Source organism: Cydia amplana, chromosome 8 (genome assembly GCF_948474715.1).
Source record: "Cydia amplana chromosome 8, ilCydAmpl1.1, whole genome shotgun sequence".
Classification (NCBI taxonomy): Eukaryota; Metazoa; Arthropoda; class Insecta; order Lepidoptera; family Tortricidae; genus Cydia; species Cydia amplana.
Genome location: NC_086076.1, coordinates 3,446,537 through 3,734,894, shown reverse-complemented (window position 1 = coordinate 3,734,894; position 288,358 = coordinate 3,446,537). Strand labels below are relative to the sequence as shown.

The 288,358-nt window shown below is 39.0% G+C and overlaps 12 protein-coding genes, 1 long non-coding RNA gene and 1 other non-coding gene across 22 annotated transcripts in view; 10 read left to right on the top strand and 4 right to left on the bottom strand.

Annotated features, from left to right (window-relative positions):
* Positions 1-3,210: 3,210 nt before the first annotated feature.
* Positions 3,211-20,074, bottom strand: LOC134650002 (kinesin-like protein KIF18A). Its single transcript, XM_063504816.1, has 10 exons — positions 19,338-20,074; positions 18,583-18,801; positions 17,571-17,776; positions 16,573-16,717; positions 14,984-15,149; positions 14,203-14,289; positions 13,818-13,912; positions 11,614-12,514; positions 10,123-10,242; positions 3,211-3,378 (listed from the first exon to the last, which is right to left on the bottom strand). Exons 1-10 carry the CDS (start codon positions 19,884-19,886, stop codon positions 3,320-3,322), a joined length of 2,547 nt encoding a protein of 848 aa, XP_063360886.1. The 5' UTR covers positions 19,887-20,074; the 3' UTR covers positions 3,211-3,319.
* A 988-nt stretch (positions 20,075-21,062) lies between these two features.
* On the top strand, positions 21,063-21,166 carry LOC134650623 (U6 spliceosomal RNA). Its single transcript, XR_010097064.1, has one exon. It is a non-coding gene; the product is annotated as a U6 spliceosomal RNA (small nuclear RNA).
* Positions 21,167-39,255: 18,089 nt separating this feature from the next.
* LOC134650499 (odorant receptor 49b-like) lies at positions 39,256-43,720 on the top strand. The gene is made up of 5 exons (XM_063505455.1): positions 39,256-40,321; positions 40,793-40,892; positions 41,351-41,455; positions 42,059-42,214; positions 43,641-43,720. Exons 1-5 carry the CDS (start codon positions 39,513-39,515, stop codon positions 43,689-43,691), a joined length of 1,221 nt encoding a protein of 406 aa, XP_063361525.1. The 5' UTR covers positions 39,256-39,512; the 3' UTR covers positions 43,692-43,720.
* A 29,633-nt stretch (positions 43,721-73,353) lies between these two features.
* On the top strand, positions 73,354-81,756 carry LOC134650405 (FAD synthase-like). Its single transcript, XM_063505361.1, has 6 exons — positions 73,354-73,472; positions 75,657-75,741; positions 77,504-77,673; positions 79,346-79,532; positions 80,092-80,213; positions 81,591-81,756. Exons 2-6 carry the CDS (start codon positions 75,670-75,672, stop codon positions 81,754-81,756), a joined length of 717 nt encoding a protein of 238 aa, XP_063361431.1. The 5' UTR covers positions 73,354-73,472; positions 75,657-75,669.
* Positions 73,466-74,878, top strand: LOC134649997 (tRNA (guanine(37)-N1)-methyltransferase). Its single transcript, XM_063504810.1, has one exon. It carries the CDS (start codon positions 73,551-73,553, stop codon positions 74,844-74,846), a length of 1,296 nt encoding a protein of 431 aa, XP_063360880.1. The 5' UTR covers positions 73,466-73,550; the 3' UTR covers positions 74,847-74,878.
* Positions 81,757-93,938: 12,182 nt separating the features above from the next.
* On the bottom strand, positions 93,939-101,677 carry LOC134649996 (GPN-loop GTPase 1). Its single transcript, XM_063504809.1, has 9 exons — positions 101,575-101,677; positions 101,370-101,495; positions 100,950-101,117; positions 99,923-100,119; positions 99,235-99,429; positions 96,980-97,032; positions 96,690-96,775; positions 95,627-95,767; positions 93,939-94,106 (listed from the first exon to the last, which is right to left on the bottom strand). The coding sequence occupies exons 1-9, from the start codon at positions 101,639-101,641 to the stop codon at positions 94,024-94,026; spliced, it is 1,116 nt and encodes a 371-aa protein (XP_063360879.1). The 5' UTR covers positions 101,642-101,677; the 3' UTR covers positions 93,939-94,023.
* A 4,202-nt stretch (positions 101,678-105,879) lies between these two features.
* LOC134649953 (uncharacterized) lies at positions 105,880-133,474 on the top strand. 4 transcript variants are annotated; one of them, XM_063504752.1, is made up of 13 exons: positions 105,880-106,040; positions 106,689-106,807; positions 107,548-109,256; positions 109,493-111,860; positions 112,130-112,308; positions 113,697-113,859; positions 114,991-115,432; positions 115,503-115,606; positions 115,934-117,541; positions 120,623-120,833; positions 129,900-129,929; positions 130,612-130,728; positions 133,073-133,474. In XM_063504752.1, exons 2-13 carry the CDS (start codon positions 106,769-106,771, stop codon positions 133,111-133,113), a joined length of 7,011 nt encoding a protein of 2,336 aa, XP_063360822.1. In that variant the 5' UTR covers positions 105,880-106,040; positions 106,689-106,768; the 3' UTR covers positions 133,114-133,474. The 4 variants fall into 4 exon arrangements, with proteins under 4 accessions (XP_063360822.1, XP_063360825.1, XP_063360824.1 ...); XM_063504755.1 differs by lacking the exon at positions 106,689-106,807; XM_063504754.1 differs by lacking the exon at positions 129,900-129,929.
* A 6,217-nt stretch (positions 133,475-139,691) lies between these two features.
* LOC134650498 (uncharacterized) lies at positions 139,692-140,454 on the top strand. The gene is made up of 2 exons (XR_010097043.1): positions 139,692-139,963; positions 140,135-140,454. It is a non-coding gene; the product is annotated as an uncharacterized LOC134650498 (long non-coding RNA).
* A 4,612-nt stretch (positions 140,455-145,066) lies between these two features.
* Positions 145,067-192,765, bottom strand: LOC134649966 (transcription factor cwo). 4 transcript variants are annotated; one of them, XM_063504773.1, is made up of 10 exons: positions 192,383-192,765; positions 160,497-160,609; positions 156,740-156,919; positions 153,851-154,012; positions 152,803-152,973; positions 151,932-152,009; positions 151,083-151,264; positions 148,856-148,993; positions 148,035-148,125; positions 145,067-145,269 (listed from the first exon to the last, which is right to left on the bottom strand). In XM_063504773.1, exons 1-10 carry the CDS (start codon positions 192,433-192,435, stop codon positions 145,076-145,078), a joined length of 1,362 nt encoding a protein of 453 aa, XP_063360843.1. In that variant the 5' UTR covers positions 192,436-192,765; the 3' UTR covers positions 145,067-145,075. The 4 variants fall into 4 exon arrangements, with proteins under 4 accessions (XP_063360843.1, XP_063360844.1, XP_063360846.1 ...); XM_063504774.1 differs by having other exon boundaries at positions 156,740-156,923; positions 160,510-160,609; XM_063504776.1 differs by lacking the exon at positions 151,932-152,009 and having other exon boundaries at positions 156,740-156,923; positions 160,510-160,609; positions 192,383-192,764.
* Positions 192,766-194,810: 2,045 nt separating this feature from the next.
* Positions 194,811-204,979, top strand: LOC134649991 (ADP-ribosylation factor-like protein 8). Its single transcript, XM_063504807.1, has 5 exons — positions 194,811-195,057; positions 198,304-198,384; positions 199,607-199,680; positions 202,415-202,576; positions 204,820-204,979. Exons 1-5 carry the CDS (start codon positions 194,935-194,937, stop codon positions 204,941-204,943), a joined length of 564 nt encoding a protein of 187 aa, XP_063360877.1. The 5' UTR covers positions 194,811-194,934; the 3' UTR covers positions 204,944-204,979.
* A 14,747-nt stretch (positions 204,980-219,726) lies between these two features.
* LOC134649967 (cyclic GMP-AMP synthase-like receptor) lies at positions 219,727-234,851 on the bottom strand. 3 transcript variants are annotated; one of them, XM_063504779.1, is made up of 6 exons: positions 234,634-234,851; positions 233,668-233,866; positions 232,079-232,305; positions 230,240-230,488; positions 228,728-228,887; positions 219,727-220,460 (listed from the first exon to the last, which is right to left on the bottom strand). In XM_063504779.1, exons 2-6 carry the CDS (start codon positions 233,839-233,841, stop codon positions 219,735-219,737), a joined length of 1,536 nt encoding a protein of 511 aa, XP_063360849.1. In that variant the 5' UTR covers positions 233,842-233,866; positions 234,634-234,851; the 3' UTR covers positions 219,727-219,734. The 3 variants fall into 3 exon arrangements, with proteins under 3 accessions (XP_063360849.1, XP_063360847.1, XP_063360848.1); XM_063504777.1 differs by lacking the exons at positions 232,079-232,305; positions 233,668-233,866; positions 234,634-234,851 and adding an exon at positions 231,851-232,053; XM_063504778.1 differs by lacking the exons at positions 232,079-232,305; positions 233,668-233,866; positions 234,634-234,851 and adding an exon at positions 231,623-231,819.
* A 1,374-nt stretch (positions 234,852-236,225) lies between these two features.
* Positions 236,226-254,847, top strand: LOC134649982 (cyclic GMP-AMP synthase-like receptor). Its single transcript, XM_063504797.1, has 7 exons — positions 236,226-236,324; positions 236,516-236,723; positions 237,988-238,229; positions 247,701-247,824; positions 249,066-249,218; positions 251,019-251,180; positions 254,763-254,847. The coding sequence occupies exons 1-5, from the start codon at positions 236,281-236,283 to the stop codon at positions 249,123-249,125; spliced, it is 678 nt and encodes a 225-aa protein (XP_063360867.1). The 5' UTR covers positions 236,226-236,280; the 3' UTR covers positions 249,126-249,218; positions 251,019-251,180; positions 254,763-254,847.
* LOC134650404 (cyclic GMP-AMP synthase-like receptor) lies at positions 251,049-273,261 on the top strand. Its single transcript, XM_063505360.1, has 9 exons — positions 251,049-251,180; positions 254,763-255,115; positions 259,718-259,919; positions 263,969-264,186; positions 265,149-265,284; positions 265,784-265,915; positions 267,617-267,760; positions 270,015-270,214; positions 273,087-273,261. Exons 1-9 carry the CDS (start codon positions 251,049-251,051, stop codon positions 273,256-273,258), a joined length of 1,689 nt encoding a protein of 562 aa, XP_063361430.1. The 3' UTR covers positions 273,259-273,261.
* Positions 273,262-282,456: 9,195 nt separating this feature from the next.
* Positions 282,457-288,358, top strand: part of LOC134650497 (cyclic GMP-AMP synthase-like receptor) — a 7,139-nt gene continuing 1,237 nt past the window's right edge. Inside the window, exons 1-5 of the mRNA XM_063505454.1 lie at positions 282,457-282,754; positions 283,104-283,338; positions 283,755-284,060; positions 286,173-286,379; positions 286,755-286,916. Coding sequence (XP_063361524.1) covers positions 282,468-282,754; positions 283,104-283,338; positions 283,755-284,060; positions 286,173-286,379; positions 286,755-286,916 — 1,197 coding nt within the window. The 5' untranslated portion in view covers positions 282,457-282,467. The remainder of the gene's footprint in view (positions 282,755-283,103; positions 283,339-283,754; positions 284,061-286,172; positions 286,380-286,754; positions 286,917-288,358) is intronic.

The following is a 288,358-nucleotide window of genomic DNA, read 5'->3' as shown; positions in this document are numbered from 1 at the left end:
CGAACTTTATTATTCCGATTATTAAATGCTCGATCCATCAAAATTCCGACTGTCGTAATTACGAAGGATGAAAATCACGAAGGTATATATTTCGGAATAGCAAAAATGCCGATTTTTTTATATTCCGAACCACATAATTCCGAATATAAAAATTCCGATAGTGATAAACACCGAATTTAACATTTTCGATTTTTGAAATCACGAATTCCGAATTGTCATTATTCCGAAATTTTGAATTCCGATTTGACGTGATTCCTATTTGAACTATTCCCATTTTTAAAATTCCGAATTTATCGAGTCATGTTCCGCATCTGCTCCGGCGCTACGGGCAAAGCAGCCCCTTCGCCCTTGCGTATCAAAGCGCAGGCACAAGTGCTCGCCTCCGCAGCTTCGGCTTGCTGGTCGCCGAAGGCGACCAGCCTCAGCCGCTTCGGCTCACATTATGCTCTGCGCTTTGCTACGGCGGGCGAGGGCTGCTTCCCCTCCGCGCCTCCGGCTTTTTATATACACTCTAGGGGTAGGACAGACAAGACCACGTGGATAGTGGGGTGCTCCGATTCGGATTCTCGTTAGTTATACATATAGACTTTTAAGTCTAAGTGCGTTTAAATCTTATTTTGAAAATCACGAATTTCATTATTCCGAGTTTACAAAAGATCGAATTTCTGAATACCGAATTACTTTTTTTCCGATCGGTCAATGATTTTTTCGGAATAGACAAATTCGGAAAAAATATTTTCGGATGTTTTAAAAATCGGAACTTTAAGCTTTCGTGCATATGACAATCGGATTTTAAGTTTTCGGTAATAGCATAGTCGTGATTTTCTTCTTTCGTGGTTTTCAAAGTCGTAATTTCGATATTTCGGACATATAAAAAATCGGGATTATGAAAATCGAGGTTATGAAAGTCGGAAAAACATATTTCGGAATATTTGGGTGTTCCGGATTGTAACACAGCAATACTCCAAGTTGTTTTATTAGTATTACCTAGTTCCTATGTCCACCTTCGGTCGACATCATCACATCATCAGATCGGTTCTATGTCATCATAATATTGCATTGTCGTCGGTTTTATACGTATACCAAAATTGAGCCTATTAGAACGTCAGAAAGTAGCTTCCAAAATTTGACCCACACAAACATACATACTAACTAAGACGGTAAGGCAAGATAAAATCTTGTAAAAAGAATAAAGCACTTCTTAAAACAGGCACGTTACTTATTGTCGGTAGTATTGTTTGTATCAGATCAACATCTTACAATGTATACTAAATACAAATATAATTTACTACATTTAATAAGGTACATATCAAACCTTCATAGAAAACTAAAAAAAATACAATAATTATAGAAATTCCACAATTTCAGTATAAAATACAACAGCCAAGCTATGTTACTAAACAAACAAATTAAAAATATTAAAGCTAAGATTATTTTCTCAGTAAACAACGTAATCTAAATATGCTTTAGTCTAAATGCTTACAAATTAAAATAAGACTAAAAATAAAATTCTTAATAATTACCGTAACATTCTGTTACAATGAAAGTCGGCCAAAGCTTATGAAACTCAAGTCTAGTTAATTGTATCTCCTGATTATTTTTAATTCAGCGAAATCAAATTATTTCGTCATGTAATTGTTACAACTTACACGTGTCCGAATTATGAAACCATCATAAGACCTAGATAATTATTATAAATTAATGGTGCAACACTGCTTCATTCACCATATATTATATCTTATTTAGCCTATCCGGTGGCGAATGCACTAGTCCCAAAACGCACTATTAGTCAATACACTCTAATTTCGAAAGCCCCTCTTCTCATAAGAAACTAGGCCCAAAATACCATATTTCCAAAAAGGCTCATTCTCGATTTACACGAGAACCATTGAGAACTAGTCCCAAAATACACCTTTCCCAAAATACCCCAAATTGTGTTCACCTGTGCGTGGCGTAATACTTTATTCTCATAATGCGTAGGTCTCAAAACACTCTAGTTCCAAAATACCCTATTTTTTTGGAATGTCTCTTTATGACTGCTTTCAGCCGTAATCATTACCCGTTTGATGCCTAAAATATTTTTTTCAAAAATAGGATTTATTTAATTATTATTTTGAGCTATACAGGGTGTAATCGTTAAGTGTTGCTCGGCGATAGTTCCGTAAATATAGCAGATATCAGAAAATTTCAAATTGATATCGAAAGTGCATATAGTGAAAGTGAAGGGCAATATACACACGAGTGTTTTAATGCCTGTGTTGATAAAGCAGTGTATGGAACTATCATAATTAGGTGGGCGAGAAACTACCCTCATTTATGGCATTATTGGCATTATTTATCTTAATTTTCTGATATCTGCTATATTTACGGAACTATCGCCGAGCAACACTTAACGATTACACCCTGTATAGCTCAAAATAATAATTAAATAAATCCTATTTTTGAAAAAAATATTTTAGGCATCAAACGGGTAATGATTACGGCTGAAAGCAGTCACAAAGAGACATTCCAAAAAAATAGGGTATTTTGGAACTAGAGTGTTTTGAGACCTACGCATTATGAGAATAAAGTATTACGCCACGCACAGGTGAACACAATTTGGGGTATTTTGGGAAAGGTGTATTTTGGAACTAGTTCTCAATGGTTCTCGTGTAAATCGAGAATGAGCCTTTTTGGAAATATGGTATTTTGGGCCTAGTTTCTTATGAGAAGAGGGGCTTTCGAAATTAGAGTGTATTGACTAATAGTGCGTTTTGGGACTAGTGCATTCGCCACCGGATAGTATTTAGCTACCACCAGTTTGGCACTGACATAAACGCTATCGAGAACGTAACATACTTTCTATACCTACATCTCGCTCGTACTCTCATATTAGTGCGAGCGTGATGTGTAGAATGTAAATTACGTAGACGTTAGCGTATATGTCAGTTTTGACACTGTCAGTGACTCAACATGGTACGGGTACTTGATATTAAAATGACAGTTTGACCAGTAACATGCCAATATACTAACCTACCCAATCATCCTTTCCTGACAAATAGGTTGGACAAATTGGGTCAATCTGTCAGACAGCAGCAGAATTTGCTAAGCGGGCCAGGTGTTCAAAATGATCTTGACGCGACTTTATTGTTAAGAGAATAAGAGCGTGTCAAGGTGATTTTGAACACCTCGCCCACTTAGCAACTTCTGCTGCTGACTGTATTGTGCGGTCGGTATGTCGGTTGCCTGGCAACCCTTGATATGCAAGCGGTGACCGATCTAACCTAATTGCAGTTACTATTTAAACTAAACTATGTTGTTACAACTCTGAATATGGAAGTCACAGCTTATAAAGTACTTTGCTCGCATATTTTCTTTTCAACACGCGCCCTTTCAGCTCTGAAACAAACGGAAAACTTGAGGTTATGTATACTTACTTGAAATACACTCGAGAGGAATGAAAACGGGTCAATTTCTATAAAAAAATATCTAGAAATACTAAAAACTAGATAAGGTCAAAGTGGAGAAGACCAGCATGTAACATGTTTGGTTGAGAAGACCGTCATAGCCATACAAAAGAAACACCCCAAAATTTGCTACTGAAATTTGAACCTAAACTGTAGGAAATAGTTGATTTTTGTTTGAAAATTTAACGAAACAAAGCAAAAGCAACTCTGTTCCAATTGAACATGGTTTAAATTACATCGAATTGAATAGGTACTATAGGTAGGACCTTGGGCCTTAGTGTAAGGCCTGAGTGGACGCTCGAGTTGAGCGTGCAGCGGGGCGGGGCGTGCGGCGTGCATGTTAAACAAATGCAAGCGTATAGGAGCGGCCTTAGTGCACGCTGCTCACATCACAAGTGAGCCCGACGCCACGCTGCACGCCCCGCCGAACGCTCCGCTTCGAGCGTCCACTCAGGCCTTACACTTACTCTCGTATTTTTTATACGTAAGTCGCTCAGACACAGTCAGAAAGAAATAACTTCGCTCCTTCTGCTCTACCGACCTCTGTAACTGGAGTATGAGTACAAACTTAACATATTCATTAGCACGTTCATTGCCCCCCAGTCAAACAAGACATCCGCGCCAGGCCACAAAAATTTCGTCATATAAAGCTGTAGTACCACGATCCCGACTATCGGGTCGTCCGGCTTGGGAACGAAAACATAAAATACCCGATAGTCGGGTTTTCGGCACTGGATGTGTTAGAGAAGCGACGAAAGAGGTTGTAGACTATATTATCTCATAGACGGTCACGACCCACATTGACCTAACGTTATACCATTTTATTATCTGTAATACAGACATGGGGATTAAAGTGTAAATTTTATATTGGACTCATAAAACATATCACAGGTACTGTTTATTTTCTAAAACTAACTTTAAAGCAAAAGTTTGTAAAACGTGTTAGTAGTTTTAGGATTAGGACTTTAATATAAACACACCGCGCTCCGGCCTTACCCTAACATTATTATTATTTCGGCTTTAAAATCGTCCGGATTTCGTTTGACCTACATTTAGGGTTACGAACACAAAACAACACTGACCCTATACAGGGCACACTTAGTGTAAGGCCTGAGTGGACGCTCGGAGCGGAGCGTTCGGCGGGGCGTGCAGCGTGGCGTCGGACTCACTTGTAATGTGAGCAGCGTGCACTAAGGCCGCTCCTATACGCTTGCATTTGTTTAACATGCACGCCGCACGCCCCGCCCCGCTGCACGCCCAACTCGAGCGTCCACTCAGGCCTTACACTTAGATATTACTAGCGACCCGCCCCGGCTTCGCACGGGTTAACAAATTATACACAAACCTTCCTCAACAAACACTCTATCGATAGGTGAAAACCGCATGAAAATCCGTTCAGTAGTTTTTGAGTTTATCGCGAACAACCACACAAACAGACGCGGCGATACCAGTTGTAACATCATCTTTTTAGGGTTCCGTACCCAAAGGGTAAAAACGGGACCCTATATTACTAAGACTCCGCTGTCCGTATGTCTGTCTGTCACCAGGCTGTACTCATGAACCGTGATAGCTAGACAGTTTAAATTTTCACAGATGAAGTATTTCTGCTGCCGCTATAACAACAAATACTAAAAACAAATTAAAATAAATATTTAAGTGGGGCTCCCATACAACAAACGTGATTTTTTTGCCGTTTATTTGCGTATTGGTACGGAATACTTCGTGCGCGAGTCCTACTCGCACTTGGCCGTTTTTGTTATGCAGAATTTTTAGGACTAAAGGGGCGATGAGGCTTGACTCGTGCATTTTTTAGGGTTCCGTACCCAAAGGGTAAAAACGGGACCCTATTACTAAGGCTCCGCTGTCCGTCCGTCCGTCCGTCTGTCACCAGGCTGTATCTCACGAACCGTGATAGCTAGACAGTTGAAATTTTCACAGATGATGTATTTCTGTTGCCGCTATAACAACAAATACTAAAAACAGAATAAAATAAAGATTTAAGTGGGGCTCCCATACAACAAACGTGATTTTTGACCGAAGTTAAGCAACATCGGGCGGGGTCAGTACTTGGATGGGTGACCGTTTTTTTGCTTGTTTTGCTCTATTTTTTGTTGATGGTGCGGAACCCTCCGTGCGCGAGCCCGACTCGCACTTGGCCGGTTTTTTATCTTGGACAATATTAACCCTTAAACCATTTGGCATTCCTTTCTAGTGACTCTATTTCAGTTTCTCTGTCACTCTAATTACGCCTTCATTGGAGTAAGATAAATATACTTGATCAACCAGATCTTGACAGTAGAAAAAGGCGGCAAATTTGAAAAATGTAGGCGCGAAGGGATATCGACCCATAGAAAATTTGAATTTCGCGCCTTTTTTTACTGACAAGATTTGGTTGACCAGCTATATTCCCGCAGTTTGAGAATTTCTGTTTTCGCGGTAGCCCCTCAGAATACCTAGCGCTCGTCCGGCAACCTAGAATTCAGGTAACATGCGAGCTCTCTAGACACGAGTTTGTGCTTTAGTATTATAATTATATTCTCTAAGACCTACCGGTTCCTACGGTCTTAGAGGTATTTAGGATGGTGTACCTAATCTTTGTGATATACAGGGTGGCCAAAAATTAAGTGCAAAACCGTTGCCGTTATATACTTTCACTATCATGCACTAAGGGCCAGCTTGAAAACTAACGACTATATATTAATACACAAGGTGACACAAGGTATTAACCTTGTGTCACCGACGCGGCCGCGAGTAAGGTTGAGCGGCGACCGTCTCCCTCGCACGTATGGATTTACACCCGACAACCTTCTCGCTCGCTCGTACAATAACATACCTTGTGTCACCGGCGCGCGGGCCGCGAGTAAGGATGCGCGGCGACCCTCTCCCTCGCACGCATGGATTTACACCCGACAACCTTCTCGCTCTCTCATACAATAACATACCTTGTGTCACCGGCGCGCGGGCCGCGAGTAAGGATGCGCGGCGACCCTCTCCCTCGCACGCATGGATTTATACCCGACAACCTTCTCGCTCTCTCATACAATAACATACCTTGTGTCACCGGCGCGCGGGCCGCGAGTAAGGATGCGCGGCGACCCTCTCCCTCGCACGCATGGATTTATACCCGACAACCTTCTCGCTCTCTCATACAATAACATACCTTGTGTCACCGGCGCGCGGGCCGCGAGTAAGGATGCGCGGCGACCCTCTCCCTCGCACGCCTGGATTTACACCCGACAACCTTCTCGCTCCCTCATACAATAACATACCTTGTGTCACCGGCGCGCGGGCCGCGAGTAAGGATGCGCGGCGACCCTCTCCCTCGCACGCCTGGATTTACACCCGACAACCTTCTCGCTCTCTCATACAATAACATACCTTGTGTCACCGGCGCGCGGGCCGCGAGTAAGGATGCGCGGCGACCCTCTCCCTCGCACGCATGGATTTATACCCGACAACCTTCTCGCTCTCTCATACAATAACATACCTTGTGTCACCGGCGCGCGGGCCGCGAGTAAGGATGCGCGGCGACCCTCTCCCTCGCACGCCTGGATTTACACCCGACAACCTTCTCGCTCCCTCATACAATAACATACCTTGTGTCACCGGCGGGCGGGCCGCGAGTAAGGATGCGCGGCGACCCTCTCCCTCGCACGCATGGATTTATACCCGACAACCTTCTCGCTCTCTCATACAATAACATACCTTGTGTCACCGGCGCGCGGGCCGCGAGTAAGGATGCGCGGCGACCCTCTCCCTCGCACGCCTGGATTTACACCCGACAACCTTCTCGCTCCCTCATACAATAACATACCTTGTGTCACCGGCGCGCGGGCCGCGAGTAAGGATGAGCGTATTGAGCAGCGACTCTCTCCCTCGCACGCATGGATTTATACCCGACAACCTTCTCGCTCGCTGTTAGTGTTAGTCACGGCACAGGACGGCACATGGAACAATATGTTGTTGTTAGTTACAGATAAGTACCCAACCCAATCAATTAAGATTATACAGTATGTAAACTTACTAAAGGCAAAGTGTTAAACGGAACTGATTTGGCAGTATTAAATTATTACAGTTACGCAACCTGTGGGCGTGTAAATTAGGAACGATAAATTAATTTCTCCGTCAGGGCCCCATTTAAAAAATCCACCCTGTATAATATACGCTCTCCGTCAGTTTACGTACTGTATAACAACCAAATCTTTACCCACACAAAAACCATGTCTACTTACAAATCGTCAGGTGACAACCAAAACTTAGTAATAGCAAAAAAAATTAACCTCGTCTTGGTATTTATTAGTATGCTTAGTGATGAGACACTCCTGACTTCGGGCAAACTCGGCTCCGTTCGGCTCAGCATTGCTCCGAACAATTATAAGGGTTGACACAACTTGACGTCCCTTTGCGTGCACGACCACAGATAAGATAATGACTTGAATGTTGACAACCCTAAATAGCCGAAAGGGATAGTGCCATATATTAGAAAAGGGACAGCATGATTCGACCCTGAACCGCTGTCAAACTTCGGTTTTGTAGGAAGGAAGGTATGTAAAGTCCATTTTTTTATTCGGTAGACTAAAATGACATTAATATGAACTTAAAATAACATTTAATATTATGAATTAGTCTACCGAATAAAAAAATAGACTTTAGTTTGCTTTCTGTACGGTTACTACCGTATACTATTATTTATTCTGTGGTATAGTGTAAGGCCCTTCTCTCACGAGGCTACTTTCAAGCGATTTGTGTTTCGTACGCGTATCCTACGCGTCGCTTGTGAGTACCCGCCATATTTATTTCCTACGTTTCGCACACGACGAGACGCGTCGACGAAGCGTTTGATATCAGTCGCATGATACTGTCTTGCTGGTCGCACGCGACTCGAGTCGTATACGCGTTGTATGCTCAAGATGGCGGCGGAACAAGTTTTTAATATAAATTTCGTTCAAGAGGTGGAAAAGAATCCATGTTTATATAATTATAAGCTGCCTGATTATATAAGAAAAGACCTGGTGCGACCTGGTGTGTGTGTGTGTGTGTGTGTGTGTGTGTGTGTGTGTGCTTGTGTGTGTGATGATGTGAGAAAGATGTAGGAGAGATGTTATGTGGTTGTGTGTTGTTCTTGCAATAAAAATAGAGCAGAAGATTGTCTTCATCGCAGGAGCTAGACATTGTCGCACCAATGTTGTTCCGCAAATGACACAAAATAGTCTCATTTGCGTAGCACCGTGTGCGGAAACGAGTAGCATACCAGTAGGCAATCATGGTTTGCACCTCAGTCGCGTAGCATTTGAATAGTCTCGTGAGAGAAGGGCCTAAGGTTTCCAACTTGCGGTAATGAATGAGTTTCGGTGGTAGTTACCTGACGACATAGACATATAATTCATTTGTTGCCCGTGGTCCTACCGCGTAGTCCTACTGGTAGTACCACGGGCAATTTTTTTTGTCCGTGGTTCTATCAGTAGGACTATAGGCAAGTAAAATGACCTGTAGTTCAACTAGTAGTACCACGGGCTTTTTTTCATGTCCGTAGTTCTATCAGTAGGACTACGACCAAATTGCGTTGCCCTTGGTTCCACTAGAAGTGATAGCATTTTAAATTAAATTAAATTTAAAAAAGAAATAAAAATAACCTATCTCTATACTACTCGCTTTGGAAATATTACCGCAACCGCTATCGAATGCAATGCCGTGCTATGTAAGCACATAGAGGCCTTACCGGGAACGGTTAACGATATTTCCTGTCCCTTTCGCACTGCAAAAAACATCATAAGTGCGAAAAGGACAGGAAACATCGTTCGCGGTAACGCCTCTGGGACCGCAGAACCAGCTACATGTCACCATATTGACATTGACTGTACTATACAATTAGTAGGACCAATGCCCATACATAATTATGATTTTCTTTTTACAGTTCTACCGGTAGATCCACGGACAAAAAAAAATTACCCGTGGTACTACCAGTAGGACTACGCGGTAGGACCACGGGCAACAAATGATATATAGGTAAACCAGAACTTTAGGAGTATTGTCAAGAGGGCGCTCGTTTTGAATTTTATATAGCAACAATTTGTATAGTGGGGACAATGGAAATTGGCAGATGATTTTTGTTTTATTCCGACAACTTTAATAAGTGCGAAGTTTGATGTATGGATATTTCTTCGGTTTTTACGCTTAAATGGCTGACTCGATTTAGATAAACGCCGCCCTTCGCTAGCAATCCGTGATACCGATGCATGCGATACACCTAATACACAAATAAAATTATTACAAGACATCAACCAAATCGTGATGACCTGACTATAGTGACATTTGTCTATAAGTTTGAAACTTACCCGTCAATTCAGATGCTAATTTCCTTATGTTTTCTAATGGAAGAAATTTCTCTCCCGCACGTTTTTTTTTTTCAATAAATAACTATATACACTATTTACAACTTTTTTCTCTGTAAAATCTAAAACTTTATGCGGCATGATTATTGCAGTCTAATAATAATTCACACGAAACTAGACAAAGCAATGTTTACATTGTCAATATTGACAACTATCATAGAGAGTAGATGTTGTCTATTATTAAAATTGTTGCCATTGCTAGAAATTAGTACCGACAAATTTCCGTAACATGGCGCACCCTCAATAGATCCTGGTTCACCTATAATTGCATAGACATTACCCACCTTGGGTGTTCCTGGCGAGTGGCGTGCCGTCGCGCGCCAGGCTGGAGCCGAACCCGGGCGCGCGCGGCGCCGCTCGCCGCAGCGGCAGCGCCTTACCCACCACCGGCTTCACCATAGATACTGATCAATGTAAAAGTCTATGTTAGGTTCATACACAGACAAGACATCCTCTAGACTGAGCATAGTAACGCTACCCCCTCTGCCACTTATACGGTAGTTTTACTCCATCTTCGAGTCAATCCCGTGCCGTGTTTGGTCTGTCTTTGAACGGACCAATCACGGCACGGGATTCGCTCACCTCGTCCCCCCGCACCCCCGTATTTTTGACAGCAACGGTTTCATGAAATAATTGCTCTAAACTCAGTCTAGAGGATTCCTAGTCTATGGGTTCATAAATCTAGTATAGGGAGCGTTCAAGTATTACGTAACGCAATTTTTGGACATTTTTGACCCCCCCTCCCCCCCCATGTAACGCGCCATAACGTTTTTCTGTACCCCCCCTCCCCCTAGTAAAACGTTACGTAACCACCAAGTGACCATTTTTTACCTAAAGGCCACAATTATGTGGCGTAAAGTACCGTAAAGTGGCGAAAAGTTCTGAAGGGTTAAAAAACAATGTTACGTAACGCGTAGTTCTAACCCCCCCTCCCGCCCCTCTAACGCATCGTAACCTTTTACAAACCCCCCCCCCCCCCCCCCCGCCCCCAAATTCGTTACGTAATACTTGAACGCTCCCATAACTGAATCAGGCATGAGGGGTAGGGGGAAATGACCGAATGGGATAGTTTTATGTATCTTTCAATAGGAGTAGCAGCGAAAGCGCTATTATTATCTCTCCTTGTCAGTCTCACTTTTTTCCTTACCGTAATATGTGATATGGTAACAAATAAATTCAACCAATGATAGTGTCGCATTCCGTATGTTTTGTCCCTCACGGACGCACGCGTATAGCCCATTTATAGGACCCTATCATCTATGGTTAGATTCGACCAGACAACGGCACAGATCATTTTGTTTATGGTCAGCCTTCATTTCTGCCTCGTTTTCTCCACAAATAACTTGTAATAAAAATAACTACCACTTGACAAAAAAGTATGCTATTATTTTATGGATTTAATCGGCAATTACACTTCACTAGATATCGGTTTCCGAAAGAAATTGCATGAGTTTAAGTACTATAATTCAGAAAGTATCTGGCCCGTGAGAATAGACTGAGTAAATAATACAGTTAAAAAAAGCTGTGTAGTATATACTGTCGCGATGCTTTTGTGCTAAGCCTGCAGATGTACCTAAAATAAAAGTTGAAGTTCAAACTGTTAACAAATAAACCAAAATCGGCCCAACTGTTAGTCATTCTGATGACTTAATTACTCGGAAAACCCAGGTAACTATCTCAAGAATAGTTGGTTTCCACGTTTCCAGTGTAAAACTGAATTAAATGTATACTAAAACAGTTGCATTATAATTATTCAGTAAAAAATGTATATTCACCTTTGTCATTAAAATTAATGGTCCTCTGTACATTTGTCCTGTCCGTCAGCCCTCGCTTCAAATACACAGGTTCGTGCTTAACATTCGGTTTCAAATTAGGCTCCAATTTAGGTTTCTTCAACGCCTCCATTTTACCGGCCAGCACAAAAGTGGAGTTTAAATCGTTTGGATCTATAACTCCAGCATTTTCTATATCAGACACCACATCAGCCTCTCGCTTCACCTTCTTGGCCGAGTTCAGAGTTTTTGTCGCGTCTAAATTCTCGAAAGAATCATCGATTACTATAGTCACGTTATTGGCCAGCTTTATAGGCGTACCCTTGCGTTTCTTCGGCGAAACTTCACGGTTCTCTACATCGGTTAGGTCATCGCTATCCGTGACTATATCGATCGTAGAGTTCAATTTACTCTGACCATCATCTTCGTTCAAATTTAGGCAAGAGATTGACTTGAAGTGTGGGTCGTTACACTCATTCTCCGTGTCCCAGGATATAGATTTCATGGATTTAGCTTTTTTCATAAGATCTATGTATTCGGTGGCTAACGCTGGGGGTACTTTATCGTAGCCTTTTAGGGTTAGGTAGAGTTTTCTGAGCATGCTAGGCATGTCGCTCATGTATTCTGTGAACATGTTGATTTCCTTGTTCTGTATCCAGAGCAGTTTGTTTCTGAGGTTGTCACTCGCTTTGGTAAGTCTTAGTTCTCTTTGGAGGATGATTTTGTCTGTGAAGTCCTTTAGGTCTGGGCAGTCAGTGAGTGCCTGTTCTAAGGTAGTTTGTAACCTTTGCCAGCTCTCGTCACATTTGGTTTGTGCTGCGAGTATTTTCGCGTCTAAATGTTGTGCCTTTTTCTCGTAACTTTCGGCGGCTCGCTCTTGGCGGGGGATGTCTTCTGTGACCATCTGAACAATGGAATAATCGATTAAATTTCAAACTGTAAGTTAATTGTGATTCAAATGGAGTAATTATAAATTTAATATTTAAGCAGTGAGAAATTTGCTCAATTAAATTTGGAGCTTCATGTAAGTTTTTAACTTGAGTTTGTAAAGTAGTTAGAAAGTTGTTGGAAAGTAATTCGAGCGTATCAATAACAAAAATAGTTTGACAGAGGTACAGAATAGAAACTTACAATTAATTAATTGATGTCCTATCGCTATAGCATATTAGGCTATTTAGTATTTACTAAGTAGATACATATAATGGAATCTTATTTTTTTGTAATTCGCGAAGTTTACCCGATATTTTCAGGACTTTCAGGCACTCATATATCATTAAGTCTGTTCTAACAGGTTTTGGAGGTAATAATACATCAATTAGGTACAACACCTATTAAGGGTATGCTGTATAAGGTTTCTATTTAATTTCCAATTGAACAAAAGACGAGGTAATTATTAATAGTAAGGCTTCTATAATCTTTAACCTTGAAATTTGAAGCACAAATCAAGCCTTCTGCACGGCTAGCACACCTTTCCGCGGCTCGCGCGACATGTAGTCGCGCGTAGATGCGTCATTCTCACACGAGTTGCAGGAAAATGTTCTAGCCATCCTGGGGGCCTAGCAAAGATGACAATCGTTGATAGAAAACGCCAATTTAAACTTAAATAATGTATGGTGGTTAGTCACGTGACTATTTGTAGCATCTGTCACCCGATACATTTTTTATTTGCGTTTGGCGTTTGTCGATGTACGATTATCATCTTGACTAGCCTCCGTGTAGTAGGGATAAATCGGGTAGGGGTACCGTGATGTAGGGGGGACCGTCGTACTGAACATTTTTTTCAGGACACAAATACGAGAGTATGATAAAATCTACATACCTAAGCAGTAAATGGGCTTTTTCTAAAATAAATATTGAAAACCCGATTCTCACGGATTTTTTGGGTTCTTTCAACTCAGAATCACTAGTATATTCAATCCTGATGATAAAAAAACTGTCCCAAAAATTTGTATGAAAATTGTAGATTACACTACGTCACGTCCATACAAGTGAAACATTTTCTCATAATAAAACGTGACGTAATGGAATGGACATTTTGGAACATCTTTTTTTAATGGAAGGATGGAGAATGCTGTCGATTCTGAGTAGAATGAGCCCAAGAACGTCCAGATTTGAAAGAGTCAGGTTTTCGATATTTATTTTAGAAAACGACCAAGAACACCTGTAAAAAAGTAATGAAATATGCATTTGTATTTGTAAACACTCACCAGTTCAATGGCCTCGTTGGAGGATCTATGCGCCAAGTCGGCTACGTGTGTGAAGGCGCGCGAGCGCAGGCGGTGCCGCAGCGCTAGCACCTTGCCTATACACACATAAACATACTAATAATATTACGGACAGCTCTACAAAAAAAAATATTTTTAGGCAACTATGGACCTTCCATTGACATACATTGTGAGAGACGAAATATACCAAAATATATCGTAATATACCGAGATATATATGCCTTGCTATAGGATATCGTAATATACCAAAATATATATTATAGCTTCGTGTGTGGACTCTGTGAATAGTACGTAAAATATATCGTGCCTTGCTATAAGATATCTTTTGGTATATTATCTCTCCGCCTGTGACGGGCTTAAATCTTACCCCTTGTTTGTAGGCCAAGTAGATGTATCTCACACGCAACATGCAGTTTCTCCCCTTCCAGGATACGACGGCGCCACTCCGCTCGAGCTGTTATAAAACATTTTCTCAAAAATGGACGGTAAAGTCGACGTTGCCGGTTAAAAAATAGGTCGCGAAGTGCGTAGTTTATGGTCATTCAAAAAATTAAAAAGTTAAAAACATTGCAGTCTCGATTTCGCGACTGCAATGTTTGCGATGGCCCGCTTATATTTTGGAAGGCTGCTCTGATGTAGATAAAATTTGGCATAGAGATAGTTTAGTTTAGGATAGCTTTTATCAATCATCATCATACTGCGCAGGCGAAGTCGCGGGCAGAAGCTAGTATCAAAATAAGTACATGGCTGGATCAACTAATTCTTGTTGTTATTCTGTCCGGTCAGCCAAGAGACAATAGTAGCCGTTTGTTAGAAGACATTGTACACCACCTTCCTCTGACATCCTTGGTAGTCGACCCTCAATGGAAAGGGTTTATAAGTATCACAAAAAAGCGTGTTTGGTGAAGTTAAATGCCTAAAAATCAGGTTTTAAAGAATGACCCAGGAGAACGTAACCATGGCAACGAGTGTCAAAAATAAAAATTTATCAAAATCGAGCTACTCTGTACAAAGTTCTGCGTGATCATACATTAAAAAAATATATACGCGTCGACTAGAGAATCTCCTCCGTTTTTTTCGTCGGTTAAAAAGTTGATTCACCCACATACTACACTACCACTGGGAAAGCTTAAATAGCGTAGTTTTACCTTTCTCTTTGGCCAAGTTGGGTTGTTCCTTGACTACTGGTGGTGCCACGCTACTTAAAGACAGCTTCGCCTCTAGTTCTTTGACTTTCTTTTTCAGTTCTTCCACGGTCTTCACGTATTGCGAGAGCTTCATGTCGCCGTCGACTACGTTTTTCTTGATGCTTAGCTGTTAACAAAGTCACGTAATTCAGTAAATAACTAGTATACTTAGTTCTTTTTACTCTACATATCTATGACTTTTAATATTGATAAGATTTAACCCTTAAATGCATAGTGATGCATTTATACCTACGCATTTACACACAACATAAACATCAAATGTTATGCATTATTAAACAAATTCTATTTGTTCTTGTATATTATTTCAATAGTAAAACTAATAAATTTTCCGAATTATTACATAAATTTACGCAGTATTTTAATTTATAAAAGTTACATTTGTTTATAGACGAAATGTCGGAAAACTTGGAAAAACCTGGAAGTTGATGATTTTTAGTATGTGATTTTGGGCAGATTTTTCGGGGTTTGTAATTATTTTATATTTACAAATTTTATCATAGGAACATCACAAATAGTGTACCTTTCTGTTGGCAGTTAAGATTTTTCCTATACCCCTTACTAATAGCTATATATTTCCAAAAATATGATTTAGACTATGCAACTTTTAACACTCATTTCCCAGTGAAAATCGATGATATATATTTTTTTACTATTTTTCCTAGAAACGGCAAACAATTATGTGATATATATATTAATTTCGGGCAAAACGAAAAAATCATGTATTTAAGGGTTAATTACTGATACGGCATGACAAGTTTTTCCTGAACATCTTGGAAGGCAGGATTGAAAAGACAAGAGAAGAAGGGAAACCTAGAATAACTTATCTTAGCCAAATAAAAAATGATACATCGTATGAGGAAATTAAAAGACTGGCACAAGAAAGGAATGATTGGCGATTACTCCACCGACAAGAGCAAAGCTCTTAAGTTATGATGATGATGAAGATTTAAAGTGAGAATAATTGAGACCACAGTTGAATTAAGAATTTAAGTAATATTTTGTACTAGCGACGAAGCGACCCGCCCCGGTTTCGCACGGATTAACAAATTATACATAAACCTTCCTCTTTGAATCACTCTGTCTATTAAAAAAAAACGCATCATAATCCGTTGCGTAGTTTTAAAGATCTAAGCATACAGACAGACAGACAGATAGCAGGAAGCGACTTTGTTTTATAATATGTAGTGACGAGAGAAAATTATAGCAAATATAAATAAATAAATCAATATTATAGGACATTCTTACTTGACTAAGTCCCACAGTAAGCTCAAAACGCTTGTGTTGTGGGTACTACGACAACGATATATACAATATACAAATACATAAATACATAGAAAACACCCAAGACTCAGGAACAAATATCTGTGCTCATCACACAAGTCACAAAACTCACAAATAAATGCCCTTACCGGGATTCGAACCCAGGACCCCAGCTTCACAGGCACTACCCACTAGGCCAGACCAGTCTTCAAAAATAATTTCTTCAAAAGTGTTAGGCCTCGTTTTGTTGTATCAGTTTTTGTATTTACCTGTATCTTGTTGGCGCGCGCAGCGTACTTGAGCGTGTTGTAGGTGTCTTCATAGCTCGCGGCGGCGGGGGAGATGTTTGCAATCATGACAGTTCTGCAGTTGCCGCCGAGACTGTCTTTTAAGAGGCGCGTCAGCTTAGAGTCTCTGTAACAACATATTCAATTAGTTAAAAATTGAACCAATCCCTCAACAAAAAATGTAATATTAGACTTTTATTTGGATACATCCAAAGCAGGGATGTTGCGAACATCCGCATCCGCGGAACTTCCGCATTATTTTCAACATCCGCATCTGCATCCGCATCCGCATAAAATCGATGCGGAGCTTATGCGGACGCGGATGTCGAACAAGTCGGTACAGGAACGTCTTAGCGGCGGCGTAAGTGCTAGGTAATTTCGTCATTGCCTATAACGAAATTGTCTAGATCCAGAAAAGTCGGCCAAGTTACTGTTTATTAAATATAACGCACCTATATTCTTGCTCAAATACTAAACGTTTCGTTTTTTTAATAAAAATATACTAAAAATGTAATATTTGACGTTTTCTAAGTACCTAACCTTGACATCCGCATGTGAGCCATTAAATATCCGCATCCGCATCCGCATCCGCATGCGCGGATGTCAAAAAATTAGCATCCCCAACATCCCTGATCCAAAGACGCAACATCCGATTGATTTTGACACTGTATTATGATAACGCGTGTATGGTCAGACACAAGAAAACATAAGACTTGAGAAGACCATGGGAAAGAGACACGCTTATTAATTTGTGTGACACACTGGAATTACAAACCTCCACATGATAACCACTATCAGATGGACTGTATAATAATAATAATAATAAGCGAAAAATATCCATATTATAAAATAACCTAACTTAAGACCAAAAATAAATAAAGAGAATAATAATAATATATTTTATTAGTCAAGCAACATGGCTCAAAAGGCTGTGAAACATATGTATGCTCAATGATCAACGTAATTTAAAAATATGGCACCTGTATGGTATATAGCTGCTCCCGTCAGCAAGCTTGTTGATGCAGTTCCCCAGCGACAGCAGACTCCGGTTGATATTAGCGCCCTCTTTGAAACGCTCGCCGCTGCAGCCGGTAGCGGACGCGCGCTCGCTGCCGGCCAAATCGATCATCGAGAGTTTTACGACTCGGGCTTGGCCGCTGGTCTTGTACCGCATTTTTATATACACCTGAAAGATATACTATGTTAATAAAATCTGATATTTACTACCCTCCAGGCCTCTCGAGGAGGCCTATACCCACTAGGGATTCATTAGTAAAACACATATTATAAGTTTTAGTTTTATTTTCAAATTTTTATGTAAACATTTTACAATGAATAAAGGGCTTTCTTTTTTATTATTTTTTTATTTATTTACTACCCACAAGCCATGAAGAACAAAATAACTTCAAGTCAAATAGCGCGCATGAAATTTTTATGTTTGTTTATGTTTGACTTGGAATTTTGTTGAAACTGTACACTATTTGCACAAAAGATCATTAGTCATCACCATTAGGGTTATAAATGTTGAGTGTAAAACAGAGCCAGGGTTTCTAAAACTTATATCCTCTCATACCTCTATTATTTCACAGGCAACTCTGAACCAGAATAGGCAGGTCCACATAGACCGAGCAACGTCGCGAGGAAATTTCGCTGTGGGCAAATGGCCAATGTAGACGTGCCTCGGCAGCGCTCGCTGTCGGGCTACATTGCACGTTTGCCGCGCGAAAAAAATTCCTCGTGACGCTGCTCGCTCAGTGTGGACCCGACTATTTTTCAGAACTCTTTTATTTTGCTGCATAAGTAAGTGAGCCAGCACAGCACAGAACTGTCTTGTTGCAAAATCTTGCAACTACTGGAACCCTGGGGTACATTGTACCGCACCTCGAGATAACCTAGACTAGAGTCTGTGAGGAAAGAGAAGAGTCGTGGAATGTATGGGGCCCTAAACATTCCACGACTCTTCTTTTTCCGCACAGACTCTAGAAAAATTACCTGAAATACTGCATGACTCCTCGAGCTCTCTGCATTGGCGTCAGTGGGGTGCTGGGTCCTGTTCTTGTTCCCGTTCTCCAGCATATTCAGCAGCTCCCGGGCAGTGTTGATGTTCTCTAGCGTCATGCCGGCCACCATCACTCCGTACTTTGAGTCTTCACGGAGTTGAAGGGGGGTTTTGGAGGGTTTGAGCAGGTCAAACACATTTTCATTGTAGACCTGAGAACATGTGTTTTTTTAATAGGTATTCTGCATTATGATTGGCATAGTAAGTTGGCTCATGCGTAATGTAAGCAAAATTCAAGCCACATTGCCTCTTTATAGTCCTAAAAATTCTGCATAACAAAAAAATACAAAATGATGTTATAGGGTGGTTATTTTCGTCGTAACATGTATAATTTTATCCAAGTGTAATAAAAGGATTAAAGGTGATTATGATTTTTGCATCTTTTTCTTTTCTTATCATTATTTTTAACTAAAAACAAATCATCAATTAGTATACTTTGTGTGCTGGGCTACTAATTAAAAATTAACTTAACTAGCCAGTAAAGTAAAATCATAGTGGTAATTTATTTAACACAGATAACTCTGTAACAACTTACTAGCTGAAACACCAATTGAGTTTAATTCTTCCAGTTTGTGTCACTTAAGCGACAAAGCAATGTTTGTAGTCAGTTTTGCGATTAGTGCTTGACTTTCTGGCAAGTGCTAGATTTCACTTGTGAAATACATTAATTAAACTTAAAATTACTTACTTCAATATAAGAAACACCAATGTCAAATTCTCTCTCCTTCTCAAATGAATGTATAGTGTAGAATAGATGCTCCATAGTCAGATACGTTATCCCGGGATTCTCCTTACTGCCTATCATTGTGAAGGTCTTGCCCGCTCCCGTCGCGCCGTACACGAACACTGAACAGTTGTACCCCTCCATAAGTGACGCCAAAACATCTTTAGTAGTCAACTCAAAAATATCCTTATTAGTAGCTGTCTGGCCACAAACATTGTCAAATACAAACTTCAATTCCTTATTCATTCGCCGTAACACATTCTTTGTTGGCTGCTGGACGCCTTGGTAGAAAAACGGACGCATTTCTTCCTTGGGATCAAATACTAACATAGTGTCGTCGACAACATCCACCACCACACGATTGTTTGCCGCTATTTCCCTTTCGTTCAAAGGTCGGACGCGAACCACCACTTTTATATTAGCTGCCATGTTCAGCGTAGATCCACACTTTGAGGGTAAAGCACCAGATTTTGACTTTGCCCCGATCAACGGAGCAGCTCGAACCATTTTCATCTTAACACATCTATCATCTATATAATGAAATTACACCGTTTCTGAACACTGCAATTAATGTTTTCAACTTGGTTTCCAGTCATAAGACATTCAATGAAGCTGAATTAGCACTTTAATTAAAAGTTATCGAAAAATAGTTCGTAAACAGTCAACGACTAAACAGCGTCCACTACGTAACCGTCAAGATTCGAATTTTGAATTGACAGTGAAGGGAATGAGATGCGTTTCGTTCCACGCGCGACAGCACAGACATGGTATTTTCTGATAGAAAGTTAAATAAAAATTAAACAACTGTACCGATATTCGGAACCTAAAGTAATATATTGAGAGTGGCAACACTGTAGTTAGTCGTATTGTCCTTTTCTAGCATATACGTCCATCTCTCTCCCACACCCCCACCACTTCAGGCAGTTGCGTTTGACAATTTTGACACTTAGAAATAAACGAAAATTACCTCATTGGCTTGCTGTTTTTCCATCTGGAAGGTCGTGAAGCTAAACTGCTGGTGAGTTTTTGAATTTGTACCCCAGTTTAGCTGACTATATTGAAAAACAGTTTCTAACGGCTTTTGCCGTTCGAAATAAATATTTAAATTTAGTTGTCCGTTAAACTATCTAGCAAATAAAAATGATCCGGAATAGTGATGTGCAAGTGTTTTCAAAGGCTGCCTGCGCGCACCGTGGCTATGCCAATGAAAATACTAAAATCACATGGTAGAAAACACATCGAGCTGGTAAAGCGTGCACGTGTCACCATTATAATTTAATTTTATTAAGTCTCTTCCGAGTCTTGTTAGTTTAAATCTTTGTGTGTGTATAATAACGGTTGAAATTATATAATACTTAAATGGTGATGTGTGGAGGTATACCCTTTCAAGTGATTTGTGTTTTCGAATACGAATGGATCGGATAGTTAATACGTGTTACGTAGAACCTACGTATTAAGGTAGAAGCTTATAGACGTGTAGGGTTTTTATCTGTCCAAGTATCTATCAGCAATTTATCTTTTTATCCCGTTCCGGGTTAATATAATATTGCAAAATTAATTTTTTGGTAATAAACTTGCTGATAAATAACGTGTACCCGAATAGGAGTCGACGATATTTCCGCTCTAAGGGACACAAGGTAACGAACAAACCTACATCGCAAACATTGCATTTATTTTTGTGGAAAGTGAGTACTTCGGCAGTACATAAACTTAAATCTGACTAGACATAGAGAGAGATTAGCATGGCTCTGCGCAAGAATGACATGCGAATTCGTGAAGTATTTCACTCTGTATCTATCAACTTATATCTCTCCAACTAGATCTTTGATTTATGTAGGTAGGTACCTACTTAAATATATAACTTAGCAGGTACTTACAGCTTTAAAGGTTAAGGAAAAGAACTCTTGCATGTAGGTGCTATATGTGCTTGTGTTATTTTGAATTTGAATAACTTGATTATTAATTCTATACGTAACTACATACAAGAGGGTCAATTCTTAAGCCTACTTACCTACCTACATAAATAGTACACTTAAATTAAACGTTTCAAATAAAATCGGAAACCTGTGACATGGAAGGGCATTAACGATACGGGAATCTTTAGATTGATTCATTGACGAAGACGCATGGTTTGGTTCATATTGTCAAATTATATTAGTTAACTGTAGAGTTAAAGTTTAGTTTTGGCAAATCTGTACGTCACCGTGAATGACACTTTCTAAAAGTGCCTGTTAAAGCCTGCGTAAAGCCTTTCACCTTGTCGAGCAAGGAACCCGCAACTTAGGGAATATTACCCATAAACTCAGGGTATTTGATTTGAATGATACTTATTCTTAAACTTACGTTTGTTATGGTTCCACCTGCTAAGGTGCGCCTAAGAGAATCTTTTATTCGTTCACAAACTAACGTCAAGTTATTTGTGATGAAACCAATATATTATGTACCTATCTAAACCTGCGCAAGGCTGCCATGTTTACACCTGCGTAAGGTGTGCCAAAAAAAAGAAAAAAAATCTTTGATTCGTTCACAAACTAACGTCAAGTTATTTGTGATGAAACCAATATATTATGTACCTACCTATCTAAACCTGCGCAAGGCTGCCATGTTTACACCTGCGTAAGGTGTGCCAAAAGAATCTTTGATTCGTTCACAAACTGACGTCAAGTTATTGATGATGATATTATAACCTATGTAAGCCTGCGCAAGGCACGTCAGACATATTCACAGAAATATAAATGATATGGTCATAACACAGGCGTGCGAGTAGACCACAATCACAAAAATATTACAAAGATTAAGTTGTAAATATCTCTTTTTAGAGAAAGTAAAAATGGTTTAAAATAATGTTTTGGCTAAAAATCAGTCGAAATAGGCAAGGCTTCGTTATTAGAGTTTTCATTTTTGTTTACCAATCTATTTCAAGGGTCCCGAACACCCTATTGGCTAAACCCGAAAATGGGCTAATTAACTGTGGTAAAAGTGAAAACTGCTTTCCATTTACATAACATTTCTAAGATTATAATAGGTAAAATAAAAACCTAAGATTCCAGGCCTATCTCGACTCATTTTTATTTTAAAGATGAAAAAATCTTTGCACCCTAATATAAAATTGTGGTCTGGAGACGCTAAGCCTCATAACTTGGGTGGCATAGATAATACTAAGAGATTTAGTCACCTAATTTCGACTATAAGCCCAGGCAGAATATTGATAATTAGAATAAGGAGTGGTCAATCCTCCAAGGTCCATACAATCTGTGGACTCTAATTAAATCAGGCTCGGTAAGCTCACGACACGACAGAGCTTACGATTCCATTCTGAAATAAGCTATGTTTACAATATATATTACCCATGGTGTGAAACAAACAGCCTGCTCAAGGTGTACAAAGGGTCCGTTTAACGGCCCTATAAACATCTATAAACCTTTGAAGTCTAGGCCTGCTACAATATGACAGACTAGAAATAAATACATATGATCCCAATGTAAGAGCAGCTCACAGTTGCATAAATTACATTTGGCTGGAGAGCACTTGTCTTTCAGTTAACATGTTTACGAGTACCTACCTATGTACACGACATGACCAAGGTTACCTACCTTTTTACATAATTATTATATCCCTGACTGCCATGGTATATTAGGAAAATTATCATGTGCTGGCGGTGCTGCACAAGCATGTTTGAAATAAAATATACAAAACTGGCCTAACGGGCGTTTATGAATTATGTATTTTACACCCTTGTGTCTGTATTGTGACCCTGGAAGTTTTAAACCACCTGTATCGTAAGTGCTCCTATGCACGGATTAAGTTTATAATAAACTACCCATGCCCTAACCTCAAGGGCAAGTGCTTCTATGCACGGACCAGATACTGTTATCACTTATTTCACTTATCATGACTTGTCATAGTTTGATACTACACGTTTAATAAATTTAAGACCGTGGAATGTACCCACTACAAAAGGTTTTTAAAAATAGTGACTGAATGGTTTGCACGAACGGTTCTAGCACAGTTTCTGGGCGGTCACGTCTAGGGCATGACCCTCTAGTTCTCAATTTATACAAAATTATAGCATTGTGATACTGTTCGCTTTGCACAATAAAATAGGGGAACAGGAGCACGCCTTGCGAAAAGGCGAAGCTATTTTGAAACGCAAACCTTTCAAAAATAGATTGAAATATATAAATAATTATGTTTTTGGTGTGGAACATGTAATTGTACACCCAAACAAATGCAATCATTTATTATATGTTAGCAAAACTCTGCCAAAGTGTTAGTCTGTCTCTACAGTGTAACCTGAAGGCATGAATGCACATGAATCTCTTGAAACATGGTGGATTAACTAATTACACCCCGTCTGTGTCTTGCTCCTACCAAATCCACAAGTTGAGGACCTCAACCTATCTAGGCACCCTTCTTGCTCGAGACCTGAAAAAATAATCTCATGCAGTCAAGTGTCGGAAAACCAGGTCCACACTCTTAGCACTACCGTGAATATATCTAAGAAGTCTGTATACTGCCTTCCAGGAGGCGGGATGTTAATAGACTAGCCTATATAGTAGGCCAGAGATATAGTATACAAAAGCACACTGGCCCAAATCCAGTAATATTATATGCACTTCAGAATACAAAATAATTGACTATTCTGCGTATATTTGATATCAAAAAGTTACAATTACCTACCCTTAGGTCATAAGGAGGATAAATATACATAAATATCAAATATATTCGACAAAGTGTTGACCCTAGCATTGGATAAAATAGGTTCCTCTTAAACGGCATCTGCGCTGTTGGCTTTGGGCCCACGGGTGCCCGGCAAAAGGTCGGCGACCCCATGGTTCCGCACAGTTATTGCAAATAATGTAAAATCACAAAATAAACACAAATTTTCATTTTGGTTAAAAACAAATATGCGATGAGCTAAGGTTTCGAATTAAGTACCTTATTCTTAATCTGGAAAGAGAAGACTGAATATTCAGAATTAAGCTATGTCTATGAATGGTTTACATAAATTAAGCCACTTTAGCGTTCAGAAACAATCAAGTTTATGTCTACTAGTAGGCACCAGATAAGGTAAACTACTCATACTGCATATATAGACAATAATGAGTACAATTAAGGTCACTTGATGATAGCTAAACATGAATATAAGCAGAATGAGCTGCACCTATACAAATATCATTGATAAAGCTCTGTGGCAATTCTACATTTACCATTTGAACGCCAAGAGCACCAAAAATCGTCGTAACTAGTGCCCACATGAGTATTATGATATGGCTTAAGCTCTCAAAGTAACCTTCACAATTTTAAGTAAGGTTTGTTTAGGTCCATTAGCTCACGTTCGCGTTAGTAAAGCGTACAAACGATTAAATGCATTTTATAGCTATAACCAAATAAATAGCTCACACTGGCTCACAGTCATTAAAAGAATTCAGTAAAATCATTAAAAGTATTCCCTATGACATTTTATTAAGTACCTACCCAATATTAACTTTGTGGGTAGTGATAGTGATATAACGAATATTTAAAATATTCGTCTACTTAATCCTGAGGGATTCTGGAAATAAGAAAGGTCTTGTCCTTGTTATATCCTGCAACTGCTTACCTTACTAGATAATTATTATCAAATTTGTCAATAATTGGGAGTTATAAATAAAAACTACTCGAGTACTTTATGATTTTTATCTTTTCATATTTTAATTACATCACTCCATATCACAGATGTTGTATGCTCCCTGAAGAGTAGACTGACTTATCTTCTTTTACATAGTCTCACATACATATAATTAAGTACTATAGCACCCTTGTGGTGACTCACTTATTTTCGTTGAAAATTTATAAGTACCTACAAATACGTATATAAAATGGAAAGTTAGTATCATAATATAATGGTATATAAAATTGTATACTTTACTAAATACCTCTCTCCTCACATGTATTAAAATAAAGGGTGTACTACATAATTAATTAATTAATTAAACACTCCTAATATAATAATATTACATATACATAATATGTAAGTACATGTATAATCACATTGGCTTGGCGTCTTCCCACCACCAGGCGATAACAAACACGTCTCAATATATTACTTTAGGTTCCGAATATCGGTACAGTTGTTTAATGACAGCGTTTTACACAAAAATAAAACGCTAATTAAATAACTTACCATATTCGGAACCTAAAGTTTTAATCCTGCCTGGTGTAAATATGTATAATTTTGAGACAATGAGGTAATTTTCGTTTATTTCTAAGTGTCAAAATTGTCAAACGCAACTGCCTGAAGTGGTGGGGGTGTGGGAGAGAGATGGACGTATATGCTAGAAAAGGACAATACGACTAACTACAGTGTTGCCACTCTCAATATATTACTTTAGGTTCCGAATATGGTAAGTTATTTAATTAGCGTTTTATTTTTGTGTAAAACGCTGTCATTAGAATATGCGTCATTATTGAATTTATACTTGGTCAACCAGATCTTGACAGTAGAAAAAGGCGGCAAATTTGAAAAATGTAGGCGCGAAGGGATATCGTCCCATAGAAAATTTGAATTTCGCGCCTTTTTTTACTGACAAGATTTGGTTGACCAGCTATAACTTAGAATTTAGTCACCCAATTTAATTTTATTAATCGAAAATACATGAATTTGAACACAACATAAATAACATAATGTTCATCATTCATTGGTTACGCAAGCGCCATCTATCGATAAGGACTTCCGTCTATTTATATCTACTATCAATAATCATATAACATAGATGGCGCTTATAGTAAAATTTCCAAGTATTTAGATTCAGCTCAGTGTTCTCCATAAAGAACATTTTATTTTCAGGGATTCTATCCGAGATATATTATTTCTCCATAAAGAACATTTTATTTTCAGGGATTCTATCCGAGATATATTATATATATACAGGGTGGCCCAAAAATACGTTGACAACGTTTTTTCTAATTATTTTATTAAGTAGGTACTTGGGTAACTAGTACAAAATAAGTAAAAAATTAAAACTACACTCTTTTTATGCAACTAAAATAATTGTCTTCCTTCAAAATAGCCTTCTTTCGCTTTGATACACAAACGCAAACGTTTGTTAAAATTTTCAACGAAATGCCGTAGCTCCTCCAAGGATATTTTTTCCCATTCTCTGGTAAGTGTTGCTTTTAGAGCGCTTACACTTTTGTATTTAGTAGCACAGGCCCTTGTCTCTAAGATTGACCACAAACTATAATCCAATGGATTTAGATCAGGCGAGTAGGGTGGCCTCTCTTTTGTACTTCTGAATCCGGGAAAATTTTCTTTGCAAATTTTCCCGGATTCACTTAATCAAAATCATATAAGTACCTATACTTAATCTTACCTAATTGATTAATTTTATTCGTTGCATTTAAGTTCAATATAGTAAGTACAAAGTATTATCTATTCTAACATACATAATAATATATGCGAAACATGTAGCAAGTTAGTTTTTAATTAGTAAAGTTACTTCCCCGGTTGAGAGTGACGCGTGGTGACGCCTATAATTTTACGATAGCTAAAAACAACCAGCTAGATAAAAAAAACAATATTTTTAACCCTGGCGCCTTGAGTAGGTACATATTTTTGCATCGCGTGACGATCGATGTTAGTTTTTTTGTCAACATCAAGGGCTGTATTTTGATAGTAAACAAAGCACCTGGACTGCAATACGGTCACAGTTTGTTCATAAATATATATGTACCTACCTATTTACAGTCATTAGTCGGTGTTCAGCTCATAAAGTCATAATTTAAAGCACGTCAAAGGGTTAAAAATGTGCATTTACTGTAAAGGTGATACATATTTAAAAGTAATACAGAAATAGTTTTGATTGCCTAACGCTTGCTCGCTCTAGCTAGAGCAAAACGTAGTAAAGTAAGTACATTATACCAAAATCTAATTGGTAAGTATTAAATAGCCAGAAACTTGCCAGAAATCACCAGACTCCTTAAGGCTTCATTACTTGCGAGATTTACAAAATATTAAAATATAGCTGGTCAACCAAATCTTGTCAGTAAAAAAAGGCGCGAAATTACGGCAACCGGCGAGAAAGCAACCGAACATCTGGGCATATCTAAAGGACCTTTAAGTAACAACAAGGAAACCAGCTGGTGGAGCGAAGACGTAAAATTAAAAATCGAGCAGAAAAAGAACCTCTTTAAGCTGTGGCAACAAACAAACGACGACAGTGATAAGAAAGCGTACAAAGAAGCGAAGAAGGAAGCAAAGCGCGCCGTGGCGCAGGCAAAAGCAAGTCGTGATAACAATACATACGCGAAACTAGAAGCGGCTACCAACGACAGGGAACTTTTCAAAATAGCTAGACTCAGAAACCACAACAGCAAGGACCTGAATACCGTTAAGTTCATTAAGAATGAAAGCGGCCAGCTACTTACATCAGATAAAGACATCCAACAAAGATGGAAGGAATACTATTCTCAGCTCCTAAATGAAACATACCCCCACACACAGCCTATTCAACTAACGCCACAAACAGTAGGACCGATTCCGTGCATAACACCAGCCGAAGTACAAGCAGCTGTTAAGGCAATGGCAAACAACAAAGCTACGGGACCCGGGCCCCTATTCGACATGTGCAACTGTCAAATTTCGCGTCATTTGAAATTCAACTGTTGAAGTTCATTTGAAGTTCATCAAGTGCTGAAGTTCATTTGGTACAAACAATAATTTAACAAAAAACAACTTTGTTTTATTATTACTTTAAGGTTTATAATGGTTTGGTTTGGTTGTCACCTAACTGTGGATTGCTAATGTCAAATTTTGACAAGTAATGATTCCAAAGGTAGACTTGGTTCTCTATGACCTTCGGCACCATCTTGGAGTTTTTGACGTGCGAAAGGGTAATTTATAGCAAAGAGTAAAACTTTTTTTTTTCAGTACGTAAGTTTACATGAATTAATGACATCTTGTGAGCGATAGACCAACGAATGCGCTGTAGGCGATGCGGCGGCGAGTAGTGGAACTTACGTGACAATTTCCATCAATCAAAAAGGGACTACATTGCTGATGGTCGATAAAGGCTATTAATAATTGAATTTTAACAGCAAGAATGCCTTATTGACAAGCGATCTTTTTGTTGAACCCACACCTACACGTCAAATAATGCTTGCTCCACACATTCTCCTATAAACGCTCAAAATTGTAAAAAAATGAAACAATTTACTCATCACCTCTCTCAACTCAAGCTGCCTATTTCTAAACCACGTTAATAAACCACAAGTTGTACCTTAACACATTTCGTAAACCACATATTCAGAAAAGTCCGTATTTTATTACTAAGTGGAACATGAATAGCTTGTATTACTTTTTTGGCATAAAAATAATCTAAATTAGTCAAAATATTTTGACTAAATATTGCGCTACTGCTACCTACTATATAGGTACCTACTACCTTAGTAACTTGGTAACTTTGTCAGTCACCAACTATTTTGATGCTACCTACAAAGAGCATCAAAATAGTTGGCGACTGACAGGTCAGGCTCCGGTCTTGGTAAGTAATATAGTCAAATACAGTAGGTCATAAGACCTAACATTACTACCAAGACCTAATAGTACCTATTGTTTAATATGTATCTACTCAGAGATGATTTTTAATTAAAGGAGATTAAATACATATATGTTATTCAACTACAAATAAAAAAAATTGATCTATTTCAGTTTACACATTTTTTTTTCGTTTAATTTTAATAAAACATTAAAGTTTTTAAGCATTCAACTTTATTTAATTTTCTTCACTTTATTATTTTCTGATATTTAGGTAGGTATGGTGTTTCAGGTTGGTAACAGGAAATAAGAAAACCACACCTCTCCAAAAACTCTGCTGGTGATTCACATCTGTAAGTTTAAATATGAAACATGATAAAAACACTTAAATTAAAAACTTAATGTCTGGGAGACCGAGTTTTGCTCTGGAAACATATAATAACCCAAAAATGCGCGTTTTCCCAGAGATAAAACCTAGCTAGATCGATTTTGCGCCCCCGTAAACCTCCATATAGCAAATTTCATCTAAATCCGTTTAGAGCCGTTCCCGAGATCCCCGAAATATATTATACATATAAATAAATAAATAAATATACAAGAATTGCTCGTTTAAAGGTATTAAAAACTTATAAATAAATTATTAGCCCTAAATCCTGGTAGTGAGTGTAGTGACCTACCAAGTGCGGTAGGGTGCCCTTCTGCAGGCTGGCCGCTTGCCCCGCTGGATAAGAATGCTGATCCGCATCATCAAAAGCATACAGATATAAAGCGCTTTGACAGCTCCTCATAGAGGCAACGCGCGCTAGGCCGCACGCCATAAATCTAAGCTAAAGTCTTAAATTCGAGATCATGAACATGAAATATTGTTCGCTATAATATTAAAATCATATTAGGTATTAGACCTATGATTTTACTATTATAGCGAAAAGTTAGCAGGAGACGGCCGTGCCGTGGTCGTGATAGGTACAGCATGCGTGGACCAGACAAGCAGACCCTGAATTATGTCCCTACCTATTTTACTATACCTTTGTTCACCATTATGTTCACCTATGTATATTTACTCGGTCAGACTGTACGAAAGGGGGGGCTGGGACTTAGATTTTTTTTTGACAAAGTGGTATCATTATGACACTATTTTTAAATGATTGTAATGTGTAGATCACGTCAAAATAAGCATCTTTTATTGGAAAAACTTTTCTCTAAAATAAAAAATGGCCGAGTTAGACGCGACCAAAGATTGATGTTTTTAAAGGGAGCTGGGACTTGTAAAATTGTATTATTATAAAAACGTCGGTTCTGGCGCTTCGCCGGCCGCTGCCGCGGCACGCTCGCTTCGCTCGCTCGGCTCGCGCGCTGTATGGTCGCAGTTCTACCTAACACTCCTCCTCGCTTCGCTCGTCGTCGTACCTACTCCGACCTGCCTTAAAAGCCTGGCCTGCCTTAAGCTCTATCTCCGCCATTTTCAGTTTTAGTAAGAAGTTTTCCAAGTAAAAGTTGCTTATTTCGATGTGTTCTATACATTAAAATCATTTAAAATATATGTCATAATGACACCACTCTCAATGAAAATTTTCTAAGTCCCAGCTCCCTTTAAAAATATCAATCTTTGGAGGCGTCTAACTCGGCCATTTTTTATTTTAGAGAAAAGTTTTTCCAATAAAAGATGCTTATTTTGACGTGATATACACATTACAATCATTTAAAAATAGTGTCATAATGACACCACTTTGTCAAAAAAGAATCTAAGTCCCAGCCCCCCCTTTGCTACAGTCCAACCATTTACTCTTCTTTCCAAGATAATCATCTTTTTCAAAATGTAACCCGTATAATCGGGCTGTATAATTGCCTCACTTTTTTATACACAAAGTTGTATGTAATCTTAATTCGATAATTAATGATGTTTTACATATTTATCACATACTATTTTGCAAATTTTTCTTGGATATTACGTTGTTTATTTCGATTGACGTGTTTATTATTTTCGTTACTATGACAGCGTTTTTTTTTTCTTTTTTGGCATTTACTACAGTAGCCAGTGTCATGTCGATATAAAAACACTTTAAAAATGGAAAGGTTGAGTCCTCAATACAGTGACATTATAACTCAAACAAGAACCATCCAAAGGGGGGTGGGGGAAATTTCGTTATCTGCCTCTCTATCACTCTTGCATATACGAGCGAAATTTAATGGTGGCAGATAACGAAATTGGTTTCGCGGCAGGCCCTCTTTAAACAAACCGCCTTGATTCATCAATGTTATATTTATTAGGAACAAACGTTGACTGCCGACTGTCCTGTCTTCAGCAGCGGAGTTGAAACAGTCGCCGTGGTCGAAATCGGCCGGGAGAGTATATATATATTATACTACTCTTTGCTGCCCACTTCTAGCGCTGACGGTACACCGCGAAAATCAGTAAAATGCTGCAAATGGTGTTAAAGGTCTGAAAATCGGTACGATTGATCTTTAGGACATTTGAAACAATTTGACCCGAAGCGCCAACAAATAAAAAAAAACGAGAGGAGTTATGACGTCATGTTTTTTTGTATGAAATAAAAAAAAATGTTTAGAAACCTATCGTGTATGGTATTAAACGAAAGGGCTTTCTGAGCCAATGCTAAAAATATATCACATAGTTACATTTCAGTCATTTTGTTTAAATTATAATAAAAATAATTTTCAAAACATACCAAGTTTGGGCTTCTCCAGATACAATACCATAATTTTTTTTTTGTAAAATATACCTCAAATTATCCCTAATATCCTCATATCTAACCCTAATAAAGCAATTTTGAAATTATTTACATTTAGGTTTTTTTTTTAATTTTTCAATTTTACAAAGTGTAATAATAGCCCTGCCGAATTACTCAATACGAGTAATAATGTCATTCGGGTAAAATAAGAGTATTGAAACTTGCTTTTTCTACTCCCGTACTTTTATTTGTCATTTAAAGGGTCGTGCACACACCTTTAAACCCCTAACTTATAGTTATCAACACAAGTCTTTAGTCTATTCCCCAAAAAAATATTTGTGCATACACGCAGTATCTTTTTGGCACTTTTACGATACTTCGTGTAATCACCATTTAAAAAATATTGTATGGAATACATTGTTTCCAACCTAATTTTAATTGTCATTTCTGACAGATGAGTAAACCATAGACATGTTTTGGTTAATGGTACGATTATTTTCATCTTTATAGGGCTGTATCTCCTAAACCGTGCGTCGTAGCGCAAAAATAATGAAATTTTCGTTCCCCTTAAGAAACCCACGCACTGAACAACCTATCACATTAGGACATGAAACAATCATCATCATCCATTTTTATTATTATTTCATTGCATTTCAAAGTAAGTGCTTGGTCGTAGAAAAAGTATTGTATGCAACGTTGTTTAACCGAGTCAAAAAATACTAGTGGCGTCTTTATTAACAATTTTCGGTTGTTGTTTGTTGTTATTGTTACTCACGCCACTCGCCTTTTTTGACCTCTCTTAAACAACAGTTGCATAAAATACTATTACATGTTCCTTTGGTAATATCTAAGCTTTAAGTAAGAAAAAGTTCAGATGAGTGGGGGGTGGAGAACTCGGGAAAGGGGGGACGTTAAAGGTGAGTTTTTTCGGTTAATTCTTTCTTAATTATTACATAGACAATTTTTACTACGACTTATAGATTTCGAGATATAAGCGACTTTCTGAAAAAAACCGTTATATATTAATTTTATGCTTTCTTTTTAAATATTTAATTGAGAGATTCATAGATCACACTATGTAAAATTGAAAAATAAAAAAAAAACTAAATGTATATAATTTCAAAATTGCTTTATTAGGGTTAGATATGAGGATATTAGGTATAAGATTAGAGGTATATTTTACAAAAAAAAATTTACCGTATTGTATCTGGAGAATCCCAAACTTAATTGGTATGTTTTGAAAATTATTTATATTATAATTAAAAAAAAAATACTGAAATGTAATGATGTGATATATGTTTGGAATCGGCTCAGAAAGCCCTTTCGTTTAATACCAAACACGATAGGTTTTTAAACAATATTTTTTTATTCCTTACAAAAAAAGATGACGTCATAACTCCTCTCGTTTTTTTTTTATTTGTTGGTGCTTCGGGTCAAATTGTTTCAAATGTTCTAAAGATCAATCGTATTGATTTTCATACCTTTAACATCATTTGCAGCATTTTACTGAATTTCTCGGTGTACCGCCAGCGCTATATAGGTATACTTGGTCAACCAGATCTTGACAGTAGAAAAAGTCGGCAATTTTGAAAAATGTAGGCGCGAAGGGATATCGTCCCATGGAAGATTTGAATTTCGTGCCTTTTTTTACTGACAAGATTTGGTTGACCAGCTATATACATATTATACTACTCTTTGCCTACGCCTTTGCTTTAAACTTTTTTTAACAAGTTTTCACAGACAATTAATAATTTGACATAGACACATCAAGGCGGTTTGTTTACAAAGGGCCCTATCGGGAAGTGCGAAAATCGAAACTCAGCTATTTGCCTCTTTATCTAACTAGCCAAGACAAATCCTTTATAATTTCAGGATTTTCTACACAGCACAGAACTTGGCACCCATATAGATCTCAATTCTTTTGTCGGCGAGTCAACAACGACACGTATTCTCAATATTGAACTTGGCTCTCATTTCACATTTATGTTTTTGTTGGGATTTAATTTGCATGATTTGATTGGAACCACATTGGAACAGACAGACAACCAACGGGACAGATAAAACTAAGTAAAAGCTTGAAAAAATGTGGCTTTTTCAATTTCTATTGCAACTTCAGATGAAAACGGGGTCTCTATTGTTTCCCAAATAGTTTTAAGCCATAATGTATTGTTTGCTCGAATTTTCGTTAGTCATAATTCATTTAGTTCAGAAACACGTCACTTTTCAGGATTGCCATAAAACAAATCTAACCTAACCTAACCTATCTATAGGATAACCTAACTAAAATCTTGAAATGTTAACGGTTTCAGTTTTATGAGTAATGATAATATGACAAACAATACATTATGACTTAAAACTTTATGGGAAACAACGGGACCCCATGAAAACGTCCTTATTGAAGCATAAGGACCCTTAATTTATGGAAAGCCACATATAACAACCAATTCGAGGCTACTAGGTGGCAAAATACGACTCAATACGAGTAGGTAGGTCAAATACACGAGAGTATTAAAATAAGGATTTATATTTGGCCAAATATTCTTGTGACAAAGTTATTCTTCCTCGCGTTATCTCGATTTTGCCACGGATCATGAGAACCTATTGTTCTCTTGACAATTAATCCCAAGGATTGACGTAGGCACTAGTTTTTCCGAAAGCAACTGCCATCTGACCTTCCAACCCAGAGGGTAAACTAGGCCTTATTGGGATCTGTTAGGCTGTTAAAGTTTAAAGTTACCTACTCGTAAGTCTCGTAACACAACATATAAGTTTCACATAACAAAATTACTTACATATATATATTATGTACCTAAACATATTACTTTTCTAAAAAAAGGACTGAAATCTAGTGCTGCGAAGAAACGGTATTTTTGTTCGGCTTTTTTGTTGCTATTTTGGCATATGGATACATGGTAGAAGAAGTAAGTATGGAATCCTCCTCCGTTTTGCGTGGTCCGACGCACCTGGCCGGGTTTTCGCGATTTTCCGTCAATGTCTGTCAATACCTTATTTCTTACGAACACCTAAAATAATAAGTTTAAAATTAATCTCAATGTCTCCAGTTTGCTGTTCATTCAAACTGACAAAATCCAAATTTCTAAGGCAATATACGACCGCTGTCTTATATAAGCCATTAAAATTCATCATGAATAACCCCACGTTGCGTTGTTATAAATTTAATTAAATAAATAATTATTTTATTTAATTTATAACAACTAATTAGGCATAGCGTCCAATTTAGAATATGACACAGGCACTAGTTCTTACGAATTTTACCTTAATTTATTAATCAAAGGACCTGAGGTAAAAGTGAGAAGAGGTTAATAAGCAGATGCACCAGCTAGTCGCCGACGCTCCGCTTCCCCCGGGATTAGCCCTTAAGCCTGCACCTAATAGACTGGCTCATAGGGGGCTATGAGCTTGCTGTTGCGTCAATTTTCATTTTTAGAAAAAAAAAACTAGTCTACTAACTACTAACAACACAATAAATGCTTATTTTGCCGCATTCTTCACTATCTCTCCCTATTTCACTGCCATCTAACCCAGAGGACAAAAATATAGCTTATTGTGGCTACTGGCTACTCCGTCTTCCTCATGACTCATGATATTTTACTTCACCATAAAGTAATTGGTGTAATATCAAATGATATTTTTCACACAAGTTACAAGAAGTTCATTGCTAAGAACCACGACGATTGGTTTAAAATTTAAACTTTATATATAATTTGTTACCTAGTAATTATAATAAATCTGTTTTCTTTTTGACATTTAGTGGTATATGTATTGCTGTATGTTTATTGTCAAGTTTTTTTTTAATTCTGGACAATTGTCATATATTCGTTTTCATGATAGATCTACACCAACGCAACTGCATGTCATGTTCTTGCGGTTTATTTTTATAACGCCAAGATCAAAATTTGACTGTTAACTCCATCTTGCGTCGAGTAGAGGAATCAAAAAACTATAGAAAATAGAAATGCAGTTTACTCTATGCCATAGAATCCCCTTTTAAATGTCATAAATCCAAACATGGCGGCCATACCAATAGACAATCAAGTCTAGCGATGAAATGATTTGTTTACATGAGATTCACTGACAGATAATGATCTTTACCTATTCGACAACCCACGATAGTTCAGATTCAAATGAACTTCAACATGCGACGTCAAAATTGGCATGTCGAATAAGGCCCCCGATAATATACCTGCTGAGTTGTGGAAGAAACTAGGGCCGGATGGTATAGCGTTCCTGACCACCATCTTTAATAAAATTCTGGCCAAGGGTATTCCAAAGGCGTGGAGGAAAAGCTACCTAGTCCCATTCTACAAAAATAAGGGAGATATCAGGCTGTGTGGAAATCACCGCGCAATTAAATTAATATCGCACACCCTTAAAATATGGGAACGAGTAATAAACAGGAGACTGCTTGAACTCACAGAGGTCACAGAAAACCAGTGCGGCTTCGTCGCAGGAAAGTCGACCACGGACGCCATCCATACCATAAGAATCTTAATGGAAAAGTATCGGGACAGAAAGACTGATCTACATATGGTGTTCATCGACCTAGAGAAAGCCTTCGACCGAGTTCCAAGAGACTTGATTTGGCGGGCATTACGAGCACATAACGTACCAGAATATTACATCAGCGTTGTCAAAGACATGTACAAGGACGTGACAACAAGAGTACGTTGCCCGGCTGGTCTAAGTGATGAATTCGAAGTTAAGGTTGGAGTTCACCAGGGCTCAGCGCTGAGCCCCTTGCTCTTTAATCTAGTAATGAACCATCTAACCGCGAAGCTGCAACGGCCACCCCCCTGGGACCTGCTTTACGCTGACGATATAGCACTCGTCAGTGAGAATGCAGAACACCTACAGCAAATACTGGAGCAATGGAGAGTCGCGCTAGAGGAAGCCGGACTGCGAATCAGCAAACAAAAGACCGAATACGTACACTGTAATTTCAGCGGCAATAGCAACAGTAACACAATTAGTCTTGAAGGCACACCCCTGAATAGAGCCGACTGTTTCAAATATCTATGCTCAGTCATCACCACCGATGCAACTATCGACGCAGACATAACACAGCGAATTAACACAGGATGGGTGAAATGGAAAGAGCTAACAGGAGTGTTGTGCGACAAGAGAATGCCTGTACACATTAAAGGCAAAGTCTATAAAACGGCCGTACGACCAGCTCTAACGTATGGCGCCGAGTGCTGGCCCCTCAAAAAGCAACAAGAGAATAGACTACATGTCGCTGAAATGAGGATGTTGCGCTGGGCTGGAGGTGTAACGCTGCTAGATCGCATCCGAAATACCCTCATCCGTGGTAGCTTCAGGGTAAAACCGATCCAAGAGAAGCTAGTGGAAGGCCGACTTAGATGGTACGGGCATGTAATGCGTCGCCCACCCGAACACATGACCCGACAAGTACTCGAGATGTTTCCGGCGCCAACAAGAGGAAGAGGGCGACCCCGCCAAGCATGGATAGCTACCATAAATAAAGACATGAAAGATGCAAATGTCACATCTGAGACAACCCGGGACAGAGCGTCCTGGCGAAGAAGGACTAGGAGAGCCGACCCCAAATGATGGGATAAGGCTACGCAGAGAGAGAGAGAAAAAAAGGCGCGAAATTCAAATTTTCTATCCTTTTGCGCCTACATTTTTCAAATTTGCCGCCTTTTTCTACTGTCAAGATCTGGTTGACCAAGTATAGGTCACGATGACAGGAGAGTGTGAGGAAAGAAGTAATTTTTTTAGGTCTAAGGGAGCGATCGGCAACATGCGGCCCGTGAAGCTGTCATTTGCTGCCCGCGAGCCTCCCTGGCAATTTTGTATGTAATATTGACAAACGACAATGTCTGATAAAGTCATAAATATTAACAAAGTACGGCCCGCGTCTACTTCGACTATTATGGCCCTTGGCTGCTAAAAGGTTGCCGACCGCTGGTCTAAGGCGACCGTCGTGTTATAATATGTATGAGACTGTCCTACGCGTACAGTCGGTGCCCTAACATATATAAGTAATATAAGTATCCACTTTTCTATGCAGCTCATATACCTAATAGGCACTTACTACATAATTAATATCATATATGTAATTAAAGTGTTCTATAGCCACTTACTGTACCTAAAGCAAGAGTTATATTATTATTATTTTATTTATAAACACATGTAGCTGCAACAAAGTGAACATGAGTCAGACCAAGAAAAGTCTGCAGCGGATTTGATAGCCCACGCAGTGCAAGTGTTATTTTAAACGTCAAACTTCTATCAAATCCGCTGTAGACTTTTATTGGTCCGACTCTATTTTGCTGACATTTACATTAAAGGAAATAAACGCTCGAACAGTTCACGTGGAAATAACAAAACATAGTTAAACCTTTTGTTCTCCGAACTAAATCAAAATTAATTTGGTTTCCAAGAAGGCCTTATTGTGCGGACGTCGCTGTATAAGAAACAAATACAATTTCCTCTTAATTTCCGCCCCTGATCTTATCAGGGTGTAAGGAGAGTCTTAGCATTCAACGGAACTTCCTCCCGCGAGTTTGGCAGGGTTTTATTGGAGTTTAAAATGCCTAGCTATAGCTGGCAACTGGCAAAGGAAAGGAAGTTAGAAACTCGTACTCTTGATAATTCTAACACCTAAGCCGCGCAGTATTGAAATGAGCCTCCATGGACTCAGTAGGTACTTGAATCAAATAAAGTAAGGTAAGAAGTACCATAGAGAAAAAAATACATAGAGTGCTCACTCCATACATCAGTTCAGACTATTAATTTCGGTGTCTACATCTAGCATCGAGTAGCGGAACTATCAGTACTGCTACTTGACAATAGATGTATCAACAAGTAGCAGTGCTGATAGTTCCGCTACTCGATGCTAGATGCTAATAGTCTTTTTGGTACTAAAACTGATGTATGGAGTGAGCACTCTATGTATTTTTTTCTCTATGGAAGTACCTATTCGCTATGTGCACGACTCGTGCTGCCCTCATTTTGTCGGACTTTCTACGTTAAATCTTATGGAGTAAAATTAGTTCAAGCGGCTGCCGCAAGTGTTTTACAAGGGGGCAAAGTTGTTGTTTAACCGCTCGTGCTAATATTGATAACCGAGCAAGCGAAAGATTCCAGAATTGAACCATGAGCGTAGCGAGTGGTTCGAAAAATTGAATCTTGAGCGTTGCGAGGGTTTCAAAGCACGAGGGTTAAACAAAATTTGCCCCCGAGTGAAACACAAAATTTTTCACCACACCAATCCGAAGCAAATATGAAATGTAAAATATCAAACAAAATCAAACCAAATCAAATCCAAATGAATGTTATTAAATATTTATCATCCAAAATCATCATTTAAAAGTCAATTCTACCAGAAAACATAAGAAAAAAACTCAAAATTTGCATTTGATTACTTTGCAACTGCAACTTCGCTATCGGTTCTTGAAGTGCAAAGTAAGCCTTTCCGAGCTGGTGTGGTGAAAAATTGGTTTTACCATAGAGTAATAATGAAGCTTTTCAGAACCATTTAACGTTAATTAAATAAATTTAAAACTATTATCTAAAGCATTAAACACGTTGAAAGCTTAATTTTACGCACGATTTACTTAATTTACTGGTTTGTATTATATTCAATGGCATATTAGTTAATGTCGTTTTGTAACTGGATATAAAGATTAATAATCTCTGTAGAAGGGAAAGAAAATGATAGCAATTAAATATTCAAGTACAAATCCAATCAGGGAAGTCTCGTACTGTTATTACGCGTAACACAAATCACATGCCTGAAATATTCGCCATCAAACATTCATGGCTACTGCAATTCACCTCTAGAATTCTCACGCCAATTTTCATTATATTTGATCGGACAATTCATTCATTCGACAGGTTCAAACAGTATTAGACTTATCTTTGGAAGCCATCCAACGTTCAAAAATGTCTATAGAGGGATATAAACGAATTAGAAATAAAAAACCATCGCGTTTTTCTCTTCAGAACATGCTAAGATGCCTTGAAAACCCTGAACACCCTTCGGCGGGTCCATATCTCAGCTTTATAAACCTCACGGGAAACTGGCATCCGAACATGGAATTAAAATCCACCCGTTTTAAACAGATGGTATATTACATTACCATGACCTTTTTCTTTAGTCAGTATTTAAAGTGTGTGATCGGCTTAAGTCTAAGTGCTCTCCTTTTCCTTCTACAAACCGCCCCTTTTCACATGGGCACACCTAAGGCCATCTATTTCCGAAAGGACCATCATCTCTGGGAGAAACTGATCGACTATATGTCACGCACAGAGCTGCGACAGCTCTCTGATGAAGATGAAGAAGTTATCGACGTCATGGACGAGTATATTACGAGGAGTAGAAGAGTCATTTACCCATTTTGGTTTATGGTTATCTGTTGCAACATAAGTTTATTCACTGATCCGTACCAGAAAAATCAAATTGTGGAGAACGGAACAGATATTTACGTACCGCTTTTCCAATTTTACGTTCCTTTCAACCAAGATTTTCCGCCAGGATACTATTATTCTATGGTTCTTCAGACAATTCTAGGTAATATAATGAGTTCTTACGTCATCTCTTGGGACTCGATGGTGATATCTACGTTCATATTTTTCGCCGGTCAGCTCAAGATTTCTCGCGTCTTTTGTACCAAAGTTATAGACCCTGAGAGCAAAGAACGAAGTCACGAGAACATTATTAAATGTCACCGTTTCCACACGTCACTCATCGAGTAAGATATCATTTTATTAAACAAGCTTATTCATAGCAGTGGAGATATTTTTCTACTTTTTGCTTGCCGCTCTTGCTGTGCTGTGTGGTATACGCTAGGCACAGACAAGACATCCTCTAGACTGAGCATAGTAACGCTACCCCCTCTGCCACTATATATGGTAGTTTTACTCTATCTTCGAGTCAAAGTGTCAGAATCCCGTGCCGTGATTGGTCCGTGTCTTTGAACGAATCAACGGACCAATCACGGCACGGGATTCGCTCACCTCGTCCCCCCGCACCCCCGTATTTTTGGCAGCATCGGTTTCATGAAATAATTGCTCTAAACTCCGTCTAGAGGATTCCTAGTCTATGACGCTAGGTCATTATGACCAATAGGTTAATTAAAGTAAAAGTAGCCATGATGAAGTTGCTATAGAAATGACAAAATCCGTACCTAATTTTACCTTGTCTCCGTCGCATCTATTTGCAGGCACCAGAAGTTATTCCAAAAATTGATATCACCCGTAATGTTCATATACATTATTGTGGTATCTATAAACCTAGGATCCTGCATCATAGAAATCTCAAATGTAAGTGCCTATAATCATAATCGTAATCGTTTGTGTAATTCTTAATGTGTGCACACTTGCACAGTCACATTTGTGCAAAAAAATAGTGGACTCTCGCTATTCACATTGTCTTCGCTATAAATAAGGGTTTTATGGTAATTTCGATTCGACATAAATATCGATGTCTAAGAAAGCGATTAGGCCGATTAGGGGCTATTCATAAATTACGTCATTTCAAATTAGGGGGGGACTGGACATCGGATGATGGTAGTAAGACGTAGGAGGAAACGGGGTCATTCGAAGCATGATTTTTGGATGATTTTAGGAGGGGGGGGGGGGGGTCAAAAATCGATGACGTAATTTATGGACAGCCCCTTAGCCATAGAAAATGTAACTAAAAAAAACAGTGAAACTTATTCATTCCAAACACAAATGGAATAGGTATAATAATGATAATTAAATTAAATTTGTCATTTCAGGCGTCAGGCGATTTACCTGCAATGATGGCGGCCATGCTATTCGTATTTGGCATTATAGTCCAACTTTTGGTATTCTATTGGTTCAGCAATGAAGTTACAGTAGAGGTTAGTATAATAAATAGTTCTTGCTGTGTATCGCTACAAGTGTTAGGTGACCCAAGCCGAAACACACACCGGCGCCTACAATTACCTACTGCGGAAGACCTCCCCTAACCGGTGTATGTATACTATTACTTATTCTGAGGGCCTACCGCGAACCACGTTGGACGTGTTGCCTCCCTGTCACACTTACGTACGAATTTACAAGTGCGATAGAGAGGCAACACTTCGAACGTGGTTCGCGGTAGGCCCTCTGTGCCGGTGTTCTAAGCGCGCGCGCAGCGTCGACACGGCGCGCCGCCACGTACCTACGCGATACACGGCCGTCGTGAACGCTGCCACAGAATAAATATGTAATAGTACTACGGTCTACGCTGCTCGCTGCTGCTGTTTAGTGCTTGAGAAAGGAGACCTAGGCTCAGTAGGCTCTCCGAAACATGTCGCGCGAGTGACTTAAAATGAGTCTAAATCTAAACCATAAATTATTCAATGTTAGTATGTCTCACAACAGTTTAAATTCGATATGTAGGTATGACTGTTTCCAGAGCTGACAAGACAAGACTTAAAAAAACCGTTAATCGTTATTTTTTAAGACTTTATTTATTACAGAGTTTATCAGTTAGCTCCGGTATATTCGAAAGCAAATGGATAACCATGGATGCGAAAATACAAAAGGAAATAATTTTGCTGCAACACACCACGTCCAAACGGCTTTGTTTCAAAGCTGGACCATGTAATGAAATGTCTCTCAACACCTTTATTGCAGTAAGTACCTAGTGAATCCTTGAATTATACCGGGAAGTAGGTACCTACCTATTTCAATTGAAACTTTAGTCATATTTACGTCCAGGCTAGAGGTGCCACGAATATTCGGCTAATACCCAGTCATCGATATGTAGGTATAATCTTCACATGTTATACCTAAAATTAAATGTCTTTGATAACGAAATAGTTATTTGTACAACAAGTGATCAAAGTTTGATATTTCTTCGAGTGCTTATTTGAGTCCCGTGCAAGCGAAAGATTCTATAATAGATTCACGAGCGTAGCGAGTGAATCTAATTTAGAATCTTGAGCGTAGTAAGGGACTCAAAAGCGCACGAGATGTAAATAACTTTGATCTCGTGTAGTACACAACATTTTTCACCTCAGCGCAGTGAGAACATACCTATTAGACAACTTGAAAAATGTAATCCTTCTTCATCACTTAATACCTGCACTCATGTTTTCTTAAGATATACAAACAATTAAGTTTAATTACCGCAATGGAACACAAAAACAAAACGTAATAATAAATTCCAGTAAAATAATATAGAAATAACAAACATTAACTGACACTTCAATCGCCAACTTTGACAACAAAAAAAATCTTTGTAGGATACGGTCCGAATTGCGGATACGTACTATTTGTCAACTATGGTAGAAATTCTTAAAAGTAAAATAATTAATTTTGCGTGATGATCTGTGTATTTTTTGAGTTCGTTATTTTAATTGTACAATAAAATACCTAAAATATAGTATTTTATCAGTTTTTATGAAATCTTAAACTTTATTTTTATTTATTAATTATTAAGAATTCATACTCGTACGTGGTTTGGAACGATGCGGTCTGAAGTTTTTCGGGGGTCTATTATAAACCGTGAATATACTGTTGAATGTCGTTTTAACTTATTTTTTTTGTCTGTTTCTTTTTGCTAACAGTGTAAAAGGGACAGAGATAATAGAACCCAAGTATTTCGAACTTTTATTAGACCCCGCATGTTGAAATGACATTTGACTATAAAGGTCACTTGAATGTCATTTTGTCTCACTCAGTGAGCAAAATCGCATTTTGCTCACTGTTTTTAAGAATCAAAGTACCCTTGTTCGAGCTGCTGAGGTGAAAATATTATTTTGTATTGTTAATAGCAAATGATTGTGCTTTTTCTTCCAAACATCGTGAGGAAACCGGACTAATCCCAATAAGGTTTAGTTTACCCTCTGGGTTGGAAGGTCTGACTGCAGTCGCTTGCATAAAAACTGTAAGTGCCTACGCCAATTCTTGGGATCAGTTGCCAAGCGGACCCCAGGCTCCCATGAGCCGTGGCAACATGCCGGGCCGGGCAACGCAAGGAAGATGATGAGTGCTTTCTCTTCCAAGTTATGTAAATGTGAAGTTATATTATAAAGGACTTATAATTTATTGTTTCAGATCCTAAAAACCAGCTACAGTTTCTTTACCCTGCTGAAAGAAACAAAGTAGAAGCCCAAGCCCAATTCAAAATCTACACATCCACACATCAAAATCTACACATCCACACAAAATTACCTACATTACTTACTGTTACGGTTCACCACTTTGATCACCATTAGAAAACTGAATAGCACGTAGAATAATTATTTCGTTAAGTATTTAATAGCAGAAGTCCATGGCCACTTTGTGAATGAATTCTATTCTCTCGCTGTACCTAAAAATAAAGTTGTCTGGCATATCACATATTAACAGTAGGTACTTACGCAATAGGAAAAACATGAACAAACACAAAACGTGATCTAAACATAAAGCTTGTATCGAATAACAATAAAATTGTCTAATTTAGTACTAAAAGTAAGTCCCTATTTTGGTAAGGTCCCTCCTCTAGGAGTCCCTGAGTACAATCCGGGCAATCCCAGAGGGAACTAATGGCCAAAGTTGATAATGAAATAATAATAAAATTTACCTCTGAAAAGTCTTACCAGGCATTTAAAATTCAAAACATATTTATGCAATTAGGTCGGACCTTAGGGGCCGTCTTTCAGAATGGTTTAGGAGGGATTTAATAATGAAATTATTAACGACGAATTGATAGAATTAACTCTGATCAATAAAGGTTCGCTCCTTTCAGTTGTTTGTAATGTTGGTAATTTTGGTACCCTTTTTCTAATCCATCAGCAATTTATCAGTATTTTTTATAGAACAGTTGCAGCGCTCCCGGCTTAAGAAGAAGTTATTTAAAAAAATTGCCGCGGCCTTAGACCTAACCTACCACAAATGATTAAGATCTTCGAAACGGTTTGAAATATCGAGCTGTATTCGATTTTAGCTGTAAGACGTACGACCGTCCGTTTTACCTTTTATTAATACAAATAATAAACGTCGCAGTCTCATTATAGTTTTCTATTCAAAATAAAGAAAGTTCTAGGATTTTCCATTGCAGATTGCGTATTTGAATTAAGTATATCACCAAAATAATCCACTACTGATTAAATAGATCAACATGATCAACTGTGCTATGTTTAATTAAGAATGAAGCCGAATCTCTAGTAGATTCTGCCGTTTTAAACTAGGGCTAGGGCTAAAATTTACAGCGTTTTGGGTTTTGTATAAAAAGATTATCTTAAGTCTTAACACATCCCATACTAACTTAATGTATGAATCTGTTTATGGCCCCTGAACATAAGTAGGTAAAAAGACAAAAATATAGACAAAAACTGGAGACCATAGCCACCATAGGCAATAATTACTTATGATAAACTGAATTTATTTAGTAAACGGGGATATTTCGACGTTAAAATCAAGATTGTGTGGGATGTACCTTGAGAAAATCTACTTTAGGTAGTACTTGTATTAAGACACGTCGTGCAAAATTGAGTTTATTCGATGTGATATATATTATTTTAGGTATCTAGATGTCTCAGCAAGGTCACGTTCGTAAGACGCCACGCATGCCCAAATCCAAATCTACCGGATTACTGCAAGTGTGTCCAATGGTAGTCTTAAGAGCGCTGCTCGGTCTGAGCTTTCAAACTATTTGTGCAGGCTTAACATATAAAGCTGTGTAAGTGTTTAGTGTGATGTACCCATACCCACCTATAATACAGTCGCTATCACTAGTACCTATCAATACATCGGAGCAGCCAAGGTGTTCATAAATAGGTACCTGCATGAACATACCTCTACTGCATGGAGATCTCAGTCATTTATAAAGGACAAAATGGTTTTTAACTGAAACTGTTTAATTCCCATACAAGTGTTTTTCTGGCTGGCTGGCTAAACGTCAAATTTGCTCTTCGTATTTAAATACGGAAAATAAATTAGTATAATGTAGAAATAAAGAAAATATTGTGATAAATGGAAGCATCATATTGTAATTAAAGTGGACAAGTGTTATTATAAGTTTTCATGTAACATAGGAAGCAAAATATTGACGACAAAAAACAAGGCAACTGTCAACGAATGTAACGTTTAAAATTTAAACTTGCACCGCATTTGCCTGTATTTCTACGAGGATATTTACAGATGAGTATTGTTTTCATAATTTATAAGCCTAGTTTTAATTTATTTATCCAGAATTACTAGTTGCCATACTTCCATTTGTGTTACCTTTAGATGTTTTGAGGAGCACTTTGTTTGTAATATACTTAACAGGATTTTAACATATCAAAATATCGTAATTCCTTATTAAATCACCTTAAAAACAATTAAATCTTACCCTGTGGTGATCAGTTAACTTGTACGACAGTGAATAATAAAGTTTATTGTATGAAATCTTACATAGAAAATCAAATCAGTGGATTCATGTTTACATTATTCTAGTCACTATATTCTGTTAAAAGCATTGTAATTCATTCATTTCTCTGGCTCAGATATCTCACATTATGAATATGTTTACAGCAAAAACCACTAAAATGACTACACGCAGAGATGTCCTGGTGGCCAAAGTGCAACAACTACAGAAAGATCTCAAAGAAGCCAATGAGTTGAATAAAAAACTCCTTCAAGAACAGGAAGAGAGTGAACAGCAATTTGAGAGTGTTGTTCGAACAAATACTACTCTCAAAACTCAGCTTGCAAATCAGGATGTCGAATTTGAAGACATGCAAGGGCAGCGGGATGAACTTCAGGTTGCCGTTGACAGATTCCAACAATGCCAGGAGATACACGAGCGGGCATTGCAACGCATTCAGGACCTGGAACAGCAGCTGGAGGAGTCGGAAGCAAAAAATACATGCAAGTATTGCGCAGGCCAGTCCGGACCTCCCGACAATAATTTAAGTATTTTTGCTGAACTTAATAGTTTTGAAGTAGATTTAGTTATTGACAGCACATCAATGTTAGGAACTGTAGGTTCGACAAGTTCTGTGCCGATAGAGGGCAGGAGTGATGATAACAAAATTACACTGAACGGATCCAAGAAAATTAAAAATTATTTAAAACTAAGTAGATTCATAAAGAGATCAAAACTTTTACTAAAACGCCATAAGTCTGTATTCAAGGCACTGCAATCTAAATGTAATAGTGTCGCCTTATGCGATGAACTTCTACGCTGTCAATATCAACTAGACCAGACAGTAGAAGAATTGAATTACCGCTCCGATGAATTAAGAAAATTAGAATCAAAGTTAAAAGATCTCAATAATAGAGACGAGCTATCAAGTAAAGCATTACAGGAATACATAGCCTTTATGAATAATGTTCTAGAACCGGGCAGCGGCTACCCTCTGCGCATGGAGTCGCCGCGGCCCCCGCCACGCCCCGCCGCGCCGGAGTCGCCCGCGCTGCGCGCCGTCCTGGCCGCGCCGGGCTCGCCCGCGCTGCGCGCCCTGTTCGCGTCGCGCGCCTCCCTCGCGCCCGAGCCGCGCCGCGACCCCGAGCCTGCCCCCAGCCTCGTGGACCCGGCGCCTCGGCCCCCACTATCACCATCGAGCCTCGTCGAGCTAGCTCCATCGCAGCCGGGCCTTGGCGAGCCGGCTCCATCGCTGCCGGGCCTCGTCGAGCCGGCTCCATCACCGCCGAGCCTCGTCCAGCTGGCTCTATCGCTGCTGACCTACGTCGAGCCTGCTCCACCGCCGCCTCGCCTCCCCTCGCCGGCACCATCGCCGCAGAGCTTTGTTGAGCTGGCTCAATCGCCGCCTCGCCTCGCCTCGCCGGCAGCCTCGCCGCCGCGCCCACGTATCCCCGCGCGCACCGCCCTGTACTCGGACGAGTGGGGCGCCGGCCTGGGCGCGCTGCTGGTGGAGCGCTTGTCGCGGGGCGTCATCAACAACTGTCACCCGGGGGCCTCCGTCGATCGTCTGGTCGATTGTATTGCCGCGGGCGAGTTTGACCGCGACTCGACGCTTGTAGTTTTCGTAGGGAATAGTGTCGACTGTACTAAGCGAGATATCTTAAAATTATCCGCTACGCTCTCGGCGATTGACCGGGCCGGGGTTGCAAAAATAATTATCTGTGCGCTCCCATATAGAATGTCGAGCGAGGTCAATAAGAGGGTATTTCGTTACAATTCTTTGTTGTATAACCTTTCCTTGTACAGTAGTACGATTTCGTATTTTGATACGAATAAATTTGTAGACGATTTTGTTATGCCCCATAAAAGAACCTACCTCCCGAGAAGATGTCTAGCACGGTGTGCTAATCTGTTAGCATATAATATTGAAGACCCCGTCGTGGCTAGCCCGGCGTCTAGTAGCCTTAAGTCGCCTAATAATATTGTACGCCTTGGTAGTGTAGGTTTTGAGATGGAGCCGCCTGGTGATATGAATTTAAACTAACCGCTCCGACAACGTGTGCACCAGCCGGCTCCGTTCCTATTGATCGCTACGATGCTAGTATGATTAGTAAAACCAATTTATTGAACTTGGTTCACCAAAATATCCAAGGATTTACCTGTAAGGAACTCGAAATTGATCTGTTTTTACAGTCCACGAATGTTGACATTCTCTGTGTAACTGAGCACTGGCTTAAAGGTCATGAATTTATGTTTAACTTCAATAATCATAGTATAGTAAGTTCTTTTTTTAGGAGATCCTGTAACCGCGGCGGGTCATTGATAATGGTTAAACATAATTTAAAAAGTAAGGAGCGTAGAGACATTGTTGACATGTCTGTGGAACGCCATATAGAACTTTCCTGTGTTGAGTTGGAACAATTTATAATTATATGCGTGTACAGACCCCCATCGGCAGACTATAATTTATTCGAATCGGTCATAGATGAAGTGCTTATTGCTGTTTTTAGAAGTCAGAAAATTATAATTGTATGTGGTGATTTTAACATTAATTTGCTAGAAAACTCGCCATTGTGTGAAAGGTTACTAAATACTTTTAAGTCCTTCAATTTAGTCAATCTATTTTGTGAACCTACTAGAATCACAGCAACCAGTGCTACATGTATAGATAACATCTTCAGTAACCAGGATGCGATTTGTAAAGCTGTTATAAACACCCTAAGTTCTGACCACTGTGGAGTAAAAGCCTCTTTCAGCGGGAAAATTGAGGAAATTCCACAAGACACTATGTGCAGAACGATTTCCGAAAGGCGTTTGGAGTTATTCAACCGAAATATCAAAAGAAGCTTATGTTATCTTTCATGTACCCAGGATAATCCTGACTGTTTGAGCTCCGAGTTGTTTAACTGTATTAAAAAGGAATTTGATGCATGTTTCATTCCAAAGAAGTCGCAGGGCAAGATCAAGACTAAATTTAGCGACTGGGCTACGCCGGATATTCACGAGAAGAGACGCCAACTCTATGATTTATATGATTTGAGAACAACAGATAAAAGGCCGGAATTTCTAGAGTACGTAAAGAATTTTTCAAAATCTTTTAAGATGATGTGTGTCGCCGCTAAAGCTGATTATTTGTCCAAAAAGATTCTAAATTCCAGCGATAAAGTTAAAACTGTATGGCAAGTAATCAACAACGAAACTGGAAAACGTAAAATGAAGGATCCGCATTACAACCTACGAATTGCTGACACTTTAGTAAGTTCCGACCGTGAAGTGGCAGATCATTTCGAGCAGTTTTTCTCGAATATACCGGTAGAAACAACTAAGTCACTTAATTCATCGCCAGAGGTCGCTGAAGAAATTCTGAAGACAACAGTAGCGGAATGTACAGAAATGTTCACATTTTCTTATGTCACTCCGAATATAGTTCTTAAAACTTTCAGATCATTAAACTTAAAGAAAACGGAAGATCTCTGGGGATTATCAGTAAAAGTATTACATTCTATTGTAGAATCGATCGCACCATATTTAGCCGAGATTTTCAACAGATGTATTGATACTGGAATTTTTCCAGATATTATGAAACACAGCAAAATTATCCCACTGTTTAAATCTGGAACGAGAACAGACCCCACCAACTTTAGACCAATTTCAATACTACCGGCGTTAAGCAAAGTTTTCGAGAAACTTATTCTTAATCAACTTTTGTCTCATTTTAACAGAAATAAATTGCTTGACAATAATCAATTTGGTTTTACCCGAGGTCGGTCAACTACTGACGCCGGTGCGGTACTTCTAAAACACATCTTTGACGCTTGGGAAAAAGCTCAAGATGCTGTTGGAATTTTCTGTGATCTATCAAAGGCATTTGATTGCGTTGATCACGAGAATTTAAAAAGAAAATTATGCCGCTATGGGATAAAAGCTACTGCCCTTGATCTTGTTTCTTCGTACCTTTCGGATAGAACTCAGCGAGTAGTTATCAATGGAGCTCAATCGGCGGGGTCCCCAGTAGCTCTTGGAGTGCCTCAAGGTTCAATTCTTGGTCCCTTTCTGTTTTTGGTATACATTAATGATCTACCAAAAGTAGTGCAAGATAGACATGATATAGTGTTATTTGCAGATGACACTTCTCTTATATTTAAAGTAGACAGGAAGGAAAACAGCTTCGATAACATTAACGATGCACTATCCACCATAGTAGACTGGTTTACGGCAAATAACTTACTTTTGAATGCCAAGAAAACCAAGTGCATCAAATTTACGCTGCCGAACGTCAAGCAGGTAAACAACAGCAATATTAAAATAAAAGGTGATACGCTGGAATTCGAAGATCGAACGGTTTTCCTTGGAGTCACTTTAGACGCAAAACTGCAGTGGCATGCACATATAGCCACTCTAGCCGGCAAACTTAGTTCTGCTGCCTATGCAGTGAGGCGAATCAGACAGCTGACAAACGTAGAGACGGCCAGGCTGGTATACTTTAGCTACTTCCACAGTGTTATGTCGTATGGAATTCTGTTGTGGGGAAAAGCGGCAGACATTCAGACAATATTTGTGCTGCAAAAACGAGCTGTACGTTCTATCTATGGACTGGGCGCTCGAGCATCCCTGAGAGAGAAATTCAAAGAAGTGAACATTCTTACCCTTGCATCTCAATACATACTTGAGAATATTATGTATGTTCGGAAAAACGTCCATGAATTCAAGCTTAACAGTGATATCCATAACTATAACACTAGAAACAAACATAAACTTGCTGTGCCCGCCCACCGCCTCCGTAAGGTTAGTACGTCTTTCGTCGGGAACTGTACACGTTTTTATAACAAAGTTCCCACTGATATAGCGAATTTACCACTTAACAAATTTAAGTCACACATTAAGCGCTCCTTGTTGAGTAAGGCGTACTACACTGTAAATGATTTTATAGATGATAGAGATGCCTTTAAGCCGGCAGCTTGATTTCGATAGTATAATAAGAGTTAAATAAATATGTATTGTTTTTCTTTTTTTTTTCTTTTCATTGTAAATTAATCATGCTAGTGTCCAGTAGAATTGACACATGAGACCATCATGTTCTCGATTAATTATATTGTTTATATTGCTTAATTTAATTTTAATTTTTGACACTTGGAGACCTTATACATCTCTAAGTTTTAGTTTTAATTTTATTTTTATTTTATTTGTACATACTTATATTTTTAATGATTCCGACACTTAGAGACCTATACATCTCTAAGTCAATATAGGGCATTTAGCTTGGTAATTATGTGAAGATTTACCGTTTTTTTATGTAACATACAAGAACAAAATGTTGTGTCTCACAGTTATACGTTATTACAATTTAAATATTAATATGGCCCGGCAGCTTGAATATGTCATGCTCGCTTAAAAGTCTTTGCTTACGGTGGCGTTGTTGATCGGGTCGCCACTTTCCCGAATGAAGGTTGAGAGAGGCGATGGCTGAGATACGCGTCATATTCGTGAACGGGTGCTGTTTGTGGAGACTGGTCTATTTAAGCTAACACGAGCTATTATATTTAGTTACTCTATTTTTGAGGATAATTACATGGACACAGACACACATCATTCGGTTCTCGTATGCTATTTTATTTTTATTGTCATTTTCTTACTTAATGAATGTTTTAATTAGGTATACAGGATTTTGACTCTTGGAGACCCTATACATCTCTAAGGATAATTTGATTAACTACTATATATTTGTAATCTTTTAGTTATGATGACACTTAGAGACATTTACATCTCTAAATAATTTTAGATTATAGTTTTGTATCTTTGTGTTCTTTTTTTTTCAATACTATTGTTATAGCGTTTTTTTTTTTTGTAATTCGACATTTAGAGACTTTATACATCTCTATGTAATACTTTAGTTTGATTTTATATTTGCGGCTTAGAAAGTTGTACTTTATAATTGTAGATGTGTTTTTTTTTTTGCTGTATGTAAATTCCATGTTGACGTGTAAAAGTGCCCTTGTGGCCTATTTGCTGAATAAATGTTGATGTTGATGTTGATGTTGATGTTTCGTGTCCCGTAGTTTCCCTTACTCGACGTAACCTTATTTATTTTATTTCTTCACTTAAATAAAGTACAGAATGCCTGCCTTACGATCTCGCAAGTCGACTAATTCACTCCGGCCCACACCTCCAGAATTAACATATAAATTGTTTGTTGAATCCGGTTTAAATTATTTCGCCAACTTCTCAAATTTACATGGTAATTGCTAAAACTCAAGATTTGTTGTTGGATCCCTGATTGTGGATATCTTTGGGGGTTGAGATAGATATTTGGAAGGCAGATTACGGGAAGCAAGGCTAGCATGCTTAACAAAAGTTAAGAAGCGGTAGGTAGATGTATTTATTAAGTAAGCGGAAGCAGGTGGTTATTTAACCTGGGGCCCAAAGGCACCATAATAGCCAGAGGCCAAGGGCTACAAAGAGCGGTGCAAGCTGAATCTCGCGGTCAGTTTTGAGCGGATTTAGGGTGTCATGACAAATACGCCCGCCAGCTGGAAGAGAACGCACAAATATGAAGATGGCGGGACCATTCGTTTGTGTTCGAAACTGATTGGCAGAACATTGACAGGGAAAAAAATGGAAATTCGGGAAATTGTCTAAGTATCAGTTTGGTATGTAGATGTAGGTACATAATTATTTTGGTCATCAATATCATGTTTTTTCAACCCATAGCCAAACTCTTCCGCCTCCGATGGACTTGCCGGACTCCCAACCATACATATGTATATCCTGTGTGATCCTTGTGTGATGTGCACAGATATTTGTCCCTGAGTCATGGTTGTTTTCTATGTACTTATTTAAGTATTTGTATATTATATATATCGTTGTCTGAGTACCCACAACACAAGCTTTCTTGAGCTTACCGTGGGGTAAGTCAATTTGTGTGTGTGTGTGTAATATCCATATATTTGATACTAGCTGTTGCCCGCGACTTCGTACGCGTGGATTTGTATATTGGTGGTTATATATTCTACATTAGCTTAGAACATTATGCAGCAAGAGATTGCGGTAGGACGGTTAATCATTTCTTAATTATTAATATTATACAACGCATGAGAGTTTTCTTTCACAACCTACGAAGTTTCAAGCCCCTAACTGAATAAAATTGTCCTTGATGTAATCCCTCTAAACCCCCTTAGAAGATTTTCATGTCCTCTTTTTAATAAAACCTACTACCTAACTACCTATTTACGAAGTTTCAAGTTCCTAGCTTTAAATAAAATTTGCACCCTAAGACGAACTTTCATCCCCTTTTTAACCCCCTTAGGGGTTGAATTTCCAAAAACGTTGCAATTACTTTTTTGTAATCGGCTATTATGCCTTTCTAAAAAGTTTCAAAGCATTTGTAATGGATTCAAACTTTCAACCCCTGTTTAACCCTGTTAGGGGATGAATTTTACAAAACGCTGAAATTACTTTTCCTGTATTTTAATAATATCCCGAAATACAAAGATTCAAGTCCCGCGTTCGAAAAAATGTTTGATATCCATACAAACTTTCAACCCTTTTTTGACCACTTTAAAGGATGAATATTCAAAAACGCTGAAATTAGTTTTCTTGTATTATAATAACATATATTTTTACGAAGTTTCAAGTTCCTCGCTTAAAATAAAATTTGAGCTCCATACAAATTTTCAACCCCTTTTTAACCCTGTTAGGGGATGAATTTTACAAAACGCTGAAATAACTTTTCCTGTCTTCTAATAATATCCCGAAATACAAAGATTCAAGTCCCACACTCTCAAAAATATTTGATATCCGTACAAATTTTCAATCCCATGTTTTACCACCTTGGGGGATGAATTTATAAAAACGCTGAAATTTGTTTTCGTGTATCTTAATTTAATACCTTTTTGCAAAGTTTCAAGTTCCTAGCTTAAAATAAAATTTGCACCCTAAGACGAACTTTCATCCCCTTTTTAACCCCCTTAGGGGTTGAATTTCCAAAAACGTTGCAATTACTTTTTTTTTGTAATCGGCTATTATGCCTTTCTAAGAAGTTTTAAAGCATTTGTAATGGATTCAAACTTTCAACCCCTGTTTAACCCTGTTAGGGGATGAATTTTACAAAACGCTGAAATTACTTTTCCTGTATTTTAATAATATCCCGAAATACAAAGATTCAAGTCCCGCGTTCGAAAAAATGTTTGATATCCATACAAACTTTCAACCCTTTTTTGACCACTTTAGGGGATGAATATTCAAAAACGCTGAAATTAGTTTTCTTGTATTTTAATAACATATATTTTTACGAAGTTTCAAGTTCCTCGCTTAAAATAAAATTTGAGCTCCATACAAATTTTCAACCCCTTTTTAACCCTGTTAGGGGATGAATTTTACAAAACGCTGAAATAACTTTTCCTGTCTTCTAATAATATCCCGAAATACAAAGATTCAAGTCCCACACTCTCAAAAATATTTGATATCCGTACAAATATTCAATCCCATGTTTTACCACCTTGGGGGAGGAATTTTTAAAAACGCTGAAATTTGTTTTCGTGTATCTTAATTTAATACCTTTTTGCAAAGTTTCAAGTTCCTAGCTTAAAATAAAATTTGCACCCTAAGACGAACTTTTATCCCCTTTTTAACCCCCTTAGGGGTTTGAATTTCCAAAAACGTTGCAATTTTTTTTTTTTTGTAATCGGCTATTATGCCTTTCTAAGAAGTTTTAAAGCATTTGTAATGGATTCAAACTTTCAACCCCTGTTTAACCCTGTTAGGGGATGAATTTTACAAAACGCTGAAATTCCTTTTCCTGTATTTAAATAATATCCCGAAATACAAAGATTCAAATCCCGCGTTCGAAAAAATGTTTGATATCCATACAAACTTTCAACCCTTTTTTGACCACTTTAGGGGATGAATATTCAAAAACGCTGAAATTAGTTTTCTTGTATTTTAATAACATATATTTTTACGAAGTTTCAAGTTCCTCGCTTAAAATAAAATTTGAGCTCCATACAAATTTTCAACCCCTTTTTAACCCTGTTAGGGGATGAATTTTACAAAACGCTGAAATAACTTTTCCTGTCTTCTAATAATATCCCCAAATACAAAGATTCAAGTCCCGCACTCTCAAAAATATTTGATATCCGTACAAATTTTCAATCCCATGTTTTACCACCTTGGGGGATGAATTTTTAAAAACGCTGAAATTAGTTTTCTTGTATCTTAATTTAATACCTTTTTGCAAAATTTCAAGTTCCTAGCTTAAAATAAAATTTGCACCCTAAGACGAACTTTCATCCCCTTTTTAACCCCCTTAGGGGTTAAATTTCCAAAAACGTTGCAATTACTTTTTTTTGTAATCGGCTATTATGCCTTTCTAAGAAGTTTCAAAGCATTTGTAATGGATTCAAACTTTCAACCCCTGTTTAACCCTGTTAGGGGATGAATTTTACAAAACGCTGAAATTACTTTTCCTGTATTTTAATAATATCCCCAAATACAAAGATTCAAGTCCCGCACTCTCAAAAATATTTGATCTCCGTACAAATTTTCAACCCCTTTTTTACCACCTTGGGGGATGAATTTTTAAAAACGCTGAAATTAGTTTTCTTGTTTTTTAATTTAATACCTTTTTACGAAGTATCAAGGTCCTAGCTTTAAATAAAATTTGCACCCCAGGACAAAGTTTCATCCCCTTTTTTACCCCCTTAGGGGTTGAATTACCTAAAACGTCGCAATTACTTTTTTTTGTCATCGGCTATTATGCCTTTCTAAGAAGTTTCAAAGCATTTGTAATGGATTCAAACTTTCAACCCCTTTTTAACCCTGTTAGGGGATGAATTTTCAAAAACGCTGAAATTACTTTTCCCGTCTTGTAATAATATCCCCATATACAAAGTTTCAAGTCCAACACTCACAAAAATATTTGATCTCCATACAAACTTTCGACCCCTTTTTCACCACCTTGGGGGATGAATTTTCGAAAACGCAGAAATTTGTTTTCTTGTTTTTTAATATAGTACATTTTTACAAAGTTTCAAATTCCTAGCTTAAAATAAAACTTGCACCCCATACAACCTTTCATCCCCTTTTTAACCCCCTTAGGGGTTGAATTTTTCAAAATTGCTTCTTATCTCTTGTACACTTTATAAATTCAACCTAGTGTGCAAATTTCAACTTTCTAGCTTTTGTAGTTTCGGCTCTGCGTTGATGAATCAGTCAGTCAGTCAGTCAGTCAGTCAGTCAGTCAGGACACTTGCATTTATATATATAGATATTCATATCTCCAGCGTTCAGACGTCGCACTTTTGGTGGAGGTTGGGTCAGCTTCAGCGCCATGTAGGTATGTAGAAGTAGCAAAGATGCTCAAAATATCTGACTTTTTCATTAAGAGAGATTTTGTTCAAATATTTGCAATTAAGGTTTGATGTAAGATAATATGCTAGTAGCGACTGTAGCGAGCACTACGCATATCGTAGATTGGAAAAGCAATATTCTTGTTTTATTTGTTTGATTACTCATCATGCTAGCCTCGTTCGAATACACCGGTTTAGCGTGAGATTTGCATGTCTTGCTTTAATTTGTACATAAGTTCGCTCTCGTAAGATTGCTTATGGAGAGGCTAGGTGTCTGTTATTACCAAATATTCTGTACAATATGTTAATTCTGGTCGGAAAAGGGAATCTACCTTGGACATAATATTTGACGCCTTTCACTCCTTTCAGGGTGAAACGGACGGAATTAGGAAGTAGGTAGTAGGTACCCAAGATAGCAATTGCAATGTGTGGAACAAAATTTGAGAAATATAATTACCATTGTATCAATCAAATTAGCATAAGTAAGTTTTAAAAATTTTAAATGAATAAATATTATCTTATCTTATAGGTTTTACCATTATGCTCTAAACTCTAACTTGTTCTGCCGGGAGGTACCGTAAAATGTGCCATCCTAGATGTCGCTTACTGTGGGGGTCCATCTCTTGAGGGCGAGTCACCGCGTCTGCCGAAAAATTGCATACCGTTTTATTACCGGTTTTATATCCATAACATTTTTTTCATTTTTCAAGTGTCAAAAGGGCCTCTACGTGTTGGCTTTGGCTCGACGCGCACGCCTACCAAATGTCATTGTTCCGTGATGGGTAAAGACATACCTACAAATAAAAATTTTATACCTACTTTTTAGAGAATCATTCTGCAAAAAGAAATGGGAAATTGAATGACGGCATTGAGTCACAATTGCTTTTTTTATAATTTTTGATGTATGTACTTGAGCAGCAAATTACAATTTCCAGTTTACATAACAACAAGCTTCTTGAAGGCCTTGAAACCAACTATTTGAGGGTCAGAAACCGTAAAGATCACCATTAGTAGAAAATGAGATAATTATACGCTGTTACAAATTCGAGTTCTACGAAAATAAGCAAAAAGCTCCTGCTCGCTCCTAATAAATTTCCTTCTTACTGTACCCAGTTAGCTCCTAAATCACCTTTATTAAATTACGCTTCATTCGAACACTCACACAGTGTAAAGCAAATTAAATTTGGAACGCGCCCGGACAACTGACGAAGGTCGAGAATTTCTTAAAAAAAAATGTTGCCCCGGATTCTTGCGTGTTGGCCACTGTGATTGTGGCAGAGACGATTCAACAACAAAGACTAAGTAAGATTAAAATATATACTTGGCCAACCAGATCTTGACAGTAGAAAAAGGCGGCAAATTTGGAAAATGTAGGCGCGAAGGGATATCGTCCCATAGAAAATTTGAATTTCGCGCCTTTTTTTACTGACAAGATTTGGTTGACCAGCTATACTTGGTCAACCAGATCTTGACAGTAGAAAAAGGCGGCAAATTTGAAAAATGTAGGCGCGAAGGGATATCGACCCATAGAAAATTTGAATTTCGCGCCTTTTTTTACTGACAAGATTTGGTTGACCAGCTATATATTTAAAATGGGATTAATGGGTCACTCTCAGTCACTCTTATTTCCCTCTACATCTTTTGATCCGTCTCCGCTGAGTGGATGGTCGCGGATCCCGGATCGCGTCAGAAGTATAAATTCCACTCGGATCGAGCCTACAACTACTTACTTACATGAAACTGGAAGCACCATAACGCCAATCGCTATCGCTAGGTCAACGTTTTCCCAAAAAATGCTTTTGAAAAAAATTTCGCGATTTCTAAGGGGAAGCTTTCAAAAGTAGAGACTTTTTCAAAACTTTCTTTTACTTGCACACCTCAACTCAACAAAAGTCGAAATTTTGTATGACGCTGACCTTTGTTTTGTGGTACCTAAGAATATGCAGTTTTTACGACTTATTCGTCTCTAGCTGTGGTAAAACTGTCACTGAAGATAGGTACCTAGTACCTACTACAGCTTGAGTTAAACATCGTTTAATGTACTAAGCTGCTGCCGGAATGTTTCGAGTCGTATTAAACCTTTAGGATTTTTTGGGCTTTTGAGCGTTACTTGGAAAAAGGTACATTAAATAGAGATAGATACTTTGTGGCCTGATGAGCGATGAATATACCGAGGGTTTAGCGATATGGGGTTACCCATACGTCAAGATAATTTAGTCGTCGGAAAAACACGATTGTCCACAGCGATTCTTGATTTTTAAGTGTTTTAGGCGGAATTACAGTTTTATTTCTATGCTAAAAGCAGCGTCACAAGTGGGTAATTTTAAACACTAGGTACCTACTATTAATTAGATTCTTACGAGTTCCGCTGTTAGGTACCCACTTTTAAGAATGACTCACGCTAGACCGGGCCGTGCCCGGGCCCGAGCCGAGGCGTCCGACATGTAATTTTCTATGACGGCTGATCAATGATCACGTGGTGCTTTCCATAGAAAACGAAGCGCCAGAAGCTCCGGCCCGGGCCCGGCCCGGTCTAGCGTGAGTTATCCTTAAACCCCTTTTATATGTATAATCAGTCAACCAGACAGGTAAAAGATGGGTAAAAGGTTAAAATTATTTAGGGTAAAAGGTTTCCGCGCGACAAGAAACCTGTGAAAATGTTGTAGACATATCGTTACGATTGTATTGTTTATAAAATTAAATTATCTGCATTAGGAGACAAGACAATTTGCACGTGGGAAGAAGGAAGAGATTTGATTAAGAAGCTCGAAATAACTGCGTGTACCTAGTTCCGGACTTTCGTTCCGGACCCGTGTTCCGGGCCCCGAGCTCATCTGTAGGTACACGTTACTACGGGTTACCGCGCGTTAGCGCACTAACCAGGGATCGGAACCGGTTTTTTGCAAAAACCTAGAAATAACCATATTTTTTGAATTATTTTATACTCGAAATGTAGGACTCAGTTGTGTTTTTAGGTTACGACTTCGTATTATTAGATTGCCCAATTAGAAATGAAGTAATTAGCAAAGAACGAAAAAATACCGTTTCCGTTCCCATACAAAAAATACCGGTATCCGATCCCTGGCACTAACAACTTAAGTTTGTTAACACTTAACATGAAAAAGTTGAAAAGAGTTAGACCAAGATAAGTCTGCAACGATTTTTATAGCACACGCAGTGCAATGCAATGAAATAAACGTTTTAATATGGAAACAAATTTAATAACTAAATCTCCCACAAAATCCAGTATTTTATTAGGTATTCGATGCCGGATTTTTCATTTTCATTCCTAGCCTTGTGGTTTCACGACCGCGTGCAAGAGAGCTCAGGAAGGGTCCGGAACTAGACGCAATCACATTTGTATTTTGATTATCCGCTTTTCTACAAAATCCAGTATTTGATGAGTAGCGCGAAACCGACAGGTTTTAGTAATTTACTGCGAATTTTTTAGCGAAATTTTCCACAGAGTAGGTACTGACTTCTGAAACCTATCCATTATAATTATGTTACGTAATGAAATACATTTCAGTGATGTGTAAATACACTCGACTTCACAGGCATTTTAACAAGCGTGCCTTGCCCATCTGAGTTTTTTACTTATTAAACACTAAATAACAATTAACTTTTAAAAAACACCATTTCGAGAACACAACGGCATCGTATCACGTATAGCATTAAAATTGTCTTTGGCCAAAACTCGGAGTTGCCTCAACGGCTGTCAAAAACTTTCGGCATATTAATTCTGAACGATAAACTTCGCGCTCGGGTTGTTATTATTAAAGTTGTGGAAGCTGTATTATTGCTGCACTTTTTAGACTAGGTACGGTACGACAAAGACGTAAGGAAAGGTTGGAGGAGCCACTCTACACGCGTTGGTGGACCGATTGATTGATACTAACAACCCTATACTTATCATTATCATTATCTTATTTTACGAAATTTTGAAGTGAATCGACGATTTAAATTATGGCAACTCCCAACACGGTTCAGAACATTAAAACAAAAAACAACACTTTGCAACACCGTCTGCCCTTCAAAACGACAAATCCCGAGCATTTACGTTCGAATGTGTTTACAACACAGATAACTGGCCCACTAGAGGGAGCATATAATGTACCTGGTCTACACACATCTGCAAAAGTCCATATCCACTTCATGAATTGAATTAATTAATAAAGTGGATTACATTTTTGCAGGTCGCTGTACGTAACAAGTAAAAAGTTTTTTTTTTTTTTGCCATCTATATAATAGGTCCGTCTCAGCTAACTTTGCACTGACTGAAAGAACTAAGTGTGACAGAGTTATTTAAAAATGACACATTTTGGGACTCGAGACTATAGAGACTCCTTTTTGAATGTTAGTTCAAAATCATTCTTCATTTGTCCTTTATAAAGGTCTCCGGGATCCAGAAGGATATCGCTTGCGTTAACGTTTACGACTTAATGCGTGCCTAGGATAAGCATACCTGAAATACCTAAAAATAAACTGTTGTGGAGCAAAATAACGTAGGATACCTACTGCTTAAAGGATCGGCTCGCTACGTACTACAGTCGACGTCAAAGATACCTAATTATGTTTACACTTTTGCACCTTACTCCTTTGTGATAAGGCAAAAAGTGTAAACATAACTTTGACGTCGACTGTACATAGTAGTTTTGTCTGCATGGATCTGGATTGGACGTCGCACGCTCTTAACACGACGCCACCAGCGCTAAGAGAACGGAATGTAAGTTATCTAGGGGAGGTAATCTATATTCGAATGTGTTTACAAAAACCGCTTCAGGGAATAATACGTCGGGTTGGCTCACTTCAGCCCTTATTTACATAAATGTGACGTTCCGTACAAAAAGGGCCCAGTGGCGTCTGGGGGCTTCCCTTTTCGCATAAAGGCCAATCGCCTGTAGATCTCATGTTACATGGTAAAAGACATATTTATGTTTAGTAGTTTTGAAGTCTTTAAATAGTTTAAACTGTTATGTACTAAGTTTAAAAAAAAATGTCTCAAAGCATGAAATCAATAGTGAAGGAAATACGGTTGTGTTTTTTCGTTTCGAAATCGAACGAAACAAAAGAAAAGCAAGTGTGTTCTAATTGTAATTCTAATTTCCAAATAATCAACAAATAACAACTCTCCTTTGTGACAACTCACCTCGGTCTCCCTAATTGTCAACTTTATTATTAGAATCCACGACGGAGCATTTTAACTTGTGAGTGCAGCATGCTCCCGTTTTATCGCCTGTCACTATGCCAGTCACTTTCGCACTACATACTTGTTAGAACATTTAGAACATGGTGACAAGCGATAAAATTGCGACCGTGCTACCGCTGCTGTACGGCTAAATTATTGTCGTCAAATGTCGAAGTCACTAGTACCTATTACTAGTTTGTCGAAGTCGCTTCACGTTCGGCAATGACACCGCAATCGAAAAACCATCTCTCAGACCGGTGTATCGCGGTCGACAGGTCCAGGCCACAGATGCGAGAATATAAGCGGTTTTAACACTTTAATTCGCAATATAGATTATACAATTAATAACATAAGTTTTGACCGTAGGTATTTTATCATTTTTTTCTTTACCAGAATAAAGGACAATTGAGCGTTAAAGGGCCAACACTGGAAATCCGCCACGTTCCCCTTAGCAAAAGTGCGACAGCGCCAAATCTGTTCCACTGTGTAATAATATCAGTCTACTACTCAGGTATCCCATTACTAGGCTGCCCGGAGTCGGGGGCTATCGTGTACCAAATATGATAATGGTTATTGGTTTCAGAGCAAAATGATATACCTAGCGCCAAATCTGTTCCACTGTGTAATCTACCACTCAGGTATCCCATTACTAGGCTGCCCGGAGTCGGGGGCTATCGTGTACCAAATTGAAATCTCGCTGCAGCCTTTATTAGGCCATCGCGACGATCGTGTCGACTTGAGCTGAGGCTTGTCAGGTCACGGATCTAGGGCTGGGCTGGGCTGACAATGTTTTCATTTTTTTTTCCTACCCAAATATAAGAAAAGAAACAAATAGAACGATATAGATAAGTATAGGTGCTTCTTTATTTAAAAGCGAAAATTATTTTCGACATTTTAATATGAAGTAATTTTTTATAATTTAATAGTTACGAAGTTAACTGCTGAATTGCAATTTGCAATTAATTGTTGAGCTAAATAAAATATACTTACCTAAACGGGTTGCACTCAGGTAGTGCCGGCAGAAGTGAAAACTCAATGACTAGTCCAAAATGCACTATGTATAATTGAGGTTAACGCCATCTAGCGTTAGCGTTAATAACTTGAAACCCCTACGCACATCACTGTTAGTACTCTAGTTATATTAATACCAGTTAGAGCGAAACTCAATTATTTTAAATCAATAAAGAAAAACTCAATGACATTACATGTAACAGTTTTTCTATCAGGTCACGTGTCCATGACCGTCACACGGTCACGTGATCGTCTTACGCTGTCTCGAGTTTAACATTTTTTCCCCACCTCAAAAAGTGCACAGCGCCGCTAAAGAAGTTTTCAGTTCAAAAAATTGGGACCTATTAAATCTTCATCTAAAGAGGCAGCCCTATCGTGTACCGAAACTCGTTACCCTAGTGCTGTGACGAGTCTAAGGATCCGCGCCGACCCGACACCTGTCCAATTTGCGTCATACACCAAGCATTAGCTGAATATGACGACGCAAAATTTGATAGCACGGGGCCTATTACACACGAGGTTTCAATGTTACTTATAGAAAAAAATTTATAAAAGCAAAGAGGTAGAAATTATACAGAGCCCGTACCATGAGTTACTGACAGTGTCAAAACTGACATATATATGTATAATTGTATACGCTATCGAGAATGTAAAGCTTTTTTTTTACCGAATAAAAAAATAGAGATTTACTTTCTATACACATCTCGCTCGCACTAATTAATGCGAGTACGAGCGAGATGCATTGAAAGTAAATTACGTTTTCGATGGCGTTTATGATGTCAGTGCCAAGGTGGTAGCCACCTAGCCTAGCCTAGGTATATGTGAAATACCAAAAACACTCCAAAATGTCTCTTACACGTTGCATGATTGGTGTCGTTATGTACATGCCCCATAGTGTTGCTTTATTAGCTGAAAAGCATTGACGTATAATATCTAGTTTTGTATGTGACTGGGCCATTTGCAATTTTGATTAGCTAATGGGGCACTAAAAATGGTACTAGTTGAGCGGTGTTACTCACGAATTCCAGCCAATCGTGCAGTCTAACGCAACTAGTTGCGACCAATAGCGCGCGTAATGCGAACTCGTCAACCAATCGCGCGCGTGATGCGAACTTCATCAACCAATCGCGTTGTAGCGATTTCACACCGCTGTACATGCCTCATTATTATTGCCCGTAAAGCCAGTCCCTAGATATCTATGTCAATGCTGAAAAGCTAATAAAATAAACGTTCCTAAACGAAAACTGTCCATGCAGTTTCCAGTACAATCCAGTTTTCCAGCGCCAGAAATCAATTTGTCCCGCTAATTTATGAATAAAAACAAATATTTGTTCCCCTCTATTTGCACTGCGCAATTCGGGCGCCAATTTGGCAATTTCGTGTAATTCATTCGGAGCTAATGTTGCCATACGATGGGTGTTTTCAGGATATCAGAGGACTTACCGCGAACCACGTCCGACGTGTTTCCTCCCTGTCACACTTACGCACGAATTTACAAGTGCGACAGAGAGGCAACACGTCGAACGTGGTTTGCGGTAGGCACTCTGGAGTTTAGATGAGTGGACTTGATAGTTGTGCGTATATTTTTTTAGGTTACCTAATGTGAAGTACCTAATCACAGATATGAATCTGTGTACCTAATATATTTTTTCAAACAATAAAAGATTTTTCTTAATCTTCGAAAAACCTGAAAAGTTTCGTAAAAAGAAAATCATTAATAAAAATCCCGACGAATTGAGAAGCTCCTCTTTTTTAAAGTCCGTTATAAATTTATTAAAATACACTCAATAAGACAGTAAATTAACGGACTTATTTTTAGGATTTTTCATTTAAGGTCAGGGTGGCCAAATCCGTCAGCGGGGCAAATCCGTCCAACAACATTTGTGGCTATTCTAACAACAGTATGCACTTGCTGATGACTCGATCGATAAAGCAGAGAGCATATTTAATACCAGTAGTCAAAAACAGATAGCGCTTAGTCGCCAGTAAATGGAAAAAAAAAACGCTATCAAAAGTTCAGGTCAGGTGCGCTCCGAACTCGATATCGAGCTGAGTATGCTGCTCTGTTTTGTCAAGTTGGGATGAGACGTTGTAAGTTAGGTTTTAATGAGTATGTTTATTATATTGTTCGATATGCATATTTATCGGTCTCTTCATCCATTTTACGTTATAATCAATTGGTGAGAAACTATGGGTGGTTAAAATTTGTGTTTACAAAATTAGCGAGTGGACAAATCCGTCAATTACGAAAAGGGAAAAATCGTCATGTGCCGGAATTTCCCTATTTCATATATTGCCAACCTTTTTTGATTTGACTCACTTAAGTGTAACTCATATTCATGAGAGGTGATGCGATATTCTTACTGAATTGTAAAATTTATCATATAAATTCGTCGTACCTTTCGTAGATCAACCTATATCTGTGCTGTATTACATATTTAAAATTAAAAAGTAGATATTATTTTTAAAGTTTTTAAAAATGTTCAATACCCCTGAATTTAAAAATAGGACGGAATTGCCCCAAAAAATATATTTGGCAATAAAATCTAAAATTAACTTTAAATTGAGTTCGCTAAGGTTTAGTTTCGATTAAGAGTATAGTGGTATTTGTTTACTTGACGTATATGTTTGTAATACGTCACGATCCAAGAAAAATCGTTGGTTGACGGAAATGCCCCAAACCCTAGGGAAAATCCGTCAACTGACATGTCTTTAAAAAAAATCATATTTAAATAACCAGCAGTACTAGCAATTTAATATGAGTACCTTTATATAGCTAAATAAACGCTTAATCTATTACAGTCATCAGGTTTATTAAAAATTAAATATCATCGTAGTTATGACCAGCCAAAGTGAACTTATAAAAAAGTATGACGGAAATGCCCTCATTGACCTTACACATATGGCAACCCTATTCAGAGCTGAAAGTCCATTATTTACGCGCACGTGAAAATATATTTTTAAAAACAATTCAATGTTCAGCCGATTGTGAATGTCAACATGCATGCACATGAAAATTATGCGCTGTTTAAATGTTCCGTTTTCGTTTAGTTTATTTTTGTGTAACTATTCCATTAAATAAAGCGCAATCTAGATTAATTGAGAGGCTATTCGATGTGTGACGCGGTATGTCACACTTAGGGCCTGTTTCACAATGTCCAAGTAAAGTCCTGAATAAGCTACTTGCCACTTATCTGGCGAATAAAGTCATCGTTGGCGTTTCACAATCTTCAAATAAGCTTAACTGGTAAATAAAGTGCTAAGTAAATTATAGGTTAGATCACCTATCAGATAAGGAATTTTTATGGCGGTTTAAGTTATTTGATAGATCGATTTAAAAAGTTTTGTATGTCGTGAAATCGAAAAATACTAAAAATGAATCTATCTAATGAGTTTTCAGACGACGAATTAAATGATTTTTTTGATCGCTTAATGGAACCACCCAGAGATCCCGTGTATCGACAACGTTCTAATCACATGGAGACATTTAATGATGAAGAATTCAGGGTTCGATTTCGCTTTAATAAAGATACCGTGTACTATGTCCATTCATTAATTCAGGACAAAATCTCTTCTACTACAGAAAGGTACTAAAATGTCTATCTACTATACTACCCACAGTATTTCTAATAGGTACTTACAGTCAAGTGTAAAAATATGGTTGCACACAAGTTACACAAAAATATGTCTCATAGGTAGCTGTTAATTCGCCTATACATGACTGCATGACCCATAGTTTTACACTGACTGTACCTCCATCTCGTTTATTAAAAGAATCGCGGCCATATTTTATGTATGGCCGCGAGGGCTATTGTTTTGTAGTACCACCGACCAACTACTAACATTAGTTAGGTAAGTACATGAATAAATCATTGTTTCAGGAATTATGCTATATCATCTATGGATCGACTACTTTTGACATTGCGATATTATGCAACTGGAAGTTTTCTGAACGTAGTTGGCGATTTTTCTGGTGTGAGTAAGGCATCAGCTTGTCGGATTGTGAATGTCGTGTCACAAGCAATCGCACAATTACGACCACAGTTCGTCAAGTTCCCAGACGATATTGCTAAATTACAAGGAGACTTTTACGAGATAGCAAGATTTCCAAGGCTTATTGGCGCCATTGATGGCCCCAGGTTACAGCATCACTCTTCTTATTTTCAAGAATGTGTTTATTGACTTCGACCAGTTTGATTAAAATGTCAACCTCCTCTCGCGTGAAATTAATGCTCCTCTCACGTTTTTGAGACATTGTTGTCTTTGCAAAACTACGCAAAACTATGAAAAACTAGGCCAGCAAAATAATTAACACAACGACAAAACAAACCCAACCAAGCACGCGTTTTTTTTTTCTTTGACATTTGAATTACGTTTCGTTCCACATAAAAATTAGTGATTTCTAAAATAATATTTTCGGATCATTATAATTGTTACAGGATATGCATTTAAAGTATATCAATACGTAACACAAAATAATGCATAAAAGATGCACTTTTAATACTTTTCAGAGTGATGAATTTAATTTTTTTTTATATGCTCTCACATGTTCCGTAAATCGAAACGTCAAAGTGCGATGTTGCCATCTGTAACTTAAAAGTAGCAAACTGGCACATAAACTTAATGGGTAGACGTTTGTGAAACAGGAACTATTTTATCAGGAAGTTTTATCTGGCAGTTAATTTATTTGTTAATTAGCTATCCAACACTTTACTCAGACTTTGTGAAACAGACCCTTACACTTAGTATGGACATTTAGTAGCCACATCAGGCTACACTTGTTACTTTATCGAGTCAAATAGGCCCCTTGGGCGTGTGCTCTTTCGTTTCTTTCGTCAGATTTCGACGATTTCGATTTTGCTGAATAGATAGAGTTCCTTCTCCTACTCTGTACAATTTTAGTGTAATTTCACCGCATGGTCCGCATATCTTCCCCTGAGTTACGCAAACGTACAGATTTTCGTAACTCAACGGACTTTTTTTCCAAATTGGGCTTTCGTGTTTATTGCGCCCAACATAAGGAGGTCTCCAAACTTACCAAATTGAATCAAACTCTAACGAAAAAATAAAAATCGGCTCATCAGCGAGCATCCATAAGAGCTGTGCGAAGATATCGGCGATTGGTGGATTTTCCTCACGCACCGCTCAGTACCGTCTTTACCATATAAGGGCACACGGGGCCCGTGCTCAGGGCCCCCATCCTGAGGGGGCCCCCAAGGTCAGACAGTAACAGTATATTTGATTACCCATAATAAATAGAAGATCCTAGTAGAAAAAATAATAGTTTCATTAGCTTTCTTTATTTTCCAAAAGGGCCCCAAATTCATATGTGCCCGGGGCCACAGCATAGTTTAAGACTGTTTAATGGCTCCTCTACACGATGGGCCAACGCCGGCCACTCCAAGGGACGCAGCCATGCGGTAGAATGAGATAGCAATATTACTTGCTCCCTCTAACGCATAAATGCGTCCCTAGGAGTGGCCGGCGTCGGCCCATCGTGTAGAGGAGCCATAAGACGACCCTGGCACCGCTCCGCTATCTCGCTCGGCGCTGTTGAATCCGTCCTTCTTTGTTATTTACTTGATTAGTCACTTAGCTGTAAATGCACAAAACGTCAGGAACATTTGCTATCCCCACAGCTAAGATACCTATATCACTGCGTGTGCTGACCGCTTTATTAACATCATTATCAATAGCTTTCTCGGCGCTAGGTACAGTGAATGCAATATTTGCAGTATATTGGCAACGATTTTGATAGCACACGCAGTGCAAGTGTTATTTTAAACGTCAATCTTCTATGAAATTAAATGTGCTATCGAAATCGTTGGAGACTAACTTTTGGTCTAACTCTAAGTATCTTGACTGCTTGAAATTATTTAATACAGTTTGTTAAATACAACCAAATACAAGTAAAGTAAAGTATGTAAAACTTACTCAAAACACATATCAAAAGCTTATATGTATAGGTAGTTTGTCAAGGGACTGTCTCATTTCAAACATAGACTGAGAGAATCATACTATCATTGTCTTACACTAGTTCACTAGTACTAGCGCCCAAAATAACAGGAACAGTATAGTTTTTTTTGTTTCTATTTACTGACCAATTGGTTTGACTAACTATAAATAAAAAAAATGGACTAAGTCGTGGTCGCTCGGTAGTTGAAGTCGTAATCCTGTAAATCTACTAGGACTATCCTAAATATTTGTATTGCACTCAGGGGCAGAGTTCAAAGTTCTCGGCGGCAAAGTGAAAATAATGGTTGGGTGCTTTACGGGACTTTGACAAAGTTCGAGTTCGCTACATTCGAGCGTTTGGCTAAATTCCCCGCAGATGTAGATACTAGATATAGGTACCTACAGTTTAAGGAATGCATGATCTGAAACCTTAATTCAGTACCTACAAGAAATTAGTGGATCGCGCTAGTAAACACGACGAAATAACTACGAGTATATAAATAAATAAATAAATAAATATTATAGGACATTATTACACAAATTGACTAAGCCCCACGGTACGCTCAAGAAAGCTTGTGTTGTGGGTACTCAGCACCGATATACAGGGTGCCCAGTAATTATAATGGATAACCTTCTAATAGACCGCGAGCCACGAACAGGTTTCCATGACCAATCGCCTCCCAGGCGATAACTCCTATAATGGTTAACGGCTACGTATGATGAATCCTCGTGGACGTCAGCTGCCGCTCCGTTGGTGGGTTGAGGAATGGCAGCAACCGAAACACGTAAAAAAAAAAAATATTTTCAGTCATCGCCTCCCGTTTGATACTTTGCCAGATGATAGTTCAGGTGCTATTGTTAATAAAAAAAATCGTCAGCCGGTTGTATCGCGGTGGAAACACCGTCAGCTGGTCACATGAACATGTAAAAAAAAATTTTTTTTTCAGTCATCGCCTCCCGCTTGATACTTTGTCAGATGATAGTTTAGGTGCTATTGTTAATAAAAAACATCGTCAGCCGGTTGTATCGCGGTGGAATCACCGTCAGCTGGTCACATGAACATGTAAAAAAAAATTTTTTTTTCAGTCATCGCCTCCCGCTTGATACTTTGTCAGATGATAGTTTAGGTGCTATTGTTAATAAAAAAAATCGTCAGCCGGTTGTATCGCGGTGGAATCACCGTCAGCTGGTCACATGAACATGTAAAAAAAATTTTTTTTTTCAGTCATCGCCTCCCGCTTGATACTTTGTCAGATGATAGTTTAGGTGCTATTGTTAATAAAAATAATCGTCAGCCGGTTGTATCGCGGTGGAATCACCGTCAGCTGGTCACATGAACATGTAAAAAAAATGTTCATGTGACCAGCTGACGGTGATTCCACCGCGATACAACCGGCTGACGATCTCTTTTATTAACAATAGCACCTAAACTATCATCCGACGAAGTATCAAGCGGGAGGCGATGACTGAAAAAATATTTTTTTTTTACATGTTCATGTGACCAGCTGACGGTGATTCCACCGCGATACAACCGGCTGACGATTCTTTTTATTAATAATAGCACCTAAACTATCATCTGACAAAGTATCAAGCGGGAGGCGATGACTGAAAAAATATTTTTTTTTACATGTTCATGTGACCAGCTGACGGTGATTCCACCGCGACACAACCGGCTGACGATTTGTTTTATTAACAATAGCACCTAAACTATCATCTGACAAAGTATCAAGCGGGAGGCGATGACTAAAAAAAAAAATTTTTTTACATGTTCATGTGATCAGCTGACGGTGATTCCACCGCGATACAACCGGCTGACGATTCTTTTTATTAATAATAGCACCTAAACTATCATCTGGCAAAGTATCAAATGGGAGGCGATGACTGAAACCAATTATTTTAAATTTTAGATTGTATTTATTTATTTGTTTTATAAATTCATGTGACCAGCTGACGGTGATTCCACCGCGATACAACCGGCTGACGATTTTTTTTATTAACAATATCACCTAAACTATCATCTGACAAAGTATCAAGCGGGAGGCGATGACTGAAAAAATATTTTTTTTTTACATGTTCATGTGACCAGCTGACGGTGATTCCACCGCGATACAACCGGCTGACGATTTGTTTTATTAACAATAGCACCTAAACTATCATCTGACAAAATATCAAGCGGGAGGCGATGACTGAAAAAAAATTTTTTTTTTACATGTTTATGTGACCAGCTGACGGTGATTCCACCGCGATACAACCGGCTGACGATTTGTTTTATTAACAATAGCACCTAAACTATCATCTGACAAAGTATCAAGCGGGAGGCGATGACTGAAAAAAAATTTTTTTTTTACATGTTCATGTGTACAGCTGACGGTGATTCCACCGCGATACAACCGGCTGACGATTGTTTTTATTAACAATAGCACCTAAACTTTCATCTGACTAAGTATCAAACGGGAGGCGATGACTGAAAAAAAATTTTTTTTTTACGTGTTTCGGTGGCTGCCATTCCTCAACCCACCAACGTAGCGGCAGCTGACGTCCACGAGGGTTCATCATATATGGCCGTTAACCAGTATACGAGTTTTCACCCGGGAGGCGATGACTGACGAAATTTGCGCCTGGCTCGTGGACCATAACCACCGACAGGGCACCATAGGCTGGTCCAGAAAATGCACTTATAGGTCTAGTAAAAGTTTCGTGGTTATCGAGATAATCACACTTTTCTAAATTTGAAGTATGGTGCTATAGCTATTAAATAAAAAAGACAGAAAAGTTCGATTATCTCGAAAACCACGAAACTTTTACTAGACCTATAAGTGCATTTTCTGGACCAGCCTAAGGAGCCCTATTGGTGGTTAGATGGTTATCCATTAATTACTGGGCACCCTGTATATAATGTACAAATACGAGTACTTAAATACATAGAAAACAACCATGACTCAGGAACAAATATCTGTGCTCATCACACAAATAAATGCCCTTACTGGGATTCGAACCCAGGACCGCGGCTTCACAGGCAGGGTCACTACCCACTAGGCCACACCGGTCGTCAAAATATATACCTATGTAGTCTGTCAAACAACTTTGTCAGTAGAAAAAGGCACGAAATTCCAAATTTCTATGGGACGACAACCTTTCGCGCCTAGTTTCTAAATTTGCCGCTTTTTACTACTGACGGAAATAAATGCTCGATAAATATATCTACTTATAACGATTCCTACCTATATGTTTTAGTATTGTAGGACGCTGTAGGTAAGCAATTGCAACAGTCAATTTAGCTAATTTGAAGGTACCTGTCTGTATTCGTCGAAGCGCAACGGTGAAATTGCTGGCATTACATTATTTACGCTACAAAAATTGAGACTGAAAAAATATATTTTTTTTACATGTTCATGTGACCAGCTGACGGTGATTCCACCGCGATACAACCAGCTGACGATTCTTTTTATTAATAATAGCACCTAAACTATCATCTGACAAAGTATCAAGCGGGAGGCGATGACTGAAAAAATATTTTTTTTTTACATGTTCATGTGACCAGCTGACGGTGATTCCACCGCGATACAACCGGCTGACGATTTGTTTTATTAACAATAGCACCTAAACTATCATCTGACAAAGTATCAAGCGGGAGGCGATGACTGAAAAAAAAATTTTTTTTTACATGTTCATGTGACCAGCTGACGGTGATTCCACCGCGATACAACCGGCTGACGATTCTTTTTATTAATAATAGCACCTAAACTATCATCTGGCAAAGTATCAAACGGGAGGCGATGACTGAAACCAATTATTTTAAATTTTAGATTGTATTTATTTATTTGCTTTATAAATTCATGTGACCAGCTGACGGTGATTCCACCGCGATACAACCGGCTGACGATTTTTTTTATTAACAATATCACCTAATCTATCATCTGACAAAGTATCAAGCGGGAGGCGATGACTGAAAAAATATTTTTTTTTTACATGTTCATGTGACCAGCTGACGGTGATTCCACCGCGATACAACCGGCTGACGATTTGTTTTATTAACAATAGCACCTAAACTATCATCTGACAAAATATCAAGCGGGAGGCGATGACTGAAAAAAAAATTTTTTTTTACATGTTCATGTGACCAGCTGACGGTGATTCCACCGCGATACAACCGGCTGACGAGTTTTTTTATTAACAATAGCACCTAAACTATCATCTGACAAAGTATCAAGCGGGAGGCGATGACTGAAAAAAAAAATTTTTTTACATGTTCATGTGTACAGCTGACGGTGATTCCACCGCGATACAACCGGCTGACGATTGTTTTTATTAACAATAGCACCTAAACTTTCATCTGACTAAGTATCAAACGGGAGGCGATGACTGAAAAAAAAATTTTTTTTTTACGTGTTTCGGTGGCTGCCATTCCTCAACCCACCAACGTAGCGGCAGCTGACGTCCACGAGGGTTCATCATATATGGCCGTTAACCAGTATACGAGTTTTCACCCGGGAGGCGATGACTGACGAAATTTGCGCCTGGCTCGTGGACCATGTAGAGTTGGACCAAGAAAAGTCTGCAGCGATTCTGATAGCCCACGCAGTGCAAGTGTTATTTACACGTCATAAATTCATAGAAGTTTGACGTTTAAAATGACAATTGCACTGCGTGGGCTATCAAAATCGCTGCAGACTTTTCTCGGTCTGAGCGCCTACCGCGAACCACGTTCGACGTGTTGCCTCTCTGTCGCACTTGTAAATTCGTACGTAAGTGTGACAGGGAGGTAACACGTCGAACGTGGTTCGCGGTAGGCCCTCTGACTCTAGAAGCCTGTAGCATTATTCTACCGTGCACGTGCAACGAAACGTAGCATCAAATGCCAAAAACAAAAGTCAAAGTCACATTGACAAGACGTCTATTGCATCATAGAAATTGAAACGTTTGATATTTTCTCTAAGTCTACAAATTCCACGGTGGATTTATCAGCAATCATTTTTATAACAGAAAAGTGTTAAAAAAACCTATAATACCTGCCACTGCCTGAAGTTTGGAACAAATGCACTCTGACCTCCAACATATAGGTTAGTATGAAGTTGTCTTCGTTTTGATTTCGAATGGGATGACTTGCTCACACTCTTTTAGTAGTATTTTATCGAACGATGTCCACCGCGCCAACAATATTGACGCCGCTTGGCGTCCGGGGTATGAAAATATTAGAACGTGGAAAATTCATTCGCAAGATCCAAATACCCGTGTTGAAAGTTCCAGCAGAAAAGTTGTCAAAAATCACACCAAATTGCAAGGATTACTTCCTCAAATTAGAAAACTTTAAACCTGTTCAGAACGACAGTGATAAGCTTAAATGCATCTTCTTTAATCCTGACAAGATCAGTATGTATATTGACATCGCTGAAAGTCATCGCCAGGGACTGTTAGAAGTTGGAGTCATTGAAAATAACTTTGAGTTGAAAGATATTCAGTTATCGTATGAGAACTGGTCGTATGGCACAATTTTCAAGGCTGTGTTGCCAGAAAATGAAGATATAGTCAGCGGTTTCACCCAAGTTGGGCACATCATTCATCTAAATTTGAAGGATCATCTATTGGAGTACCGTTCGCTTATAGGACAAGTGCTCGTAGACAAGATTAAGAGTTGCCGCACTGTGGTGAATAAGAGCAGCATCATTGACAACACCTACCGGAACTTCAGTATGGAAGTCATTGCCGGGGAAGAAGATTTTATTGTGACCATTAAAGAAAACCAGTGCAACTTTATGTTTAATTTTTCCAAAGTTTACTGGAATTCTCGTCTTGGAAAAGAACATGAAAGGATCCTAGGCTTTTTGAGGCCTGGAGATGTGTTGTTTGATGTATTCTGTGGCGTAGGCCCATTTGCCATACCCGCAGTGAAGAAAAAATGCAAAGTGTTTGCTAATGATTTGAATCCTGACTCCTTTAAATGGTTAAACCATAATGCCAAGTTAAATAAACTTAATTCGAGTTTTTTCAAGTCCTATAATTTGGATGGGAAGGATTTTATTTTGAATAATTTCAAAGAATACATTACAGATTATTGTATAGGTAAGGAAAAGTTAGAAAAGGGAGCAAAGGTACATATAACAATGAATTTGCCAGCCATAGCTGTTGAGTTTTTGAAATACTTCAATGGTTTAATTGAAGATCAGAGTCTTGTTGTAAAATTGGACTTTGAAATAATTGTGTATGTGTATTGTTTTGCCCCAGGCGAGGATGTTTTGGCAGCAAAAACTATGGTCATTGAGAACATAGGTTATGATATAACAGATGACATAATAGATCTTTATGATGTAAGGAATGTATCACCAAAGAAGGAGATGATAAGAGTCACTTTCCGACTCGGTAAGAAAGTTCTATTTAGTGTTAGTGACAGTGTCAGTGAACCACCTAAGAAAAAACTTTGTCTAGAAAATGAATAGTGCATTTAAATAAACTTGTGTTAATGGACTTTAATAAACTGTAAAGTTCATCATATTTTCTAAGAAATCAGATTCTTGAATTATTGTTCTGTTAACATTTAAGAGTATTTGAATAAATGTTTTATTGTAATGTGTTTTTTATTTGATCATCATTTCAATAACAATGTATGATAAATCAAAATATTTATTGGAGACTGAGACCATTTGTAGAGATAATTTATGATGAAAAAATAATGTGTGACTGAAAGTGGGTTTAGGTAGCGTAAAGTAATTTAATTTAAATAGTAAAAGACGCAGCTTTAAATTTATTTTTCTTAAATACTATTATAAGAGCCCTTATTCCTTAGAGTGTTCCTTAAATTTTCTAAAATATGTGTACTTTCAAAGAACCTTCAGTCTTTATTTGCAGAGTACATTTAATTAATTGTACCTAATTAACATACTTATCAGCTGATTAAACATAACCAACAAAGCATGCGTGTATGTATACAGTAGATAGCAGATAGGTACTTTATTCTTTTATACTTACATACTTTTAATCTACTCATAATTAGGTATTAACTTTTTTCTCATAATGCCGTAGGCCCGACGTGAGCTTGTCAAGATACTTTTTGTATATTAATGAATGATCATTATGAATTGTCACTAATAGTCTTCTATTTAATATGTAAGCTATAATTTTAGTGACATTCTGACAGTAGACTTTCGGTTTTGTACTCAAGGTTCAAAGTCAAATGACACAAAATGATGTATAGTTGTAGGTATATAATTATAGGATTATTCAGCTGTGCCTATGGTGTATATTTTCAGTGTAGTGTGCGAGATGCCGCAGAAGGGTAAGGACGTGTGTGTGGAGCTCCCGGACTTTGCAGATGTCTTGGAGGAATCTGAACAGGTTGGTACAGTTAGAGACATAGGTACCTTACATATCTTTTGATTTGAATACATTATTTAGGGCATCCGCTAGCTGGCGCGGGTGCCGTTGTGGGTAAAATCAGGGTTCAAAAGGATAATTATCGTGATTTTTATGCCTGATAATTATCAATTTGATAATAACCTAAAATTTTAAACCTAAAATATAAAAAAGCGGCCAAGTGCGAGTCGGACTCGCCCATGAAGGGTTCCGTATTTAGGCGATTTATGACGTATAAAAAAAACTACTTACTAGATCTCGTTCAAACCAATTTTCGGTGGAAGTTTACATGGTAATGTACATCATATATTTTTTTTAGTTTTATCATTCTCTTATTTTAGAAGTTACAGGGGGGGGGACACATATTTTACCATTTTGGAAGTGTCTCTCGCGCAAACTATTCAGTTTAGAAAAAAATGATATTAGAAACCTCAATATCATTTTTGAAGACCTATCCATAGATACCCCACACGTATGGGTCTGACGAAAAAAAAATTTTTGAGTTTCAGTTCGAAGTATGGGGAACCCCAAAAATTTATTGTTTTTTTCTATTTTTGTGTAAAAATCTTAATGCGGTTTACAGAATACATCTACTTACCAAGTTTCAACAGTATAGTTCTTATAGTTTCGGAGAAAAGTGGCTGTGACATACGGACGGACAGACAGACGGACAGACAGACAGACAGACATGACGAATCTATAAGGGTTCCGTTTTTTGCCATTTGGCTACGGAACCCTAAAAACGCCCCAATAATTATTTTTTACTATCAAAGAATTCAAAGAAAATAAATATAGCACCATGATACCTGGGATAATTATCGCGATAATGATCAAAGACTATAATTATCTGGATAATTTCTAACCCTGGGTAAAATCGCATTGTAGGCAATACGTATACTTACCAATAGGCAATAAATATTACTTACATATTTATATTTAGTCCCTAGCTACGTATTGTGACTTGCACAAAATACAATTGTTACGAAGGCCAAGGATTTGTTACTTGCTATAATTATCGATTTATCGCAAATTTCGTAATTCTCTTTAATCTTTAAGGCGGAAATCTGATTACTATTTTAACGTAATCTAGTTTTCTGTACCTACTCTCAAGAACTATCAATAAACGTCTGAACGCTATGCCTATCGTGCGCGTCATCGTGAACCTTGTTGGAATGCACGAAGGTTGATATTGGTCTGTAGCCGCACGCGTCAGTTGACGTCTTTGGCATTCAAAGGGTTAAAAACACGACTGCTGCACTGAAATTAGAAATTCTCGCCCCACCAAAATAAGACTTACTTAACGTAGGTGTGTGTAAGGTAATACCTAGGTATTCACTTAATTTTAATATTTCGAAAAGTAGATTGTAACATGTCCACGATAATGTCTTTATTATTAAAATATTAGTGGTGGTAACTGCTACAACTGTTCCAATTTTTAAATATCTACGTCAAACGGTCTCTGAGAAAAACGATTTAACTGATTTGCAAGACCGAAGTGATCCCATAAGTGTTCCGTGAACAAAGTTTTGTACGGAACACTAAAGAATATGTAATTTTATTTAATAAGCCATAATGTATTATTTCCTGTTTCCTATACAGTTTCTATTGTCTGGGTGAGGACACTGACTTCTGTAACACAGGTCTTTACCTAGCTGACCTAGCTCAGAAGACTTCTACCACCTATCTGTACTTGATTTTGTCATTTTTTTTTATATTTTTATTGTGACGTTATGTATATCTTCAGGTACTACGAAAATGCTTCAAGCAATACAAAACCGACGAAGTGTTCCTGTCCTTCAACGGCGGTAAGGACTGCACCGTGCTCCTGGACATAGCCCTCAATGTGCTGACCGACATATACAAAGACAAATCTGTGATAAAGAATCTTAAGGTGCTGTACATAAGGACTAACAGGTAATTTTAGCATAAATTCTCACACGCTTTAACACATTCATTGCCATCCAGCCAAACAAGACATCCGCGCCAGGCCACAAAAATTTCGTCATATAAAGCTGTAGTACCACGATCCCGACTATCGGGTCGTCCGGCCTGGGAACGAAATCATAAAATACCCGAGTCGGGTTTTCGGCACTGAATGTATTAAGACGAAAGTTGACCACCGCTCAGAAACCGCCTTGTACAGTCACGCTCCGTGATTGTTACGCCATTTAGGGTTCTAGCTAAATTAGACATTCCATGGCGTACGTATGGAACAACCAATTTAGCTAGGACCCTAAATGGCGTAACAATCACGGAACGTGACTATACCTATAGGTATACATAATGTCCACAGGCAATGACTAATAAGGTTTAATCTTTAAGTAATTTATTCATACATAGATATAAACGTAAATGCAGAGACTGTGCGTGTGTAATTGAATTAGGTACACTCGATTAAGTTTGTTTAGATAAAAAAGTTTACACGTGCTGTAGAACAATCCTTACGTAGAAGAGATTTTTTTTACATATTTAGTAATTTTATTATTATTAATTGTATATTACTGTACGAATTCGTTCGAGTAAATTTACTTTTTATATGTTCCTAGTCAGGTGGAACATCGCTTTTCGCGCTCGTTTCCACTTTATATTTTATTGGATAGGTAGATTTGTCATGAGATTTGAATAAAATTATGTGAAATACGTCACATGAGATCGGTCACATTTAATTTAATACATTCATTGCCACCCAGCCAAACAAGACATCCGCGTCAGGCCACAACAATTTCAGCATATAAAGCTGTAGTACCACGATCCCGACTATCGGTGGCCTATTTTATAAAGCTACAAGTTACAATTTACAAGCGGAAGTCTCTTTCTAACCCTATGTGTTAGAACGAGACTTGTAAATTAAATTGTAACTTGTAGCTTTATAAAATAGGCCACGGGTTGTCCGGCCTGGGAACGAAATCATAAGATACCCGAAAACCCGACGGCACTTAATATGTTAAGGGGCCCACTGATTACCAGTCCGCCGGACGATATCGGCCTGTCAGTTGTTCGGAACTGTCAACTTTTTGTCCTAACTGACAGGCCGATATCGTCTGGCGGACTGTTAATCAGTGGGCCCCTTTAAGAGCCAACAGGAGTGGTCATTTCTCCATACAAACGTACTCGACTGTTTCCTCCGTGGGTTTTGAAGCTAGAGCAATGATTTTTTCAACACAGATTAATATTGTCAATATTTGTGTCGGACCGTTTTGCTTTTTTTGATATTTTTGTTTTTTAAGGCGCTAGAGCCCTTCAAAAATGGCCAAAATGGCCTAATTGACTATGCCGCAATGAGAGGCGTGCTATTCAAAACTGATATCAATTAGTCAAAAAAGCAAAACGGTCCAACACAGATAATGTCATTATCATTTAGATTTCCAAATTTGGTTACGATTGGTTAAGTTTTGGAGGAGGAAACAGTCGAGTACGAAACCTCGATTTTTGAGATTTTTACGCAGGATTTTTCGCCTTGTCCTTATCGCACTAGTTTTAGGAGCCGCTTCCGTTAGCGAGACGGGTATATTTACCTAAAATATTTAAATCTTAGCTCCTGTTGGCTCTTAAGCCTTGGCCTAAACAATCCTCTTTTGCTTTCCAGTCCATTTAGAGAACTAGAAGCTTTCGTGAAGCAAGTGGAAGTCCACTACGGGATCACACTGGAGGTAGCCGAAGGCGAGTTAAAAAGCACCTTGCAAAGGATTGTGGACGAAGACAGTAGGCTAACAGCCTGTCTCATGGGCACGAGGCGGACCGACCCGTATAGTCAAGATTTGCAATTTATGCAGGTAAATATTATTTTACTAGTAAGGCTAGCCACTGATTGAGATTAAACTTTCGTGAGACATATCTTAAACTGTTTACTAGCCACTGCTTGCGACTTCGTTCGCGTAAAAGTCGTTAACATTTTTCACATAAATATTTGACATGCCTGAGGCGAGGGCGTTGCCAGCGGATGGAACTCAGGTGGGGCGCTGAAGGCCCAGCGGAGGGGAGGGGGGAAATACATCACATGTAAAATTTATCTCCAGGAATTACTCCCCTCTATCGATTCCTTTTCTCCTCAGATGTTATGCCCAGTATATCAGGGGAATTATAAGGATTACACTAAAACTATCGACGTATGACATTTTTGATCCCAGCACCTCCACCATGTCGCGGTCTCGCCGAGCTACACAAAAGTTAGGCAAAGTAGACGTTTTAGTCTATTTCAGTTCACTGTTTCTTTTTCTTTTTTTACTGTATTTACGGACCATCGCTGGACCTTACGTCGATATAATAAGGTTTAACTACGAATTATGAGTTAACCGTGTGGACGATGGTACAATTTTGTCCTCTGTATTGCAGAAAACTGATGCCACCTGGCCCCAAATAATGCGCGTGTCTCCGCTGCTGAATTGGTCGTACCACCAGATATGGAGCTATATCCTGGCGCGGCAGGTGCCGTACTGCAGCCTCTACGATCAGGGGTATGTTCGCTCCAAGGACTTTTTAGGGTTCCGTAGCCAAATGGCAAAAAACGGAACCCTTATAGATTCGTCATGTCTGTCTGTCCGTCTGTCTGTCCGTCTGTCTGTCCGTCCGTATGTCACAGCCACTTTTCTCCGAAACTATAAGAACTATACTGTTGAAACTTGGTAAGTAGATGTATTCTGTGAACCGCATTAAGATTTTCACACAAAAATAGAAAAAAACAATAAATTTTTGGGGTTCCCCATACTTCGAACTGAAACTCAAAATTTTTTTTTTCATCAAACCCATACGTGTGGGGTATCTATGGATAGGTCTTCAAAAATGATATTGAAGTTTCTAATATCATTTTTTTCTAAACTGAATAGTTTGCGCGAGAGAGACTTCCAAAGTGGTAAAATGTGTGTCCCCCCCCCCCCTAACTTCTAAAATAAGAGAATGATAAAACTAAAAAAAATATATGATGTACATTACCATGTAAACTTCCACCGAAAATTGGTTTGAACGAGATCTAGCAAGTAGTTTTTTTTTTAATACGTCATAAATCGCCTAAATACGGAACCCTTCATGGGCGAGTCCGACTCGCACTTGGCCACTTTTTACAAGCTTTTATTTAGTTTCACCTGTCCCGTTGTCTGTTTGTCTGTCGGTCTGTAATCAAATCTTGCAAGTTAAATTTGATCCACTTCCCGGTTTCCGATTGAGCTGAAATTTTGCATACACATGTAAGTCGGGTGACAATGCAATATTGTGGTACCATCGAGCTGATCTGATGATGGAGACAGGAGGTGGCCATAGGAACTCTGTGATGAAACAACGCAACCTAATTGTGTTAGGGGTTTTTAGAATTGTCTCGATGAGTAATAGTTGTCTGTCGTAAGAAAAGTACAGTCAGCGATAAAAGCTTGTACCAAAAATTAAATTTTTGCCAAAAACTTATTACAGTTTTTACTCAAGCTAGATGCTAAGTTGTTTTGTTACGGCGCAAACTTTGTCTTTGAGTGACGGCCCACTAATTTTGCATCTTTGTTGGCAGGGTGATTTATTTATCTTTGGGCGTCGAATACAGCGTAATAAAATATAGTTTTATTATAATTCAAAAACCAATCCAATTATGAAATTCGATAAGATGTAGCTAAACGAATTTTAATTAAGAACCACAGCAAATGTCCTTTACCGTAACGAATAATAAAAACCAAAACGAACCAATGGGAAATTCGTTCGTTTTGCCTTTATCAATAATGGTAAGTACAAATGGCGGACTTAATGGCTTGGGCATTCTCTACCAGTCGACCAAAACAGAAATTCTCAAATGTATGCAGTGAGAAAAAAATATTTCAGAAAACTTAATCCACAATATTAACTTTAATCCACAGATACACATCAATAGGCAGCACATTGAACACGTGGCCGAACCCGGCGCTAGCGCTCGACTCGGGCTACCGGCCCGCCTGGCAGCTCGCCGATGGAACCCGAGAGCGCGCCGGTCGGGTCCCACCCGAGACGATTAACGGAGTCAATGGGAAACACGAGAAGCTATAATTATGACAGCGATATGAAACCACAGATACACGTAAATACATCCACAGATACACATCGACCCGGCCGACACAAAAATAAAATATTTCGCCCCATCTGATTAATTTGTCTGATCGTATCCTGATGATGTGGACGCAAAAATGGAATTCGCTCGCCGATCCCAGTTGATTCGATTTAATTATTTTGAGTTGCGGACGCAAGAATGCCAATTTAGACGCTAGATTTTTTTTAATTTCGAGCGCTCGAATGTCACCATAAAACTCAAATTGATGAAAAAAAATTACGCGTGGACGCTAGATGAGATTGTCGCCAATTTTATTTCCTAATTCAATTGGGCAATTTGATCATCCCGTCTGTAATGGCCTGTAGACGTAACCCGAGAGCGCGCCGGTCGGGTCCCACCCGACACGCAGAATCGACTCAATAGAACATCAAAAGCAAAATTTAATTTAATGTTTATAACATTAAATTAAATTTCGTTTAGTTAAGACCAACTAAGGATCAATCTCGTTAGTGACACATTTTAATCTTACAATGAATGTTAGTACGTACATACAAACTTATTATTATTAACTAACTACATATTTATTTAAACATATTATTATGTCTAATAATTAGAGAGCGGATTTGAAGTAGCGATCTCAATATGAATATAGATATGACTGGTATAATTTATTATTTTTTCTACACACATTTATTTATTATCATCATGATTGTTTAATTACACATACGGGTATATTAATTTCATTGTTTTTACCTTAAATTCCGACGTTTCAGCTGGTGCAACTCAGCTGAAACGTCGGAATTAAAGTTAAAATCAATGAAATTATATCGCGGTAGACCCGTGTGTGTTTAAAGTGAGAGAGTTTAAAGTGTTATATCATAATTGTTGTCCTATATTTACAAAAGCTTCCAAAAAGGTTTTTACTTTTTTGTTCCGATAAGTTAAAAAAAAAAAATTATTTTTGTGTGTAGAAAAAAATATATACCAGTCATATCCATATTAATATTGAGATCGCTACTTCAAATCCGCTCTCTACTAATAATAAAGCCATTTTAGGCATATACTCTCGCGTCGAATTATGGTCCCTATGACCAGGGTCGGATCTAGGGTAGAGCGAGTGGAGCGGCCGCTCTAGGCGCCGAATGGCAAGGGGGGCGCCAAAATAGCTAATGAGAAAAAAAAAGTTTAATAAAGACGCGTGGCGGGGGTCCAAAATACGCTTGAAAACTTCAACGAAGGCCGCCAAAACCCGATTTCGCTCTACTCTGACCAAGGGCTCGGGCCGGCACTGCCTATGACTGTCGATGTCGAATGATGGTCCATATACTCTCTATGACAGTTTCTTTTGGTTGGCCTTCATTTTAAAAAATATTGAAGAAATACCTATATTTTCTCAAAAATGGACGGCAAAGTCGACGTTACCGGTTAAAAAATTGGTCGCGAAGTGCGTAGTTTATGGTCAGTCAAAAAATGAAAAAGTTAGAAACATTGCAGTCTCGATTTCGGGACTGCAATGTTGCATACAAATTCCATTATTTAACAAGTTCCAAATTTTTTAAAAGTTGAAATGGCCATATCAAATGAAGACATAGGTCCAATTAAACAGCCAAACAGATGATCAGCACTTAAGTATTATTATAATATTGGTACCGCGACTATTTAGGTGTCTCAAATAGGTTGGCGTATTTTGAGCAGAAAAATACACTTCTTATTTCATATTTCATATTTCATTTATTGCATAGTCATGAACATAAATTACATAATAAGATGTTACAGTTAAGTTGGTCAATTCATGACACCCTGTTAGGGCACACAATATTTAGCTTACTATCTAATACCTATAAAACATTTCATAACATATCTATCGTAATCAGTGTGTAAAAAAGAAATAGTCAAATAATAATAACATGGTAAAATTAAATAAAAGATAAAATTAAATAACATTCCATACATTAACATTTCATGCAATAATTCAAAATTCCATGTCACAACAAATTAAGTTTGACGTATTTTAAGTAGGTACATATTTGTGCTATTTTACTCCGTCAGCATTTCATCATTTAAAAACTCCTCAAGTGTGTAGTAGCATTTGTGAATTAACATGTCTTTTAATTTATTTTTAAATAATTTGTCACTTGGTTCAAGTTTGATACTATCCGGAATTTTATTGAAAATTGAAATACAATTATATTGTGGCCCATTTTTGAATATAGCTAAGTTAGCTTTTGGTAGGAGTAATTTGTTTTTATATTGGCTTCTAGTTTTTGATGTTTCCGGTTTTATCGGGAATAGGTCTGGGTGGTTTCGAACAAAGAGGGCCGCTTCCATTATAAATATTGAGGGTAGCGTTAACAGATTGAGTTTTATAAAATGGGGGCGGGAGCTATTAGGAATGTGGATATTAGCTAATATGCGGATGCATTTTTTTTGCATGATGAAAAGTTGGTAAGAGTCTACGCTAGCTCCCCACAGGATCACACCATAACGGAGACTCGAGTAGATATACGCAAAATACACAGACAACGCAGATTCAAGATTTGTGTTAGATTTTAGTAGGCTTAGCGCGTAAGTATATCTAGCTATTTTTGTTTTGGTACTTTGAATGTGCGTTTTCCAGTTTAAACTGGAGTCTATTGTGATGCCTAGCAATTTAAATTCGTTAACCTCTTCAATTTCATTATTATTTACTTTTAATTGTAACTCTAAGGACTTCTTTTGGATGGGTTTAAACTGCATAATTTTGGTTTTTTTTAAGTTTATTTCTAAATTGTGGTCCTCGAGCCACTTCTGAACGGTACGGAGCGTGTGGCAAAGCTGATTGTTACATTCAATACTATCCGTACCATTAAGTAGCAGGGAAATGTCATCCGCGAACATAACACACTTGACATTTGTGTCCAATATTTTAGGCAAGTCGTTTATGTAAGACAAGAATAGGGTACATCCGAGCACACTGCCCTGCGGAATTGAGCAGGTGGTCGACCGCAATTGTGAGGTGATCGCCGTAACCTCCCGGGCCCCGTCATCGTAGTTATCTATTTGCACAACCTGTTTCCGATTTTGCAGGTACGATTTAAACCATTTATGTGCGGTACCCCGTATTCCCATGTCGTGCAATTTTGATAACAGGATTTCATGGGAAACTTTATCGTAGGCCTTCGTCATGTCCAATAGTAATCCGATACCATATTGTTTTGTGTTTATTTTTTCTAAAATGTATTTTGTGTAGTTATAAACTGCTAAGGTTGTCGAGTGATTTTTTCTAAACCCGTATTGGTTTTTATCAAATATTTTATATTTTTCAAAGAAGTTGTAAATGCGATTTGACATGGCCATTTCGAAAATTTTTGACACAGTCGGCAAAAGCGCAATTGGACGATATTGGTTAGGGTTGTTTGCGGCACCTCCTGGTTTAAGAATCGGTTTAATTTTAGATATTTTTAATAGATCTGGAACTATACCTTCTTCAAATGATTGATTAATTAGCCACGTTAAAGGTGTTACCAACTCAGTTGCGCATATTTTTAACAAACTTGATGGGATTTCGTCGCAGCCGCAACTATTTTTATTTTTTAGTTGTTGCATTAACTTAATTACCTCATCTTCGTTGACTGGGCTAATGTAAATAGAATTACTGGCGGGAGAGATAACGGGACGTCCGAGCGCCTGTGACCGCACTGCAGCGGTGCCCGGCGCGGGCGCCGATGACCCACCTACTGATGCGAAGTACTCATTGAATATATTTACGATTTGTTGGGGTGATTCTACAACTAAGTCGCCTATTTTTAATGACATGTTCTTGTGTTGCCTAACTTTATGTTTGCGTGTAATAGTGTTTATAACTGTCCACATCGTTTTTGTTTTATTGTTAGATCTGTTTATTTGGAATGAGTAGTTTAGTTTTTTTGAGATTTTAACACATTTTTTTAACAATTTTTCGTATTTTTTATAGTAATTGCTTAGGATTTCATTTTTTGATAAATTTAGAAAGGTTTTCAGTTGACGTTTATGTTTGCATGACAACCGCAAGCCTTTTGTTAACCACGTTTTGTTTTGTGTCGATGCCAATAATTTAATTCTTCTCATTGGTATATATTTATTTAAATTGTTTTGTAGTAAGTTATGGAATTCTTGAAAATTTGTGTTTATGTCATTTGTTACCGATAATACATCATTCCAATTTATTGACTTTAACCCTTGTTTGAATAACTGTTTGTTTTTTTCACTAAATATTCTGCTGTGTGCGAACCATGGTTTCGGTTTTATCTGTGTTGTTTGTGTTTCTATTGTTAACAGGATGCTTTTGTGATCTGATATACCATTATCTTGAACTTCTACGCTATATTTCATCTCGTTTGTGAAAACGAGGTCTATACAGGAAGATGAGCTATTCGAGTCTCTTGTGGGTGATTTGATAATTTGTCTTAGATTGTAACATAACATGGTGTCTAAAAGTCTTCTGCTAGTTGAGTTATTAGTCAACATATTAATATTAAAGTCCCCTACTATCATAATTTTTTTGTTTTTATGTCTTTGATGTATGATACATAATAATTTGTCTAATTGTTCGAAAAAAATTTCAATTTGCGGACCAGGCCGATAAATATTAACTAATAACATGCTTTGTTTTGGAATTTCTATGGCGCAGCATTCGAAGACAGACTCTTTCGACAGTTCAGCGATATCTATTTTTTCCTCGAACTCGATGCCTTGTTTTAGTAGAATCGCCACACCGCCTCCCTGACGTAAACAACGATTAAATTCCGCTGCAAAGTCGTATGTGTCAAATGTGATTAATTTATTTTGATATTGGGCAATCCATGTTTCTGATATACAAGCTATTGGTATATTTTTGCTAAGTAAAAATGATTCTATAATATGGCTTTTGTTTTTTAAGCTTTGTACGTTTTGCACCAGAATTGTCATTTTATTCACGAAAGGAGTCGGTGTTGTTACTATTTTCCTCATTGCAAAGTGTTTTGTTATCACTCGGCGGTGATTGTTTTGGTAGGGTGTGCGACGGTGAAGTACTTGTGCTTGGTGTTGTCTCTTGCGTTTTGTTTAGTTCTTGTGTTTTTTCTTCGCGGATGATGTGTTCCTTTCCTTCAATAAATAGCTTGTTATTTCTTATGGTTGCGTATTTGCCTTCTTGACGTGCTTGTATCATAATATCTCGTAGTAATTTTCGTTTTTCAAGAGATTTTGTATCTAACCATGCAGATACAGCATAACCTGTATTTTTAAAGCAGTAGGCATTTTGTAGTATGTAGTTTGACATGCGTTTACTTAATAAATCTATTTTTAGCGGGCGTCGGTAACCTTTTTTACCTACTCGGCTGGCTCCTTCGATATATCCATTTATATGTATATTTAGAAAGTCGTAAAACATGTTATCCACTCGGTGGCATAATTCTGATTCCGTTTCTGAGTGAAGTTCGTCCAGTCCGTAAAGAATTATTGTTTTTGTTGGTTCACTGTGATGATTGCAATCGTGTTGTGCTTTTAATTTGGTTTGGAGCTGAAGAAGTTCCGATTGAAGCTTCTGGTTTTCCTTTTCCAATTGATCTATTTTTGTGTTTGTGTTGTGCAATTCTCGTTTTAAGGTTGTTTGGTGTGTTGACAATGTGTTGTAGTTTTGTGTAATTTCTTGTTTTAGTTGATATATAGCATCACTTATTTCTTTTTTTATTGTTCCTTTCATCTCGGCTACTATGGCTTTGTTGTTTGTTTCCAGAAGAGTTCTAAATTGATCTAGTGTGATGGACTGTTGGTTATGTTGATTGTGTTGTGTAGGCAGGGCGATGGTAGGTGATATTTTTACTGAAGGGTTGTCGGAGGATCCGTGTGAGCTTTCATCGCCGTTTAGGTCTAACAAATCGTCTATAGACATGGTAGTGTCATCTAAGTTTGGTAAGACTTTTCGATTGCGTACTGGTGTGTCGTCATTGTTTCGCCTTCGTGTAACATTTTCACAATTTGGGCATCGCCAGGATATTTTCAGTACGTGTGAGTGTTCTCTATAGTACGCTTGTGTCATATTTGTACACAAGTAATGATAAAATCCTTTGCAGGCTACACAGACCAAAAGATCTGTGTTATGTGTGATCGGATTCGGACAAGCCATGCACCTCATATTGGATTTCTTAGTATATTCTAGTGTATTATAGTTTTAATTAATGTTTTGTTGGACGAGGTGGTTATTTTGAATGCAGGTGAGTCGGTAGGTCGAAGATGGATGTCTTAGAGCGGCGTGCTAGATACGTCATGCAGTGTGTGTGACAGAGACGTATGATCGCGCTAATGCCGTCGGAGAGCTTGGCAGTTAGCGTAATCTTCACTTAGTTTATGTGCACAAAAACAAAACTATTTAAACACTTTAAGCCTACATATCGTCACTTTCGATTAATATCCACTTTAAACTTCACTTTGGTTTTGAATTTTAATGTTTCTAGGAATTCCTTTCACTAAATATCAATAATATTAACGAGCACAATTTTGTACATGTTGTTCTCTTGACGTACGTTCGGAAGTGTCTTTTTTTTTAAAGGCGGCAAAGCAAATATTTTCAATGGTTTTACTTTTTTCTGTGATAATTAGACCGTTGCTCCGGTAAATAATTTCTATTTCTTGCACCATTTTTGAGAAAAGCACTATATATGACTCGGCTGGAAGGCTACTTGCTGGCTTCGGATTCAATTAAACGGACTCCCAAGGTCGTCCGTTTAAAACGAATCCTCAGCCTGCAAGTAGCTACTTCCGAACCTCGACAATAATGTACTATTTATTACTTAACCTTTTCGACGCCGTGACGTCAAACACAAAAGCTGTCTCTCAGACGCCACGTCACCGAAGTGTCAAAATTGAAATTGAACTTTATGCATATGCACCTAGGTCTATGTTGCTCTGTGGTCTATGACCGATTAATACGTCTTTGGCGTTGGACCTGCGGTGCGTATATATCGGTCATTGGCGTTCAAAAGGTTAAACGTTACTTTTTTGAATAAATTAATGTGCTAAACTCCAAAAAAATATCTACAAACATTTTACGTGACAGCCACGCCATATAAAATCAACTATCATAGGGACCTATTCGACCTAAGTTTAGGAGTGTTGCTGTTAGCAAAACAATTTTGTATTGAAATCACACAAGTTTTTATTAAAATAATTCTACAGCATTACATTTATGACTTGTGTCAACGATAGGCAGCTTTATTGAAATTAAATTTGAAGTTTTATATTAATCGTCCAAGTGTTTGAATATATTTTAGTAATATTTATTTATTAGACATAGGTACATATACCTTAGATTGCAATCCATTCTATAATCATTTGCATCTGGGTTTTATATATTTTTGTAAGCTAGTTAGTCGTGGAATTTGCAGACGTAATATAAGTAGTTAAATTTCAATGATCATTATTCGTAAAATGACTTTACTGTTTTTTTTTAACATATTCATTGCCACCCAGCCAAACAAGACATCCGCGCCAGGCCACAAAAAATCGTCATATAAAGCTGTAGTACCACGATCGCGACTATCGGGTCGTCCGGCTTGGGAAAGAAATCATAAAATACCCGATAGTCGGGTTTTCGGCACTGAATGTGTTCAATACAGTGTAAACTCCGTATAGCGTCACTCGATATAACGATTCACTCCCTATAACGTCGACATTTGTTGGCTATAGTTATTAATTTCTCTTTATATAACGAAAACTCTATGACGTCAAAACACGTCCTGTCCCTTGAGTGTCGCTATATAGAGTTTACATTACACCTTTTTATGTGATATTTATTGGCTAAGCAGCGTTCGATGCAAATTTACTTAATACCTACGTAGGTAGGTATTAAGTAAATTTGCATAATAAGTAGTTATTATTACTTGTGTAGTATAAGTATGCTAAACATGAGATTTTTGTACTTACATTGAGCCGCCTAGGCCGGCGCGCCGGGGGACTTTGTTTCATAAGATGTATGTAAGGTCAATGTGGCTAATTCCGTCATAGGGACTATTCCGTCCGTTAGCATTTTTCTCGAACAATTTTAACGAACAAAATTGATAAATTCATCGACAAAGCAGCGATTGATTTTAGTTTCAGCAATCAAAAACAAATGTGGGCCCGATTCGGATTTTGAAATAGATATCTTTTAGAAATTACCAGGATACGATAACGATATGTTTAAGATCTAACCTGTCAAATTTGACATTTGCGCGATTCTGGAGATACTCTTGAACGATTTCCACAGGATATGACTTAGAGATCCAATTCACATCTAATAGATATCTAACTGTATCTAACGTAAAAGTGACATTGGTTGCCCGAATTGCGCTGCAAAAGAGAACTAGTTGATATCTAAACTATAACGTATCTAGAAAGGATGTAGTACGTGTCGTCTCTTGTGAATATCTTGAAGTTCGAATACGGCAGTGGGTTTGTTTTCCTACTACTGAAAATCAAAATACTACTAAATGCTGGTCTTGCTGTTATTTTATTCTTGAAGATTATGGCTTGTTTCTTGATTATTGAGAACAGCACGTAATCGCACACATATAGACGGAACGAACGGCAACAAAGTAGGTGTAGACACTAAGACTTTCAGGTATTAAACGAATTACGCTTCGTATTAATAGGTAAGTAATATTTAAATGAATATATAATATTCTCTAACGTAAATACAAGATTACAATTGACATCAAATGTCATTGACGTACAGAGTCATATACTTTTTTTTAATGACGCAAAATTGATACCAGCATAATGAAAATCAATCCCAATCAGTAAAACGAGTCTTTAAACTTTTTTCATTTTAAGCGGGTTTTGAAGGAACAAGTTACTTAAATTCAATTGTAATCGTATTGTTTTAGGATAGTTTACTGCTGTTTTCGATCGTTACGACCTGTAAATAACAACAAATCAAATTTTAAATAAATTTATTTACCCTATTTTTTGAAATACAATTTATCTACTGGTATACATTTTCGTATGCGTATATGATGAAATGTCTAAATAATGTCAAAAACGAGCTACGACGACGTACACGTCTGCTTCGATCCAAGGCCAGCGGCCATCTGACTCGAAGAAGAATTTTGAGTGATGTCGTCAATGTATGGAAATTGTACGAAAGTTTACATTTGGGATTGAATTTCTGTGTTGTATTTGTGAGTAAAAATATAAGTAGATAATAATTTGCTAGTTTAGTTATCTAGCTTTCAAAATCACACAACAACTCAATTACTGTTAAAGGCAAAACTGTAATGCGTGTTGCTCAAACGGAACTCCATATTTTGATTTTTGGATACTTTTAGTGTCGATTTGTAGAGAATTACAGCAAATAAAAAATATTATGCCGTGAAGAGCCGGTACACGGCTTCTTCGTGAACAAATTTACGTATAATTTAATGCAGTTATTAAACATTTCTTGAACAAATTGATTGCACAAAGTGAGCTCTAAATCGAAAACGTCATATACCGTCCCCTTAAATCAAAATCAAAATACATTTATTTCAGATAACTATGATCCACACGATACGATACGATATGATCGTATCCTCGTGGACGGAATAGTCCCTATGACGGAATTAGCCACATTGACCTAAGTATATTTGACCAAAAGAGGCTCCATACCAGTGCTGCAGTGTACGAGACAGTACGGACGCCATCAGATACATATATCGAAGCGGCCAAGGTGCTCACAAATTTCTGAACACGCCTCTATTGTCAAGGCGTTAGAGTGCGTGATTAGATATTTTTGAGCATCTCGGCCGCTCCGACATATCTGATGGCGACTGTACTTCTAGTTTCTGATTAAATGATGGTTTCTAATTTGGACAATCAATTTGATATTTTACCACAACACAATCAATACTATTGTGCTCGTGAAATAGACTTTGATATGATATGATAAGGTACAAAATCAAATTTATAAAAACCGGCCAAGTGCGAGTCGGACTCGCGCACGAAGGTACCATTACGAAAAAAAATATTCATCTGTGAAAATTTCAACTGCCTACCTATCATGAGATACAGCGTGACAGACAGGCAGACAGACGCCAAAGACGTCAAATGGCGCGCGCGGCTACAGCCCAATATCAACCTTTGTACCGCGCGTGGCGTTCAAAGATAAACCATCTTGTCAGGGCTACTGCAGTACGTTTGTGTTCAAAATTATTTATTTTATTTTAAAATTTATTTTAGGCAACAAGGCCCATATTACATATACCTTATAGACTAACATACATATAATTTGTCATATTACAGTTTGTCAATGCCTCGAATAATAGATTAATTAATATAATTATAAATTACTAGTTAACTATTTATTTATCAACAGGGAGCCGTTTTATATACGCCTCTAACCTGAGGTGATACCAATAAGTGGAAGTCTTTTACCAGCAAATAAAAGAAAACTTCCGCGTATATTTAAGGCTACAGGCGTTTATATAAAATGTGAAACATTATTTCGTCAGGTGAGAACTAAAACTCACTTCTAAAAAATCTTCTTCCTCGCGTTATCCCGGCATTTTGCCACGGCTCATGGGAGCCTGGGGTCCGCTTAATTGACAACTAATCCCAAGAATTGAGGTAGGCTCTAGTTTTTACGAAAGCCACTGCCATGTGACCTTCCAACCCAGAGGAGAAACTAGGCCTTATTGGGATTAGTCCAGTTTCCTAACGATGTTTTCCTTCACCGAAAAGCAAATAGTAAATATAAAATGATATTACGTACATAAGTTCCGAAAAACTCATTGGTACGAGCCGGGTTTGAACCCGCGACCTCCGGATTGAAAGTCGCACGCTATTACCGCTAGGCCACCAGCGCTTCGTTACTAAAAATATGTCAAACAAAAATTAACATTATTGTTTAGGTGGTAATATGGGTCACTATTAACTTAGTGGTATTAATTAGTGAGTTTTGGTTGTCATCTGATGATTTTGTCGCTAATGTTAGTGTTCACGTGACGTAAGATTTTTCAATTAAGTACTTATTTGCCAGATTCACGTAAATAACCATTGTAATGCACTTATATACGTAAGTTTTGTTTTTAATTATTTCAGCTTCAATTTAGATTTTTCAGCGAGTTATCTCAAAGTACTTATTTTTAACGTACTTAAGATATTTGTTCCCATTATTAGGGGTCCGTTCGTTCTCATACGCCAGGACGGTTTGTCCTGAATTGCCTTTGTTAAATTTATTTTGACCAAAACACATTCACTGCCAAGAAACCGCTAATAGGTGTGTTCATTTTGTATTGGATATGGGGCGCTTGGCACTGAAAGTGCCTGCAGAAAGAATGGAGAAACCTGCAGGCCCGTTACCATTTGCGTGTTTGGTCTTTACATTGACTCTTTATATTTATAGGTGGTCAAGCAGATCTTGTCAGTAGAAAAAGGCGGCAAATTTGAAAAATGTAGGCGCGAAGGGATATCGTCCCATAGAAAATTTGAATTTCGCGCCTTTTTTTACTGACAAGATTGGCTTGACCAGCTATATATATTGAAATGTCTTAGCGAGTATTGTCCATTTGACTTAGGATTGATTTAATATAGTTTTATGATGACCAATGCACTATTTTGTTTGTTTTTTAAATTAAATGTTATGTTAATGTTTCGAACAAGCGTAACACAATTATTTAACACTAAAATATTACGTGATGTTAGCATACTCATAGTTCAAATATACGAATTTATTTTATTGTACTTTTTTGTTTTTATTGTGTTTTCCAAGACATACCTATCCAAAGGCCTATATGCCCCTCTGTATCCCTTGCACTCCTTGCAGTTTAGTAACATCAAAGGATTATTGACAATAAAAAGATCACTGAATTAAACTTTTACGATTTTTACTCATTACTATAGCGGCGATTAAGTGTGCATAATTATGAATCGATAGATCTTTGGTAAGATTAAGTAAATACTTAAGAGATCCTTTCTATAAATATTTTATTATCCTTTGCGCAAGATTAGACGAGTGAAATGAATATTTCTTTTTACGAAATATGTAAAAAGTTTGGAACACATTAGAATTATAATTAAAATATATATTTCTAGTCTAGTCTATTCATTGTGGCAAAAATGGGACAGATTATTTTCTTAATTTCTTGAAATAGATTAAATAGATCATTTAATTTTATCGCCAAATCAGATATGGTCATAGTTTCTGGTCAAGGTATATAAAAAAACAATAATTACCTGTATTGTATTTAATACAAAATCTTAATGCCTAACTTAAAGTAACATCTATATGTACAGATCACAAATCGGCTTATGTACTAGGATTTATTTTCAGTATTGTTCTGTTTCACGTGTTTTCTTAGGAATTCCTGGAACATAGTTACATCCTCTGGTTTATCATCTGCAAAAAAAGCTTTGATATAGTCCAAAAATATAATTATTGGACCATTTCCTGTCCCTCAAAGTAAGTAAGAAAAGGACTTCTTAGACCCACTTAAATATTTTGCATGCACACGGTATGAAAAATGCATTTTGGTATCACAGACATTACACATTCATCACGGCCCCCGGGGCCTAGCCAAGTGACAATTAACCGTCGAAAGAAAACTCTAGTAAAATAAATGTATGAAAATGATCACGTGACTTTTCGTTCATCGCGATACTTTCTTTTCGTTTGTCGATGGTACAGGTAGGAAATATAGTCTGTCAAGCAGGATATGTCAGTAGCAATGTAAAGCAAACTAAAGTATACCATACTTAGGAAACGAACCAAAAGCAGCAATGTACATCGAACAACGATGAAATGTAAACAAAACAGTTCCACAGATAAGATATAAATGACACGCGATTTTAGAACAATTCAAATGTAGTGTTGCAAACCCGGGATTTTTCAAATTTGCCGCCCTTTTTCTACTGACAAGATTTGCTTGACAAAGTATAGATATGAGTACCTATCTCGGGCTGTTGCTTCGTGCCTTCGTCATCGCTGGAGCTCTCGTCGCCGCATAGAAGGTAGCATCCTATAGAAGTGGTCTACGCGTGCCTCCGTGAGGGACAAAACATATAAATTCGACCAATCATAGCGTCGCATTGCGAAGCTATGATTGGTCGAATTTATTTGTTATGGTGGGCAACAAATGAATTCGACCAATCACGGTGGTCAATTTACGGTGGGGAATAAAACAAGATGTGAGACTGTGACAAGGACAAACAATAATAGCGCTTTCGCTGCTACTCCTACTGAAAGATATATAAGACTATCCCTTTCTGTCAGTTATCCCCACCACTCATGCCCAATCCAGTTATACTAGATTCATGCGTCGCCGGGATGCGAGAGATACACGTCGCTCATCTCTCGCCCCATCAACACCTCCTCGATCAAACTACGCTTCTTTATCACCGCGCCTGAGCTATCTGTCAGGTCACAAGTATTACCTATCTCGGGCTGTTGCTCCGTGCCCTCGTCATCGCTGGAGCTCTCGTCGCCGGGATGCGAGAGATACACGTCGCTCATCTCTCGTCCCATCGGCACCTCCTCGATCAAACTACGCTTCTCTATCACCGCGTCTGAGCTATCTGTCAGGTCACAAGTATTACCTATCTCGGGCTGTTGCTCCGTGCCCTCGTCATCGCTGGAGCTCTCGTCGCCGGGATGCGAGAGATACACGTCGCTCATCTCTCGCCCCATCGGCACCTCCTCGATCAAACTACGCTTCTCTATCACCGCGCCTGAGCTATCTGTCAGGTCACAAGTATTACCTATCTCGGGCTGTTGCTCCGTGCCCTCGTCATCGCTGGAGCTCTCGTCGCCGGGATGCGAGAGATACACGTCGCTCATCTCTCGCCCCATCGGCACCTCCTCGATCAAACTACGCTTCTCTATCACCGCGCCTGAGCTATCTGTCAGGTCACAAGTATTACCTATCTCGGGCTGTTGCTCCGTGCCCTCGTCGTCGCTGGAGCTCTCGTCGCCGGGATGCGAGAGATACACGTCGCTCATCTCTCGCCCCATCGGCACCTCCTCGATCAAACTACGCTTCCCTATCACCGCGCCTGAGCTATCTGAAATATACATACTTATAATATTTTATCGATCAAACTGATGTAAATTTTTTGTTTTTATTTATTACTTTTTTTTCAGATTTTCAATTTTTTTTTTGTAAAATTTTGGGTGGCTAATTGACGCGGTATAACTTTTAATGTAATTGTTCAAAAAGAAAAAAGTTATTGAATATCTATAGCAATAGACAACCAACCCGAAGAAAAAATCTGCAAGAAAAAAATTATTTGTGAAAAACTGCTATAAAAAAATTGTATTCATGGAAAAACCCCTTTTTCTCAAAAAAATGCAGATATTTTACTCCTTTTTAGGGTTCCGTAGCCAAATGGCAAAAAACGGAACCCTTATAGATTCGTCATGTCTGTCTGTCTGTCCGTCTGTCCGTCTGTCCGTCTGTCTGTCCGTCCGTATGTCACAGCCACTTTTCTCCGAAACTATAAGAACTATACTGTTGAAACTTGGTAAGTAGATGTATTCTGTGAACCGCATTAAGATTCTCACACAAAAATAGAAAAAAAACAATAAATTTTTGGGGTTCCCCATACTTCGAACTGAAACTCAAAAATTTTTTTTTCATCAAACCCATACGTGTGGGGTATCTATGGATAGGTCTTCAAAAATGATATTGAGGTTTCTAATATCATTTTTTTCTAAACTGAATAGTTTGCGCGAGAGACACTTCCAAAGTGGTAAAATGTGTGTCGCCCCCCCCTGTAACTTCTAAAATAAGAGAATGATAAAACTAAAAAAAATGTATGATGTACATTACCATGTAAACTTCCACCGAAAATTGGTTTGAACGAGATCTAGTAAGTAGTTTTTTTTTAATACGTCATAAATCGCCTAAATACGGAACCCTTCATGGGCGAGTCCGACTCGCACTTGGCCGCTTTTTTTTTTTCATAATAAGTATTCAATACATACTTGGGCCTTTTAATAAGTCCTCTTCTTTCTTTTTCTGTTCCTCTAATTTCTCTGCTCGCATTTTTAGCCAGTCGGCTTTGTATTCACTGTAAAGGATTTCACAGGTTAATAACATACCTAATATTAATAAGTATTTCATTTGACATTTACCAGCTTTTCCTTAAAAAATATCGTAAGTTCGTTAAAAACTAGGCTCTTGCTAATAAGAGTTAAGACTTTTAGGATTTACCGCAGCGCATAGGTACGTGTGATACACCTTTTACGAGCAAGTGTGATGAAAATTAACTTACGTCTCATATTCTTCAGCTGCCTTGTCCACAAGTGTAAAGAATTCGTCAAGGCCCTGAAAATAGAAATATTTGTAAACATCCACTACACTATTCTGCCTCTTGTGTGGAGAACGCTACATGTAACCCTATGCGCGCACGAGCAACTTTGTCGCCGCGACTTTGTGTTTTGTCTCTGTCGCACTTGACTTCGACACTTGAGTGCGACAGAGACAAAACACAAAATCGCGGCGACAAAGTTGCTCGTGCGCGCATAGCGTAAGTTATGCCCATTTTGAGCATGGGAGCGTGCGGGAACTGTATCCGTTTCTTACAAATTTCTATGCAGGGTGTCAGGTATCTTGCTGACTGTACAAGGGCGTGAACGTTCAATGTCAATTTTACCTAAGTTAAGGATTTAAACTCAAAGGTTAGCTGGAAGAGATCTCTATTGGGGATAAGTTCGCCTTTGTACCTATACATGGACTTACATATTTTACTCTGTTGTTTCTGTTTTGTGTAAACTTGGTTATGTGCAATAAAGTGACATATACAACATACATACATAAACTTATCCTCCAGCACGCTCCGTCTCTCCGCAAAGAATAATAGATACAACAAATTGAAGTTTTTCAATACACTCACCGCGCCTGTATGTGCACTAACGCCGCAACATTTAAGATCTTTATAAAAGGTGTCTAATGCGAGAGCCATGGAGCGCGCCAGATTGCCGACGTAGGTGCCACTATACATAAATACACAATAGATGGTTCATTACTCACCGCGCCTGTATGTGCACTAACGCCGCAACATTTAAGATCTTTATAGAAGGTGTCTAATGCGAGAACCATGGAGCGCGCCAGATTGCCGACGTAGGTGCCACTATACGTAAAGACACAATAGATGGTTCATTACTCACCGCGCCTGTATGTGCACTAACGCCGCAACATTTAAGATCTTTATAGAAGGTGTCTAATGCGAGAGCCATGGAGCGCGCCAGATTGCCGACGTAGGTGCCACTATACGTAGACACAATAGATGGTTCATTACTCACCGCGCCTGTATGTGCACTAACGCCGCAACATTTAAGATCTTTATAGAAGGTGTCTAATGCGAGAGCCATGGAGCGCGCCAGATTGCCGACGTAGGTGCCACTATACGTAAAGACACAATAGATGGTTCATTACTCACCGCGCCTGTATGTGCACTAACGCCGCAACATTTAAGATCTTTATAGAAGGTGTCTAATGCGAGAGCCATGGAGCGCGCCAGATTGCCGACGGAGGTGCCACTATACGTAAAGACACAATATATGGTTCATTACTCACCGCGCCTGTATGTGCACTAACGCCGCAACATTTAAGATCTTTATAAAAGGTATCTAATGCGAGAGCCATGGAGCGCGCCAGATTGCCGACGGAGGCGCCACTATACGTAAAGACACAATAGATGGTTCATTACTCACCGCGCCTGTATGTGCACTAGCGCCGCAACATTTAAGATCTTTATAGGTGTCTAATGCGAGAGCCATGGAGCGCGCCAGATTACCGACGTAGGTGCCACTTTACGTAAAGACACAATAGATGGTTCATTACTCACCGCGCCTGTATGTGCACTAACGCCGCAACATTTAAGATCTTTATAGAAGGTGTCTAGTGCGAGAGCCATGGAGCGCGCCAGATTGCCGACGGAGGCGCCACTATACGTAAAGACACAATAGATGGTTCATTACTCACCGCGCCTGTATGTGCACTAACGCCGCAACATTTAAGATCTTTATAAAAGGTATCTAATGCGAGAGCCATGGAGCGCGCCAGATTGCCGACGGAGGCGCCACTATACGTAAAGACACAATAGATGGTTCATTACTCACCGCGCCTGTATGTGCACTAGCGCCGCAACATTTAAGATCTTTATAGGTGTCTAATGCGAGAGCCATGGAGCGCGCCAGATTACCGACGTAGGTGCCACTTTACGTAAAGACACAATAGATGGTTCATTACTCACCGCGCCTGTATGTGCACTAACGCCGCAACATTTAAGATCTTTATAGAAGGTGTCTAGTGCGAGAGCCATGGAGCGCGCCAGATTGCCGACGGAGGCGCCACTATACGTAAAGACACAATAGATGGTTCATTACTCACCGCGCCTGTATGTGCACTAGCGCCGCAACATTTAAGATCTTTATAGAAGGTGTCTAATGCGAGAGCCATGGAGCGCGCCAGATTGCCGACATAGGTGCCACTATACGTAGACACAATAGATGGTTCATTACTCACCGCGCCTGTATGTGCACTAACGCCGCAACATTTAAGATCTTTATAGAAGGTGTCTAATGCGAGAGCCATGGAGCGCGCCAGATTGCCGACGTAGGTGGCGCCCCCCTCGGCGTCCCCTTCGGCGTCCAACGCCTCTTGGAAAGATTCGAAGTCGCGCATCCAGTCGACGGCGTATGCGTTGTCTACTACGTCTGTCTGGAATACAAAAAAAAATTGTTATTCAAAAATGTCTGTCATTCTGTCAAATCTAACAATCCATTAATAACCATTTCTCCCGTATGCATAATCAGTAATGGTGATTACTGATTATGCAAACCGGACCACCAATAATGTGGTAACTCTTTAGAATTTAATACTAGTACTAATACATAATAGTAATACTTTCGAGCCATTGACCAACCGGCGACCAAGTAACACACAATGTGATACATACCATAACCAACCATAACTAACGTAAATACATAGATAGAGCAATATGGGTCAAATTGCTTTGTATCACTTTTTTGTATGGTGGGTTAAATGAAATTTAAATCAATTTAATTGGAACAGAGTTGTTTTTTTTTTGGAAAAAATAAAATTATTTGTATTGTGCAATACTATTGATTCAAATTAGAATGCCAATTTTTCTTGTATGGTCGGCCGCTAGAAGTTTAGTTTCCAATGTTGATTGTGTGAATGTGATACCAACCTTATTCATGACAACTATGAACGGCAACCTAGCTTTGTAAAGTATAGAGCAGGCATATAGCATGTTGGACATGAATGTCACCGGTGATACACTGCGGACGGTGTCCATGACATATACAACCACAGTAGGACATGAGGCGGCAAGTGTCTCCGTGACTATAGTGCCGGATGCTGACCACGTGAATACTTCTATTTGACCTGGAAGAAGAATAAATCGTTTAAAGTTCCATGTATCATTAAATAAAATAGAATGTATCAATAAATTTCATTTGACCAAAAGATTGTCTCTAAAATTAAGTTAACACATTCACTGCCAGGAACCCACCTGGTGGACACTCGTGAACTTTGCTCAGATGCTGGACAACCCGCTGGGCGGGTTGTTTAATATGCAGCTATAGACGACCGGTTTCACAGTCTGACAGTGAATGTGTGTGTTGTGTGTGTTACATATGATGGTTTCTGATATAAATACAACAACACTGATGAAAAAATACAATGATGAAATTAAATTCTTTAAATTTCTTTGAAGTTTAGCATCAATTATCAGCATCCGTTTATTGACAATCATAGTATAAGTTTGACATGTAAATTTGACATGATTTATTCTTATTAAATTACCAAGAAATAAATGAAATCTAATCTTATAGAATGAAGTAAAAGCTTAATCTATCTCTTTTTATAATTTAGCAAGCAAATCTATGCATATAACTATAGGTTTATATAAATAACTAGCGACCCGCCCCTGCTTCGCACAGGTTACACAAAACCTTAACAAATTATACACTTACACCTTCCTCACTCTATCGATAGGTGGTGTAATCTCGGATCCCCGAGAGATCTCCCCGAGGTCCTAATCAACATCAAAGGTTTGATAGGATTCCTCGAGGAGCTGGGCTGGCAGGACTAGCCCCTATCACGCAAAATAGGCGCAGGACGTCGAGTTGCGGAAAATCGCCCGTACTACAATACAATACAATAGGTGGTGTAAGTAATTAAGACCTTTTTGATAAAGGGGGTTAGACTCTTACCAGGTGTATCAATCACACAGTATTTGTGTTTCTGTCCGGCCTTTTCAATGAGTTCCACTACCTGACCAAACTTAGTGGAGAACAGATTTAGGGATGTTACAATGCCTCCGTTCGGGCCTAGGCCATATTGCTTCATAACTTCCTTATAGTTCACTGTATCTCTTATATCTGTAACAGAAACATATTCTCTATAACTGATTTACATACATGGACATCATTATTATTAGAGAATAAACTGCCGAACCTTTCGGGCGTGCCAAAACTGTTCGGCAGTGTCCGGCCGAAGTCTCGGTTTCAGCATAAAAATCATGTTTCGGCCGAAACTAGAACAAATCGAACCTTCGCTGTCTGTTTCGGTTTCGGCAAAAAATGCGGTTTTGGTCGGGCAATACTAGATATATGTTAATCGACAAATATTACCGATATTAGCTGGATACGGCACTTCACGGCATGCAGGATCTAAGTTGATTATATACGGTCTGGCTCCTTCCACGACGTGCCCCGCAATACGTTTGGTAAAGGAAGTCTTTCCGGCACCAGCCATACCTAAAATCATGAGTAAGGAATAAGAACATTGCAAAATATTCGAAAAAACATTAACATGAATATCGCACGATTTCCTAACCTAAAATTATCAAACAAATAGGTTTTTTGGAATCTTGATCCATTGCCTCTACTTTAGGTGCAGCCATTATGAAATTAAAGTCATTGAAAAGAAACGCGTATTTCATATAATCTTAGAAACAGAACGGAGTTTTTTTGTATCAAAAAGGACAAATCAACAAAATCACATTCACAATTTTGGTTTTTTTGGATTGGATTAAATTGATTATTGGGTTATTTGACATTGACATTTATTTTCAAGCTCTTCGAGACATTGCTTTTACGGCTCTTTGTCGCAAATTGCATGCGATTTTCGATACAGTCTGACAAATAAACTCCTTAAATATAGCTGGTCAACCAAATCTTGTCAGTAAAAAAAGGCGCGAAATTCAAATTTTCTATGGGACGATATCCCTTCGCGCCTACATTTTTCAAATTTGCCGCCTTTTTCTACTGACAAGATCTGGTTGACCAAGTATATATACATACAAACATGAACTCTGAAAACAATACACTCTTTTTGTTTGGGCAGTCGTGTAAAAGAGTAGAAATTAAGGCGACACGGCCTGTAACCGCGAAAATCGAAGTTAGAATAGCAAATTATAGGGAGGTATTACTGCAATGTTTTGCCGCCAGAGTGCAGCACTAGTGACTTAAGTATACCATAGAGTATAGTGGACTGCATACGAGCTGGGAAAATAGCACGATTTGATCAGGAAAATAATTGGCGCCATTCTCATCTCGCGTCCACACGTACACAATTTAATCACCAATTTGCATTCCATAGATACTAACTTCGAAAATTGGCATTTATGTGTCCGCACCTGCTGATTTGATCGGGGAATCAATTTGGCGTTTGCGTCCGCACGGCCTGATTCGATCGGACAATTTCATCAGATTGGTCAAAAATTGTCTCGTCTGGACTCCACTTAAGCCCCCTCCACACTCGGGCGTGAATCGCGGCGCGAAGCCATCTATTTACGCGAGTGTGGAGTCGATTTTCGCAGATAGCGAAATCGACTCCACACTCGCTTTCGCGGCTTCGCTCGCGGCTTCACGCACATAGTGGAGGGGGCTTTAAGTGGCTAACACACTATCGCGATAGTGTGTTACCACTTTAAGTGAGAGCCAGAAACAGATAAAGTCCGTCAACCAAATCTTGTCAGTAGTAAAAGGCGGCAAATTTGAAAAATCGCGGGTTAGCAACACTGTGTTCAAATAATTCCAAAACGCGTGTCATCTGTGTTTTATCTGTGGAATGTGGATCGTGAATGACAGCCGTCACCTTATTTGTTTTCATTTGGTTTTCATTCTGAATCGTTTCTGTTTCAAGAGATATTTCTGCTGTCACCATTAAATACTAATACATTAAATAAGAATAAGCGAAGCTAAGGGGCCTACAATGTACAATCATGCTCGTTGGCGTTGATGGTAAACATTACTAAAAATTGAGGTTATGACAAGTATTGGAAGAATTCTTTCGAACTTTTAAGATTATGTTCAGTTTTTTGTTTTAGGGTTAAAAGGCATAAATAAAATTAAAACGTATGCCTAAATCTATCCAAAACAATACACTCTTTTTGTTTGGGCAGTCGTGTAAAAGAGTAGAAATTAAGGCGACACGGCCTGTAACCGCGAAAATCGAAGTTAGAATAGCAAATTATAGGGAGGTATTACTGCAATGTTTTGCCGCCAGAGTGCAGCACTAGTGACTTAAGTATACCATAGAGTATAGTGGACTGCATACGAGCTGGGAAAATAGCACGATTTGATCAGGAAAATAATTGGCGCCATTCTCATCTCGCGTCCACACGTACACAATTTAATCACCAATTTGCATTCCATAGATACTAACTTCGAAAATTGGCATTTATGTGTCCGCACCTGCTGATTTGATCGGGGAATCAATTTGGCGTTTGCGTCCGCACGGCCTGATTCGATCGGACAATTTCATCAGATTGGTCAAAAATTGTCTCGTCTGGACTCCACTTAAGCCCCCTCCACACTCGGGCGTGAATCGCGGCGCGAAGCCATCTATTTACGCGAGTGTGGAGTCGATTTTCGCAGATAGCGAAATCGACTCCACACTCGCTTTCGCGGCTTCGCTCGCGGCTTCACGCACATAGTGGAGGGGGCTTTAAGTGGCTAACACACTATCGCGATAGTGTGTTACCACTTTAAGTGAGAGCCAGAAACAGATAAAGTCCGTCAACCAAATCTTGTCAGTAGTAAAAGGCGGCAAATTTGAAAAATCGCGGGTTAGCAACACTGTGTTCAAATAATTCCAAAACGCGTGTCATCTGTGTTTTATCTGTGGAATGTGGATCGTGAATGACAGCCGTCACCTTATTTGTTTTCATTTGGTTTTCATTCTGAATCGTTTCTGTTTCAAGAGATATTTCTGCTGTCACCATTAAATACTAATACATTAAATAAGAATAAGCGAAGCTAAGGGGCCTACAATGTACAATCATGCTCGTTGGCGTTGATGGTAAACATTACTAAAAATTGAGGTTATGACAAGTATTGGAAGAATTCTTTCGAACTTTTAAGATTATGTTCAGTTTTTTGTTTTAGGGTTAAAAGGCATAAATAAAATTAAAACGTATGCCTAAATCTATCCAACAAGACCATAAATTGTGTCCTGGAAACCGTCCATAGGCCCACATGTCTAATATTTTCAGCAGTTGTGACTATTTACAAAGGTAAACCTTTTAAACAGTATTAAGAGCCTTGATTATATCGCCGTTCTTTCGCAATATCTACCTAATCCATACATGTTTGTTGCAGGATTAAATCTTGCCCAATATAAGGCGTTCGTAGTAGGTAGTATCTTTTCAGACAATACCTATGGCGGTTTATGTACGTGTACAACGCAACCAAGTCGAAAAGTGACCCTTATCTTATTTACCTTTAAATTAAATAAACACCCAAATATCAGTTGTTTCATTTTTAATATGTATATTGTACAATATATACCAATCAAAAAAATTATACAGGTATGTCATATTCATCCAGAACAGTACACTAATTTACATTAACAAGTGGCATATTATATTGTAAATAACAAATATATGCACTATCTAATTATCTGCATTTTGATATGATTTTATTTTTGTAAACTTAGAAGACATAGATAGGGAACAAAGAGAATATAAGCAGTTGTTTTTGATATCTTCAAATTTGTTCATCATTTTGATTAACATTGTTTTAACATCGCTTTTAAATTGTCCGTCCATGTTTCAATTTTTTTCAATAAACCGCGAGTGACAATTTGAATTGACGTACAAAGGGCGCGCTCAGCAGAAAAAAAAATCTGTTGGTTCGATGTACATTGCTGCTTTTCTTAGCGCAATACTGCTCTTTGAGTGTTGCCCTACTTTAGTTTGCTTTACATTGCTACTGACAAGATTTGGTTGACGGACTATATCTCTTTAATAGATATAATTATTGATTTGATTTAGCTGTGTCCAGACGAGATAATTTTTCGCCGATCTGATGAAATTGTCTGATCAAACAGGACGTGCGGACGCAAACGCCAATTTGGCTCGCCGAATTCGACCGATATTACCGATAAAATAGGGTGCGGACGCAAGAATACTCATTTTGGACGCTAGTATTTTCGTTTTGGAGCATATTTTTAACTTAAGCTGTGTCCAGACGGGCTGGGCAAATGGACCAATTTGATCAGGAAAATAATTGGCGCCAATCTCATCTAGCGTCCACACGTACACAATTTAATCACCAATTTTAAAACCCCGGTTTTTAACTTCGAAAATTGGCATTTTTGTGTCCGCACCTGCCTATTCACGCCTATATTTTTAAATATTCTTGGTCAACCAGATCTTGACAGTAGAAAAAGGCGGCAAATTTGAAAAATGTAAGTAGGCGCGAAGGGATATCGTCCCATAGAAAATTTGAATTTCGCGCCTTTTTACTGACAAGATTTGGTTGACCAGCTATATATTAGCTAGCCCTAAGACTGCTTATTTCAGAACGCATGGAATGGAACGCATCCTAACTTTTCGAAAAAAAAAAAGTAAAACAATACGTTGTCTATGCTCAACTAGTTACCAGAGACAAGCCACCATAAACACACTTTAGAGACTGATTCCAGAATAATTGTACTTAATGATAATACTTTTTTATTAAAACTTCTTTTATAAGTGAGTTATTTAGTATTTTTTAATAAAAGCAGATTTAAAAATTATAAGTTTTATATTAAAATATTTTTAATTATATCTATAGCATGTTTAAATAATAAAAACAAAAAAGATAATATTTGAACCGGAAGTGCTCACAGCTTCGACATGTTTCGTGAAACCCCGTTGTTTTGCATCAAGAAAATGCAATGGCCGCCATCTTCGACTCTCGTGAATGTTTTGATCGTAGTTTCGGACTTTGAGGTCAATTTTACAAGTGCTATGCAGTTATTTGACGGAAATTGTTTCGCTACACTGTAGGAGTTATTGTTACGTTCACGCACAGGTTAGTACTAATTTTATTAAGGATTTGCTATACAAGTGTTTACATCTGGATTTTAAGTTCCTATCTAATGCGATACTCACTTTTATGATATAATATCTGTGTGTTTATGTTATAAAAGATTTACATTATAGGATTTATATTTGGTTGAGTCAATATTATTAATATCCAATTTATATAAATATACAAACCTCATTTGCGTATGTACTTATATTTGTAGGCTCTTTGTTTCTACTACATACTTGAGACGTCCAATTATGTATTATTTCGGCCCTAATAATAAATTCAATGCTTTATTTCTATTACATTTATCGTTATTAGGTTAGTGTTTACTTCTTTTGATGTTTATCAGTGAGACATTTCAGTTTTCGTGCCACAATAATGGCGGCAGTGAATTAACCTATCTACTGATTTTAACCTTTTTTACCAGTATTCTTGCGTTTTATATGCTTTATTTTGTATTAATCCTTTATACATTCTCGCAGGGCATGAAATAAATCGAGTTTCATCACTTTTTGGACAATGACCTCGACTGTCACATTATCCTATTTGTAGACTAAAAATATTTGAGCGAGAAAATTACGATGTGCATCGCGTGTTGTCGTGTGAACTGTGAAGATTTGTGGGTAAAGAGTCAATTTTCGATTGCAGTCACATGAAATAAGGTCGGAGGCCGCAGTGGTCTCCTCGGCGTCATCTCGGGCTTGACCCAAGATGATAATATTTACAGCATGTCAGCTTCTCCAGACTTTGATCCTGCTGCCCGGCAAGTAAGTCCCGAACCCCTACACCTCCCCCTTCACGACACCAATGTCCTGCCGTTGTTAACCATTCTACTCACTATATAACCATACATTCTTATTGGCATGATCTTCCTTACTCATTTTGCTCTTTAGAAGCGCAAAACATCATCCTGGTTTCATTCTTGCAATGAAAACCCTTTACACGCATAATCTTTAATTACATAAGATGTGTAGGTATCTTACTAAAATAAAACTGAAGCTATTTTATGTAAAGATTTTGTCAGTTTGATTTTGTTCCGTAACTGTTTTCTACTATTTTAAGTGTTGTGTTTAATAAAGATTTTGAAACCAAGGTGCATTTTTAATAACCTATTAGGATTAGTAGTCTAGCATTATTCATTTTGTTTTTATAATATATTAGGTAAGTGTAGTAATAAGGATTTATTGATAATGCATAAAGGTTCACATTTTATCACAACATTCATACACAAAAATAACAAATTTTGATATGAACAACATGAAATCCTATATTACATTATGTTGACAATTGTAAATTTGTGCATTGACTGACACACTATTAATATTGTTAATATACTTAAGCTCTACAAAATGTTTCTGAAACATTACTGCGGCTGTGATTGCATACATTCTGTACTTCATTAAATATGCTAAGTTATTATACAGCTGACATTGTTACAACTATAATGTGAGGAATATGCATGTGTTCAAATGTACAACATGTTTAATTTGCTATAACTTTGTTACAGGATTACCGGCCGGCCACCTCCAGTGAAAATGTGTATGAACGTGTTATGGAACATAAATTAGCAGATAATATGAGTGTACCAAGCATTAGAACTCCAGTTTTAAGGGCTCTGCCCCTTTCCCCCACCAATGGTGACCCTGAACCTGATTCTACTCACCCTGAAAGTATTATCCAGTCCGCATGCAGTAATATTGATAAAGAAGTAGAGTACCACATTACTGACAAGAGGCGGGACACAGAGATGTCTGTAGATGCACTATCTGGACTTGTAAGGATTGAGGAAGGTCTTGATAATGTAGGACGCATCACTTACCCTATTATTCAAGAAGGAGATGACTCTGGGGATGGCAACTATGAAAACGCAAGTGCCACTCTTATCCAGGCTCCACTGAACACTGCAATTGTTCAGAATGTCGCTAAACTGCCACAGAACTTCACCATAAATGTAGATGCCACTGTAAGCAACATTACAGCTATTCAAAATGTATCACAAGATGTGGGCAACCAGACTCTATGGCTGCCCACTATTCTTACGAGTGCTGCTCCTACCGACAGCAAAATTGAAGAAGATAGATCACAATCTGGTCTATCACAGATCATTATAACCAGTGAAAGCTATGTCAATGATACAAATCAATTGGGAAGACGGACAAATATAGTAACGGAAACTAGCTATGCGAGCCGACCCAAATCATCAAAAGTGCAAATTTTGAGCAACATATCCATCCCAAAGAACACAAGTTATTCATCACAGTATATAACACAGAGCAAAGATCTCCCCTCACCAGTGTACGGCACACAGAACCATGTGTACAAGCTGAGCACTAACGTGATGTCACAAAAGCATTTAAATAATTCAGTACTATGCTCTAAGCCTCCAAAGAGTCAGTCTCTAATTGGCTGCTCTACGTTGTCACCTCAAGTAATCAGCAGCCCTATCAAAAACGTTTCTTATAGTCACACTTTTACAAAAAGCTCGAATTTGAAATCTCTGGGCAAAGTGAACAATGGTGCTAACTTAAACGCCGTGGTCGCGGCTTCCTCCGGCAACACGCAGTGCCATATACTATCGCGGGTCGTCTCAGGCCCTAATAAGATGTCCGTTCACTCGGGCAGAAAATCTGTGAATACTTTGAAACAGGCAAAAAATTCCGGACAGCTCTCGGGACAGAAGAATCAATCGAGAGCTATCAAGATAATACAGCAGGCAGGCACCGCACATAAATCTGAGCCAAAGGCTTGGCCTGTCGCTAGTGTGGCTACATACAAGAACCAGCAGCCGATATATGGTGTAGTCGACTCGAACACATCTAAGATCATACAGAAAGTGGGTAGTCCGACACATAAGAGTCATCATCAGATTCAAAAGTTACCTTCTAAAGGGGAGAGGTTGGTTCTCCAATCGCCTTGTGGGCCCGTGCTTATATCCACAGCGCCTATAAGCACAAGTATGCCACGCGGGCCTCACTACGTGCAGTCTGGTGCCACGCCCAACTTAAGATACGTACAGACCTACACTCCGACGGACAATCAGCTATCTACCGTATCTCAAGTGTCTGCTAACCAGCAGCTGACTGCACAGATATTGCAATCGCTAGCGCAGCCCAAGCTGATGCTGCATCCCGGTGCGAATACTCCACTGATCCCGGCTCCTCAACCCGTGGAGGAACCTATGGAGCCAAAACCGATTAATCAAAGGAGGATCGTGTTGTAAGTGCTCACTCCTCATATCACTTTTTTTTAAACCTCTGTATAAGAGGTTTGCTATTTGGACGTGAACATGCCGATTCTTAGTATCATAATGTTGAATTTTGCTCACTTAAAACAGTTATTTCGGAGGCTTTTCTTGCAAGATTACTAACATTAACGATATGAAACTTTTATAGAGAATGATTTAGATGTTTTGTAAATTTAGTGCCAAGACTAATATTTATTTCCCGTTTCAGCGGGGACAAGTCGACACGTTTGACAGCGGACGATATAATAGGCAGCGAGGAGCGCCCGAATCTATCGGAGGAACTACAGCGGTACACCTTCCACGACCTGGCGCTCGTGATGCTGGACCACACGTACGCGCAGCCCGGCCAGAAGCAGCCCGCGCCGCCGCCCGCCCCCGCGCCCGTCTATGCGGCCCCGCTTCCGCTCCCGCTGCCGCCCGTCGCGTCGCCTCCTCCCGTGCCCACGCCGCCCAGCCCGTTGAAGAGGCACTCGCCGGTCATAATGTCGACCGCGCCGTACGAACCGCCGGCACCCCTGACAGTACCCATTCCCGCCGCTCCACCGCTGCCTCTGAGTGCTTTAACTTACAAGCCACCGGCGATTCAAGATGACGACACCGCCTCCGTCATCTCGTCGATCGACGGCGACCGGCGCCCCGCCGCCGGCGGCAGCGACACCGAAACCGCCCCCGAGGGCGAGGAGGAAGGAAAAACTCGATGCGTCTGCGAGTTCACGCACGACGACGGATACATGATCTGCTGCGACCGCTGCGGCGAGTGGCAGCACGTGGACTGCATGGGCATCGACCGGAACGACATCCCCGACGCCTACATGTGCGAGCTGTGCCAACCTCGAGCCGTCGACCGAAGGCACGCGCGAGCGATCCAGCTACGCAAGCGGGAGGAACTTAGCGCGCTCGGCGCCTCCGACACGGACTCTTCAGAGAGTACCAGGCTGCCCGGAGCGCGTCGCAAGCGACTCCTCACTGTCACCACTTACACTGACACTAGCGGGTCTTGTGTCACCACGTATAATTCGGCCGCCCCGGCCGTGCCGACCTTACCGCCGCTACCCCCGATCCCGCAGCCGACCCTCACTCTACCCAAACGCGGCCCCAAGCGCCCTAAGAAGACCGAAGTTGTCAGAAAAGGCACCAAGAGGAAACTCGCAGAAAAGAGAGTCAAACGCAAGAAGGAGATGATCATGAACCGAACCAAGTACGCCTCGACCGTGTCCGGCCAATCCCATTGGGGAGAATCATTTGAGCAGGCGATGACTAACCATTACAGCCCCGAACTGAGGGCGAAAATAATGAAATACAGCAGTAAACTAGGCAACACGCCGAACATGTCCTCCGCTATCACGGCGCATTTGTGTACCACTGTGCCGCACGCGGGCGGAAAAATCCTTATTGCGACAAAAGACTTGAAAGAAAACACGCCAGTCATAGAGCTTAGAGGGAAATATATGCTCTCGAACCAGCACAGGCCGCAGCTGCAAAATTCAGCGCGTGCGGGCAGCCAGAAACCTGGGCCTTTCGTCTTCTTCTATAGACTGCCTAAGGATAACACGCAGATCTGTATCGACACAAGAACGTATGGCAACGAAGCCAGGTTTGTTAGGAGATCTTGCAAACCCAACGCGGAACTCCAACACTGCATCATCAAAGGCGCGTTACACGTCTACTTATACACTATTGGGTCGATCCCGTCGAATACAGAAATAACAGTCGGACACGACACTAACGGCAGCAAACAGCCGTGCGCCTGCGGGAACCCTAAACACTGCAAAATCAACGGTTTAAGTTCCTCACTAGTTACGAGGAAAAGCATCGATTACCCACCAAGAGAAAAAAGGAGCAGGAATAGATGTTCCAGCTCATCTTCCCCTGCGTCGCCACCGCTGGCACCCGTCCTAGCTTCCCCGGCTAAAGAATACCCTTGCCCAGTAACACCCATCAAAATAGAAAAGAAATCGCCAATCAAATACGAATACTCACCAATGTCTCCCGTTAAAAGCGCCATCATGGCCCTCAACTTTGACCAGCCAATGAAAACAGAGATCCCAGAAGATATAAAACCAGAAATGGATTTAACGGCCAAAGAGGAGATGAAACCCGAAATAGACGAGCCAGATTACGTGAAAATGGAGACGGAGGAAGAGAAACCGGCTGAACCGGTCCCAGAACCTGAGCCTCAACCTGAACCGGAACCGATTAAGGTAGAACCGGAACCGATCATAGAGGAAGTGAAACCTCAAAAAGAAGAAGCTAAGGCGGAACCTGAACCTGAAAAAGAAAAACCCGTAAAACAAGAGGAAGTTAAAGAGGAAATAAAAGATGAGCCTAAAGAAGTAAAACAAGATACTCCAAAGAAAGAGTCTCCTAAAGTGGAAGAAAGGGAGCGTAGGACAAGGCGAGATGGACTCGACGATGAGAGACCGGCTACAAGGGAATATACAGCCAAGTCGGCGTGCCACGACCGCTCGTCCAGGTCTAGTAGGAACACTTGTACCAACCAGGACTCTTTGGATGATAAAACTGATGATTCGCAGGACAAACTGCCGACAAACAAAGATAAAGATAAGAAGAAAATGGTAAGTTATCTTTTAAAATTTTGTAATTAATACTAAAAATGTTAACTACTTTCCCAATTGGCTATCATATTTCTTGATTAATCATTCTTACGATCATCGTTTTTAAGTTCCAAAGTGTAATCAGAAAATAAAACATTTGTATTATTTCTAGTATACCTATTAAATTTACTCGTGATATGAAACTTACTTAAATTATCTTACACTTTACAGATTTTTTTGTTAAAGTTGTGAAGAGAATTTCTAATTAATGATTACGATTTTTAATTTAGACTCGTGAGGAGCGTAAAATGGAAGCCATAATGAAAGCGTTCGAACGCATGGAGAAAGCGGAACAACGTAAACAGGAGGTGAAAGAAAGGCAAAAACGGAGGGAATCAGATCCTCACCCAAACACGGTGGACAAGGATGAGGATGATGACTTCCAGTGCAGCTCTAAAAAGAGGAAGAAGTAAGTTGTATTAAAACTTCAGATATTTAATAAATAAGCATACCCCGGCCGGCGAGAGCAAAAATGCGTCTGCTCCTAGTGCTTAATTAAATATCGACTATTCTATCGACATATGGATGTCGATAGAATAGTCGACTTTTAATTAAGCACAATTTTTTTTAAACTGAGCCATTAGTATTTGTTATTTATTTCAACTTGATACCTCCACGCGTTTCTAAGAATAACCCTAAAACAATTTTAAACTGAATAAATACAAACACTTGGTTTTAATTTTGTTTACAACAATAATTAATACTTCTGCATATCACAACGGTGGTCCAGTACATCGTGTTGTTTTTATCGACATCGACCAAAGTGTGTGTCCTCGCACTATTAAGCTGTCAACGCATTTTTGCTCTCGCCGGCCGGGGTATGTAAATAAGTCTTGAAAATTTTTGACAACTTAAATTTGATACGACCAAAGAAGTTAACAAACAACCACGACTTTAGGGTATTATCAAGTTGGTTTGATTATGGAGTCTGAAAGTGGCCTACAACCAACAACTGTAATTTTATATATACCATAGCTTTTCTTTGGACATCCATTGCTTTATCATGATAGTACAAGTGGCGCGTTTAATGTCTTAACTTAAGGAACTAGTCAACCAATGTCTATTTACTCATTTGAATCATCTTGAGTAAATGAGAAAGAAAAGTACAGTATTCAATGAATATAAAATGAAATTGTTGACAGAAATTTATTGATTGCAGCGTTTATCACCTCCGATATATTTTAATGCAAATACTGCATTGAGATTGGGCGTTTTTTTTACGTCCCCTACACTTTTTTTTCAAATTTGGGATTTTTTGTGTTATTTCTACTCAGAATCACGAGCTCTTTCTATCCTAATAGGAGAAAAAAAGTGTCCCAAAATTATTATATCTTAAGGTTTTTATTTCCATTCCGTCACCATTTTTCATAGACTTTGTACGGCGGTCGCGGAATGGAAAGATCGAAAAATGTATGGAAATTTTGGGACACTTTTTTTTCTCCTATTAGGCTAGAAAGAGCTCGTGATTCTGAGTAGAAATAACATAAAAAATCCCAAATTTGAAAAAAAAAATGTGTAGGGGACGACTTAAAAAAAAAACGCCCGATTATTAGGGAACATTGAGATTACGTCACGAATTCAATCTTCCATCTATTATAAACATTGTAACCTCTTTTTCTCAATTTTTACTGTATTAACAATTATTGCACGATCATTATTCATTATTTAGAGATTTGTAAACTTTGACCAATGTATTATTTTTATCTAGAATCGTAAATAACAATCTTATTTCAATTGTACCTGTGTGACCTGTAAAATACTTTTTACCAATAAAGAAACTAAACTAAACTTTCGTAGACGCAAAGGCCGAGCCCGCACCACTTCCCAATCCAACCGTCGGCGCCTGAACTCTGCCGACAGCGACCTGGTGACGTCAGGCGACGAGCCGCGCACGCCGCCGCGCCGCGACAGCGCGCCGCACAACAGCGACGCCGACAGGAACAACGGTGGGATCAACGAGGTAAGCGAAACAAATGACAGTCTGGCCGCGTACCCAACATGCCATTCGCTAAAGGCCCGTCTCCATATTGCGCGGCAAACTATCGAACATTGGCTCGCGAGGCAGCCGCGCGCAATGGATACCGGGTTGGCTCGCGAGCCAACTCGATCAGATCGCGCCAATGTTCGATAGTTTGCCGCGCAATATGGAGACGGGCCTTAACGCTCCGTTAGCGAACGAAACTCAACTGTCACTGTTAAATCATAAATCATAAATTATTTATTCGCGTGAACAGGGTCAGATTACAGTTGTTATATATACATAAGTTTCTCCTGATTCAACCGTCCACAAACAGCATGCAAATATTTAGGGTTAGGGTTTCCCGACATCCTTCCAAAAATACAAAATTATTATACCGAACATTCTCCTCACGTGTGAAAGTCAACACCCACATTGGTAAATTCACCCTGTGCAAAATTGCAGGGAGTAAGTCAGAAAAAAAAAACAAAGCGGTTCGATGGCGAAACGCAAGCGATTGTCACCTTGGCTAGGCCGCCAGGTCTCATTGCGGAGGGGACGTCGCCGTATACGTTTATAGCGATCTCGCTCGCACGCCTTTCGCATTAGTCTGATAACCGCGTAACTCATCTAGTCATCTCTATGCAGTTGAGAGTTTTCCGATTTAGGTATAGTCGGCGAGTCACAATTTTTGATTCATTCAAATACAAATAATATGTGAAGTTACCAATTCCTCACTAAAGTGATGGGTGGAAAAAATAAACTTATTTTGAAACAAAGCTCACTTGTCACTGAAAGAATTTAGCCGTAGGTAACGTCATATGCGTTGATCTTTGCGCGTTTGACCTCGATACCTCGTTTGACCTGCTGAGGTTTATCTGTTCTTGAACTTGTTGACATTGAACTGGAAGTGCAAAACTGCAAATATACCCGTTATTGACGTTTAAAAGTGAAGCTAAAATGTTGACATAGCAAATAAGATAACACACACAAGTGCTTATTCGATATTCCTTTTGTATGGACTTAAATGATAATAATATGCATACATATGACCTTGACCGTGGATGTACAGATCTTGCTAAAAAAATCCTACTTTGAGCGAATATATTTTTAAAATTTAATTTTTTGTTGCAGGATCTCGGCCTAAGCTCAGCATGTTTACTAGTAGAAGCAGCCGTTGGTTCTGTGGAATCCGCCTTTAAACTGCCTAAGACTAAGAAAACTATGGCCACGGAATGGATCGGCCGCTCGCCCGAGCGGACTCCGTCGCCCTACAGATCCCCATACAGACCGCCTTTGATGTCCGCCACATCTCTAGAGAGCCTCGTGAGAGTTGCCTCCACGATGATTGGCGATTTAAGCGGCGCCCCAGACTTCCACGAGGAAGATGCGGCATCCCCACCCAGAACCCCCGGCCGGGATCGAAGCAGACCCCCAAAGAAGGCTAGGAGGATTACTCGGAGCACCCCTCCGACTGAAGTCGTGGAAACGACGCCTACTGTGATACCCCAGCATAGTGCTAAGAAACGGTGGCTGAGACAGGCCATTAGTGAAGAGAGCGACTCTCCTAATGCGGGTGCGTATTGACATGCTCGTTTGAGGCACCTCCAAGATTGTAGAGTTGACGTTTTAATGTTTAAATTTAGATGCGTTTGTTGCAGAATCTCCACCCAGCGAAATAGTGACGCCATTGAAAAAGCGACGGTTAGCGAGAGAATCGCTATCCTGCGAACCTAATAATATTGTGCCTGTAAGTATCACATCGTGTCACATTAGATTCTTATTGACGATTCTCATTAGATTGACGACCGGTCTGGCCTAGTGGGTAGTGACCCTGCCTGCTAAGCCGATGGTCCTGGGTTCGAATCCCGGTAAGGGCATTTATTTGTGTGATGAACACTAATATTTGTTCCGGAGTCATGGATGTTTTCTATGTATATAAGTATGTATTTATCTATATATGTATGTATATCGTCGCCTAGTACCCATAGTACAAGCTTTGCTTAGTTTGGGGCTAGGTTGATCTGTGTAAGATGTCCCCCAATATTTATTTATTTATTCTTGAATTTTTCTGCAGTGTCACGACGAAACGTCACCCAATTTAACTTCGGAGGATTCTCCGGTGAAGGAGGACGGCGGGCTGGTCCGGCAGTACGACGTGCGCGGGATCATGGAGGCCGTGTACGGCCGCGACCGCACGCGCTCCGACAGCGGCCAGGGCTCCGACGATCAGTGCCACCCCGACCATGACGTGCTCAACGTCAACATGGCCGCCACCGACACCGAGCACATCCGCCGCATCATCGGCGTCACCCCCGAGGACGAGCCGCCCCCGCCCGCCTTCACCACCAACACCAACAACAACAACGTCGACCCCGACGACCCCAAGGTCGTCCCCATGGACATCGACACCACCGTCACCACCCAACCGAAATTAGAGAGCAGCGAACCCGTCAACTGCGACATCAAAGGGGACCTGCTCAATGATAAACAGAACAGCTCCCGATCCGCAGACACGAGCGGCAACTCGTCCCCGCAGCGCGACGAGATGGATGACATACAGAAGAAGATACACTCCTTCCACACCGAGAACATTCTCATCCTCAAGAGCAGGAACAAGAAACCTCCGAAAGAAAAGCGAAAGAAGGTCAATCTGAACTTCGATCTCAACATGGTGGACGACCAAATCAGTATTCAGTTGCGCACAGAGAAAGAAAGTTCGAAATCGCCGGAGATTAACGGTGATATTCACGACGATATCAGCAATTCGGCGTTACCGGCGCCCGAAAACATACCTTTGCCTGACGATCCGGCCCCGATCCCTCCTCTAGAAGCGATACCGTTACCGGAGGAGCCGATGCGACCTCTAAAGAAGCAATATACCGGAAACATGAACTCTATGGTGATTAATGGAGTTATGCACGACTCGTACACGATCGGGGACTCGATGGCTCTGCCGGCGCCCGAGAACATCCCCCTGCCGGAAGACCAGGGCCCTGTGATACCGCCGCTGGAGACGATCCCTCTGCCCGAGGAGCCGCGGCGGCCGCTCAAGGCCCGGGTCAAGCAGATGATGGAGAAAGAGGCGTTATCCAACGATACAGACTCAAAGTCGTCCGAAGTCAACGGCGAGATGCACTCCGAAGTGGAGTCGATACCTCTGCCGGACGATATCCCCTCACTAGAGGCTATCCCTCTGCCGGAGGAACCGGGGCGAGGGTCCGCCTCCCCCGCTAGCAAACCTGAAGAGAAATCCTTCCCCGGGAAAGATAAACCCTCAGTTCTGGAGAGCCCGCTCCCTTTCTCGTCGAGGTTCAGCTCGGCCGGCCTGTTCTCGGGGATCTTCAGCAACTTCTCGCAACCCTACGACGGGCCGGCGGCCGCGGACCCGGTGCCGTCGATAATAAAAAGTGCAATAGATAGGACTACAAGTTTAGACAATAGTATATTCGACAAAGATATTACGGGTGTGGACGAACTGAAGAGCGTGCAGGAGATACTGACTCGCGTGAGCAATATGGACTCGAATAACAGTGTGCTGCTGTCGGGGGTGCTTCAGGGCTCCGGCTCGGGCTCGGGCGCGCCGCACGGGCTGCCGGGCCCGGCCAAGGCCTTCGGCGCGCGCGCCGCCGACCCGCGCCTCAACCCGCCGCCGCAGGACAAACCCAAACCGGTCAGAAGGAAGGTGAGAACAACAATATATTACTAAATCAAACATGTAATAGTCGATTTAGACTCTCGCGCGAGCTACGAGACGAGAGTGTAAGCGGTGGGCTCGCGGCTCGTCTCGTGGCTCGCAAGCTTGTCGAGCTAATATAATTTAAACACTAACGGCACGGCATAAGGTTTATAACCGAATGACAAGCCGAACGCGAGTGTAAACGGTGGACTCGCGTCTCGTGGCGCGGCTCGCGGCTCGTCTCGTGGCTCGCGCGAGAGTCTAAACCGAGTGTAATAAATACTATTTACCTACTATTTTGAGTCAATTCATACGGTTCTCGCGTTTGCGGATGACAAATTTTTGTTTGCAAATTGACCCTAATTACCTATTTGCACATAAAAAGGGTCTAACAGTGTAAATATAAATATCTTTGACGTCGTCTGTACGTTTTTTTAGCAGTCCTAATCCCAACTACTTCTCAGTTTGTACTATTTTTGCCATCACGTCAAATTAAGGTAAAAATGGCCTTGAATTTAAACAAATATCTGCAGATATTTAGTTATTTTTTTACAACTGCATTACTTTATGTAAACGCATTCGCATTCTTATTATCATACAATTTAATTCAGGCATTTAACACTAGGTATCTCGTTTTAACACAATTCAGTTCAAGGTCACACAGATAAGGACATGTCAACAACTCGTATCTACTTATCATATATTTCGTAACTGTACATACTTAAAGTTACCAAATGTTATTCCATTTTTAACACAATTTGTTACAAATAATCATTCATAAAGCTATAATTGCCTTGACACACATAAAACATGTGGCGTGCTATACTGCGAAGCACTTTCTCTAATGGGTGCGTTGACCTGTACGGACGCTTGTTTATTCCGCGAGCAGTGGGGGTCAGTTTTACTGCGCGGACGATATGTAACCATTATGTAACGTTTAAAACAAGAGAAAAACATAAAGATTTTTTTTTAAGAATTAAATTGTCTATGTAAATCTTCTGTAATTTTCGTGCAATATGTGCGAAAAGGAATCCCACCAAACAAATATAAAGTGTTGACAGCCGCATAGTTTACGAACTATGAAAATTAGTAATTTCGTTCGATAATTATTGTGGGTGTATTTTGCATTGTCAAACAGAGGTTCACCGTTTAATTTCTATGCTACGTTCACCGCCCTCCATATATAACGTACGCGAAAATAAGTTTTACTGACTTACAATCAATTCAACCAACCTAACATCATAATATCATTACCGGTATCACTAAAAATCAAAAAAGCGGCCAAGTGCGAGTCGGACTCGCCCATGTAGGGTTCCGTATTTAGGCGATTTAAGACGTATAAAAAAAAAACTACTTACTAGATCTCGTTCAAACCAATTTTCGGTGGAAGTTTACATGGTAATGTACATCATATATTTTTTTTAGTTTTATCATTCTCTTATTTTAGAAGTTACAGGGGGGGGGGGGGACACACATTTTACCACTTTGGAAGTGTCTCTCGCGCAAACTATTCAGTTTAGAAAAAAATGATATTAGAAACCTCAATATCATTTTTGAAGACCTATCCATAGATACCCCACACGTATGGGTTTGATGAAAAAATTTTTTTTGAGTTTCAGTTCGAAGTATAGGGAACCCCAAAAATTTATTGTTTTTTTTTCTATTTTTGTGTGAAAATCTTAATGCGGTTCACAGAATACATCTACTTATCAAGTTTCAACAGTATAGTTCTTATAGTTTCGGAGAAAAGTGGCTGTGACATACGGACGGACAGACAGACGGACAGACGGACAGACAGACAGACAGACATGACGAATCTATAAGGGTTCCGTTTTTTGCCATTTGGCTACGGAACCCTAAAAACACATAGCATTCGCAATATTTCTCTGATATTCCATAATGATTTTTAGGTAAGGACATTAGCTAATTGAAATACTGCAATATACATAAACAACGGATATACCGAAATTGATTACCGGTTAATTAGTATGAAACATATCGTCAGGTGACAAGCAAAACTCACTAAATATAAAAAATATTTAAACAAAAATCAACCTTTTAGTACTTACGGTTTACTATGGCTATGAACTTGTGGTGGTAATTATTTAGTGAGTTTTGCTTGTCACCTGACGATATACCGGAATTCGGTCCCTGATCTCGATGCGAGTTCTTGCTTCGAGTGAACCTAAAGGGCTCATGTAGACGGCGCGCGAACTCTTATACGATTTTAGTTACATTGCGGACCATTGAGGTGACATCAATTCAGCCGACCGATCAAATAACGCAATGTAATGAAACTCGCATGCGAGTTCTCGCACAAATAACACAGCATTCGCAATATTTCTCTGATATTCCACAATGATTTTTAGGTAAGGACAATATTAGCTAATTGAAATACTGCAATATACATAAACAACGGATATACCGAAATTGATTACCGGTTAATTTGTATGAAACATAGCGTAAAAATCTCAAAAATCGAGGTTTCGTACTCGACTGTTTCCTCCTCCAAAACTTAACCAATCATAACCAAATTTGGAAATCTAAATGATTATGACATTATCTGTGTCGGACCGTTTTGCTTTTTTGGCTAATTGATATAAGTTTTGAATAGCGCGCCTCTCATTGCGGCATAGTCATTTAGGCCATTTTGGCCATTTTTGAAGGGCTCTAGCGCCTTAAAAAACAAAAATATCAAAAAAAGCAAAACGGTCCGACACAGATATTGACAATAATAATCTGTGTTGAAAAAAATCATTGCTCTAGCTTCAAAACCCACGGAGGAAACAGTCGAGTACGTTTCACACTCCTGTTGGCTCTTAAATAAGGCAATGTAATGAAACTCGCATGCGAGTTCTCGCACCGTCTAAACGAGCCCTAAAACTAATGTATGTCCCCACCTCACATGGCGATCCTGCCAGGATCGCCATGTAGGGATGGGCGTTGAGACAAACAACTAGGTTCGAGTATAAACGTATAATGAATTAAATAACACTTACAAGGCCTTAAATACTATAGTACCTATGCGCATGTATGTGTGTGGGTATGGTGTAATATACACACTACACTAACATGGCCACTCCCCAGCTTTCTATCAGCGAGTACCGCAAGCGGCACCGCGGGCCCCTCAACGAGGAGCCGCACGCGTCGGGCGAGGCGGCCGGGCCGGAGTGGTCGTCCGAGTCGTCCGGCGCCGGCTCGCTGTCGCCGCAGCGGCTCGACGCGGCCGCCGCCGCCGCCGCCGACGACCTGGAGCAGAGGCTGCATCGGGAGCTCGCTAATGCGCATTTGCCTAAAGGTCAGTTTAACCTGTCATATCCAGTGTTGGCCGAAAGTTAATGCGAATTGAAAATGTTGGCCATTAACCATTATAAATTGAACCTTAAACGGTATCGGACGATTATAGTTTACGATTCAATTTATAATGGTTAATGGCCAGCATTTTCAATTTGCATTAACTTTCGGCCAACACTGGCATATCCCAAGGGCTCAAATATGAGCCGTGAATAAATTTTCCAGGATTTTCAAAACCTCCCACTTCAACTCCCAGTGGCTCAAATGGGAGCCATACTGGGAGACAACAACAAAATTAGTTTTCGGGTCGCGGGATCGGGCAGGTTAATCATATTTTATCTAGGGCAGTGGTTCCTAACCTTTTCGGTCCGGTCACCCCTATGTCTAACTAGGGAACCTGATTTTACCCCTCCTCCCAATGTTAATAAAAAATAAAACGTGTAGGTACGTTTGTTGTATTGTAATATTGTTATATTAGGTTAGCTTATTACCCCCGTAAAATACCAGTTTTTTTTTTTATATATAATAAATATTATAGGACATTTGTACACAAATTGACTAAGCCCCACGGTAAGCTGAAGAAAGCTTGTGTTGTGGGTACTCAGACAACGATATATATAATATACAAATACTTAAATACATAGAAAACAACCATGATTCAGGAACAAATATCTGTGCTCATCACACAAATAAATGCCCTTACTGGAATTCGAACCCAGGACCGCGGCTTCACAGGCAGGGTCACTACCCACTAGTCCAGACCGGTCGTCAGTTTTACCCCCACGGGGGTAATTACCCCCAGGTTAGGAACCACTGATCTAGGGTGATATTTTACGAAGAAGCGTTTACGAGAATCGTGAGGTCGTTACACTTAGGGCTCATTTAGACGGTGCGAGAACTCGCATACGAGTTTAATTACATTGCGTCGTTTTATCGGGCGACTGAATTGATGTAACCTCAATGGTCCGCAATGTAACTAAAATCGTATACGAGTTCGTGCGCCGTCTAAATGAGCTCTAAGAAGCGTTTACGAGAATCGTGAGGTCGCTATACTTATGCAGCTATTATCATATTATATACATATATACCTTTAAACGAGCAATTCTTGTATATATCTCGGAAACGACTCTAAAGGTTTCGATGAAGTTTGCTATATGAAGGTTTTTGGGGGCGAAAAAACGTTCTGGCTAGGTTTTATCTCTGGGAAAACGCGCATTTTTGAGTTTTTATGTTTTCCGAGAAAAGCTCTGTCCCCCAGATATTTAGGATTAATTGCTCTACTTTCTAATGCGGTTGCCTCATACAAATCTAACGATGTCAGGCAAAGTATAAATATTACATATGTGTAAATATTACAGTGATAAAAAGTCGCAAGTCCGCGCCACAAAGTCAAAACAATAGTAGTAGTAGTAAACTCTTTATTGTACAAAAAGACATATTAAAAATAACATACAATTAGAAGTACAAAGGCGAACTTATCCCTTTGAGGGATCTCTTCCAGTTAACCTTTGAGTAGATGAGAGGAGAAAGTGAAAAGAGGGTGACAAATGCAGCAAAATGTACAACAAGGTACCAGAAAGATAAAGGATATAAATACATACAAAATGTATAGGATAAACATACATATATTACACAAAAAGGAATGAGGAAAATACACTAAAAATTGGAAATACAATATCGCGACCTTGAACGTAAAACCATCTTATTCGATTGTTTCAATCCGCTACCCGTGCAAGATGAACCGACGTTGCCAATGTTGCAACACCAGTTTTTGTTCATAAAGTGACGTTTTATGCGAGGATAAAAAAAAGTCATAATCCTGTAACAAAACAAAACTAGGTCCAACGTTGGTCAGTTAAGAGTGTTGTTAGTAATGTAATGGTGATTATTTTATCGTTTTTCATAGTATAAACATTAATAAAAGCTCTGGTGGTAGCGTAAAGGCGTGCGGCTTCAAAACGTCTTTGCTTCAAGCCTGGGTTGTATTAATTAATTGTTTACCATTTTTTGAAGAGAACCAAAAAATGGTCAGAGAACTTAAGGCCTAGTTTTCCTTCTGGATTGCAAGGTCAGATGGCAGTCACATTCGTAACAATAAGTTGGTTAAAAGCAGAACCTAAGCTGCGATATAATATACAATTCGTATATTTATGAAAAATAAGGAAAATAGAAAAGTTATGGAACGCTCGCTCGTACATCGTTCGTGTACACTCGGCGTCACGGAAATCGCACACCCACGGATTTTTGTTTCAAGCCGTTATAAACCTTATGTTGTTGAAGGTAAAGTATGAGTGTGTGGGTTCATTTTAAAGAGAATTTAATCCTTCATTTAAAAACAATGCAAAAGTTCGTAAAAAGTAAAAAAAAGGCATATTTTTTAATAAGAAATAAAAAGCGGCCAAGTGCGAGTCGGACTCGCCCATGAAGGGTTCCGTATTTAGGCGATTTATGACGTATAAAAAAAAACTACTTACTAGATCTCGTTCAAACCAATTTTCGGTGGAAGTTTACATGGTAATGTACATCATATATTTTTTTTAGTTTTATCATTCTCTTATTTTAGAAGTTACAGGGGGGGGGACACACATTTTACCACTTTGGACGTGTCTCTCGCGCAAACTATTCAGTTTAGAAAAAAATGATATTAGAAACCTCAATATCATTTTTGAAGACCTATCCATAGATACCCCACACGTATGGGTTTGATGAAAAAAAAATTTTTGAGTTTCAGTTCGAAGTATGGGGAACCCCAAAATTTTATTGTTTTTTTTCTATTTTTGTGTGAAAATCTTAATGCGGTTCACAGAATACATCTACTTACCAAGTTTCAACAGTATAGTTCTTATAGTTTCGGAGAAAAGTGGCTGTGACATACGGACGGACAGACAGACGGACAGACGGACAGACAGACAGACAGACATGACGAATCTATAAGGGTTCCGTTTTTTGCCATTTGGCTACGGAACCCTAAAAATGGTATATTCATGCAAAAAAATCAACAAATTAAAACACAATAAAATCAACAAATATTGCAATACAAATGCTTAAAACTAAACTTAAAACCTAGTGTTGCCTCTTGTGGCCTTAATTACTGCCTCCATGTGAGCCTTCATGGACCTCACGAGAGTCACGATGTGCTCTTGAGGAATAGCATCCCACTCCTCAATGACGGCATCTCGAAGGTGTTCCAGGGGTCGCAGGTGCAGGATCACGTGACCGCGCCTTCCGTTTTAGCTGATCCCAAAGGTGTTTTATGGGATCCAGGTCCAGACTCCTTGCTGGCCACTGCATAACGGTGATCCCAACCTGATCAAGGTGGTCCCGAACAATCAACGCTGTGTGGGAGCGGGCGTTATCCTGCATGAATGTGAACCCAGGACCGACAAATTCGGCGTATGGAACCACATGATCCTCCAGGATCTCTGTGATGTACCGATGAGCAGTCATGGATTCCTGGCCTCGACCACCACCGGTGCCGGAAACACAAACGAGTTCGGTTTTGCCGGCGAGGGAAATGCCACCCCAAAACATACAGGATCCTCCTCCGTATCCGACGGTTTCTTCAAGACAGGTCTGTGAATAACATTTCCCTTGCCTCCTGTACCCTCTTCTGCGCCTATCGTTGCAGAAAAGACACACCCTGGTCTCACCGGAAAAGAGGATATCCTTTCATTGGTCGACCGTCCAATCCTTGTGTTCGCGAGCAAATTAACGTCTGATTCGCCGAAGCTCTGCCGTCAATTTGGGACCCGTAGCCGCTCTATGGGGCATGATCTTCTTCTCCCGCAACCTTCTCCTTACTGTAGAGACGCTCACCACCGTTCTCCGAACTGCTCGTCGCTCCTGCTGCAGCTGGACAGCGTCGGAGAAACAGTCCCGCAAACACGTCGACACAATAAAGCGGTCGTATCTCTCGGAAGTGCAGCGTTGTCCTCCGGGTCCAGGCTTCCTGGTGAAGTTTCTAGTCCTCTGGAATCGCTGAACTGCTCGTAGAACTCGGAAACGGCTTATGTTGAGCTGCCGAGCAACCGCAGACTGCGTCATTCCTAAATCCACCAGGGCTACTGCTTGAGCTGCTACTGCTTCCGTGGTATCCATTTTCTTGGAGTGTCTTCTTTCTCCAGCTGTTCCGGGATGACCCCTGTGAACTCTGGATGCCGAATGACCCATATCACACTTTTACCCCCCTTTTAAACCTATCCAAGGTAACGCAACTAGCGACCCTTACAACGCGTATTCTAGGTGTTCTTTCAGAACGGCATAATTTCGTGATTATTATTATTTTTTCCGAAAATGCTTTATTCATGTTTTAAAGCTTATTAATTGTGCTTTTAAATGATATTAATATTGATAGGGTATAATACATATGATAAGAGCTATATTCGTTTGAAACAAAAATCAGTGGGTGTGCGATTTCCGTGACGCCGAGTGTATAAAATTACACGAAAGGGCTCATTTAGACGGTGCAAAAACTCTCATGCGAATTTCATTACATTGCGCTATTTGATCGGTCGGCTGAATTGATGTCACCTCAATGGTCCGCAATGTAACTAAAATCGTATACGAGTTCGCGCGCCGTCTAAATGAGCCCTTAATCATAGGAGCAAGTGCTACTTGTTGACTGTAAACAACGGAACGTACAAATTAAGCTTCTATTGAGCGCGTTCACGTTCCGCGACTAATTCTTTCAATTAGATAAACGCATGCCGCATTTAAATGTACCAACACAAGCTATTTTCAACTGTACTGCCATACAATAAAGCTTATTTTCATTTAATACTTTGACACTGTAATGTCGTTGAAAAGTTCAATTGCTATGGTTCAAGATAAATTCATCTCTGCTCCTAAGAATTAAGGTTCATTATAGGATTGCGCAACTTAAGTCGTTTTGTAAATAAATGTAGGCGCTTTATCGAACGGCTTCCTTTGTAAATGCACTTTTGAAAGTATGTACAGACGAGCTAGAAAGTGTAACATCGTTTTAATTAATGAATGAACAAACGAATGAAATGAATGAGTCAGTGTTGACATAGTTACAGTAATTACATCACGTGTCGTTTACGCATATGGCGTGCACGTTTCGTGACACTTGTGTTTATGTAAACATAATTAAAATGATTTCATGACTTATTGTTATAAGAAATGTTGTGAAATTATATACAACCTACATTCCTGAATTGGCAACTAGATTTGTGGAGAAAACTTAATAATTTTGGTACCTAGTAGGTTGAAAATTTGCCCGGTCACTGTCTACTGATTGATTCGTAAAGTGAGACACGCGAAACTAACAACCCTTCTTTGCCATTCATGAGTATAGCCAGGACACTAGACGACAAATATCCCACGACACGACATGTGTCGCCAGTGACGTCGGACGTCGGGTGAAGTGGCGCGGCGTTGCCAGACTAGGGCTCGACATGTCGGGCGACATTGCGCGCCTTACATACAATGTCGCTTTAAATTGAAGGGATGTTTACCAAAACAACATAACTGACTACACTGGTTGACACCTGAAACGATTAACAATGTTCTTAAAAAAGTGTCAACCGCTTTAAGCAGTTATGTTGTTTTTGTAAACACCCCTTCAATTATAAATTTTAATATCTGGGAGCCGGAGGTTTGCTCGGAAAACAACAAAAACTACAAAAATGCGCGTTTTTCCAGTGATAAAACCTAGCTAGATCGAGTTTTCACCGTTAGAGCCGTACATATACATATATATGATAATTCAAAATATCAAAAGCCAACACTTTTGTATTCGCGTATACGGCAGAGGAAGCGAGCAGCAATAACACCGAGATTGTGCAACGCTGGCAGGCCTTATCGCAACGGAAACTTAGGGCTGATTTAGACGGCGCGCGAACTCGCATGCGATTTTAGTTACATTGCGGACTGTTGGTTACGTCCAACTCAACCGACCGACCAAAACCCGCAATGTAATGAAGCTCGCATACGAGTTCTCGCATCGTCTAAATGGGCCCTTATTGTGACTTATTGCCATCCAGTTTAACGATTTACCCGACAACCGACTCAGGAGCAAGGGAGTTTTTGTAACCTTTTTATGTGCAAAACCCTAAGATTGCGATAAGTGGCTTTAAGGGCTAAAAAATAAGGGTCACTACAGAGTAATTGGCCTTTCCTAACAAATCAGAAAGAAACGTGCGAAAAGAAGTCTTATTGTTAGAAGTGGCCAATATCAGTGTAATGGCCAAATAACAATAGCAGCCACCCTAATGGTTTTTGACTGGAATGTAAAACGATAGGTTTTGCTAGTCGGTAGCTCTAAAAGTCGAAAAGCGCCATTTATTTCGCTTTTTTAACAAACATGAAGTCACTAACATATTTAGACTCAAAACTGCCAGCCAGGGTACTAACACTACCACAGCAACACTCTTAACTGGACCTTATATCTTCACAATAAGGTTTAAGATATGTGCACAACGATTCGCCGTACCCCTTGGGACCTTGAAAACGCGATTTCAATATTACGGCGCTACTGCGTAGTAGCGAGGTCTATGTGTATTATTGTGTATATGTAAAGCTGTAGGAACGTTCATATACCAATTACGTGTGACTAATTCTCGAAATAATTTATGTGGATTTAATGAGAATGCAATATTAGAGTAAGTAAAAATCTTTAAAAAAATACTTTATTACGATTTAACCTTTTCAACGCTTTTCGTCCCATGCTAAAATGTGGCTTATACGCCAAATGGTTGCAATATGAAGAGCGAAAATAAACCTTATCTGTCAGCAGGAAAATTGCTTTGACAGCGTCCGTCATAGCCTTTTTAGTGGCTGTTGGCGTCATGGGCACGACAGCACTCGACCACTTTAGTGGCTCTTGGCGTTGAAAAGGTTAACAGTGAATTGTCGGTTGCTATTCGTAACTCGTTATCGGCTGCATTCGTTAGATTTAAAATGAAATTTAGTAGTATTAGCGACTAACGATAATAAAAGTCAAGTTTTACTTTCGCGGAAACCGCAAAGACATCAGTTTAGTAAAAGATACCAGAAAGTAAACTTAATTAGGTACATAAAATGGATGGTTTGTTTAAAATAGACAATAGTTTCACTGTCGTCGCATTTTGGCATTCATATCGTGTATAGACGCCGCACAACAACCTACATATGTTAAAAATAGCTATTGCAATATAGAATTCCTATCTCCATACTTTACCCGTTCGTGTAATTCCATTCATTCATCAGTACTTCCATTCGTCACTTCAAATCGCGAGACGTAACCTATAGACTATAGAGTGTTGCGACGTCTCGTATTGATTTTCTGTAGCCGCGAACTGCCAGATGCGACTGACGAACCTCTGACCCAATTCTCACTGCGGTGCAATGTCCCACGAATTGAGTCAATGTCCTCAATCTTCGCACAGGCAAAGATAATAAATAGTATAGAAGGTTATTGTCATAGTAAATTTTAATGGAATTATGGATAAATGATTTTTTTTTCCGAGGCACGTTTTTTCCTTAGACTTTACTTATCTTATACGGAGTCTTTGGCACAGGCAAACTATATAGTTATCAGTATTGAAAACAAGATAAAACTCAAAATATTTAGTTATCACAACGTCATAAAACCAAGTGAGTCTTTACAAATGTTAGTTATGTTAGCTTCTTTACGGAAACGCGGTAAGTCCTATAGATTCCAACAACTTTATTTCATTCTAGTACTCAGACAGTTCAGTGCGTCGACACTGCATAAATCACAGATCGCATACTCATTAGACGGAACATTTAAGACTACGTAGCTCGCTGCTAAAATAATAGTATAGTGCCATGAACATTTAAGCGTGAAGTGCGTAGTGGAACAATATTTTTAAACTTTCGATACGATTATTTTCATAAGTATTCGTCAAAAACTTCTTCAGTAACCTTTTAAAGTCCTTTTCAAGATCTGTCGAATGATTCACACGTTATCAACTAATTTTTCTTTTTTTTGTAACCATTAAACTAAGTAGCACAGACGAACATGATGAAACTAATACCGAAGGGTTTTTGCCATTTTCGCACGAAACCCTAAAATGGTGCAGTATGCGTCAAAATACAAGTAAAAGAGGGTTGATTATTCGGGGTTGACCTCAAAGGACAACCTTTTTATACGTCCACCGTTTAACTGCAGTTATTAATATGGTCGGCCACAGACTGGTTGAAGAGACTTGTATTATGTTATTTAGTAAAATAGTGCCTAAGTATGTTGAGCACGAGTCTTACGCTGCGTAATGTGGAATCTATTTAAGATAATCTATTCTAAAGCATGACTGCATAAAGTAATACCTCGGGCACCTTCATTGCCTACGATTTGCATTTACGCAGATGCGAGTATCCATGTATGCGATACACGTGCGACTCATACCATCATCGACCTATTTAACTGATAACAAACCTTACTGCCACAACATAAGGTCTACCTATGATCGGAGCTTATGAATGTTATGAGTCTTTTTAGTGAATCAACACAATAATCCTTATGGTAAAGATATTAGGTCTACCTTAGATCAGTGATTATCAGAGTGTGTTGTTAGTACACTTGCACGTAAGTGGTGAGATCACCGCGTTTTTATTGTGAATACATGTGTATGTTAACAAACAAACATATTTTTAAAGAAGCTGCTATATGCCTTGTGAAGACTTCGATTTTCCCCGAACGTTACTGCGTTAAGTATACGTATCGTTACACAAATCGATACCAGATATCGTTACCTCTAATCTAAATAAAAAATCTAAAACCATCCAAAGTTATGCATGGCCTACCTGAAGTTTTATACAGAATGTTCACCTATACCTACGTACACGTAATTCGACTTAGCAGGATACCCTGCCACTGATTGTTAGATTTATTTGTCTGTCTAATTTGCGGGGTGTTTTTCTAACTCTTAGCCATATTCTTCAATGTGTATTTCGGGGTTGCTCGCACAATGAAAATTGTTATTTATGACTCGCATATTCACCTCGCAGAGTATGGCTAAGGGTTGAAGGAATACGTTGTTCATAAACGTAAGTTAGTATTGATTAATGATTAGTCATGTTGATTAAACTCTGAATTTCTTTTCACTAGTCGCACCTTCGGACAGCGGAGCGCTTACAGGTAGCGATCATTATCTCAAACTGGGAGTGGGGAAGTTCTTTCACAGTATAAACTAATATACAGTAATCTGACAGATTTTATATTGCGCGACGCCGTCGCCGTATGTCAAAATTGAAGTGTTTTGCACACCGCCTTTGTGCAAGGCTGTGCATAATTGCATATATTTGTATCCTATTTAAGTGTATTCCACCAAACAGCAACAGATTTTTTATTAATGAGGCGTCGATCGATCATTTTGAATGGCCGGGGTGACATGATACATGTTGAACCGATATCCATACCTGCCCTAGTAGCACGGTCGCATTTTTATCATTTATCACCATGCCTATCACGGTCTAACAAGTATGTAAGTGCGAAAGTGACGGGATTAGTGATAGTGGATAAAAATGGAACCGTGCTGAGCCCGCTGGTTAAACGTAAAGTTTTATGGCGTTATTAAAAACGGCTGCTAACTTAATCCGTTCATGATCTATCTGTCGTTATGCCATAGAGAGGGAGAAACGACGATTACCTGATTAACTTAGCATACGTTTATGAAAAACGCCGTTAAACTTTTTATTAATGCTAATTATACATAAAATTTGAAATTGTGAAAGAACATCACCACTTCCTACATGAATTAATTAAGTTGTAGACTCTTGTACCATTAGAATGTTTGTATTATGTTGATGTGTATGTGCAGGAGTGTTCGACGCACAGCCGACTGCGTCCGAGCGGCAGCGGGAGAACCTCAGCTCGCGGTTGCGGCGCGAGTTCGGCCTCGCGCTGCCAGAGGACGAGCGGCACGAGCCCCCAGCAGGTAACTAGCGCCCCCAGTGGTAGTTATAACATCCCAGTGTTATAACTAACGCATTCCCAGTGGTAGTTATAACACCCCATAGTTATATAACTAACGCCCCCCAGTGGTAGTTATAACATTCCAAGGTTATAACTAATGCCCCCCAGTGGTAGTTATAACATCTCAAGGTTATAACTAACGCCCCCCAGTGGTAGTTATAACACCCCATAGTTATTTATTTTATTTATTAACATGGCCCATATTACAAATACCTTACAGACTAACATACATATCGTCGCTATACTTACTCAACCATCTGCAACAATCATTTGATGGAAATGTCGCTTTTCTTTCATTCGGAATACGGGTGTTTTTGTCATCAAATGAGTGTTGCAGATACGAGGTTGAGTAAGTATAGCGGCGATATGTATTTTATAAACTTAAAACTAAACACTAGTTATTTATAGTTAGTTATAACTAACGCCCCCCCAGTGGTAGTTATAACATCCCATAGTCATAACTAACGCCCCCAGTAGTAGTTATAATACCCCATAGTTATAACTAACGCCCCCAGTGGTAGTTATAACATCCCATATAACTAACGCCCCCAGTGGTAGTTATAACATCCCATAGTTATAACTAACGCCTTCACAGTGGTAGTTATAACATCCCATATAACTAACGCCCCCCAGTAGTAGTTATAACATCCCATAGTTATAACTAGCCCCCCCCCCCCCGTGGTAATTAGTAACACCCCATTAGTTTTTGATGTTCTAAGGCAATTCAGAGAGGCCAGAGAAGCGCTGGTGGCCTAGCGGTAAGAGCGTGCGACTTGCAATCCGGAGGTCGCGGGTTCGAACCCCGGCTCGTACCAATGAGTTTTTCGGAACTTATGTACGAAATATCATTTGATATTTACCAGTCGCTTTTCGGTGAAGGAAAACATCGTGAGGAAACCGGACTAATCCCAATACGGGCCTAGTTACCCTCTGGGTTGGAAGGTCAGATGGCAGTCGCTTTCGTAAAACTAGTGCCCACGCCAATTACTGGGATTAGTTGCCAAGCGGACCCCAGGCTCCCATGAGCCGTGGCAAAATGCCGGGACAACGCGAGGAAGATGATGATGATGTTCTAAGGCAATTCAGAAGTGCAGGGGGGCCCCCACGCGTACCTATTTTAGGGTCCATTTAGACGGTGCGAGAACTCGCATGCGAGTTTCATTACATTGCGTTGTTTGATCGGTCGGCTGAATGTAACCTCAATGGTCCGCAATGTAACTAAAATCGTATACGAGCTTGCGCGCCGTCTAAATGAGTCCTTAGTCTCGCTCCTGCTCCGTCCGTCGACGAATCCATGTGTGTGTATCAGGGATGTTGCGGATGCCGATTTTTTTGACATCCGCGGATGCGGATGCGGATTTTTAAAGGCTCACATCCGCGGATGCGGATTTCAAGATAGGTACATAAAAAACGTCAAATATTACATTTTAGTAATTTTTATTTCAAAAAACCGGCCAAGTGCGAGTCGGACTCGCGTACCAAGGGTTCTGTACATTAAGTCCCACTCACGCTTGACTGTTAATTTCTAATAGGTTTTTTTGGCTAATGACTAAATTACCTAGCAGTCTAGCACTTACGCCGATGCTAAGATTTTCCTGTACCGACCTGTTCCACATCCGCATCCGCATTAAATCCGCATCGATTTTATGCGGATGCGGATGTTGAAAATAATGCGGAAGTTCCGCGGTTGCGGATGCGGATATTCGCAACATCCCTGGTGTGTATATGTATATATGTGTGTGTCTGTGTGTATATGTATATACGACGCCCGGAGCTTTCCTTCCGGCGGTTTCCATCCGAAAACGATGCTTGTATTATTCGCTACCTCCATACTAGTAATCATTGTAATAGGTATGCTAGTGTCTCTTTAATTTTGCACTAAACAGAGCTGTCTTCTCAAGATTTCCTAAGTTTTGAAATAAAGAAATGAGGGTATCGTTTACCGCCTCGGGCGAGACTCGAGATCGGGGCTTTGGGATTGCAACCCGCCGCTCTTAGGCCTGAGATGCACTTGTAAGTTTTGCTTATGTAACTACTAACAAACAAAAGCTATTTGTTAGCCCGTTTCTACACTTGTAAGTTTTACTTACGTAAGTAGGGACAAAGCTATTTGTTAGAATGAGATAACGATATTCATCTCTCATTCTCTAGTATAGCTGTGTCCCTACTTACGTAAGTGAAACTTACAAGTGTAGAAACGGGCTTAGTAATGTATTTTGGGCCTTATGAACAGAGCAGCCGAAAGTTACCCGATTACTGATGATTATTTTGTTATATGTATTAAAATGTATATCGTGTTGTTCCAGAGGGCGCGGCAGTCGTCCCTGCGCGGCGCTGCGACAGATAGACCCGTAAGACATATTTTTGTAAATCTCACGGCGCAGGGCGCCGCTGTATAGCTAAGTTAACGTACGTTTTGTAACGCGGGAGCGCCCGAGCGCTCAAACTGTATATTTCCGTTTCACTTCAGTGTTTTTTTCACGGTTTTTCTGCAAGTACAAATTGTTTTTATTTCCCTCTGTAAATATTGTACATAGGAGATGAATTAAGATAGGATGTAGTGGTACATATGTATAATGGTATATTTTTTTTATGTATGTATAACGTTTATGTATGTCGGATATATTTATTTAATAGAAGGACCGTCTATAGAAGGATTGCTAGGATTTTTGTACGCATAATGTTTAAGTAAATTATAGTTGTTTTTATTATTTGTTTTACTTTTTTAGCGTGTATAGAGCTATGCGGGCTCCTAAGTGTAGGTCTCGTTAGGGTAGCGTTTCCGGTGTAACGGTTAGTTTGGACATAGAGAAAAAAATACATAGAGTGCTCACTCCATACATCAGTTTTAGTACCAAAAAGACTATTAGCATCTAGCATCGAGTAGCGGAACTATCAGTACTGCTACATCTATTGTCAAGTAGCAGTACTGATAGTTCCGCTACTCGATGCTAGATGTAGCCAGTGAAATTAATAGTCTGAACTGATGTATGGAGTGAGCACTCTTGTCTTACTTATTTCTCTATGGTTTGGATACCGATTTCGTGTTAGCCATTATTAGAGGTTAAATCTGTGTTATAATTTAAGTAAGCGCTATGTTACTGCGTAGATAATGGCGAGTGCGGAAGCACTTTCAGGTGATCATTCGTGTGCGAGAGACAGACAATACAAGCTATGAATATGAGACGTTAAAAATCGAAATCGAACTGAACATGTCACACTAATTTGTACAAGCAAAGATCTTCAAAATAGCGTCTTTGACAAGGTATAAATACTGTTTGGCGTTTTGAGCTCGACTTATAGCGCCATCTGGTGGCTCACTGAGAAAGTTTGAATATATCCTTGCAGGTTAATAGTAACGGAACGAAACTTATGTGTAGTTCTATCTCTTAACTCAGACGGCTGGTGAAAAGTTAACATGGTTGACTCCTTGTTGAAGGTTATGTAGACTGTATTATTTTAAGTAAGTAAAAAAATAACCGAAGTATGTAACGTTATTGCACAAGTTGTATGACATGACACGTTCTATTTTGGTCATATCGTCCCATAATCAAGGTAGGTAGGTACTGCGGGCTCAGCACGGTTCCATTTTTATCGACTATCACTTATGCCCGTCACTTTCGCACTTACATACTTGTTAGAACGTGACAGGCATGGTGACAAACGATAAAAATGCGACCGTGCTACTAGGGCTGGGCATATTTGGTCCCAATTGGCATCACAATGTCGAGGCAGCTAGCTCCGATCCACACACCCACGTTATCGTTGGAAATTATTGCATACGGCAAAATAGTCAACATGTGAGCAACAAGCTTCTGTTTGACAATGGTTGACTGGTAGAGAATGGCTTTAAGTCCGCCATGTGTAGAGATGAATGCATCCCCTTATATAAGTTTGTATTTGCGGGGATCACTTTTATTAGCTAGTAAAATGATTGACTAGTTGTAGCAAAATTTATCTCAAAACGCACATACTACTCCAGCACAGTTTTGTAGCAAATTTTGTTTTCAGTAGGTATTTTTGCCCTACAGAAGGTACATTCCTGCTAGGAGATAGGTTTAAATAACAAACCGAATCCCACAAGGGCAGAGACGCGAACACAGCTAGTAAAATATAAACGTACCACTGGTATTTTGGATTTTTTTAGGCTATTCAAATTTCAAGCTTTAAACAAATATATTGCGTTCAAAAGTTAGCTCTAAATTGTAAAAGCTCACATATTGAAGTTAATTCGCATAGGCTCGCTTGTTTCGACTGAAAAGCCGTACTGCAATGATTTGCATCCATAACTTCATAAGCAACTATGCCTTTACTATTGCCATAATCAGAGATTATGGCATAGACTTGATCAGTGGATTTTAGCCCTTATTGTACACAAAACAAGGTGCATACACGCAGTGATAAGATTTAATAGAAGTTAGTGAATAGAAGTTATTCGTCTCATGGAAGCGATCGTATAGTGGCCGAATTATAAAAGAGAAACATACTGAGATAGAGTGCTGAAGTGAAAAAAAATGTTGCTAACAAAATAGGATTTTTTGTAGTATTTTTACAAATACTAGCCAATCTATTACAAAATATGTGGGTGGGCGAAATGAGCTTTATTAAATTGAATATAAGGCTTTAATCTATTTGATTACGTCTACAGTTTATTTGATTATTTTTTGTAACTAAAATTAGTTATACAGGGTAACTTTCGTTACACAATAAAATCAAATAAATTGACATCATAATTTTTAATCTATCCGCGTGAAAAGACCGTATTTACTTCGTAAGGACTCTATTTCAAGCAAGTTTTTGGGTTCATTTCAGCAATCTATTTTAAAATTATCTTAGCAAAATAATATCACATCCGACTGCAACCGGGTAAGTACAGGCGCCATCACATATATCGGAGCGGCCAAGGTGTTCACAATATCTGAACACGCACTCTAACGCCCTGACAATAGAGTCGTGTTCAGATATTTGTGAGCACCTTAGCCGCTCCGATGTATCTGATGGCGACTGTACCATGTCTATACAACATGATGTTTTTATCCTCTTGCAATTAGGGGAACTCTGTAAATATTTAATTGAGTGTTAAAATAGCCAATTATAGACTCTATAGATACAATTTTAATTGAATAAGCCGTGGTTTTAAAATGATTTTAAGTCTGTAGGATAATCGGTAAAAATTTCATGTTGTATATTAAGATTGGGAAGCGGGCATAGTTTTTGTGTTATGTACCTTTCGATAGTAATCAACGTTTAGGTAGAAATATAATAAAAAAGACAGAAGAAGAATAACAATTTTCCTCCGTCTATATGCATGTTACAGAGGTCATATCAGTACGATGTTGGTACGTCAAACGTATAGTTGTATCGATATGATATAGTGCATCGTTTTGTAATACGCTACAACCAGCATTGAGATAGATCGCGGCATTTACCTTTACCCTGTTTTGATTATAAGTAAAAAATTACAAAAACTTAATGTAAGGTCAATACGGGTAAGTGTGACTGGCCGTCACATTTTCCCTGTTTACACATTCATAAGTATGCAACTAAGCACACGTAGCTAATGTATAAACTCGCAATAAACACTAAGCAATGTTCGATATTAAACTTTCGTGAGACATATTTTAAACTGTTTATACGACAACGGTTTCACTCACTTGAATTTTTAGTCGCTATTGGCGACATGTTTCGGGCCCTTCGGGGGTCCTTCCTCAGGCTCGAGTGCTCGCGGCGACTGCACGAGCTGAGTGCACGAGTTGCAGTCGCCGCGAGCACTCGAGCCTGAGGAAGGACCCCCGAAGGGCCCGAAACATGTCGCCAATAGCGACTAAAAATTCAAGTGAGTGAAACCGTTGTCGTATAAATTAAGCAATGTGTAAACAGGCCCCTTTATGAAGGCCAGTATCCACACTTACCCGTATTGACTTTATAGCTATTTTCTTTAAATAAGAAGGGTCGTAACCAAAACTATGCACATGCTTCCCCAAACTCATATAAGTCACGCAGCTACAGTTTAGACGGCGATTACATATTCCCGATATCTCTGCTATAAGAAGACAGACATTTCTGCTTTTGCTTTTAAGTCCAAACTAATATATTATCTCATAGCTCTCACAGAGGCCTCAAAACAGCAAAAGATAAAGTTTATTTACAGTATAGTTTCCTAAGTAAAACACTTATGCTAAAATTCCGAGCTAGCTGGGTCGAATGTATTGACAAGATTAACTCTTCATACACCTTGCTTAAATAATTTTACTGTATAGGTTTTTCTACGTACATATGTGATTAATCTGGTCTAAACTATGGCTGCGAGATCCTCACTACTCATACATACATACATACACTATACAATAATCGCGATAACAACGAGTAAATGTTGTGCGACACTAAACCCAGTGAGTTACTTATACGTTTGCAAAATGTTTTATTCGTTAATAGGCTAAAACGTTGCATTTACACATAACACAGTTAAACACTTACTTTAATTATAAACCTGTAAAAATAGGCAGAAACAGCGTGATTCTTTTATTATTTCTTTATTTACTGTCCTCTAAAAATACGCATTTAAAAATCTCGTAGGGTAACCTCACCCAATGTGGACTCTAGCAAAAACTGGCTGCCATTATCAGGCCCTAGAACGCACTATCAGAAGATTGATAATCGTCGCCATCATAGCAGAACCCCATTGATTTCATTGTAACATAGTATTAATTATGAAGTTAGATTTATAAATGATTTGTGGCCTAATAAACGTACGATACACGAGCCAACGAGAGATGAGGTTGCAATTTAGTTAAGTTTACGTAGTGGCACACACAGGTGGTACGACCAATATGCTACAAATTTACGTATAAAGTGTCATTCAATAGAACTTGCTAAGCTAACTATGTAAACAAACCGCCATACTAAAATTGACACTGAATATCAAATTACTAGTAACTTTTGTTTACATAGTTAGCAAGTTCTATTGAATGACACTTTACAGAAACACTATACTTGGCCGGTTCTAAATGACTGAACCTATTTGTTTTTTCGCGTCGAAGTAAGAAAAATCGTCATGTCTTATGTTACTTCCTAGGAGAGTTAAACTCTCTTCACTAGTTTGTGATTTCAATAAAATAGATACATTTCATATAAATGGTTATAAAGCAGTTGTTCTTACCGCCTAAGCCTGTATAATGTAGCAGCTACGTATAAGCGCCCAGTTGTGCGACTCCACCCCTCACAGTTGCTCAATGACAAAACGTCTGCTTTTCGTGTTCGATTAACTTAAGATTTTGGTATCCCTCTAATCTGAATGTTAGAGTAGTACCCGCGTTCCTGATAGGCAGACTAGTTACTAATGTGAATTTTTTATCTTTATTTAGGCCAGTGCTATCATTCAGGGTGGTTACTATTAGTCCCCATTTCGCCGGTAAATACCGGTAACGGTATCATCTTGGGTCGTCCCATTCGTTTTTCGTCAAGTTCTTAAACTAGTCCTATTCTGCTTTCGTCACATTATACATTCGTCACAATCATCAGTGGCTTTCAATGTAGAATGAGCGACGAAATCAGAATAGGACTAATTTAAGAACTTGACGAAAAACGAATGGGACGACCCAAGACGATACCCCGGTAACTATTTTCAATTAATACCGGTAAATACCGGTCATCTTTTTTAGCATAAATAGAAGCGGGGATAAATAGGAATAGCCAATGATTTCTCGCAAATACAGCATTTATAGATGGCTGTCTAGTCTGTGCGCTTCCAGTGTTATATTTAGGCATATTAGTTATTTCATTTCGTATAGGTATTTAGTACACTACAATATTCATCACATTTTCTCGTGTCATAATAGGCTGGACGCTTCCATATTGATATTGGTTTATGTATTTGCTTGTTTGTATCACATGTGACCTTAAATATGTACAAGTTCTCAATAAGAGTTCATTAGAGCAACAAGTTATATTTTACTTTATGCAAAATGATTATGTATATTTATGTCAAGCGTGTATCTGAAAGCGCACGGGCATAGACAACAGTTCAGCAATAAGAACTGTAAGTTGTGTTAGGGAAAATAATTTTGAAGACACGGTACACGAACCCTATGCTAACACGCAGAAACTTATTTAATTTTAGCATACATAAATACTAAAAATAGGGTAAATGCATTTATTGGCAAATAGACTACTTTTTGACAAAATTGTTGAAATCCTAGTGGTGCCAATAAATGGATCCCCCCCTCCCCCCCTATTATTCTGTTTGGTTACAAAAATGTTTAAAAACTAGTCCTAAAATGGACTGGCATTTTAGGACTAGTTTTTAAACATTAATTGCCAGTTCTCATGGGCGAAGCTAAGCCGCAACGGAAATATTTGTGTTCAATTTTATAATTATTTATTGTCTCACTTGGTAATAATTTGTCTCACTGGCTACATAATACTGCAATTCAGTTTTAATGCATAATTATATCTAAGTCGTTGTGTTGCAATATTTCACCTAAAGGTTACAAATATACATTATTTTAGCAGCTCCCAAGATAGATTCGTAAATAACATTTGATTTTAATGCTTTATATTTTGTTTTGTGTAACGAATTATAGCTTTTTTTGTGTATGTTTTGTGATACAATCAATTTTAGATCAATAATCTAAATAGGTAAATTGTCCTTAGATGAAATGAGCTTGTAAATATTTCGATCTGGTTGTTTATTAGACTACAGCATACATACTGCTTATTGTGTCCGACTGTTGAAGTGAAATAACCACCAGTTTTTAGTGGAAAGTAAATTAAAATGGTTGTTTTATAGTGTGGTTGAAATTATTTGAGATGAACGTTCAAATCTACGTTCCAGAGGTCTAGACAAGATGACTAGAAGAAACTCAAAATGAATAGAAAGAATCTAGCAGCACATGGTAAGTCACGTAACTATTTCCATTTAATGATTGTCACCTTGTCTAGGCCCCTGGTTTGTTAAAACCATATTTCTAATTATAATGGCAGTTGTAACAAATAATTTCAACTACCTTCCCACGTCCAAACTGTGAACTGTCACTTGTAAAGTGATTTTATCAGTATTGTGTGAGACGGTGAGATTGTAATAATAAGAGACCGTCCGCCGTGGACCGTCGCGTCGCATAATCAACACGTAGACTTTTTAGATAGTATGTTTGTGATAATCACAGAAGCTATCATCTGTACAGATGTAGTGCATAATTGTTTTCCATCGCATTTTCTCGGAAACTTTCGTATTTGTCATGTTATTCATTCAACCTCACTTTTTGTACCGAGACTGACTGAAATAGTACATATACGTATTCGTACGTTTCCGTGAAAATACGATGGAAAATAAAAATGCACTGTCTGTAGAGCGTTTGTGTATAATATAGTAGCGGGTAATTTGTAAGTGAAAAGCTATATTTTGTTATTGTAAAACGAAATGCGCCCTCTAGTTTGCCATACCGCAATCCTTTCGTGCTCCCAGCCCGTATCGTTTCTGTAGCGTGTTGCGATTAACGATGGAATATTTTGCAATATATTAATATAATTTTTTTATTCACTAAGTGATCGTAAAATAGAGCTGTATATTATCCAGATGTTAAATATTATTATTTCTTTCTTAATGTTTGAACTAAGCATGTAAAATTTAAAATAATAATATAGAATAAAAGATGTTATGATAATTAATTACATAAAATCTTCGTTTGAATCTCGCCTTTCCTTTTTCCTTTAACTGCTACTTAACCTAAACCTACTGATGTGCAAATTGCGGAAAGTTTCCAAAAAGTTGGCAAAGTTCTCGGAAGTTTTAGGAAAAATCACAGGAAACAAAGGAAACTTTAATTTAAGGAACCTTTCGATTCCGATATAAATTTGAGAAGTTTAAAAAAAATTCCAACGGGAAATTTCGCAATTTTGGAAACTTTCCGACGGCACCTCAGTAACGTCATCCCTTCCCGCCGCCTAAACTATAAATAGTGTAGTCTTAAAAATATTTTTGGTGTATAGATATTTTTGCAGCCGGGACAAAATACTTACCTTAGGCATTCCGACGTCCACTTACTATAAAGTGGATCATACGCTTGTTTGCAGTCTACGTAGTGCTGCAAAAAATTTCAAAGGTAGGGGGGAAAATCCTTGTAAATCGTCTTGATTTACAAGGGGGTGCCCGAGCCTCCCGACTGCCCAATGGTCCCCTACCTCCCCTAATCATTTTAACCTTTTGGACGCCAATGACCGATATATCCGTACCGTAGGTTCAACGCCAAAGACCGATTAATCGGTCACATTTCACAGAGCAACATAGACCTACGCATATGCATAACAGTTCAATTTCAGTTTTGACACTTCAATGATGTGGCGTTTGAGTGACAGCTTTTGTGTTTGACACAGCTCACACGGCGTGGAAAAGGTTAAGGGAGATGGTAGGTGTCTTCGAATATGTCGAAACAAAAGAGCGTGAAGCAAAAAAGCAGCTACGCCCTTCTGAAAAGAGCTCGAGTTGCAAGAAAACTCATATTTTATCGTAAAATATTAACGTATAATTATCTGTATTTACAAAAATATCTATTCATACAACTCAACATCGAATATACATTTAACACTAATTTCTTAACTATTTAGTACATCCGTCTTTACTCTGTTATGATTAACAACTCAGTCTTAGAGCGGACACTCGTGGAACGTGTTTGGGGCTTTTCATAAATTACGTCATCTATTTGACGATTTCTGACCCCTCCCTAAAATCATACTTCGAATGACCCCGTTTCCTCTTACGTCATGCTACCATCATCCGATGTCCAGACCCCCATCCCCCCCTATGACGTAATTTATGAATAGCCCTTTTAGTTGAAGGACAAACATAACCCTTTGACTAACTACAACTGACGCGCGCGGTTACAGACCAATATCAACCTTCGTGCACACCGATAAGGTTCAAGATGACACGCCGCACACGATAAGCGTCGCGGTCAAAGGGTTAACCAGAGACCAGGCTATATAAGGACTGATAATGTACCTCAATTTCTGTAGATAAGCCCAGACTGCAGTTTGCCCTTCACTTAACGTCACGCCATCTAGTGAGCGCTCTGGGTGAGTAAAAACATGGCGTTAACAGTAATGGGGCCCCAACTTATTAGTTCAGTAGTTGTCTGGTAGAAGCATCTAACACATAAAAATATACATATAATGAACGATTCTTAAAATATAGATAATAATAAATTCATTGTTGCAATCGGGCTAAACAAAATGTTTGTAGTTCTGCAAAAAAGTGGGAATATCTATTTGATGCTGACTGTACATAATGAAATACTGGTAAAGCCTTAGTTGCGTTTGTGCAATATACAACAAGATAACATGTAGGTAGGTAGGTTCATTATTATATACATATCCCCACTTAATAATACCGTTAAAATGGGAACTCGAAATAAAAAAATATGTGTATTAACAGAGTATTAGCTTGTTATTTTCCTGTAATAAAAAAGGTGCTAAAAATTACTGAATACTCATGGACTTTATGTAATATAAATCGCCTTTCCAATTGCAACAAATCATTTGTTATATAAAAAATAACGCTCTTTGACTACTACCGTTCGTTCACAGCCATAACTAAGAACTAGAATCATTAACTTTTTCCATATTTTTGTAGTGTAAACTATAATAGCGACAGTAGCGACACTTAATGGACCGGACGTTTTTTGACGCTATGGAGATTAGAGAGTTTTCGTTATAGAATGAGAAATTCAACTATAGCCAAGAAATGTCGACGTTATAGGTAGTGATTCGTTATACCGAGTGACGTTATATGGGGTTTACACGATTAACCCTTAATCGACAGAGTCGTAAGTTCAAACCTCGGTGCTCAATAGTAGCAATGATTCTGGTTAAGAAAAAAATAAAAAAGCTGGTTAAATAAACAAAATACAAAATTATGTCCAGTATTTTGGACGTTGCCGAATTAAGGGTTAACTTAGATCTTAATTCGTCCACAATGTAATCGATTCTTTTATGGTACGATCATAAAGCCATCGTTTTAAATGATTAGGTACACAATGAAAGCCAATTTAATCTGCAAATTAAGTCAAGCCCTTAATTATATACAATTTTAATAATATTCATCCTTAGAAGGATCGGAACCGGTTTTTTGCAAAAACTTCGAAATAACCATATATTTCGAATTATTTCATACTCGAAATGTAGGACTCAGTTGTGTGTTTAGGTAACGACTTCGTATTATTAGATTGCCCAATTAGAAATGGAATAATTAGCAAAGAACGAAATAATACCGTCTTCGTTCCCATACAAAAAATACCGGTATCCGATCCCTGTTAGAAGCTTATAAAATAAAATTACAACTTGGCCAGAGCATATTGCCAATGAAATATGTCAGGCGTTATCTATTTCTAGATAATTCATTATTAAGTATATACCAAAGGTAAATAAAATAGCATATCTGTTTTTGGAATGAGTTGATATCAACAATAAATATTAACATGACACTTACTTAAACAACGATTTTAAATTAGATATCTAAAATATTTACGTATAAGTTTTTCCAAACATAACATTGGAAGTACCTATCAAGTAGGTACAGTCAGTGATTCTTAATAAGTAAGTACATTGCAATTAATAATTGAAACATACCATGTCATAGTTACTATAAAAGGTACATAGTACTTGCATTTATTACAATAGGATATTTAACTTTAAAACCCGTTTCACCACTTTTTAATACAAATATTATTATGAAATTAAAGGATTATTAATCAGGGGCAGTCGATTCAAAATCCAAATAACAGCAAAGACACATCGTTTCGCAAGAAATATTATAAATTATAAGCAGAGAATAACAATATTATAGTGAGAGAGATTTCAGCATTGGGTATTTGGGTACTCGTTAAGTCAAAATTAAATGGCTACTTTTCTAATGAATTTAGGTATGTATGTATTTAAGATGTGTCCATGCAAACTCGCTGGACGGTTCTAAATGCAATATGTACCTACCCATAATCTCCAGACAGTAAACAATTCAGATTTAGATTTAAAAAAATATTTCAAGCGGGAAATGATATCGTTATTTTGACTCACGAGAATTGCTTTCCTTTTTAAACATTGTTAGCTTTTTAAAGTTTGAGATACGCAAAGACGATGCGTCTTCGGAGGTCAGACGTACACTGGTCTGGTTGCGAAGTGATACTAAGCTTCGTGAAACAGGGTTGTTCTGTTAAGCGGCTGCTATTCATCAAAACTTAAACTGTAATATTCCTCGAACCGAACATCGATTATTGTCATCGATACTAACACTATACTCCCATCCCTTTTGTCTCAACACTTTGTCCCCAAAGTCACTTTAACACTAACGTCACTAAACTGAATAAAAATAGATAAAAATTCTTAAATGACTTAAATCCGTTACCGTTTAAACTTAAAATCGTCTTTGCACTAGACCGGCACTTTATCGTCTACATAAGCGTCCATTTATTTTCCAGACACTGCACATTTAGGGCTCATTTAGACGATGCGAGAACTCGCATGCGAGTTTCATAACATTGCGGGTTTTGATCGGTCGGTTGAATTGGACGTAACCAACAGTCCGCAATGTAACTAAAATCGCATGCGAGTTCGCGCGCCGTCTAAATCAGCCCTTATACTGTAATCTATAATCTCGTAGTGAGCGTTACACAGGCGTGGAGTTTGTATTGAACTACGCAGGTTGCGCGAGTTTCATTGAATGTCATCGTGGTTGCATTTGGCGGTAGGGCCGGTAGGTTATACTTGGTTATACCTATATCTTCACGCTTTTGATGCGCGTTACGATGACCAGCCACCATGGCATTTTATTAAAACATCTCTGTTGTAATTATTGGAAGTAAACGCAATAACAACGATCGTGTGTTGTCGATCGTTATCGTATTTATGACCCGGAGCCTACTAAGGTATATTAGACACTTAGATAGTGGCGATCCAAGTAATTTCTTTAGATGGTGTGAGATTAATTTTTATTTCTCATGAGAGCGTCCGGTGCCCATCGCACCGCTCACACGTCGACGTAGACCATGTGGTGGAGATGCTGGGATACATGTGGTAAACTACCAGCGGTTAGGCCACGGCCACGTTTACCGCGTTAAGCGGTCAGCACCACGGCGCCCCGACGTGGGTAGAGTGATCCCTGATCACCCCACAAGATCGGCGCTAGCGGCCATCAGAAGCAACACCCGTCGTGTCGCGCTTAACTCGCCTTGAACTCGAAACGGCTCGCTCACACGGGACGCTCACGCTCCCTTTCGACAAGTTAGTTGAGGTATACCACGGTAGATGGCAGCACGTGCGGTTCACACCGGCCGCCACTCCTGGTCCCGGGGCTCGCGCTTGACGTGGTAGTTGAGGCAGGGCTGGAAGTTGACGTGGATGGTGACGGGGTGCAGCGGCGCGGCCAGGTGCGCGGCGCGCGCGTCCAGCACGTCGTAGGGGCCGAGGTGCCGCGCCAGGCACGAGTAGTCCACGCTCAGCGGCACGTAGTACTTGCCTGCGAGGAGGATACCGTGTTAATGTTGTGGCCGAGAGAAAACTTCTAATACCACTAAACTAAAGCTGTGATGTCAAAGGTAAAATCTAGATCTATAGTTCGTTTTCTTCAGCATTAGAAATAAGGTAAACAATCTTGACGTGTCTTTTTATTGAAAAACACGTTTTAACCCTTAATTTGACTGTGTCCGGTGTGGCGGTCAACTCATTTGAAAAAATATGACAGCTTTTCGTGAAATTATTTACTATATTTTCACATGGCAATCGATTTTTGAATTTCTGCGGATGGGTAGAAAAATATAGTTGAAGTACCCTCAATGTCATTATATTAGTTAATCTGTAAAATGGCACCGCCTCGCACGTCAGTTGTTTTTACCAAGGTATATATGCGTTTATCTCTGTTATTTTCCAAAAAAACGAGTCAATATGAATCAAAATAATAATCTTTGTTATATAATTGAAAGGAACTAATATTATAAAATTTCATTTTATTACTTTGTCATTCTCTAAACTGCCGCGAATCAGTTGTCCGTTGCACCGGACTTCACCAAATATGCTGTAAACGATGTTTAGTAATATTTGTCCGCAGTGGCGGACTCTGCCAATGACACGGAGTTTAACTTTACTAGTATAATAAATTTAACTTTTATGAATGTATAGTTTTTTTCGTGAACAAACTCACTTCTTTGCTAAGACTTTTTGTTTACCTTCCAACAGCACAAGGTGTTAGGCCGCTCAGCTAAGATTTTGGCGCTCATACCTAAAGAACATGCCGAATCTGAAGCAAGTGAAGTTTCTACTCGCGAAAATGAAGTGCTTGATAATTTTGACGCTGACTCATATTTTTCCTCATCAGCATCGTTGTCATCCTCGCTAGAACGACTGAATATTTCAAATAGTTCTGAAAATGACCATGAACTTATGTACAACAATGTTGTAAATAGTTATGAGGTACATACATTGCAGGATGTAAATGTCCCATTAACACCTATTATGCGGGAAGTAATTGATCAAGAAAATTATTACTGAAAGGCATCGCCGGAGTTGGTCTACATTTTGCGCGAATGATACGGCATATTTTCTGTGGGAACTATTCGTCGTAATCGATTGCGAGGGGCTGATGAAAAACTTAGTACTATCGAGAAGGTGCTGAAAAAGAAAGCCCGAGGTAGTTTTTCCGAAGTTGTCTGCAATACCAATAAATTGGCGATACTGCGTTGGAATGATAACAAATGTGTCACCTTCATAAGTTCATAAGTCATGCTTATCTATCTAATACTTTTAAACGAGCAATTCTTGCATATTTATTTATTTATATGTATATATATTTCGGAGATTTCGGGAGCGGTTCTAACGATTTCGATGAAATTTGCTATATGGGGGTATTTGGGGGCGAAAAATCGATCTAGCTAGGTTTTATTTCTGGGAAAACGCGCATTTTCGAGTTTTTATATGTTTTCCGAGCAAAGCTCGGTCTCCCAAATAGTATCTCTATAATATACAGAATTCCATTTAAAAGTCGAAGGTGGTACTTGAATATCTTCTTGACATACCTATGTATAAACAATGGGTGGCTTTTGTATAAAAAAAACTGTTGCTCGAAAAATCTAAAATCAAAACCACTAAAAGCCTTCAGACTAGACTTATATACAGCTTTGACTAAGTCTAACAGGTCAGATCATCGTGAAAAAAATGTGGAATGTACTGTCAAAAGGCCAGTTGCAGCTCGTCCAGCTGACTCAGTGCGTTATGATAATATTGGACATTTCATGAGCACCAAATCTGAGGGTCGCTGTATGTATTGCAACAAAAAAACAGTTGTATACTGTATAAAGTGCAATGTCAGATTATGCTTCGTTACAGGAAAAAACCCCTGAAATTGTCAACTACATTTTCACACAAAATAATGTATATATTTGAATTTTGAAGTTTATTTTTAATTTCTAATTATTTTTTTATTTCTTTGGCAATGTCCGTCTCGGCGGACATCTCCATTTGTCTATTATATTCCAGGAATTTGGCAGAGTCCGGTGTAGCGGACATAGTTTTTCTCGGGATCTGGAAAATCTAGATTTTTATTTTTATTTTTTGGAAGCTTCTGAAGGTACAATTATTCAATTTTATTAGCAAAATATATAAATTTCTGTTATCAAAGTCTCTGCCAAATTAAGGGTTAAAAATAAATAATGGCAAATATGTAACAATTATGAATCTAATACGTTCATTTATATTCTTCTACTCATTTTTAAAAAGCGTTTTTCAATTAAAAGACATGTCAAGATCGCTTACCTTCTTTCTAATGCTAAAAAAAACGAACTATAGTGAACGCATGTTTGTTGCAGATTGCACCGAGAACTCTCTAACTCCGATTGTCGAGCGCTAAAGTGTCATTCAATAGAACTTGCTAACTATGTAAACAAAAGTTACTAGTAATTTGACATTCAGTGTCAATTTTAGTATGGCGGTTTGTTTACATAGTTAGCAAGTTCTATTGAATGACACTTTACCTACCGTTCGACAATCCAGATTACGCCGTACAGCACAATTTACGTTTTTTACGTCAGCTGTTTTTCATAGATAGACAGGTACTAGACAGGTAGCTGACGCTGATACTCTAAATCATAGTTAACTTTAGCACGATTTTACTGTATTAGATAGTTACTGAAATCCATTAGGATGATTCATATTTTTTCTTCCTAGACTCTACAACTTATCTACAACTCTGACTATCAATGACTCAGATAGTATTAGCAGGCGGGTACTGACCGAGCGTGTTGAGCGCGAACACGGGCACGTACTGCGCGGGCGGCGCCAGCGGCTTCTCGTAGTGTTGGTGCGGGGAGTCGCTCGACGTGTCCTGTACAATAATAAAGTCTCCGTAAGTATTTAACAATATTTTATAGGTAACAAAATGTATAAACGTAACTTTCCGATTGTCCTACCTACCAAATAGTAAAATAAATTGATGACTACTTATCCGATAACACTAAATTAGATATTGATGTTAAACCTATTTACCAATCTTCTACGTACCTACCCTCTATATAATTTCACACAATACTGTTTGTTTCGAAGACTGGTAAATATAATTAAAGTAGGTATGGCTCATAATTTCAAATTTCTTTTTCTTTCTGCGGTTATTATGTATGTTAACATTATGTACTCATTAATGAACCTCCAGGTCTGTTTCTTAAGTATGTTAAGTACACTACATTGTACTAAAAATCCATTATGTGACTGTTTGTGTTATAAATAAATAAATAAAAAATATTTTTGAAGTGAAAACTTCTTTAGCGGCGCTGTGCGCTTTTTGTGATGGGGAAAAAATGTTAAACTCGCGAGAGCGTAAGGCGTAAGATGTCATTGAGTTTTCACTTCTGTCGGCACTCCCGGAGTGCAACCTGTTGTTCTTTTTCTTCGCAAGTGTGATGAAAAACATTGTGTGTAACTCCAGGGCTAAGAATATTGCAAACTCGAGTCTTTAATTCACTCCAGCCTGCGGCTGTCGTGAATTAACACCCAAAGTCTGCGTGTACGAGCCGAAAAATGCGTCATAAATTGGTTTCATATTAAGTGCGAGTACATACTTGTGGCGAGGTGTCCCTCGCGTCCTCCATGGAGCCCGAGTTGGAGGTGGAGGTGGTGGAGGGCGCGGGCTTGGCGGCGCGGCGCCGCTTGTGCCCGTAGTTCTTGTGCGGCGCGCCGCGCACCGTCATGTCCGTCGCCTGGAAATACCATTACATTATTTTTCTACTCCCGTACTTTTACTTGTCATTTAAAGGGTCGTGCACACACCTTTAAAACCCTACCTTATAGTTGTCAAGACAAGTCTTTAGTCTATGCCCCAAAAAAGAATTTGTGCATACACGCAGTATCTTTTTGGCGATTTTACGATACTTCGTGTAATGACCACTTTAAAAATATTGAATGAAATACAGTGTTGCTAACCTTATTTTAAATGTCATGTCTGACAAATAAGTGAACCATAGACATGTTTTTTTTAATTTCATTCATTCATTCATTCTTTTCCCGTACCCTCCATTTTTGCTACTTCTTGAATTAAAAATATTTGTTAAATTTACAATTTTATTTCAAAGTAAGTGCTTGGTCGTAGAAAAAGTATTGTATGCAACGTTGTTTAACTGAGTCAAAAAATACTCGTGGCGTCTTTATTACTCACGCCACTCGCCTTTTTTGACCTCTCTTAAGTCTCTTAAACAACGGTTGCATAAAATACTATTTCTCAAACATACTCCAAAATGTATGTGTTAATGTCACGAAATGAAGACATGAAGTTGCTCATTTATGGCTCCTCACATTACTTCTTGACCTAGGCCAAGAAGTAATGTAGGGAATTAGTATGAAACGTACATTATTGTCCGCTGCCCCGGCGCGCTCGGCTGCCCGCCTCCGCGCCGGGGCGCCGGGCCCGAGCCCCGCTCCCCGCGGCAGGCACGACGACGCACGTTCCCGACCCGAATGCGGAGCGACTTACGTCACAGAATAACTAATAGTACTACCGTACAGAAAATTCACTCCTTCACAAAAGTCAGGTTTAGGTATAAAATTACACCTATATCGCCGCCTGCAAGCAAAATTTAAACTTATAACCGCGCACGAACCGTGAATCTCCTTTGCGCGCCGCAGTTTTATGACCGAGCTGTGAGTGTCGGCACGGGGTTATCACTTGACAAGTTTTTATACCTATACCCACTGATTTATTGTTTTTAAGATAAATATGTAGGAATTACAAACGTTGATTATGTAAACATACATTTTTTTATCCGAAGATAGCATGTCTGATTCTCGCGGAAGTAAGTTTCGAAGCCATTGTGTATTTTCAATTTTGCGCGAGCGCCATGTGACACGACTATCGTGCGCGCCGAGCGGCAGCCCACTGCTATACGCCTGTCCGGTGGGCGCGCCGACCAAATGTACCTAAACTGCGGAGTGAAACCCCCCTGCTTACGTTCCAATTAACTTTAGCCAAAAATATCGCTGATTGGATAGTTTTCCAGCCGATTTAGTGACTAAGTATATCGTGGATCGAAAGCGATCAATGTTTGAGAAAAGCACTATACAATCCTTGGCCGGAACAGGGATTGCAAGACTCGCTTTATAGCTATATAGTCTACCACAATCTCGTTCTGCAATCCCTTACTTCACGGCCTCTGCAGTAATGTACTATACTTTTGTAAGTGGTGTATCACTCAATTTTGCGGACTCTGCTCGCGACTGCTCCGGGCAGTAAGTAATTGAAGCATATTGCGCTTGGTGTCTAGCGAGCGAGAAAAATAACGTGTTATAGTTGTTACACGATAGGACGGACGACACGGTTCGTGACTTTTCGCATCTATTTTGATAGACAGCGTTTTCGTTCTGGCTGTCTTTCGTGGCGTGATGTTTGTGTGCTCTACAGAACTGAACCCGTACCATATGAGTTACTGACAGTGTCAAAACTGATATATACGCTGTCGAGAACGTAATTTACTTTCTATACATCTCATTCGCACTAATATGCGAGTACGAGCGAGATGTATAGAAAGTAGTAAATTACGTTCTCGATAGCGTTTATGTCAGTGCTAAACTGATGGTAGCCGTACTGTACGTGTGTGTACTGTTAATTATACTGTATTCTGTTTTACTAGTTAGTAGCGCCATCTAGTGTTCTAGTACTAGAAGTACTAGAACAGAACACGTGATGACGGTAAAAAATATCTGCTATTCAAATTTCGTAAATTGTAAAGAAAATTGTATTAAAAGCCTGGGCATATCTTGCCACACATGGTAAAGGACGCTGACTTAACAGCTTACCTCACAATCCTGTGACCTCGAAAACCGTCTTTCAATAGAATTCTTGAACTTGTACGAGTGTAAGAAGTCGTCGCCGTGTTCGGGCTTCCTTATGGTCCGCAGCGTTGGCTCCCTCTTGCGGTGGCCGTCCAGCGCCATGGGCTCGGCCGGCGCCTCGTCGGGTGCTGCGGCCACGTTGGTCACTGGGAACAATGCGAGAATGCGAGCGAGTGATAACCGCTTCATACATCGTCACACAAAAGGCTCACTATTGTATAAATCAAATAAAAAATATAATTTATGACTCTAAAATATAACTAGATGTTAAAATAAATTAAATAAAAAAGTTAAAACCACTCTTAACAAAAAAATCGAGTCTAACAACTCGTCCCGCGCCCTTCCAGAAGCAAAGGTGCCCATCACACATTACACAATCTAAATTATTTAATCCTCTATCCAATATTCAAATGTGTATGTACAATACATATGTACCTACACAATGGGATTGCCTCTCCAACGATGGTTTTTAACCCTCAATTACGCAATGTAATAGAACAACTTTTGACCCTCTTTTTGTACTTTTTCCGAAACTTGTTTTTATTTATTTTTTATGCAGTATAAAGAGTGAATCCGCTCAGGACCGAGCAAAATGGCGTGCTCTTGTGTTGGAGGCGAAATCTCATTTTGGGTTATCGCGCCAGCCAACTAAGTATGTAAAATAAAGCTATGGGGAAGGTAACTGCTTTCTGATTGTATATGGATTCCTTAAGGTCTCCCTATCTCTCTCCCTTGTGTGGAATCTAGAAGAGTGCCATCTACAATTATCTTTCACCGGCCTTCCCCATACATCCAGGTTTTAAAGCTAATTACCGGTGCGATAGCGTTCCGGCATGGTCCTTGGCACCGCCAGACCTCGAAGTGTGCGTACTGCTATAGAGATGAGACCTTCTGTGGAATTACTCTCAGACTTTATATCATGCTGCAAACTTGGTGATCATACCAGTACAGTACCTATGTAGGTTGGTAGACAGGTACCCGTATATGTTACAAATTACAATAGGGCAAATTATATTGTAAAAAAATAAAATACTTTTTTCTTGAGATTATTCAAATTGGCGTAAAAGCGCATTTGGACTTGGGACCTAGGATGTAATTAATAGTACACAGTGTTATGACCTACCATATACCTAACTCTTGGGAAAACTAGAAGCTTAGTCTAGTATGGTAAGTGGCATGTGAACACTGACAGTTGTTTTTTGGCTGATGCTGACGGCAACCGCACTTAATGCACGCCGGTCGGAGCCAGACAAATACTTAACTTCCTAACCACCTGCTCGAAAACAAAATCTTTACTCCGACTCGTACTCGTACGATTTCTTCGAAGCAAGCGTGTAGCCAACGGCGAAGCCTTCAGACTCTTGTGACTTAGGGCTCATTTAGACGGTACGAGAACTCGCATGCGAGTTTCATTACATTGCGGCATTTAATCGGTCGGCTGAATTGATGTCACCTCAATGGTCCGCAATGTAACTAAAATTGTATACGAGTTCGCGCGCCGTCTAAACGAGCCCTAAAGCCCTTGCTACACGGTCGCCGACAAGCCCCTCAGACCGCGTGGCCTTGGTCTGGACGGACCGTGTAGACAGTTTGACCAAAACTGACCAAGGTCAGACCAAGGACAGACGGTTAGAAGGCTTGTCGGCGACCGTGTAGCAAGGGCTTAAGTCTTACTAGTTCGTACCTCTATCGCACTCCATGGGGTACTGGTCGGGCTGTTCATAGAGCTCGGGCTGCGGGGGTTCGAGCCGGCGTGCGAGCACGGCGTCGCGCGGCACGTGCCCGTGCGAGGAGCTGGAGGAGCTGGCCGTCTCCGAGGAGGAGGTGGGGTGCCGCTTGTCGCGGGGGGCTTCGCCTGGAGAGCGATATAGTTGGTCAAACGTTTATTTAATAGGTACTTAAAGACTAAAAGGTTATTAAAGTAACAAACACATTACAATTATAACATAACTAGAAATAAAATAAAAACCAATTCGTCAGTAAATAAGAACAAAAAAAAGTATACTCATCCTTTTCTTTTGGGTGCTAGTACTGTTAGACAAAGATAGTATGATTCTCTCTGTCTATGTTTGAGATGAGACAGTCCTTTGACAAACTATATGCATTAAACTTGGGCTTTGAAAGCTTCTTTATTAGTGAACAAGATTTGACGGCAAATTAACAAAATGCTCGAGTTGGGAGCTACACAAAATAATCCGTCAGTTGCCTTATGCCGAGATATGTACACAATGTGGTTGTTGACTGCTTACATGTATTCTGTGAACCTCAACTCAACAGTTTACCAGGATAAGTTCGACGTACGATCGACGTCAACGATATATTTACAATCGACACGTCGACTGTAGGTACCTATGTACTTCGACACGTCGTTTACGTCGACCTATGTACTTCTAAAATATCAACTACACAATTGCACATACAGTCCCAGCACCTCCACCAACAATCTGTGAGACTATAAAAGGCTAATTTACCTGAACAGTTTACCTTTAGGAAGCATTTCAACGTGCCTCTAAAGATGACAATTGCAACATAGTTCATTCGCCGGCCCGTACCCTGCACCCCCACCAGAAACCTGGCACCAGCCATAACTTACTCTGAGGACCTTACTTTTAGCGATCATTTTCATCTGCTTCTAAACATGACAACTGCACACATACTCTATCCGCTCGCATCAACTGGGAAGGAACTGTCCATCACAAACAATCAGAATCAAGAGGCAAAAAATCTCTTACCTTTAGTGATCATCTCGACGTGTCTCTGCAGATGTGAAGCCAGCTGCACACACAGCCCGTCCGCTGGCCCGTAGCCCTGCACCTCCGCGAGGAACCTGGCCGCCTCGGCGACCGCCTCCTGGAAGCCAGCACGGAACTCCTCGCCCGCCACACGGTCGGCCGCTAGAACAGAATCCGCGACAACATGGTACTGATGCGCTGGTGCCAACGCATCGGATTAAACGCACCCTGCCTAAGCTAAACATCGTCATCGCTAGAGGGCGTTGCTCGGCTTTTGTTATGGAGTCCGAGGTCTTGCCTAAACTAAACATCCTCTGCTCAATAAAAGTTTTTGCATGTAACACGGAATTTTTGATATTTTTTTCGTTTTTAATCATCTGAATTGACAAGGCATCCTGCCAATTTAATGCTAGAAGCATACCTTGAACCAATAATACAGTAAATTTATACATTTAGCGTTTGCGTCCAAGTAGTTCTGATTTTTTGCAGACTTATTTATGATGTTGACTCAATTAATAATCCAAGTTTGTGACCTCGAGCGCCGAACGCAATTAACTGCCAAAAATTGATAAAACCGCGAAAATTTGTGTTTTCTTTTAGATTTGGGCGATTACAACCCTAAAAGACTAGTTTTTGAAAGTACCTTTTCAGGGCGTTTTTAAAGAAGACTAAATTTGCAATAATACGACACTAGAATTATCTCTGTAGATTGAATAGTTTCAGAGATAAAGCTTTTCGAAATTTTTAATTTTTTGAAATTGAATACGTAGGCTAAGTGAATGCAGTGAGTATGCACTTTTGTCTCAGGCGATGCCGCTTGGCATGATTGTTCCTTTTAAGGTCAAGGATTTGGCCCGGTAGCCACGAGATCGTACCGTGCCTACCCCCGAAAAACGGAGAGGAAAGGGTTGGATCCCCAGGTCCAATCAATGCTATAAGTATTTCTTCCTACTCTTAGGAACTAGGGCAAGTTATATATCATTTTCATATTAGGGTTATAATCGCCCAAATCTAAAAGAAAACCGAAATTTTCGCGGTTTTTTCGATATTTGACAAAATTGCGTTCGGCGCTCGAGGTCCACAAACTTGGATTATTAATTAGGCCAACATCATAAATAAGTGTGCATAAAATCATAACTACTGGATTTGACGCAGAAGAGCCACGTTACAAAATTCGACAAATTTACTGGATTAGAAGGTAGGAGTTTCCTATTGCAATTGAAATTCCGACCTAATTCTTGAACCGATTACTCCGAAAGATTATACACTTTTCCGTTATATGGGCAGAGCAGGTAGGTGCCCATGAACAAAGCGTACCTAAAGGAGTACCTACTTTATTATCAAAGCGTGAAGGAGTACTGTTTACGTATACCTACTATTTACGTTCCTCTTATGTCTTGATTAGTTAGGACAACATTTTAACAGATTCTCGCATTTTTGTTCCTTTTTTTTTCAACGGTTTATTTCGAAAGGTTAGCTTCGCCAGTTGTACCTACGGTCAAGGAATTTAATTTCAGTACCATTTCGTAGGTACCTTGTCACAGTGACGAATAGTATGAGGTCTCTAGCGACTTTCATATTGATTGGCACTGTGACAAGGTTCGAAATGGTTACCTCCTATTCTCCTTTCGTGATGAAATATCTCAGTATGAAGCGTTGGTTTGCTATTCGAACCGCGGCCTTTAGAAAACGCGGTCAGACGCGTGCTGCGCTCGTTACTATACTCGTACTCATTTATTTATAATATTTAACACCTTTGCCACTTCACGATTTACACGACGTTTTTACGATCTTAATTTATGCACGCAGTGAGGTCTAGATAACTTCTAGAATAACTAAATAATATTAAATAACAAACAGAAATAACGAGAAAACCTATCTACATAGACAAGTTATGTCAAGTAAGTTTAGTTTTAGCTTCCTACGCGTTGCATTTCTAATTCTAAGCAATATTTCGTTTATACAGTGGACATTTCGTTTATATCGAATATATCGATGGACAGTTAAGTGTTGCTGCTTGTAGGTATGCTGTGTCGTTCATTGAAGTAGAATATAATGCTTCTATTTTTAAGGTAGCGCTTGAAGCACTTCTGAATGCAACATTAAGAAGTTTGCGGATTCCCTAAACTTTAAAAATAACGGGCGAGGAGCTGTCATCCGCGGTAAAACATAAAAAAGTAAATCCTGATTGCCAGACAACTAACCAAATCTGACCAGCGGCGGTCTGACGAACCAAGTAGGTGTAAGTACATTATTGAGAAGGGTTATTTGAACATTTACTGCCAATCGATTCTTGTAAAACCACTCAGAGTTATAAGAAAACTCATGATACCTATCGATGACTGCCTAGTAATTTCTCTTACTTATCCCAGACCAAAATATTGTTCAATTCTTCATTGCTACTCCTAACCCCAAAAGACATGATGACTCAGAATATACATTCTATTAAATTAATGAACCTGTGATATAAAAAAAAATAAAAAAAATAAAGTGATTTTGAAAATACAAGTAAGGACGGATGCAGGGAATTGATACTCGTACCTAGATATTTTGGAATCCCTTAATGCGTTTAACAGTGTTAACATGATTAATTTGAAAATGATTTGTATTAAACAAGAGAAATCATTTAATAAAAGGTAGGAAGGTACTACACTAGCCAAATCTACAAAACATTCACCGATGTGACCCGTTACCCCTGCATTCGCCCTTTCATATCTAACACCAATATCTCAATCGAAACAACCCTCCTGAATAACCCATCGGCGCCCTTACATTACCTCATTCTCATTACCTCAAACTCAAAACTGGCAACCCGTGCGGCTAACAACTCCACCGACATAGTAAAGACATTACCGTAGTCGCAGCCCAAGGCAAGGCCATGGTACAAACCATTGGCTCGCTCCTGTAAGAACTTGAGGTGTCGGATGGCCATCTCGATGATCTCGGTTTTCTCGACGCGGCCGCGGCCCTTCTTGAGGTACTCGGGCGGGATGAGGCGGGACAGGTCCGCGAGGCAGTTGTTCATGCGGTCCCGCCGACGCTTCTCGATGATTCGGTGGGACATCGGGTCTTGCTGTGGACGAAAGGGAACGTGATAGGCTTTTTCGTGTGACGTAGTCAGTAGCTATTTATACAGGTGAAATCTACCTAAACCTGACCATAAATGTTCCCGGCTTCCCGCTTTAAAAAAGTTTAGTAACTGTAGGTTAATAATATGTAGCTTTTTTGCGTAAAGAGAGTAGAAAATCTTTAATATTGAAGATTTTTGTTGAAAAAACAATAAACAATCAGCAATAATACATAAATTATAACAATAAGCAATTCATTGTTTACTGGTCATAAAAACAAATCGATTTACTCTAATTTATAAAAATGGGCTTCATGATAGTTTATACAATGCTACCGTATAAGAGTAAAACATACATTAATTACAAAGTAGGTACATACTAATAATAAATAGAATATCGCTCGCAGACGTATCTGCTTGTTAAAAAATTGATTTAGGTACCTACTATAAAATGCATACACAATTACACATACTAAACATAGATAGACTGCTAAAATCACTAGGTACATAGTATAAAAAAAACAAAGTCGCTTCCCGCTGTCTGTCCCTAATGTATGCTTAGATTTTTAAAAGTACGCAACGGATTTTGATGCGGTTTTAATAGATAGACTGATTCAAGAGGACGGTTTATGTATAATTTGTTAACCCGTGCGAAGCCCGGGCACGTCGCTAGTCAAAGATAAAAACAATCCTGACTAAAAAACGCCCGGCTGCACTTTTTAGCCGCAAACAGCGATCTAAAATTACCAACGTAGGTTTTCCTCTACACGTGCAAACGTTTCTCACAGTAGGGAACTACGCAGTAACATCGCGTCACGTCTCAAGGCATGTACGAGTGTGGCGGATAAGACAAATTAGTACTTGAGACTCGAGTCGAGAGTAGTTTGAGGCAGGTCAGGGTATATAGGGCTACCAAACACCTGCAGTCCGTAACTACACCCGAGCCGAGACTATTATCATTTTAATTATCAATTAGCCACATGCATGAATTTTAAGAAAGATAGTAATTTTATATACAACAAGGTTCAAATTAAAAATAGAAAGATCTTGTACGGTGGGCCTTACGAGGTTAAAAGACTTTGTAATCCCTGCATTAACTAGTAGAGAATGCCTTAAGGCATTAAGTCCATCATTTAAACTAATAGAATCATTTTTAGGGTTCCATACCCAAAGGGTAAAAACGGGACCCTATTACTATAAGACACCACTGTCCGTCTGTCTGTCTGTCACCAGGCTGTATATCATGAACCGTGATAGCAATAACAGTTGAAATTTTCACAGATGATGTATTTCTGTGCCGCTATAACAACAAATACTGCATTTGTCACCCTCTTTTCACTCTCTCTTATCATCTACTCAAAGGTTAACTGGAAGATATCCCTCAAAAGGATAAGTTCACCTTTGTACTTCTTACAATTTTTTTTGTTATTTTTTTTGTCTTTTTGTACTTTATTGTACAGTTTACTACTACTACTACTAATACTAAAAAGTACGGAACCCTCGGTGGGCGAGTCCGACTCGCACATGTCCGGTTTCTCATGCATTCTTTGTAAATAGTATTATTCTATCTACCTTTAAAATTATGAATCCTCTTCATTCATAATATCATTATAAGTCTCGACATATAATCAAGTGGTTAGGATTTTGCTGATTTCACGTACCCGTGGATCCATTACTATAGGTAACTACATATAATGTTGACATATCGTAAAGGATTTCTGTAAACCTCTGTATAAACGCGGCACGTGGTACACGTGCGTTGCGCGCATTAAAATGCAGCCTTGGCCAGAAACATACGGCTCCCGAGATATTCAGGGAAAACTAATATTTTTACAGAAATTTCTAGAACTGTAACTTTAAATGAAAAAACCGTCTTATGAAAGATATTTAAAGTGGCATTTTATGGTATTTAGTTGGACCACAGTAGGACTTTATCAAATTAATGCTTTCCGATAGGAAGTATTACCTGTCACCTACTATAAAAAATACCTAAAACACTAGGTATTCCTATAGTATTTTAAGAGATCCCTCAGTTTCTTTAGGATCCCAGGGGCAGCAAGGAAAATGGGACTATTATTTACCCAAAAAAATATAATTTTTTAAATCGGGCCAGCCAGTCTTCGAGATATTATAGCTAGGGAACTCAACAAAAAAACAAAAATCACGTTTAATTGGTAATCTCCTCCTTAAGCCAATTAAAATTAATCCCCGCTTATATAGGTACTATTTATAATTGCAAAAGTAACTTTGTCTGTCTGTTCATGCTTAAGCAAAATAGGTAAATAAAAAATATTATTTTGTTGCATAAAATCAAAACGGATTTATCTACGAGCGTATCTATCTAGCCCTAATCAGTCACATAAAACATAAGCTTAAATCTTCTTAAATCTGACTATAAAATCGCTACATCACCAGCCGTAATTCAAACAAGTCGAATTCGTCTCTAGGTACAGAAATACGAGATAGTGCAGCATAAATTGGCATTAGGCCGGAGCGTGGCGGGCCACGTGCGTCGTCCACGTTGCACAACTCGCCCGCGCCTTGACCACGTAACTCCTGCTCTACGCACTTGAAAAATAAACTTCATTACCGTGAACTAGGGTCTAAATTGAAATGGATTTAATCGATGACTTGGAACTTTTAGTGAGGATGAGGTAAATGACACTGCAATCGGGTTTTTATGTCATTGGTGTGTCGCTATTGCGTTTCGGACTAGATTTAAGTCTTTGGTGTTTTTTTTTATATTCTAAGCGTAATGCTATTTTTGGACTAGGACTTAGTAATATAGGCACACTGACCCTGTAAACTACGAGATCCATGGACAAGTGAAACCTTAGCTCAATCTTGATTATAGGCCAAACATGTCGAGCACAGCACCCTTGTTTTGCTCAGATAACCGCCGGGGTCAAACAACTAGAGTATTGGGTAGAATTTTCCTTTGAGATAACTGATTATTTATGGAAATTCTTTATATATCTCGATAGATACCCGTGGAAGTATCCTATCTAACGCAAAAGGCGAAATTAAGTGAAAGTCGTGACTGGGATACGCGCCAAACACCAAGACGATCGTCAAGGTCGTATCAAAACCAGCAGGCGTATTATGGATGGATTTATCCACGTGATAAAATAACCGACACTTTTAACACCGGGCGATTGAATGTGGCGGACGCTGTTTTATCACGTTGTCACATAGAAGAACGACCATCATATCCGTGCTGTCTCATTTTAATTGCATTTTAAGTTTTAACTGTCTGAAGTTATAAATAGCAGCGACATGACAATAAGTAGATACCTACTACATATAAGTAGGTAGTCATAATGCAAACATAACTAGACAGACACCTGTGTAAGTATGTCGCAAAAGAGCTTGATGTAACATGTTATGATTTTAGCAGTCTATATATGTAGAGTCCGTCTAAGCTATCTCTGCAGCGACCGGGCCAACGACTGAAATGGAAGAGTCACTATAAACATCAAAATTCCTTTACAATTGCGCTGCCATACTTTGTCGCTGCCAAATCGATAGTTAGAGGAACTAGACATGCAAAAGTAGGTATAAAAGCGGGCATGTATAAACTTGCCCTGGCGACCTTCCCCTTCTTCAGAAAGCCGGCCTGGTAGTCCTCGTCCTCCGAGGGGGCCGCGAAGCCCAGCTGCTCGCCATTACGAAACTCCTCGGTGTTGTTGTAGCTGCAACAAGACAAAAATACGTTAATAAACGTAATTTTTAACAAGAAAAAGGCTGATTTTATAATAGTCTAATGTGTCATCATTATACATGGTACGTATCATTAGCTATCCTACTTCACCATTGCGCCATTCTAAATATCATATACAATTATACAATATACAATCCTGATGGTAGTCGATGGAAAGGTTAACTATAAACAAACTGTAATATCTCGTATTCTCATACAGGACCATTTTTCTTGCTCAACCTGTATAATGTTTAGTAGAGATGGGATAGGATTCGAACTAGGACGACTTCTTCAAGGCGTAGGTACTCTACAAGAATATACCTTATGCAAGTGGTCAGGATTTTGCTGATTTTAATTACCCGTGGCTCCATCACCACAGAAGCATGCATATTTAAGTCACGTTTTCACATCTCGTGACGACTGATATCTTATACGACTTCACGTGTTGACTGGAGCTATTATGATGATTTGTCGTTAGCCATTCTCGCGACGTCATATCTCTACGTCACGTCAAGCCATCAATCGTGGTTTAAGTATGTAAGTAGGTGAGAAAGTAAATCTTATAGGACGTAGTTGACTGAATAGGTATAGGTAAAAACTGAAATTATCGGATACCATAGAACAGGGGTCTTCAGGGGTCCGGTTTTTTAAATAAAATGACCATGGCGGTCCGATTTTACTTGAGTTTATTAAATAAGCGTATGTAAAATATGTAGAGCACAAATGACCATTGCCATAGAGATTGCGATGCTTAAGTATGTAATCTATCTATCTAATCTAATCTATCTATCTATCTATCTAATCTATCTATCTAATACTTTTAAATGAGCAATTCTTGTTTATTTATTTACATATATATATTTCAGGGATCTCGGAAACGGCTCCAACGTTTTCGATGAATTTTTGTATATGGGGGTTTTCGGGGACGAAAAATCGAACTAGCTAGGTCTTATCTCTGGGTAAACGCGCATTTTTGAGTTTTGAGTTTAGACGGCGCGCGAACTCGCATGCGATTTTAGTTATACATTGCGGACCAAAAATCAAGGTGGCTCTCCTTCCTAAAATGATCTAAGGCTTCTAAGGACTCATTATGCTAAAAGGTATCTCATCATCATCACACGCCGTAATTCTAATAGCTGTAACATACATCGTTGTATACTATTCGCGTGTGGTCGAAAGTAGGTCTATATTTTATTTATATTTTATTTCTTCACATTTTTTAGAAATAAATATGCCATGTGTATACTTTTTATAACGAGAAATAGTATGGCTATTTCATGAAATTTTTATTTTTAGTGTATAAGAAAAAATTTGGCATTTATTCTGAAAAAAATAAAATAGCAAATTTTTATTTTTCATTTTTTTTTTTCAAATTATTTATATGAAACCATATAAATTAAATATCAGAAATGAATTTAGCATCCTTGAGTTACACGAAAATGATACCAAACTTGACCAAATAGCAAAACTTTATTTTTTACAAATTTCGGGGGGCACCGCCCCTGAAGTCAAAATTTTGCATCAAAAATTGGCTCTCCTTCCTAAATCAATCTGTGAGTCAAAAGGAGCAACTCTGCAAAAGGAAATTCCATCATCATCATTTGTCGTATAATTAAGTCTGCACCAGGGACGATTTACACGCCAGGTAGAGTTAGACCAAGAAAAGTCTGCAGCGATTTTGATAGCCCACGCAGTGCAAGTGTTATTTACACGTTATAAATTCATAGAAGTTTGACGTTTAAAATGACACTTGCCCTGCGTGGGCTATCAAATCCGCTGCAGACTTTTCTTGGTCCGACTCTAGTCATAGTCACTTACAAATTCAGAACCTATATACGACAGCTTTTGAATTTATTCATCAATACAACGATGAATAAATGATTCGATTGTCATTCAGTAAACAGTATGTTTGTGAAAATCGGCCAAGAGTAAGTTCCGAGCAAAAGCATTTGTGTGTAGAGCTTACCGCGAATACTAAAATATCGTTGTCTGCTTTTCTTTTATTCGAATATGGAAAAGCGATAGAGAGGAAAATAAATAGATACTATAGAAGGTGGTATTAGATTCAGACAAAGTTAAGTCTGCAGCGATTTTGATAGCACAGACTGGCACAGGTGTTTTAATTATCACGTTTAAAATAACACTTGCACATACTGTGCTATCAAAATCTGACACAATATCTACCGCGAACATGTCTATTGCTCTTCTACATATTCGAACCCTTAGTATACATTTTATTCAATACCGTGAAAGCGTTCGCGTTTGCGTTATGTTTATTTTTTTGTATGGGATTTTGAACAGCGCACCAAGCGGGACGTTTTTGAAACTCGAAATCCCATACAAAATTACACTTAACGCAAACTCGTACTCGTAGGGGTACTGACTACTGATACCTCGAGATCACCATTGTTTTTTAACTTTTTTTTACGCTAAAAATATAAATATGATGCGCGTGAGTCGCGTGACTCGAAGAAAAACATGGCGGTATACATTTATACTTGTCATAACTTATGACTATAACTCATATTGGTAGTACCAATTTGGTACACGCATGCTCTGTACAGTGTATACGTAGTAATTCGTGTTTGCCTGCGCTTATATTTATTTTGTGGAGTTATATTAATACTAGCTGTTGCCCGCGACTTCGTACGCGTGGATTAGTATATTGGTGGTTATATATGTTAGCGCTCGGCTTCCTTTTGTGCGCTAATTGCGCTATTCGTAGTAATTCTTAGTAGGACGGCTGAGGTCTTCGGTGTAGAAAAGAAACTTCGTTGTAATACTCATATTTATCGTTTATTTATAACATTATACAGCACACTTTTCAAAGTCTCAGCACTTTAGCTATTTTGGTAATACTTACCTATGAGTAGCACCATCGTACAGTAAACAACAATAATACACTTTTTAGGACACTTTTGTAAGCATAGGCTGTTAAGGTCTTACTCCTAAGGCTGCTCAGATAATAATGGTCGCTTCAATGAGGAGCAAGGCCTTTTATTAGATCATCACCCCTCCAAGCCTGACCACTTCTACCTGTTCGTCAGGTGGGGTAGGCGACCGGTAGTGACGTCACAATTACTTTAAACTTAAGTTGAATTGGAATATGTGTACAAAACGCGAGAGTTTAAAGTGTTGAATTGGCAAGTTCAATCACATTACTTTTTATAAATGAACGCAAGTAAACAAAAATTTGGCCAAGCCCGAGTCATAGCTCGTGGCATTTAGTGTACCTACCGCACGCATCGTTATATTTTACAGAGATTGTTTGCCTGTTTTTTTAGATACGCATTTTTGATACACTGAGCATGACCATGCTCTTGGCCGGTTTTTTAGCTTCTACGTTTAATATTGTCTTCGGAGTTCGGTTATCGCGGTAGTTACTCATGAAATAAAACTATTAAAACTATTAATCTATCTTGTTTGTAAATAAATGATTACGTAATGGACCCTATAATGGACGTGGAACCGGTAATGGGACATAAAACCACAAATCCTCTAAAATAAGTATGTAAAAGTAGTTTATAAACACTGGCAATATTTTACCAAAAATAAGAGCCATAGAGCTGTTTAAGTTTTACTTTTTATTAATTTCGGTTAATTTTTAAGAAATTGGCGCCAACCCAAAAGTTGTCGTGTCACTGGAAAAAATAACCAGTAAGAATTCTTAACAACTTCGCTAAGAGAGGTGAGTTCATATATTAAATTGTAATTAATTATTACTTGGTGTAAACTAGAATGTGTTTTGTTAATTGCATTTACCATGAGATAAGGTATACAACACATTATGTTGTGACTCTAGAGATGTATAAAAAATAGTAGTATTTTGCCCAATCCCATTATAGGAGCTGTAAAACTGCATACCTCCTATGATGGGATAATTTACATAATGATGCTTGCCATGGCGTAATTTCATGTTTAAACAATACAGAAGTATAATGTAGTTACTCGTACGAACTATGTCAGGAGGTCTTCTCGGACTTCGGATAAATTAATATCGTTTTTACAAAATTTTATTTAACTTGCCCTGTTAGTTTGTATACAGGGTGGATTTTCTTTTTGGGTCAGTGAGGGTAGCTACCAGATCCCGTGCTGCGACGAGAAAACGGTCTTAGAAAACCTTCCCTCGATTTCAAATTAATGAAGATTGGCTTTTACAGATTTTGGAAAAAACATACAGGGTGCGAGAAAAAGGTAATTTTTGACAATCTTTTTTTTGATGCCAATCGATCCCATTCCTATTGAGGATCAAAAGCTTGTATGGAGCTAAAAAAAATTCCGGCTAGAAAAGCCACAAATCGAGGAAAACTTTTCTCATACAATTTGTATCAAAATCAAAACTTTTATTTTTCACATGCTATTTTTCTATGAAAATTGATTCCATTCTTATCTAGTATCAATAGTTTCTTTGGGGTCAACTTACGATAATGTACTAAAAAGCCACAAATTAATAAAAACTTTTTCCATTGACCCCAAAAAAACTATTGATACTGGATAGGAATGGAATCGATTGGCATACAAAAATAGCATGTGAAAAATATAAGTTTTCATTTTCATACAAATTGTATGGGAAATGTTTTCCTCGATTTGTGGCTTTTCTACCCGGAATTTTTTTTTGTTCCATACAAGCTTTTGATCCTCAATAGGAATGGGATCGATTGGCATAAAAAAAAAAGTTTGTCAAAAATTACCTTTTTCTCGCACCCTGTATGTTTTTTCCAAAATCTGTAAAAGCCAATCTTCATTAATTTGAAATCGAGGGAAGGTCTTCTAAGACCGTTTTCTCGTAGCAGCACGGGATCTGGTAGCTGCCCTCACTGACCCAAAAAGAAAATCCATCCTGTATTAGTTAGTGTGGTTCAAATCTTGGAAATGGCATTTGAGCCACTTTCGGATTTCCGATTGAGTTGAAATTTTGGATACGTATGCAAATCGGATGACAATGCAATCAGGTGACAAAAATGACTAATAGGTAACTAGTTTTTTGCCAAAAACTTATTCCCTATTCCAATATCTTATACTGATAGGGTATGCCCATTATAGGGGGCCCATTACTGGATCCACGTCCATTACCGGGGTTCCATTACTGGAGCTTTGGTGTCCATGACTGGAGAAAAAAACCATACTTTTAAATTATTAATTATGTGGAAACTAACTGCAGTATCTTTGATACAACACGCCTGAAACATGAAAGAAGGATAGGATATTCATCTTTTAACAAGCTAAGCGGTAGAACTTTTACATGTATCAGGGAAATATCACAAATACTCAAAATTTCCTCTTAAATGTCCCATGACTGGTGCCGTTACTATTATTATTAAAACGGATTATATCGCATACATCAAGATAGACAAAAGTAAATAAATTCAATATACGCTATATAATCCGTTTTAATACTTTTATTTCTACGTTTAATTTACCGTGTCGTTAAGAGATTATTAATTTGCATAGCCATTGCATACCTAATGCATATTAATAAAAGTACATCGCGGGTTACGACGGTAATTTGTATTTTGGGAAAGTATCCTATGAAACTCAGTGACATTCATCCTCGATGTAATTATTTGCAAGTAAGTAGGTATATACGAAAAGTGAGCCATTGTATCCGACAACAACCTAGAAGATAATTTATCGCTACATACTATAAAACAAAATCGCTTCCCGCTGTCTCTCTGTCTGTATGTATGCTTAGATCTTTTAGACTACCTACGCAACGGATTTTAATGCGTTTTTTTTAATAGATAGAGTAATTCAATAGTAAGGTTTATGTATAATTTGTTAACCCGTGCAAAGCCGGGGCGGGTCGCTAGTAGAAATTATAGGAGTCAAAATGGCAAAACTACAGTGCAACGTTACATCGAAGCGCTCAGACTCGATAGGTCCTTACTCCTTAGTATTCTACGGTTCACCAGATCGGGAGCCAAAGTTCTCTTAAGAGGCCTTAATTCTGCTGGTACACGTGGTGGCATCAAGTGACGTGACACGTGTGAACTTGCGTCACGGTCACCGTAGCCTTCATCTATACCTATTCTCGGCTACCTATTTATAGTTAAAGTTACATCAGTTACATGACTTATGCGTTAATTAATGCTGGTGCCGTTTGCCCTGCTTGGGCCAATTTATTTAAAGTTGTTTATTCAAAATTGGGATTTTTTAATGTTATTTCTACTCAGCAAGTACAAATACAGTACCGGAACTGGAAATTCCTGGTTCTCGCCATACAAACTCAGTACCGGGAACATTCCACTCACGTGCCATTATGGGACATTCTGTATTTATTTTCTGTACCAATCCCTATCTCGCCACAGAATAAATAATACCTACTAAATAGGACCACTCACTCTCTAACAAAACGCGTCTGTAACGATCAGCACAGATATGGCCGCTAGGTGGCGACAGCGCCAGGCGCGGCTTATGGCTAGCCACCAAAATTGGTGTGGAACGGATGTACTTTTAGCTACCTGTAGCAAAGCGACGAAATCGCGGAGTGAGCCACGCCTGATCTCGCCAATTCATCACAGACATGTCAGATATGAAAGTTATTAATAAACAATAAGAATACGACATTTTATTGAAAAAAACGTTGCTCACGCTCACGTTTTCAACCACGTTTCCGGCGGTTGCTGGGTTGTGTTTGCATATACTTAAGCGTGTTTTTTTAACATATGTGTTAAAACACAGTTGTTACTGTTGTAAGTACTCGTATTTCCGGGGCTACCGTACTTACACATGTAAAAATCGTCTATTTCGTTCGGCTTAAATTTGTTCGATGGACGTTGTAAAGGTGAAAAAAGCGGCCAAGTGCGAGTCGGACTCGCCCATGAAGGGTTCCGTATTTAGGGGATTTATGACGTATTTAAAAAAACTAATTACTAGATCTCGTTCAAACCAATTTTCGGTGGAAGTTTGCATGGTAAAGTACATCATTTTTTTTTTTGTTTTATCATTCTCTTATTTTAGAAGAACTTACAGGGGGGGACACACATTTTACCACTTTGGAAGTGTCTCTCGCGCAAACTGTTCAGTTTAGAAAAAAATGATATTAGAAACCTCAATATCATTTTTGAAGACCTATCCATAGATATGATATCCCTCACGTATGGGTTTGATGAAAAAAAAATTTGAGTTTCAGTTCTAAGTATGGGGAACCCTCAAAATGTATTGTTTTTTTTTCTATTTTTGTGTGAAAATCTTAATTCGGTTCACAGAATACATCTATTTACCAAGTTTCAACAGTACCTATAGTTCTTACACTGAACAAAGAAAAACTGTATTACCAACTAATCAAAAACTGTATTCTGGCAAATAAATTATTTGATTGATTGATTGATAGTTTCGGAGAAAAGTGGCTGTGACATACGGACGGACAGACGGACAGACGGACAGACAGACAGACAGACAGACAGACATGACGAATCCATAAGGGTTCCTTTTTTGCCATTTGGCTACGGAACCTTTGTTGCCATTTGGCTACGGAGCCCTAAAAAAAGGTATAGGCGGTAAAAAGGGGTTATTACATTAAAATTTACCTTTCGCCAGAGTCGCCAGACACCTTCTATTATACCTACTAGCGTTCAGCATAAAGTGTCCCTGAAAAAAACTACTATTTAGTGTATACGTAACTATAGATCAGTGTATCTACTTAGTTAATACATAGTTAACATTACAACTGTCATAATTACGTATTTATTTAAGATGTCTCAAATAGGAAAGGTCGGCAACTCGCGACACGCTCAGTGATGTCACCACACGTGCCGCGTTCACGTGAACGCGAATTGGGGAATTACCATTCGAAATTCGAAGAACGTCTACACCCGTCTTTATCGCTCTAGCATTATACGAGTGACAGGGATGCAGATAGACTATTTTCGAATTTCGTTGCACACGCCCACAGAATCCTCGCTAGAAAGGTAAAATGCCCACGACGGAAGCCTAATTAAAATTGGAAAATTCTCTAAGGTACGACTGGCCCTTGAAGGGCATCACGATCTCGAAGTCTCCACACTAGAGATGCCACGAATATTCGGCAACTAGTCGGTATTCGACCTATTCGGCCACTTTGCCGAATATTTGGTATTCGGCCGAATGTTTCCCACTATTCGGCCGAATTAGTACCGAATATCTCTTACACCGAACTAAAAAGATAAATTACACAATAAAAATAACCGCAGACCATTAAATTTAATGTTTAAAATGTTTTCTTGGAAAATTGTTAAATACGAAGACTGTTTTTTTGAGCATTTGTTGGTTACTAATAATTTTATTTTTATCATAGGTTCGATTTTATTGACTCTGATTACATTCACTAGTTCTGAGTAGGTAACAAAAAATAAATCTTAGCAAACGTTTGTCTTGTTGACGAACAGTTTTCATAATAAATGTGACTCAAAATGTACAAATGTTATGCCGAATATTCGGCGCCTCAGCCCAGAGAGGGGCCGAATATTCGGTATTCGGCCAAAAACACTATTCGGGGCATCTCTACTCTACACCGTGCTACGGGCGACGTGACGTCACCGACACGTGCTGGCAGACGTCACGTGAACGGAAACTTCCGGCGCTGCGGGATCTGTGGCCTCTAAAAAAGTTATTTCCTATATAAACCCCCTCCAAACTCGTGCGCGAATCGCGGCGCGATTCACGCACATAGTCGGGGGCTGTCTTGGAGGATATAATCAAACGGAGACGCCATGTCTGTAATTTTCTGTACAAAACAGTCTGCCGATTTTTGCGGGGGAGGGGAACGTCAAATGTATGCGTAACGTAAAAATAGCCATGTCAGATAAACGTCAGTCCATACATTGTGTATGACCGTTGGCCGCCTATTTTCGACAGAGGGGAAAGCCTGTTAATGGCTACTCCGTTTAGTTGTATCCTCCAAGGGGGCTGTAGGTAAACGATATATAGCCTCCACGACACGAAATGACAGCAGGTGGGCAATATCAATTAATTAATGAGATAGAGACCATATTAGACTCGGACCACGCTAAGTTTTTATTTTTTTATACCAAAATGAACCATTAAAAAGTTTTATAAATATGAAAGTTACGAAATAGGATATCTGGTATAGGTATCTGGCGATGGCGCACACGATCCATTTACTGTTTCTGTAAGTGTAAGTACCTAAATGTAGTTGACAATTGATAAAACGCAGCGCTGTGGCAGCAATGCTGCAGCACATGCTGAGTCGGCGCCTTTTCGCGACTACACACTTACACAGTCGTGACAAAAAACAAACCTAGTATGTAGTTAGTTAGTAATTAGTTTAGTATAGTACTTTTTAGACATAAGTTTTAGTTTTATTCTTATCATAAGTTCATTTTTTTTGTCACGATATGGTTTTGCAATAAAGTTTTTATCTATCTATCTATTACGTCATTGTCATCCCGACCACATTTAGTTTTGGTTTGAATCAAATAACAGATGAAAGCAGAAATTACGAAAGTACTTAATATTATGAAAGTTCACATCACATGACAGCTAGTAAATCCTCAAAATCAATCAATATGTCAGCGTCATCAGTGTCATCACAACATTGATAACGCAAATATTTAACCTGATAACTGATAACCGATATCGTCGCGGATTTGCGATCAGCGATCACCATCGAGAATGACACAATGATTTATTTTCTAATAGTATTGATGGAAGCGCCAGTAAAATACGTTCTCGAAAGTAAGTTGCGTTTGTATGTCAGTGCCAAACTGGTGGTAGCCACACTGTAGAGACAAGCTCGCAGAGCTACTACAGTTTTTAATACTTGCTTATTAGGGAGCAAAGTTGTTGATTACTCCTCTTAAGATTGAGTTGAGGTCAAAATATGTGGAATTTCGAGCGTTGCAGCCGGGCCGTTGCAGGGCCCAGGGGTTTCAGTTTCATTCAAGGCACGAGAAGTGAACAAGCTTTGCTGCCGGGTGAAACGCAACATTATTCGCTTCAACACCGCGAAGTACACATGTAGGAAACATGCAAACGCGTTATTGCTGTAAACGTGACTGTATAAGTATTCCAAATATTCCACGAGCTCGCAAAATAGGTATAGAATTGCAAATATAGGCGTCAGTAAATGAATGCAGACGGGTGTCCCAAGTTAAAGGTCACCGGTGTCCCCTATATACCATATAGCCTCGTATGAGTGTGGACTTGTGGAGGGGCTTATCGATACCGCAGTTGCGTCGCGACGCTATCGGCACTAAAGCTGGAAACAAATTATCGGACGCGGCTGACGGACGTGGCTCACAGCCGCGACTTATAGGTATCTAATATACACTGAACTGTGCAAACTATCGGAGGTAAGCCGTGGACGTAACCTTGAGCCTTCGGACATCCGACAGAAATCTGGCGCGTCCGTCAGCCGCGTCCGATAATTTGTTTCCAGCTTTAGTGCCGACAGTGCGCGACATAAAAGTGTGCACAGTCAGGAACATCCAGCGCGCCAGATTTCTGTCGGATGTCCGAAGGCTCAAGGTTACGTCCACGGCTTACCTCCGATAGTTTGCACAGTTCAGTGTATATTCATTATCTAGATACCTATAAGTCGCGGCTGTGAGCCACGTCCGTCAGCCGCGGCCGATAATTTGTTTCCAGCTTAAAGGGCTTATTATACTTACCTAGCCATGATGGTGACAATCTGATCGCTTGCGTTCGCGAAACGCTTTCTTTCTCTTTCCCTCTATCGCTCTTCCATATTTTGCGGGTAGTATTAGCTAGTATAATATTATAAATGCGAAACTAATACTTACTCTGGGTGTCTGTCTGTGTGTCTGTTATCTCTTCACGCTTAAACCGAATTAGACGAAATTTGGTATAGAGATAGTCAGAGGTCCGAGGAAGGACATAGCCGACATAGATAGTTTTTCATCATCCCAAGCAAACGAATTCGCGGGCAAAATCTAGTATAAGTAGGTATGTTTGTCCAGAAAGCCTGTCCCGTCGAGTCCGTAATATCGAATTAACAAATTCATATTTTTAACTTTTCGCTTATTACTATTTTCAAATTGCTGCCAATTAAATGTAGAGTCTGTGCGGAAAGAGAAGACTCGTGGAATGTACTCGTATACCTATAGGGCCCAATACATCCCGCGACTCTTCTCTTTCCGCACAGCCTCTATACTGTTTCTATTTCTGGATATTACGATCAATATTATTATCATTTATCATCATACATCCACCCACAGGCAATCCAGAAAATAGACTACGCACAAATAGCCCCCCTAGGGAAACAAACCACTTTACGTTACGTAACTTATCACACCGCGTGCCCTTGCACGTGGACGCCAACGCTGCTCAAACAAAAAGAGCTGGATTAAATTTAGACTGATATTTAAAGTTGAACAAATAATCATAACAATAGGACTTTGTCCGAAGTTGTAAGAAACTTCTTCAAACCTATTTTTAGTATTTTTATTTGTACCCCTTAACTTAGCGAACTGGAGGGCTTCGACACTTTTTTGTTCTTTTGTATATGACATCTATTTCAGTCTCCCCTATGAAATTTTTAGAAAGTTAATAAAATAATAAGTAATTTATATTTAAAATTTTCAAGCAACTTTCAAAAGAGTCACCCTGAAAAGGGCATGCAAATACATCAATTCGAGGTATTTTTGCGCTTCTCTATATATACTAATAGCGCTGTGGGTGTGTGCAAATTCTATGAGTAAGTATGTTTCGCAGTCTGACTCGAGCTCAAAAATCTTCCTACATGTATCAAAATGTAATGCCCGCAAGAGTTTCCATGGACATACTTAACTTATAGAATATTATTTTAGCCAATCAAAACTTTTATTGACCGATCATAACTTTTTTTAATAGTATCGAGAAATTGTGGAGCGGGGTATAATTATGAACAAGGGATTGTGTCGGTGATACTGATATGTGTCAGCCTGAGTAAGTCTGTGCGGAAAGAGAAGAGTATGTATTTAGATCTAGGCAAGAGCCCGTACCATGAGTCACTGACAGTATCAAAACTGACATTTACGCTATAGAGAACGTAATTTACATTCTATACATCTCGTTTGCATTAATATGCGAGTACGAGCGAGATGTATAGAAAGTAAATTGGGCGGTTTTTAGAATAAATATCGAAAACCTGATTCTTTCAAATCTGGACGTTCTTGGGCTCATTCTACTCAGAATCGACAGCATTCTCCATTCCGCCATTAAAAAAAGATGTCCCATAATGTCCATTCCATTACGTCACGTTTTATTATGAGAAAATTTTTCACATACAAGTGTGAAAAATTTTCTACGTGACGTAGTGGAATGTACAATTTTCATACAAAATTTTGGGACAAGTTTTTTTATCATCAGCCAGCCTATTATGGATAGCTTTATCCATCTTTATCCACGTGATAAAATAACTGTCACTGTTTAACACCGTGGGAAAGAAAGTGACGGACACCGTTTTATCACGCTGTCACGTAGTTGTGTTCTTGTGAACGACCATCATATCCGTACAGGATTGAATATGCTAGTGATTCTGAGTTGAAAGAACCCAAAAACACCAGGATCAGTGAGAATCGGGTTTTCAATATTTAGTTTAGAAAACGCCCAATTACGTTCTCGACGGCGTTTATGTCAGTGATAAACTGATGGTAGCCGTGGAGCAAATATTGTCAGTCATCTCCTCCCGCTTGATACTTTGTCAGATGATAGTTTATTTTGATGCTATCATGAATTAAAAAAATAGTCAACCGGTTGTATCGCGGTGGAAAGACCGTCAGTTGATCACATGAACATGTAAAAAAGCGGCCAAGTGCGAGTCGGACTCGCCCATGAAGGGTTCCGTATTTAGGCGATTTATGACGTATAAAAAAAACTACTTACTAGATCTCGTTCAAACCAATTTTCGGTGGAAGTTTACATGGTAATGTACATCATATATTTTTTTTAGTTTTATCATTCTCTTATTTTAGAAGTTACAGGGGGGGGGGGGACACATTTTACCACTTTGGAAGTGTCTCTCGCGCAAACTATTCAGTTTAGAAAAAAATGATATTAGAAACCTCAATATCATTTTTGAAGACCTATCCATAGATACCCCACACGTATGGGTTTGATGAAAAAAAAAATTTTGAGTTTCAGTTCGAAGTATGGGGAACCCCAAAAATTTATTGTTTTTTTTCTATTTTTGTGTGAAAGTCTTAATGCGGTTTACAGAATACATCTACTTACCAAGTTTCAACAGTATAGTTCTTATAGTTTCGGAGAAAAGTGGCTGTGACATACGGACGGACAGACAGACGGACAGACGGACAGACAGACAGACATGACGAATCTATAAGGGTTCCGTTTTTTGCCATTTGGCTACGGAACCCTAAAAATGAAGTGAAAACTTCTTTAGCGGCGCTGGGCACTTTTTGAGGTGGGGAAAAAATGATAAACTCGAGACAGCGTAAGGCGATCACGTGACCGTAAGATTTAGATGGCCACTCATTTAGATGGCATTTAAATCAATAAAGGGAAGGGTGACGACATTTTGACTAAAATACCAATATCTCAGTTCTGCAATGGAATTCCACTTGGTGCCCATAGAACGAAATGAAGTACAGAGAAATACCTATCGAATGACCTAACTCTCAACTCTGTTTGTTTTGGGGCCATTTTGACGCATAAGTAGTCCTTTGACTTTCGAATTTTAAACAAGCTCACTGACCAGCAACTTCGGAACTAAAGTTTTTCAATAGAAAGGAGGATGGGTCAATTATACATAGTGCTGCAGACATTTTGGACTAGTCATTGAGTTTTCACTTCTGTCGGCACTCCCGGAGTGCAACCCGTTGTTTTTTTTTTTCAGTCATCGCCTCCCGATTGATACTTTGCCAGATGATAGTTTAGATGCTATTATAAATAAAAAAAACCGTCAGCCGGTTGTATAGCGGTGGAAAGACCGTCAGCTACTTGCATAAACATGTAAAAAAAATACGCGCCTACCATTTATGTCCGCAAATCCGTAAGGCGTATATTGAAATGCCTGATGAAATCCTACATGCAGTTTCATGATTTAGTTATTACTATAATAAAAAGGTACAGCGCTTATTTTTTGCATGTTTATGCAAGTAGCTGAAGGTCTTTCCACCGCTATACAACCAGTTTTTTTTATTTATAATAACATCGAAACTATCTTCTGACAAAGTATCAAACGGGAGGCGATGACAAAATTTATTTTATTTTTTTACACGTTTCGGTGGCTGCCATTCCTCAACCCATCAACGGAGCGGCAGCTGACGTCCATGAGGGATTATCATATTCATCATACATATTATGGCCGTTAACCAATATACGAGTTATCGATATCGCCAGGGAGGCGATTGGTCATGGAAATCTGTCCGTCTTTCCGCACAGACTCTCTAAATACATATAATATATGGTACGTTTTCTGAAGTCAAAAAACTGAGTGTTTCTGAATCCGTGTATCGTCTTGATGGACGCTGTCGTCGCTGTTGTTTGTATAAATGGTGTTGCCATAACTATGAAATTAGTTTACCCTATTTTTAGGGTACTTATGTAATAATGCTCTTTGGTATTCAATTAGGTAGGTAGGTGCTCGTATCGTCTATATCTTAACATTCAAACATCCAATGTGTATAAATAATAGAATACAGCGACCTAGATTATTTCTTCTTCTGTAGACATTTAAATTACAAAAAAGCTAACTGTTTGGTGTGGTCAAAATATAGATTACCTGTGCCAGGTGATACGACGCAGCTCAAAGACGTACTTAATAATAGGCTTTTGTAATGAATTAAGTTGTCTTTATTTTGAAGTTTATAAAGTTCAAGTTTAAATTAACGGCCCGTATTTTTAATAGAAATATAGAAGACACCAGTACCACCAGTAGGTTATGGACACACATGGAAAACGTTAGTTTTATTATAGAAACAAAATGTTTTATTAATAAAGCGATATATTTTTACTTGATATAAAAACGTGAAAATGCATACAATTCTATCATCGCGCAGGAACATGGATAAATAGGGGATCAGCTGATCAGATTAGTAAGTTAAGTAGTTAAATATCTGGGTGACCGAGCTTCGCTCAGAAAACATATAAAAACTCGAAAATGCGCGTTTTCCCAGAGATAAGACCTAGCTAGATAGATTTTTCGCCCCCAAAAACCACCATATAGTAAATTTCATCGAAATCGTTAGAGCCGTTTCCGAGATCCCCGAAATATTATATATATGTCGGAGCGAGACACCAGAAAGACGTATTGCAGCATTACAGTTCATAGTTGACGCCTGTAAAAGTCGATTAGCAATGTTTGGCTATGTATTATTTGCTTGTAATGAAATAATGAAGCTGCGTAGTGAGTAACGCCGCCATCTATTGGTGTATTGTTGAACGAAAATGACAGGTAGAAGGCTTTGGAACGTCAAGAGGCGTATCTTGAGTGAACGTAGGCACGAGCAGGCATTTTTGTCGTTATGTTGGTAGACTGGTCAGGCAGGTTTACCAACTTGAATTGGAGGCGGGAGCGGTTGGCTCCGCCGCTGGAACTGGCTTCCTTCTTCTTGATCGGACCGCGCTAGAGATCGGACGTTAGCCAAGCTCGTGCCTAATTCGCTACGTTCCTGAAGGCTTACACCTGAAGGATTATTCTGAAAGCTTATAGATTCTCACGTTGTTTAACCGTTTAGCTAAGTGTTTTATTCCAAGTGTTATTTTGATTTCTTATGTGCCATTAGAAGCTTACTTTTGTAAAATAAAGATTTGAACGGTTTCATGTGATCTTTTTATTTTGATTCAAATAATTTTTGGAATAGTGATTGGTCGTTTTGATAATTTAGTACTAAAATATAGTAGGCACTAGTATGGGTAACGAGTCTGAATGTTTATTTCATGCGTTGGTAGCATACCTACTTATTTTGGCTGTGAAGTAATACATCTAGGTACTTCCCCCACGCGCCCACCGCCATCGGGACCATCCGTCGCCGACATCAGCAAGTGGGATAGATGCGGAGTTTCATGTATTGCTTACACAGCCACCTGGGAGCGTGGTGTATTTCTGGTGACCTACATTCCATAATCTGGACACACCACACTTTAATGGTAAGCTCACGTGTCTAACCTTGATTGAATGGTGAGTGTAATTCATTGTTATTTGGTGAGAATTATTGTGAAATTGTGAATTATGATTGAGGCAGTCGAGCATAGCGGTCGTTACGTGACGTCATCTCTGGTATCGCCGCGTTTCTTTACAATTAATTTTTGTAATCCATTTAGATCGAGGCGATCTCGAGTTATTTTGATTTGAAATCCATACTGTTAATTAAAACCAAGTATTAGCTATCACGACGTGATATTATTTCATCGCTCACTTGTGAATCTACCCTCAATAATTGATTTGAAAATACAATTAATTTTTAAAATCCGTTGAAATCTAAGTGATCTTAAGTTATTTTGATGTGAAATCCATATTGTTAATTAAAATCAAATATTGGCTGTCGCGACGTGATATTATTTCATCGCTCACTTGTGAATATACCCTCAATAATTGATTTGAAAATACAATTAATTTTTAAAATCCGTTGAAATCTAAGTGATCTTAAGTTATTTTGATGTGAAATCCATATTGTTAATTAAAATCAAATATTGGCTGTCGCGACGTGATATTATTTCATCGCTCACTTGTGAATATACCCTCAATAATTGATTTGAAAATACAATTAATTTTTAAAATCCGTTGAAATCTAAGTGATCTTAAGTTATTTTGATGTGAAATCCATATCGTTAATTAAAATCAAATATTGGCTGTCGCGACGTGATATTATTTCATCGCTCACTTGTGCATCTACCCTCAAAAAATATTTTTTTTTTCATAAAAATACAATGCACCGTTAGAAATTGATCCTGCTGATTTGCCAATGCAAGCATTATGTAATCTTTACCCTGTAATATTTAGTAATTAATAAAATTGCGACAAATTATTGCTCGTAATGCCGTGATAGATCACAAATCGTGTATACTATGGAAACATGAGCTACGCATATGAAAATTAATGTTACAGTGTCCTGCAGCCGGAGCCGAGCGAGCTTGCGGACGCCATTGCGCCCGTGATACAGAGGCGGCTGTGCAGTATCTTCTGTGCTGGAGATTTGGAAATAAAAGGACAGGTTTCGTTCTAATTGTTTATTAGTGAATTTTATTTTGAGTGTAATGGCGAAGCATAACAGTCGAACGTAACTAATAAGCTGTCACTTTTCGTATTGGCCCATTTACCGTGTTACTTATTTTTGGAACACGTGTTTGTTTGTTCATGGAATTAAATAAAACGCACTCATTGAAGTTTAAATTTTATTCTGAGATTTTTGAAGTCCCGTATACATTGGAAACATGTTTTTTTGTGTCTGCTACCTTGCATTTCATAAACCTTTTGAGTGTAGCCTGCATTCATGATAAACCTGATACCGTGCAAATGATGATTTCAGTAACAGCCAGCTATGTTGAACCACATCGTGTCTCTCGCAATCTGCCGCAGCAACGGCAACGGCAAGCGGAAAGAATCAGCCTCCGTGCTTGGGTTGGACCTCACCACCACCACCTTTGACTTGGTCGCGTGCATCATACTTTATTAAGCTGGTGAGCAGTTCCCATTTCGTTGGGATTATTTTGAGATGTTTTACTTCTGCATAGAAGTCTTGAGCGAGTTTGATTTTGATCAGTAATGTTCAGTTTCAGTTGATCAGTTGACGCTGATCGTACCAATGGTTCTGAGTAACATGATTTAAAGACCTGTTTTTATTTTCTTTTTTTTTTGGAATTCACTGTTAACATTGTTTTGCTTTCGACGGACTGAAAGCTTGTACTTTCGTAGGACTGAAATTACGCCCGATGGACTGGGCAATACTGTCATGCTTTCGATGGACTGAAGGCACGCCCGATGGACTGGGCAATACTGTTTTGCTTTCGATGGACTGAAAGTATGCCCGATGGACTGGATATTGTTTAGTGACCGCATCAGAAGTGCCGGAGCATGTAAGAGGTGCACGTGGTCTGCTTTTTATGTGCAGAATGCTCTTTGCGAGGAGTAGCACTTACGCAGCTGAGATGGTTACTTCTGACGAGGGTCTGGTATCTGCCGAAGGACTGGCAATGCACCGAAGGACTGGTGTTGTTTTGTTAAAAATGAATTCCCGTTTATGTACTGTGTTCATATGAGTAAAATTGGAACTATCAATTCAGAATCTTATTTATTTTAAGATGTCTTACAAAAATTTAGATCACATATGACCAATTTTTTTTTATGCCAGATAATTTCCCCGTAAATTGATATTGACGACAATAGTAGTGATACTGTCGAGCAATGAATTAGAGCTGTTGTGATTTGTGTTTTTGATGTTTGGGATTGTTTTGTTTTCACATAAATTTGTGAGTATCCGCCAGATGGAGGCGATGATTATTGGAGTGTATCCGTTAGATAGCAGCGATGATTACTGACGAGTATTTTTATTTAGTCGTTGCTCGATGGACTATTTTTGACTAGAGAATTGAGGATTGTTAAAGTAATTTTGAACAATTTTTTTTTTTTCTGGTTTGATTGATAACAAACTTTGATTTTAATAGTAATTTGAATGAGACCCAAATTGTTGGTCAGGAATGACCGAGCGATGACATACTGTGCTGTATGTTTTGTTTCAGTATCAAATGCGTACACCCACACACGAGGACGTGTGTAGCGCAGGACGGCCGTGTCGGAGCGAGACACCAGAAAGACGTATTGCAGCATTACAGTTCATAGTTGACGCCTGTAAAAGTCGATTAGCAATGTTTGGCTATGTATTATTTGCTTGTAATGAAATAATGAAGCTGCGTAGTGAGTAACGCCGCCATCTATTGGTGTATTGTTGAACGAAAATGACAGGTAGAAGGCTTTGGAACGTCAAGAGGCGTATCTTGAGTGAACGTAGGCACGAGCAGGCATTTTTGTCGTTATGTTGGTAGACTGGTCAGGCAGGTTTACCAACTTGAATTGGAGGCGGGAGCGGTTGGCTCCGCCGCTGGAACTGGCTTCCTTCTTCTTGATCGGACCGCGCTAGAGATCGGACGTTAGCCAAGCTCGTGCCTAATTCGCTACGTTCCTGAAGGCTTACACCTGAAGGATTATTCTGAAAGCTTATAGATTCTCACGTTGTTTAACCGTTTAGCTAAGTGTTTTATTCCAAGTGTTATTTTGATTTCTTATGTGCCATTAGAAGCTTACTTTTGTAAAATAAAGATTTGAACGGTTTCATGTGATCTTTTTATTTTGATTCAAATAATTTTTGGAATAGTGATTGGTCGTTTTGATAATTTAGTACTAAAATATAGTAGGCACTAGTATGGGTAACGAGTCTGAATGTTTATTTCATGCGTTGGTAGCATACCTACTTATTTTGGCTGTGAAGTAATACATCTAGGTACTTCCCCCACGCGCCCACCGCCATCGGGACCATCCGTCGCCGACATATATATATATATATATAAATAAATAAACAAGAATTGCTCGTTTAAAGGTATTAGATAGATTAGATAGATATATACGTGATATTCAGAATTAAAAAGAGTAAACTGACAAAATTTGGAAAACATATTCAGCGATACAGGTTTTTTGTGATTTAAAAAAACTGGTCAAGTGCGAGTCGGACTCGCTTTCCAAGGGTTCCGTATATTACCCAATTGTTAATAATGTATTTTTTTATGTGGAACGTGAATGGAATGTCTTTAAAAAACCAGTAAGGGTCGGATCATAAACTAAGTAATTAAGTCCGACTCACGCTTGACTGTACATTTCTAATAGGTTTTCCTGTCATCTATAGAACTATTTTGTGTATTTTTTCAAAATTTTAGACCCAGTAGTTTCGGAGATAAAACGGGGGGGAATGGTCGGACAGACAGACAGACGCACGAGTGATCCTATAAGGGTTCCGTTTTTCCCTTTTGAGGTACGGAACCTTAAAAATGCATTTATTTGAAACCATCCGAATCCATGTTTGTTAATACGTCCAAACTTTTATGAGAAGGAGTAAAACCATGAAAATAATCATAATCATAAAAGTAGCTTTAACTCATAAAAAGTATTAGATCTGGGGGCCGATTTTTGAATTTCGATCGCTCGATTTCGTCACTCGAAAATCGGTGGAAAACGGCGAAATTAGCAATTTTTTAAATACGAGCGATCGAAATTTGGAATCTATTGGTATTGACCACTCGATTTCAATTCTATTAGTAGAATTTAAATGCCTAGTAGTGGAGATATTAATTAACGAAATACACGAAATCGAGTGGTCGAAATTAAAAAATCGGCCCCCAGTGCCACAACGCGGTTATGTCATTAAAAACCAAGGCGCAAGCGCAAACGCAAAAATACTCTTTCTAATTCTGACTATCAGTGTACAAATCGACGTCTCCCGCTAGTTTTTTTTTAGTTAATTATGTTACCGAGTGTCTTGATCGTAAAGAGCCTGTTATAGCGTTATTTTTAGATATGTCTAAGGCATTCGATTTTGTAAATCATAAAACGCTTCTCAATAAAATTTATGGTTATGGCATTAGAGGGAAAGCCCATGACTGGCTTATTACTAGCTACCTAAGTCACTTACAAAAATAAGTTACGGTACTTAGTCTTACTTTTATACTCAATTTTAATAATAGTTTATAAGTTTTGTTTATACAATAAATAATATAGTTACGGTTAATGTAATTTTGATTTTATTTATTTTGGTTTGCAGATTCTAAAACGCCCTCCAATCAGTGTTTAAAAAACACCGACAATAGATGCTCTATGGCGTGTAAGTTAATGGGTATTTTTATTGGTCGAAAACATGAAGAATTAAGAGTTTTTAAATTAACGTCCAAATTACTTTAAGGACGTTTTTTGGCTTGCAAATTAACAGAAAAATTGTATAGCAGTTTAGCAAAATACTTATAATATGTAGGTACCTATAGCTACTACATACAGGCAATATGTTAGGTTAGGGTCAATGCCTTCATGGAATGCGATACTTAAGCTATCAACGTCACTTTTACAACGTTGTGAAACCTAATTGACACGCAGACGACCTAGGCCGCAGTTCAAGAATAGTTAACTAAAATAACAAAAACCTATAAAGTAAACAAAATGCAACGATTATAGCGGCAGAGTAGTGTAGCGATAAGGCGAGTATGAGTGTGTGAGCGTTGGCTGTGTGCGTGCGGTCACGTTTCGCGCGGCGTGCGCGGCCGCGCGCGTGCAAGGCCGCTCCCCGCGCCGGGCCGGGTCTCGTGTTGACTTAACACCCGTTCACACTTCGCGATCTATTTTACAATCGGAAAATGTGATAAAGTGATAAGCGAAAGTGACTGATAATTATTGGAGATTTGTTGCTACGCTGTTAAAAGGGGCTGTCACATGAAATCAAGCTATCGGATCATTTTCACTTGGTATCTGCCTATTAGGTAATCTTTGTATCTCAGAAACGCACTTTACCAAAATTGGTATTCTGAATATTCTGAACAACATAGACATCTGGTATTCAAGTGTTCAGTTCAAATGAATATATTCATTATTTATTATATGTATTTGTATGTATGTACATATTTGAAGTATCCTTCGCGATTCAACTTGGTAGTGCGACGAGCATGATGGACACCTTTGCGTTTGGAAAGGCGCGAGACGACTTGTCTTGTTTGACTAAGTACCGTTTTTCTTTTGTAACTTTGTTTAGTTTACCTACTTATTTTTTTATTAAATTTAGTTTTAGTGTAGTTTTATTTCTGAATATAGTTATTGTGTAATTATCATTTATACTTAATAATTACCTACATCTAGATTAAATTTTGTAATTTTTATTTTATTCGATTTAATAGTAGTTTATGCAACAGTGATATAATAAGGGTTCTTAAAATTCAAGGGTCGAAGTTACAAAACGAGACGTAGTCGAGTTTTGTAAAAAAAGACCCGAGAATTTTAAGAACCAATTATGAGCTGTTGCATACATTACTTTTTCTATGACAGCTGCAGCAAAAAAAAAAAAAAAAAATTATTATTAAAAAAAAAGAGTTATTATTAAAAAGAAAGAGTTATTATTAAAAAAAAAGAGTTATTATTAAAAAAAAGAGTTATTATTAAAAAAAAAGAGTTATTATTTAAAAAAAATTTAGTTATTATTTAAAAAAAAAAAGAGTTATTATTGTAAATGAAAACATACCTCTTTCAATCAAGATGATCGGAACTTGTATCTTTAAAAAAAATAAAGCAGTTGTATTATACTCATAGGATGACTGCTAGCAGTCATCTTATGAGCCTATAGACAAAGCATTCAAATGACATTGCTTTAGATATCACTGTCAGTCATTTAATTGACACATTTAAGTGCTGGAGTAGAAAAAATATATTTAAGTATAAATCTGAACTGAATAATATATTTTAGAATCTGAACAGATGTGAACGTGTCCTTGCGAAATCCGCAGTACAAACAGCAACACACTTAACTGTCCATCGGTGGACCTTATGCCTTTTGTAATAAGGTTTACGAAGTGTCAGGTAACAGTGCATGTGGGCGATGGTACCTAGTTAAGTTAAGTACTTGCTATTTTCGATCACGCCCGCTTTCGCCGTTGACTTCCGATACCCAATTATAATTACAGAGCTGCTAATTACTTATTGCTACGTCTCATTTTTCTTTCGTAAAGTCAAATTTTTGCGAAACTAAATTTAGTTATACATATTAAATATATTAAAAACGGGTCACTCACGTATTGTTGAAATACGCGTGAGTGACCCGTTTTTAATATGTCTTTGTCTCACGGAAGTTTTGTTATTAAAATTAGTTATACATTTTATAATTTTTATAATATATAATTGTTTTACAGACTTTATCAATAAACGATTAACGTACGTAACGTATTACGTCATAATTTCATAGAAGTTTGACGTTTAAAATAACATTTGCACTGCGTGTGCTATTAAAATCGTTGCAGACTTATCTAGGTCAAATTGTAATCCTACTTTTTTGTAGTACTCGAAAAAAGATAAGAACCAGCCAAATGCAGGATATAAAAGAATGTGTCACAATGGGTTTAATCGCGTAGGAGGAATTCTCAATGTTCTCAAATGTAATTATAAATTATTATACGATTACGACCTTACAACCAACACTATGTATACTTAATCCTGCTGTTACCTACAGTGCAACGGTTTTTTTAAATTATAATATCTGTTGTAGATATGAAAAATATCCTCTAATAACTTTTGTAGGTATTCAGAATCTAAATCAGCCAATTTAGTCCAGTTTAGCCTAATAAAAACCTGACTTTAGATACAGGACACCTACACAACAGTAAAACAGGAAAGTGATGAGTCGCGCCTCGTGGGCCTCGTGCTGCACGAAGGCTAACGCTGACATTTTCACAGTTTTGTAATCGTTTACAACATGTGCAGGTGTACTGTTCTGTATTATTGTGTTCTAAGAAACAGAATTACTACTTCGAAGGTTGTTCAAAATGTTTAAATTGTTGGATTGGGCTCCTAAGTCGAATTTTGAACTATAGATGATCAAACCAATTTGTCAGTAAATAGGAACAAAAAACCTATAGTCATCCTTTTTTTTTGGATGCTAGTACTAGTGTAAGACAAAGATAGTATGACTGTTTCTGTCTATGTTTGAAATAAGACAGTCCTTTGACACACTTTATAATGGAATAAAAGAAGGTTCCAAATTCAAAACTGCAAAAATGACTCTGGAGGATAATGATATTTTGTGTTAAAAAAAGCACAAGATTATGGAAATGAAGCCGTTTGGATAATCGAAGTGCAGAAAATAATTTATATATTTAGTTTACTTTAGTTTTTGTATTGAATAAGTATATTCTAATATTTCTAATCGCTATGTCTAGTTACATCAAGCTGGCGAATGATGACGGGATTATCCACGTGATAAAGCAAAAAACACGTTTTCCGCTCGAATAGTAGATACAAACAAACATTATCACGCTTCTTATTTAATTTTATCATTATAATATCCATACAGAATATACAGATGCGTATTGATACGTTATTCCATTGTACCAGTAGCCTTTCTATCTCATGAATCTTCTCCATGGCCATTAGATTATCTTCTCAGGCCACTAAAGGGCGGGATGGTGGGATTGCGCGTCACATGATTCATGAGCATTCACTATTCACACTGCACTGTACTTGCATCAATAGCATTGAACTCTCGGCTCGTGACGCACATACTATCGAAGGATAGCGATTCTAGCATACTGATTATTGCAGAATCCTACTAGAGTCTGTGCGGAAAGAGAAGAGTCGTGGCAGCAACGGGAACTAACATTTTCAATTTTATATGGCAATCAAACCTTTGACACCTGTCTTGTAAAAAGTAAACAAACTTCTGTTATTGTATATTTGTATTAACAAAAACAGCAAGTTTTGTGTATAAAATATTTTCAAAACACGATAAAACCGTACATAAAACTACAAGGAAAATTATATTTAACATTGTTCGGTTTTGTCAGCGGGAAGAAAATGTCTAAAAGCCGACTATCGACTTACAAAAAGTCGCGGAATTTGTTTCCGCTATTCACGGATATGGATGTTATATTTAATATTAAATAATTACCTATTTAATAAGCCCCCTAAGTAACTTTTCTCTGGTACATAATGGGTCATATGCAGGTCATTCATTATCTTTAAAATAACTTACGAATAGTCTTGATACTTGCCATTTTATGCATATTTATATGTATTTTTTTTTCAGGATTGAGTAAAAGTACCTACGGTATCTCGTTAAAAGACCGCTATGTAGGTGATATGCAAGAATTTGTAATCTACGTGCCGGATTCAAGCACAGTACAACCAATTCAGATCAAAATAGTTCTATGAGTGTCCCACATATGACATTGAATATTTTAATTCAGACTTCGATTACAAAGAAAAAAACTTTTTCTAATAAAATATTTCTTTATTTGTAAGTTCGTTTACTAGGTTCTGTTAGTTACGAAATTATATTTCATATTTAGCAGTGACTTTTCGGCGAAGTAAAATATCGTGAGATGAGAGAACCGGACATATCTCAATAAGGCCTACCTACTTATGCACTATTTTATATCCCCGATAGTAAAATAAAAGTTATATTGCCCAATTTCTACCCGATCTACCCGGTTTTATATTAAAATAACTGTACTGCACAGATTAGGCAGTAAATAAATGAGACTCTATCTTGTTTGGTACTAAAATGACAGTTGTATTGGGCAGATTCTTAACTAGTTTTAGCAGTTTTGTCAATCGCACTGTCACTTTTTAGTATCCGAGACATAAAAACAAGAGTGTGTTTTAAAAAGAAAACTAGTGCCTGCGCTAATCAGAGGATTGAGTTAACGAGTCGACACCGGAGCCTGGTGGTCTCCGTTTAGTAAGCCGTGGCAAAAAACCGGAACAAAAGGGATTCAAGTATCATGACTAGGGTTTGCTCCCGGGAAATACCGGTACCGAAAGTACCGGGAATTCCCGGGATTTAGAGCCACGCAAAGAACCGGGATTTCAAAATTAAAATCCCGGTACTCCCGGGATTTTCGGGACCAAAATTTCCGGTACAATATTTGACTGCTTTCTGTTACTTAGCATGAACTAGCATGTTTTAATTGTTTTATAAAGAAAATAAATATATTTTATCAATCAAAGGCAGATGGTAATACTTTTACGGCTGACCACTACATTAAAATAAATAAATTCAAAAGTCAATGGGTTTGAAAATGCCGACAATATAAAATTGCGTAATTTGATACTATAAGGACATAAATGTTTGTACGATAAATAATTTTATACGAACAATTAGTTATTTCATATTTGTATACTAACTAGAAGCAAAAATAGAGACAATTTTGTAATTAATAAAATACTACTTTTAATTCTAATTCAAACACGGTATAAGAAACTCACATATGATAATGATATTTTAAATGAATTAATAATTCTGGCTTAATAATTTCTTGATTTGTCGTATTGATAGTTCTGTTATTATATGTTCGAAGGTCCACAGCCCATTTTGAACGAATGCGAAAATTATCATTTTTTTTTATCCTTTTTCACAAAACGTCTTATATATTTAAAAAAAATGATATTACTGAGCCACAATTCAGTTTTTGCCAATCAACAAAGATAGTAAAAATATTATGTATAGTTTAGGAAAAAAAAACAAATTATATTAATGATTAATGACTTAGACACATATTATGGTACAAAAGTGTGTACCTTCACTGTGCTACTTTTTTATTGTTTTAAGAAAGATTCGTGGTCGTTTTACGCTTTTTAGGGTTCCGTAGCCAAATGGCAAAAAACGGAACCCTTATAGATTCGTCATGTCTGTCTGTCTGTCTGTCTGTCCGTCTGTCTGTCCGTCTGTCTGTCCGTCTGTCTGTCCGTCCGTATGTCACAGCCAGAGATGCGATTTATTTGAAATACTTCTATTTAATGCAAAATACCTATTTTGTATTTTGCATTTAAATGCCTTTTAGTAAAAAACATTTTGTATTTTATTTGAAATACTTTTCGAGATGTATTTTGCATTTTTATATTCATTTCAAAATGCAAAATACTTTGTGATTAAGTTTAGCCAAGATTACCAGTCAGACAAAATGAAATGAACGAATGACGCTTGTATTGCCGAATTTGACCGATAGAGGCGCCTGCTAGCGCCTGGCGCCAGCGCCAGGTATTGTTAAAAAGCGTAATAAATAAAAAACGATGTTTTATTTTCTTTTTTTCACTTTTTAACAATACCAGTCCAGTTGTTATTAATAAAAGAAAAGTGTAATAATAACAAAATAAGAACTACATAGAATCAACCGAAATAAATGGCCACACAAGTCAGAAAATGGAGCCATGGCTCTCTTTTCGTTAGTCTAGTTTTTTACATTATTTTAAGTGAGAATACTCTTTATTCATTTTTCGTCTTAAATTAGGTTTTATTACAATATGGATATAAAATTAAAATATAAAAACACTTACAAAAACAATATAAAAATATTTTAAAAAAACCTAACCTAGGGTGCCGCCAGCAGCGGGGCAAGGCCCAAGCTGCCGGTGGTCAGGGCCGCAGAGAGAGGAAACGGCGGACTATCCGCGCCGTGTCCAAGATCACCGCCTTCTGCATCTGGCCCTTGATCCAACCACCTAGCGAGAGTCTCTCAAGATGTTGGTCGAGACTCTTCGCTATTAGACGAAGTATTATTATTATTAATAACAGAATTTATTGATACGCGTACTGATAAATATGACCAAAATGTCATGCATAAGGTGCCATGTTATTAGACGTTTTTGTTCGGCTCTGCATTGTGTCTCTATTTCTCATGACAAATACCTAAAATAAATAAAAATATCTGAGATTTGGTCAAAAGGTATTTTATTTTGAAAAAGTATTTTGAAAATACCTATTTTGCATTTAGCATTTGAAATACATAACGCAAAACTATTTGGTATTTTGCATTTGAAATAGTAAATCTGAAAAGTATTTTGCATTTTGTATTTAAATGCTTTTTTAAAACCATTTTGTACATCTCTGGTCACAGCCACTTTTCTCCGAAACTATAAGAACTATACTGTTGAAACTTGGTAAGTAGATGTATTCTGTGAACCGCATTAAGATTTTCACACAAAAATAGAAAAAAAACAATTAATTTTTGGGGTTCCCCATACTTCGAACTGAAACTCAAAATTTTTTTTTTCATCAAACTCATACGTGTGGGGTATCTATGGATAGGTCTTCAAAAATGATATTGAGGTTCCTAATATCATTTTTAGGGTTCCGTAGCCAAATGGCAAAAAACGGAACCCTTATAGATTCGTCATGTCTGTCTGTCTGTCCGTCTGTCCGTCTGTCCGTCTGTCTGTCCGTCCGTATGTCACAGCCACTTTTCTCCGAAACCATAAGAACTATACTGTTGAAACTTGGTAAGTAGATGTATTCTGTGAACCGCATTAAGATTCTCACACAAAAATAGAAAAAAAAACAATAAATTTTTGGGGTTCCCCATACTTCGAACTGAAACTCAAAAATTTTTTTTTCATCAAACCCATACGTGTGGGGTATCTATGGATAGGTCTTCAAAAATGATATTGAGGTTTCTAATATCATTTTTTTCTAAACTGAATAGTTTGCGCGAGAGACACTTCCAAAGTGGTAAAATGTGTGTCCCCCCCCCCCTGTAACTTCTAAAATAAGAGAATGATAAAACTAAAAAAAATATATGATGTACATTACCATGTAAACTTCCACCGAAAATTGGTTTGAACGAGATCTAGTAAGTAGTTTTTTTTTAATACGTCATAAATCGCCTAAATACGGAACCCTTCATGGGCGAGTCCGATTCGCACTTGGCCGCTTTTTTCTAAACTGAATAGTTTGCGCGAGAGACACTTCCAAAGTGGTAAAATGTGTGTCCCCCCCCCCCCCCTAACTTCTAAAATAAGAGAATGATAAAACTAAAAAAAATATATGATGTACATTACCATGTAAACTTCCACCGAAAATTGGTTTGAACGAGATCTAGCAAGTAGTTTTTTTTTAATACGTCATAAATCGCCTAAATACGGAACCCTTCATGGGCGAGTCCGACTCGCACTTGGCCGCTTTTTTTTACTGAAAATTGATGTGAAAACTGATTGTTGAAGGCAGTCCCGAAAGTACCGAAAATACCGGGAAATCCCGGTTCCATTTTTGCCCGGTACCGAAAATCCCGGTTCTTTTAAACAGTACCGGTTCTGCAATCCCTAATCATGACCTTTAGTGTCATACTATAATCACGTGACCAGTGTTGTCAGCATAGCAAAAACCATAAAATAGCACTGTCGCGTCCTCAAATCCCACGACTCTTCTCTTTCCGCACAGACTCTATAGGTTAATTTACTTGGAAATGGCTGAATTTAAAATTAAGGGTTTACAAACCACATGCTTAAAAGCACATGCCGCAAAATAGAATAGGGCAAAGTGCCGTTATTTTTGTCCGAGGTCAAGATCCTATTTAAAACACTAAGCCAGTAAAGTAATTACCAAGGGGCCACGTAAGCCACGTCTATTTAAAATGCATCTAAAGTGGGAAAGCGTATTAGCTGTGAAAAAATATATGAAAAAAAGCAGGGGCCAGTGAAAAGTGACATATTACGCGAGAAATCGTGTTGAGCGAATTATAATCTAATTAATTACCTAAGTCCACGTGCAAATTTGGAACTTATTCAAGATTAGCTGGCGTTTTTAAATGCCATTTGAAACACTAGCGCGTCACGCAGCGATAATGCGCTCGTTAATGATAAAAGTGAATTGTAAACAAAATGTAGCTCGTAGCTCGGTGCTTCTGACTCGTGCGTTATTTCTGTCTCACGTGTCAGTGTCACACAACGGCACACGATGTGGGTAGTCATCATATCCTAATAATAGCTGTCGCTATATTCGTTGCATTTTGATTATGAAAGTTTTTGTTTGAATGTTTAGATGTTTTGAACGACAAGAATTCCTCTACGTTTTTGATTTGTGCCTATAGCTGCGTAGCTACCTTTTGTGACACTTTGGGATGTTAGCCTCTTCTCCATATCTTCACTACCGCGATCTGTTGCTTTCTGCTTACAATCCAATGCATCATTCTTCCTTCTTATGAAATGCGGTTTGGGCGTTAAGTTAACTACGGACTACGGGATATTTAAGGCCATCTTTCTTGTTAATGTGGTGGTTTTCATTTCTGCATTTAAATATGTATGTACTAAGTTTTAAAAGTTTACTTTTATATTTAGCTTCGGTATATCGGTATATGAAGTTATAGACTACCTTTTTAGAGGAAGAATTTCTTATGTCGGCCACAATTTTGGTCCTGCGACTTTAAACCCAGCAGCAGTGAACTTTGTCCGAAATCAGTGCTACCTATATTGTTCACAAACCATTAATCATTTTGATTCTCCTTAATTTATGTCTTGCCTCTCCTTTAATTGTAGCAGACTACAAAACAGTTTGTAGTCTGCTAAAATTAAAGATTTATTGGTGTATTTATATTTTATCCCATTAGCTATCTGCGACTGGCGCGACTGCCCAACTTTTTAATAAGATTTGAGTACTTAAAAAAGTTTCATAGTTATAGTATAGTATAGAATATAACCGTGTCTTCCTGATGGAATAATTTATTGTTGACTGGTAGACTGGTTTGATGGTTGACTGGTAGATAATGCCATTAGGCATTAAGTCCGCCATTAGTACATTATTATTGTGTATTGTGCAATAAAGTTTAAATAAATAATTTATATAAATTATTTATATGCTGTTACATATTAAATATGTATTTAGATTGAAAATGTGAGTAAAAATACCCGCAGGGATTTGGAGTTTCTAATAAGAATTCATCAGATATTTTCTTATAACTCAGCTGAATCTAAATAGAAAATATCTTTTAGTTTTTGTACTATAAAAACTGCTGTTAAACAAATTAGCGTTTTCGATTATTCCAATTTAAATTCCAAGAAACTCCGAAGATAATATTATGTAGTACACATTATTATGTATACAATTTCTGGGTATCGCAATTGCTTTGATAGAGATCATATTACACTTTCTCTAATATCATTATGATCCGTTCACGACGTTCACGTGATCCGCTTATCGGAAAATGGAAACGTGATGCCATGGAAGACTTACTTGGTAATCCGTTCCTCTAACTAAACATATAATTAGAACCTTTTGCTTCCTTTGTTTGTTGTACATTTGTTTTTATATTACTTGTCTTTAGAGTATGTTCAGTTAAAATTCTCTTATTAGTATGATTATTGTCTGTAAATTGTTGGAATGGAGTCGTTTATTGATTGATAACAATGATAACCATTATGGTATGTACATATGTAGTTTTGCTTTTTAATCGCATGTGTCTGTGCTTTCTTTAAATTGTTCTTATGTAGCTATATAAACTGTTAAAACATCGGATCCTTCCTTCAGATCCTTACAGATGTTTGTTATATAATATTCAGTGACATGTAAATAATAACCTTACATTATTTACACGTTGTTTCTAGTTTGAACTAAACAAGATTTTGTATATTCATGGATAGCAGGTACACGTGAGCAGGTGGTACTTATATGGAAATTTCCAGCTTCGACACGACTATTAATTTGGATTCCAATGTAGTTGAATACCTTGCCTTAGAGTCTATAGACTTAGAGCTTATGATAAAAGTTCCTGCTTATGACTACTCTCTGTTGCTGTTTATGATGCTCGGATTATAGCGGAGGTTTCCCTTTCACGCTTTATTGTCTTAAAAATATGGATCAATGCCTCGCCTCTGTAGACCAAATAAAGGAATAGCAGGTACAGAGAGCCTGATATAGAAGTCCGTGAAAGCATTAAGTCACCCAAGGAAAATCAAATACGTTAATAATTTTTATCAAGAACTGTTTTGAGTTATGTTATGGGGGTTAACTACTATTACAAATGTATACTGTTGTAACTATGTTGAAATAGTGTTAGTACCTATATATGATGTGGATGGTATTGGTGATGAGGTCAAATGGTCTTGTATGAAAACAGCAAACATTTGGAAATATTTTGCAGTTGTTTGCGGTTGATGTGTTGTGTGTAGGTATGTTCTCCCATAAGATTAGTTCCTGAAAAAAAAACAGAATAATCCTTTTCCAAAATCCCAGGATCATTCCTTTCTTTAAATATAGAAAATAATTGGATTTTTCAAATTGGCTTCCTTCTATTTTAAAAATCTGCCAGAAGTCCGGTTACCTGGAAATTACAGAAATTACGTTCTCATAAGATATTACTATACCTTTCGTATTTGACGGCATGCCCGTTCTCCTCCCAATAATGCCTTGTTTCCATATTTACTTCGTAACAGAAAAGATCACAATGTCAACACGGATACAATCACGTAAATTCTGAATTGATAACACACACTTCACAAATATATTTAAGTGAGGTCTTCGCAATCCATTTTTGGTAACCAAACGCCGTAGTAAAGTAAGGTTTTTCCGTTAATCTGCATGTATAATGTACGAAACGAACGGGTGGCACTAGCGAGCACCCCGACTGAACGTTTGAACAAGACTGACTGAATGCCGGCCGGTTTAGTCACATGACTGGCGGCATCAAAATATGGCACGGCACGGGCAACGGAATGTGCGGCGCCTGTGGCAAGCCACGCTTGTCTGCACGTGACTGGAACCTCGTCGCCCACGCCGCCGCCCCCTCCGGGCCCGGCTCTTCATTGTTAGGACCACGTTACGTGCCTGGAGAAGAACGTAACGTGTGAATGGTGAACGTGGCCTGCACGCAGGTGATAAGGCGTCAGTACTGGGTTCATGCGTTGGTTGGTCGGTCATATAAGTGACTTAGAAGTTCCCAATTAGGACGGGGCTTTCCTAATTAGAATAATTATAATCAAAAAGCTTCAAACTGCTATTATTTTATTTACTTTCTGCTTATAAATCTTGTGATTAAGTACCTATTTTTGGAAAAGAAAGAATAAGTGCATTCCTGCATCTGAAAACCTGGTTTGAGAACTTTGAGACAGCTACGAGTAACAGATTAGATTCTTCAGAGCTGTAAACCAATTTGTAATTGTATCCCACTGCTGATGTTATTATACTTAAACATACCTACCTATCTAAATAAAGTAAATTAAATTAAATCACAAATAATAGATTAAATTCAAATCAACTCCAAAATAACTAATTAGACGCCATTGCGAATCACATGTCAAATGTATTTTTTTTTCTAAAGAATAATACGTTTTCGAAAATGTTACCACAATGGGCACCGTGTATGTGACCGCAATTTGTACATACCACTCCCTTTAATTTCTACACTTATTATGTTGATAAAATACGCCAAGTTTATTTTATATTTTATCTCAACTGCAAAGGGGTGCTACATAGAGATGCCCCGAATAGTGGTTTTAGTCGAATACCGAATATTCGGCCCCTCTCTCGGCCGAAGCCCCGAATATTCTGCATAACATTTGTACATTTTGAGTTCATTTATTATGGTAACTATTCGCCAACAATGCACAACGTTTGCTAAGATTTATTTTTTGTTGCTCAGAACTAGTGAATGTAGGCAGAGGCAGAGTCAATAAAATCGAACCCATGATAAAAATCAAACTAGTAGTAACCAACAAATGCTCAAAAAAAACAGTCTTCGTATTTAACATCTTTCCAAAAAATAATTTTAAATATTAAATTTAGTGGTTTGCGGTTATTTTTATTGTGTAATTTATCTTTTTAGGTATGTGTATGAGATATTCGGTATTCGGCCGAATAGTAGGCAACATTCGACCGAATACCGAATATTCGGCAGAGTGGCCGAATACCGAATAGTTGCCGAATATTCGTGGCATTTCTAGTGCTACACCACTTTGACATTTTTTAATGTTGTATGCAATGCAAACCATTTTTTTTATAGTTTCTTATTTTTAATTAAGTTACTGTCTTCACACTCTTTGAACATGTGATTTATAAGTTCAGAAGTAAAAAAAAAAAAGAATTTTACCGAATAGTCAAATTTTACTAGTGATATTTTTTTTACTTCTGAACTTATAAATCACATGTTTAATGTAGGTACTTAAGGAAAACAAGAGCTTGTGATATTTTGTAGTATGTTTTGTTTGAAATGAAGATTGTGAAAATGTTTAAAAAATTTAATAATGTTTCTACTTCTATTTCATCTATGAGACAGAGAGAATCATACTATCTTTGTCTTACACTAGTACTAGCACCCAACAGAAAAGGGTGAGTATAGTTTTTTTTGTTCCTATTTACTGACAAGATTTGGTTAACCCAGTATATTAGATCCCATACATTTCACGACTCTTTTCTTTGCGCACTACATATTTTAATAAATATTTATACCTATATCTGGTATTTTTATATATTATTTATATTTATTATATTTTTTTATTGCCTAAATTATTATTCTGTTCTTCTTACATTGCAGAATTTGAAATTTGATAGGGAAATTTAAATTTATATCATGGCAACATTGCAATACTGCAACGTTTCGTTTTACATAAAGCAAAAATAATGTATTTTTATGTGTATTTCAAGCTAGACATACATTTGTATATTATTAGGCTAGATCGGTGTATTTCTCATTTTTATTCCATCAATAGTAGTAATAAAAATTAAATATATCGTTTATTAATGTAATTATTACGTGACAAAATAATTATGTTTAGTGACACGTCGTTACTAATTGTTTTCCGAATAGCGAACTAAACGCTACTGATGACAGTCGATGTCGATTGTCGACAGCAGTTTTTCGCGAGAGGCGTTATAATTTTTACGTTTTAAGGCTAAATTATTGTGATTATTATAATTCAAAATGTTAGCCTTGATTAATCGTATCCTTGATTGGTTCAAAAGCCTGTTCTGGAAAGAGGAGATGGAGCTCACACTGGTCGGCTTGCAGTACTCGGGGAAAACAACATTTGTGAACGTCATTGCAGTTAGTATCATTGGAAAACAATAAATAAGTGTTAAACATAGTCATTGTTGGCGATTATACGATAAACAGAACGCCTGTTGAACGCTGATACCGTTAGTTTTGGGAGGGATCGCATTTCAGACTCGAATATTGTAATATTGGTGTGTTGTCTAGTTCGTGAATAATGACTGTTATTTCGGCTTGCGTATTGGTTTTATATAATGTGCTTTGTTAGTAAAATCTCCTATATTAGGTAAAGAATTTAACGTGTCTACAAAACTTCTCGAAAATACTTAGAAATTAATTGGAAAACGAGATTCTCTGATTTATTCATTAATGTAGTGTTTGGAGCCCCATGATTTGCAGATAACAAGTGAAGGGATAATTTAAATATTGATATTATTTTGTGGTAACAATGATAAGTCAGTCACAAGACTGACATTGTCTTACAATTTCTATGTCAATATCTGATAAATATAACAATTGTGAATAGGTATAATCTTACATGAAATTATTTCTTATTTGACTTTTAAGGTAATCTATTTTCACTACTTTCGCTACTATCAAATATGTTTCTCATACCTTTTCTACTGTCAACTTGATCTAAATCTTGATTTAAATTGGATTTAAGTTATTCTTTCCGCTACAGGTTAATGAGTCATCTGTTAGAGCTATTCACAAAGGTCACCACATGTTGGTACAATTTAACTTGAAAATGCTGTTTTAAAAAGCACCACTATTCTTCACCATATCGTCAGGTGACAAGCAAAAGTCACTAATTACCATAAATATTTAAACAAAAATCAACCTTCTTTTCATACTAATATGGTTCACTATGGCTATGAACTTGTGGTGGTACTTATTGAGTTTTGCTTGTCACCTGACAATATTCTACCCTCCTGCGGCCCAAAAATACAAATGAAAGGTCCAATAATTGCCACTGAAATTCGAATCTAAAGTGTAGGGAATAGAGTTGATTTCATGTGGAACACGCCCATGAATTCCATGATACAATTTATACTTGAATTATGATTTAATGCTAGTTAAGGCGGAGTTATGTGTAGGTAAAGGTGAATTTAGGGTACAGTCGCCATCAGATACATTGGAGCGACCAAGGCGCTCCTAAATATCTGAACATGCCTCTCTTGTCAATGCGCTAGAGTGCGTGTTCAGATATTTTTGAGCACCTTGGCCGCTCCAATATAGCTGATGGCGACTACATATTTTTATTTAAAATTTTCAACAACCGTTATTTTCAATGTACTGCAACAACTGGGTTTGTTTCATGATGCAATCTGCCACTGGTACAGTCGACGTCAAAGAGATCTTTACGACTAACGTTACAAAAAATTATTTACACGACTTTATTGTCATAGCATTTAGGTCGTGTAAACATTTTTTTGTTACTTTGGCTGTAAATTTCTCTTTGACGTCGACTGTACAATAATAAACATACCTGTACCTGTCACATCCCTAGGACGGTTCCTCCAAGTTGCTTTTAGAGAGACTTGATTTAAAAAATAATTGAAGATTTTTTACCGTATTTTTGTTACATTTATTATTATAAAAATGTGTTAAAGTACCAAAAAAACTAAAAACATATTTGATATTGACAGTTACTCCATATATAAATTACCCGTAGTACAAGCATTGCTTAGTTTGAGGCTAATGGATCTGTGTAATATTGTCCTCAAATATTTATTTAGTTATTACTTAGAGTCCATCACATTACACCTCTAGCGGCAGCGCCACTATGAATGTAGTGTTAGACCAAGATAAGTCTGCAGATATTTTGATAGCCCAGACTGTGCGAGTGTTGTACGTGTGCAAACTTCTATGAAATTATGACGTATAAATAACACTTGAACAGTCTGCTGTCAAAATCGTTGCACAGTTATCTTGGTCTAAACTCTAATATTATTACAGGAATTTGACGTTTATGGTGGCGCCGCCACACTCTGTCGTTAGAGTTAGCTGGACTGTATGTATTCTAGTATTTCAATACAATACCTACATCAAAAATAGCCTGAAATCTAAATTAATGTAGAAACTGCGTTATCGTTGAATGTGCGCGTATTAAATATCCTAAATAATTTAGAACCAAATCACTAAAAACATATTGTAGTTAGGTATTTGACAAATAAACTGACGCGCAGTAGGTACTGAGATACGAGGTTTTCAAACATAAATCACGGACTAGCTTGTAAAGTGAAAACAGGCCTTACGCCCCTCTCTGTAAGATTCTAATCGCAATGGCAAAGATTAAAATCCGATTAACATTAAATTTCAACCTTGACTGTCTCAATAATGCCAATGTTCAGGTTGTGTCTATCTGTCACTCGGCCCAAGTTCATTGGCACGCTTATCAGTAATAGTATTGACTTGTAGATTAGTGAGCAAGTAAGAATTGCATTCAACTGAAACTTCTAAGGGGGTTATTCATAAACGACTGCTAAGTTGATCAGCTGATGATCGTCGTTTGTCCCTCTATTCTATGGCATAACGGGACAAACAACGGTCATCAATTTATTAACTTAGCAGACGTTTATGAGTAACGCCATAAATCTATAAAGTAAATGATTACTGTTACTGTGTGTTACTGGACGCTTGTAAATTCTGTGTCACATACGCGTAGCTGACCCTTTAAAACCTGTACATTCCATTCCTAACCCTTTGAACGACGCGCCTATTAAATAATGCGCAATCGTAAACTTTAATTGGAAATCACGGAGGTTAATAACTGTAACCGTGCGCGTTTGTGGCTGTGTTTGGCGGTCAATGGGTTAAAGACATTCCGCATTCGTAAATATGTATACGCACATTTACGACCAGCGGGCGCAGCATGGCTCCATTTTTATCGCCTGTCACTACGCCCGTCACTTAAGTACATAATTATTAGATTGTGACAGGCATGGTGACAAGTGATAACAATACACTCTTTTTGTTTGGGCAGTCGTGTAAAAATGCGATCGTGCTACCGCCGCAGTTTTGTAACAATGCTAGAAATGGCTAGAAACGAAGGAAAAGTGGAAAACTCGACTGTCTCGGGTGAGACTCGAACTTTTAATTCCGGGACACCAGCCCGGTGCTCTACCAACTGAGCTACCGAGATTTATCCGTAGACAGCGTCAGCGAATATTATAGATCTACCATATCACCTGGTGTGGTGGCTAGGACCTGTAACTTTTATAATTATAACACCTATATAAAACCCTTTTTATGTGCAAATAAATGATTGTTTAACTAAATGAGCATTGTCCGTTTCAGTCTGGCCAGTTCAGTGAAGACATGATCCCTACAGTCGGCTTCAATATGCGCAAAATCACTAAAGGCAACGTCACTATCAAGGTAAACACTTCCAATTTATTTCGAACTAGCGACCCGCCCCGGTTTCGCACGGGTTAACAAATATACATAAAGCTTCCTCTTGAATCACTCTATCTATTAAAAAAAACCGCATCAAAATCCGTTGCGTAGTTTTAAATATCTAAGCATACATAGGGACAGACAGCGGGAAGCGACTTTGTTTTATTTATACTATGTAGTGATATTAGAAGAAATGATTCTGGCTGAATTACTAGTCAACTTTTTACGTTGTCGAGAATTATTTTTCTGCTGTACTTATACGGCATGACCGACCCACGATTTATCACCACCACACATACAGTCACTTTCCGTGATTGTTACGCCATTTAGGGTTCTAGCTAAATTGGACATTGCATAGCGTAAGTATGGAACAACCAATTTAGCTAGGACCCTAAATGGCGTAACAATCCCGTGTGGTGACTGTAGTCGACTACAAAGAGATGTATCCACTTTTTCACCTTATTGCATTGTAATAAAGTGAATAAAAAAAAGCGGCCAAGTGCGAGTCGGACTCGCCCATGAAGGGTTCCGTATTTAGGCGATTTATGACGTATTAAAAAAAAACTACTTGCTAGATCTCGTTCAAACCAATTTTCGGTGGAAGTTTACATGGTAATGTACATCATATTTTTTTTTTAGTTTTATCATTCTCTTATTTTAGAAGTTAGGGGGGGGGGGGGACACACATTTTACCACTTTGGAAGTGTCTCTCGCGCAAACTATTCAGTTTAGAAAAAAATGATATTAGAAACCTCAATATCATTTTTGAAGACCTATCCATAGATACCCCACACGTATGGGTTTGATGAAAAAAAAAATTTGAGTTTCAGTTCGAAGTATGGGGAACTCCAAAAATTTATTGTTTTTTTTCTATTCTTGTGTGAAAATCTTAATGCGGTTCACAGAATACATCTACTTACCAAGTTTCAACAGTATAGTTCTTATAGTTTCGGAGAAAAGTGGCTGTGACATACGGACGGACAGACAGACAGACATGATGAATCTATAAGGGTTCCGTTTTTTGCCATTTGGCTACGGAACCCTAAAAAGTGGATACATCTCTTTGTAGTCGACCGGCGACCCTACGAAAGGTTAAACAAAACCGATCACGAACATGGATTGCATGGTCGTTGTCTGTCAACCATTGTCGCTAAGCTATAACTTTTCTATGAATATGTATGAGTGTGTGTATTTGTATGTGCAGGTATGGGACATTGGAGGTCAGCCCAGGTTCCGCTCTATGTGGGAGAGGTACTGCCGCGGCGTCAATGCTATAGTGTGAGTGTTATTTTACTCTGTATGTACTTGTTCTCTTGATTAAATAATATCTGGGGCCCGTTTCTCAAAAGCTTGTAACTTGTAATACAAGCGAATGTCACTTTTTGACAGCTTTTGTTAGAAAGGGACTTCCACTTGTATTACAAGCTACGAGCTTTTGAGAAACGGGCCCCAGTTGTAAAATAACATATTTATTCGAAAGACAACAATGACCCATGTTATTATATGCTATCACAACAGTGTGGAGATTGCGGAAATGCAAGTTTTTTTGTCGAAATTGTATATTTATTTTATGTAACCAAATATCGAGAAAATATAGCGGGCCGGTATCATCCCATGGCCGCCACCTCGTGTCGTATAAGGAATAATTACGAGTATTTTCTGTTGGCCTATGCCTTCTCTTTAGGAATATGATTTATTTTATTCCTCCTCTAATTTTTATATCCATAATCTTTAATAGAAAAAAACCGACTTCTGTAACTACTAGCCTGGACCCACTTAACGGCGCTAACTTTATTTGGTAATATGTATACATTTTATGGTAATCATAGTGGTTTGTTTAGTTTAGGTATCATAGTGGTTTTCCGGATCAAGGTCCGAGTACGGGTCCGAGTCCGAGTACGGGTCCGAGTCCGAGTACGGGTCCGAGTCCGAGTACGGGTCCGAGTCCGGAGTCCGGGGCCCAGTCCAAGTCAAAATCGAAATTCAGAATCACAAAACGTGCACTATGCGTCGTTGAAGAGTTCTGTTCTGATCATCATCAGCAGTTCCGCTTCATCAAATGCCACAGTTTGTAATGTAAATGCTTGATTTTCTGATGAAAATATATAAAATTCTATACGTATGCCTTTAAGATTTGAGGAGTTCCCTCGATTCCTCATGGATCCCATGTTCAGGACTTGAGATTGACATAAATGTGCCTAAAAACCTAACTTGCTTAACAAACATAACGAAAAGGACAAATCGCCAAATGCGAGCTATGCGTCGTTGAAGAGTTCCGTTATGATCATCATCAGCAGTTCCACTGCATCAAATGCGACAGTTTTTAATGAAAATGCTTAATTTTTTGATGAAAACACAAAAATCTCTATATGCATGCCTTTAAGAGTTGAGGAGTTCCCTCGATTCCTCATGGATCCCATCATCAGAACTCGAGCTTGACAAAAATGTGGCTTAAAAACTTAACTTGCTTAACAAACATAACGAAGAGGACAAATCGTCAAACGTGTACTATGCGTCGTTGAAGAGTTCTGTTCTGATCATCATCAGCAGTTCCACTGCATCAAATGCGACAGTTTTTTAATGAAAATGCTTAATTTTTTGATGAAAATACAAAAATCTCTATATGCATGCCTTTAAGATTTGAGGAGTTCCCTCGATTCCTCATGGATCCCATCATCAGAACTCGAGCTTGACAAAAATGTGGCTTAAAAACTTAACTTGCTTAACAAAAATAACGAAGAGGACAAATCGTCAAACGTGTACTATGCGTCGTTGAAGAGTTCCGTTCTGATCATCATCAGCAGTTCCACTTCATCAAATGTCACTTTTTTAAATGTATATGCTTGATTTGTTGATAAAAACACAAAAATCACTATATGTATGCCTTTAAGATTTGAGGAGTTCCCTCGATTCCTCATGGATCCCATCATCAGAACTGGGTTTTGACAAAAACGGGACCAATCTGTATGCATATACATACAATCAAAAAAAACATTTCAAAATCGGTCCAGTAATGACGGAGATATGGAGTAACAAACATAAAAAAAAATAAAAAACATACAACCGAATTGATAACCTCCTTCTTTTAGATTTGGAAGTCGGTTAAAAATACAAAGTTTAGCTCATGATTGCATGCACATTTTGTACTTAAAAAAATGATTAAAAAAACCATCATATTCAGTTTAATTTAAATCCTTTAGTAATATCCTTTTTCCCGGTTCCCGAGATACAGGCTGCGCCTAGTTTGGGGCCGATAGACATTAGCTTAGTTGTAAAATCTAATTTAAGTATGTTAAGTTCAATATAACATAGCCACCAAGTGGATGCCGACGAAGTAGCGTGGGCGGGGCAGGCCCAGGCAGATCGGCGGGACTTTGACGCCTTCCGTAACAACTGGCCGGAAGAAGCGCTGAATCGGGAGTCATGGAGAACCAGGGGAGAGGCCTTTGCCCAGCAGTGGGGCACAATAACGCTAACAAAAAAAAAGTTCAATGTTTTTTTTTTTTTTTTTTTTTTTTTTTATTCAAGAAACAAACAGTCTTTTATAGTTATATATAACACTGGAAATTTTCTTAAAACTAGACTTACAGTTTCCTTAATGAAAATATTTTAACATCATGTTAATTCAAATTGTTTTCTACAGAGTAAAACAGAGCTATTTGTGCATACAACAATAAACTAACAGAAAAATAATAATAAAACTAAAATATAAGAGTACCTATCACAGTATTAAAATTTGTACAATTTTATCAATAAATGTAGGTACCTTATTTTATCTAATATCTTATAACAACCATAACAATTGTTTTAAAACTGAAATACAAAAAAAAAGAGGTTTTGTTACTCGTAATCAATTACATACATATAAGAAACAGTAACATTTCATACATAATACTGAGATTATTTCTTAAAAATGCCTCTAATAACTAATGCTTTGGGTTAATATGTTGTGCCAATTTGAAAAAAAATGTTTGTTAAATAAATGATTTGTATTTGACTATGTACATTGCAGTTACATGGTTGATGCGGCCGACAGCGATAAGATCGAGGCGTCTCGCAACGAGCTCCACAGTCTGCTGGAGAAGCAGCAGCTGACCGGCATCCCCGTGCTGGTGCTGGGCAACAAGCGCGACCTGCCGCACGCGCTGGACGAGCACGGACTCATCGAGCGAATGTAAGTGTGGACGCGACCAGTGTACCGACGAGACGGGACAACACAGCCCTTGTCTCTCACTGTCTTGCTGTAGAGGCGTCCCTGGACTATGCAGTCCGCTTGAGAAGCAGCTGATCGGCATCCCCGTGCTGGTGCTGGGCAACAAGCGCGACCTGCCGCACGCGCTGGACGAGCACGGACTCATCGAGCGAATGTAAGTGTGGACGCGACCAGTGTACCGACGAGACGGGACAACACATCCTGTCTCTCACTGTCTTGCTGTAGAGGCGTCCCTGGACTATGCAGTCCGCTTGAGAAGCAGCTGACCGGCATCCCCGTGCTGGTGCTGGGCAACAAGCGCGACCTGCCGCACGCGCTGGACGAGCACGGACTCATCGAGCGAATGTAAGTGTGGACGCGACCAGTGTACCGACGAGACGGGACAACACATCCTGTCTCTCACTGTCTTGCTGTAGAGGCGTCCCTGGACTATGCAGTCCGCTTGAGAAGCAGCTGACCGGCATCCCCGTGCTGGTGCTGGGCAACAAGCGCGACCTGCCGCACGCGCTGGACGAGCACGGACTCATCGAGCGAATGTAAGTGTGGACGCGACCAGTGTACCGACGAGACGGGACAACACAGCCTTTGTCTCTCGCTGGTCTTGCTGTAGAGGCGTCCCTGGACTACGCAGTCCGCTTGAGAAGGCCTGGCCTTCGTGTTAAATGTACTGAACTCGATACACTTTCTTTATACATAAAATTTTATTCACAAATCGCGGAAAAATAGTTTTTTCATACATTCCGGCTGAAGTGATGCTGCTGATTTCAATGGTACAGCCAAATTTTTTCGCGGTTTCGGCATTGGTCCTTTAATAAAAGTTGTTCAGTATGACCTATAATTTCTATAAATTCACTACGTAGAGTATGGCTGGTGAATAAAATTTCATCCTGTTTAATGTACTTATATCATCGTCTAGTACTCACATCACTAACAGCCACTCACACCAACCCACTAATCCGGGGTTAACCGGTTCAACCGTTAACCCAGTGTCAAATTGTACTGGTAACCATGGTAACTTCAGGTTTAACCGGTTAACCCCGGGTTAGTGAATGGTGCAAGTGGCCCTAAGACTGTCTCATAACTTTAACTTTTGTTACCGGTCCCATATTGGGTTACCCTCCTCCAATTGGGGGGGGGATTTAATTTATTTTTTCTACTCCCGTACCTTTATTTGTCATTTAAAAGGTCGTGCACACACCTTTAAACCCCTATGTTATAGTTGTCAAGACAAGTCTTTAGTCTATTCCCCAAAAAAGTATTTGTGCATACACGCAGTATCTTTTTGGTACTTTTACGATACTTCGTGTAATCACCACTTAAAAAATATTGTACGAAATACATTGTTGCCAACCTAATTTTAATTGTCATCTCTGATGATGAGTACTAAGTGCATTGCTGCCAATTTACAAAATATTCATTAGGTTCTTCTTCATAGTAGAAACAATAAAATTGCTTCAGAAGTCAGAAACGCGCATGTGACACCCGTAATATAGCAAGATCCATAGACTACGAACACCGCTTAGCGTTGCTTGTTAGTCTCCATAGGCTACTGTGGCCAAAATCGAGAAAAAAAACTATCCAAAATTGTAATTTAACTAAGAGCAAGTACCAGGGCCTCATGAGTTACAAGAAGGTGTCGCTGACCAACCGGCCGTGAGGCGCGGGGCGCGGTTGGCCAAAATCGAGAAAAAAAACTATCCAAAATTGTAATTTAACTAAGTGCAAGTACCAGGGCCTCATGAGTTACAAGAAAGTGTCGCTGACCAACCGGCCGTGGGGCGCGGGGCGCGGTGGCCGGGTTTGGTTTGTTTACCTACATATATGTCCTATATGATTCCACTTGTTTAAAGTATTATTTTTGTTGAATGAAAAATATTTGTTACATTTACAATTTTTTTTTCAAAGTAAGTGTTTGGTCGTAGAAAAAGTATTGTATGCAACGTTGTTTAACTGAGTCAAAAAATACTCGTGGCGTCTTTATTAACAATTTTCGGCTTCGCCTCAAATTGTTACTCACGCCACTCGCCTTTTTTGACCCCTCTTAAACAACGGTTGCATAAAATACTATTAAATCTTCTCGGGTCAGTGGTGTCCCTACACCCGAGCCGGTGTAGCTTTATTTGACGTTCATAAGCGCATTGTAATATGCCTACTTGAATAAACTACCTTTTATATTTATCTTATCTTTAAAATATGACTTTCAGGAACTTGTCAGCAATCCAGGACCGCGAGATCTGCTGCTACTCGATCTCGTGCAAGGAGAAGGACAACATTGACATAACCCTGCAGTGGCTCATCCAGCACAGCAAGTCCGGCGCCGCGCGCTAGGCCCCGCCCTAGACCTAGTCCTAGGTACCGCTACCAGACCTACACCCGTACTCCTAGCGCAACGCTCGATCTGAATTTGAGACCTGGGGCCCGTTTCTCAAAAGCTTGTAACTGAAGTCCCTTTCTAACAAAAGCTGTCAAAAAGTGACATCCGCTTGTATCCCAGGGGCCCTTTTCACTTTTTGACAGCCTTTGTTAGAAAGGGACTTCCACTTGTATTACAAGTTACAAGCTTTTGAGAAACGGGGTCCGTTTCTTAAAGCTTGTAAGTTAATGTCAGACGGCTGTGTCGAAAAACATATTAGTAGAAGCAGATATGTATTCACTGGTTCAATACAATTATATACAGTGACGTAGCTAGCGGTCGAATGGGGCCTTCGCCCGCGGCCTCGCACTTACACTAAGGCCTGAGTGGACGCTCGAAGCGGAGCGTTCGGCGGGGTATCGGGCTCACTTGTAATTTGAGCAGCGTGCACTAAGGCCGCTCCTATACGCTTGCATTTGTTTAATGCCGGAACCACACTTCGCTATGCGTTATTTGTTATGCGACTACGCTGTATTCGCTCAAATATTTGTTATGTGAGCGAACAACAAACACGGCATCCACACTTCGTGCCGGTGTGCCAAACTTGGTGCCGGTGTGCCAAACATATGTGGTGCGTTTTGACTTTGAAAAGCGTAAGCGAGTGAATGAGTGAACGAAGTGTGGGCAGTCGAGACGCATATTCGGCTTATTCGTGTCCTTTGAAGTGTGTCAAAAAACCGACAGGTGGACGGATAGGCGTATTTGCTATTCGCGCTTATGCGTTATGCGGGCAAATATAGCAAATATAGACGAATGAACCCTCCACACTTCGTTGTATGCGGCCGAATAACGCGCATAACAAATAACGCATAGCGAAGTGTGGTTCCGGCATAACATGCACGCCGCACGCCCCGCCCCGCTGCACGCCCAACTCGAGCGTCCACTCAGGCCTTAAGGCGCTGCAGGTAGCATGCCCAAAAATCGCACGACCGTTGATTTTTGAGCAAACTCAAAACGAGCATGCTCATTATTAGCAATGTTTCGACACACATGCTACTAAGAAGCAATTGCTCAATAGTGGCATGCTTTCGTGCTAGAAATCAGCATGTGTAACAGTAGCTTTACACTTAGGGGGGCCTCGCAAAGCCAACCTTTTCATTGAAAAGGACCTCGCAGATGTGGTTTTCGCCCACGGCTAGGTATTGGTTCACGCTACGCAACTGAATATATGTGTAAAGTTTAAGATAATTTAGTGCTTCGGTTTTAGAATTGTGAATTAGATGGTTCTGTATATATTATGTGGACATGTTTTGTAGTAATTAAATTGTTGGACGTCAATTTTTGTTGTTGCATAAGCTGTTAAATCAGAGGCACATTTTTTCTTACACTACTTAAACAATCAATATTTTTTTGATTTTACTAATGTGTTTTGTAATAAGACATTTTGGGGATGAGCGCTGACATTATTATAAACTATGCTAACACAGTGTTCTATTAGAATTAATAATTAATTGTGGCTTTCCAGCACAGAAGGGTCCTAAATGCTTCAAGTGCAATAAGGAGATTTCGTCTGAAATTCTAACAAAAATTCTGATAGAATGGTCCTTATTGCACATGAAACATAAGGACCCTTTTCTGCTGGAAAGCCACATTTTCTTGCATAAAGATCGAGCGCGGTGCGTAAGCGGTCTATAGGTTCGCACTCGATTTAAACATATTTAACTGCTAATAATTTTAAACATCAAATATATAATTAATAGAAATATATTTAATGTTTAAAAGAAACCAGCACGCTCGAGTTTTGAATAATACCTTAAAAATACCTAGCTAATCTATAAATGCATCATTTTTTCAGAAGTTGTTGGTGTATTACCGTTTTTAGAAATAATTTTTTTTTTTTCATCTATCCTGCTTAGTCCAGTCTTATACATCTGGGGCCCATTTCTCGAACCGAACGGTATTAGACTGATAATAAGTCCACGAACTATCAAGTACTATGGGTTACCATGGCAACATACTAATAATATTAGGCTAATGCTAATACCGTTCGAGAATTGGGCCCCTGCTATAATATTTCGATTTAAAAATATAATATCTGACACCTCACCTTGGACCCATTTCTCGAAAGGTATTAGACGAATATTATTAGTACACGAACTGTCAATCGTATGGGTTGCCATGACAACACACTAATAATATTAGACTAATACCGTTCGAGAAATGGGCCCTATTTGACACATAAATGTATAAAGTACAAGTAAATAAAATACACAAGATTTGGAAATTTGAATAACGCTTGGTTGTGCCTATAGTAATCTAGTACCAAGATGTCTTCTGGTTACAAAACCTAGGAAATGCAAACTAGTGCTTAAACAATCTTGAATCATAGCACGAGAGAGTTATTTTAGTGTTAAATCTGCACATCCTACTGACTAGCCATCTTCAAATTGTATGCGGATCCGCTTGCCACTTCGGTGTGCGAGCGGGACATCGCTATTCATGCATGGCGCTGTCTCGCTTACACACCGGAGCGGTATACGCTTACGCATCAGTGTGATAATTATAACCGCGTAAAGCGCATATACTGAAATATTCAGAGGCTTATTGTCGCACTTTTAAGATTAACTTGGCTTCCATTGCGTATTGTCCATTGCGTGTAAAAGTTTACACAATACACATCGAAGTCGATGGTGTCACAATTATACAAGAAGATAAAAACAAAATATAACATAGGTATTTCCCACTTTTTTGGAATTGGTTGCGATTATTTCGATATTCCTGTAAAGCTTTGGATTCCTCCGAAAACGGTGCCGTCATATGACGGCCGTCATATAGCGGCAGCAAAAGACGGCCGTCTTTACGGTGGCGACATGTGGAAATTACCACGGCGTCATAACACACCGTCATCCACCAAGATCAAAGCGGCAAATTTGAAAAATGTAGGCGCGATGGGATAACGTCCCATAGAAAATTTGAATTTCGCGCCTTTTCCTACTGACAAGATTTGCTTGATCATCTATAATTTACTTGGAGGATGAAATATCATCAGAAGAGGAAAATAATCGTAGTACGGAATCACTTATTCAAATCTCGTGTCATTTATTCAAAATGGCGTCACCGCTATCTAATAAAACGTTCACGAAACTATCGACACCGTCATGACGGCTGTCATCTTACGTTACGTTGACAATCAACGTAACGTAACGCCGTCTAGGAAACCGCGCCATCTTGTTTACATAGACAACGTTCTAGTGACGTCAGTCAACGCTATATAGCGGCCGTAATATGATGGCACCGTTTTCATTTCATTTCATTTCATTTATTTAACATTAAAAGTCATGTGCATTACAGAAGATGTTAGTAGAATGTAGTCAGTACATGACACCCGGGTAGGGCGCATAATGTTAGTACTTATACCAATTATAATGCATGCATATCTAATTTAACTTAACACTTAAAATAATGTTCGAGAAATTAAATTCTGTATTAAATGTCATTTTCGGTTACCAAGGTTATTAATATTATACAAACACATATCTAGGTTTATTTTTAAATGTCAAAGTTAATAAGTACCTACTAATGGTTAATGCTTTGTGTCAATACGCAACTGGATCAAGGATTTAATGTCATTTTCTACTAAAATTATGTACATTATAAGGTCACAAAAGATGAAAGGGAAGTTTTTGGAGGAATCCAAAGCTTAAGGAAGATTCGTCAAGATTGTAGTCAATTATATAGGCGACGTAATAATAACACAGCTGACTTTGATATAAGGAGATACATACATGACAATTTGACTACCGATTTAGCTGTCCAACCGGGCCCCTGTTTCACCACGCACGCACGACAATCCACCGTACATTTCATGTTACAACAAGTAAATTTAAGTCAGGTACCCACTGAAAATCAGCGTCATGGCTTGCCGTGGCCACAGACAATCCAACCTCTAGACATAGCATAGTCGCGCTACCCCCTCTGCCACACATACGGTAGCGTTACTCCATCTTCGAGTCAATCCCGTGCCGTGTTGGTCCGTGTCTTTGAACGGACCAATCACGGCACGGGATTCGCTCACCTCGTCCCCCCGCACCCCCGTATTTTTGGCAGCATCGGTTTCATGAAAGAATTGGCCTAAGCTCAGTCTAGAGGTTGGATTGTCAGTGGCCGTGGCATTATGCTGAGTGGGGATCCTGTTTAGCATCTAAGTTGTTTGTGTTACTTGTATTGTGTGTTACTTGTACCTGATGCTAAATAAATGTATTTCTTCTTTCTTCTTCTAAATATTGACGCTATGTACCGTCGTTACTTACCGACTTAGAAATGTTCATAAAATTGTCATTGTCAGGTGCCAATTGTCAAATTGGTGAAATAGGCGCATGTTGGAAGGCAACTTGACAGGCGTGCCCGTTTATCGTGACACAACAAATTGTAATTAAATTTGTAGTCATTGTTGTCTGTATGTTCCTTTAAGTTTGTAATACGTGTGTTTTAAAATTCATCTGTGTAATATACATTTTGTTGGACGAATTAGAGGTAGATGGAATCTGTTTTATTGTCTGCTTTGTATGTATATTGCTCAGGTTTTGCTTTCAAATCCCTATTAAGGTGATACATGTAATGCGGATTTAGAGTCGGACCAAGCTTACTCTGCACCAACTTTGCAGTGATAATATGGGACATTATCTATGAAAAGGGACCTTATTGTCGATGGCGCTTACGCCGCACAGCGTCGCGCGGCATTGTATTTATATCGGAGCATCGTTAATAATGGCGTAAGCGCCATCGACAATAAGGTCCCTTTTCATAGATAACGTCACATATGTGAAACATTAAGTTTATAGTGGAACTTCCACACTTTGTCACCTCATCTGTAAAGATACTACAGTTATAGGTTACCTTTTATCTCAGGCGGTCGGTAAAGAAGTTGCGCGATGATATTCTAATAGAAGGTACCTGAGAATTAAAACTAGTTTGTATATTAATGGCTTATTCATAAACGTCTGCTAAGTTAATCATGATCATCGTTTGTCCTTCTCTATGGCATAACGACAGATAGGAACAAACTACGATCATCAACTGATTACTCTGTCAGCTTCCACGGCTCATATATGAGCCAGAACGCTTATGGTGACGTCATATCGTGGGATTCGACAGGTTAAGTTAGCAGCCGTTTATGAATAACGCCGTAAGTTTTTACTTAACGTTTATACAAATCATCTTCATGAGCCGCTGTCAACGAGTACGTAGCAGAGGGCCTATCGCGAACTCCGAAGTTCGCAAGTTGCGGGCATCCTGCTCTTTTATTCTAATTAAGGAGTAATCAGAGTGACAGAGAAAGATACCCGCAATTTGCGAACTTCGGTGTTTGATAGCTTTGTCCATAATAACTTCTCATTAAACCGCTAACCGCCTCAGTTAAATGGTAGAACTATAGCTTAGACGGACTCTAAGATTTATTGGTTCAGACCAGCTATCATGGTCGGATTTTTATCACCTGTCATGCCATGCGTCACTTTCGCACTTACATATTTGTTAGAACGTGACAGCCATTGACAAATGATAAAGAGCCGGCCATCTTAGCCCTACAGGAAGTTTTTTTAATGATCAAACGTCGAGATTTCATCCATGACTGTGGCAGTATTTTCTAACGTTTTTTGATTTTTTTTTCAAAATTGCCTCATTCCAAATGAGAATATTGCCTCATTAGTACATTTGGCCAGTGTATAGTTACTAATGGATACGTTAGCCACATATCACTAGCTTTCTTTTATTTATTATTGTGCATCGAGGACAATCCTGTGGGCGTTTTTAGGGTTCCGTAGCCAAATGGCAAAAAACGGAACCCTTATAGATTCGTCATGTCTGTCTGTCCGTCTGTCTGTCCGTCCGTATGTCACAGCCACTTTTCTCCGAAACTATAACAACTATACTGTTGAAACTTGGTAAGTAGATGTATTCTGTGAACCGCATTAAGATTTTCACACAAAAATAGAAAAAAACAATTAATTTTTGGGGTTCCCCATACTTCGAACTGAAACTCAAAATTTTTTTTTTTCATCAAACCCATACGTGTGGTGTATCTATGGATAGGTCTTCAAAAATGATATTGAGGTTCCTAATATCATTTTTTTCTAAACTGAATAGTTTGCGCGAGAGACACTTCCAAAGTGGTAAAATGTGTGTCCCCCCCCCCCCCCTAACTTCTAAAATAAGAGAATGATAAAACTAAAAAAAATATATGATGTACATTACCATGTAAACTTCCACCGAAAATTGGTTTGAACGAGATCTAGCAAGTAGTTTTTTTTTTAATACGTCATAAATCGCCTAAATACGGAACCCTTCATGGGCGAGTCCGACTCGCACTTGGCCGCTTTTTTATAGAACTTAATCCTTTATTTGGAATTCCGTTTGGAAACGTCAAACAAATTTAATATGGAGTGTTAGGTACTTTCAAAGGATTGTTGTAAGGTGGCAATATGTTGGTTTGGTTACTGTTCGCTTACCCACTCAAAATCTAAAGTAACTATACGTTGAGCGACTAATGTATATGTACTATGTTAGAATATTTAGATCCTCTAATACTAGCATTACTCATTATATATATTATAAATATACTTATCTTATAGTAACTATAAGGTGAAAATTTAATGAGGGACTAATTTTGCTCCATAAAATATTCATTATACGTAGGAAATATTTATTATTTACAAGTTTTTTAAGTTTTTTTTAAAGATTATCTAGCAAAATTAGGCTCACAAACGAGTTTACTTATATTAATAGTAAATAATATTAGCGTGATGACAGTGATGACAATCCATTAAAAGTAAAAAAAGTGTTTTCTTATTCAGGCCTGTTTTACCACACTGACAATTGTCACCTGACAATGACGATTCACCAATACATTACGAATTATCAGTGCCAGTTGTAAATTGTCATGGTTATATGGGTGTCAGTCTTCTGACAAATCTATTGTTTTGGTACTGTACGAGTTGATATGCGCTATAATTATTTATTATTCGTATGTTATAGTTATGAAGTCATTAGATTTGTAATAATTGTTTACAGCTTGAATGCACACTTTAGAATAATTAAGGTGAAATTCATGAGGGAAAGAATGCCGATAAGTGATTACGTTGTCATTTGCATTAGTTACAGTAAACAATTAGATAAGGCATAGTTACAGTATTTAGGCGTATTATGGTCGAATTTTTATTATAGGTACTTATCATTTTTGATGAGACATTCATTCGTCATTCTCGCATACTTGTCCGAATGGGATAGATGTCTCATCTACAGAGATAAGGTCGGAAAACGGGACCATAATATGCGCCTATTTCATTAACTTGACAGTTGTCATCTGACTATGACAATTTCAAGATCATTTTTGTGTCGGTAAGTAACAAGGGCTTACTTAGCGCCAATGTTTACTTGTTGAACCAGCAATGTACGGTGAATTGTCATTGTCAGGTGACAATTGTCATTACGGTGAAACTGGGGTCAGGTTGTACTGTTTTGTATGAACGCAGCAACCAAAGTACTGTAATGGTGTCTATATTCAAGAAATTCGTTTTGTAAGAAAAATGTCATGTTTACTTTAGTCCGCTCGCCAGCGACTGATTTCTCTCGTGCTGTTTCGAGGCGACAGGGTAATGTAAACATGCCATTTAATAAAACCCAGTAAAAAGTTATGCCAAAAATAACGTTGTTGTTAGGCATTCTTTAATGTGATCACAAAAATTATGTTACGTGTATGTATAGTATGTTTACGGTGCCTACTTACTCGTTCAATTCGGAGTTGGCCGAATCAAATAATATATATAAATAGTTTATATCTTACCTATACACGAGCGGTCATTAAAATCGTAAATTTTTTGGCGTAGAATACGCGGAATTTTTTTTTCTCGCAATGGGAAATTGCACCTACAAAGTTGGAGCCAATATAACCGCATAAAGCGAAAGTAGTTAATAATTTAGTATTTACTCAAATAAGTCTACGTTTACCCGTGTCTTTTATTAACCAACATGACAAATTGGCGTCTGACACTTCACAATTCGACGTTCATTTCTGAACATTGAGATACAGTGGCTGTATTTACTAATTAGACCAGAAACGTAGAGCGAAATGTGTCAATTGTCATGTGACATTTGTCAAGTTGGTTTAATAAGGGCCTAGCGTTAATCCTAATCGCACCTGATTTTAATGACAAGCGTTGTATATATAATATATATATAGGTAAATAAAATTATGTATCTCTTTTATATGATATAGGAATAGTAGTAAAGAGTTCACGAATATAACTGATATGTAAAATGCCAATTTGTATTTATTGAAGATGTTTGGAAGAGGTTGACCAATGAACGTATCAGAATCTCCCGATTTAGTTATGAAAATGTTGAGATGAGACAAAATATACACACGAAACGTAGATTAGTATTGTTTTGCAGTTAGGTACATCGATACGCCATGAGTAAATACAATTTGTCGATTTACGTATTAACCTTTTCGACGCCGTGTCAAACACACAAGCTGTCACGCTGACGCCACGTCACCGAAGTGTCAAAACTGAAATTGAACTTTATGCATATGCACGTAGGTCTATGTTGCTCTGTGGTCTGTGACCGATTAATCGGTCTTTGGGGTTGAACCTACGGTGCGGATATATCGGTCATTGGCGTCCAAAAGGTTAACACAAGTCAAATACGCTAGGTCAAAAAAGTTTGGATGTAAATGGTAAAGCAGTGTTTTCAAGTCTGGTTGGGTAGTCGTAGCTGAATTAAGCATTAAACTTCGGTATAGACTCAATAAATGAGTTTAGGTAAGTACTATATTGTTGGGCCACATATTTTAGTTCGTTAATTAGCCCAAATTAAAAGTAGTAATGCACGATTAGACTTTTGTATATGACGTTTTGAGGCATAACAATGGCGTGTCTTATTTTAAATTACCAATTACATCATAATTATCATGAAGGTCTTATTTTCAATTTCCAGATGAGCTAGGTACTACGCTTTGATTGACTACCTGAGCGATAATTTACGGCATGAGTAGGTATTGAAAAGAGAAATAGGTATATTGCTCAGAATTTTGTAACTAGTTTCTAGAAATTGAAATAGATATGTCATACACTAAAGAAAAAGTGACCAAGTGCACGGGTGGCAAACAAACAATTCAAAAAATATTTGCTAAAATAATTAAAAAATACTAGGAAGCAATTTTTTTGTCTGATGATAAAATTATGATTTGCTTTAAAATTTGAGTAAAAGTGTTTAAGAAAAAATCTGCTGCCTACCAATTTTAAGAAGTTAGGTTTTAAAGCTTGCCCCCTCTAACGTATAACTGCGTCCCGTAAATATTCGTGTTGTCCTAACCTAACTTGTCAACGGGCTTAAAGCAATAGATAGAGCATTGTATTCCATGCGTTGTAAATTAATAGTTACCTATCTTCCTAGTTTGTACTCTGTTTATAAATAAAAAATAAATAATATAAGAGCTACTGGACTATTTATTTTATGGTACAAATAAAACATTTTAAAATTATAAAAAACGTTTATTGCGTATAAACATAGAAAAATACAAATACCTGGAAGTTTTTTGCTAATACGCCTTTTACACGTTTTTTTTTTTATTCTAAAAATATATAGGTATTACTAAAGGCACTGGGTATATTTCTGATAGTTTCATGCACAAATACCTACTTTTAAGAATAATTATACATATGTGATCCGAGGAACAGGGAACCTGTTAATATATTATAGTTAGATTACATATGCTGAGTAAGATCACAATAATTATTAAAGAACCATTTGTTTTAAATAAATACAACAATTCTTAGTCATTTGTTTAAAATTCAATTGTTCTAAAAGGTTTATGTCACTGGTGTGATTTAGAAATGCAAAAAATAATTAACGTTTACAATACTTGATTAAAATACTTATAAAATATATATTATTGATTAAGACAGTCAAATATAAAAATATTTTAATTAGGCCAAAGATGTCAATTCAATGGGATAATGACACAAAAACAGAATACAAATTAAACTAGATATATCTATAGTCAAAGTCAAATGTGCCACTACGTCTATGTAAAAACTATCCTATGTCCTTCCCGGTCCTCAAACTATCTTCATACCAAATTTCGTGGAAACCAGTTCAGCGGTTCAAGCGTGACGAGGTAAGAGACAGACAGACACAGTTAGTTTTGCATTTATAACATTAGTAGGGATAGTGGCGCTGCCAAGTCGATAGATAATTAGTTGAGACTTCTATCTATTCTTAGCACAGAATAAATAATAGTACTAAGTACAGAAGACTCACTCTCTAACAAAACGCGTCTGTTACGATCAGCACAGATATGGCCGCTAGGTGGCGACAGCGCCACGCGCGGCTTATGGCTTTCCCCAAAATTGGGGCCGAACGGATGTACTTTTAGCTACCTGTAGCAAAGCGACGAAATCGCGGAGTGAGACACGCCTGTTCTTAGGTGATTTATCCTCGTGCCGCCCACCATACAAAATTATAGCCAAGGAAGTTTGAATCTTGTTGTATTTTCAATTGGGTTGAATTTCATTTGTTCGAAAATTTTACGAGACAAATGAAATGCTACCTACTTTGTTTTTAACATTCCATTGACATTCCATCGAAACTGAGTGTACATCCTAATGTAGGTACATTGGGCGGCACGAGGATAAATTGAATGCAATGAATGCAAGGCGATCGTCACCATTCAGTCGGTGGGTAAACATTATACCTCTAAGCGCCACTTGCACCATTCCACTAACCCAGGGTTAACCGGTTACACCTGGAATTACCATGGTTACCAGTACAATTTTGCACTGAGTTAACGGTATAACCGCTCAACCTCGGGTTAGTGGGATGGTGCAAGTGGCCCTAATAGAAATAGCGTTAATACTAATCAAACACTAGAGGAGTATATTTTCAAGAGGGCTTATTTTTGTATGGTTTTCATACAGAAATAAACCCTTTAAAAAAACACTCCTCACTTATCAAAGCAGGGATTGACATTCATAGCCACAGAGATACCCCAAACTATCGTCTCCTGAGTCGAGCGTCGGCGTGTAGTCAACTGCGCAGCGACGCCATTTTCCATAGCGGTGACTAGACGCCGACGCCATTGACGTATAATATCTAAGGACGGACTAATGGGGCACTAAAAATCGTACTAGTTCAGCGGTGTTACCCACGAATTCCAACCAATCGTGCAGTCTAACGCGACTAGTTGCGACCAATAGCGCGCGTAATGCGAACTCGTCAACCAATCGCGTTGTAGCGATTTCACACCGCTGTACTAGTCACGTCACCCTGTCATGCCTCATTTTTATTGCCCGTAAAGCCAGTCCATATCTATGTCAATGGCCGACGCTCAAAAGACGCCAGTGGCGGGTCTCTCTAATAAATACCTACTCGTATGCCTGAATTAACCCTTAAATGCATAGTGATGCATTTATACACACAACATAAACATCAAATGTTATGCATTATTAAACAAATTCTATTTGTTCTTGTATATTATTTCAATAGTAAAACTAATAAATTTTCCGAATTATTACATAAATTTACGCAGTATTTTAATTTATAAAAGTTACATTTGTTTATAGACGAAATGTCGGAAAACTTGGAAAAACCTGGAAGTTGATGATTTTTAGTATGTGATTTTGGGCAGATTTTTCGGGGTTTGTAATTATTTTATATTTACAAATTTTATCATAGGAACATCACAAATAGTGTACCTTTCTGTTGGCAGTTAAGATTTTTCCTATACCCCTTACTAATAGCTATATATTTCCAAAAATATGATTTAGACTATGCAACTTTTAACACTGATTTCCCAGTGAAAATCGATGATATAATTTTTTTTACTATTTTTCCTAGAAACGGCAAACAATTATGTGATATATATATTAATTTCGGGCAAAACGAAAAAATCATGTATTTAAGGGTTAAAGAATAAAAGATAATTATCTTATCTTTAGTATAGGAATGCTTACTCATAGCTTGCTGCTGTTTGCGTGCGACACGAATGCGAAGGGATGTATCTCCTGCAACGAAACACTTATGTACTAATGTATACCTAATTGGATATATGATATGTAATACCTATAATAATTATAATATTTAAATTTTATAATGTCATTCTAAATTTAAATGCTACATGACTCAGCATGACACGTAATTAGGGTTTGCAATCCGGATCCGAAATGTATGAAATTATCCGGATCCGCTGATCTTCCCATACATTTCGGATCCGTCGTGCAAACCCTACACGTAATATTACAATTTAATTAAAAAATTATATCCCTTATTTTACAGATGGGGACATAATACTTTGTACGAGTATTCTAAAATAATACGTATAAAAATGATTACTGGTATTGGCACAGACTTCGCAACGATAGTGTGTAAGTGCATCACACACTGGCTGTTATAAAATATTACGTTATGTAACAATTGTGGGACAGGGACAACGTTATAAAACACTATCAATATCCGTGTTGTCCCTGTCACACCATTTATTTTTCATAGGAAGTATGACGTTAGTTGCGTGGTGGGTAAGTAGGTTCGTGCGATTTGATTTTTTTATAAAATGTGATGTGTAATATATTGCACCACGACCATAATACATCTAACAGTGATCTAACTTATTCAGTAATATATGATCATTGTCAAGAGGGTGTTGTTATTCTCATGTATAGGGTGACCATAGAAGGTAGCATCCTATAGAAGTGGTATACGCGTGCCTCCGTGAGGGACAAAACATACGCAATGCGACGCTATGATTGGTCAAATTTATTTGTTATGGTGGGCAACAAATAAATTCGACCAATCATCCAAGCTAATTTACGGTGGGGAATAAAAAAAATGTGAGACTGTGACAAGGACAAACAATAATAGCGCTTTCGCTGCTACTCCTACTGAAAGATACATAAGTCTATCCCGTTCTGTCAGTTATCCCCACCACTCATGCCCAATCCAGTTTAATACTAGATTCACGAGGGTGACAGTTCAGTATAGTATGAAAACATTAGTTCCAGTGAAATTCCGCAACATGGCGCCTGATCATATATTCCTGGTCGGGCTTTATACGTACGACCTTGGAGGATACAACTAAACGGAGTAGCCATTAACAGGCTTTCCCCTCTGTCGAAAATAGGCGGCCAACGGTCATACACAATGTATGGACTGACGTTTATCTGACATGGCTATTTTTACGTTACGCATACATTTGACGTTCCCCTCCCCCGCAAAAATCGGCAGACTGTTTTGTACAGAAAATTACAGACATGGCGTCTCCGTTTGATTATATCCTCCAAGCGTACGACCGCTATACCTTAAAATAAAACAATCTTAAAGGCTATATAAAATAGTCTTTGATCAACACGGGCTTCCGACAGGTCGGAAGGGATAGGCCCAAGCGATATCTTGACATTCAAATCATTCTGCCATTTTTCGCGGGGGGGGGGGGGGGAACGTGCACACAGTCGCACTTCTCACACACTTGCATACAATAGTAGTTTATGCAACAGTGATATAATAAGGGTTCTTAAAATTCAAGGGTCGAAGTTACAAAACGAGACGTAGTCGAGTTTTGTAAAAAAAGACCCGAGAATTTTAAGAACCAATTATGAGCTGTTGCATACATTACTTTTTCTATGACAGCTGCAGCAAAAAAAAAAAAAAAAAAAAAAAAAAAAAAAAAAAAAAAAAAAAAAAGTTATTATTAAAAAAAAAGAGTTATTATTAAAAAAAAGAGTTATTATTTAAAAAAAATTGAGTTATTATTTAAAAAAAAAAAGAGTTATTATTGTAAATGAAAACATACCTCTTTCAATCAAGATGATCGGGAACTTGTATCTTTAAAAAAAATAAAGCAGTTGTATTATACTCATAAGATGACTGCTAGCAGTCATCTTATGAGCCTATAGACAAAGCATTCAAATGACATTGCTGTAGATATCACTGTCAGTCATTTAATTGACACATTTAAGTGCTGGAGTAGAAAAAAATACATAGAAAATGACACCCTACACAGACAAATCTTGCACACCTCGATCTGTTTTTGTGTACGGACGAGTCACAAGTGTCACAACACGCACACTAACACATTTTCGTCAAGAGATGAGAAGTCGGATTTGTTGCTCGACCGATCCGCAATTTGTACTGGGCGAGAAAAATCGATAAATCCAGCAATTACATGAGACCAAAATATAATAATTGTGTTTAAATATAATTAAACGTATGACATGTAAAAAAAATATTACGTGTGAAATGTAACACCTTCTTTTTGTGAATTTGATGTCCCCGACCTCTTTTTACAACAAAAAACCGAGCAATTAGGCATTTTTTCTGCTGCTGTGTTCACTCGCGCGTCTGGACTCGGTCTAGTTAAAAATCCGAGCGCAACTAGTTTTATTACCCGCGCTAGATCAGTTGATCTTGTACCTAGGCAGAGGGGAAATAGTGCGAATGCCGCATCCCTTCCGTGTTGATCGAAGAAAATAGTCAAAAGAAAGAAGTGCTTTTGCGGAAGGTGCTTTTCAGCCGCGCCTCACTTTTTAAAAAGCACCATTAGACGGAATAAAAATAGTACAGTCAGCATTAAAAGTAGCAGATCAATCTATTGTTGTTTTATTTCGTTCCGGTATTAATAACTAACACTGTTATGGGCAAAGCGCCTGAAATAGATCATATTTTTATTTTATTTTATACGCTACTATTGACGCTGACTATAAAACACAAGTTTGCCTAATCTACCACATCTGCAAAAACCCCCGGCAGCGGATCAGCGCCAAGAAGATTCAAAACCATATCATTCTCAACCCTCTTTTTACCCAAACCCTCCAGTTTCATCTCCTGTAACGCTACTTTATCCGCCAAAGCATCCACTTTATCCGACAACGCATCAACTTTATCCAACAAACACACACTCATTTTATCAAACTTGTCCGACAACTTATCCATCTTTGATATAAGTGTTTTCAGACCGATCGCGTCAATTTGATTGGCTCTTGCGTCAACATCATCCAGATTCCCATTGCTGCAATTGCTACTCACAGATTTCACTGAACTCTGGTGTTTGAGCGTAGCATTGTTAAGAACGGCCAAATGCTGTTCATAAAACTTAGACTCCTTGTATTCTGCGAGTTCCTCAGCGTTCAGCAAAGCGGCTACAACTTTTTCAATAGCGCCTGCTTTTAAAGAATTGATCACTTCTAGTAACTTTTCGGCGTAGAGTTTTTGCAAGGACGGCCTTAAGCCCTCAATGAGGTTGAGTTCTTCATTCCAGTAGTATTTGATGTCTTTTCTCTCGATGGCGTCGTGCAGGTCTTCCAGCATGGTCTGAAAGAGGTATGAGATCTTGTTCTGCCAGTATTTGCGGTCGTTCTCTTGCGAGATCTTCCAGAGGAAGAGGGTTTTGATGTAGTAGCTGGCGATGTATTTGAGGCCGAGTGAGTCGCGCAGTTTCTTTACCTGCAAGTATACAGTGTGTAAGTCAAATACGGGCAATAAATTAAACCAGATATAGAATTTACCCGTTTTATCATTAATTAAGATGTTTTTTTAAGTTACACTTAATTATGACCCCGTGATTAATTTTTTGCACATGTACCGAGCAGCAATGTACTGTAAACATTAAGAAACAAGATGATAATGATTACACATTACGAGATAGCTTTTCATAGTAACTGCCAACAAGCGTTGACAGTTACTTTAAAAAGCTCGTATCCCGTAACGTGTGTGGTGTATTACATTGCGGGCCGAATTATTTTGTATGGTTATAATTTTCAATGCATTTCTAAGTAAAATCTATCTCAATATACTTTTTAGGTCCTATGCTAACCACCGTTTAAATATTCGCCCGTATTTGATTTACACACTGTATATAAGTATTTCGGTAAGTAATTTAAAAGTTCTGTAACTACCTCACTCATCATACAATTTATAAAATTATAAATCAACTAGTTAAGAGTGCTATTACCTTTCGGGGATGAGCGAGTTTAGGTATTTTACGCGCTGCGGCAGGTCCCGCGAGCTCAGTACGCCGATCCGTTCCACCGCATTTTCCCTCGGTCGCACTAACAATGATGGATTAAACATTCTTGATCCGATCGTGAAGCATATTGAAATCAACCATAACAACACTAACTGTACTTTAATATCAAAGTCCTAAAAATGTTATTTGGTACGAAAATACTAAATCCAGTGCAAATATACATACTTATGTAGGTCATTATTACTAAAAAGAAATTATACGTAAGTACTTACTTAGGTACTCGCTTATTTTCATTTTTCGCCATTGCATATGGTATAGGTTGTATAGTGAAACTATTTTAGCTATATAATAAAACCTTTAATTTGTATCAACGAGGGTTTAGAAACGAGCTGGTACTAAGCATCTGATGATGAAGCCTGATGATGATGATGAAGGTGGTCACGGATACCAATCAACCATGTAGTAACATGATTAGGCTCGTTTGATTCGTCTCAAGAAGATCTTTGGCACTAGGTGATACTCAGGGTCTGATGATGGAGCTGGAAGGTAGTCACCGGTACCAGTCAACCATGCAACTAAACCACTTCGTGTTTGGGCTCGTTTAATTCATTTCAACAAGATCTTTGACACAAGATATGACTCAGGGTCTGATGATGGAGCTGGAAGGTGGGCACCGGTACCAGTCAACCATGCACCTAAACCACTTCGTGTTTGAGCTCGTTTTATTCGTCTCAACAAGATCTTGGACACTAGGTGATACTCAGGGTCTGATGATGGAGCTGGAAGGTGGTCACCGGTACCAGTAAACCATGCAACTAAACCTTTGGGCTCGTTTTATTCATTTCAACAAGATCTTTGGCACAAGATATGACTCAGGGTCTGCTGATGGAGCTGGAAGGTGGGCACCGGTACCAGTCAACCATGCAACTAAGGGATCATCCATTAATTACGTCACACGAATTTCTAGGTTTTTTTACCCCTCCCGTCCTTGTTACACTTGGTCACATTTTGCAAACCCCACCCCCCTGGTGTGACGTCACATTTTTGGCAATTTTGTTTTCAACGCAATCGACAATATTAACTCGGCATAATTTTTTTAATAAAAAAATATTTTTGATATATATGTCGAAGAGGGAGAGGGGGGCTAATTGTGTGGGGCTATTGATAGCGGGTGGTGGGCATGGTACCTCGATGTATTACTTCACAGCCAAAATAGTAGGTATGCTACCGGTGCATGAAATAAACATTCGGATTCGTTAACCATACTAGTGTCTACTATATTTCAGTACTAAATAATCAAAATAACTAAACGATCTTACGATGGAATCGGATTCAATAAAAATAAAAAGATCACATGAAATCGTTCATATCTTTATTTAAGTCAAACTACACCGGCTCCAACCCTACACCTCTGACCCGAGAAGATTTAACCCGGCAACAAACTCGGCGGGACACATCTTTTCAAAACAACACATAGTTTCTTTATTTTACAAAAGTAAGCTTATAATGGCACATAAGAAATCAAAATAACACTTGGAATAAAACACTTAGCTAAACGGTTAAAGAACGTGAGAATCTATAAGCTTTCAGAATAATCCTTCAGGTATAAGCCTTCAGGAACGTAGCGAATTAGGCACGAGCTTGGCTAACGTCCGATCTCTAGCGCGGTCCGATCAAGAAGAAGGAAGCCAGTTCCAGCGGCGGAGCCAACCGCTCCCGCCTCCAATTCAAGTTGGTAAACCTGCCTGACCAGTCTACCAACATAACGACAAAATTGCCTGCTCGTGCCTACGTTCACTCAAGATACACATCTTGACGTTCCAAAGCCTTCTACCTGTCATTTTAGTTCAACAATACGCCAATAGATGGTGGCGTTATTCACTACGCAACTTTATTATTTCGTTACAAGCAAATAATACGTAGCCAAACATTGCTAATCGACTTTATACAGCTAGTTTAAAGCTATGAACTGTAACACTGCAATATGTCGTTCTGGTGTCTCGCTCCGACATATAAATATTAGTAATTTTATAACACAACGAAAGTTACATCCAAAATCTCATTATTGAACTGTACAACGAATAAAAAAATATAAATTAATTTTCGGTTACTGATGAGGCTAAAGTGACATCACAATGTTTGTGACTCCCCCCTCCCCCATGTCACAACATGTCACATTTTCTTGATCCCCTCCCTTCCCCTAAACGTGTGACGTAATTAATGGATGACCCCTAAACCACTTCGTGTTTGAGCTCGTTTGATTCGTCTCAACAAGATCTTGGACACTAGGTGATACTCAGGGTCTGATGATGGAGCTGGAAGGTGGTCACCGATACCAGTAAACCATGCAACTAAACCACTTCGTGTTTGGGCTCGTTTTATTCATTTCAACAAGATCTTTGACACAAGATAGGACTCAAGGTCTGATGATGATGCTGGAAGGTGGTCACCGGTACCAGTCAACCATGCAACTAAACCATTTCGTGTTTGAGCTCGTTTGATTCGTCTCAACAAAATTTTTGATACAAGATAGTACTCAGGGTCTGATAATGGAGCTGGAAGGTGGTCACCGGTACCAGTCAACCATGCAACTAAACCACTTCGTGTTTGGGCTCGTTTGATTCGTCTCAACAAGATCTTTGACACAAGATAGTACTGAGTGTCTGATGCCATGGAGCTGAATGGTGGTCACCGGTACCAGTCAACCATGCAACTAAACCACTTCGTGTCTGGGATGACCACCTTCCAGCTGCATCATCAGACCCTGTGAGTACTATGTTGTGTCAAAGATCTTGTTGAGACAAATCAAACGAGCCCAAACACGTAGTGGCTTAGTTGCATGGTTGACTGGTACAAGTGACCACCTTCCAGCTCCATCATCAGACCCTCACTACTATCTTGTGTCAAAGATCTTGCTGAGACGAATCGAACGAGCCCAAACACGAAGTGGTTTAGTTACATGGTTGACTGGTACCGGTCACCAACTTCAAGCTCCATCATCAGACCCTGAGTTCTATCTTGTGTCAAAGATCTCGTTGAGAGTAATCAAACGAGCCCAAACACGAAGTGGTTTAGTTGCGTGGTTGACTGGTACCGGTGACCACCTTCCAGCTCCATCATCAGACCCTCAGTACTATCTTGTGTCAAAGATCTTGTTGAGACGAATCACACTAGCCCAAACACGAAGTGGTTTAGTTGCATGGTTGACTGGTACCGTTGACCACCTTCCAGCTCCATCATCAGACCCTGAGTTCTATCTTGTGTCAAAGATCTCGTTGAAAGGAATCAAACGAGCCCAAACACGAAGTGGTTTAGTTGCGTGGTTGACTGGTACCGTTGACCACCTTCCAGCTCCATCATCAGACCCTGAGTTCTATCTTGTGTCAAAGATCTCGTTGAGACGAATCAAACGAGCCCAAACACGAAGTGGTTTAGTTGCGTGGTTGACTAGTACCGTTGACCACCTTCCAGCTCCATTATCAGACCCTGAGTTCTATCTTGTGTCAAAGATCTCGTTGAGAGGAATCAAACGAGCCCAAACACGAAGTGGTTTAGTTGCGTGGTTGACTGGTACCGTTGACCTCCTTCCAGCTCCATCATCAGACCCTGAGTTCTATCTTGTGTCAAAGATCTCGTTGAAAGGAATCAAACGAGCCCAAACACGAAGTGGTTTAGTTGCGTGGTTGACTGGTACCGTTGACCACCTTGCAGCTCCATCATCAGACCCTGAGTTCTATCTTGTGTCAAAGATCTCGTTGAAAGGAATCAAACGAGCCCAAACACGAAGTGGTTTAGTTGCGTGGTTGACTGGTACCGTTGACCACCTTCCAGCTCCATCATCAGACCCTGAGTTCTATCTTGTGTCAAAGATCTCGTTGAGACGAATCAAACGAGCCCAAACACGAAGTGGTTTAGTTGCGTGGTTGACTAGTACCGTTGACCACCTTCCAGCTCCATTATCAGACCCTGAGTTCTATCTTGTGTCAAAGATCTCGTTGAGAGGAATCAAACGAGCCCAAACACGAAGTGGTTTAGTTGCGTGGTTGACTGGTACCGTTGACCACCTTCCAGCTCTATCATCAGACCCTGAGTTCTATCTTGTGTCAAAGATCTCGTTGAGACGAATCAAACGAGCCCAAACACGAAGTGGTTTAGTTGCGTGGTTGACTAGTACCGTTGACCACCTTCCAGCTCCATTATCAGACCCTGAGTTCTATCTTGTGTCAAAGATCTCGTTGAGAGGAATCAAACGAGCCCAAACACGAAGTGGTTTAGTTGCGTGGTTGACTGGTACCGTTGACCACCTTCCAGCTCCATCATCAGACCCTGAGTTCTATCTTGTGTCAAAGATCTCGTTGAAAGGAATCAAACGAGCCCAAACACGAAGTGGTTTAGTTGCGTGGTTGACTGGTACCGTTGACCACCTTGCAGCTCCATCATCAGACCCTGAGTTCTATCTTGTGTCAAAGATCTCGTTGAGAGGAATCAAACGAGCCCAAACACGTAGTGGTTTAGTTGCGTGGTTGACTGGTACCGTTGACCACCTTCCAGCTCCATCATCAGACCCTGAGTTTTATCTTGTGTCAAAGATCTCGTTGAGAGGAATCAAACGAGCCCAAACACGAAGTGGTTTAGTTGCGTGGTTGACTGGTACCGGTGACCACCTTCCAGCTCCATCATCAGACCCTGAGTCCTATCTTGTGTCAAAGATCTCGTTGAGAGTAATCAAACGAGCCCAAACACGAAGTGGTTTAGTTGCGTGGTTGACTGGTACCGGTGACCACCTTCCAGCTCCATCATCAGACCCTCAGTACTATCTTGTGTCAAAGATCTTGTTGAGACGAATCAAACGAGCCCAAACACGAAGTGGTTTAGTTGCGTGGTTGACTGGTACCGTTGACCACCTTCCAGCTCCATCATCAGACCCTGAGTTCTATCTTGTGTCAAAGATCTCGTTGAAAGGAATCAAACGAGCCCAAACACGAAGTGGTTTAGTTGCGTGGTTGACTGGTACCGTTGACCACCTTCCAGCTCCATCATCAGACCCTGAGTTATATCTTGTGTCAAAGATCTCGTTGAGAGGAATCAAACGAGCCCAAACACGAAGTGGTTTAGTTGCGTGGTTGACTGGTACCGTTGACCACCTTCCAGCTCCATCATCAGACTCCTATACTGTGGATGTGGACCTATATATGTATATTCTGAGATGTCATCAAAAACATTTGAATTCAGCCATTTTTTTCATTTAGTACCTATAAAATATCAGGTCATTACAAATATTTTTAATGCGGTCCGGTTGCATTACTATACTATATAAAACCAAATACACAGTAGTAGGATCAAAGTTTCTCAGTCGCCGTTTACACGCAGCGTCACGCACACAGTATAGCATTTTACACGGCGCCTGCCGCACACAACGATAAAAAACCTCGTCGACGCCGTTGTAAACGTGCGGTGCCGACCGACACACGTCCTACCTCTACAAGCTCTGCCGCGGCACTGAGCTCACGACCGCGCGTCATCGGTAATATTAGAGTCGTTTTCAAAAAATTGCCAAAAAATTATAGTAGAATTTCATAAACACTAATGTATACCAACAGTATAAGCAAACGCTGCAGATTGCTTGAGTATGAAAATTACTTCGATATTAAGTAGAATTTCGTAGGAATTGACACTTGTTTCGGAGAGAAAATTGAGTTTGTTTTTCTTCGATTTTCTCTTTCTAAAAGGTATTTAGGAAAAATGTCAAAAGTAATTCCTAAAGTACAGGGTATTAGTAATACAAAATAGCCAGCTTTACCAGAGTAAACTTCTCAACATTTACAAATACGAGCTGACAATTCAGTACTAGACGTGGTTTTTCGGAAACGACCATCAGAAAAAAAATCATTACTAATTTAATAAGTCCTTTTTCTAATATTTACAAAGTAATTCCTAAAGATAAGAAGACGCTTTTACTGGAACAAGTACTCATTATTTCTAATAATGAGCGTAAAGTACTGAATGTCATCGAGGAATATCATCAATTTTGCATTATTTCGACTTTCCTTGTGGGAGCGCTCTTAACTGGCACCCAAACTACAAAGACAATTCGATCGAATAGTCTCGACGTTACGGAGAAACATCCACAGGTACAAATCATAAATTTTCACTTTTGTTTTCACCGTAGGTAATAGAAAATTGTCGGGAGCTTCTAATAAGTTAATTATTAATGCTAAGTGTATATTCGTGTATAATTACTTCATTAGTATTCTATCCATCGCATCCTGTCAATTGTTGCTATCATTCCTTAGCGGTAACAAAAAAATTATACACTCCATACAAGTCAACAGTGGACGTCGTTTAAGAAGTACTTGCAACAAGTGAATGCTTTGCTAATCTTTACGCTATAAACCTATATGTATGTCCGTATGTATTTTTGTGCCAGATAGGGCTAAGCCTATTGCGTCGACCTGCAAATCATTGGCATGTGCCTTTCAATAGTATCCAAGTCCCTCCAAAATTAGGGTACACACCAAAATTTTGACTCCATCACTGCGAGTGCCTACTTATATTGTAGAGTGGAACTCTTACCAATCGTATGGTGCTCTTCAGCTGCTGGCACCCCTTCATTATGTCTCTCTCGAAGTCCTGGAAGGAGAGCCGCCAGCACCGGTTCTGCTGGTCCTCGACCCTTGAGGGTTCCACCATCAGCCACTGCAGAACAGCTCTTACCAGTCGTATGGTGCTCTTCAGCTGCTGGCACCCCATCATGTCTCTCTCGAAGTCCTGAAAGGAGAGCCGCCAGCACCGGTTCTGCTGGTCCTCGACCCTTGAGGGTTCCACCACCAGCCACTGCAGAACAGCTCTTACCAGTCGTATGGTGCTCTTCAGCTGCTGGCACCCCATCATGTCTCTCTCGAAGTCCTGGAAGGAGAGCAGCCAGCACCGGTTCTGCACCACCACCAGCGACCACCAGCCACTGCAGAACAGCTCTTACCAATCGTATGGTGCTATTCAGCTGCTGGCACCCCTTCATCATGTCTCTCTCGAAGTCCTGGAAGGAGAGCAGCCAGCACCGGTTCTGCACCACCACCAGCGACCACCAGCCACTGCAGAACAGCTCTTACCAATCGTATGGTGCTCTTCAGCTGCTGGCACCCCATCATGTCTCTCTCGAAGTCCTGGAAGGAGAGCAGCCAGCACCGGTTCTGCACCACCACCAGCGACCACCAGCCACTGCAGAACAGCTCTTACCAATCGTATGGTGCTCTTCAGCTGCTGGCACCCCATCATGTCTCTCTCGAAGTCCTGGAAGGAGAGCAGCCAGCACCGGTTCTGCACCACCACCAGCGACCACCAGCCACTGCAGAACAGCTCTTACCAATCGTATGGTGCTCTTCAGCTGCTGGCACCCCATCATGTCTCTCTCGAAGTCCTGGAAGGAGAGCAGCCAGCACCGGTTCTGCACCACCACCAGCGACCACCAGCCACTGCAGAACAGCTCTTACCAATCGTATGGTGCTCTTCAGCTGCTGGCACCCCATCATGTCTCTCTCGAAGTCCTGGAAGGAGAGCAGCCAGCACCGGTTCTGCACCACCACCAGCGACCACCAGCCACTGCAGAACAGCTCTTACCAATCGTATGGTGCTCTTCAGCTGCTGGCACCCCATCATGTCTCTCTCGAAGTCCTGGAAGGAGAGCAGCCAGCACCGGTTCTGCACCACCACCAGCGACCACCAGCCACTGCAGAACAGCTCTTACCAATCGTATGGTGCTCTTCAGCTGCTGGCACCCCTTCATCATGTCCCGCTCGAAGTCCTGGAAGGAGAGCCGCCAGCACCGGTTCTGCTGCGTGTCCTCGAGGCCCTTGTTGGGTTTCGGCACCACCAGCCAGTCGCGACTCTGGCTGCCATCCATCTGTCTGGACAATATGCAGCTGTCAGTTTGATGTGTTACACAGAGCTAGACAAACAAATACAATGTTTTCGATTGAATAAACAGGCAATGGAATAGCAAGTATGTACGGACATAGAGAAAAAAATACATAGAGTGCTCACTCCATACATCAGTTTTAGTAACAAAAAGACTATTAGCATCTAGCATCGAGTAGCGGAACTATCAGTACTGCTACTTGACAATAGATGTAGCACCGACCGGAAAGTCATAAGACTGAAATTAATACACTACACACTGAAATTAATAGTCCGAACTGATGTATGGAGTGAGCACTCTTGTCTTTATTTCTCTATGGTACGGACAGGGTACGGACTAAAGATTTAATAATGTGAAATGTTTATGCCCGTTTGTTTCTCAAAGTTTAACCCTTAGATAAATCTTAAATCAACACAAAACACAGGTTGTGAGTTTAAACCTCCTTTGGAGCTGAATAGTTTGAATGAAACTGCGCAGAAAAAAATGCAAAAAAGAGGGTCAAAAGAGTAATGTATGTCAAAGGTTACTGCGTATGTCCTTTATTTTAGACACGGTCGAATAAATAAATAAAAGATTAACAGCTTTGGAGAAACGCAGAAAATATCCAGTCGAATAGTTTTGGAGACACATCATAATTAATCTTAAACGAAAATTAAAACCCGTGACATTATAGTGGACAATATGTACCTAACTTTAAAATAGCTAAAAGTTTCACAAATACAGCTTCAAGTCTCCGGTGAAAGAAACTTTTTTACAGGAAACATTATGAGATTTCGTCTCAACAACTTATCGGGCCCCCTCACACTCAAGTGGGTGTTTCGATATCTACAATACTGTTACCGAATAATTCCAGACCTTATTGCGAAGACGTAAGGTTCAGCAGTGGTCAGTTGTTGGTAGTACTTGTTGAATTCCCGAATGAGCCCCGAACGCAATGGTCCGGATATTTAATTTGATAAATCGTTCTGGGTTTTCTAGCGATGTGTCATTGCATGATGTTGGGACAAACATTCAACTATTACAATCATACTTATCTGTACCCTATATCTTTAGTCAATAATGGTCCCGCTCTTTCCAACTTGAAAATCATGTGAAGATTAATTTGCAAACAGTCTCGCTCGTCGAAAGTAACAATCTTAGACTCTTGTGCCATTTGTGCCTAAACCCTTAGACTCTAAGGTCCGCTTGCACCATCCCACTAACGCGGGTTAACCGGTTAAACCTGGAGTTACCATAGTTACCAGTACAATTTGACACTGGGTTAACGGTTTAACCACTTAACCGCGGGTTAGTGAGATGGTGGTGGTGCTAAGACTCTATAGTAGAATATTAAATATTCACCTGTATCCTTCAGGCCACCGTGGCACCGAAAACCTTATAACCGGCACCAGATCCACATCCAACTTGAACGGGGCTACATCAGGTCCGTTCTTCACATTCAAAGTGAACGCAGGGCCAGATGACTTGTAGGTGAGCAGGTACAGGTCCCCGTTTACACGGACCTCCCCTTTCATGTCGTTGACGGCGCGCTGCACTATGCCGTGCATCCAGGCGCGGAACTTGTTCTGGAGGAAGTATTTGTCGTTGTCCCTAGAAAAAGAAGCCGGGTTGATATTACAATAATAAGAGTAATCTCGTTAACTGGTGTTCGAGCTGATGAAGAAAGAGTTGGGGCAGAGCCGTATAGGGTAGTGTAAGTATAAGGCGAGAGTAGGTATATGAATGAATCCTTTATTAGGCAAGTTACCTATTTTATACATATGAAGTTATATCGCTGAGACGAGAAATATGCGTCTATGTCGCAGTTAAACTACTTATAGCGTCGCTGCGGAACATTAAAAGTGGACATTTACCACATTGCAATTTTTAATAAGAGGGAAAGTTGAAGTATGTAGTAGCAGCAGGGGGTTTTTTAAGCATAAGATCTTGAGTTAAATGCCTGGCAAAAAACTATGATTTTTAAACGTGGGGGCTGTGGGGGTAGAAGAAGAGATCACAATTTCAATATCAGAATTTTATAGTCATACATTTCAGACAGTCATGTAATTTATCAAACCATAAAATATAACCGTATAATTTCTACAGGTGAACTAAGGTTCATTACGGTGGTATCATCACCAGAATAATTAGCTATTCCTCTGTTTACATTGGTTACAAATGGTGGAACATAATGGTACACCTAGAATCTAGGTTCTAAATAATTGATACAAAAGGTAAGAATAGATGATGAACTTTGGAACAATTGATATATGCTTAAATCACCTGGCGGGTGGACGAATGGAAAGGAAGAGAAGAATTCACGATTATATTGAGTCGAAACAAGGAAAAATTCAGGTGATTATGTTCTGCTGAAATCTGTGTCAGTATCTAAGGGATGGTACTCCATCTGTCCAATTTGTGTTTTGTCTCACATTTTGCTTGAGAGAGAGACAGAAACGCCATGACAATGGACAGATGGAATACAACCCTAAGGATATGTCCTAATGTGGAGGTATGCTCCACTCTCTAGTGACTTTATAACACTTCTCCCAATCCGGCTGATTATCCAAATGTTCGAAGGCATTCGCGATCTTCATCCTAACATAGCCGGGAATGTCCGTCTCGAGGCAGATCCCAGTGTCGCCTTGCTCGTAGTTGATGGGGAGGCGGATCACGATGTCCATATCGAACTCGTCCAGTTTGGACACCTTTATGCCTTCGGATACAGTAGTTATATGTACATACCTCCACTCTCTGGTGACTTTATGACACTTCTCCCAATCCGGCTGTTTATCCAAATGGTCGAAAGCATTCGCGATCTTCATCCTAACATAGCCGGGAATGTCCGTCTCGAGGCAGATCCCAGTGTCGCCTTGCTCGTAGTTGATAGGGAGGCGGATCACGATGTCCATATCGAACTCGTCCAGTTTGGACACCTTTATGCCTTCGGATACAGTAGTTATATGTACATACCTCCACTCTCTAGTGACTTTATGACACTTCTCCCAATCCGGCTGTTTATCCAAATGGTCGAAGGCATTCGCGATCTTCATCCTAACATAGCCGGGAATGTCCGTCTCGAGGCAGATCCCGGTGTCGCCTTGCTCGTAGTTGATGGGGAGGCGGATCACGATGTCCATATCGAACTCGTCCAGTTTGGACACCTTTATGCCTTCGGATACAGTAGTTATATGTACATACCTCCACTCTCTGGTGACTTTATGACACTTCTCCCAATCCGGCTGTTTATCCAAATGGTCGAAAGCATTCGCGATCTTCATCCTGACATAGCCGGGAATGTCCGTCTCGAGGCAGATCCCGGTGTCGCCCTGCTCGTAGTTGATGGGGAGGCGGATCACGATGTCCATATCGAACTCGTCCAGTTTGGACACCTTTAAGCCGTCGGATACGCTCCCGCCGTATAGGACCTGGAACGTGAAATTATATATTGAGTATTCCTAAAAATTATAAAAAGGGTCGGCTTCCGCGGGGCCCGGGTTATAGTGCGAGACCGTGGGCAAGAGGCCGCTTCGCCCACGCCTAGCTACCTTTTGTCTTGTCATGATATATGATAATCTACTGTCCAGAAAAAATATAATAAAATGTATCCACTTGACTGGGCTAGGGCCATAACCGGCCATGCCTCATTAAACAAGCACCTATTAACCCTACTTGTTACAGATAGCCACCTCTGCAGAGCATGCATGGAGGCAGATGAGACAGCCGCCCACGTCATTCGAATGGCAGAGTACCGGGCACAACACCTCGGCTCACCGTGGTCTCTCCCAGAAGTCGTCGGCAACGTCAAGGGTCTGCTAGGCTTCCTGGTAGAGTTGGGTTGGCAAGAATAGTGCCGCCAACCCATCACGCAAAATAGGCGCAATAATATGACGTCGAGTTGCGGAAACCAAGCCCGCGAGAACCTACAACCTATCCACTTGACTAAGTCACTGACTAGGTTATAGGTTATAGGTATTCGCGGGCTTGGTTTCCGCAACTCGACGTCATATTATTGCGCCTATTTTGCGTGATGGGTTGGCGGCCTATTCCTGCCAACCCAGCTCTACCAGGAAGCCTAGCAGACCCTTGACGTTGCCGACGACTTCTGGGAGCGACCCCGGTGAGCCGAGGTGTTGTGCCCGGTATTCTGCCACCCCTGGGCATTCGAGAATGACGTGGGCGGCTGTCTCCTCTGCCTCCATGCACGCCCTGCAGAGGGGGCTATCTGTAACACGTAGGGTTAGTAGGTGTTTGTTAAATGAGGCGTGGCCGGTTATGGCCCCAGCTATAAGCCGGAGCTGTGGTCTCTTCAGCTGTCGCAGCCTCCGTGACAGATTGGGGTTGAGTGTCGGGAGGGCTTCCTTCGCCTGCCTGCAGGTGCCTAGGTTAGACCAGTATTGTTGGTGTTTTACCTTGGTGTTATGACGCAGCATGTTCCGGAGCCAGGCAAATGGCAGAGGTATAATTGGCTCAGGTCCTGCCACCTTCAGTTCCGAGCCACCTCTCGCCAGGATGTCGGCTGCATCGTTACCTCGTGAGTTGCTGTGTCCTTTGATCCACTGCAGAGTTACGCCATTTTTGGCTAAGATCAAGTCACTGACTAATCGCCTCACTAAATTTTTGGTGTTCAGACACGTTTAGTAGTAACTAAAATACTCGACACTTGACTAAATTACTAACGTAATCCGAACTAGCCTTTATATAGCCACATCAATTGGGCTAACAGCTCGGCCACGACATTGAGCGATGGTTTAAGAGTCATGGATGACATGGATCACAGTTAAACCTACCTCTTTACTGTACTTGCTGAAGTAGTTGCAATTTTCGCCCATTTTCTGTTTGACCTGGTCGAACACCTTCTTAAAGATATCCTGTGACTTCCTGTAGTCCTCGTCCTTTATAGCTATGAACTTCTTGTAGACCTCAGTGAGGTACAAGTCCATATATTTCTTGTTCACTGCCATTTTCAGATTTCAGCTGATCTGTACACTGTAACAATAAATTAGTTAACATTTTATAAACCGGAGTGAATTAAAAAAAATGTGCAGCAACACATTGCTTCCAATATTACAAACAGTTGACAAAGTATAGTTTGGCAAGAAAGAGTCATTGGTGGAAATATCTTCTTCTTTCCATCCTGCTACCCCCTGCTGGGGTGTGGGGCTCGAATCTTTTCCTTCCACTGACTCCGGTCCTGGGCAGCTTGGGTAGCCTCCTCCCACCCCATCCCCAATACACCCAGCTCTTGCTCCACAGAACGCCGCCAAGTAGATTTAGGGCGACCCTTTTTCCGTGTGTGTACCTAGTTATTAAGATCTGTAGGTACTACACTATGATTGCAATTAAGAAATGAAATGGTCTGTGGAGCATAGACTGATGAGAGAATCATACCTGCTGTCTTTTTTACTGTTGTTAGTTTGACTAGCAAAACTTCTTTGCCAGTGTTTTAATACACTAAAAAATCTTAGGAGGGTCAGACTGAAAGTGAAAACTAGGTCTGGGCATATGTAGGTAGTAGGTACCCACATGGGGAGAAGTTGTTTCTGCCAAGACTTAAGTTAACAACTTTCTAAAATGTTTGGAAACTTTAAATAATGTTAGTGTTTAAATAGTGTTAATGTTAATCAATCAATTTATGTAAATTTTTAACAGAAACACAGATTATCAGAAAGCGCAGTATCAATACATTAGTAATAAATAAGACAGATACTAATTACGAGTAGGTACTTAAAAACGATAAGATACATTATGTTTACCTAAAATGTTTCTTGGCTTTGCGAAGTCTCCTGTGTCTTTGCCGGCGCACAAATCTAATCTTGGAGTACAAAATAATGGCAGGGCGTAGTCGGACTTCGGGAGACGTGGCCCTTCTATTATTGGTCACTGCATTCCGGAATATCACGTCCTTTTCACTCACAAGTTCACCAAATCTTCCCCGGCCGGCAATCACAACCCCAGCCGGCAGCCAACTGTGGTGTTGTCAGCGCTACAAAAATCATAACCTCTATTACAGTTGCGTTCATAATAGTGTTTAATAACATGCTAAAAATAGGCGATATATAAATAATTCTACTTCTCTTTTAGACTTACAAAGATCTTTTGAAAATTTCAATACTGATATTTAATAAACAGTGTGATTTTATTTTTCATAAATATAAAATTTAGCTTCTGTGTTATATATGAAATCTGCTTTCTGACCTATTTTATTTTCAAAAGTTCAATTACACAATAATAATTCATATAAAATGATATTTTATTAAAAATATATATTTTAAAATATTGTATTATAGGTGAACGCTATTACAAAATCCCGGCCTTTCCCGCTAAAAGGCTAAATGTTGCCACGTATAAAATAACAATTACTCCTGTCAGTATCTTCTTAGTAGTTTGTGCTCCTGTCGCTCCTCTCCTCTCAGTCAGTCAGTCAGAAAATTCAGAAATACACTTTATCATTATTTGATACTAATGGTTCAAATGAGATTTATTGTTTTATATATGTACAGTTATATCTAGTTTATCTAACATTTATTATACTTAAGCCCTTGCTACACGGTCGCCGACAAGCCCCTCAGACCGCGTGGCCTTGGTCTGGACGGACCGTGTAGACAGTTGTTTCCAACAAAATTTGACCAAAACTGACCAAGGTCAGACCAAGGACAGACGGTTAGAAGGCTTGTCGGCGACCGTGTAGCAAGGGCTTTATCAAGCTATAGAAAATAAATATTAAGGAAATTTTCCTATGGCATTTCTATATTTTTCCGCTGGTAACTATAAATAATCCTTCGTATATAATTATTTCGCAAGGATTTCGTCGTCCGCGCAGAAAGTTCTAGTTTGATTACAATTTTAGTTAAGACAACGTTACTTGATTCATTTCAACGCAAATATAAAAGAAAGTGGAACGTGGAACACTGTCTTTTTGCTTAGGTATGGTATGTTTAATATTTTACTTTTACCCAATTAATATTAAATGTAAATATTTGTTTTCAAAAATTCTCTTTGTTTTTCTTTGTTAACAATAATTAATTTACATTGCGTGATTTTTTATTTACAATTGTTTCAAATGAGGTCTACTCGTTAAATAAAAACTGACCTAATAAATGTAACCTACCTGTAGGTACCTGTGCCTAAATTTAGTTTAGTTATTATGTATTACTAACTTATAAATAAATATCAAATAAATGACTTTATTAAACTAAGTCAAGCTGATAGTACAAATAGGTACAGTCACCAATAAATAATGTTGAAATATGTAGTTTTATACCAGAAGTTATATAGTAGATAGTTGATTTTGTTTGTCCCTGAAGTTTTTTGTCATTTGCAGAAGTTCATGCCATACTACCTGGTACAAAATCAGAAGGATTGGCCGGAAACTCTAGACAGGAAAAGCAGTTTCACACACCATGGTGGTTTTCTTGACAGACCATCTTCAGGCCAAGGGTGCTAAGTAAGTAATTTTGTAGTCATGAATTCTACATTATAAGCAAGGTATTTTTATTTCAGACACATTAATTTTTTTTGGGGTTAAAGAAAAAAAAATTAAGGTAGGTACTAGACAACACAAAATGGCTCTTTTAGCTGTACATATCTTTTTTACTTTTTAAAATAAGTTATATATCCTATATATGTCTTTACCAGGATCATCTCCTTGAAGCCTGAAGTGAACGTTCCAGCGAAACCAATCATCAGAAGTTTGAATAGTCTCCTACACGACATATATGTGCGTTTCATAGCACTGAGAGATAAGGATTTTGTGAAATATTACAATGTGTTTGAAAACATATTCTTCAAACTGCATGAACAGATGAAAGAAGCGGATCCGTACTACAAGCAGTATTCCAGCCATGTGAGTATCAAACCCCTTTACCAATTTTGCAATTAATCATAGAGAAAAAAATACATAGAGTGCTCACTCCATACATCAGTTTTAGTACCAAAAAGACTATTAGCATCTAGCATCGAGTAGCAGAACTATCAGTACTGGTCTTGACAATAGATGTAGCACCGACCGGAAAGTCTTATGCTGTTGAGATAAGACTTTCCGGTCGGTGCTACATCTATTGTCAAGTAGCAGTACTAATAGTTCCGCTACTTGATGCTAGATGTAGACACTGAAATTAATAGTCTAACTGATGTATGGAGTGAGCACTCTTGTCTTACTATATTTCTCTATGAATTAATTGAAAATCAGGGTTGCTAAAAGTATCTACTATAGCCTCCTAAGGCCCAAGGTCCTACCTATAGGACCTATTCAGTTCAATGTCATTTAAACCATGTTCAATTGGAACAGTGGTGCTTTTGCTTTGTTTCGTTCAATTTTCAATCAACGCAAAATCGACTCTATTTCCTACAGTTTTAGGTTCAAATTTCAGTGGCAAATCTTGGATGTTTCATTGGCTGGGCCTTAGGAGGATAGGAAACCTAAAACTGCACCATTCTTCGCCCAAGTAAAATATTTAAATTATAATTTTACCAACAAATAGATATCCATTGAATACACAATAGAATAATCTGCATAGAAATAGGTACCTACCTGTGTCAAATTCAAATCCTTGTGGCATAAAAAATAGCTGCATAATACAGCTGACTGAATGCTGTTTGATCGCCATTTAAAACTTGCTACTAAACATTTACTGCTGTTACCTAGGTATATATATATAATGTAGGTGTATGTATACTTGCTGGGCACTGACAGGCCTCCTCTCCTGCACGAGAGGGCTTGGGCTTTATAGTCTCCACGCTGGCTCAATGCGGATTGGGGTCTACTCCTATGAATTTCTTAGCAGATGTATACATGTATGCAGATTTCTTCACAATGTTTTTCTTCACTGAAAATTGCTAGTGGTAAATATCAAATGAATTCCGTAGGTACATATAGGTAAGATCCGAAAATCTCATTGGTACGAGCCAGGATTTAAACCCGCGACCTCTGTATTGGAAGTCGGATGTCATATCCACTCGGCCACCACCGCTACTACTGACATTTGGCCACAAATGTAAATCCCTCGGGAAAAATTCCTCTCACCCAAATGAACTGTGGGTGTGGACTAGGTCGATTTAGTCCCGTACATCCCATAATATTTCATTTAATACCTATTTCTAAATATTAGGTACTATTCGCGGGCAGCCACTACGACAACCTACGCATCAACAAACCCGATGAATTCGACATGGATATCGTAATCGGGTTGCCCGTCAACCCGGACGAAAACCCCCAAAACCCGGCCAAAAGCGACGTGGTCATCGAAGACATTGCTCCTGGCTTCGTGAGGCTGAAGATGGGGAAACAGTTCCAGAACCTGCCGAATAGGGATCAGGGGGAAGATTGGGAAATAAACCAGACGGCTTGCAAGTAAGGATTGACAAATGGTTCCTTTTTTAAAACATGCCGCTGAAAATTATATTTTCACCTCAGCAGCTCGAACAAGGGTACTTTGCTACTTAAAAACAGTGAGCAAAATCGCATTTTGCTCACTGAGTGAGACAGAATGAGCAAAATGCGATTTTGCTCACTGTTTTTAAGTAGCAAAGTACCCTTGTTCGAGCTGCTGAGGTGAAAACTTAATTTTTGGTATATCTTAAGAAAACATGAGTGAATAGAGGTAAGTGATGAAGAAGGAATACATTTTTCACCTCAGCAGCTCGAACAAGGGTACTTTGCTACTTAAAAACAGTGAGCAAAATCGCATTTTGCTCACTGTTTTTAAGTGCTGAAGTGAAAACTTAATTGTTGGTATATCTTAAGGAAACATGACTTCATTGGCTTCCCATCCGCCGTCGCAGGGATCTGCACATTCTTTCTCTTCTTTTTAATGTTCTTTTTATTCCTTCTTCTCCTCTCTATCTCTTACAAAAATTCAAGTTTTTGGCAGATGGTAGTGGCCATCGCCTTCGATCGAGTACCAATCTTGCACTGGCAACACCTCATCACAAATCTCGTGCGTATGGTAAATCTTTTGCGGTACGAGCTGTTCAACTTTGGAATGAGTTGCCTCCCTCCTTAAGGCAATCGCAGTCCGTTGCGTCGCTTAAGGGGCAGTTAAAAAAGCTGTGGCTATCGGACCGGAATTAACTTGTTCGTGACTATAGATATTTTATATATATATATATTTTATATTTATTATATATAACGTAGGTATTCTTTATATTTGAAATATTGTTACTTCTAATTTTTATCTTATATTATTTATTTTCGCCCTCTTTTATAATTTTATTGACTTTCCTCTAGTCTATTGTACTCAGTGCTATATTTGTCTACGTTCTTCATCAATTCTCATCTACTCAAAGGTTAACTGGAAGAAATCCCTTAAAGGGATAAGTTCGCCTTTGTACTGCCTATCCTGTGCCATAAATTTGTGTTTTGTGTTTTGTACAATAAAGAGTTTATACATACATACATACATACATGAGTGAATTGGTAAGTGATGAAGAAGGAACACATTTTTCGGGTTCTCTAATATGTTCTCACTGCTGTGGTGTAGTATATACTTAGTACGTAAGCATTGCATATAAAAACATGTATCTTGCCCAATTAAATCAGAATAAAACATGATCTTCATCGAAGCTGTTGTTTGATTAACGCCGTCCGTACATGGCGACCCTGCCTTTTAAGGCAGCGGTATCGTTCCGCGAGTGCAAGGTTGAATTAAGATGTGAGGACTAAATAAACTAACACTATGTGAACTATCGTTGAAATCAAAAACAGTGTTTTGTTATAAATCGAACAATTATAGATGGTGTAAACTCGTTAATAATGACGCGACGCTATTGTTATTAAGATGGGGTCAGGTACATCTAAACCACAGGAGGTAATTATCGCCCAGACAGCGTCGGGAGGCAGCAACGAAGCAAATGCCACAGTGAAGGATTTGGCATTCCATGTCAGCAATACAAATATTATCCTGCTGACCATACTTGTCATCATTTGCTTGATTTTTATATACGGACTGTATAAAATATACTTGAGATGCCATAAGAAGATGATCCGGAGGGAAATTAACGGTCAAGTGGCCTTCAGGCGATCATTTGGACGGGAAAGAAAGACCGGGCCGACGGAGGAAGTGTAACGGAGCGTTTTTTTTTTCTTCAACATGGACCCAGTGCTCTCTACGACGCAGGTGGCACGCTGATACTAAGTGCAAAGAAAGTGAAGTGAAGTTCAGTGTTTAAAATGTAAGTTAGTAGAATTAATTTTATGCCTTAGATTAACTATTATACGTGTAATGAATATAAAACGTATCATATTCTTTGAGTAAATTTGCGATGCTTCAACAGCTTACAGATTTATATGATGAGTTAAACCAATTTAAGCAAAATCTTTTTAAGTTAAGCCTAGAAAGAAGAACAAGAGAAAAGTTAAAGGAAAAGCTAACTACAGCTAATAAGTTATATGATACGTTTTTAACGTGTTCCAAAGTGATAGACATTAATATTTTGAAAGGAGATGTTAACCCGGACACAGTAGAAGCTATTAACGAATTGCGTAGTAAAATTGAATGTACATATAATAAAATTCAACATTTTTGTACGAGCAGTCATATTGTAAAGTCAAACACCATGGAGAAATTCGACCTCAAAACTGCGGTCCACCTCTTACCAGTAATGACTGGAGAGGAAGATATTACAAAAAAGCTAATTGATTCTATCGAATTATACAAATCAATGTTAGATCAGGACAGTATTCCTAAGTTAGTTACATTCGTACTTAAAACACGTTTGTCCGAAAGTGCTAAATTGCGAATGGCACAATCATACACAGATTGCGAATCGCTTATTTCAGACCTTAAAATTAATTTCCTGACCAAAAAGTCAAGTACAGCTATACACAGTAATTTGATGAGAGCAAAGCAACATTCACTTTCTATTGATGAATTTGGTACAAAAATTGAGCAATTATTTGTTGATTTAACGATTTCTCAAGCTGACGGTGATCAAAATGCGTATAAGGTACTGAAACCCATCAACGAAAAGTTGGCAGTAAAAAGGTTCACCGATGGGTTGCGGAACCCAAATTTAGGGCTCATACTCTCAGCTAGGAATCTACCAACATTAAAGGACGCAATCCAGGCCGCAAAGGACGAGGAGATATCGTCCACAAGAGGTAGCGACGAAGCTTCAGTCTTCGTCAATGAAAGAGGTTTTCCAGGTCAGTCATACCACCGGCGCGCAGGCCGCGGTTTTAACAGCCCGCGTCGAGGAATGACCAGCAATATAGACATGCGGTATTCGTACGACAGGAACCGGACCTCGCGAGGTATGTACGCTCAGAGTAATATTGGTCGCGGGTTGAGTAATCTGAGCCGAGGATTCTATAGAGGCAGATCCGGTAGCTCATTTATCCGTGGATCTAATAGTCAACCAAATATATATGTAGCAGACGAGCAGGAACCCCAACCTTCGACATCTAATGAAAATCGGGAAACTCAAAATACATCTGAAAACCCGAGTTACGATTTTTTTCGTCCCTAACTCGATATATGCATACAAATATGACAGCTCGCTAGAAGTAGTAATTGGAGATGCCACATTCCAACTATTAGCAGACACGGGCGCCGCCATATCGGCCGTGAAATACGAAACAGTTGTACGACTAAATATTCCAATCCAAAAAGAAGTCGTTTCTATAATCGGTATCGGCGGGGATCGTCATACAGAAGGTTTTGTTTATATAGACTTTGCTTTACATGGACACCGCTTGCGTCATAAATTCCACGTACTTCGAGACTTACCTTGCGGCACTGACAATCCAACCTCTAGACTGAGCTTAGGCCAATTCTTTCATGAAACCGATGCTGCCAAAAATACGGGGGTGCGGGGGAACGAGGTGAGCGAATCCCGTGCCGTGATTGGTCCGTTCAAAGACACGGACCAATCACGGCACGGGATTGACTCGAAGATGGAGTAACGCTACCGTATGTGTGGCAGAGGGGGTGGCGCGACTATGCTATGTCTAGAGGTTGGATTGTCTGTGCCTTGCGGTCCCAGTGGCATATTAGGACGAGACTTTTTACGTAGATATAACGCTATAATAGACTACGAGCGAAATACGTTATCCTTAGACATAGATAAATTAGGAAAATTAACGGTACCTCTACAGTTAGGATTATTAGATACAAATAACTACTTAACTATACCACCGCGATGTGAAAAAATATTTTTTATAAACACGGAATTTATAGAAGATTGTATGGTTATTCCAAATGAACTCTGTAATGGCGTTTTCTTGGCAGGAGGACTATGTACACCCAAGGCAGGCAGGATACCAATTCAATTACTGAATACAAGGGATACAGAGGTACATCTTAACTATTTTAGACCAGAGATAAAAAGTATTAGACAATATGATTTATGCACATTTGGAGATATAAAAGTTACCGGAGATAGGGTGCGTAGCATGTTTTCACTTTTGGAATTATCGCACTTAAATAAAGAGGAAAGAACTTCAATTCAGAATATTTGCGCAAAATATTCTGACATTTTTTATATACCTGGCGACACATTAGCCCCCTCAAAATTAGACCCACAAAATATTTATTTAAAACCTGATGCGACCCCTGTTTATGTAAAGCAGTATAGGTTGCCACATTCTCAAAAATCAGAACTAGAAAGCCAAGTACAGAAAATGCTACGAGAGAAAATTATCGAACCAACACATAGCGAATGGTCTAGTCCCGTACTATTAGTGCCCAAACAACCAGATTCAGAAGGTAACAAACGATGGCGATTTGTAATAGATTTTCGTAAATTAAATGATCGGATAGTAGATGATAAATTCCCTCTCCCCAATATTAACGATATATTAGACTCTTTGTCCGGTTCAATGTATTTCAGTCATTTGGATTTACACCAAGGATTTTTCCAGCTCAGTTTAGATGAAAAAAGTAGACCTTATACGGCCTTTCAGGCACCTTCAGGCCAGTATTGCATGACAAGGCTCCCGATGGGCCTCAAGGTCAGCACTAGCTATTTCTCAAGGGCCATGACCATAGCCATGTCTGGCCTTAATTATGAAAAGTGCTTAATTTATATGGATGACCTCGTTTGTTTCGGAAGAAATTTGGAGATGCACAATAAACATCTGATGGAAATTTTTAGTCGGCTACGTAAATTTAATTTGAAATTAAATCCGAATAAGTGTGAATTTTTAAAGAAGGAAATTTTGTATTTAGGACATATAGTTTCGGCGGACGGCATTAAACCGGACCCGGATAAGGTTAAAGCTTTACAGAACTACCCGGAGCCACAAAATACGGATGATGTAAAGAGGTTCGTAGCTTTTGCAAATTACTACAGAAAATTTATTCCAAATTTTGCTGCGACATGCGTTCCTTTAAATAATTTAACACGTAAAAACGTAACCTTTCAATGGGATGAAGAATGTAAAAAATCATTCCTTTCCCTTAAGCAATCATTAGCGACACCCCCTATACTTCAATACCCAGATTTTAGTGAAGAGAACAAATTTATTTTAAAATCTGACGCATCCGGAATAGCAATAGGATCTCTTCTTTGTAACGGAAACGGACACCCTGTAGCATATGCGAGCCGTAGTTTAAATAAAGCTGAGCGCAATTATCCCACCGTAGATAAAGAACTTCTCGCAATCACATGGTCTATCAAATATTTTCGACCTTATCTCTATGGACGACAGTTTATAGTGGAAACCGACCACAGACCACTTGTTTATTTATTTAATATGACCAACCCCACAAGCAGATTAATGAAATTTAGGTTACTTCTTGAAGAATATAACTTTATTGTACGGTATGTAAAGGGTACAGACAATATTGCTGCGGACGCATTGTCGCGTATAACTTTAACCAGTGACGACTTAAAAAAGATGAGCGAAATAGTTATTTGTACAACAAGAGATCAAAGTTTGATATTTCTTCGAGTGCTTATTTTGAGTCCCGTGCAAGCGAAAGATTCTATAATAGATTCACGAGCGTAGCGAGTGAATCTAATTTAGAATCTTGAGCGTAGTAAGGGACTCAAAAGCGCACGAGATGTAAATAACTTTGATCTCGTGTAGTTCACAAAACTTTTCACCTCAGCAGTGAGAACATATTAGAGAACCAGAAAAATGTATTCCTTCTTCATCACTTACCTATTCACTCATATTTTCTTAAGATATACCAACAATTAAGTTTTCACCTCAGCAGTTCGAACAAGGGTACTTTGCTACTTAAAAACAGTGAGCAAAATGCGATTTTGCTCACTGAGTGAGCAAAATCGAATTTTGCTCATTTTGTCTCACTCAGTGAGCAAAATCGCATTTTGCTCACTGTTTTTAAGTAGCAAAGTACCCTTGTTCGAGCTGCTGAGGTGAAAATTATATTTCAGTTTTAACGCGAGCGCGAAGAAAACAGATGGACCAGGAAAATAATTCCCAGGTTGATAGGACTTCAGATAATAGGACCGATCACCCTAGAGTCGTAGAAGTACTTAAACCTCCTAAAAGCTATACCGAGTTACGATTTTTAAATGAGAACGAGTGGGGAAATATAAGTCGCAACTGTGACAAGCTATATGATAACTATGCATTTGATAAAAATAAGAGTATTGTTTATGTTAAGCCGGTAACCCGATCGCATCGCGCACGAGTTGCCTTTGCGAGGGAACTGAGCGAATTTTGTAATAATGAATCAGTCGACTGTTTATACATTTTTAGAAATAATGATAACGTGACTTTAATTGAAGAGCTAGCTAAAATAATAAATAATATGACGCAATGGTCCGGACCCTTATTGCGCATATTAAAAGGCACCATACGAATTGACAACCACGATACACAACGCGTGATATTGAATGACTACCACATGCTCCCGACTAGCGGTCATGCTGGAGTCAGACGTATGTTGAATAATATTCGACAACGTTATTTTTGGCCAGGATTAGACAAAGACGTGGCAGAGTTCGTCAAAAGATGTGACAAATGTCAGCGTCAGAAATACTTTGTAAATACAAAGGAGCCGATGGTCATAACAACCACAGGTAACTTTGCGTTTGATAGATTATTTTTAGATATAGTGGGCCCCTTAATTAAGGATAGTAATAATTATACATATATATTAACGCTTCAATGCGACTTGACCAAATACGTCGAGGCGTATCCGCTTACATCTAAGGACACTGTCTCGGTAGCGACAGCTTTTGTTAATAATTTCATTCTAAGATACGGTATCCCTCGAGAAATAATAACTGATCGAGGCACCGAATTTTTATCCTCTACAATGCAAGAGGTATACAAACTTTTAAACATAACTCATCTAAAGTCAACATCTTACCATCATCAAACGATAGGATCCTTGGAGAATAATCATAAACATTTAACATCTTATTTGCGTATTCAAACTAATAATGAAACTAGAAATTGGAGCTCATGGTTACCCTACTGGTGTTTTGCTTACAATACAACTGTTCATTCACAAACAAAATACACTCCATACGAGCTTGTATTTGGCAGACAATGTAATATTCCGAGTAATCTTTGTAATTCATTGGATCCTATGTATAACTTTAATGACTATGCCTTTGAATTAAAATACAGGTTACAGAAATGTCAATATGATGCAAAATGTAATTTAATTCAAGGGAAATCAGTGCGAAAAACACAATACGACCATTATATTAACCCTGTAAGCTATAGAGCAGGCGATCAGATTTTAATTAAAAATGAAGCTCTTAGTAATAAGTTGGACCCACTGTATAAAGGGCCATTCGTAGTTGTAAGAGAATCTGACCCAAATGTAATAATAAAGGTCAAGGATAAAGAAGTGTCGGTTCATAAAAACCGTACAAAGCTGTATTCGCCCTAGCATGTAATATGAAATGGTAATTGTTTTTTTGTAAAAAAAAAAATTACAGTTTTCTTTTTTTTCCCTTTTTTGGTGAGGCGTGTGGTGTAGTATATACTTAGTACGTAAGCATTGCATATAAAAACATGTATCTTGCCCAATTAAATCAGAATAAAACATGATCTTCATCGAAGCTGTTGTTTGATTAACGCCGTCCGTACACTGCTGAGGTGAAAAGTTTTGTGAACTACACGAGATCAAAGTTATTTACATCTCGTGCGCTTTTGAGTCCCTTACTACGCTCAAGATTCTAAATTAGATTCACTCGCTACGCTCGTGAATCTACTATAGAATCTTTCGCTTGCACGGGACTCAAAATAAGCACTCGAAGAAATATCAAACTTTGATCTCTTGTTGTACAAATAACTATTCTTTGAATATTTTATTTATTTATGACAAAGTGTATAAAAAAACACGACAACGTAGATTTATGTATAGGTAGCCAATAAGCCAGACAGAGGCATTTTTTTATACATACGAGGGCTGTTTGATAAGTACCCGTTTTCCAAATGTATTAATATCACGGGCCGAAAATATCTATACAACCGTTTTAAGCCATTTTTCAGAGGTGGGATTTTTTTTTAAAAAACAGCATTCTTTTGTTTTTTTCTCATTTGACAGCGATTCAGTGAAAGCGTGAACTTAAAATTGTGAAAATGGAGAAAGAGCAGTATCGGTCTGTAATTAGATTCTTGTTTTTGGAAGGAAAAACATGTGATGAAATAAAAGTAAGAATGCAAGTTGTTTACCATGAATGTGCTCCTTCTATGACAACCGTCAGATACTGGTTTAACGAGTTAAAGCGGGGGAGAACAACCGTCTTTGATGAGGATCGCCCAGGCCGCCCAATTGAGGTGACTACAGACGATATGGTTAAGAAAATTGAAAATATCGTTTTAGCCGACCGCCGAATTAAACTTCGAGAAATCGTTGATGCTGTAAATGTTCCAATCGAGCGGGTACAAAACATATTAGAAGAAACATTGGGTATGAAGACAGTATCGGCGAGGTGGGTGCCGCGTTTACTCACGGAGGAGCAAAAACGGAACCGACTGACTACTTCGGAGCAGTGTTTGGCCATGTTCAAACGTAACCCGAAGGAGTTTCTGCGTCGTTTCGTGACCGTAGACGAAACGTGAGTTCACCACTACACCCCGGAAATGAAAGGGCAGTCGAAGCAGTGGATTTTACCGGGTGAACCTGCTCGAAAGATAGCAAAAATCGTCCCAACGGCTGGAAAGGTCATGGCGACCGTTTTTTGGGATTCGCAGGGTATTATACATATTGAGTTCTTAGAAAAGGGGAAAACGATAACAGGGCAGTACTATGCCAATTTATTGGATGAATTTGACGCTGTGTTGAAGGACAAACGACCCCATTTAAAAAATAAAAAAGTACTGTTTCATCACGACAACGCACCAGCTCATTGATGGCTAAATTAACACAATTACGCTATGCCCTATTGCCTCACCCCCCGTATTCTCCAGATTTGACCCCATGCGATTTATTTTTGTTTCCCAACCTGAAAAAATGGCTCGGTGGTAAGTGATTTGGATCAAATGACGAAGTCATTGCCGTCACAGAGGCCTATTTTAATGACTTTCCGAAATCATACTTTTTGGATGGTTTATTGAAGCTTGAATATAGGTGGAACAAGTGTATAGAGCTAAAAGGAGACTATGAAGAAAAATAAATGCATATAAACCAAAACAACTGATAATTTTTTTCATAAACGGGTACTTATCAAACAGCCCTCGTACACACGGTAATTTGATGCTATTTTAACAAAATACGAACTAGATTATCAGACTAGGTAGACTGATAATGAAAGCTGGAAGGCGTATAGTGGAACTTTTCCGTAGGTACTTGTACCTACCTACTAGTTAACTCCTCGACTTACAAACGAATTCGATGGTTTTGACAAATTAAGGTTTGGGCAGTTCATTTAAAAAATATATCTGATACAGATGGTTAGACGATGCCAACTACCTGTTGCGCTCGCAGTTCATGTACTGGTTCCAGAGTGTGGTCGACAAAGCCATGAACCTCTTCGATCAGAACGAGCACGGGGAGCCCTACATGGACGTTGAGGTAAACATTATCATATTTTGGAATATTTGACAAAATGTCAAAAGCGGCAAGCGGCCTACCCGCATCTATTGAATATTTTTATTATCTCACTGACCCATTATTGATTTCGCGTTTGAGGCTTAGCCTGTGTGAGGTGACGCTGACACCTCCACTGACCCGATGCCGCTTAGGTTGAATCAGCAGTAGTGTTGAGTCGCTCACTCGTGAGGCACCTCATTTGTACCACTCATTTTGTTAATTTGTCGCAGTACTTCGTACCGAAAAAATGTCTTACTTCACTCCTCTATTCATTTTACTTGATTCTAAAATTATCTTTCTCCTAAAAGTTCTATTCTTAACCTCCAGAATTGCACTCCAATTAAATGTTACTATTTATTTATTTATAAAGGAAGTGATGAATATTTTTGTCGCCGTTGGAATTAATGGAATAGTCGACGCTGAAAATATGCTAGTACCTCACCTCATTTGAAGTAAGACATTGTAACACCTCATTTTAGAAAATGAGGTACTCATACAAACTCATTTTAAATTGATGTCCTACCCATCACTAATCAGCAGAGTCATACGAGCTTACAGGGCTATTTGCCTCAACTTCGCCTCCCCCCTGTAGTCTCCTCTTCCTAGTCCTTGCTGCAGGATCTGCTGGCTGGAGTTAGCCCTAGTATCAGTATCAGTATTTCACTGATCCATTAAATATTAGATAGATAGATAGAATACTCTCTATTGGAACACCTGAGTAAAAGATACAGCTTAAAACAACAGATAGAGGCAGGCAGGCAGGGGGAATTTGTTGTGATATAGATACTTTTTGTGAATGAATCATTCTCAATTTGTTGCCTTATAGATTTGTTTCATCCTAGCCGTCTCCAGTGGTTACAGATGGTACTTCTTTGTTTTCATTACTACTTGGGGACAATGGGAATAGGCCCTTTTGAACTTAAGTTTAAGCATTATTTTAATTGAGTTTCTTTTACTTCTAAAGTTGCTTCTAAAAAACTTTTACAGTACATATGGTGCTACTTTCTCGAACAAGTGCGGGAAAGAGCACTTTCCGTGCGTATGTCGAAAGTTTAAAGTGCCATATGTGTAAAACGTTGTGCGATACACGTACGAATAGGTAATTCGCAACTCGTGTCGATTTAAAACACTCCCTTCGGTCGTGTTTTAATTTATCGCCACTCGTTTAGAATTTCCTCTTTTCCGCACTTGTATCGTAAATAACTATTTTAATAACATTTTAGGGGACTAAGTACAACCTCCGCTTATCTGCCAGTGGCCCCGCCTACACGCTCATCATCTAAGACACACAGTGCGGGTTCCGTCTGGACGTGGACCTGGTCCCGGCCCTCAAGTTCCCTGAGGATCGCTGGCCTATCGCCAAAAAATATAGAAGGGTTAGTACGTAATTATGTAGTAACTCATCTTGTTTTTGTGACGTATCTAGTAGATAGTAAAGAGCACTATTAGGGGCCCGTTTCTCAGAAGCTTGTAACTTGTAATACAAGTGGAAGTCCTTTTCTAACAAAAGCTGTCAAAAAGTGACATCCGCTTGTATTACAAGTTACAAGCTTTTGAGAAACGGGCCCTAGGTAGTTAGTTCGGTGACGTCTAGATGTTTACCGTTCTCTAGAACGTTACGTTACGGACGTATAGCCACGTCGCCTCTCTGTGTATAGCCTCCGCTTCTAGAAGGGGGAAGTTCAAGAAATACTGGATGGACTTCTCGAGGATATCGAAGACCGTGCAAAGTGGAGGAGGAAAAGTCAAAACAGTAGCTTATAGATACGCAGAGGCTTTCCCAGCTCTCAAATCCCTTGAAGAACGATGGCCAATTGATACGACGTATGTTGACGATTTTTTTTCAGGAAAGCACTAGGTAAATTCTTCGGTTGGTAATGGAAGCCTCGTATCTTTTGCGGCCGAGTGTACTAATTGACGTGCACGGCAATCCCTAACAGACTTTGCGCTTTTCTAATAGTATAACAAGGTTTTTAAGAATTGTCCGTTTAAACAACTCAACAAATTCGCTGACATAAAAATGGAGTTGGAAAGATTATCCACTCTGCGAGCGCGGTCAGGAAGAGCAGACCACAGATCATATATATATTCCAACGCTGTCCCCTTCACTCGTATTCTGGACCAGCTGAAGATTTGGACTTGTTCGCGCCTGTGAGTTGGTTGCCTGGCTTAGCGACCTCAAAGCTATACACTGATTGTCCTTCTTTATGCATGCCATACGATTAAGTAAATAACAAACCATAAAATGCATTTTCACCACACCAGCTCGGAAAGGCTTACTTTGCACTTCAAAAACTGATAGCAAAGTTGCATTTTATTCACATGTGAGGCAAAGTAATCAAATGCTAATTTTGAGTTGTTTTCTTATGTTTGCTGGTAGAATTGACTTTTAAATGATGATTTTGGATGATATATGTTTAATAACATTCATTTGGATTTGATTTTGTTTGATATATTACATTTAATATTTGCTTCAGGTTGGTGTGGTGAAAAATGTTGTGTTTCACTCGGGGGCAAATTTTGTTTAACCCTCGTGCTGTGAACCCTCGCAACGCTCAAGATTCCATTGTTCGAACTACTCGCTACGCTCGTGGTTCAATTTTGGAATCTTTCGCTTGCTCGGATTTCAATATTAGCACGAGCGGTTAAACAACAACTTTGCCCCCTTGTAAAACAATAGTTATTTGTACAACAAGAGATCAAAGTTTGATATTTCTTCGAGTGCTTATTTTGAGTCCCGTGCAAGCGAAAGATGCTATAATAGATTCACGAGCGTAGCGAGTGAATCTAATTTAGAATCTTGAGCGTAGTAAGGGACTCAAAAGCGCACGAGATGTAAATAACTTCTCTCGTGTAGTACACAACATTTTTCACCTCAGCAGTGAGAACATATTAGAGAACCCGAAAAATGTATTCCTTCTTCATCACTTACCTCTATTTACTCATGTTTTCTTAAGATATACCAACAATTAAATTTTCACCTCAGCAGCTCGAACAAGGGTACTTTGCTACTTAAAAACAGTGAGCAAAATCGCATTTTGCTCACTGAGTGAGCAAAATCGCATTTTGCTCATTTTGTCTCACTCAGTGAGCAAAATGCGATTTTGCTCACTGTTTTTAAGTAGCAAAGTACCCTTGTTCGAGCTGCTGAGGTGAAAATAACTATTACCCTTGAGGTACCCAAGCGTTGCAAGAAGGAGTTCTTCATGGTGGTGCCGAAGCCCCTGAAGGGGGGTCGCAGCCCGCTCGACTCGGAGCGCTCCTGGCGGCTAGCCATGCACATACAGGAGAAACAGCTCATGTACGACACCTGTCATATGAAGCAGGTCATACGACTGGTAAGTACTAAATATCTGGGAGAACATATAAAAACTCAAAAATGCGCGTTTTCCCAGAGATAAGACCTAGCTAGATTGATTTTTCGCCCTCCAACCCTTAACATTGGACAAAAATCTACAATGGAGTCCTCATATCGGAACACTAGCTAACAAATTAAGTTCGGCCGCTTACGCCGTGAGGAGAATTAGACAACTGACTAATGTTGAAACAGCTCGCCTTGTTTATTATAGTTATTTTCATAGTGTAATGTCATATGGTATTCTGGTTTGGGGCAAAGCAGCTGACATACAGACTATATTTGTCTTACAAAAGAGAGCCATTCGTTCTATATATAACTTAAGAGCGCGTGAATCATTAAGCGAACTTTTCAAAGAAATTAATATTTTAACTGTAGCTTCCCAATACATATATGATAGTATTATTTATGTTATTAAGAATCTAGACTCCTTCACTAAGAATTCTGATGTCCATAACTTTAACACTAGAAATAGAAATAAGCTTGCTATCAGAAAGTTTCGTGTCCGTAAAGTACAAAAGTCATTCGTTGGGCAATGCATTCATTTTTATAACAAGTTACCTGAGAATGCTTTAAGATTACCCTTTCCAGCTCTTAATAATTACTTAAAAAAGTCATTGATGTTAAAAGCTTATTACAGAGTCGAGGACTACTTGACAGACAAACATGCATGGTCCAAACCAGAAACTAACTAATAAAAAGTAGTAGCAATTAAAAACATTGTATTATGTATAGAGTTATAGGTGACACAGCTCAGGTAAGCAGGAAAGCACATCAAATATTATATGTTGGTAATTAATAATAATCAATCAGATTTATATAATATGTTTTCCCATTTCTTTTAATAACTTTATTTTCTTTTCCTTTTGTAAGAATTTGATATGTTTTCTGAAAGAGCTACGATTTTGTATGATTCCATGTACATATGTATATTTTCTAAATCAAATTTCTATTACACCTTATGTGTATAATTGCATGAATTCTATAGTAATTTAAATTGTATTTTTTCCCTTATTTTCTCGTAATGCATGTTAATTATAAGATGTAATTATTTTTGAAAAGATGTGTCCCGCCGAGTTTGTTGCCGGTCCCATATTGGGATACCCTCCTCCAATTGAGGGGGGATTTAAATCTTCTCGGGGCAGAGGTGTAGGGTTGGAGCCGGTCTACCTAGCTTTATTTGACGTTCATAAGCGCATTGTAATTATGCCTACTTGAATAGACTATCTTTTATCTTTATCTTATCTTTATCCAAAACCCCCATATAGCAAATTTAATCGAAATCGTTAGAATCGTTTCCGAGATCCCCGAAATATACAGGGTGGCGCATTTAGATCGGTCAGTATGGGAAAATCTGAAACTACAGGGTGCTTCCTGTAACAAGAGCAATAAATTAAACTGTAGGCTGTACTCCTCAAACTGATCAACATTTGTTCAGCAACTTTTAAAAATTATGAATCCTTTACACTTCCTCTTTTTCATACAAAATAAATATTGCCTTCAATGTACGCTGACATCAGTGTGTTTGACGTTGCTTGTCACGCTTTAAACATAACAAAATTTGCAATACATTGCGTCTTAGAATAAACTTTAAAATGTAATAAAAATCAAAACATGAGTTATTTTCAAAAGTTGCTGAACAAATGTTGGTCAGTTTGAGGAGTACAGCCTACAATTTAATTTATTGCTCCTGTTACAGGAAGCACCCTGTATAAGACATACGACGATCTCTTCTTAGGAACCATGTCATCGATTTTAGTAACAAGAAAAACTGCATTTAAAAAAAATGTGTACTCAGCTCGGGAATCGAACCCGGACGTTTTGAAAAAAAAAAAATCTATAATTACATATTTCTATTTAGATATCGATTGTGTAGGTCTTAAGCAGTAAATGTTACTATGAAACATGATGTCTGAAATGAATAAAATGCATTGTTTTCATATCCTTTAATTTATTTTAGTACGTTTTCGAAATAGCCACCATTTTGTTCAATACATTTTACATAAAAAAAAAATTAAATGTATGAATGCAGTTTTTCTTGTTACTAAAATCGATGACATGGTTCCTAAGAAGAGATCGTGGTATGTCAAATAGTTACAAATTTTCCCATACTGACCGATCTAAATGGGCCACCCTGTATATATGTCGCAGTCGGATTGTATAATCCGCCGTATTACATTACGGCTAGCCGTTTTACAAAACAGGGGCGTTTTGAAATGCGGCGGTTCGACGATTAGCCGGATTGAATGCGGCTGAATGAAAATCCGCCGGAATGTATTCGGCGCCATACGTTCTTCAACACGGCTAGCCGTAATGTAATACAGCGAGTCATTAGCCGCCGCTTTGACAGTTTTTAGTTCCCATTTTTAACACTCGTGGCGCTGCCTGACATAACAACAACAAACTCTGGGGTGTCCATCAAATCTGGAGTTCGTCGGACTGTTTCTTTTTAAAAAACATTTCCTTCGCAACTTAACTAGACGGAGCCCCGCAGCGGGGCTCCTATTTCTGAGCGGTTTGCCCTTCGGGCATCTGAAGCTACCTAACGAACCTAACCTACCTACCTATTGATTTAGTGAGACGTCCGTGAAAACATTACACTTTGGGGAAAAAAGCCCGAAGGGCAAACCGCCCAGAAATAGGAGCCCCGCTTGCGGGGCTCCGTCTATTTAAGTTGTGAAGGAAATGTTTTGGAAAAGAAACACATGTCACTGCGGTGGGACCATGGTAAAAATAAATTAAATTGCAAACATTGTCAAACTCCGGTTACGTAGACGACCGAAAGAACTGGTCACTCTACAATCTAAATAGTAGATACGATGCGGCTAAACGTATTGAAGCCTTATTGAAGAACGTATCGCAATGACAATCCGGCTAATCGTCGAACCGCCGCATTTCAAAACGCCCCTGTTTTGTAAAACGGCTAGCCGTAATGTAATACGGCGGATTATACGATCTGACTACGACATATATATGTCGCAGACCGTCTATTATGAATTTATGACGTTGCGTTTGATGGAATGTCAAGTATTGAAATAGTCTATGCTTGAGTGTGTTTGACTGCGATACAGTGACTTTTATATGAATGACCTGAACAGCTTCTTTAATGGATTGGTTTCTGGCTGATTTTGAGGACAGCCCGAAATGAGATAGCATCCTGAGTGGAACCGTCAGTTAGATTTGAATTGGAAAGTGTCGCAGTCAACCTCGCTACATTCCTATAATATTTTATGAAATCTATCGTTTTACCTATGCCGTACATTGAGCATCTTTAATTTACGTGATCGTTTATCTCTAATCGATATATAAATAAATATACAAGAATTGCTCGTTTAAAGGTATTAGATTAGATAGATAGATTAGTACCATCACGCTCCGCGATTGTTACGCCAGTTATGGTCCTAGCTAAATTGGTTGTTCCATACTTACTCTATGGAATGTCCAATTTAGCTAACAATCACGGAGCGTGACTGTACATTACGATACAAGTGCGAATTACCTATTCGCAGTATTCGCACTAGTGCGGTAAAGTAGCCCCATATGTACTGTAAATGATTTTTTTCAGATAAAAAAGCTCCGCGATTCCTTAGGCATGGACAACATTGCTAGCTACTACATCAAGACCATATTCTACCATGAGGCCATCGAACGAGAGCAAGACGAAGATTTTTGGTGCAGAAACAGCCGCGCAGACCTCTTCATACACATGGTCAAGAAGTTTCTACAATACATGGAAAACAAGAACATTCCATACTTCTGGAACCCAGACAATAATTTGATAGGACACATTCATGACTCGACTTTAACCAGCTACGCAAATCAGCTCAGGAAACTAGTCAAGTTTTTGAATAATTTGGATGACCCGTCGAACTATAAGAAGGTTGCGAAGTTTTTGTTGACGGAGAGCCAGTTTCAGTTGTACAGGAAGAAAATATTGCGCATTTAATGGCATTTAATTGGCATACACTTCGCAAGTCCTGTTTTTTTTTATCGAATTGTAAAACGGGACTTAATTGCGTATTTAAGTTTTAAGATTTACCTCCGACGTTTCGAGGACGGCGTTGCGGGCGGCGGCGACGTGGGGATTAAGTCCCGTTTTACAATTTAATTATGTGTAATAATCGTGAAAGTTTAAATCATTTTTTTTTTCGGAAAATAAGAGGACAGTCTGAATCAGGGATGTTGCGAACATCCGCATCCGCATCCGCAACCGCGGAACTTCCGCATTATTTTCAACATCCGCATCCGCATAAAATCGATGCGGAGCTTATGCGGATGCGGATGTCGAACAAGTCGGTACAGAAACGTCTTAGCGGCGACGTAAGTGCTAGGTAATTTCGTCATTACCTATAACGAAATCGTCTAGACTCTAGATCCAGTAAAGTCGGCCATGTTACTGTTTATTAAATATAACGCACCTATATTCTTGCTCAAATACTAAACGGTTCGTTTTTTTTTAATACAAAAATCCAAAAAATGTAATATTTGACGTTTTCTCAGTACCTAATCTTGACATCCGCATCCGCATCCGCGGATGTGAACCTTTAAATATCCGCATCCGCATCCGTATCCGCGGATGTCAAAAAATCTGCATCCGCAACATCCCTGGTCTGAATCTGTAGTCACTGAAGAAATGCAGATTTTCCGTGATCAGATCTAGGGATTGTCCATTCAAAAGGACAGGTAGACAGGTACTATAGAAAAATCTGAATTGATTAAGTGACCAATTAAAATTTCAGCTCGTGTGTGATATGTGCTTAAAATTATCGTTTAATATTTGATTTTGACAATATGTATATTATACCTAACAGTCTTGTTTTCATGTGGCAGCTCCTTGGAACAACTTTTATTTTAAGTCAACAATTAAATTTTATGTTTAATTGTTAAGATTAGATTAGAATGAACATACAAAAGTTTATGGTGCTAAAAATATTTTAATCGCACATACATTTTATAAATAGTTTTGTAGATTATTATAAGCACTTTGGTGGTGGTTTAAAAACACAATTTAATGCATAATATTTACTTCAGTTATTAGATAATTCGCATACCCCGGCCGGCGAGAGCAAAAATGCGTCTGCTCCTAGTGCTTAATTAAATATCGACTATTCTATCGACATATGGATGTCGATAGAATAGTCGACTTTTAATTAAGCACAATTTTTTTTTTTTAACTGAGCCATTAGTATTTGTTATTTATTTCATCTTGATACCTCCACGCGTTTCTAAGAATAACCCTAAAACAATTTTAAACTGAATAAATACAAACACTTGGTTTTAATTTTGTTTACAACAATAATTAATACTTCTGCATATCATAACGGTGGTCCAGTACATCGTGTTGTTTTTATCGACATCGACCAAAGTGTGTGTCCTCGCACTATTAAGCTGTCAACGCATTTTTGCTCTCGCCGGCCGGGGTATAATAATTACAAAGCATAATAGATTTCGTCGGATCTCGTACTAGGCGGTCTTCGTCGCTGCGTATGGTGTGCGAGCGGGACATCGGTAGCCTGTATTATGCTTTCTCGCTCACACACCAGAGCGTCGTGCGGATTCGCATCAGTGTAATAAACGCGCAAGCAGATCGTTTTGTTATATCATTCATAAACGAATGTACTCATTTTAGATATATCAGAGCGACCAAGGTGTTCACAAATAACTGAACAAAGCCTATTTGCCTGTATTATGAAGACGTTAACGTGCATGTTCAGATATTTTTGAGCACCTTGGCCGCTCCTATATATCTGATGGCAACTGTACAGTCAGCAGCAGAAGGAGCTAAGCGGGTGAGGTGTTCAATCGCCTACACGCTCTTATTCTGTTAGCAATAGAGTTCTGTTTAATTTACTCTAAACACCTCGGCCGACCTCGTACTATCACCTTATTTAAGGTGATAGTTGTCATATTTTGTAAGTTGTGTAGCTCGTATTTTTATATTTCTAATAATAGATGTAGAATTATTGAAATTGTACTTTTATTTTCACTTATAATAAACCCTTTGACCGTCAACCACAATATCAACCTTTCATTACGACAAGATTTACGATGACGCGCCACGTTCAAAGGGTAAAATTTTATTTATAGTAGCAATGAGACGTACCTAAGTATTATACGTAGAAGTGAGATGTAACATCTAACATCTACCGTGTCTGACGTATAACTTACCCTAATATGTAACTTTTTCTTCCACTGGCAACAATGAAACAATTTCGTCACATTCGCAGAATAGATGCAAAATGTTATTGCCAGTTGTATTATAGCAACGATAGACGTAACACGTGTACCGCATTATAACACCACACAAAGTCTTAACTACATAATTAGAAACAATTAGGTAATGTAATATTATGGTATACTTTCGGGACCAAAGTAAGTACTACCTTTATGTTTAATTGTTTCTTTATTTAATAGCACTTCTCATTTAATGAAGTTTATAAATCAAATAATAGGTATAATGACTTTCCGGTCATTATATTATTTAAGGATGACTCACACTAGATCGGTCCGGGTCCACTTAGTTTTCTATAGAAAGCATCACGTGATCATCGTTCACCCGGCTTAGAGAACGAATTGTCGGGCGTCTCGGCCCGGACCCGGACCGTTCTAGCGTGAGTCTTTTAAAGTAGGTTTTAGAGTATATTTAAGTCTATTTATGTACTTATTACCTTTACAGAAATCAGTACCGATTACAGTAGCTAGTATGGAGAGCCGACATGAAAACTCACACTTAAGAGGAAAGATACAATACAATGAAGATTTTTTACTCAAATGAGCTTCAAGAGCTGCGGGCCAGTGGGGCTCGGTAAGTATTTTAGTAAATAGTACCATTAGGGCTCATTTAGACGGTGCAAGAACTCGCAATACTCGCATGCGAGTTTCATTACTTTGCGGCATTTGGTCGGTCGGCTGATTTGATGTCACCTCAATGGTCCGCAATGTAACTAAAATCGTATACGAGTTTGCGCGCCGTCTGAATGAGCCCTTGCAGTATTAGGGCTCATTTAGACGGTGCGAGAACTCGTATGCGAGTTTCATTACATTGCGTCATTTGATCGGTCGGCTGAATTGATGTAACCTCAATGGTCCGCAATGTAACTAAAATCGTATACGAGTTTGCGCGCCGTCTGAATGAGCCCTTGCAGTATTAGGGCTCATTTAGACGGTGCGAGAACTCGTATGCGAGTTTCATTACATTGCGTCATTTGATCGGTCGGCTGAATTGATGTAACCTCAATGGTCCGCAATGTAACTAAAATCGTATACGAGTTTGCGCGCCGTCTGAATGAGCCCTTACAGTATTAGGGCTCATTTAGACGGTGCGAGAACTCGTATGCGAGTTTCATTACATTGCGTCATTTGATCGGTCGGCTGAATTGATGTCACCTTAATGGTCCGCAATGTAACTAAAATCGTATACGAGTTTGCGCGCCGTACAAATGAGCCCTTACAGTATTATTCACACAGCTTGGGTACGGTGACAGCTGTCATCCCAATACAGTTTTGCATTAAAAGTTTATAAATTGTATGGAGATGACAGCTGACCCCGTACCATATTCTATGTGAAAAAAATATCATTCATAGTATATACCTACCTACGGGATACAGATGTGTTAGAGTGAGATAGTAATACTTCCTTTTATTGTTCTTGCGGGATTGCTGTCATATTTAATATATGAAACGAGCCACTCACGTTCAACATAAATCCCAAGTAACAAAATTTGGTACGCTCCAAAACGTTCTCAGGACTTTTATAGTACCAAATTTTGTTACTTGGGGAGTGAGTGATTTGCTTTAATGTATTTAACATTACGGCTTACATTGTAGCTATCTTGCATTGATGTAGACGTAAACAAACATACTTAGCTCGCCGGCTGGTAGATATAAATACTATAAATAATCATTACCGCTATCATCGCGCACAGTAACGTAGGTATAGCTGAAGCTGAGTTTGATTAAATAACAAATACCTATAGTTTATACAGTCAGCAGCAGAAGTTGCTATACCGGCGAAGTGTTCAAAATTACCTTGACACGCTCTTGATTTATTCCCTTAAATAAAGTTGCGTCAAGATCATTTTGAACATTCACCCGCTTAGCAACTTCTGCTGCTGACTGTTATACAACTGTATCAGTTTAAACTTGAAATTACAAGTCATTAACCGTCTCGATGCGGATGGCACGACAGGCGTGTCATCAATGTTTTTGTGTTTTAACGTGTTGCGTATGACACGTACGATAGGCGTGCCATCCGCAACGAATACTGGAATCGCCGCCACAGCCAAAAGTTTTCGAAAATGGAACACGCAAAGAAATCCTTAACCTTTTCGACGCCAATGACCGATATATCCGCACCGTAGGTTCAACGCCAAAGACCGATTAATCGGTCACAGACCACGTGCATATACATAAAGTTGAACTTCAGTTTTGACACTTCAATGATGTGGCGTCTGAGTGACAGCTTTTGTGTTTGACACGGCGTGGAAAAGGTTAATGAATCTCATGATGTCTTTTTACCAGAGTCCACACTTCGAAACCTCAAGAAAATCCGAAAAACCCAGTAAGAAATTTGAACAGCTTACTTCGTGACATATACGAAGTGAGAGACAAGCCGGTGAGGGACCAGCATTTTCCGAAATACTTCAAAGTGTTCCAAGCTGTGTCCTTAAAGTTTAACGATCTGATGAAGCAGGTGGACCCATACTATGAGCGGTATTCCTTAGTGAGTATATTTTAACACATTCAGTGCCACCCAGCCAAACAAGACATCCGCGCTAGGCCACAAAAATTTCTTCATATAAAGCTGTAGCACAGATTATATAATGATGTAGTGCCACGATCCCGAATATCGGGTCGTCCGGCCTGGGAACGAAATCATAATGAAATAGGCAGAGTGCCGGGATGGGAGAAGACACTAAACTCGGGTTCCTGTATTATAGTTTATATCCTGTCACTATACAAGTCACCACCAATCTCCCCCGTCATTCTAATGATCAACCATATATATCGTTAACCTACGTGTCTTGAAGAGGAAAACCCTTATCGGATGGAGAGGTGTTTTATCTGTATATTAATTCGCTTAGCATCCACTACGTGGTTTACGTGCACTACGTGAGCTACGTGTAGATACACGCATCTGCCTATCACACCTCCCCTGAAAAGGTAAGGGGTTCCCTCCCTCTGAAAATGACTCTATACAAATTTTTTTTATTTTCGTGTAGGTACATTCGTCCTTAATTAATACTAAATCTCCTATCTTAAAATTAACAATGCTTGATTTACAATTTCTTTTTATAATTAAATTATTTTTAACACACCATTGCATTTCACAAGTAATATTTCACATTTCAAAGTTATAACATACTTATATCGTGTTTTATCCAAGTCCAACTAATCTAAAAATTCCTCCTCAAAAGATGCTGTAGCTGTGATAAGTAGTCATAAATTATAACCATAATTATGTTATTATTAACCATAATCACTACTGCTAAACTTCTGCTCCTGACAATCTTTACATCGTTTTACATAATCCAGTTTTCCCAACAATACTCGTACCTCTTCTGTATACCGTTAATCATTCTAGTCCTACCAGCATATCCACTAGTTAGTAACAGTCATAATCCTTTAAATCATTTCCCGATCGGTAAGTCCGTTTATAAGTAAAAACTAAATAGTTCCTACATAACCTAGGTAATTCATCATGTCCCGCGCGAAAGACATTAACTAGTTAACATTGTAACATACTTTTTACTTGAGCTCATTTCAATACATAACAACTCTACTATATTTAAACTTTTCCACAAAGAGCCATAAGTAATCCTAATGTCTACTTTGGGACCTTCCCATACTATAATCAAGTCTCGTAACGATACGTCTATGCGTGCCTTCGTTCATGGAGAATCTTGATTCATATAAATTGTAGAGTTCACACAACAACATTATCAGTATCATTTTTTTTAACTTTTGCACAGTATAACCAAGTCTCGTAACGCTACGTCTTAAGCGTGCCTTCGTTAATAGAGAATCTTGGTTTATGCAAATTGCAGAGTTTACACAAACAACATCATTAGTATCATTTTTACCGGTTCGCTTCGGATCTCCCATCAATCTCGTCAGTGCCCTAAATTATTTACTTCAGCAAACTATTAATCCCGTATATTCCTGTTTCCTTTTCATGATATCTACTACTCTAGGCTGGTCAAGCTCCAAAGACGTAGTATCAGAGTGTCATGTCCAGTTTATTTGTTTAAGTATAATCCGTCAGAATCCTCAACCAGTAATCCTAAATCCTTTAACATATATTATTTATTTATTTACAATCCGTACAGAAAACTAAACTTGATAACTTCCTTTCTAAACAAGTTATATCTATGTACGTGATAACTAGTATTATAAGATCAAATAATTACCTAATCTTCGTTAGACACGAAAAAAAAACAAATTCATTACATACGTATGTCATCTACCTAAATCACGTGCTGAATAACATTGACATTACACTATCCGTCTGACCTACAGAAACTACATGATTTCTGCCTACTCGCGAAAACACCCGTCCTCGACCTTGTTGACTCGCACTAATACCGCGATTATAGTTTGAGTGTGCAGAAATAAATTCGATACAATCATTTTTAGAATGCAAATAAAGAAGCGTCTTTAAATAAAAATCGGTAATTATCCGACCATACTATTACCCTGAATCTCCAAAAGTACCTACCGTTTAAAGTTTCTACCGTTTTAAACGCGACTTTTAAAATCCACAGCTGCAACTTCTTTTTTACAATTATTTTTAACTAATAAATACACAAAAACATTATCTCCTGCCAATAACTTATTTCTACTTTTAAACACGCAATGCTTCTAATAATTCCTTAAAGTTAACTAAGTAGAAAAATAATTCACACACATTAAAAATAAAAATAATCACTCAAAATACCCTTAATAATTTTCACCTCGCTCGACGCGACGCGACGCTCCACTCCCAGCACCCGGCAGCAATGCGTACCTCGACGCGTAGCCGACGACATCCCGGACCTCCGACCAATCCAAACCCGCCGAAGCCAATAAACCGATGTTGATACTGGCCGCGGTCACCATAACATTGTCCTTCGTTTATCATTATAATCTCATTTTCCGTTTTAGACCACTCATCTTGGTACGTTGATTACCCACATTAACAAAACAATAAATCACTGGGTAAGCTCGACGCCGCCGACTCGTCCTCAAAGTCCTCTTCACTGTCGTCGTCCATGATGATTTTATACTCGCAGTATCCTCACGCAGAATTCATGTCCACGGTCGCCATGAAATAGGCAGAGTGCCGGGATGGGAGAAGACACTAAACTCGGGTTCCTGTATTATAGTTTATATCCTGTCACTATACAAGTCACCACCAATCTCCCCCGTCATTCTAATGATCAACCATATATATCGTTAACCTACGTGTCTTGAAGAGGAAAACCCTTATCGGATGGAGAGGTGTTTTATCTGTATATTAATTCGCTTAGCATCCACTACGTGGTTTACGTGCACTACGTGAGCTACGTGTAGATACACGCATCTGCCTATCACATAAAATACCCGATAGTCTGGTTTTCGGCACTGAATGTGTTAACTTGTAGGTCTGTACAGTCAGCAGCAGAAGTTGCTAAGCGGGCCAGGTGTTCAAAATGATCTTGTCGCGACTTTATTGTTAAGAGAATAAGAGTGTCAAGGTAATTTTGAACACCTCGCCCGCTTAGCAACTTCTGCTGCTGACTGTTCAAACATTGGTCTGTAACGCCCTTACAGACCAATTAGGTTTCGAGGTAACATCAGTACCTATATATTATATTCAGTAATTTATTTTTATTTATTCATAAATTCAATATCAATATATCCAGTATTACTATTCTCCTCGATTACTATAAAAATACCGAAGTTATCCATGATCCAATCATTCTTGATGACAATACCCACTGCAGTAGATCCTTTCAAACCAAAAAAAAATCTCCAAATTTTTCCTATCCGTCTTCGGACAACAGATGTTAGTATTGTTTTCAGTTCCCCAATTTAGAAAAGCGTCTTATACGTAGAACCTTTTGAGCCGCGTATCCACTAGAGGCAGCCTCGGTTCGAGCGGCTGTCTCGCTCCGAGTTCTGCCTCAACCGGCTTAACCGCGTGCCTCAGGTACGCAGGTGGATACGCGGCTTTATATATATATGTGACGTTATCTATGAAAAGGGACCTTACTGTCGATGGCGCTTACGCCATTTTAACGGTGCTCCCACATATAAATACAATTCCCCGCGACGATGTGCGGCGTAAGCGCCATCGACTATAATGTCCCTTTTCATAGATAATGCCCCATATGCTCCATGACGTGGTATATAAAAAACCGGCCAAGTGCGAGTCGGACTCGCGCACGGAGGGTTCCGCACCATCAACAAAAAATACAGCAAAACAAGCAAAAAACGGTCACCCATCCAAGTACTGACCCCGCCCGACGTTGCTTAACTTCGGTCAAAAATCACGTTTGTTGTATGGGAGCCCGACTTAAATCTTTATTTTATTCTGTTTTTAGTATTTGTTGTTATAGAGGCAACAGAAATACATCATCTGTGAAAATTTCAACTGTCTAGCTATCACGGTTCGTGAGACACAGCCTGGTGACAGACGGACGGACGGACGGACAGCGAAGTCTTAGTAATAGGGTCCCGTTTTTACCCTTTGGGTACGGAACCCTAAAAAGTCCAAACACAATAAGAACACGAAAAATTTATTGAATCCAGGTCCGATTTGAGGGTAGAAAAGACCGGCTACGCATCAACAAGCCGGACGACCTCGACATGGAAATCGTCATCGGCCTGCCTGTCAACACGCATGAGCCTGCGCATGGTGACGTCATACAGGACGTGGCACCCGGTTTTGTGAAGCTGAATATTGGAGACCAGTTGCAAAACTTGCTGGATAGGGAAGGAGAATGGCAGATAATACAAACTGCTCACAGGTTAGTTAACGCTTATTACATCTATTACCTATACTTTACTGTATGTTATGAACATGTTAAATGAATAATCCATTTCATTTCACCTATCTATCCGGTCGCCGGAAACTTTATGCTAGAACAGGCCGAGAAAGTCAATATATGTTATTTCCGTGTTTCTCTTAAGGCCCCAGTACACAGTGGTGAAGGAATGGCCATGCCAAGCCATGCTTTGTAATGCGCAACTGTAGGCTAACATCACGTAGGTGTTCACACAATGGTGCATATGGTGCATATACATATACATACAATATACACAACAGCGGGTCTCTCCAGCCAGCTGTCAAACTGACAGCGTATTTAGTAGTATTTACGTCAAACTAAACAAACAATGGCGACTGTGTGAACACCACAGGCCACGGTACGCCACTATTCCTTTGAAGTGTGCCAAAAAAACCGACAACTTCCCGATTGCCCACCACGGCTGACAACTGACGGCCGGTCGTCCGCCATTGTATACCATTGCCCCTGTACACAATGGCGCCGGCGCCGGCGTGGGATGGCATGGCCCATCCTTCACCACTGTGTACCTTTACTGGGGCCTTTAGCTGACGAAAGTGTCGTTTGCATTGCTGCTTTGGATCAATCGATTGAATTCGTTGCTCCTACTTAGCCGGAAATTATCTAATGTGCATATGTAATGCCATTTGTTGCAACGTTTTTAGAAGCCTCAACTTGTAGAATTAAGGCCGTTACAGACGGGATGATCAAATTGACAATTTGATCAGAAAAAAAGGACGACGTCAATTTCATCTAGCGTCAACACGTATAAACAATTTAATCACGCAGTTTCACCTAGTTTAGATTTTTTTGTGACAGTCGAGTCGAGCGCTTGAAATTAAAAAGTTGGCCCCATACGCGCATAATAGGGAGTAATGAATTTCCTACATAACAACTGTCAGTGCCGGCTTTCTCTATTTTTACAGATGGTTAGACAAGGACAACTATCTGCTCCGCTCCCTGTTCATGGACTGGTACAAGAGCGTAGTCGACAAAGCGTTGAACCTCTTCGATGTGACTGAAGATAACCTCCCGTTCGCCATGACTATGATAATGGTTGAGGTAATCATTTAATTTATATTTATGAGATATGTAGTTTGAACTAATTAAAACGATAGTGGCCGCTTCTCTATACAAACGTAGAATGGGGGCTCCCATTCTCTTTTATGGAAATATTCGCATAACATAATAACATTATTTTTACGCAATTTGATGTAGGTATATTAACCACAGCTATGCCCCTCAGTAATTTTTTTAGATCAACTTGACTACACACTCGCGTTCGCGACTTCGCGCCGCGATTCGCGCACGAGTATGGAGGGGGCTTAATGTGGAGTCTTGAAAGTTCGCGCTTCGCACCCTCTTTGAAGCGGGCCAAAAAACCGACAAAAAACGGGGAAGAAGGCGCGAAGGCGTGAACAATGTGCGAAATCGACGCCACACTCGCGTTCGCGGCGTGATTCGCGCATGAGTGTGGAGGGCCCTTATTGCCAAACACATTCAATCAAAATCCCTAAAATGCCGATCATGATTAAATAAATACTGTGATTAAATTTTTTAGGGGGATACGTACACCCTGCGATTGGCGGACAGCCAGTCCTACACGCTGATCGTCGAGGACCCGCAGAGCGGGTTCCGGCTGGACGTGGACCTGATCCCGGCACTCGAGTTCCTTGACAAGGATAGCACAAGGGTTAGTGACCATAAAGGACATTTTAGGGGCAGCCCAGCCGTACACCCTGAGACTAACAGACAGCCACTATAATATACCTATGCTGGTCGTCTAGGACCCACAGTCCGGGTGCGGGCCCTGGTCTGGACTGGACTCAATTGCACCTTAATATGTAGTTTACAAATTCACAATGTATCTGTCAAAAATTGTATGCTATTTGTTGATTGGTTAACAAAATATTTATCTTAACTTCGCTGAGTAAAGTATTTAAAATACAGTTTTCCTAAAAATTGAGGTGCAATTTTCTTTAGTCCAACGTACGAGGCACGCTGTACGTACGCGTTCCAAAACCGGGCGCCTTCGGCGCCCTCATACTAAAAGAGTCGGGCTTAGCCCGACATACGAGGCACGCTGTATGCGTTTTAAAGCCGGGTCGGCGCCCTCATACTAAAAGAGTCGGGCGTAGCCCGATATACAAAACACGCTGTACGCGTTCCAAAGCCGGGCGCCTTCGGCGCCCTCATACTAAAAGAGTCGGGCTTAGCCCGACATACGAGGCACGCTGTATGCGTTTTAAAGCCGGGTCGGCGCCCTCATACTAAAAGAGTCGGGCGTAGCCCGATATACAAAACACGCGTTCCAAAGCCGGGCGCCTTCGGCGCCCTCATACTAAAAGAGTCGGGCTTAGCCCGACATACGAGGCACGCTGTATGCGTTTTAAAGCCGGGTCGGCGCCCTCATACTAAAAGAGTCGGGCGTAGCCCGATATACAAAACACGCTGTACGCGTTCCAAAGCCGGGCGCCTTCGGCGCCCTCATACTAAAAGAGTCGGGCTTAGCCCGACATACGAGGCACGCTGTATGCGTTTTAAAGCCGGGTCGGCGCCCTCATACTAAAAGAGTCGGGCGTAGCCCGATATACAAAACACGCTGTACGCGTTCCAAAGCCGGGCGCCTTCGGCGCCCTCATACTAAAAGAGTCGGGCGTAGCCCGACATACGAGGCACGCTGTACGCGTTTCAAAACCGGGAGCCTTCGGCGGCCTCATATATAAAGTGACTTTAAATTGTTAGTAACGAAATCATGACCCCAAAATTAATTAAATAAAAAATAAGTTCAAAAACTAAAACCCGACTACTATAAATCGCGCTCTAAAAAGTATGAAACAAGATAGAATAATTATCTGAAATTATCAAACAGGAAATATAAATAAATGTTATATTTTTTTAAATAAAAATATACAACGTAATATAATTTACTTTTTTTTATATATTTACAGAGATTCTGAGGATAACCGTGGTCGTATGCCACTTTACCTTAAAGTTTATAATCGTGGCATACGACCACGGCGATCCTTTGAATATCTCTGTAAATATATTAAAAAAAAGTAAATTATATTACGTTGTATATTTTTATTAAAAAAATATAACATTTATAATATTTTTTGTTTGATAATTTCAGATAAGAATTCTATCTTGTTTCATACTTTTTAGAGCGCGATTTACAGTAGTCGGGTTTTAGTTTCTGAACTTATTTTTTTATTAATTATTGTATGCTCTTTACGTAGGCATGAATCATGTATTTAGGTAACACCTTCGTATTATTAGATTGTCCCATTAAAAATGAAATAATAAACCAAAGAACGAAAAAGAACGAAATAATACCGGTATTTTCTGTATGAAGAAAAAACCGGTTCCGAGCCTTGCTTGTAATTTCCTACAGATGCCGAGCAAGCGACGTAAGAAAGGAAATTTCTTGGTGGTCCCTAAACCCATGAAAGGTGGACCCGACGAGGGGGCGGCCTGGCGGCGCCCCCTGCAGCTGCAGGGGTGGGACCTCTTGTACATGAAACAGGCCATCCGACTGGTATACTATATACATAGTACATTACATACCTAGGGAGGTGAATTCGTGAATGCTCCAGAATCGCAGGTGTTGTGATATGCGATCTGGGGCTTTACGAATAGGGATGTTGACATGAATCGCGAATATATTTACATGTTATGTTTTTACCATAGCAGGGAATATTAGAACGCGGAAAATTATACATATTTTGCAAGTGTAAATGTGACGTTCCACGGCAAAAGGTACCTTATGGCACTTGGCGCTTACGTCGCATAGCGCCGCAATAATAATAGCGCGCGGCGGCGGAGCAGCGTTAATAATAGCGTAAGCGCCAACGGCCATAAGGTACCTTTATCCGTGGGACGTCACAAATATGCGTAATAAATTAATTAAAAATAATCAAAAGTATTTAAAATAATGCCCAGTATCACGTGACTGCAAACGCCAACCGGAGCGCGTGACGTAATCACAGTGGAATCACCAAAGACAAGTTATAAAACCTGCCTAAATGTCTACAGATTATCGTACCGAAACGCGATCTTGGTGCGGTGCGGCGCACGAATCGATAGTGTGTAAGGTGGTGCGTTAAGGACTCAGCTATAAGTTAGAGCGAGAAAGAAGGTCGCTGTCCGATGCGGTAGTGTGTTAAGGCTTTAAAAAAAATTGTCAGACTGTCATGTTTGTTTACGGTGAGGAATTAAAAAAAATCGCTTGGAATTCGCTAACTCTTGTTGTGGCACTGACAGCAGTTTGTTTAAAACGCCGTTACGTCATCACGGTCACGTGACAGTTTGGAGCGTTTAGGCGCGAAATTTAAACACGAAACTTATTATACATGTTTTTTTATTTAAAATTAATGAATATATTTTTTTTATATTTTTTCTGTAATTATTACGTGTCTATCTACAAAATTAAACCAGTTCCAAAAAATTGTCAACATCCCTATTACCGCCCGTGGTTTGTCTAAAGTTTTACGTCTTGCCATGGCCAGGAAGTGAGACCCACTTACGAGCCTAGGGTGACGTAAAACATTTAACATATTCAGTGCCAGCGACTCACTAGGGGAGTTCACTGTTCGTAGTCGCTTTTTGCTACATACCTACCGTTTTCCCCGTGTTATCGGCTACGCTCGTAGCTCGCGCTGGCACTGAATGTGTTAAGCCTTTTGCAAACGTTGCAATAAATGGCATGCTATTTTAGATAATAGGGGATACTGCAATGATCTGCCGCCAGTGCAGCCTACCCATCGTAAACCATAGAGAGTAAATTAAATTAGGTATACAAACTGTTTTTGACAAGTTTTCACAGACAATAAAATAATATGACATTGATGCATCAAGGCCGTTTGTTTTATCTTTGTAAACCCGGGAAACGCGAAAATCTAATTTTATTTATCTGCCTCTTTAACGCTCCAATATGCAAGAGTGATAGACAGGTTAGATAACGAAATTTAGATTTTCTGTTTCGCGGTAGACCCTTCGATTGTGATGGATTGTGGTAGTGGCGCCCCCTACGCAGAGTTTTGCGTAATCTTCCCTATTGCCGGATATGTAGGAGCACCGAATTCAATCGATTGATCATGCCGCAGTGTATCGATCGATCGATGAAGATTCTATAAACTATAAACTAAACTAACTAATCCGTCAAATATTCCCGCAACCCTGACAAAGGACCAAAAATCCTGACATATCAGGCACAGAATAAATAATAGTAGGTATGTACTAGGTACAGAAGATTCACTCTCTAACAAAACGCGTCTATTACGACAGACATGACCGCTAGGTGGCGCAAGCGCGAGCAGGCGTCCGTTCCGTAGCGGTGCGCGGCAATTACTATGGCTAGACACCAACATTGGTGTGGGCCGCATGTACTTGTAGCGACGCGACGCAATCGCGGAGTGAGCCACGCCTGTATCAGGGTAAATAAACCCGCTATACTCGCCTAGATCAGTTGTTATACCTAGCACTGTTGGTTGCCTTTCCGAAGTCAAGCTGGTCAATACCAAAATCTGCAACTAAACTAATTTGCCTCACTGAGGATCGGTCCGCCGGACGATATCGGCTTGTCAGTTGTTCGGCCTTTTGCCTGTAACTGCCTTTTTCGTTTAACTGACAATATAAAACTACTTAAAGACTTAGGGTAACATTCCATTTCTGACTGCAGCTGCACTACTGGTACTGAACGCGTCGCTGTTACTGTCAATTTCCATAGTAAAATGAACAGTAGTGCAGCTGCGGTTGGAAATGGACTGTCACCTTTAATCGATTTTTTTTAGATCAAGAAGCTCCGGGACTCCCAAGGCATGGACAAAATAGAAAGCTACTACATCAAGACCATGTTCTACCATGAGTCCATCGAACAAGAACATGATCCAGATTTTTGGAGCAGGAACGCTCCCGCTACACTCTTCATACACATGGTTAAGAGACTTCATCAAAATCTGGAGACCAAAAACATCCCGTACTTTTGGAATAAAATAAAATAAAATAAAAATAAAAAGCCTTTTATTTCCTGCTACAAATATGTTATATGAATGTATGTTTGGTTAGTTAGATATTAGTTTTTAATTTATTTGGTTGTTAGTATTTTAGTTACTTAGTCTATAAGCAGGAACCCCTTAGGTGAAGGCCTCTTCCAAAGCTAGCCATTTTTCTCGGTCCTGAGCAGTTTTTTGCCAGTTCGGCCCGGCGATTTTTCTTATGTCTTCGTCCCAGCGTGCAGTTGGTTTTCCTTGTCGGCGTTTGCCATCAGGCCCTTTCCATGCTGTTACTGTTTTTGTCCATCTGCGGTCTTTCAGACGCGCCACGTGTCCAGCCCATCTCCATTTTAACTTTCTTGCTTGAGCAAGAGCATCAATTGTTTTTAATTTTTCTCTTATTGTGCTGTGTCTTATCTTATATATCTTTTTCACATTCAGCATGCTGCGTTCCATTCCTCGCTGGCATGTGATTATTTTATTTTTTGCCTTTTCGGTAAAATTCCATGTTTGGCATGCGTAAATTAAACTTGGTATAAGGCATGTATCCATGACTTTCTTTTTTAATGTAATTGGCAATTCACTTTTGAATATTTCTTTATAATTCCAGTATTTGTTCCATGTACTTTTAACTCTCCTCTCTATTTCTAGTTCTTTGTTTGTGCTGCTGAACCCAATCTGTTTCCCCAAATATATATAATGATCAACATATTCTAATGGTTTGCTGTCTAATGTTATATTTATTTTTTTGTAGTTTGACATGGTTTTAGTTTTAGTAATGTTTACCTCAAGGCCTACTTGTTTGCTACTATTGTGTAGGGTTTCAATCATGTATTGTAGATTGCGGGCTGATTCTGCTAGTAGCACTAGGTCATCTGCAAACCTGAGGTGGCTTAGATATTTGCCTTGGATAAGTAAGCCTTTGTTTTTCCAATCTAGTTTGCAAATGATGTTTTCTAGTACCGCTATAAAGATTGTTGGGGATAGGGGATCCCCTTGCCGCACTCCTCTTTCCACTGGAAAACTTGGCCCAATATTTTCTAGCTTTATTCTGCTTGTGCTCTTGGTATATATATTCTTTAATATGCTTATGTATTCTATCTCTACGTTTTGATCCTGTAAGGTTGTCCAAATACTTTCATGAGAGACAGTATCGAATGCTTTTTGGTAGTCGATGAACGCAATATATAATGGTCGTCGAAATTCTTGGTATTTCTCAATGATTTGTTCTAACGTGTGTATGTGATCTATGGTCGAGAAACCCTTTCTGAAGCCGGCTTGTTCGATAGGTTGTTTCTTTTCCAGTGTGACTCTTAATCTTTGGTTGATGATTGTAGAGAAGAGTTTATATGTTGCTGGTAGTAGACTAATGGGTCTGTAATTGCTGATGTCCTTGTGGTCTCCTTTTTTATATAATAGAATAATATCAGATTTAGACCATTGTGACGGCGTTTCATATGTCTCTAGTATTTTGTTAAATAGTCTTTGTAGTGGTGCCACTAAAATATCTTGGGCTTCCTTTATAGCCTCATTTGTAACATTGTCAGCTCCTGGACTTTTATCTGGTTTCAATTTGTGAATGGCATCTATAATTTCTTTATCGTTTATTTGCGCTACATTTGGTTTGGTTTGATCTATTTCTATGACATTGCTGTGGCTCGGGAATTCTATCTCTGGTACTTTGTTTGCGGCACAAGCATATAAAGTTCTGTAGAAGTCTGTTGCAATATTAATGATCTCACTGCGGTCATATTTTGTATCACTTTGAGCCTTTAAACCTTCAATCCATGTCTTTTTTGTTCTCAGTTCTCTGTACCCTTTTTTTAAGCTTCCTTTTAGTTCTAAGTGCTTTTCGAGTGTTGTAGTTCTATGTTTCTGATAGTCCAGTTTTATGTACTTGCTTGTTAGTTTGTATAGTGCTTTAAGCTCATTTTTCATTGTTCGAGTTTTATTTTTTGTTTTTTGTAGATTTTGTTTTCTTTCCATCAGGTTTCTTGTGCGTTCTGAAATTATGTTTTTCTTAGTAGTCGGATTATTTGTTTTAGATACGCTTGGTAGACTGCTTTGGATTGAGTGTATTAATTTGTCGTGTAAAGATTGCACCGTGTCTTTTTGTTTATTCGCTAGTAGGACAGTTATGTGTTTTTCTAAGGTCTCTTTATAAGCTAGTATTTCTTCTTCGTTGCTAAGAGGACTGTACTGTTTGTTTTGGTATCTAGCTCTGCTTTTGATTGGCACTGTAAGTGATATTACTGCTCGGAGTGGTCTGTGGTCTGATGGGTAGTTTATGTTTAGTGTCCCTATGTTTTGAAATATTTGTGGTTGGTTTGAGAGTATAAAGTCAATTTCATTTTTATGTTGCCCATTTGGAGAGCACCAAGTCCATCTAAGTTTGGGTTTCTTCTTGTAAAAAGTATTTATGATAGCAAGTTTGTTTTCTAAAGCGAATTCCACTAGTTTTTGACCTCTGGTGTTCCTCACTCCATATCCATATTGTTTTGTAACAAGAGATTCATTTGTTTCAGGTTGACCAATTTTTGCATTAAAATCTCCCATTAGTATGAAATCCTTGTGCGCAGTGTTGATCGCTTCGTTTATGGTATTATAAAAAGAGTTGACCTCTTCTTCGGGTGCCGCTTCGGTAGGTGCGTAGACTTGTATTAAAGAAATCTGTTTATCTGGGAAGCTCATGTTCAGTAGAGCAACTCGCTCAGATAGTCCAATGTAGCTTTCTATATGTTGCTTGAGATATGGTTTTATTATGAATCCGACTCCATATTTGCCAGGCGTGTGACCTGTGTGACAGATAATTAAATCTTCGTATTCGGATATTTCATTACCAAGTCGTCGCACCTCGGACTTTTGGAATATAGACTATAATCTCATAGGCAATATAGACGAGTCCATCCTAGACGGTTACGCGAAAAAACTAAACAGATTTATTAAAGTTTTAGAAGATCCTTCGGAGTATAAAATGGTTGCGAAGTACTTGATGTCAGAGAGTCAGTTTAAGGAATATAAAAAGAAGTTATTAAAGATTTAACCTTTGCCATTCATTATAGACTGTAAATACAGTAGGTACCTAACTACAGCGACCCTAACTTTCGACCCTCTTCAGCTTTATTATATGTATAGATTGTAATAAACTTTTTAAGGATCTTCATTGTTTCATTTCCACCCATTTTCCACCATAGAAGGTAGCATTCTATAGAAGTGGTCTACGCGTGCCTCCCTGAGAAACAAAACATATAAATTCGATATTATTTGTTATGGTGGGCAACAAATGAATTTGACCAATCACGGTGGGGAATAAAACAAGATGTGAGACTGTGACAAGGACAAACAATAATAGCGCTTTCGCTGCTACTCCTACTGAAAGATACATAAGACTATCCCGTTCTGTCAGTTATCCCCACCACTCATGCCCAATCCAGTTATACCAGATTCATGTTTTCCACCGTTAACTATAATATTTTTCAAACGAAGGGTATATACGCTGACAGGTGTCATTTCCATACAATGTATAACCTAAAAATTACTAATGTCGCAAAATTGTATTGAATTCTATCAACTCTCTTCTGTATTGAAATCTATCATCGTACCCTTCCAGTTTGAAAAATACTACACTTAGCAAAAAAAAAGAATGAAATCCTTTTAATGGGGACAGCAGTAAGATGGTAGAGTTGGACCAAGAAAAGTCTGCAGCGATTTTGATAGCCCACGCAGTGCAAGTTATTTACACGTCATAAATTCATAGAAGTTTGACGTTTAAAATGACATTTGCACTGCGTGGGCCAAGGCCCCAACATTCTCGGTTCTCAGTACAAAATTTATCCGTCAAGCCGTAGCCATTTTGGTGGTGGGCAAGCTGTGTATGTGTGCGTTAAAATGTGTATGTGTGAGTTTATTGCACGTTTTTAGGGACGTGGATTTGTCGATTTTAATCATGTTATATATCGATACTCTCTACACAGTGGAACGGAATAGCGATTAATTGAAGCTTCGATATATTCACTAAAGATAAACAACCTGGAAATGCTAATGGATAATGAATACTTTATAATATTATAATAAACTCTATTATTTCGAAAAACTATATTTGGTTTTAATGTAACTTTTACGAGGGCTGTTTGATAAGTACCCGTTTATGAAAAAAATTATCAGTTGTTTTTGTTTATATGCATTTATTTTTCTTCATAGTCTCCTTTTAACTCTATACACTTGTTCCACCTATATTCAAGCTTCAATAAACCATCCAAAAAGTATGATTTCGGAAAGTCATTAAAATAGGCCTCTGTGGCGGCAATGACTTCGTCATTTGATCCAAATCGCTTACCACCGAGCCATTTTTTCAGGTTGGGAAACAAAAATAAATCGCATGGGGTCAAATCTGGAGAATACGGGGGGTGAGGCAATAGGGCGTAGCGTAATTGTGTTAATTTAGCCATCACAACTCTAGACGAATGAGCTGGTGCGTTGTCGTGATGAAACAGTACTTTTTTATTTTTTAAATGGGGTCGTTTGTCCTTCAACACAGCGTCAAATTCATCTAATAAATTGGCATAGTACTGCCCTGTTATCGTTTTCCCCTTTTCTAAGAACTCAATATGTATAATACCCTGCGAATCCCAAAAAACGGTCGCCATGACCTTTCCAGCCGATGGAACGATTTTTGCTATCATTCGCGCAGGTTCACCCGGTAAAATCCACTGCTTCGACTGCCCTTTCATTTCCGGAGGGTAGTGGTGACCCACGTTTCGTTTACGGTCACGAAACGACGCAGAAACTCCTTCGGGTTACGTTTGAACACGGCCAAACACTGCTCCGAAGTAGTCAGTCGGTTCCGTTTTTGCTCCTCCGTGAGTAAACGCGGCACCCACCTCGCCGATACTGTCTTCATACCCAATTTATCTTCTAATATGCTTTGTACCCGCTCGATTGGAACATTTACAGCATCAACGATTTCTCAAAGTTCAATTCGGCGGTCGGCTAAAACGATATTTTCAATTTTCTTAACCATATCGTCTGTAGTCACCTCAATTGGGCGGCCTGGGCGATCCTCATCAAAGACGGTTGTTCTCCCCCGCTTAAACTCGTTAAACCAGTATCTGACGGTTGTCATAGAAGGAGCACATTCATGGTAAACCGCATGCATTCTTACTTTTATTTCATCACATGTTTTTCCTTCCAAAAACAAGAATCTAATTACAGACCGATACTGCTCTTTCTCCATTTTCACAATTTTAAGTTCACGCTTTCACTAAATCGCTGTCAAATGAGAAAAAAAACAAAAGAATGCTATTTTTTTTTAAATTTTCCCACCTGAAAAATGGCTTAAAACGATTGTATACATATTTTCGGCCCGTGATATTAATACATTTGGAAAACGGGTACTTATCAAACAGCCCTCGTATATATGTGGCGTTCCATGCCTCCTTTAGACAATAATTCAAATAATTATAACAGGGTCATAATTAAGAGAAAATTATAAAGAACTTCTAAATTAATGATTACACGGATAAATTCTATATCTGGTTTAATTTATCGCCCGTATTGTTGTATTTACACACTGTATATAGAGTTATGTTATAATGGTTATCTGTTCATTTTAGGTAGTTTTAAATCCTTTCAAGTAAAATTTAAATTGTAAAAAGGCCGTATAGTTTATCGATATGACTTTATCGTCGTAGTGTAGTGTATAAAAATGAGAATTTTTTGAAGCGGCGATGGCCGAATAGTTGTGGTTTGTTAAGATTATGCTTTCAACACTTTTAAATGCTCAACAATAGATGCCGGATAAGGCTCGCAGCAAGACACTGAACCATTGAAATACAAGGACCTCTTGTTGCTTTAAACCTGGTTATGAGAGTAGGGATAGGGCGCTATAAAGGATAAGGCCAAATGTGTATCATGCAATTTACTTTCCAAATCGGTGACAGACCTTATTTACATGGCACCTCGCTAGATGCGGGCGCTGGGAAACAGAGAATACCCCGACCGCTGAGGGGGAACGTTAATATAGTCCTAGAGCCTTAAAAATACGGCCGCGAGATCAAACGGGACGCGAGATTTTGGCCAAAATCTAACACTAAAGTTTGGTGCACTCACGAATCCGGCGCAAGGTCGTTATCCGGAGAAACACTGCTGCTGGCCGCAGCAGGCGGAGGTGGTCAGAAGGCGGCGGCCGTTCGTCGAGCCTTAACTTCTTTAAGCCAGGGCGAGAACGGTCCGCGGCAGCCGGTATCTTCGCGGGCGGGACCGCATGAAGAGCCTCGGGATCGTCAAGCGGCGCTCCGGGCCGCCTGACGCACGGTCTGCGGGTCGGGGCCGTGCCCTACGGCTATGGGACGGCGCGGGTACGCCGCGCCGTGGAGTTCGATGATGTGCGAGGGGGGCCGTGTGCTGAAACCTTGGGGTCGTCGAACGGCTGGTGGCGCCGTCCGGCACGCTGCCCACGGGCCGAAGCAGCGCCCTGCGGTGGGAGGCGGCGTCAATGCGCCGCGCCGCCAAGCTGGCGGCACACGCTGACGTGCGCGGGAGCACGACTGTCCACCATGTTTCCCCTTCGGAAGGCGGCGAAGGGTACACCGGAACGCGCACTTCACTCACGCGAATCACCCACGCGATTCACCCACGGAAACGGGCCTACATCATAGTCCGAGTTCCCACCGGCTGAGCCGGGCGGCAGGAGGAGACGTGATAATTTTTCCCACAATCGATCTAGGACAAGCTTCCAGCCCACGTCGTCCCGACAAACCAAAAACCCCCCAAGTGTTCTGACCTGTCACCTCTCGAAAAGTCCACCAACCCGTCAATTGCGTTTCGATTCACATCAATGCATTAAACTTCAAACCAACTCGAGCATTTTTTAAATCCAGTAATTCTTGTAAAATACAAATGTTCATTAATACTTGAACTATTTTAAGTTGTTAACAATAATAATTAATAATTACATCTTTTATTACTATTTCCTACATTGTTTCGTTCGGAATATCTTCCCTGCCTATGCAGTAACGAAACCTTCGTTTATTTTGACGTTTCCTCTGTCGAACGATGGAGGACCCACATATTTATGATTTATAATTTTAAGCAATTTTATAAATGATTCTAAAATACTAATTAGATTAGGATGTGACCTATTTGAGCAGTTAGAGTGGATCACAAGGATCATTTTGATATGCGCAAAGCCAGGTTCAGTCCAGTAATTTCAGCACAACCCGGGTGACAAGTTCCGTTCGAGTGGCATTCTCTTTGGGCCTGCTTCTTCGAATCTAGCCAGCCAGGAGGCGGGGTATTTTGATCAACCTACAGCTGAGAAGGTATACTACAGTTTTACATAATTGTCATACTTTGGTATATGTTATTTTGTCGGAAATGCGACACTCATTCATTGCAGGTTGTGTAGTATGTTTTTAGTATGGGAAACCGTGTAGCATCGCTACAATATCCCCTCTCTCGGCAAAGAGGTTAAGTCCGCTTAACCGAGGCAGCCGGGGTAACCGGAGAATTTTTCCCGAAATCAACAAGTCTATTAGGACGTTAATTATGCATGCATATATATACATATACATTTAACATATATCATTGTTATACCCTAAGCTTAGACTTATATGTTGAGCATGCCGGCTATTATTAAAACTTAGTCTACCTATGTCCGTCTCTTGGACTATAAAGTTTTATTACTACTTGTTAGACCTATGTCCTAGACCTTTATCCTTGTATGTTATGTATTGGAAATCACAGTGTCTAGCTAGTACACTGTGGTTTCTACAACCTAACTAAAAATATCCCTTGGATTTCATTTAAAATAATCCTAAGTTGAGTGGTCTAACCACTTTCAATGTAACTACCAATAAGCTAATCTCTATTTTATGGTTAACTAATGTATTTAAAACCTAATTTAAATATCAAGTATTTTCAACTATATTTTTCAATTCTTACTATTTAGTATATTACTAGTAGTCATATACATAGTACAATACTAATAATTATGTTTTAATATAGCATGCTCTACTATGCTTATATGCCTATAACTATAAAACTACTAGTACCTTAATGGGATGTGGTAACTAGTTGCTAGTTTATACCTAGTAATTGCACTTATAGTGGAGGCTAACTTGTAGCTCACACTCAAGTCATATTCCAATGTGTAGCCAGCGGGCTTACACTAAGTGAAAAAGAAAAAACTTGGTTTTCTTTTTCATGTCAAAGTCAATTGGTTTTACCCAATAACGTTGAGTTACCCTGGGCCCTTAGGGTGTATAGTTACTCAAGAATTTGGTTTTCTGGAAAACGCTTGGAAAACAAAAAAAAAATCTTGACCTACTGAGTCAAGGAAGTATGCATACGTTAATAAGGGAAAATTGGGGTTTTCACGTGGGTTTACCCACAATAGTAAACAAATTGCTAAATCGAGCATCCAGCCACATGCCTTTGGTTCCTCATTGTAGATCGTACATAAAATGTGTCTGTGTGCGTGAGGCTACGGTGACAGATGACTTAGGCTTCATCTTTAAAAATAATACATCTATGGCGTGGGCTATCAAAATCGCTACAGACTTTTCTCGGTCTGACTCTAAAAAGTCCCTGATGAACAAGTCAATATAGATAGGCCCTTAAAGCCGTAACGCACTACGTCAAGGTCACTGTGCCATACATAAGTGAGAGCGAGAAAGAGATATCTCTTTCTGAGAAGTCGCGGTGCGGTAGTGTGTTATTATGGACGTCCATGGCGGTCAAAGGGTTAAGTACGAGTAGACTATGTACAACTATATATATCCATCGTCAGTGCTAGTTTTTAACAAAATCTGTTTAATTAAACCTTGTATTAAACTCTCGTTTTCCGGTAAAAAGGCTGAGACTAGGTATATTCCTTTGCATTACAAATTGATTGTAGTAAAATTAATACGTATTACTGCAATGTTCTGCCGCCAGAGTGATTGTAAACCATCACATACTATGCCTTAAACAGTTTTTTGACAAGTTTTCACTAATAGTGATAACACACTATCGCACCGCACCGCTACTGGTGCGACATACCCATAAGTGAGAGCGAGAAACAGATATCTCTTTCTTGCTCTCACTTATGGGTGCGACGCTGCAAGGTCGCGGTGCGGTGCGACAGTGTGTGTGTGTGGGTCACGGATTTAGAGTTAATAAACTGGATCGAGTACATTGACCAAAAAGTGTGTCCACATGAGAAGTCAAACTAGAGCCCTGCATCTCGTTCTAATTAGGGTGACCATAAGACATCTGTATGTGGGATATTAGGATAACATGGAATATATCAGTAGGGTGTGTCATTTTCTAAATAAAGTGAAATTTTAAGTGGTCAGGTTTTTTTTTCATTTGTAGTCGGCCTCTTTCGCACTCACTCATGGTATGTTCATAAAGGTAGGCTTCCCTTTTGTCCACTTCAGTTTTTTTTAAGTATAAGCGTCATTGAAGATCTGTTTAGCAAATATGACGTTTTTTTTAAAGTTGGTGCCTTTTTTCTATTGACGGAAATGTGTCCTACCTATAAAGAATCGATGTCATATATAAACAGTTTAACACACCTAACAAAATATTATGTATAAATGAGAGTCTCTAATGTTTAAGGAGTTAAGCACTTTGGTTTTAAATTTTGGCAATTGAAGGGATGTTTACAAAAACAACATACCTGACTACACTGGTTGACACCTGAAACGATTAACAATGTTCTTAAAAAAGTGTCAACCGGTCTAAGCAGTTATGTTGTTTTTGTAAACATCCCTTCAATTGTTCTACAACAAATCTTAAATTAAACATGCCGAAATAAAGACATAAGGTACCTATTATGTTAAACTTACTTTTACATTACCTACGTTAATAATAACTAATAAGAATTCTGTGAGACCGATTCAAAACGTGCCGACATCATAGTCACCCTAATGAGTTTGACAATGTTGTCTTGTATTTTTATAGTAAAATGTAATAATTGTGGCTTTCTTGTGAAACAATATTCCACAATTAGCAATTATTTCACTCCAACAACCTTTAACACAACATTTCTTCACAATTTTTAAGAAATTTCGCATTCACGTGTTTTGAAGAAATGTCATCAAGTTGGGGATACCAATTAATATTTAAAGTTACTACAACTTCTACCATACTAAAATTTAGTTTTTTTTTGCTGTGTATGCGCTTGGTTTAATCAGTTAATAATATTGGCATCATAATTATTTACAAATTACTTAAAAGATATCAGAACTGTAGTCTGAATATAGCACTAAAATTGTATAAGAAGGTAATTAAATTCAGTAGTTTATTGATATAATTTCTACCATAATGGTATCTTTTTAACATTGGCAACATGTGCGAGTGAGACACAGGGCTCGGGTTTTTCTATCTCAAGTGGACCGTTTTCTCTAGTCTGGTACGAACAACTTTCTGTCTCGGTGATAAGGTTCAAATTAGTATGGCAAAAAAAGTGACAACTCGCTCCAGTTTAAAAAATATAACTTCATGGTGTGGGTGCACTTAACTTTGATGAGCCCCCTCCACATTCGTGCGCGAATCGGTTGAGGTTTAGGCTTATTAGTTGTATTGAACGAATAATTTCAAGCATAAGTTCATATTTCGATTTTTTAGTGGTATAATCGATTTTTTATGGATTATAAATATCCATGTGAAAAATTTCATTCTTGTGAAAAATATTAAACGAAAACACATTTTTTTAAACCACTCATATTACGACGTGAATCAAATACAAAGATTAAATTTTATTTTTTTTAAAGAATTAACCAATTTTGCGTTAATAATCGGCTTTTTCAACTAATAATAGTAATAAGTCCACTAATCATCATCATCTTCCTCGCGTTGTCACGGCATTTTGCCACGGCTCATGGGAGCCTGGGGTCCGCTTGGCAACTAATCCCATAATAATTGGCGTGGGCACTACTTTTTACGAAAGCGACTGCCATCTGACCTGCCTAAACTAGGCCCGTATTGGGATTAGTCCGGTTTCCTCACGATGTTTTCTTTCACCGAAAAGCGACTGGTAAATATCAAAATAAATGATATTTCGTACATAAGTTCCGAAAAACTCATTGGTACGAGCCGGGGTTCGAACCTGCGACCTCCGGATTGCAAGTCGCACGCTCTTACCGCTAGACCACCAGCGCTTAATAAGTCCACTAATCAACAGTAATAAAACACAATTTATATCTGAATGATTCATTTTAACACGCAAGTCGTTTATTAATATCGATTGTTATATAATTGACGGGTCTCTATTGTTTCCCAAATAGTTTTAAGCCATAATGTATTGTTTGCCCGAATTTTCGTTAGTCATAATTCATTTAATTCAGAAACGCGTCACTTTTCAGGATTGCCATAAAACAAACCTAACCTAACCTAACCTAGCTATAGGATAACCTAACGAAAATCCTGAAATGTTAACGGTTTCAGTTTTATGACTAATGATAATATGAAAAACAATACATTATGACTTAAAACTTTATGGGAAACAACGGGACCCCATAATTGACCCTGTCGCATCCCTAGTGTAGATTGTAGATTGCGCTGGAATTCCCCGAACAATAAAAACGATTTTTGTCGCTGGTTTCAACTGACGTGCCGCTGTCTATACATATATATAGCAGTCTCGTGCGGTGGAACGAGCAAACAATTTTCGCGAGGATATTATAGTAAGTGCACGCACAGTTTTGAATTAGAATCCCGGTGATACGTTGGTGTTTTGTAAGTTAATCTGAAAATAATTATGCTCACTGTATTGTACAACGTATGTACATTAAACGTGCGATAGCGGCATATATGTACATCTTTATTTTGTAAACATTTTGTATTTGTTGTGTTTCTGCGCCACGCCCACGCCACTTTATTGTCAGTTTCAAATTCCTATGCTATTGGATTCAAATAAGTATGATAGATAAACATAGTTCATATTGTATTCTAAAAATACTCGTTACTTTTTACTTCTATTTATCGGGTTAGGCATTCAAGGGTCATTAATAATAATAAGTATATAGAATGTAATATGCTACCGATATCTTAAACAAAGCCCAAATAACTGCCTCTGCAAATTTTTTTTGGAAAAATCCGTGTCAGTGGCTTATTTTAAAATATTTGGTGGCATCTAGCTTCAGGTTTGCCGCTCCATAACCGCAAAAAACTGACCAAGAAGTAAAGCTTATAATCTATTAAGTAATTAATTCAAAATACTTACATAGGTGTTTGGAATTGTGATTATTTATTTTCTCAGCCGTAATCATGAGTCAAAATCGAAATCGCACGAACAGCAATAGCAGTGATGATGGTTCAGTAAGCAACTGGGCAGTAGCAGGCTTGGTGGGACTAGCCGGACTAGCTATAGGTGCCGGAGCGTACTACCTGACTTCATCCTCATCATCGCAGGCGGAAGAACGGAAGAAAAAGGAAGAAAGAGAGAGGGCAGAGGCAAGACAGAGGGAACAGGCCAGGCAAGAAGCGGAGAACCAAGGAGGATATGCTGGATGGAATTTATTAACCAATGTGGCCTGTGCTGTAGGCAGCGCTGTGTTAGTTCCTTTTTTTATTAGCCTGAAAGAGTGTTCCACTGCTGGGCAAAGACCTCCCTTCTTTCCTGCTAATTCATCCAATACAATGTAGCTGCAGAGAAAACTGAACCCTCCTGTAAACAAGTTTCTATGCAGGCTCCCCTGCTGCTTCTATGTCAGTATCACTGCAGCTTACTGGACACTCCCGCCACCTCGTAACAGTATGTGTCTTGTTCTCCTGCCACTCTGTCTTGGTCTTCCTCTGCCCTGATATCCTGTGGTATCCCGTCTATAGCTCGGCCCAGTAGTACTCTTTCAGTAAATTACAACAAAGTCATTCTGTTTATACAAAAATTATTTCTCTTTCCAGAATGGGATCCCAGATGTCTGCAGCTGCACCCTTAGAGCCAGAGCCTGTGCTGGTGGTCCCGGATCATCCGGTGATCACAAACATGAACGGGCTGCTGCATGACATATATGTGCGGTACATAGCGCTGAAGGATAAAGAGTTTGAGGAGCACTATAATGTGTTCATGAATATATTTTACCGGCTGCATGAGCAGATGAAGGTGGCAGATAAATACTATAATCGCTATTCAAGTACTGTGAGTATTATTTTATTTTATTTTTCTTGTGGGCCTTGTGAATAGGTATATATATTAGCTAAGATGTACAGTCACTCACACACTAACACACATTGATGTAAATCAATTGGTGCATTAGGCCCTAGGATATACAATGTGCTTCTAGTTATGATAATAAAGTCACCCAATGACTCAATATTTAAAAACAAACTTATAACATATAGCTTGTTACACAATAGTAGTAGTAATCACTTTATTGTACACAACACAGTTTTTTTTTATTTATTTAGAAAACAAACAGCCTTTTACAAATAAGTCTTCCAAAAATGACTAAAAATAGGCCTAAAGTTTACAGAAATAAAGGTACAAAGGCGAATATCACTTCCGCACTATAATAATTATCACTTCCGCGAATACATTGTACCTAATAATTTCAGGTACAATTCGCGGGCAGCCACTACGATCGCCTGCGTATCAACAAGCCTGATGAATTCGACATGGACATAATTATCGGTTTACCTGTCAACATCAAGGAGGCCCCAAACCCGGCCAACAGCGACATAGTCCTCGAACCCAAGGCCCCCGGCTTCATACAACTGAAGGCCGGGACACAGTTCCAGAACCTGCCCAAGAGAGACGGCGGTGACTGGCTCATCAATAGAACTGCGCACGAGTGGCTGGATGAGAGGAACTATTTGCTCCGCTCGAAATTCGCTGACTGGTTTAAAAGTGTTGTTAACAAGGTAGGAAACTTTTTTGATTCTGTGTGCAAATTTACAAACTTATTATATTATACTTTAGGTACTCGTATTAATTTTATTTAACACTAGCGACCCGCCCCGGCTTCGCACGGGTTAACTTCTATTAAAAAAAAACCGCATCTAAATCCGTTGCGTATAGTTTTAAAGATCTAAGCATACATACAGACAGACAGACAGGGAAGCGACTTTGTTTTATAGTATTTTATTTGACATGACTCTGTTATTACGGTAGTTTTTGTATCTTTCTAACGAACACTTTATGACCTAAACCTATATAAAGAAGTTAAGCAGCAGTCAAGTTACAGACTTTGTATGTATCTACAGTTAGCTGCAGAGATAACACCATAAAAACTTGCAGGGGAGGGGGTCAGCTATCTCCGCAGCTCACTGTATTATGTAACATGTACTATTGCAGGCATTGTTTCTACAGACATTGTATCTAAATTTTACTAAGTACACTTCTAGGCTAAGCTTCAGTTAGTTTTTACCTTACCTACCTTTATATGGGGCATTATCTATGAAAAGGGACCTTATTGTCGATGGCGCTAACGCCGCACAGCGTCGCGCGGCATTGTATTTATTTATATCGGAGCATCGTTAATAATGGCGTAAGCGCCATCGACATTAAAGTCCCTTTTCATAGATAACGTCACATTCTTTTTTGTATTTTTAACCGACTTCCAAATCTAAAAGGAGGAGGTTATCAATTCGGTTGTATGTTTTTTTTTTATTTTTTTTTTTATTTTTTTTATTTTTTTTATTTTTTTTTATGTTTGTTACTCCATATCTCCGTCATTACTGGACCGATTTTGAAAATTATTTTTTTGATTGTATGTATATGCATACAGATTGGTCCCGTTTTTGTCAAAACCCAGTTCTGATGATGGGATCCATGAGGAATCGAGGGAACTCCTCAAATCTTAAAGGCACACATATAGGGATTTTTGTATTTTTATCAACAAATCAAGCATATACATTAAAAAAAGTGACATTTGATGAAGTGGAACTGCTGATGATGATCAGAACGGAACTCTTCAACGATGCATAGCACACGTCTGACGATTTGTCCTCTTCGTTATGTTTGTTAAGCAAGTTAAGTTTTTAAGCTACATTTTTGTCAAGCTCGAGTGCTGATGATGGGATCCATGAGGAATCGAGGGAACTCCTCAAATCTTAAAGGCATGCGTATAGAGATTTTTGTATTTTCATCAACAAATCAAGCATATACATAAAAAAAAGTGACATTTGATGAAGTGGAACTGCTGATGATGATCAGAACAGAACTCTTCAACGACGCATAGTTCACGTTTGGCGATTTGTCCTCTTCGTTATGTTTGTTAAGCAAGTTAAGTTTTTAAGCCACAATTTTGTCAAGCTCGAGTTCTGATGATGGGATCCACGAGGAATCGAGGGAACTCCTCCAATCTTAAAGGCATGCGTATAGAGATTTTTGTATTTTCATCAGAAAATCGAGCATTTTCATTAAAAATTGTCGCATTTGATGAAGTGGAACTGCTGATGATGATCATAACGGAACTCTTCAACGACGCATAGCTCGCATTTGGCGATTTGTCCTTTTCGTTATGTTTGCTAAGCAAGTTAGGTTTTTAGGCACATTTATGTCAATCTCAAGTCCTGAACATGGTATCCATGAGGAATCGAGGGAACTTCTCAAATCTTAAAGGCATCCGTATAGAATTTTATATATGTTCATCAGAAAATCAAGCATTTACATTAAAAACTGTGGCATTTGATGAAGTGGAACTGCTGATGATGATCAGAACAGAACTCCTCAACGACGCATAGTACACGTTTTGTGATTTTCAATTTCGATTTTGACTTGGATTGGGCCCCAGACTCCGGACTCGGACCCGTACTCGGACTCGGACCCAGACCCAGACCTTGACCCGGAAAACCACTATGATACCTAAACTAAATCAACCACTATGATTACCATAAAATGTATACATATTACCAAATAAAGTAGGTATAAGCACCGTTAAGTGGGTTAGGCTAGTAGTTAGAGAAGTCGGTTTTTTTCTATTAAAGATTATATTTTATAATCTTTTACGCTATTAGCATTCTCTTTCACAGGCAATGAACAGTTTCCCCGCAGACCCGTCGTCCGGTCGCCGCGTGCTGAACGTGGACGGTATTCCGTACACCTTGTGGCTGTCGTCGAGCGGGCCGGCCATCACGCTCATCATCAAGAACTCGAAGGGGTTCCGGTTGGACGTGGACCTGGTCCCGGCCCTCAAGTTCCCTGAGGAACGCTGGCCTATCTGCAAACCGTATAGAAAGGTAGGACTTATAGTCCTCGTGAAGCCCAAATTACAAAATATTGTATAGGTACTAGTGGCTCTAGCTGTGAGCTGTAGATCTCGCGAGCATAACATAAAACTGAAGAAATGTATCTATGGCTCCGCCATTTTGAAACGTTTCCAGAAACTGAAGACAAAAAATATCTATATTTAATCACGGAACCTGCTCACAAAATTTCACCAGAATTAGGTTGCGAAACTTGCGAATTGCGTCCCGTAGAGGAGGGATAAGTTCGCCTTTGTACTAATGATGTGTGTTCTTTCATGTTTCATGTTTCTTTTTGTACAATAAAGTATTTTACTACTACTACTAGAACATAAGAAATGAAAAATGTACTCAGATTTTTTTTGTCAGGTGCCAGACAACTGCCACCACGACATATTCATGGTGGTGCCGAAGCCCATGAAGGGCGGGCTGAGCCGCTACGACACGGAGCGCTCGTGGCGCATCGCCATGCACCTGCAGGAGCGAGACATCATGCACGCCACAGAGAACATGCGCCAGGCCATACGACTGGTAACGTACCCCTGTCACACTATAGACAACCGCCTCATGTTCATGGTGGTGGAGCCCATGTAGGGCGGGCTGAGCCGCTACGACACGGAGCGCTCGTGGCGCATCGCCATGCACCTGCAGGAGCGTGACATCATGCACGCTACAGAGAACATGCGCCAGGCCATACGACTGGTAACGTACCCGTCACACTATAGACAACCGCCTCATGTTCATGGTGGTGGAGCCCATGTAGGGCGGGCTGAGCCGCTACGACACGGAGCGCTCGTGGCGCATCGCCATGCACCTGCAGGAGCGTGACATCATGCACGCTACAGAGAACATGCGCCAGGCCATACGACTGGTAACGTACCCGTCACACTATAGACAACCGCCTCATGTTCATGGTGGTGGAGCCCATGTAGGGCGGGCTGAGCCGCTACGACACGGAGCGCTCGTGGCGCATCGCCATGCACCTGCAGGAGCGTGACATCATGCACGCTACAGAGAACATGCGCCAGGCCATACGACTGGTAACGTACCCGTCACACTATAGACAACCGCCTCATGTTCATGGTGGTGGAGCCCATGTAGGGCGGGCTGAGCCGCTACGACACGGAGCGCTCGTGGCGCATCGCCATGCACCTGCAGGAGCGTGACATCATGCACGCCACAGAGAACATGCGCCAGGCCATACGACTGGTAACGTACCCGTCACACTATAGACAACCGCCTCATGTTCATGGTGGTGGAGCCCATGTAGGGCGGGCTGAGCCGCTACGACACGGAGCGCTCGTGGCGCATCGCCATGCACCTGCAGGAGCGTGACATCATGCACGCTACAGAGAACATGCGCCAGGCCATACGACTGGTAACGTACCCGTCACACTATAGACAACCGCCTCATGTTCATGGTGGTGGAGCCCATGTAGGGCGGGCTGAGCCGCTACGACACGGAGCGCTCGTGGCGTATCGCCATGCACCTGCAGGAGCGTGACATCATGCACGCTACAGAGAACATGCGCCAGGCCATACGACTGGTAACGTACCCGTCACACTATAGACAACCGCCTCATGTTCATGGTGGTGGAGCCCATGTAGGGCGGGCTGAGCCGCTACGACACGGAGCGCTCGTGGCGTATCGCCATGCACCTGCAGGAGCGTGACATCATGCACGCTACAGAGAACATGCGCCAGGCCATACGACTGGTAACGTACCCGTCACACTATAGACAACCGCCTCATGTTCATGGTGGTGGAGCCCATGTAGGGCGGGCTGAGCCGCTACGACACGGAGCGCTCGTGGCGCATCGCCATGCACCTGCAGGAGCGTGACATCATGCACGCCACAGAGAACATGCGCCAGGCCATACGACTGGTATATTATAATTCATATTAATTTTATTCCATTGTTATAATATCACAAATGGTATGAATGTTATTCAAACCACGGTGCAATTTGGTTT

Bases quoted from the DNA above. Each gene is read 5' to 3' on its own strand.
- LOC134650002 (XM_063504816.1), bottom strand. From the start codon at position 19,886: ATGAAAATGGTTCGAGCTGCTCCGTTGATCGGGGCAAAGTCAAAATCT. The intron at 15,150-16,572 runs GTAAATACAAAA...CTTTGTTAACAG, and splicing joins CGCGCGCCAACAAGATACAG to CTAAGCATCAAGAAAAACGT. The intron at 3,379-10,122 runs GTGGGTAATGTC...CGTTTGTTTCAG, and splicing joins ACTCGCCAGGAACACCCAAG to AGCTGAAAGGGCGCGTGTTG.
- LOC134650499 (XM_063505455.1), top strand. From the start codon at position 39,513: ATGTCTATAGAGGGATATAAACGAATTAGAAATAAAAAACCATCGCGT. The intron at 40,322-40,792 runs GTAAGATATCAT...ATCTATTTGCAG, and splicing joins TTCCACACGTCACTCATCGA to GCACCAGAAGTTATTCCAAA. The intron at 40,893-41,350 runs GTAAGTGCCTAT...TTGTCATTTCAG, and splicing joins GCATCATAGAAATCTCAAAT to GCGTCAGGCGATTTACCTGC.
- LOC134649997 (XM_063504810.1), top strand. From the start codon at position 73,551: ATGTCCACCGCGCCAACAATATTGACGCCGCTTGGCGTCCGGGGTATG.
- LOC134650405 (XM_063505361.1), top strand. From the start codon at position 75,670: ATGCCGCAGAAGGGTAAGGACGTGTGTGTGGAGCTCCCGGACTTTGCA. The intron at 79,533-80,091 runs GTAAATATTATT...TCTGTATTGCAG, and splicing joins AAGATTTGCAATTTATGCAG to AAAACTGATGCCACCTGGCC. The intron at 80,214-81,590 runs GTATGTTCGCTC...TTTAATCCACAG, and splicing joins TGCAGCCTCTACGATCAGGG to ATACACATCAATAGGCAGCA.
- LOC134649996 (XM_063504809.1), bottom strand. From the start codon at position 101,641: ATGGCTGCACCTAAAGTAGAGGCAATGGATCAAGATTCCAAAAAACCT. The intron at 100,120-100,949 runs GTAAGAGTCTAA...TTCTTCTTCCAG, and splicing joins CTGTGTGATTGATACACCTG to GTCAAATAGAAGTATTCACG. The intron at 97,033-99,234 runs GTGAGTAATGAA...TTCTATTTTCAG, and splicing joins TTAGTGCACATACAGGCGCG to GGCCTTGACGAATTCTTTAC.
- LOC134649953 (XM_063504752.1), top strand. From the start codon at position 106,769: ATGTCAGCTTCTCCAGACTTTGATCCTGCTGCCCGGCAA. The intron at 112,309-113,696 runs GTAAGTTGTATT...AAACTTTCGTAG, and splicing joins AGCTCTAAAAAGAGGAAGAA to ACGCAAAGGCCGAGCCCGCA. The intron at 115,433-115,502 runs GTGCGTATTGAC...GTTTAAATTTAG, and splicing joins GAGCGACTCTCCTAATGCGG to ATGCGTTTGTTGCAGAATCT.
- LOC134649966 (XM_063504773.1), bottom strand. From the start codon at position 192,435: ATGGAAACAAGGCATTATTGGGAGGAGAACGGGCATGCCGTCAAATAC. The intron at 154,013-156,739 runs GTTTGTACCATG...ATTCTGTTCTAG, and splicing joins CTTACAGGAGCGAGCCAATG to CGGCCGACCGTGTGGCGGGC. The intron at 152,010-152,802 runs GTACGAACTAGT...GTAATTCCACAG, and splicing joins CCCCATGGAGTGCGATAGAG to AAGGTCTCATCTCTATAGCA.
- LOC134649991 (XM_063504807.1), top strand. From the start codon at position 194,935: ATGTTAGCCTTGATTAATCGTATCCTTGATTGGTTCAAAAGCCTGTTC. The intron at 195,058-198,303 runs GTTAGTATCATT...TGTCCGTTTCAG, and splicing joins CATTTGTGAACGTCATTGCA to TCTGGCCAGTTCAGTGAAGA. The intron at 198,385-199,606 runs GTAAACACTTCC...TTGTATGTGCAG, and splicing joins AAGGCAACGTCACTATCAAG to GTATGGGACATTGGAGGTCA.
- LOC134649967 (XM_063504779.1), bottom strand. From the start codon at position 233,841: ATGGCAGTGAACAAGAAATATATGGACTTGTACCTCACTGAGGTCTAC. The intron at 232,306-233,667 runs GTAGGTTTAACT...TTCACGTTCCAG, and splicing joins TCAGCAAGTACAGTAAAGAG to GTCCTATACGGCGGGAGCGT. The intron at 230,489-232,078 runs GTATGTACATAT...TTCTTTTTCTAG, and splicing joins AAAGTCACCAGAGAGTGGAG to GGACAACGACAAATACTTCC.
- LOC134649982 (XM_063504797.1), top strand. From the start codon at position 236,281: ATGGTGGTTTTCTTGACAGACCATCTTCAGGCCAAGGGTGCTAA. The intron at 236,325-236,515 runs GTAAGTAATTTT...TGTCTTTACCAG, and splicing joins CTTCAGGCCAAGGGTGCTAA to GATCATCTCCTTGAAGCCTG. The intron at 238,230-247,700 runs GTAAGGATTGAC...TATCTGATACAG, and splicing joins ATAAACCAGACGGCTTGCAA to ATGGTTAGACGATGCCAACT.
- LOC134650404 (XM_063505360.1), top strand. From the start codon at position 251,049: ATGGTGGTGCCGAAGCCCCTGAAGGGGGGTCGCAGCCCGCTCGACTCG. The intron at 251,181-254,762 runs GTAAGTACTAAA...GATTTTTTTCAG, and splicing joins TGAAGCAGGTCATACGACTG to ATAAAAAAGCTCCGCGATTC. The intron at 255,116-259,717 runs GTACAGGAAGAA...TCTTTTTACCAG, and splicing joins ACGGAGAGCCAGTTTCAGTT to AGTCCACACTTCGAAACCTC.